The following is a 288,358-nucleotide window of genomic DNA, read 5'->3' as shown; positions in this document are numbered from 1 at the left end:
TGTATATAGAGATTATTACTGGAAGAACCATGTATATAAGACCATAAAACTATAAGAGATAGGAGCACAATTTGGCCATTTGGCCCATCATGTCTGCTCCACCATTCCATCATGACTGACTTATTATCTGTTCCTTAATGTTGTTATAGCTGGGGGTGTTAGTGGGGATAAGCTCCCACTAACTATTAAATGCTCCCAATGGTGGTCCTCCATTTCTGGTGATGTTCAGGGCTCCCTTCATCATGTCAGTAGCTTCTTCTTGGTTTTCACTACTGTCAGTCATGCAAATCCCGGGTGGAGACTCAGGAATACCATCGCACTCAGATATAGAAGGATTCTCCATTGCTGTTTCCGTAACAATTTTGTTTTACCAGTTATGGTCGTTGGCTCTGAGCTGAACCCCTGAACCCAAAGATCTGCTGGGCAGTTCTTAGTCTGTCCTCTGCCCTTTGACCTGTTTGGCTTGGGTGACCCCACCACGAGCCAAAGCATAGAGCCCTGACTCCAGCCAGCACAGCCCCATGGATCACTGAGGCACGTGAGCCTCCAAACCACAACGAGACTGTGGTCCTCTTGGAGGTGATTTACGCATGCTCACTTAAAAATAGATCACATTTTTTATGAGGAAACATTTGGTAGAAAAAAATGTTTTCATTTTTGAAAGATGTGGATTTATCAAAGAATACTTTATCCATTTTGAGAATTGTGAATGAAAATCCTGTAGGCAAGTGGAAATACCTTTTTTTTCAATAGTTACCTTTTGCCTTCCATCGATAAAAAGGATCTTTGTGAAGTCACAATTAAATCCTTAGAAGATTAACAATTCTCTCTTGATTGAGGAAATGCTGTGTTAATTTATTACTGAGATGCAGAGAGAATGTAAGTTAAGATAAAGAAGTTCTTTGTGTGGGAATGAGTGCAATTGTAGACGTGGAGAAGTTTCATCAGTGGAAGCTTACAAAAGTAGGAAGTGTAATTCATTTACAATAACATTCCTGACTATTACAAGGTGATGCACTCTGGGAGGTCAAATAAGGGAAGGAGGTAGATTGTAGGGTCCCAAGGAATGTTGATAAACAGAGGGATTTTGGGGGCTTCATGTTCCTAGTTCTGTAAAAGTGACACCACAGGTGAAGAAGACCTTGGACTTGCCCACTGTCTCATGTCAGGGCATAGAACATGAACATTGGCCCGTTGTGTTCCAGCTTCACAGAACATGGGTTAGAACACATTTGGAGTTGGTGTGACTATCTGGTCACTGCATTTTAAGAAGGATGTGACTGCATTGGACTGAGTGCGGAGGAGATTCATCAGGATGTTACCAGGAATGTTGGACTTTCAGCTGTGGGGGGCAGGGGATTGGATGGGCTGGGCTCATTTCTTTCCTGGAGTGAAGGAAGCCAAGAGGTGATTTGATAGAGATATGTAAAATTCATGAAGGCTTGGATAGGGGACTCACATGGTAGGGAAGACAAGACGACATTAGCTTAGGGCGAGGGAAGAGAGTTTGAAAGGTTATCTGAGGTGCAGGTATTTATACAGAGTGGTTGGAGTCTGGAGCTTGCTGCCAGAGGAAGCGGTGGAATCAGATGTAATCATTATACTTGAGACTTTCAGACATGCAAGACATAGAAAGAAGCACACCTAGTGTGGGCATATGGGACTAGTGTAGATGTATGAAAACATCTGCATGAATCTGATGGGCTGAAGGGCCTATTCCTCAGCTGTATATCTCGGCGACTACAACTGGACCTCACCAACACCATTTCCAGTACTCCAAAGCACAAATGACAACTCGAAGTATTCCGCCCTTACAGTGAGGAGATTTTGCTGTACTGACATCAATAACAGTGAAAGAGTACAGCGGAAATCTACAAGGATATTGCTGGGTCTTGAGGACCTGAGATGGGACTTTATTCCCTGGAGAGCAGGAGAATGAGTGGATCTTTGATAGAGGTGTACAAAGTTATGAGGGCCATGGATAGGATAAATGACAGCAGGCTTTTTGTTTCAGTTGAGGTTGGCTGAGACTCGAACTGGGGGTCATGGGTTAAGGGTAAAAGGTGAAAAGTTTAAGGGAAACGTAAAGAAGCACCTCTTCACTCAGAGGGTGGTGAGAGTGCAGAGCAGAACGAGCTGCCAGTGGAGGTGATGAATGTGGGTTCAATTTCAACATTGAAGAGAAGTTTGGATGAGTACATGGAGAGGAGAGGCATGGAGGACTATGGTCCAGGTTTAGACTAATTTGGCAACTGGAGTGATAAGGCTGAGGATGGGGTTGTTGGTATAGGTACAGGTTGATGGGACTAGAGAGAATAATAACTTGGCATGGACTAGTAGTTCTTTATGACTCTATGACTTTTGATCAACTACTTCCTGGAAGTTAGAAGCTCCTCTCATTGTCATTGTCCATTATCTGTTAACCATCCATAAGTTTCGGTGTGGTCGATTGTCCGTAAGCCAATTAACCATAGCTATGTGAAACACAGAGACTGGGCAGTTCTGCAGACAACAGCTGACAATCTTGTATTTTACTCTTCACCAGCACTGCACTTTCTCTGTAGCTGTTACACTTGCTTCACTTGTGATTGTTTTACCTAATTCTATGCAAGACAAGTTTTTCAATGTATGTCAGTACATATGACAATACACCAGTTTCAGTCCCACTGCCACATAGACAGCAGCAAGTTAAAGAAGTAGCTTATCACTACCCACTTCAGGGTAATTAGGAACGGACACTATAGTTTGTCCTTCACGGTGGTGCCCATATCCCATAATTATATGCAACCATAAGAAATCAAAGGAGAAGTGGGCCATTTAATCCCCTGCTCCCGATCCATCATTTAATAAGATTATTATTCGTGTGCAACTCTCCACGTCTGGTCGAGTTTATCGTTGTGTACAGTGACGTACAGATACAACTACAACACACACAAAATACTGGAGGAACTCAACATTTATGGAAAAGAGTGAACAGTCAGCATTTCGGACCGAGCCTCTTCTTCAGAATGGAAGAGGGGAGATGCCTGAATTAAAAGGTGGGGGTGGGGAGAGAAAATAGGCTGGCTGGAAGGTGGTAGGTGAAGCCACATGTGTGGGAAAGGTCAAGGGCTGGAGAAGAACAAATTTGATACGAGAGGAGAGTGGACCATAGGAGAAAGTGAAGGAGGAGGGAAGGAACAGGCAGGTGAGAAGAAGTAAAAGGTCAGAGTGGGGAACAGAGGAAGGGGTGGGTGGGGAAATTTGTGAGAAATCAATATTCATGCCATCAGGTTGGAGGCTACCCAGACAGAATATGAGGTGTTGCTCCCCCACCCTGAGGTGGCCTCATCGTGGCACTAGAGGAGGCCATGGACCGGCATATCGGAATGGGAATGGGAATCAGATTAAAATGTTTAGCCACCAGAAAGTCCTGCTTGTGGTAGGTGGTGTGGAGGTGCTCCACGAAGCGGTCCCCAATTTACGATGGGTGTCCCCAAGGATCACCTCAGCACCAGCATCTGCAGATTTTCATACGTCTGCAGCAGCATCACTCACCCCACACCATGAATCCTTCATATCCCGTCTGGAAGACCCCCAACCTTTTGGCATTGACATTGATTTCTCTAACTTTTACTTATTTCTTCCCCCTCCCCACCTCCTCTGCTTTTCCATTCCCCAATCTGCGTCCCCCACCTTACCTCTTCCCTTCTCCTCACCTGCCAGTAGGAAGAATCTCCAAAGCAGCTTCGCTCTGTGCACAGCAAGCAGGATTTCCCAGTGGCCAACCATTTTAATTCCACTCCCCAGTCCCATTCTGGCATGTTGAACCATGGCCTCCTCCACTGCCACAGTGAAGCCACTCTCCAGTTGGAGGAGCAACACCTCATAGTCCATCCAGGCAGCTTCCAACCTGACGACATGATCATCAATTTCTCTAACTTCGGGTAACTTCTCCCCCTTCCCCTCCTCTCTCTTTCTATTCACCATTCTAGCTCACCTCTCACCTCTATTCTCCTCGCTTGCATATCACTCCCTCTGGTGCCCCTCCTCCTTCCCTTTTCCCATACGTTCACTCTCCTCTCCTATCAGACTGTTTCTCCTTCAGACCTTCACCTTCCCGTTTCTCACTTCGTTCTCCCCCCCCCACTACCCGCACACCTTCCCCTTCACCGGGTTCCACCCAACACCTGCCCGCTAGTACTCCTCCAGCCAACCCCCCACCTTCTTATTCTGGCTTCTGCCCCCTTCTCTTCCAGTTTTCAGCCCAAAATATCGACTGTTTATTCCCCTTCATAGATGCTGCTGGACCTGCTGAGTCCCTCCAGCATTTTGTGCACGTTACTCAGTAAAACTAACCGGTAATCAAATACTCTCATAATAAAAGCCTTTGACCTACTGATGTTATAATCGCTGAATCTCCATTGTAACTTCCGGTGTCCTTGAGTGCAAGGCCACCCAAGTCCCTCTGAACACCAACACCATACAAACTCTCACCAGTCAAGAAATACGTTCCTGCTCTCCATTTCCTATTGAAGAGGATGAAAATTAAAGAACTCTTGCCCCAGCAATTGCATTTCATCGCCTTGATGGAGACTTGCTCCAAGCGAAAATAATTTAATAGTTTTAATTTATGTGACTGTCAACTTATGCAGTAAATTTTAACAACTGATGGCCATTTTCTGAAATCTGATGACAACTTAGAAATGATTGGGTGACTGAGATTTGCTCTGAGTAGTTACTTGTTGGTGCTAATTTTACTGAAGAGCAAACAAGGAATAAATGGAAAGCAGCGAGTTGGGATACATGGGTGTTACTCTGGTTGGAAATCAGGGGTGAGCGGTGTGCCGCAGGGGTCGGTGCTGAGCCTGCAACTGTTCACGATATACATTAACGATCTGGAAGAGGGGACCGAGTGTAGTGTATCTAAGTTTGCTGATGACACTAAATTGAGTGGAAAAGCAAATTGTGCAGAGGATACAGAGGCTCTGTGGAGAGATGTAGATACTATAGATTAAGTGAGTGTGCAAGGGACTGGCAGATGGAGTACAATGTTGGTAAATGCAAGGTCATCCACTTTGGAAGGAAAAATGAAAGAACAGATTATTATTTAAATGGTAAAAGATTGCAGCATGCCGCTGTGCAGAGGGACTTGGGAGTGCTTGTGCATGAATCACAAAAGGTTGGTTTGCAAAGTGCAGCAGGCTGTCAAGAAGGCAAATGGGTTGTTGGCCTTCATTGCTAGAGGGATTGAATTTAAGAGCAGGGAGGTCATGCTGCAACTGTACAGGATACTGGTGAGGCCACACCTGGAGTACTGTGTGCAGTTCTGGTCTCCTTACTTGAAGAATGATATACTGACTTTGGAGGTGGTGCTGAGGAAGTTCACCAAGTTGATTCCAGAGATGAGGGGGTTAGACTATGAGGAGAGATTGAGCCAGCTGGGACTGTACTTGCTGGAATTCAGAAGAATGAGAAGAGATCTTATAGAAACATATAAAATGGATAGATAGGATGGAGGCAGTAAAGTTGTTTCCACTGGTAGGTGAGTCTAGAACCAGGGGACATAGCCTCAAGTTTTGGGAGAGTAAATTTAGGACGGAGATGAGGAGGAACTGCTTTTCCCAGAGGGTGGTGAATCTGTGGAACTCTCTGCCCATTGAAGCAGTGGAGGCTACCTCAGTAAATGTATTTAAGACAAGGTTGGATAGATTTTTGCATAGTAGGGGAATTAAGGGTTATGTGGAAAAGGCAGGTAGGTGGAGATGATCAGTGATGATCTTATTGAACGGTGGAGCAGGCTCGACGGGCCAGATGGTCTACTCCTGCTCCTATTTCTTATGTTCTAAAATATCAACTTTTATTCTCCATACACACTCAGTGGTCACTTTGTTCGGCACCTCATGAAGTGGCCACTGTGTGTACATTCGTGGTCTTCTGCTCCTGTGGCCCATCCACTTCAAGGTTGGATGTGTTTTGTGTTCAGAGATGCTCTTCTGCGCAGCACTGTTGTACCATGTGGTTATTTGAGTTACTTTTGCCTTCCAGTCAGTTTGAACCTGTCTGGCCGTTCTCCTCTGACCTCTCTCATTAGCAAGGCATTTTCACCCACAGAACGGATGACCACTGGATGTTTATTTTTGTATTTTGCACCATTCTCTGTAAACTCCAGAGCAGGGGTAGGCAACCTTAAGCACAAATGATTTTCTAGCATGCGTTATTCATTAATTCAAGGCAAAACATAACTAGATGTATTTAAATGGATAATTGCCATATTTCAAGCTTTTTATGGCATTTATCTGTCTCATTAATATGCAATCCGGCCCACAGAGGCAAAAAGGTTGCCGACCCCTGCTCTAGAGATTGTTGTGTATGAAAATTCCAGGAGGTCAGCGATTTGTGAGATACTCAAACCACCCTGTCTGGCACCAAGAATCATTGCACGGTTAGAGCCACTTAGATCGCATTTGTTATGGTGTGTTGGCATGACGTGCAACAAAAACCATCATTCAACAATTCTAAACAATGAAGAATTATATAAAAATAAGTTAATGTTAAAGTCCTGACATGGAATAAAATATGTATTGAAGTATGTAAACAGCATTATAGAAAGTGGTTTGAAGTGTTACAATGCTGTGACAGGGTAAAAGATAGAAAGGATGATGGGTGAACTGGGATGGTTGATCAGATTAACGGCCTGGAGGAAGAAACTTTTAAGATGGCATCAAGTTTCAGTTTGCACAGCCCTTCCGTGCTTTCCAGAGGGAGCTTTTCAGAAAGGTAAGATAGAGTGATGCGAAAGGGACAAGATTTAAAGGGAATTTGAGGGGCACCTTCTTCCACTCGGAGGCTGTTGAGTACATGGAACGAGCTGCCAGAAGAACTGTGTGATGGAGAGTGCTCAGTAAACGCATACACACACACACACACACACACACACACACACACACACACACACACACACACACACACACACACACACACACACACACACACACACACACACCACCCCCCCCCCCCCCCCACTTGTCATTCTACTATCGTGGTGCTAAAGGTTTACACTTCACTGTCTTCCCCCCTCTCCCCACCGGTATATTCTCATAATGGGTCCTAGATCGCGCTGATACACTCTGGTTGGTTTATGGGGCCTTTCCTGCCATACACAGTGGAATATTAGTAACGGGGATGTGTAAATGTGTAAATATTGTTGGTGTACTGTATTTAAGGTAGATATTCTGCTTATTTTGTAATATGTTTGTAACTACACTGTGGGGTGCATCATATTCTAATTCATGCATAGATTTAAGTTAACTTTGTGGGTAACTAGAGATGGTATGTCCAGGTGTCTGAAAGAACGAGGCGGTTCACCCTCACTAACAGAGAGAGGGAAATCGAGCTGCCAGGGGTTCACACTGGACAAAGTATGGAGTTATCGTTGTGTTTTTGTAAGGATTAGCAGTTTTTATTTTGCTATTTTTGTAAGTTTGATTCTTTGACACACCAAATAAACACTCATTGCATGAAGTGCGACGTGACTCCAGCTATCTTTTCTTTGGTCATTACCCACGTATCATAACAAAGTGGTTGGAGGCAGGTACCGTAGTAGATTTTACGAAGCACTTGGATGTGGGATATTGGCCAATTGGAGGAAATTGGGAATAGCTAGATGTGCACCGTGGTTGGTAATAATTCATTGGAATGGAGAGCCTGCGCCCGTGCCATACTGGGTTAACGTATGAGGGGTGTTTGATGGCTCTAGTCTTGTACTCGCTGGAATTTAGAAGAATGAGGGGGGGATCTCATTGAAGCTTATCAAATATTGAAAGACCTAGATAGTGTGGATGTAGAGAGGATGTTTCCTATCGTGGGAAAGTCTAGAACTGGGGGCGAAGCCTCAGAATACAAGTACATCCCTTTAGAACAGAGATGAGGAGAAAGAGGGTGGTGGATCTGTGGAATTCTTTGCCACAGACAGTTCTGGATGACACGCCATTAGATATATTTAAAGCAGAGATTAGTCGGCTCTTGATTCATCATCATCATCATTATGCCCACGTCATGTGATGTGGACAATCATAGTCTTTAATTTATGTGACTGCCAATTCATGCAAATTATTCTTGGCGAATTTTTTGACAGAAGTGGTTTGCCATTGCCTTCTTCTGGGCAGTGTCTTTACAAGACGGGTGACCACAGCCATTATCAATATTCTTCATTCCTTTTGAACTCCATAATAAAATATCTGATACAAATGGCCGTTTTATTATTGTTTCTGGTAAACTATATAACACTAAAGTTGCACTAGCAAACCTGTATGCCCCCAACTTTGATGATGTTAACTTTTTTGAACGGTTTTTTTCCTCACTACCAGACTTAAACTCATACTCTCTTATATTGGGTGGTGACTTCAACTGTTGGTTGGATCCTAAACTGGACCAATCGTCCTCTGTTACCAGATCACCTACTAAATCTGCCTTAGCTATTCAATCGGTTCTTAATTCGGATCTAAAGTTCCATAAGGTCTGGGGACCTTTTATCGAGTACTTTCATAACCTTCCTCTTGACTAGGGTTTTTTTTTCGTTTTTTTTCTTCTTTTCGGTCCCTTGTTTTCAGCTCCCTTTTTTTTTTCTGGTAGTAGGCATTATTATCCTCTGTTGCTAAGTGTATTCACAGTCTGGGAGTTTGACTGTCCGGACTTATACTCTTTATATTGTGTGGTGGTTGGTCTGGAGTTGTTGTTGTTTTTTTCTTGTGTTGTGGGGTTTGGGGAGGACACTAAGCTCACTTGTCTTTAATTTAGGTGCTTTTTTGTTAAATTCTCTTCCTCTGTAGCATATTGTTATTGTATGCTTAATCTTGCACTGTATTAATGCTCCTCATTGGGATTTGGGGTTTTTAATTTTGTAAAATGTTTTGAAAAACTAATTAAAAAAAAATTTTTTAAATAAAAAAAATCAATACTCTTCAGAGATTGTCTGCCTGGTGTCAGTGGTCACATAACCAGGACTTGTGATATTAGAGCATTGGCTGATTGGTAGCAGGCAGTGAGTGGGAATAAAAAGATCCTATTCTGGTTGGCTGCCAGTGACTAGTGGCATTCTACATGCTTTGGTGTTGGGACCACTTCTTTTTATGCTGTATGTAAATGATTTAGATGATGGAATAAATGGCTTTGTTGCCAAGTTTGCAGATGGTACAAAGATTGTTGGAGGGGCAGGTAGTGTTGAGGAAACGGGTAGGATGCAGAAGGATATAGACAGATTAAGAGAATGGGCAAGAAAGTGGCAAATGAAATACAATGTTGGTAAAGCAGTAGAAATAAATGAGCAGACTATTTTCTAAATGAGGAGAAAATCCAGGAATCTGAGATGCAGAGGGACTTGGGAGTCCTTGTGCAGAACACCCTGAAGGTTAGCTTGCAGGATGAGTTGGTGGTGAGGAAGGCAAATGCAATGTTAGCATTCATTTCAAGAGGTCTAGAGTACAAGAGCAAGAATGTGATGCTGAGGCTTTATAAGGCACTGGTGAGGCCTCACCTTGAGTATTGTGAACAGTTCTGGGCTCCTCATCTTAGAAAAGATGTGCTGGCATTAGGGAGAGTCTAGAGGGGGCCCACAAGGATGATTCCAGGCATGAAAGGGTTATCATACAAGGAACATTTGATGGCTCTGGGTCTGTACTCACTGGGATTCAGAAGGATGGGGGGGATCTCATTGAAACATTTCAAATGTTGAAAGGTCTAGACAGAGTAGATGTGGAAAGGATGTTTCCCATGGTGGGAGAGTCTAGGACAAGAGGGCACAGCCTCAAAACAGAGATGCAGAGAATTTTCTTCAGCCAAAGGGTGGCGAATTTGTGGAATTTGTTGCCACTTGCAGCTGCAGAGGCCAGGTTGTTGGGTTTAGGCAGAGATTGATAGGTTCTTGATTGGACATGGCATCAAAGGTTACGGGGAGAAGGCCAGGAACTGGGGTTGAGGAGGAGATAGAAAAAAACGATCAGCCATGATTGGATGGCAGAGCAGACTCGATGGGCCAGATGGCCTAATTCTACTGCTATGTCCTATGGTCTTTAATGCACCAGCTGCTCATACACCTGCTGCCATGGCTTCACGTGACCCTGACTGGGGGGAAGGGGGCTAAGCAGGTGCTACACCTTGCCCAAGGGTGATCTGCAGGCTAGCGGAGGGAAGGAGTACCTCACACCTCCTTTGGCAGAGACATATCTCAATCCTACCACCCACGATAAATTGACTTATTAGTAAGGGCGTCGAAAGTAATGGGGAGAAGGCAGGGCAATGGGGTGAGAGGAATAATTAATCAGCCATGAGGGATGGGCAGAGCAGACTCGATGGCCCAAATTCTGCTCTTGTCTTGTGGTCTTGTAACTCTCCGGCTCTGTGACTATGACATCGCTGTAGCTATTATACACATTACTCGTGAACAGAAGCTGCATGATTGAAAGACTGAAGTTGTCTGTGCTGGTTTGAGAGAATTCTTTGCTGCGCTTGGCTTTGAGAACAGCATTGTAAACAAGGAGGGTTGTGAAAGACCGACTGCGTCATCATAGTGGGAAAAGCCTTGGGCAAAGCCACGAGTTATTCAAAATAATTCAACAGCAGAAACAACATTGGAGTTGTAACTTTGCCAGTAAGGATTTCAGATCCAAGTCATAGGTACGCTAATGATGTTAAAATCAAACAATTTAGGAAACTGAACTCTAAAACACAGTAAGTGGTAAACTACTCTGAGGGGAATATTGTAAGTGATCACACTCAACAGTCAACAGATTGATCATAAGACCTTAGACAAATCGAGTACACCATCTGGCCGACCCACTGATTCATGGAATTACTTGTCTACCCGAAAGACAAGAAGTCTCATGCAATGTGAGGAGCAGCACAGAAATCAAGAGGAACGAGAGAGGATCAATGGAAAATGTAGGTCACGTGGCTTGTTTGGGCATTGTTGGGAGGAATACTTGCGAGCTTATGACATTCCTTTGGTTGTATATATGCAAATCATTTGACCAGGTGGTCTTAGAGATGCAAATGCATTATGGAGAGAGGCGGAAGGTACCAGGGCAATGGAGCAGAGTGGAGATTTAATTAAGACCTACAAAGGAATATGATGAACCTACATAGAACATTGCAGCCCCCTACAGGCCCTTCACCCAACAATGTGCGCTGACTTTTTAACCTTATAATGAACGTTCAGAACGGACGCATCTCTCATTTACAAGCTCAGTAATCAGGAACCTCAAGTAGACAGAGCAACGTTAGAACATGGAAAATTACAGCACAGTACAGCTCTTCAGCCCACAATGTTGTGCTGGGCTTTTAACCTACTCTGAGATCAATCTAACCCCTCCCTCCTACATAGCCCTCCATTTTTCTCTCCTCCATGTGCCTATCTAAAAATTTCTTAAATGTCCCTGATGTATCTGTCTCTACCACCACCCCTGGTAGGGTGGTCCATGCACGTACTATGCTCTGTGTGAAACCATTACCCCTGACATTCCCTTGTACTTGCTTCCAATCACCTGAAATTTTTGCCCCTTCCAATTAGCAATTTAGGAAAAAATATTACCTCTCTTTGTGGAGCCATTGTCAAGGATGTATTGCTGTATGGAGATTGGGAGTCCAATAAATGTCTGGGTAGCGTGCAATACAGTGGCAAGGAGAAATACAGAACCACCTTCACTATGTTCACAACAAAAGGATTTTCCAGTGGCTGACCATTTTAATTCCACTCTCCTTTCCCATTCTGATATGGCCTTTACTTGAGAAATTGGTATTTGCCCCATCAGGTTGGAGGCTGCCCAAATGGAATATGAGGTGTTGCTCCTCCAAACTGAGAGTGGCTTTATTGCGGCAGTAGAGAAGGCCAGGGTAATTTCTCTCCTGCCCCCTTCCCTCTTTTTCCATTCCCTATTCTGATTCCTTCTTAACCCCTTCTCTTCTCCTCACCTCCCTCTGGTGCTCTTCCTCCTCCCCTTTCTTGCATGGTCCAATCTCCTCTCCCATCAGATTCCTTCTTCTTCAACCCTTTACCTTTTCCACCTATCACCTCCCAGCTTTTTACTTCAATTCCCCTCTCCCCCACCCACCTACATTCCCCTGTTACCTGGTCTCACCTATCACCTGCCAGCTTGTACTACTTCCCCTCCTCCCCACCTTCCTATTCTGGCTTCTTCCTCCTTCCATTCCAATCCTGATGAAGAGTCTTGGCCTGAAACGTCGACTGTTTATTCCTCTCCATAGATACTGCCAGACCTGCTGAGCTCCTCCAGCATTTTGTGTGTATTGCTCTGGATTTCCAGCATCTGCAGATTCTATTGTGCTTATGATTTGAATTATTCTTATTCACCACACTGGGGTTCTTTTGGTTTTTTTTATACACATTAGTGGTGTATAAATGCTTAGTATACACAAAGCATTTAGGTCTTAAAATTTAAGTCAGATCAGTCTTTCATTTTACTTCTCCAAACGAGAATAAGCTAAATTTCAGACTCTGAGAGTTGAGATTGACATCGTAAATTGCCTTGATTTTTCAGCAAAGATTCTGCATCTGTTTCGATAGTCCTCTTCTTAAGCCCGTCAGTGCAACTGGGGCACGGACCGCCAACAACAGCTGCCCGTCAGTGCTACTGGGGCACAGACCACCGACAACAGCTGCCCGTCAGTGCTACTGGGGCACGGACCGCCAACAACAGCTGCCCAGCAACTGGGGCACGGACCGTCAACAACAGCTGCCCAGCAACTGGGGCACGGACCACCGACAACAGCTGCCCAGCAACTGGGGCACGGACCACCAACAACAGCTGCCCAGCAACTGGGGCACGGACCACCGACAACAGCTGCCCAGCAACTGGGGCATGGACCACCGACAACAGCTGCCCAGCAACTGGGGCACGGACCGCCAACAACAGCTGCCCAGCAACTGGGGCACGGACCACCGACAACAGCTCACCAGCAACTGGGGCACGGACCGTCAACAACAGCTCACCAGCAACTGGGGCACGGACCGTCAACAACAGCTGCCCAGCAACTGGGGCACGGACCGTCAACAACAGCTCACCAGCAACTGGGGCACGGACCACCGACAACAGCTGCCCAGCAACTGGGGCACGGACCACCGACAACAGCTGCCCAGCAACTGGGGCACGGACCACCAACAACAGCTGCCCAGCAACTGGCGCACGGACCGCCAACAACAGCTGCCCAGCAACTGGGGCACAGACCATTAACAACAGCTGCCCAGCAACTGGGGCACGGACCACCGACAACAGCTGCCCAGCAACTGGGACACGGACCGTCAACAACAGTTGCCCAGCAACTGGGGCACGGACCGTCAACAACAGCTCACCAGCAACTGGGGCACGGACCGTCGACAACAGCTGCCCAGCAACTGGGGCACGGACCACCGACAACAGCTGCCCAGCAACTGGGGCACGGACCACCAACAACAGCTGCCCAGCAACTGGGGCACGGACCGTCGACAACAGCTGCCCAGCAACTGGGGCACGGACCACCAACAACAGCTCACCAGCAACTGGGACACGGACCGTCAACAACAGTTGCCCAGCAACTGGGACACGGACCGTCAACAACAGCTGCCCAGCAACTGGGGCACGGACCGTCAACAACAGCTGCCCAGCAACTGGGGCACGGACCCCCGACAACAGCTGTCCAGCAACTGGGGCACGGACCGTCAACAACAGCTGCCCAGCAACTGGGACACGGACCGTCAACAACAGCTCACCAGCAACTGGGACACGGACCGTCAACAACATCTGCCCAGCAACTGGGACACGGACCGTCAACAACATCTGCCCAGCAACTGGGACACGAACCGTCAACAACAGTTGCCCAGCAACTGGGGCACGGACCGTCGACAACAGCTGCCCAGCAACTGGGGCACGGACCGTCGACAACAGCTCACCAGCAACTGGGGCACGGACCGTCAACAAAAGCTGCCCAGCAACTGGGGCACGGACCGTCAACAACAGCTCACCAGCAACTGGGGCACGGACCACCAACAACAGCTGCCCAGCTACTGGGGCACGGACCGTCAACAACAGCTCACCAGCAACTGGGGCACGGACCGTCAACAACAGCTCACCAGCAACTGGGGCACGGACCACCAACAACAGCTGCCCAGCAACTGGGGCACGGACCACCAACAACAGCTGCCCAGCAACTGGGGCACGGACCGTCAACAACATCTGCCCAGCAACTGGGACACGGACCGTCAACAACAGTTGCCCAGCAACTGGGGCACGGACCGTCGACAACAGCTGCCCAGCAACTGGGGCACGGACCGTCAACAACAGTTGCCCAGCAACTGGGGCACGGACCATCAACAACAGCTGCCCAGCAACTGGGGCACGGACCACCGACAACAGCTGCCCAGCAACTGGGGCACGGACCGTCGACAACAGCTGCCCAGCAACTGGGGCACGGACCGTCAACAACAGCTGCACAGCAACTGGGGCACGGAACACCAGCAACAGCTGCCCAGCTACTGGGGCACAGACCACCGACAACAGCTGCCCAGCAACTGGGGCACGGACTGTCGACAACAGCTGCCCAGCAACTGGGGCACGGACCACCAACAACAGCTCACCAGCAACTGGGGCATGGACCACCAACAACAGCTCACCAGCAACTGGGGCACGGACAACCGACAACAGCTCACCAGCAACTGGGGCATGGACCACCGACAACAGCTGCCCAGCAACTGGGGCACGGACCGTCGACAACAGCTGCCCAGCAACTGGGGCACGGACCGTCGACAACAGCTGCCCAGCAACTGGGGCACGGACCACCGACAACAGCTGCCCAGCAACTGGGGCACGGACTGTCGACAACAGCTGCCCAGCAACTGGGGCACGGACCACCAACAACAGCTGCCCAGCAACTGGGGCAAGGACCGTCGACAACAGCTGCCCAGCAACTGGGGCACGGACCGTCGACAACAGCTGCCCAGCAACTGGGGCACGGACCACCGACAACAGCTGCCCAGAAACTGGGGCACGGACCACCGACAACAGCTCACCAGCAACTGGGGCACGGACCGTCAACAACAGCTGCCCAGTAACTGGGGCACGGACCGTCAACAACAGCTGCCCAGCAACTGGGGCACGGACCGTCGACAACAGCTGCCCAGTAACTGGGGCACGGACCGTCAACAACAGCTGCCCAGCAACTGGGGAACGGACCACCGACAACAGCTGCCCAGCAACTGGGGCACGGACCACCAACAACAGCTCACCAGCAACTGGGGCACGGACCGTCAACAACAGCTGCCCAGCAACTGGGGCACGGACCGTCAACAACAGCTGCCCAGCAACTGGGGCACGGACCACCGACAACAGCTGCCCAGCAACTGGGGCAAGGACCGTCGACAACAGCTGCCCAGCAACTGGGGCACGGACCATCGACAACAGCTCACCAGCAACTGGGGCACGGACCATCAACAACAGCTGCCCAGCAACTGGGGCACGGACCACCGACAACAGCTCACCAGTAACTGGGGCACGGACCGTCAACAACAGCTGCCCAGCAACTGGGGAACGGACCACCGACAACAGCTCACCAGTAACTGGGGCACGGACCGTCAACAACAGCTGCCCAGCAACTGGGGAACGGACCACCGACAACAGCTGCCCAGCAACTGGGGCACGGACCACCAACAACAGCTCACCAGCAACTGGGGCACGGACCGTCAACAACAGCTGCCCAGCAACTGGGGCACGGACCGTCAACAACAGCTGCCCAGCAACTGGGGCACGGACCACCGACAACAGCTGCCCAGCAACTGGGGCAAGGACCGTCGACAACAGCTGCCCAGCAACTGGGGCACGGACCATCGACAACAGCTCACCAGCAACTGGGGCACGGACCATCAACAACAGCTGCCCAGCAACTGGGGCACGGACCACCGACAACAGCTCACCAGCAACTGGGACACGGACCGTCGACAACAGCTGCCCAGCAACTGGGGCACGGACCGTCAACAACAGCTGCCCAGCAACTGGGGCACGGACCGTCAACAACAGCTGCCCAGCAACTGGGGCACGGACCATCAACAACAGCTCACCAGCAACTGGGGCACGGACCGTCGACAACAGCTGCCCAGCAACTGGGGCACGGACCACCGACAACAGCTCACCAGCAACTGGGGCACGGACCGTCAACAACAGCTCACCAGCAACTGGGGCACGGACCACCGACAACAGCTGCCCAGCAACTGGGGCACGGACCGTCAACAACAGCTGCCCAGCAACTGGGGCACGGACTGTCAACAACAGCTGCCCAGCAACTGGGGCACGGACCGTCAACAACAGCTGCCCAGCAACTGGGACACGGACCGTCAACAACAGCTGCCCAGCAACTGGGGCACGGACCACCGACAACAGCTCACCAGCAACTGGGGCACGGACCGTCAACAACAGCTGCCCAGCAACTGGGGCACGGACCGTCGACAACAGCTCACCAGCAACTGGGGCACGGACCACCAACAACAGCTGCCTAGCAACTGGGGCACGGACCACCGACAACAGCTGCCCAGCAACTGGGACACGGACCGTCAACAACAGCTGCCCAGCAACTGGGGCACGGACCGTCAACAACAGCTGCCCAGCAACTGGGGCACGGACCACCGACAACAGCTGCCCAGCAACTGGGGCATGGACCGTCAACAACAGCTGCCCAGCAACTGGGGCACGGACCATCAACAACAGCTCACCAGCAACTGGGGCACGGACCACCAACAACAGCTGCCTAGCAACTGGGGCACGGACCATCAACAACAGCTGCCCAGCAACTGGGGCACGGACCACCAACAACAGCTGCCTAGCAACTGGGGCACGGACCATCAACAACAGCTGCCCAGCAACTGGGGCACGGACCACCGACAACAGCTGCCCAGCAACTGGGACACGGACCGTCAACAACAGCTGCCCAGCAACTGGGGCACGGACCGTCAACAACAGCTGCCCAGCAACTGGGGCATGGACCGTCAACAACAGCTGCCCAGCAACTGGGGCACGGATCGTCGACAACAGCTCACCAGCAACTGGGACACGGACCGTCAACAACAGCTGCCCAGCTACTGGGGCACGGACCATCAACAACAGCTCACCAGCAACTGGGGCATGGACCGTCAACAACAGCTGCCCAGCAACTGGGGCACGGACCGTCAACAACAGCTGCCCAGCAACTGGGGCACGGACCGTCAACAACAGCTGCCCAGCAACTGGGGCACGGACCACCAACAACAGCTCACCAGCAACTGGGACACGGACCACCGACAACAGCTCACCAGCAACTGGGGCATGGACCGTCAACAACAGCTGCCCAGCAACTGGGGCACGGACCGTCGACAACAGCTGCCCAGCAACTGGGGCACGGACCGTCAACAACAGCTGCCCAGCAACTGGGGCACGGACCGTCAACAACAGCTGCCCAGCAACTGGGGCACGGACCACCGACAACAGCTGCCCAGCAACTGGGGCACGGACTGTCAACAACAGCTGCCCAGCAACTGGGGCACGGACCGTCAACAACAGCTGCCCAGCAACTGGGACACGGACCGTCAACAACAGCTGCCCAGCAACTGGGGCACGGACCACCGACAACAGCTGCCCAGCAACTGGGGCACGGACCACCGACAACAGCTGCCCAGCAACTGGGGCACGGACCGTCAACAACAGCTGCCCAGCAACTGGGGCACGGACCGTCGACAACAGCTCACCAGCAACTGGGGCACGGACCACCGACAACAGCTCACCAGCAACTGGGGCACGGACCACCGACAACAGCTGCCCAGCAACTGGGGCACGGACCACCAACAACAGCTGCCCAGCAACTGGGACACGGACCGTCAACAACAGCTGCCCAGCAACTGGGGCACGGACCGTCAACAACAGCTGCCCAGCAACTGGGGCACGGACCACCGACAACAGCTGCCCAGCAACTGGGGCACGGACCACCGACAACAGCTGCACAGCAACTGGGGCACGGACCACCGACAACAGCTGCACAGCAACTGGGGCACGGACCGTCAACAACAGCTGCCCAGCAACTGGGGCACGGACCATCAACAACAGCTCACCAGCAACTGGGGCACGGACCACCAACAACAGCTGCCTAGCAACTGGGGCACGGACCATCAACAACAGCTGCCCAGTAACTGGGGCACGGACCACCAACAACAGCTGCCCAGCAACTGGGGCACGGACCATCAACAACAGCTGCCCAGCAACTGGGGCACGGACCACCGACAACAGCTGCCCAGCAATTGGGACACGGACCACCGACAACAGCTCACCAGCAACTGGGGCATGGACTGTCAACAACAGCTCACCAGCAACTGGGGCACGGACCGTCAACAACAGCTGCCCAGCAACTGGGGCACGGACCATCAACAACAGCTCACCAGCAACTGGGACACGGACCGTCAACAACAGCTGCCCAGCAACTGGGGCACGGACCATCAACAACAGCTGCCCAGCAACTGGGACACGGACCACCAACAACAGCTCACCAGCAACTGGGACACGGACCACCGACAACAGCTCACCAGCAACTGGGGCATGGACCGTCAACAACAGCTGCCAAGCAACTGGGGCACGGACCGTCGACAACAGCTGCCCAGCAACTGGGGCACGGACCGTCGACAACAGCTGCCAAGCAACTGGGGCACGGACCACCGACAACAGCTGCCCAGCAACTGGGGCACGGACCACCAACAACAGCTCACCAGCAACTGGGACACGGACCACCAACAACAGCTGCCCAGCAACTGGGGCACGGACCACCGACAACAGCTGCCCAGCAACTGGGGCACGGACCACCGACAACAGCTGCCCAGCAACTGGGGCACGGACCGTCAACAACAGCTCACCAGCAACTGGGACACGGACAGTCAACAACAGCTGCCCAGCAACTGGGACACGGACCGTCAACAACAGCTGCCCAGCAACTGGGGCACGGACCACCGACAACAGCTCACCAGCAACTGGGGCACGGACCGTCAACAACAGCTGCCCAGCAACTGGGGCACGGACCGTCGACAACAGCTCACCAGCAACTGGGGCACGGACCACCGACAACAGCTGCCCAGCAACTGGGGCACTGACCACCAACAACAGCTCACCAGCAACTGGGGCACAGACCGCCAACAACAGCTGCCCAGCAACTGGGACACGGACCGCCAACAACAGCTGCCCAGCAACTGGGGCACGGACCGTCAACAACAGCTGCCCAGCAACTGGGGCACGGACCACCAACAACAGCTGCCCAGCAACTGGGGCACGGACTGTCAACAACAGCTGCCCAGCTACTGGGGCACGGACCGTCAACAACAGCTGCCCAGCTACTGGGGCACGGACCGTCAACAACAGCTGCCCAGCTACTGGGGCACGGACCGTCAACAACAGCTGCCCAGCAACTGGGGCACGGACCACCAACAACAGCTGCCCAGCAACTGGGGCACGGACCGTCAACAACAGCTGCCCAGCAACTGGGGCACGGACCACCAACAACAGCTCACCAGCAACTGGGGCACAGACCGCCAACAACAGCTGCCCAGCAACTGGGACACGGACCGCCAACAACAGCTGCCCAGCAACTGGGGCACGGACCGTCAACAACAGCTGCCCAGCAACTGGGGCACGGACCACCAACAACAGCTGCCCAGCAACTGGGGCACGGACTGTCAACAACAGCTGCCCAGCTACTGGGGCACGGACCGTCAACAACAGCTGCCCAGCTACTGGGGCACGGACCGTCAACAACAGCTGCCCAGCTACTGGGGCACGGACCGTCAACAACAGCTGCCCAGCTACTGGGGCACGGACCACCGACAACAGCTGCCCAGCAACTGGGACACGGACCGTCAACAACAGCTGCCCAGCAACTGGGACACGGACTGTCAACAACAGCTGCCCAGCAACTGGGGCATGGACTGTCAACAACAGCTGCCCAGCAACTGGGACACGGACCGTCAACAACAGCTGCCCAGCAACTGGGGCACGGACCACCGACAACAGCTCACCAGCAACTGGGGCACGGACCCCCAACGACAGCTGCCCAGCATCTGGGGCACGGACCGTCGACAACAGCTCACCAGCAACTGGGGCACGGACCGTCGACAACAGCTGCCCAGCAACTGGGGCATGGACCACCGACAACAGCTGTCCAGCAACTGGGGCAAGGACCGTCCACAACAGCTCACCAGCAATTGGGGCACGGACCATCAACAACAGCTGCCCAGCAACTGGGGCACGGACCCCCAACGACAGCTGCCCAGCATCTGGGGCACGGACCGTCGACAACAGCTCACCAGCAACTGGGGCACGGACCGTCGACAACAGCTGCCCAGCAACTGGGGCACGGACCGTCAACAACAGCTGCCCAGCAACTGGGGCACGGACCACCAACAACAGCTGCCCAGCAACTGGGGCACGGACCACCAACAACAGCTGCCCAGCAACTGGGACACGGACCGTCAACAACAGCTCACCAGCAACTGGGGCACGGACCACCGACAACAGCTCACCAGCAACTGGGGCACGGACCACCTACAACAGCTGCCCAGCAACTGGGGCACGGACCACCGACAACAGCTGCCCAGCAACTGGGGCACGGACCACCGACAACAGCTGCACAGCAACTGGGACACGGACCGTCAACAACAGCTGCCCAGCAACTGGGGCACGGACCGTCAACAACAGCTCACCAGCAACTGGGGCACGGACCACCGACAACAGCTCACCAGCAACTGGGGCACGGACCACCGACAACAGCTGCCCAGCAACTGGGGCACGGACCACCAACAACAGCTGCCCAGCAACTGGGACATGGACCGTCAACAACAGCTGCCCAGCAACTGGGGCACGGACCACCGACAACAGCTGCCCAGCAACTGGGGCATGGACCGTCAACAACAGCTGCCCAGCAACTGGGGCACGGACCATCAACAACAGCTCACCAGCAACTGGGGCACGGACCACCAACAACAGCTGCCTAGCAACTGGGGCACGGACCATCAACAACAGCTGCCCAGTAACTGGGGCACGGACCACCAACAACAGCTGCCCAGCAACTGGGGCACGGACCATCAACAACAGCTGCCCAGCAACTGGGGCACGGACCACCGACAACAGCTGCCCAGCAATTGGGACACGGACCACCGACAACAGCTCACCAGCAACTGGGGCATGGACTGTCAACAACAGCTCACCAGCAACTGGGGCACGGACCGTCAACAACAGCTGCCCAGCAACTGGGGCACGGACCATCAACAACAGCTCACCAGCAACTGGGACACGGACCACCGACAACAGCTCACCAGCAACTGGGGCATGGACCGTCAACAACAGCTGCCAAGCAACTGGGGCACGGACCGTCGACAACAGCTGCCCAGCAACTGGGGCACGGACCGTCGACAACAGCTGCCAAGCAACTGGGGCACGGACCACCGACAACAGCTGCCCAGCAACTGGGGCACGGACCACCAACAACAGCTCACCAGCAACTGGGACACGGACCGTCAACAACAGCTGCCAAGCAACTGGGGCACGGACCACCGACAACAGCTGCCCAGCAACTGGGGCACGGACCACCGACAACAGCTGCCCAGCAACTGGGGCACGGACCACCAACAACAGCTGCCCAGCTACTGGGGCACGGACCGTCGACAACAGCTGCCCAACAACTGGGGCACGGACCATCAACAACAGCTGCCCAGCAACTGGGGCACGGACCGTCAACAACAGCTGCCCAGCAACTGGGGCACGGACCGTCGACAACAGCTGCCCAGCAACTGGGGCACGGACCGTCAACAACAGCTCACCAGCAACTGGGACACGGACCGTCAACAACAGCTGCCCAGCAACTGGGGCACGGACCGTCAACAACAGCTGCCCAGCAACTGGGACACGGACCGTCGACAACAGCTCACCAGCAACTGGGGCACGGACCGTCGACAACAGCTGCCCAGCAACTGGGACACGGACCGTCGACAACAGCTCACCAGCAACTGGGACACGGACCACCAACAACAGCTGCCCAGCAACTGGGGCACGGACCGTCAACAACAGCTGCCCAGCAACTGGGACACGGACCGTCGACAACAGCTCACCAGCAACTGGGGCACGGACCGTCGACAACAGCTGCCCAGCAACTGGGACACGGACCGTCGACAACAGCTCACCAGCAACTGGGACACGGACCACCAACAACAGCTGCCCAGCTACTGGGGCACAGACCGCCAACAACAGCTGCCCAGCAACTGGGGCATGGACTGTCAACAACAGCTGCCCAGCAACTGGGGCACGGACCGTCAACAACAGCTGCCCAGCAACTGGGGCACGGACCACCGACAACAGCTCACCAGCAACTGGGACACGGACCACCAACAACAGCTGCCCAGCAACTGGGGCACGGACCGTCAACAACAACTGCCCAGCAACTGGGGCACGGACCACCGACAACAGCTGCCCAGCAACTGGGGCACGGACCACCGACAACAGCTGCCCAGCAACTGGGGCACGGACTGTCGACAACAGCTCACCAGCAACTGGGACACGGACCACCAACAACAGCTGCCCAGCAACTGGGGCACGGACCGTCGACAACAGCTCACCAGCAACTGGGACACGGACCACCAACAACAGCTGCCCAGCAACTGGGGCACTGACCGTCAACAACAGCTGCCCAGCAACTGGGGCACGGACCGTCAACAACAGCTGCCCAGCAACTGGGGCACGGACCACCGACAACAGCTCACCAGCAACTGGGACACGGACCACCAACAACAGCTGCCCAGCAACTGGGGCACGGACCGTCAACAACAGCTGCCCAGCAACTGGGGCACGGACCACCGACAACAGCTGCCCAGCAACTGGGGCACGGACCACCGACAACAGCTGCCCAGCAACTGGGGCACGGACCGTCGACAACAGCTGCCCAGCAACTGGGGCACGGACCGTCAACAACAGCTCACCAGCAACTGGGGCACGGACCATCAACAACAGCTCACCAGCAACTGGGGCACGGACCACCAACAACAGCTGCCCAGCAACTGGGGCACGGACCACCGACAACAGCTGCCCAGCAACTGGGGCACGGACCACCAACAACAGCTCACCAGCAACTGGGGCACGGACCACCAACAACAGCTGCCCAGCAACTGGGGCACGGACCGACGACAACAGCTGCCCAGCAACTGGGGCACGGACCACCAACAACAGCTGCCCAGCAACTGGGACACGGACCACCAACAACCGCTCACCAGCAACTGGGGCACGGACCGTCAACAACAGCTGCCCAGCAACTGGGGCACGGACCGTCAACAACAGCTGCCCAGCAACTGGGGCACGGACCACCAACAACAGCTCACCAGCAACTGGGGCACTGACCACCAACAGCAGCTGCCCAGCAACTGGGGCACTGACCACCAACAACAGCTGCCCAGCAACTGGGTCACGGACCACCGACAACAGCTCACCAGCAACTGGGACATGGACCACCAACAACAGCTGCCCAGCAACTGGAGCACGGACCACCGACAACAGCTCACCAGCAACTGGGGCACGGACCACCGACAACAGCTGCCCAGCAACTGGGACACGGACCACCGACAACAGCTGCCCAGCAACAGGGGCACGGACTGTCAACAACAGCTCACCAGCAACTGGGGCACGGACCGTCAACAACAGCTGCCCAGCAACTGGGGCACGGACCATCAACAACAGCTCACCAGCAACTGGGACACGGACCACCAACAACAGCTCACCAGCAACTGGGACACGGACCACCGACAACAGCTCACCAGCAACTGGGGCATGGACCGTCAACAACAGCTGCCAAGCAACTGGGGCACGGACCGTCGACAACAGCTGCCCAGCAACTGGGGCACGGACCGTCGACAACAGCTGCCAAGCAACTGGGGCACGGACCACCGACAACAGCTGCCCAGCAACTGGGGCACGGACCACCAACAACAGCTCACCAGCAACTGGGACACGGACCATCAACAACAGCTGCCAAGCAACTGGGGCACGGACCACCGACAACAGCTGCCCAGCAACTGGGGCACGGACCACCGACAACAGCTGCCCAGCAACTGGGGCACGGACCGTCAACAACAGCTCACCAGCAACTGGGACACGGACAGTCAACAACAGCTGCCCAGCAACTGGGACACGGACCGTCAACAACAGCTGCCCAGCAACTGGGGCACGGACCACCGACAACAGCTCACCAGCAACTGGGGCACGGACCGTCAACAACAGCTGCCCAGCAACTGGGGCACGGACCACCGACAACAGCTGCCCAGCAACTGGGGCACTGACCACCAACAACAGCTCACCAGCAACTGGGGCACAGACCGCCAACAACAGCTGCCCAGCAACTGGGACACGGACCGCCAACAACAGCTGCCCAGCAACTGGGGCACGGACCGTCAACAACAGCTGCCCAGCAACTGGGGCACGGACCACCAACAACAGCTGCCCAGCAACTGGGGCACGGACTGTCAACAACAGCTGCCCAGCAACTGGGGCACGGACCGTCGACAACAGCTGCCCAGCAACTGGGACACGGACCGCCAGCAACAGCTCACCAGCAACTGGGGCACGGACCGTCAACAACAGCTGCCCAGCAACTGGGGCACGGACCACCGACAACAGCTGCCCAGCAACTGGGACACGGACCACCGACAACAGCTGAGCAGCAACTGGGGCACGGACCACCGACAACAGCTGCCCAGCAACTGGGGCACGGACCGTCAACAACAGCTGCCCAGCAACTGGGGCACGGACTGTCAACAACAGCTGCCCAGCAACTGGGGCACGGACCGTCGACAACAGCTGCCCAGCAACTGGGGCACGGACCACCAACAACAGCTGCCCAGCAACTGGGGCACGGACCACCAACAACAGCTGCCCAGCATCCTCAGTCCTGGTCTGAAAGTTAATTGGCCCTGTGGGTTCAGCTTTCACGACACGACTTCATACGTCTTCTGTGTGTGTTACTGGGGATGGCTGCATCCTCTATGGGAAATTTGGAGAAGTCTATGGATCGGGGGAAGATAACAGGGCTGTTCAGTGAGACTTGGACAGTTGGATTGGTTCTGGATTGATGAGCAACAGACTGTCACAGACGCGATTTGCCAAATGACCTCCGATCCTGCTGTACCATTTTGTGCTATTTTAATGCAGTTTGTCAACCTAGTTAAGAGCTAGCACTTTCACTGAAGGAGAAATAACAATGTCATACAGCAGCAATAGACTCTCAGCTATTAATATCATGGACAGTAACTTTGAGAGTTAAATCTTTAGGTGTTTGCAGCACCTTGCTAACTTTGTTCTCATCCCTTGTTCTGCATTTATAAACAGAATAATATCATGTTTTCCATCAATTTTATCCACGGGTCTCATTATCTGGGGAAGCAGAATCATAAATCTTCTTGGCACCTTTTTTGACTACCAGCTTGTTGGGTATTTCATCGTTAGAGCCTCAAGTTTCAGATTAATAGTAATTCCAATTCTCTGAATTCTGAATTACTAGTGGCTTTCAAATGGAGCAATGCACACAAAGTGCTGGAGGAGCTCAGCAGGCCAGGCAGCGTCTTCAGAGGGGAATAAACTGTCAATATTCCGGGCTGAGACCCTTCATCAAATAGAGTAAACAGATAAACTCTTCGGCAGGCCCACCGGCCCAAGTCCTCGGTGGATCATCCTTGAATCAGAGTAAAGTGGCAGCACAGTAACATAGCGGCTAGCACAATCACTTCAGAGTGCAAACGATCGCCAGCCGGGGCTCGATTCCTGCTGCTGTCTGTAAGGAGCTCGTACATTCTCCCCGTGACCACGTGGAATTCTTCTGGGTGCTCCAGTGCCCTCCCACAGTCCGAACGTGTAGAGGGTTAGGAAGTCTTAGGCATGTTATGTTGACGTCAGAACCATGGGGATGCTGCCCCCAGAACAATCCTCACTGATCTGATTTGATGCAAATGACACCTTTCACTCCATGTTTCAATATACGTGAGGCAAATTAAGCTAATCTCCATCTTTATAGAAAAGCAGTGACATGCAGACCAGGTGTGTGTGGGGTTGGGAGTTAATGATTGTAAAGGGGGTGATGCACCATCAATAACTCACTCTGAGACGTAAGAAGCGAGGTATAGGCTTTTATTGACTGGAAGAATGAACAACACTACATCCTGGAGAATGAGGCCGGGCTCAGGCCTCAATCGCCTTTATACAGGGGTCTGTGGGAGGAGCCACAGGAGCAGTCCACACAGGTATATGTAGTTCACCACAGGGGGTCAGGGCAAAGGTTAGCTGGTGATGATCATGGGTTTGGTGCAGGCAGAGATAAAGGGACCTTTGGGGAGTTGGTTCATGAGATCAGAGTGCTGGAGGTAACTCGTAACATGGGGTGGTTGACCAAAAAGGAGCAGGGGTAGTGAAGGAATTTACACTTAGTGTCCATTTTATCAAGTGCCGGAGTGGAAGCCAGTGTGGTCTTCTGCTGCCTTGCCCGTCCACTTCAAAGCTCGATGTGTTGTGCATTCTGCTTCTGCGCACCGCAGTTTTAAAGCAACACGCAGGAAACACTGAAGGAACTCAGCAGCTCAGGTAGCATCTATGGAAAAGTGTTGGCAGTCGACATATCGGGCTGCAACCCTTTGTTCAGAACTCAACCCGAAATGTTGAATGTTCATTCTGTTTGTGTTTCTCCTGTTTTAAAGCATGGTTATTAGAGTTACCGTTGTCAGCTTGAACCAGTCTGGCCATTCTCCTCTGACCTCTCTCATTAACAAGGCATTTTCACCCACAGAAATGCCACTTACTGAATGTTTTTTTTGTTTCTCTCACCATTCTCTGTAAACTCTAGAGACCGTTGTGTGTGAAAATCCCAGGAGATCAGCAGTTTCTGAAATACTCAAACCACCCCGTCTGGCGCCAATAATCATTTCACCGTCAAAGTCACTTAGATCACACTTCTTCCCCATTCTGATGTTTGGTCTGAACAACAACTGAATCACTTAACTATGCCTACGTGCTTTTATGCATTGAGTTGCTGCCACATGATTGGCCGATTAGACATTTGCATTAATGAGCAGGTGCACAGGTTAATTACACGGCCACTCGGTGTAATGAGTTGGCTTTCCATTTCCATGCAAGACTGAGACAGCAAAATGAGCGAGAGACCAATGCACTGCCAGCACCCAGAGGCAGACGTGCTTCAGATCCTAGTGCACAAATGCATCATCTGCACAAGTGCAACTTGCACTTGGAAACATTTAATCGAATCCCTGGAGCTGCACAATCAAAGGCACAAATCACTAGTATCATATTCCACACAAGCAAAGACATAATATAACACAAGTAAATTCCTTAACCACAGTGTCAAACATCTTGAATAGGACTCTCAATATGGTCACCATGGTTACATAGGTGCAGGAAAAGAATGACAGCGGAATAGAATGATTAAACATTTTTACTGAGTCGCATTAGTAACGGTACACACTGGGGAGCTTACAGCGTGGGAGTGACAAACTGGACCCGCCATAAGATATAGGAGCAGAATTAGGCCATTTGGCCCATCGAGTCTGCTCCGCCATTTCAACATGTCTGATCCAATTTTCCTCTCAGCCCCAACCTCCTGACGTCTCCCCGTATCTCTTCATGCCCTGACCAATCAAGGATTGATTGGCCTCTGTCTTAAATATGCATAAAGACTTGGCCTAAGAATTCCACAGATTTACCACTCTGTGGATAAAGAAATTTCTCCTCATCTCCATGTGCACGGGAAAGCCCGCATGGAAAAGAGGAAGAGCCCTCCGCGTGGAGGAGGCCCAATCGAATCTCTGCGCGAGCTACCGGCTGCAAGTGCACCGAACGCCCACGTTCTTGCAATCGATCCGATGCAGGTCGTCCGCAAGCCAAATTTAATTTGATTTTCCACAGTAAGTCCAGTTATTATTCATGGCAAGAAACCAAGCTTGCCTCCTCTCTGCCTTAATATTACCCCAGGCCACACAATCTTTGTGTGAAATTTGTGTCAAGTTCAGGTGATTCCTATACACCACCCTCCTGACCGGTTTCTGATCCTCTGCCCTCAACTAGACGTCCCATATCCCAGCATGCACCATTTTCCTCATAAGCATTGCCTGACCCACTTTGCTGACCCATTTTGGTATTAAGTTATGCAGCACCTAACATTGATTTGCCCCCAGGCCTTCCTTTCTCTGTAATTATTTAATTCTCACACCAAATCGGTGCTGCTTCACCTGACACTGAAAATCAGAATCAAAATCAGGTTTATTACCGTTGGCAAATGTATTGAGGCAACAGGAAAATCCAGTACATAAAAAATTCACTATAAGTTACAATAAGAAATATTTTAAAAAGCAAGTAGTGCAGAAAGGGAGCAAAATAGTGAGAGAGTGTTCATGGGCAGGTTCTTGGGTAGAAAGGGCATCAAAGATTATGGGGAGAAGGCAGGAGTATTGAGAGAGAAAATAACTCAGCCATGATGGAATGGAAGAGCAGGTTTGATGGGCTGAATGGCCTAATTCTGGTCTTATGGTTCATAGACCATTCAGAGATCTGGTAGTGGAGGGGAAGGAGCTGTTCCTATATCGTTGAGAGTCTCTCTTCAGGCTCCTGCTCCTCTTTCCTGATGGTAATAATGTGAAGAGGGCATGTCCTGGGTGATGAGGGTCCTTAATGATGGATGCTGCCTTCTTGAGTCAAAGCCTTTGATGTTCCGGATGGTGGGGAGGCTAGTGCTCATTCTGCAGCTGGCCAAGTTTACAACCCTCTGCAGCTTTTTCCAATCCTGTGACCCTGTGTACCAGACAGTGATGCAACTATTCCAAATGCTCTCAGGTACATCTCCATTGGATCTACTATTAGCTGCTGTGCATTCAAGCATCAAAGACTAGTGCTCTGAAGTTGCCTCCTATACTCTTAGACCGCTCTTCTAAGACGTTCTTTAAATGCTACCTCTTTTGATTAAGTTTCTGTGCATTCCCTACATTCGCTGTGATCTATTTTTATTACACTTCGACAAAACACCTCAGGTTATTTTTCAATATTCCGGACAATTTATATATTAGTTGTCCCTTTATAATTTGCTGTTCATTATGAAGCATGACATCCAAAAATAAATCAAAAAGCTGGTGTGGTTTCTTGGACTCTGGGGAGTGAGACTATACTGAGTCACTGCAAAGTGTAGTTAACTTCACAGAACTCCTGTCAACTTCACTCACCCAGCTGTTCACACAACCTATGGACTCACTTTGTCGGACTTTATTTATTGCCTAGTTATGTGTTTATATTTGTTTTCTCCCCTTTTGTATTTGCATAATTTGTTGTCTCTTGCACATTGGTCGTTTGTCCGTCTTATCGTGTGTGGTTCTTCAAATTGTGATTGTATATATGGTGAATGCCCACAAGAAAATAAATCCCATGGTAGTATACGGAGGATATACAAATGTACTTTGATAATAAATTTACTCTGACCCTTGAGTCTGAAGACTGATATACGAGGGGTGATTGATAAGTTCTAAGGTAGAAGGAGTCAATTTTAGAAAACCTAGCACATTTATTTTTCAACATAGTCCCCTCCTACATTTACACACTTACTCCAGTGGTCGTGGAGCATACGGATCTTGGATCTCCAGAAAGTGTCCACAGCAGGGGTGATTGATAAGTTTGTGGCCTAAGGTAGAAGATGAGTTATTAACTTCAAACTTTTTGCATAATCACTCAAAGGGTTGACCTGCGTGTGCATGTAACGAGAGCTGTATAACTCATCTCCTTCTACCTTAGGCCATGAACTTCTCAATCACCCCTGCTGCGGACACTTTCTGGAGGTCTAAGATCCGTATGCTCCACAACCGCTGGGCTAAGTGTGTAAATGTAGGAGGGGACTATGTTGAAAAATAAATGTGCTAGCTTTTCTAAAATTAACTCCTTCTACCTTAGGCCACGAACTTATCAATCACGTCTCGTAAAACACTATGTTGGATTCCTAATGCGAGGAGGCTATCATGGTTTGTAGAGGGATCTGAATCAACTGGAAAAATGGGCCAAAAAATGGCAAATGGAGTACAGGTCCATAATTTGTTGTAAGTGGTGTCACAGATAGATAGGGTCATGAAGAAAGCTTTTGGCACGTTGGCCTTCATAAATCAATGTATTAAGTACAGGAGATGGGATGATATGTTGAAGTTGTATAAGACGTTGGTGAGGCCTAATTTGTATTGTGTGCAGTTTTGGTCACCTACCTACAGGAAAGATGTAAACAAGGGTGAAAGAGTCCAGAGAAAATTTACAAGGCTGTTGCTGGGTCTGGAGGTCCTGAGCTATAAGGAAAGATTGAATTGGTTAGGACTGTATTCTTTAGAACGTAGAAGATTGAGAGGAGATTTGATAGAGGTATACAAAATTATGAGGGGTATAGATAGGATAAATGCAAGAAGGCTTTTTCCACTGAGGTTGGGTGGGACTACAACCAGAACCTTTGGGTTAAGGGTGAAAGGTGAAAAGTTTAAGGGGAACATGAGGGGAAAGTTCTTCACTCAGAGGCTCGTTAGTGTGTGGTATGTACTACCAGCACAAGTGGTCCACGAAAGCTCGATTTTAACTTTTAAACAAAGTTTGGATAGGTACATGTATGGGAGGGGTATGGAGGACTATGGTCCAATGGGTGTAGGCAGTGTAATTGGATTTGGCATGAACTAGATGGGCTGAAGGGCCTGTTTTTGTGCTGTACTTCTCTATGACTTTATGAAAATGGCCAACCGGGACCAGATGGGGCTGTTTCTATGCTGTTTCATTAGCATTTGGATGAGATTTAATCTGTATCAATGTCGCTGAGGTGGGGATGGTTTAGAGCTTCAAGATCCAGGATGGAAACATCACTGAATACCCTGTCCTAGTCCAGCCATATACACTCAGTGGTCACTTTAATAAGTACCTTGTGTACCTCATGAAGTGGCCACTAACTGCATGTTCGTGGTCTTCTGCTGCTGTGGCCCATCCACTTCAAGGTTCGACGCGTTGTGCGTTCAGAGATGCTCTTCTGTACCCCACTGTTGTAATGTGCTTAAGTTACTGTCACCTTCCTGTCAGTTTAAACCAGTCAGGCCATTCTCCTCTGACCTCTCTCATTTACAAAGCACTTTCATCCACAGAACTGCCGCTCACTGGATGGTTGTTTTTGCACCGTTCTCGATAAACTCTAGGGCTGTTGTGTGTGAAAATCCCTGGAGACCAGCATTTCCTGAGATACACAAACCACCCCATCTGGCACCAACAATCATCCCACGGTCAAAGTCACTCAGATCACATTTCTTCCCCGTTCTGATATTTAGTCTGAACAACAACTGAACCTCTTGACCATGTCTGCAAGTTTTTATTCATTGAGTTGCTGTCACATGATTGACCGATTAGATATTTGCATTAATAACCAGGTGTACAGGTGTCCCTAATAAAGTGGCCACTGAGTGTAGATGCTATGGCAAAAAGGGAACTTTCTTCCTCTATTTCCTCAGAAGCTAAGGAAATTGGGCAAGTACCCATTGAGCCTCGCAAGTTTTTACAGATGGAACTATAAGAAGCATCCTAACCAGAGCACCACACACAAACCATTGAAGGAACTCGGCAAGTCGGGCAGTATCTATGGAAACGAATAAGCAGTCGTCATTTCAGGCTGAGACCCTTCTTCAGGACTGAGAAGGACAGAGTAAAAAGGTGGGGGGAGTGGAAGGGGGCAAGTTGGAAGGTGATAGATGAAGCCAGGTGGGTGGGAAAAGTCAAGGGCTAGAGAAGAAGGAATATGATAGGGGAGGAGAGTGGACCACGGGAGAAAGGGAAGGAGAAGGGACCCAGGAGGAAGTGAGAGAGAAGAGGTAAAAGGTCAGAGTGGGGAAAAGAGAAAGGGGGGGGGGAATTAGTTTACCAAATGCTTCACATCCTAGCATCATAACTGCTCTCCCCAGACCACAAGAAATTGCAGAGAGTTGTGGACACATCTCAGACCATTACGGAAACCAGCCCCTTCTCCATGAATTCTGTCCGCAATTCTCGCAGCCTCAGGAAATGATCAAAGACCCCTCCCATCCTGGTCTTTCTCTCTTTGCCCCACTTCCATTGACAAAAGCATGAGAACACGTACCACCAGGCTCAAAGACACCTTCAGTTCCACTTTCTCTGTAACGGTAACACTGTATTCTACACTCGGTTATTGTCTTTCATTTTGACCTATGTCAGCCTACCTGCGTTCAGAAGAATCCAGCAGGATGACATGCAAACTTTCTCTCGGTACTTTGAAAAGTAATAAGCTAATTACGCAGTAGCAAAGTGGTTGGTGTGACGCGATTACAGCACCAGTGGCCCAGATTCAATCCCACCGCTGTCTGCAAGGGGATTGGTACATTCTGCCCGTGACTGTGTGGGTTTTCTCCACGGGCTCTGGTTTCCTCCCATGCTCCAAGGACGTATAGCTTAGAAGGTTAATTAGTCACATGGGTGTAACCGGACCAGCATGGACTCACTGGGCTGGAAGGGCCTGTTACTGTGCTGTACCTCTAAATAAACAAATAAATAAATTGCCAAATGCAACCTGCGACAGAAAGTCCCATTTGGCCCAGACTGAGAGCGAGATACTGGTTAAACTTGCGGTGATGAACCAGGTACAGAGCTAAAATGCACTTGTTTTAGTCCTGTTAGCCATCCAGTATGTGGCTTGGCACTTTCCCATGTGAAAAATTAACAACATTAAATGCCTGTTGGCAGAAATATAGCAACAATACGTGGAAGACGTTCCTAAATTGGTGCCACAGTTGGCGTTGCGGTTAGCGCGACGCTATTACAGCTCGGGACGTCAGCATTTGGAGTTCATTTCTGAAGTCATCTGTAAGAAGTCTGTACGTCCTCCCTTTGGAATATGTGGGTTTCCTCTGGGTGCTCCGGTTTCCTCACACTCCAAAGGTTAGTCAGTTAATTGGTCATTTTAAGTTGTTATTAGGGTAGGGTTAATTGGAGTCTGTTGGCCGGCGCACTCTATGCTGTACCTCAATAAATAAACATGAGAGATTCTGCAGAAGCTGGAAGTCCAGAGCTACACACACAAAATGCTGGAGGAACTCAGCAGGTAAGGCAGCATCTATGGAAGTGAATAAAGAGTCAACGTTTCGGGCTGAGACCCTTCATCAGGACTGGAAAGGAAGGGGGAAGACGCCAAAATAAGAAGATGGGGTAAGGGGAAGGAACACAAACATGAAGGTGTTAGGTGTAGCCATGATGAAGTAAGAAGCTGGGAGGTGATAGGTGGAAATGGTTAAAGGCTGAAGAAGAAGGAATCTGATAGGAGAGGAAAGTGGACCATGAAAGAAAGGGATGGAGGAGGGGCACCAGAGGGAGGTGATGGGCAATTGAGAAGAGGTAAGAGGGGTGAAGGCAGAGTGGGGAATTGATGAAGAGGTAAGGGGGAGAGGGAAAAATGTCTTTCCTTTCCAGTCCTGATGAAGGGTCTCACTTGAAACATCCACTGTCTGTTCATTTCCACGGACGCTGCTTGACTTGCTGAGTTCCTCCACCAGTTTGTGTGTGTTACTGAAGACAATCCTTATAGCTTTGCATAAAATTAATGCATCACCTGAAACAGACTGCGTCCTTAGTTCCTCCTGCATTGAATTTGTCTCTTTTTTCCCAACCTTCTAATGTCTCCGTCTAAACCAGAGCCTGTAGTTAAAACATACCTGGCACAGCGCTGCTCAGTCCCGACGTGAGAGGACAGGAGATGACAGAAACTCTTCCCAAGGTTGACCGAGATGCAGGTGTCAATGAAGTAATAAATGATCATTAATAGAATTCAAACAGGTGGCCAGCTGGACATTGCAGTGACCTGTCAATACTGAGTACCCTGCAGCTAGACATTTCTAAACCATTGTACATGAATGAAACAGTGCTTTCAGTATCTCTACCCACTAACCACCCCTCCACACCTCCAACAACTGCTACTTTATCATTTCCTGTCAGAGTCACCTTATGTATAGACACTCCTGTGCCTAGTATCACTTTATGGTCACAATTAATCTATGTATATAAGCTATTTTTTACATATATATATAAAACTAGGCTGCCAAAGTGTTTTACACACTACTGTAGTAATTTTATGTATTGCACAGTACTGCTGCTGCAAAAAGTAATTTTTATGGCATATGTGAGTGATGATAAGCCTGATTCTGATATGGGTCTCTGTTGTGGACTGAGAGTGGGAAGGGGGCAGAGAGAGAGGGGAATCACTTTGGGAAAAACGGAAGGGAGCAGAAAGCACCCGAGAGACACTCTGTAATGATCATTAAGCTAATTGTTTGGAATCAAGTGACCTTGCCTGGCTGCCTCAAGGATGGGTGTGTCTGCACTCACCCCACCCCCTGCCCCGGCACGCCCTCTCTGCCTCCTGTCCCTCAACCCTCCCGCAGAGCGCCACCCTCAGCATTTCCAACATGCTTTGCTCCCATTAAATTTACAAACTCGCTATACATATGTGCCTAAGACTTTTGCACAGCACTGTATATTTACTGTGCTTTTTTAAAAAAATTATTGTGTTCTATATCTTTTTAAAAACTATTGTGTTATTTTTGTGCTGCATTGGATTTAGAGTAACAATTATTTTGTTTTCCTTTACGCTCGCATATAGGAAATGACATTAAACAATCTAGAATCTTGAACCTGGGCTATAATCTTACTTCATTTTATTAACTATTAGGTGTGGTATGTTAGTGTAGTGGTTAGCACATCACTTTATAGTGCAGGCAACCCAGGTTCAATTCCCGCTGCTGCCTGTAAGGAGTTTGTACATTCTCCCTGTGACCGCGTGGGTTTCCTCCAGGTGCTCCGGTTTCCTCCCACAGTCCAAAGGCATACAGGTTAGTCAGTTAATTGATCACACTAGTGTAACTGAGCAGGCTGGGCTCATTGGGCCTGTCACTGTGCTGTATCTCTAAATAAATAATAAGCAAATAAATATCCAACCCAGATTTAATTTTGATTCTTGGGCAATGAAAGAGAAGCATTAACATGAAGCAGTTAGATTAAATCCCTCTCACTTTGAGAAATCATAGCTCTGTACCTCATAGAACATAGAACAGGACAGACCCTTTAGCCCACAATATTGTGCAGAACCAAATAAATTAGTCATCAAATGGCTGACTAAACTAATCTCTTCTGTCTACACAATGTCCTGATCCTTCCAAACATGTGTCCATCACTGAAAAGTCTCTAACATTTCTGCTTCTACCACCACCCCAGTCTCTGTGTAAAAACCTTACCTCTTACATCTCCTTTAAAAGTTACCCCCTCTTACCTTAAACGCATGCCCTCTGGCACTAGACATTTCAACCCCTCTGAAAAGATACTGTCTGTCTACTTTATCCATGCCTCTCAAAATCTTATAAACCTCCGTCAAATCTCCCCTCAGCCTCCGCCACTCCAGAGAGCAGAGTCCTTCATCCTCCTTACGTGTTCGATCAGGTTCAAGCGCTAACTCACTTCCAAGTTGCTAAGTATGTCAGGCTCTCTCGTGTTTACTTACGGAAAAGTATATGTCACAGCGATACTCTAATGAATGATTGCCAAGAAGCCTAAAGTACTGTCATAGTATAACAGATCACATCGCTGTGAGGATGGTATAATATGATCCAGGAGACATTTAGATGAAATAACATTGTATTTCCGAAACAGGAACTGGGTTGTTGATCTTTAGTACGAGCTTTTCTATGAATAATTTTTATTTGCCTTTTCTCTTTTTTATTACGTTGACCCTATTCTGCTTCACGTTTCAGGGGCACTTTACAGGCGTAACATTAATATAATCAGCAGCGATATAGAACTCGAAGGCTTGCAGATACCTACTCACATATAACAAAGCTGGAGCTGTGACAAGAAGCCTCTAATTCCCACTTGAATCCATAGTTTTCCGCACACCGTGTCGGTGCTGGTTTTTGGAATGGGCACACAAGGGAATTGAACGAAATGTCAGACTAAATTAGATTCATAATTTTAATGGGATGGTGTATCAGTTTATAAGATTAATCTACCCTGTGAACATGCGGAGTGAGCATTCGTGTTCAAATGCAGTCAGTATTTCGGAATCTGTTCCAAAAAAAACACACACACACATACACACGCTAAAATAAAAGTAGAAATTGAGATGATGTGAGTAGTTTTGGGCAGTAAACTAGTGGAAGAAATTTGTGGAAATGAAAATCGGGTCAATTCTATAATTGGTGAGCACTGTATTTCACTGGTTTACTGCAGAAGATGTGAAGGTGAAGCTAGCTGCATTTTCTCAGAATATCTATGTTGTAAGTATTCAGTCTTCTAAAAAGTAGACCAGTCAAACATCCATACAGATGCAATTTATATTTTCCAAAATGCACAAACACATGTTGTTATAATATGTTAAAGCTACAATCCAGTTAACGGTTTTAAACAACATTTTCACCGCAGTGCTTGTCAATCCTTCAAGAACCTTGATTATTGCCCTCTGCCTGGACAAAGTGTTCCACTTTCTTCCTTGTGAGACGGTTAGTAAAGTTTTAATGTCAATGATTGCAGTGAGAAATCATCACTTTGCAGCAGAAACATTTTCTCTTTCTCTCCCCCACCCCTCCCTCTGCGTATATTGAATCAATGACAGTACTAATTTAGGATTTGGGATGACAGTGCTTCTTTGGGATCAGAGGAACAGGATCTATTTTGACCCTCAAGTGAGCGTGTGTTTGAATTCGACTAGCTTAATTCCTGCTCAATTAATTAGAATCCTGTTTTTTTTCTCTAACCTGAAGTAATAATCAGACTGGCACCAAATGGGATTTGTGAGAATATTTCATGACCAATGTATAATTTCCTGGTCACTGGGTGTATTTAAAACGGAGGTTGATAGGTTCTTGATTAGTCAGGGTGTCAAAGGTTACAGAGAGAGGGCAGAAGAATAGGGTATAAATTCAAAATCTAAACCCTCCAAAACTCTTCATTTCATTTCATACTATTGACAGAAAAATGAACAAAATAAACATTTTTGAAGTACCTATGTCATGTGTTTTGCACTGATGTTGCCTTTTGTTATAAATATATAGAGAAAGAGGCCCTTCATCAATTGGGGTCGACTATGGCTGTTGAGCCTAGCTGTCAACATGATAAGCAAGCCAGGGCAGTACAATTATGGAGAGCAAGCTGTTCCCCATGCAGCAGGCTTCCCCTCTCCACACAGCTGATGAATCGAAAGGAACTGCAGAGACCGTTACATTTTGGCCCCAGCGGCATCACAGGAGTTGCCAATCAACATTGAACTCAACGTAGGACTGCCATTAGAGACTCCAGCTCTGGATTTCTCGTACTTCCAGTATTCGCCGAGCACCTACGCTCCATCTGCCAGAACAAGTGGGATCTCCCAGTGGCCAGCTCTTTTAATTCCACTGCCCATTTCTTTTCTGATGTGTCAATGCACGGCCTCCTCTACTGTCGCGATGAGGCCACACTCAATTTGGAGGAACAACACCTTATATACTGTCTGGGTAGCCTCCAACCTGATGGTATGAACATCGATTTCTCCAACTTCTGATAATGTCCCCCCTCACCATTTCCCCCTCACACATTATCTCCTTACTTGCTCATTACCTTCCTCTGGTGCTCCTCCCCCTTTCCCTTCTTCAAAGGCCTTCCTCTCCTGTTAGATTCCCCCTTCTCCAGCCCTATATCTCTTTCACCAATCAAATTCCCAGCTCTTTACTTCACCCCTCCCCCTTCCCAGTTTCACCTTTCACCTTGTGTTTCTTTCTCCCCTCCGCTCACCTTCTTACTCTGACTCCCCATCTTTTTTTCTCCAGTCCTGATGAAGGGTCTCAGCCTGAAACGTCAACTGTTTACTCTTTTCCATAGATGCTGCCTGGCCTGCTGAAGATTTTCTTGTGAGACCCTAACCCTCCCTCGCTGAACACTGGCGCTCAGTCCTCCAGCAGTTGCGGGATCTCCCTGCGGCCACACACTTCAATTCCACAGACCACTCCCACTCCGACATGTCTGTCCATGGCCTCCTCTACCGTCAAGATGAGACCACACACAGGTCGATGGAGCAATACCTTATCTCCCGCCTAGGTAGCCTCCTATCTGCCGGCATTAACATCCAACTCACTTACCTCCGTTGATACCCCTGCCCCCCATCCCTATCTATTATTTTAGTCTGATTCTCTTTCTCTCCCTCCAGCCCTACCTTTCTTTCTCTTTTATTTCCCATAATTTTCCACCTTCCCCCTAGCCCATTTCCCTCCAGCCTATCACTTCCCAGCTTTCTACTTCATCCCTCCCCCCACTTCTTATCCCCCCTCAACCATCCCATGTTACTTCACTCCTGATGAAGGGTTTTGGCCTGAAACGTCGTCACTACCTCCTCCCATAGATGCTGTCTGGCCTGCTGAGTTCTGCCAGCATTTCGTGTTTTTTATTTATTTCCAGCATCTGCAGATTCACTCGTGTTGTGTGTGTGTTACTTGGATTTCTAGCATCTGCAGATCTTCTCTTCATTATCTCCTTATCTGCCCGTCACCCCCCTCTGCAGCTCTTCCCCCTTCCCTTTTTTCCATGGTCTTCTATCCTCTTATATCAGATTCCCCCATCTCCAGGCCTTTACCTTTCACTGATTAACTTCCCAGCTCTTTACTTCATCCCCTCCCCTCCCAGTTTCACCCATCACCATGTGCTTCTTCCTCCCCTCCCTTCACCTTCTTACTCTGACTTCTCCTCTTCCTTCCTAGCCCTGATGAAGGGTCGTGGCCTGAAATACTGACAACTTTTTTTCCATAGATGCTGCCTGACCTACTGTGTTCCTCCAGCAGTTTGTGTGTGTGTTGCTTTGCATTGCCATCATCTGAAGATTTTCTTGTGTTCCGGATATTTTCCTCAGGATTTACTCCCAAGGCCTTCCCCATGAGTGGTATAACCATAAGGCAGTGGAGGTTGAGATCAGAGTTTTCCTTCTCCTAGATGAGCTGCCACCCACGGCTGACGAGCCCCATCTGCCCGAAGCAATTGGTTTTAAGGTGCTAGTAACCTGCCTTTGTCCTTTCTCCTGTCAGTAGAAATGGTTCCATCAGGTTAAGTAGCTAAACCACACATGAAGTCCAGCCCTTATGAATATAGATTAAGTAAGAAAACCTAGTTCAAAATAATGATCATCATTATATTCTAACATCTTCCTTTTTGGTGTATAATTTACTCAGAATTCATGGAGATGGGATAGGGTGTGATGGTTTTGTTGACATTATTGAGTACTTGGTCTGTGACTGTATTAGTGAAGCCATCTTTCACCATGGAATGGAGGCACATTGAGTGACCTACTTAGCACAATAGGAAAAGAGTCACAGATCCAGGATAACAAAATGGAGTGTAGCATCATAGCTCTGGGTCTCATTCGAGGTACCCTTTGAGCCACTAAAAATAGACAGGAACATTCCCATGTCTTTCCAGATTCGTCCCTCTCTCTCCTTGCCTTCTCATAATCTATTCTGAGAGAGGATTCTTGGTCTGGAGGAGAATCTGGGTATTGATTATGAGGGCAGGATGGGGGATGTCCTTTCGGTAGAGTTCCCACTTTTCCAAATTCCTTCACCATATTCCTTCTGGTTGCCATGGCTATTAACCTGGGCATGTCCTTTGAGGATGGACTGCCATTTAAATATCTAGGCCAAGGTATCTAGTTTGAGTGGCAGCCATGTAGGAGTCTAGACGTTACTTAGAATTGTGGCCAAGGGATAGAAGGGTTCAATTGCCAGTATTTGATATTCCATAGAGTTAATATCTCTATCAAGTTTCAATACAAAATCAAATCTTATTGTCACATGCACAAGTACAGGTAGGCACAAGGGAAATGGAAAGCTTACAGCATAAAATGTAAATTGTACGGGGTTATACAAGAACACAATACAGACAAAGAGAAACAAAGTTATGGCACAGTGGCAGCCGGAACCCAGGCCCCTGACGTCCCGATGCATTGTCACTGTCAAGGCTGCAAGGCAGTCAGCACGTGTGTGGTAAAAGCACGGACCCTGCATTGTCTTTTTCACAGCTGTGGGCATCCTTATGTTGGGGGCCTTGCTGACCAGGTTTCCTGAGGTAGGGAAGGAAGAAGGAATAACGTATTCCTGCCTAGCTGAGTGTAGAGTATCAGCCAATTTAGCAAGCTCCCTGTAGTTCTTCAGGAGTGCATTAGCGAGGGCTATGTGAACTTGATCAGGGATTTGCTGCATGACGAGTTCTTTAAAAAAGAAGACAAGGATGGTGATTTCACAGGAGAGACAACATGTGGTCCATTAGCTCCGAAAGTCTAGCATCGCTGACAGCGGGTAAGGAGAGCAACTGTTTGGCATGCTCAGGCTCCGATAGTCCAAAAGTCTGTAATAGGTGAGTTATCAGCAATTGGTATTCATCGTGTTCATGCAGGTGTTTAAGCAGACTCACCACTCTCCCAGCCACAGAATTGCTGAGCGATGCTGCCACATAGTAGAATTTGGTGTCGTCTGCAGAGATTTCTCACGGAGTGAACTGGGCCTCAGCTTGTACAAACCAAGCGATGGTATTTTGCTCCCCAAACTCCAGCAGTTTCAAAGTGACTGCATTGGCCAGCAGGTTCAATAACTCTGGAATTGTCCCAGAGCATCGGGGTCACCAGTGTAGGTTTTTGCAAGTAAAACGAAGTGAGGCATTTTATGTTTAAATGAAACCCGTAACACATTCTATTGTACTCTAAAACCTAAACACAAAATCATGTTAAAAATCTTTTACGTAACAACATCATCACATCAGACCAACCTCTTAAAGCTAAACACCAACTTAACATCGGTGGTTGTGAATTATGTACATTTCTTCAAATTATGTTACGCCACACTGTAAAAACTGAGAGCACTCCCTGGTTTCCCGCACAAGCCCGCAGAGCTCATTCCAGTTTATATAACTCTCCATATGTGATAAGAAAGGCAATGTAGATTACAAAAAATGTACTCTTTTATTAATTAATACAAAAAAAAATGGAAAGGATTAACACCAATGTGTATTTTCTGATACTTGACATGACAGATTGTTGATGATAGAATGAAATCGGTTTTCTACATTTGTTATGTAACCACAGTAGAAAACTAACAATGTAGGCTTTAGGCTTTGATATGAAAAATTATAAAAGGATTGATAATCAATTAACGCCATTTGAAACATTTTAAAAGGAAAGCATAAAACCATTTTGGAGCTAAAAGTAAGGACAATTCAATGGAATAAAAACAACAAGAATTTACTTCGTACTTTCTCCATGTAAATTTTTAAAGATTAAGATGAAGATTAGCTTTATTTGTCACATAAACTTTGAAATATAGAGTGAAATGCGTCATTTGTGTCCGAGATGTTTTGGAGACAGCCATGCTTCCAATGCTGACATAGCACACCGACAATTTACCAACGCTAACCTGTACGTCTTTGGAAGGTGGGGGTGTGGACTGGAGCACCTAGAGAAACTCCACACGGTCTTGGAAAGAACATACAAACGGCTTAGAGACAGTTGAAACTTAACAGACAGAAATTGAACCCTAACCTTACAGCCAGCATTGTAAAGCACAACACTAGCTGCTACACTACAGCACCACACCTCCAAAGGAAACTCCACTTTCATTCAGAGCTGGAAAATGTGTGAACATTTGTGCCTCCCAGTTGGACACTGAAGGGAGCTCCAGTGGCACAAGGTACTCAGCCCAAGTGTGTTAATCACCTCTCCTTACCCGAGGGGTTTTAAGGCATTTGTCAAACCACACTTGGTGTATGGTGAGCAGTTGTGCACCCCTTATCAAGGAAAGGATGTGTTGGCATTGGAGAGGGTCCAGGAGGGGTTCACAAGAATGATCCCATGAATGAAAGGGTTAATATATGAGGAGCATTTGATGGCTCTGGGCCTGTACTCACTGGAGTTTAGAAGAATGAGGAGTGATCTCATTGAAACCTATCAAATATTGAAAGGCCTAGAAAGAGTGGATATAGAGAGGATGTTTCCTACAGTGGGGGAGTTTAGGACCAGAGGGTTCAGCCTCAGAATATAAGGACATCACTTCAGAACAGACGTGAGAAGGAATTTCTTTGGCCAGAGTGTGGTGAATCTGTGGAATTCATTGCTACAGATGGCTATAGAGGCCAAGTCAATGGGTGTATTTCCTGTGGAGGTTGACAGGTTCTTGTTTAGTACAGCTGCACAGACCAACCATTGCTCTGTGCTGGGAATTTTACACAGCTTGAAAACTGTGCGGCCCTTTAATAAAATATTTTATAAAAGAAAATGCCGGCTGCACTGCGACAGAGGCTACGTACACGGGAGTAATTCAGTTACTCCAGGGCCACGCACCCCGTGCAGCTCAGAGTGAGCAGTGACATCAAAGGCTATGGGGAGCAGGCAGGGGAATGGGGTTGAGAGGGATAATGTGTCATCTCTGATGGAATGCTGGAGCAGACTCGATGGCCCAAGTGGCCTAATTCTGCTCCTTTGTCTCATGATCTAATGGTTTTGAAGCTTAGCCTTCCAGCTTTGCCTCCCAGCACATGGACCTAGAAAACTCTTTTTCTCTCTTTCTGCACTTGTTTGTTTGTTTGTTTATTTGTTTATACCGTGATTTGTACCGTGCAAATCACTTGGGCACATGTAAAGAAAATCTGTAAAGTGAAGATGCTTTCAAAACCAATGAAAGGAAAAGTTTCTAAATAACCAAAAAACTATTATAAAGGGCAGTAAATAGTAAAAAAACTAAATCAAATCAATATTTGGTGTGACCACCCTTTGTCTTTTAAACTACATCAATTCTCTTAGGTACACTGTCGTGCAGTTTTACGAGAATATTGGCTGGTAGGTTGTTCCAAACATCTTGGAGAACTTCTGCAGACTTTGGCTGTCTAGCTTGCTTCTGTCTCTCTAGGTAATCCCAAACAGCCTCAGTGATGATGGAGAGCTCTGTGGAGGCCACACCTTCTTAAAGCTTATAAAACTCCAGGGTGCCTAAGGCTTTTGCACAGTACTGCATTTATTTCTTTTAATATTTTCTTATTGTAATTTTATGCATTGCACTGTTCTGCTGCTGCAAAACAACAGATTTCAAGACATACTGTATGTCAGCAATAATAAAGTCTTCACCACTTCTCTTCATCCAGTAAAGGTGCTGTGTTTTCCCAGAGATTTGTTAGAACTGTCCATTGGAACAATTTGCAACAGGAAAGCTTGTTTTTGGTCTAATCCTGTTTGTTATTATATTAAAGTTCCTTTCTGGTGAAGTGGGGTGTATGGGGTGTCCAGGGAGGGATAGCGTCTTTAGTGAAAGTGCTTGTTGTGTCCATTCCAGGGCAGCTCATTCACCTTTGGTCCCCAACGGACACTCAGCTCTCACCTGTGGCTCCAAGCAGCTATCGGTATGTGGCTGTGGCCACACTCTGGTACGTGGTTCAACAGGCAGGCTAAACCAGGTGAGGGTAGCCAGCGGGCCTCTGTTCTAGCATGAGAGGTCAGCTCTGAAAACTGGGCAGATGGGAGCTTCAGTGAGATCCAATGGCCAGGAAGGAAGTTCTGCAATGCTCCATGGAGAGGGAAGGGGACAACAAAGCATAGAAGATGTCACGGTCATCTACTGCAACCAGGGAGCCCCATGCGTTGTGATGCTTGGCCCACTGGATCCAGTCTTCAGAGGTCAGGGGAGTGGAACTGCCCCAGAACAATGGCTTTCCGCTTTAAAAACTCTCCCGCACAGGTTTCTTGTCATCGTCAGACGCCATGGGCAACCACCGCCACCACATCTGGTGAAAGTGCTTTTACAAGGTCAAAAATAGCATCAGGAAACCCAGCTTAAAGCTGAGTGCATGAACCTACAGACAAACCTCTCCATGGTCTGTCTGACAACTTATCTCAGCTCTGTCTTCAGAATAAGTTCTCCTGCCCCTCTCCACCTTCTGTTTCCACCTATCACCTACCAGCCTCTGGTCCCCCTCACCCTCCTATACACCAGCAATCTTTCCTCCTTCCCTTCACTCCCGATGCATGAACTTGACCGGACTCATCAACATCCACCGTTCTCCTGTACAGTCACTGCTTGACCTGCTGAATTCATCCAGCGTTCTGTTTTTCATTTGTTCCCCAATGACACAGAGCCTTGGTGAGACCACACCTTCAATGTTGTACACATCTCCAGTGTTATACTGAACAAATAGTACACCTGGCCCAGGTAGGATGCAACAGAGGCTGACTGGACTAATTTCTGGGGATAGCAGGATCGTCACTTCAGGAAAGATTGGGATCAACCATACCGTCATGGAGCACAGAATCAGGCTCTTTCAACCAACTCATCCATTCTAACCGGGAATACCTCCATTAGTCCTATTTGCCAGCGTATGGCCCATAACCTCCCATCCCGTCTGCCTGTCCAAGTGTCTTTCACAATTTATTATTGTACCTGTCTCAACTACCTCCTCTAGCATTCCACGTACATTCTTAGTGCATAAAAAAAAGCCCCTCGAGTTTTTGTTAAATCTCTCCCTTCTCACCATGAGCAGAAAAATGGCAGACAGAATTTACCCCAGACAAGTGAGGGGTGTTGCTCTTCTGCAGGACCAAGCAGGGTTGTTGAAGTTGTACGGGAAGTGTTGTGCGCAAACAAGGATATTGCCAGGTCTGGAGGGCTTGAGCTATATGGAAATATTGAATGGGTTAGGACTTCATTCCTTGGAAAGTATTCACCCCCCCCCCCTCCCCGGAAGTTTTCATGTTTTGTTGTTTGATTACTTTGAATTACAGTGGATTTAATTTGGCTTTTTGACACTGATCAACAGAAAAGGACTTCTGTGTCAAAGTGAAAGCAGATCTCTATGAAGTGATCTAAATTAATTGCAAATATAAAACACAAAATAATTGATTGCATAAGTACTCACCCCACCTCCCCCCGATAGGACACACCAAATCATCACTGCTACAGAGAATTGGTTTTAGATGACACATAATTGGTTAAATGGAGATCTGTTTCTGGAGACCCGTGTGCAGTCAAGGTGTTACAACTGATTACAGTAAAAATACGCCTGTATCTGGAAGTTCCAGCTGCTGATGAGTCAGTATCCTGGCAAAAATCACACCATGAAAACAAAGAACACTCCAAGCAACTCCACAAAAAAGATTATTGAAAAGCACAAGTCAGGAGATGGATACAAGAAAATTTCCAAGAATATCACTTGAAGTACAGTTCAGTTAATCATCAAGAAATGGAAAGAATATGGCACAGCTGTAAATCTGCCTCGAGCAAGCCGTCCTCAAAAGCAGACCATGCAAGAAGGGGACTAGTGAGTGAGGCCACCAAGAGACTTATAACAACTCTGGAGGAGTTACCAGCTTCGGAGCCTGAGATGGGAGAGACTGCACGTACAACAACAGTTGCCTGGGTGCTTCATCAGTCATGGCTTTCTGGGACAGTGACAAAGAGAAAGCCTCTGTTTCAAAAAAAACAAACATGAAATCTCAGCTAGAGTTTGCCAGGAGGCATGTGGGAGACTCTGAAGTCAGCTGGAAGAAGGTTCTATGGTTTGATGAAACCAGAACTGAGTTTTTTGGACATCAGGCTAAACGCTATGTTTGGAATAAGTCAAACACTGCACATCATCAAAAACACACCATCCCTACCATGAAGCATGGGGGTGGCTGCATCATGTTGTGGGGGTGCTTCACTGCAGCAGGCCCTGGAAGACTTGTGAAGGTAGGGAGTAAAATGAATGCAGGGAAATCTTGGAGGAAAACCTGATGCAGTCTGCAAGAGAACTGCGACTTGGGAGATTTGTTTTCCAGCAAGACAATGACCCCAAGCATAAAGCAAAAGATACATGGGAATGGCTTAAAAACAACAAACTTAATGTCCTGGAGTGGCCAAGTCAGAGTCCACACCTCAATCCAATTGGAAATTTGTGGCTGGATTTGAAAAGGGCCGTTCACTCGTGATCCCCATGCAATCTGATGGAGCTTGAGCAGTTTTGTAGAGAAGAATGGGGAAAAATTGCAGTGTCCAGATGTGCAAAGCTGATAGAGACCTATCCACACAGACTCAAGGCTGCAATTGCTACCAAAGTCACATCTACTAAATACTGACTTGAAGGGAGCGAATACTTCCAAACCATTGGATGTGCCTTCTGCTTTCAAAGCTCCCTGTTCCCTTAACCACTCCTCCTTGCTTCCTCTCCTTCCTCCTTTTAAGATGCTTTCCCTAATTTATTTCTTGTCTCCTAATGCAGCTCAGTGTTATTTGAAAAACATCCTATGAAGAGCCTCAGGACATTTTCCAGCAGATTTCTGTCAATTCCTCCATGTTTGGGAGTAGCCACCTTCTGCCTGTATCTCCCCAGGTCAGGGTGTTGACATTCCTTTAACTGATAGTTTTATGATGTCTCTTCTTATTATTTACCTTTTCAGCAGCACTGTACACTATGTTCAAAAAGACTGGTTGTCCTTCCTATCCAACAAAGACAGGAGGCCTGCGCGGAACAGTTTGTAAAGTGGAAAAGCCATTGCATTGTGGCAGTTCTCTCATATTGGGAAGTCTGGGTCCAGTGGCACGACTAGTCGTCACAACTGGGGTTTTTCCTTCGTTGCATTGGACGACCATGACTTCTGTGCTTCGATATGACCTTTGCTCTCCGCGAAGCGTTGAAGAACCATCTTCCTGGCCATTGGATCTCACTGTAGATCTCATCCACCCAGTCTGCCGGAGCTCACTTTGCATGCTAGGGAGGCATGTCCCCTCCGGGTTATGAGGCTGCCGGGGTACCGGGGTACGAGGCCACCTGCCTACCCACTGTTGCAGGCAAACTGCTACTTGGAGCCACAGGTGAGTGCCGAGTGTCCAGTGGGGATCAAAGGTGAGTGAGCTGCCCTGGAATGGCTACAACAAGCTCCTTTCCCAGAGGTGCTACCCCACCCTGGACACTTCATACACCACACAACATCTCAGGTCCAATATTTTCTCCACACATTTTGTGAGGTTGAGTCACCTGGGACTACACTTGCTGGAGTTCAGAAGAATTAGAAGAGAACTTGTAGAAATTTATAAAATTACGTTCGGAGATAGATAAGATAGAGACACTGATAGCTGAGGCTAGAACTAGAGGACATAACCTCAGTTTTCAAGGGAATGAATTTAGGACAGAGTTGAGGTTTTCCCACCAACAATCATTCCACAATCAAAGTCACTTAGATCACATTTCTTCCCTCATTCTGATGTTTGGGCTGAACACCAACAGAACCATTTGACCATGCCTGCATGCTTTTCTGCATTGAGTTGCTGCCACATGATTGGCTGATCAGAATATTTGCATTAATGAGCAGGTGTACAGGTGTACCTAATAAAGTGACCACCGAGTGTGACATGGGACAGCAAATATAACAAATCAACGTAAGTGTTTTTTGCAAAGAAATACTTTTAGAAGTAAGAGCATACGGCTTAGGAGCAGAATTAGGCCTTTTGACCCATTGAGTCTGCTCTGCCATTAGCTGATGCATATCCCTCTCACCTCTATTCTCCTGCCTTCTCCCCGTAACCTTTGACACCCCAACTAATCAAGAACCTGTCAACCTCCACTTTAAATATACCCAATGACTTGGCCTCCACAGCAGTCTGTGGGAACGAGTTCCATAGATTCACCACCCTCTGGCAAAAGTAATATCTAATAATTCAAAACATTGATGAGATTAGCAACATATATGCCTCAGCAACTTGATTTTAAATTCAAATCACTTTTCAAAGCTTGAGAAACCTGATTATAATATTGTTCTTCAACAATAAGAAAGCAAAATGATGGAATTCATGAATAATAATTAAAGTTACACTGTCTTAGAGAAATCAATGTTACCAACTGAATTTGGGTGAACCAAGGACTGACTCATACTGGTCATATCTTCTTGTAGAGCATTGTTCTTCCTTGCTGAGGTGGACTATTACTAATTAACCTTGCAGTGATTGTCCAAGAGGACCATAACCTTATCGCAGGGTTCAGAGGCTTGCGTACCTCAATGACCCAGAGAGCTATGTCGCTGTCAGTACTTCCAGTTGAACTTTGTCTTTTTGTGTGTCTCCCCCTATCTGTCAATCTGTGGTTTTGTATTGCCATCTGCTCCTGTCCCCGCTCCTGTTCTGCTCCGGCCCCTGTATCACTGAGTACTCCGCCTCTCACCTGTTTCTCATTATTACCTGTATTGCTGCCACTTCTGTCTTATTGTGCTCCCCCTATCATCTGCCGTTCTGTTTATTGCTCAGTGTATTTCAGTCCTGTGTTTTCACCTCTTTGTTACCAAATTGTGCCAGTGAGGTTTCCTGAGTCTTTCCAGCATTTGGGTCTGAACTCTGTCTGTCTGAATATCGACTCTGCCTGTTTCCCGATTCTGGTTTTTGGATTTCTCTGGATGTTTTGATCTCTGCCTGAATTTTGACACCGACTTGGTTTGCCCCTCAGTATTTGTTACTCAATTAATATCACCATGTGCTCAGTACTGGGTCTGTGATTGGATCCCTGCTCCAGTGCCTTGACAGTTGGCTGGAGTTAGGGCTTTATACTTTGGCTCTTGGTAGGGTCAGCTATGCCAAACAGGTCAAAGGGTAGAGGTTGGACTAAGAGTGGTCCACTGGTCCTCCAGGTCCAGGGTTCAGCTCAGGACTGACAAACCTGAATGGTAAAACAAAATATGGATACAACAATGAAAATTCCTTCTACATCTAAGTGTGATAGTATTCCTGAGTCTCCACCTGGGATTTGCATGACTGACAATAGTGAAAACCGAGAGGAAGCTACTGACCATGATGAATGAAGCCCTGAACACTGCCAGAGATGGAGAACCTTCATTCCTACCTCAAACACCAGCAGTGTAGCAAGCAGTAAGTACATACTCCACTGATGGGAGTTGAACCAAATGAAGGAAATTGTGTGATTTATAAAATGGAAAACGCTTCTTCTAGCTCAATAATCACAGAAATAGTTCATTTAAGGCACGGTTTCCTCTGACAACAAAGTTTAGTTAAAAATTTCTGTATGTATTTCATCTAAAACTTTGATAATCTTCTACAGATGTAAAATGGAGTGTATCCTGAAAGGATGCATTCAGGCCTGGGGTGGGAATACTGATGTGCAGGGACTGAAAGTGGTGGGTGTAGCTCTCTCCATCTCCTCCCCTCCTTTGAGCACATTTACACACAGCACCCACGGGAAAGCAGCATCCACCATCCAGAAAATGTCCCCTGCTCACTGCTACCAGTGGGAACTGCCTTAGGAGCCTCACCACTAGGTTCAAGAACTGTAATTACCTTCCAACTGTCAGGCTCCTGAACCAGTGTGGAAACTTCACTCCCCTCAACTCTGAACTGATCCCACAATCTACAGGCTCACTTTCTAGAATTCAACAATTCATGTTCTCAGTATTTATTTTTTATTTGCACAATTTGTCTTTTGCGCATTAGTTGCTTGTCAGTCTTTATGTGTAGTTTTCATAAATTCTATTGTATTTCTTTATTTTTCTGTAAATGCAGGGAGGGGGAGGGAGCAGGAAGCACCAAAGAGACATTCTGTAATGATCAATATTCCAGTTATTTGGAATCAAGTTACCTTGCCTGGAGTCGCAGGGCTGGGTGTATCTGCACTACTGCCACACCACCCCCTCCCCAGCTCCTTCTCTGCTTCTTGTCTCCCTCCACCCACACCCCCCTCGCCTCTTGTACTCCTTCTCTGCCATTGACCCAACCCTGCTCCTGCTGTGCTCCACCCTTGCTGTTCCCAGCACCCTTTGCTCTCACCAGATTTACAAACACTCTCTCCGCTCCATGTTGACAAATACAGTACTATATATATATATATATATATATATATATATATATATATATATATAGTGCCTAAGACTTTTGCATGGTTCTGTACTTGTAGAATAATTCCTTTGTTCTAGTGTGGTAAGGAGAGTGGAGGTCTGGTTCTACCATGTACAGAACCATGCAAAAGTCTTAGGCACTATATATATAATATATAGTACTGTATTTGTCAACATGGAGCAGAGAGAGTGTTTGTAAATCTGGTGAGAGCAAAGGGTGCTGGGAACAGCAAGGGTGGAGCACAGCAGGAGCAGGGTTGGGCCAATGGCAGAGAAGGAGTTCTACTAGACCTCCCTTCTGGGTCCATAATCTAGCCTTTGACCTTTGATCTGATAGCTGCTGCCACCATGTCCTCATCTTCCCCCACTGTCAACATCCTTGGAGATCCCCCAGTCATGTATATGAGCATCTTCCCAATCTCTCCAGCAGGAGAGGACAGGCCTTTGACTTCTGTCCATGTTGCCTTGTGTATAGAATGTTGCTGTTAGGCACTACACCACCCACACCCTCTCATAGTCAGTTAGCGTGCCTGCTTAGGAATTTAATATATGAAGCAGGAAACTATTTGCTTGGAGGTTGTTGGAGAAGATAGACTGGATTCTTTCTCAGTATAAAGAAGCTTTGAAGTGCTAAAGGTGTTCTTACTGAAATATATAAGATCCTGAGGGCTCCTGAAAGCAAGATTGTCATTAGACATTTTATAGTCATGACAGAACCTAGAATTAAGAGTTTATGTTTAGAAGTAAGGTCTTATTCTTTAATGTATTTAGAGTGAGGAAATCAATAGGTTTCAATGAGATCCCCATTCATTCATCTAAACTACAACAATTACAGGCCTGGAGCCATAAAAACACCCACTCATTCCCGGAACATTCTCTGGACCTTCACCGATGCCAACACATCCTTTCTTAGATCAGGAGCTCAAAACTGCATGCAATACTTTAAGGGTGGTCTGACCAAAGCTTTTTACTCTAGTCCTCTCAAAATGAATGCTAACATTGCATTTGCCTTCCTCACCACAGACTCAACTTACAAGGTAACCTTTAGGGAATCCTGCATGAGGACTCCCAAGTCCCTTTTCACCTCTGATTTTTGAATTTTCTCCCCGTTTAGAAAGCAATCTACATCCTTCTACCAAAGTGCATGACCATAGATTTCCCTACGTTATATTCCATCTGCCACTTCTTTGTCCATTCTCTGAATCCATCTGCAGCCTCCCTGTTTCCTCAACAGCCCCTGCCCCTATCGTCCACAAACCTGGCTTAAAAGCCATCAATTCCATCATCCAAATCATTGACGTATAATGTGAAGTGGTCCCAACACAGACCCTTATGGAACAACCACTAGTCACCGGCAACTGAGCAGAAAAAAGCCCCCTTTATTCCCACTCTTTGCCTCCTGCCTATCAGCCTCTGCTTTATCCATGCTAGTATCTTTCCTGTGGTACCACGGGCTATAACTTGTTAAGTAGCCTCATGAGTGGCACCTTGTCAAAGGTCTTCTGAAAATCCAGGCAAACAAGATCTGCAGACTTCTTTGTCTATCTCCTGGTTCTCAGTCTCTTGTAATATTGCTGACACTTGAACTTTGCCCAATGAGTGTACAGGGAACTGAGATCTGCTGAACTGGGCTGAGATTATTTATAATGCAAGCTCAGTAATGTAAAACTATTTCATCCACACCAGCACAAACCATTATGCTTGCAAACTAACATTACAAACCAGAAAATCATCCTTTCAAAATTTCTAAGTTGGTAAATGCATCAGCAATTTGAATACATAATTTTTCTTCATGCATATGCCTTACGTTAATGAGCTTTTAAAATATCCATGTATTTTTTTTAAAAATCAAGGAAATCTCTTTAAACCATCCAATGGAATTGTTCTTTTTTATTTAGCGATACAGCATTGTTACAGGCCACTATGGCCAAACGAGAGCATGACACCCAATTACACCCATGTGCCCTTGGGATGTGGGAGGAAACCGGAGCATCGACAGGAAATGCATGCGGACACAGGGAGAACGTACAAACTCCTCACGGACAGCAGCTGGAAATGATCCCAGGCCACTGGCACCAGTAATAGCGTTCTGCCAGCTGCTGAACTACTTTCCGTCCCAAATAGAGAAAAAGGAATAAGATGTTGAAAAAGAACCTTTTTTTTTAAATCTAACAAGAGATGCTGGAAATCCAAAGCAACACACACAAAACGCTGGAGGAACTCATCAGGCCGGGCAGCATCTATGGAAAAGAGTAGAGTTGATTTTTCGGGCCAGGACCTATCCTCCAAAATTTTGTGTGTGTTGTGTTTTTTTCCTCTATTTTCTTACCATATCTGAATATGATTCTGATATCTAAATCTGATTATCTTTTTAATTATAGTTTAAAACATGTAGGTTTCCTCCGGGTGCTCCGGAAGATGTACCAGTTAGTCGGTTTATAGGTCATTGTAAATTGCCCTGTGAACAGGCTAGGGTTAAATCCATGGGTTGCTGGGTGGTGTGGCTCATTGGGCTGGAAGGGCCTGTTCTGTGCTGTATCTCTAATGAAATAAATAAATAAAATATGGCTATATGTCTAAAAATTCATTTTCTTTTATTCTATCTAGATATTAATTGCACAGGAACATTAATGGATGTTTAAATATCCCAAATGCAGACTGAGTATATAATCAGTGGCCACATTATTAGGTATAGCTGACACTTGCTCATTAATGCAGATATCCAATCAGCCAATCATGTTGGCAGCTCAATGCACAAAAGCATGCAGACATGGTCAAGAGGTTCAGTTGTTGTTCAGACCAAACATCAGAATGGGACAGAAATGTGATCTAAGTGACTTTGACCATGGAATCATTGTTGGTGCCAGACGCAGTTGTTTCGAGTATCTCAGAAGCTGCTGATCTGGGATTTTCACACAAAACAGTCTCTAGAGTTTACAGAGAATGGTATGAAAAGCAAAAAAAAAAAATCCAGTGAGAAGCAGTTCTGTAGGTAAAAACACCTTGTTAATGAAAATGGTCAGAGGATAATGGGCAGACTGTTTCAAGCTGACAGGAAGGTGACAGTAGCTCACACAACCACGCATTACAACACTGGAGTGTAGAAGAGCATCTCTGAACACACCACACGTTGAACTTTGAAGTGGATGGACTACAGAAGACCATGTCACATTCCACTCCTGAAGCTAATAAAGTGGCTACAGAGTACCTCCAGAATTAAATCCAGAGCCTTGAGCTCAGATCAATGTTACATTTCATTAGGAGCTTGAGGAGATTTGCTATGCCACCTAAAACACTCACAGATTTCTACAGTTGTACCATACAGAGCATTCTAACAGGCAGCATCACCGTCTGGTATGGGGGTGGGGGGGGGGGGGGGGACATTGCACAGGATCAAAGTTACCTGCAGGGAGTTGTAAACTCAGTCAGCTCCATCATGGGCACTAGCCTCCCCAGCATCCAGGACATCTTCAAGGAGCGATGTCTCTAAAAAGCAGCATCCATCGTTAAGGACCCCCATCACCCAAGAGATGCCCTCTTCTCATTGCTACCATGAGGAACAGCTTCTTCCCCTCTGCCATCAGATTTCTGAATGGACATTAAACCCATGAACACTACCTCACTACTTTTCTATTTTCTTTTTTGCACTACTTATTTAATTTAACTACTTTATATATACAAACCCCATTTCCAGAAAAGCTGGGATATTTTCCAAAATGCAATAAAAACAAAAATCTGTGATATGTTAATTCACGTGAACCTTTATTTAACTGACAAAAGTACAAAGAAAAGATTTTCAATAGTTTTACTGACCAACTTAATTGTATTTTGTAAATATACACAAATTTAGAATTTGATGGCTGCAACACACTCAACAAAAGTTAGGACAGAGGCATGTTTACCATTGTGTTACATCACCTTTCCTTATAATAACACTTTTTAATCATTTTGGAACTGAGGATACTAATTGTAGTAGATTTGCAATTGGAAATTTTGTCCATTCTTGCTTGATATAAGACTTCAACTGCTCAACAGTCCATGGTCTCCATTGTCTGATTCTCCTCTTCATGATGCGCCATACATTTTCAATAGGAGATAGAGCTGGACTGGCAGCAGGCCAGTCAAGCACACGCACTCTGTGTCTACAAAGCCACGCTGTTGTACCCCGTGCAGAATGTGGTCTGGCATTGTCCTGCTGAAATAAGCATGGACGTCCCAGGAAGAGACGTCGCCTTGATGGCAACATATGTCTCTCTAAAATCCTAATATATGCCTCAGAGTCAATGGTACCTTCACATACATGCAACTCACCCATGCCATGGGCACTGATGCACCCCCATACCATCACAGATGCTGGCTTTTGCACCTTTCGCTGATAACAATCAGGATAGTCGTTTTCATCTTTGGCATGGAGAACTCGACGCCCGTTTTTTCCGAAAACTAGCCGAAATGTGGACTCATCTGACCACAGCACACGGTTCCACAGTCTTACAGTCCATCTGAGATTAGCTCGGGCCCAGAGAACCCGCCGGCGTTTCTGCATAGAGTTGATGTATGGCTTCCTCCTTGCGTAATACAGTTTCAAGTTGCATTTCTGGATGCAGCGACGGACTGTGTTAAGTGACAATGGTTTTCTGAAGTACTCCCGAGCCCAGGTGGCTATAATTGTCACAGTAGCATGACGGTTTCTTAGGCAGTGCCGCCTGAGGGCTCGAAGATCACGCGCATTCAACAGTGGTTTCCCACCTTGCCCTTTACACACTGAGATGTCTCTGAATTCTCTGAATCTTTTCACAATATTATGTACTGTAGATGTTGAAAGACCTAAATTCTCTGCAATCTTGCGTTGGGAAATGTTCCTTTTGAACTGACTAACAATTCTCTCATGAATTTTGGCACAAAGGAGTGAGCCACGACCCATCCTTGCTTGCAAAGACTGAGCCTTTGATGGACGCTACTTTTATACCCAGTCATGATACCTCACCTGCTACCAATTAGCCTGCTTAATGTGGAGTCTTCCAAACCGGTGTTACTTGAATATTCTGTGCACTTTTCAATCTAATTTTAACTCTGTCCCAACTTTTGTTGAGTGTGTTGCAGCCATCAAATTTTAAATTTGTGTATATTTACAAAATACAATTAAATTGGTCAGTAAAACTATTGAAAATCTTTTCTTTGTACTTTTGTCAGTTAAATAAAGGTTCACGTGAATTAACATATCACAGATTTTTGTTTTTATTGCATTTTGGAAAATATCCCAACTTTTCTGGAAATGGGGTTTGTATATATATATACACACACACACACACACACACATATATATATATATACACACACACAATTCACATTTCTTTTTCTATAATTATGTATTGCATTGTACTGCTGCCATAAAAATGACAAATTTCACAACATATGCCAGTGATATTAAACCTGATTCTGATCCACATGACGAGACTAAGTTAGCGACTAAAATCACATACTACAGATGTACTGGTCAGACCTGCTAAAAGCATTGAGCAGACGACTAATTTAAAATTTGCTTCATTTAAATAAATGGAATAAGTTTCAGTAATATTTTCAAAATGAAAGACCCCTTTGATCTCCACCGGATGAGGTGTATTGACAGTTTCTTCAATTTATGTATATCAGGCCAGTTGGAATGTTGGTACAGATATGCATATTTATGAGTCTAAATGCTAAGTTGTAAAAAAGAGCCTGCTGAATTAATATCATAAGAAGGACGATTTTCTAGATACCACCACTCAGTAATCACAGGAAGTACATTTACAAAATGTATATTATTATACCCTAAAGATAACCCAGAGCAAACCATTGTACTTGATCAGAAGATGGAAGACGACAAATTTCTCCTGAGGAAAGCCTCTTGCAGAACTGTTAGAAAATGAAAGGAGGGAACAGGAAGTTGTTCGTAATTCAAAGCCAACTCTCCTGAGATGGATGAAAGAAAGAAGTCTTTTTTTTTGCTTGCTTATGCTGAATCAAATGCTACAATCCTCCTTGAAAAGTATCACAAGATTTAATTAGCTTTACTTGTAAATCTCTGTGGTCCAGATATGATCTTTGCTTCACAGTCTTCAGATGTGATCAAAGGATGTTTGAAACTTCACAAACTCTAAAGAACATTTAATCACCTTCTCACTATAAACTCAGTGGCCACTTTATTAGGTACAGGAGGTACCTAACAAAATGGCCACTGAGTGAATGTAAAGTAGGCCCTTTTGTATTCTGGAGTTTGGTAGACAAGGGAGGTGAATCTAGTAAATGTCTTAAATATTCTTACTAGTTCTGATAGGTCAGCTGTGAGTCTGTTTCCTCCTGTGTGCAGGTTTTATAATTTGGTGTCAAAGTGTCAGGATTAGGAGTCAACTAAGGAAGCACTCCGGTCCAAGGCTGGTTTTGAATTCTCTTCCCTGTGGGGAGGACATAACTGCACAGAAACTGAGCACATTCAGCACAAATTTCAAGGATGAAGGACAACGTTCCCTGTAATTATTTTTACAGCCACACGGGCCGACCATTGCTCTGAGTAAGAAATTTTTTTACATGGCCCGAAAAACGCGTGTGACTTTAAAAGTTTGCATGTGAAGAAAATTCCAGCTGCATAGCAACAAAGTCTTTGTGCGCGGGAGCATTTCCGTTACTCCATGGCCGCGCACCTGCACAGCTTAGAGGGAACAGAGAATTCAAGGATCAGCTTTATTCACCATATACTTTCACATGTATTAGGAACTTGCTGTGGTGTGTTGGCGTGACATGTGACAAAAAACAACAACATTGAACAATGATAAAATAAAGAACTGTGTAATAATGTAAGGATAGAGATTAAAGTACAGGTATGGAATAAAATGTGCATAAATACATAAATACCATCATATATATGTATGTATGTATGGGCCTCTGTTGATAAGTGTCAAACGTACATGTTGCATCCTGGCTGTCTAGATATGCAAGCTGGGGCAGCACGATATGGAAAGCAAGCTGTTGCCCATGTAGCAAGCTACCCTTCTCCATGCCGCTGATGGATCCAAAGGAACGGCAAAGACCGATACAGTTTGGCACCAGCAGCGTCGCAGGAGTTGCCAGTCAGTGTTGAACTCAGTGTAGGACTGTCTTCGGGATCCCAGCTCTGGATTTTTCCTCTGGGTTTACTCCCGAAGCCTTCCCCGTGAGTGGGTCCAGCTGCAAGGCAGCAGAGGTTTGAGATCAGAGTTTTCCTTCTCCTAGATGAGCTGCCAACCACAGATGACGAGCCCCATCTGCCCGAAGCAACGGATTTTAAGGCGCCAGTAAACCGCCTTTGCCCCTTCTCCTGTCAGCAGAAGTAGCTCCACCGGGCTTAGTAGCTAAGCCACATGTGAAGGCCAAGAGCTGGACTTGGTTGTCAGAGGCTATTTGAGGTGTACGCCATTGGGAGCATTTAATAGGTAGTGGGAGCTTATCCCCACTTCCACTCCCAGCTGTAACAACAGTAAGGAACCATCATATATTTACAATGTTAACAGCATTATAAAAAGTAGCTTTAAGTGTTTACAATACAGTGCAATGTCTGAAGTTACAGCCTGAAGGAAGAAACTTTTAAGATGGCATGAGGCTTTTGTTTCAATAGCCTAATAGTACTTCCCAGAAGGGAGGATTTGGAAAAGGCAGTTTACCAGGTGGGTATTGTCCGCAATGATTTGCCCTGCCCGCTTCTTTGTCCCAGAAACATACGTGTCCTGCAGCTGATGACTTTTTCAGCTGACCTGAGGAATTAAAGGATATGTCAAGTCAAGTCAAGTCACTTTTATTGTCATTTCGACCATAACTGCTGGTACAGTTCATAGTAAAAATGAGACAACGTTTTTCAGGACCATGGTGTTACATGACACAGTACAAAAACTAGACTGAACTACGTAAAAAAAAACAACACAGAGAAAGCTACACCAGACTACAGACCTACACTGGACTGCATAAAGTGCACAAAAACAATGCAGGCATTACAATAAATAATAAACAGGACAATAGGGCAAGGTGTCAGTCCAGGCTTCAGGTATTGAGGAGTCTGATGGCTTGGGGGAAGAAACTGTTACATAGTCTGGCCGTGAGAGCCCGAATGCTTCGGAGCCTTTTCCCAGACGGCAGGAGGGAGAAGAGTTTGTATGAGGGGTGTGTGGAGTCCTTCATAATGCTGTTTGCTTTGTGGATGCAGTGTGTAGTGTAAATGTCCGTAATGGCGGGAAGAGAGACCCCGATGATCTTCTCAGCTGACCTCACTATCTGCTGCAGGGTCTTGCAATCCAAGATGGTGCAATTTCCGAACCAGGCAGTGATGCAGCTGCTCAGGATGCTCTCAATACAACCCCTGTAGAATGTGATGAGGATGGGGGGGGGTGGGAGATGGACTTTCCTCAGCCTTTGCAGAAAGTAGAGACACTGCTGGGCTTTCTCGGATAGGGTGGAAGAATAGAGCTGAGGTAGGTAACTAGCCAAGGTTCGGTCGAATAGCAAAAATGTTTTGAGAGGTCAATGTATCATCCTGAGTGAGGAGCTGTGTGATGAGAGAAAGCTGGGGGCGGGGGGAGGGGGGAGCATTCAAGATTGTTTAATGCCATTTCCAGCACACAAGTGTAAAGGAGAATTAAACAATTGTTATTCTGGATCCGTTGGAGCACAAAAAAACCACAATAAGATAAAGAACACAATAATAAAGATAAATAAATATAAATACACATGATAGCTTATATACACAGATTGACTGCATGTCCATAAAGTGACACTAGGCACAGGAATGACTGTACATAAGGTGACTGACAGGAAATGCTAAAGTAGTGGTGGTTGGGGGTGTGGAGGGGTGGGTTAGTGGGTGGAGGTGTCGATCAGCCTGACTGCTTGGGGAAAGTAACCGTTTTTGAGTCTAGTGATCCTGGTGTGGATGCTACGTAGCCTCCTCCCTGATGGGAGTGGGACAAACAGTCCGTGAGCAGGGTGGGTGGGATCCTTCATGATGTTACTGGCCCTTTTCCGGTGCCTTTCTGTGTATCTGTCCTCGGTGGTGGGTAGGATGGTGCTGGTGATGCAGGTCTGACTGCACATTGTAGAGCCTTCCTATGAGAATCAGGACCAGGTTAAACATCACGGGTATACGATGTGAAATTTGTTGTTCTGCAGCGACAGTACAGTGCAACACATAATAATAAAACAATAAATTACAGTTAAAAAATATAAAATATTAACTTAAAGTAAGTAGTGGAGAAAGAGCAGAAAAAAGCAGTGAGTTAGTGTTTATGGGTTCAATGTCCATTCAGGAATCTGATGGCAGAGGGGAAGAAGCTGTTCCTGAAACATTGATTGTGTGCCTTCAGGCTTCGGTACCTCCTCCCTGATGGTAGAAATGAGAAGAGGCCGTGTCTTAGGTGATAGGAGTCCTTAACGATGGACGCTGCGTTTTTGAGGAATCACCTTTTAAAGGTGTCCTTGATGCCAGGGAGGCTGGTGCCCATGACAGAGCCAGCTGGGCCTACAACTGTCTGCAGCTTTTTCCAATCCTGTGCTCTCCTGTCTCTCCAACTAGACTGTGACGCAGCCAGTTAAAATGTTTCTCCATGTTCATCTGTAGAAATTTGCAAGAGTCTTTGATGACATACCAGGTCTCCTCAAACTCCTAATGAAATATAGCCACTGTCATGCCTTCTTTGTAATTGCCGGTATGTTGGACCCAGGATAAATCTTCAGAGATATTAACACTCAGGAACTTGAAACCACTCACCCTTTCCTCTGCAGATCCTTCACTGAGGACTGGTGCGTGTGCCTGATTTCCCCTTCCTGAACTTCACAATGAATTCATTGGTCTCACTGACACTAAGTACAAGGTTGTTGATGCAACACCACATAACAAGCTGATCTATCTCGCACCTGCATGCCTCCTCATCACCATCTGAAATTCTGCCAGCAATAGTTGTGTCATTGGCAAATTGATAGTTGGCATTTGAGTTGTGCCAAGCCACACAGTCATGGGTATAGAGAGTAGAGCAGTGGCTTAAGCATACACCCTTGAGGTGTTCCACTGTTGACTGCCCAGTGAGGAGGAGATACTATTTCCGATCCTCACTGACTCAAATGTAAATCTACTACTAAGCTGCGTGCATTTGGAATCTGTGGTTTACATTTTGATAGTGCGTTTTTGGGCTGATTGGGCGGTCTGGCACTTTGCTATCTCTGAGGGAGTTCGGTGAGGTCTGGAGCAGAGTGTGCATCCTGGAAGCCTGGAGATGTGGTGCAAGTCCGTGACTGACTCCATTACTTCTCTCCGGTTGAGGTCACCAAGTGCTTCAGGAATTCCCACAGAGGTAGAAAAACATGCACTGAAATGTATTGAGCTCATCTGGAAGTGAAGCATCACAGACATTCATGATGTTAGGAGTTCCTTTGTGAGAAGTAAAGATCTGTAAAACCTGCCAGGGCTGACATACACCCAATTCTATCTCTAACTTCAACCGGAATTGTTTTTCACTCTTAAAATTGCCTTCCATAGGTCATACCTGGACTTCTTGTATAGTTCTGGGTCACTGGTCTTCTTGCACACTTATTATGCTGTTCTGGAGTCCTGAGCAACTGACCGTCACCAAGGGTTACAGAGATGAAGTCTTGATGCTCAAGATTGTTGCTATTATTGAATGTGCAATGACATCTGGGCAACAATCAGTATTATTGTGATCACTCAAGTCGAGCATAATCCCAAGGGATTGTCTATTATTTCCTTAACGGAGAATGCTTGTGTATAACTTTGATAAGGGGAGGCTGATGGTGAGCGGGCGTACAGGAGTGAGATATGCCAACTAGTGGAGAGGTGTCACAGCAACAACCTGGCACTCAATGTTAGTAAGACAAAAGAGCTGATTGTGGACTTCAGGAAGGGTAAGACGGAACACATACCAATCCTCATAGAGGGATCGGAAGTGGAGAGAATGAGCAGTTTCAAGTTCCTGGGTGTCAAGATCTCTGAGGACCTAACCTGGTGCCAACATATCGATGCAGTTATAATGAAGGCAAGATAGCGACTATACTTCATTAGGAGTTGGAAGAGATTTGCCATGTCAACAAATTCACTCAAAATCTTCTATAGAGGTACCGTGGAGAGTGAATTTGTTGACATGGCAAATCTAACGGCACCGTGCATTACTGTGACATTCTGGTGTTGCTGTAACTTATTTTCTGCCACTTATCTATTTAATACCATTTTTCTATTACGGTCTTGTTTTTTTCTACCGCTTTGTTTGATTGCCTGAGAGGAAGCCAAACAGAATGACAATAAAGATCATTCATTCAATTCAATTCAATTCAAAAGGGCATGCTTGGGTGCTGGGGGTCCTTAATAATGGACTCTGCCTTCCTGAGACACCACTCCTTGAAGATGTCCTGGGTACTTTGTAGGCTAGTACCCAAGATGGAGCCGACTAAATTTACAACCCTCTGCAGCTTCTTCTGGCCCCATACCAGACAGTGCATGGAATGGGCTGCTGGTGATGGTGGTGGAGGCGGATACGATAGGGTCTTTTAAGAGACTCATGGATAGGTACATGGAGCTTAGAAAAATAGAGGGCTGTAGGTAACCCTAGGCAATTTCTAAGGTAAGGACATGTTCAGCACAGCCTTGTGGGCCAAAGGGCCTGTATTGTGCTGTAGGTTTTCTATGTTTCTATGAAAAGGGCTGAAGGAGAAAGAATCTAATAGGAGAGGAGAGCAGACCATGGGAGAATGAGAAAGATGAGGGGCAGGAGAAGAAGGTTCAAAGTTAATTTATTATCAAAGTACATTATTTGTCACCATTTATGATTCTGAGATTAATTTTCTTGCAGGCATACTTAATAAATCCATAATAGAATAATAACATAGCACCATCCAGAGACAGAGAAGCAGTTTCAGCGACAGATTACTATCGATGCAATGCTCCTCAGACAGGATGAAGAGGTCAATACTCCCCAATGCCATTAGGCTTTACAATTCTACCGCCAGGACTTAAGAACTTTTTAAAAGCTATTATTAATGCTTTTTGAGATAGTGATTTAGATGCATATCATATTTTTTACTGAGTTAAGTATTGTATGTAATTAGTTTTGCTACAACAAGTGTATGGGACATTGGAAAAAAGTTGAATTTCCCCATGGGGATGAATAAAGTATCTATCTATCTATCTATCTATCTATCTATCTAACTGTAATGGAATCAATGAAAGGCTTTGATGTCCAACCAGTGTGCAAAAGTCAACAAGCAATGCAAATACAAAAGAAAGAAATGATCATAATAAATAAATAAACAATAAATATCGAGAAAATGAGATGAAGAGTCCTTGAAAATGAATACATAGGCTGTGGGAACATTTCAATGATGGGGCAAGTGATGTTGAGTGAAGTTATCCCCTTTGGTTCAAGAGCCTGATGGCTGAGGGGTAATAACTGTTCCTAAACCCGGTTGTGTGGGTCCTGAGGCTCCTGTACTTCCATCCTCCTGGCAGTAGCAAGAAGAGAGCATGGCCTAGATGATAGGAGTCTTTAATAACAGATGCTGCTTTCCTGTGACAGCATTCCTTATGGATGATCTCAATGGTTGGAAAAGCTTTACCCGTGATGGACTGGGCCATGTACATACTTTTTGTAGGATTTTCCATTTGAGGGCATTGGTGTTTCTATACCAGCCTGTGATGCAGCCGTCAATATATTCTCCACCACACTTCTATAGAAGTTAGTCAATGTTTTTGATGTCATGCTAAATCTTTGCAAACTCCTAAGAAAGTAGAGGTGCTAATCAGCTTTCATCATAATTGTACTTATGTGCTGGGCCCCAGGACAGGACCTCTGAAATGTTAGGCTTGTGAAGAGAAGAGTAGGGGTGAGAGGGGAGCCAGAATGGGGAATGAAAGAAGAGAAAAGGTAGAGTGGGGAAACCCCTATCAGTTGCTTTCTCCCAAGAATCTCCAGTTCGCTCAGGTCTCCTTTTAATCCACCTTACTCCACCAACATAAAGACATACTGCTAACTGTCTGGTTTACTGGTAGCAGGTTAATGGATTGGATTGGTTTCATTTATTATTATTATTATTATTATTATTATTATTGTCAACTGTACCAAGATACAGTGGAAAGCTTGTCTACGTACTCGTCATAGAGATCAAATTTAGATTATAACAGTCGTAGATAAAGTGACTAGCAAGAGACTTTTTCCCAGAGTGGAAGTGGATAATAGAAGAGGGAAATTTTAAATAATTTTTAAATGATTAGAGGTAGATCTTTTACGCAGAGATTGGTGGGTAGAACACTCTTCCGGGGTGGTGATAGAGGCAGATACATTAGGGATATTTAAGAGACCGTTAGATAAACACATGGATGAAATAAAATTAGAGGGCTATGTGGGAGGGAAGGGTTAGATTGATCTTGGAGTAGGATAAAAACTGGCACAACATTGTGGGCTGAATGGCCTGTATCATGCTGTCCTACGTCCTATGTTCTACATCATTACACAGTGCATTGAGATAAAACAAGGTAAAATAATAACAATGCAGTATACAGTATAAAAGCTGTAAAGTACAGTGCAGGTAAATGATAAAGTACAAGATCATAATGAATTAGTTGGGGGACGTTGTTTGGATGTCACATCTTCATCAACAGTTCTTCAACATTGAAGGCAGCATTCATATTAATGAATCATAAACCACTCCTTATAAAGTTAGAAGAGTTGCATTATATTGTCTTCAATACATCATCATTAATATGTTCCAGGTTAAGTGGCTGAGATATTCATTACACAAGAGTATTAGCTATTCAAAGTACAGTGGTCAGAGAGGAAGTCAAACAATAGACAGTCAACACCAAAGGTCGTAGGTCGAAGGGTGAAGGTCAATTGGGAGTCCCGAGGTCAAAGCCTGATTGGCTGAAGCCTGGAAACTGGAGAATGGAGTCTAGAGGCCAGTCCTGGGGTAGGAAAGGGGCTTGTTTTTCTGTTGTTGTTTTGTTGCTTGTTGTGTTCTGCTGAGTAATGCTGACATGCAATGACACTCGCAAATTTCTTGTGGATTCTAACTGACCACATCGCCATCTGGTATGGCAGGAGGGGTGGGGAGGTCACCGCACAGGATCGAAAGGAGCTGCAGAAAGTTGTAAACTCAGTCAGATCCATCATGGGCACTAGCCTCCTCAGTTCCAGGACATCAAAGAGTGATGCTTCAAAAAGGCGGCATCGATCATTAAGAAGCCAGGACATGCCCTTTTCTCATTGCTACCATCAGGAAGGAGGTACAGGAGCCTGAAGGCACACACTCAATGATTCAGGAACAGCTTCTTCCCCTCTGCCATCGGATTTCTGAATGGACAATGAACCCATGAACACTACCTCACTGCTTCTTTTTCTCTCTTTGCACTATTTATTTCACTTAACTTTGTATATGTGTGTGTGTGTGTGTGTGTGTGTGTGTGTGTGTGTGTGTGTGTGTGTGTGTGTGTGTGTGTGTGTGTGTGTGTGTGTATATATAATACTGTAATTTATAGATTTTTATCATTACGTATTGTAATGTGTTGCTGTCGCATAACAGCAAATTTCATGACATATGTCAGTGATATTAAACCTGATTCTGATTCTGATAAATACAAAGCAAAGGAGGAACGGAAGTTTGTTGAGAAAATATTTTTTAACTTAACTAACACACAAAATGCTGGAGGAACTCAGCAGGTCAGGTAGCATCAATGGAAAAGAATAAAGAGTTGCCATTTTGGGCTGGGATCCTTCTTCAGATTCTTTATTCCCCTCTATAGATGTAGCTTGACTTGCTGAGTTCCTCCATTATTTTGTGTATTTTACTCTGGATTTCCATCATCTGCAGAATACCTTGTGTTTATTCTTTAACTTCATCTTGGAACAGAGGCAAGCCACCGTAAACGCTCTCCCACAAACATCGGCAGGAAATATCCACATTACACGATTTGTACCAGCAGGCCAACCTCCAGAGCACCAAGTAACATCAAAGGACAAGAGCATTCTGCATGTTGCTCGGGATTGGAAAATAGACGTGGACTTGGAGAAAAAGTTTGTGTTTCCCCCAGACACTCCGGCCAGACATAGTCCTGTGGTCCACAACAGCCAAGCTGGCATATGTTGTGGAGTTGACAGTACCATGGGAAGATGGTGTTGAAGAAGCTTATGAGAGGAACAAGACTAAGTACTCTGAACTGGCAACTGAAGCTGCTCAGAATGGCTGGAAGACCAAGATTTTCCCTGTAGAAGCGGGATGCAGGGGATTCGTTGCTACATCTACGACCAGTCTATTGAAGAAGATGGGGGTGAGGGCTGTCTCCCTCCAACAAGCAATCAAGTCCTTGTCAAATGCAGCAGAAGAAAGCAGCAACTGGATTTGGATTAAAAGGAAAGACAACAACTGGGCTGCAAGATGAAGACAGGAAGGTACGGAATTGAGGGGGGTGTATCTGGGTTGCCAGGTAGCACCGTTGAGCCCTCTGGAGACGTCGTGGGCTTATCAACGAAACGTTAAAGAAGGAGGGTGTCCACCTGATGACTCCGATGACGTAGCTACCCTCCTTGTCACCACTACAAGCCTACTGCCAACATCGAGAGTGCAGACTTTATCATAGGGATTGAAACATCAAGGCAACATCAGACATCAAAGCAACAGTTGTTTCCCTTGTACCTGGGCAAAGCCAGGCCACATGTTCCTCTGAGAAAATAAAATGTGTCTTTGATAAGTCAAAGAGTGACCCTGATGACAAGTTTGCAGGTGAAAATAAAAGCTGCATCAATAAAGTTACTGTCACTGGAGGGGCTTACCTGTAACAGTTGAAACAGGACATCCCAAGACTACTTCCATAAAGCTGGAGGTGAGGTAGGGTCACAACTACATCAACTAATCCATGAGAAGTTTGCAGTCGGCCAAAGTCAAAGTAAATTTATCGTCAAAATATGTACTGTATATATTCCCATGTATGTACAACCTGAAGTTTCATTTTCTTGCAGGTATTTACAGGAAAATAAAGAAATACAATAGAATCTCTACGTAAACAAAGACTAACAAATAACCAATGTGCAAAAGAAGACAAATTGTGCAAAAATACTGAGAACATGAGTTGTAGAGTCCTAGAAAGTGAATCTGTAGCTGTGGAATCAGTACACAGTTACAGTGATTTCACCTATCTATCTATCCATCTATCCATCTGTCTATCTACCTGACTGTCTATCGATCTATCTCTCTGTCTATCTATCTATCCATCCGTCTGTTTATCTGTCTATCCATCTACCCATCTACCTATCTGTCCATCTGTCTATCTATCTAACTGTCTATCCATCTATCTCTCTATCTATCTTTCTGTCTCTACATCTATCCATCTGTTTATCTGTGTATCTATCTATCTAATTTTCTGTGGTGAGTGAAATTATGTTTGCAATTGATTTACCAATGGAGAAAGGTAACTAGGAAGGTGCTGGACAGGGAGAACTTGCCAAAAGCTTTTAGAGGGATGTTTAAGTTTAATCACTGAGGATGCCCCAGAGTTTCACATGGTAAGTCCTTCATGCTTGTCTGGCCTTGGCAACTTGGCCATCTGGGAAGGATAGCGATTAAGCAAAAGAAGAAAATAAAAGGAAGACCAAGTTCAAGATTCAAGTAGATTTATTTTCAAAGAATGTATAAATTATACAACCTTGAGGTTTGCTTGCTCACAGATAGCCACAAAGCAAGAAACCTGAAAGAACCCAATTAATGAAAGAAAAATAAAACTATAAGACAAGCACCCGATGTACAAGAGAAAGAAAAAAATACAAATCATGCAAATAAATGAAGCGAATAACAACATTCTGAACCACAATTTGGTCCTCAGATCTGAACTGTGGAGTAACCCGGAGTAGGCCCAGAGCCTCGCTTACCAGCTCATCATATTAGGGGGCACAAAGCACCACAGCTGGGGCAGTCTTCATAGACTTTAGCACCATGGAGAGAGGAATGCCCATCACGGAGAATGAGTGAAATCGGCTCTCACCCCCGATCCCAACACCGTCTAGGCCAGCATTTAAATTGACCAAACAACGGAACAGCAAAACACTCTGGCACCTTGAGAGAGGAGTGAACATCGTGGACAGCGAGTAAAATTGGGTCTCACCTCCGATCTGGGTCAGCGTTTAAGTTGCCCAGACAACGAATCATACCTCGCACTAGGACCCGGCTGCAGCAAAAGGCTCTGGGCCTAGACCACGCCACCCAGCGACTCGCTCCGGGCCCAGATTTCGCCAGCCATCCTGAAGCTGCTCTCAAGCTCTTCGAATCAGCTCAGTACCCAGAGCAATCCAACATCACACCCAGTCCAGTTGTATCGGCACCAAATCTCAACTGCCTGGACCCCAACTTCTCTCAGCACCCAGGGAGATTCAACCACATACTCGCGGCAGTATCAGCATCAGAACTCCATCTCGGCTCCTCCCCCAAACTCACCTCACTATCGCTTGTCCCTTCAATGTTTCTGATAATAATTTAACCTCTGAAAAGATTATTTTTAGTGATGTTTTTATTCAGATTTCTTTGCTTTTTAACTACCAGATAGCTGTTGCAACTGTTCAGTCGTGCCATCTTAACCTGAAGTTAACCATTGCAGCTCATGACATACGTCAAAGCACTATTCACTAAAAGAAAGAAGATTAAGATTTTATTTGGAAGATTAAGAGAAAGAAAGATTAGCCTTATCTGTCACATGCACTTTGAAACATACAGTGAAATGAATCATCTGTGTCAAATCAAATCAACAAGGATTATTCTAAGGAAGCGCATAAATATCACCATGCTTCTGGTGCCAACTTATCATGCCCACAACTCTCTAATCCTAACCCTAGCCATATGTCTTTGGAATGTGGGAGGAAACTGGAGCACCTGGAGAAAATCCGTGTATTCATGTACAAACTCCTTACACCCTGAACAATGGAGACCTCAGATTTATTATCCCTTTCAACCTCTTTCCTTTGCCTTCTCCCCAAAACCACTGACACCCTTACTAATCAAGAACCAGTCAACCTCCGCTTTAAATATACCCAGTGACTTGGCCTCTACAGCAGCCTGTGGCAGTGAATTCCATAGATTCACCATCCTCCAGCTAAAGAAATTTCTCCTCCTCATTTCTGTTCTAAAGGGATGTCCTTCTATTCTGAGGCTGTGCCCTCTGGTCCTAGACTCCCCCACTGTCGGAAATATCCTCTCCACATCCACTCTATCTAGGCCTTTCAGTGTTCAATAAGTTTCAATGAGATCTGTCCTCATTCTTCTAAACTCCAGCAAGTACAGGACCAGAGCCAACAAATGCTCCTCACGTGTTAACCCTTTCATTCCCGGGATAATTCTCGTGCACCTCCTCTGGACTCTCTCCAATGCCAGCACATCCTTTCTTAGAGTAGGAGCCCAAAACTGGTTAGGCCCCTTAAACTTAATAACTGTGTCTGCTTCCACCCCTCTGGCAGACTCTCGGCAGCTGCCATTTCTTTATTAATCAATTAAACCCACTCTCTGTTCCTTGACTCTTGGAGTAGTCGGTGATCTTTGGGAAAAAAATTGTGAAGCCACTTTGTGGAATTCACTGTGAATGAACAGAACCTTGTGCTGATCTAAAAAAGCTGGCAAATTTTAGTTGTCAAAATCAGAGTTAAAGTCCAAGTCGAGTTTATTGTCAGACGCACAGGTCAACAAGCATAATTAACTTGCAACAACATCACATGGCACCATATGTCAGCAGTCACAGGAAAAACACACATTGAACAGAATTTACTCAGTTAGTTAGTTAGCAATACAGCACGGAGTAGGCATTTATGGCCCTTCAAGCCACACCACCCCAGCAACGCCACAACCTTGATTAGCCATAACCTAATCACGATGAGCAATTAACCTATCTGGTACGTATTTGGTCTGTAGGAGGAAACCAGAGCACCCGGAGGAAACTATGCATTCCATGGGGATGCTGTACAGTGACTGCTTATGGAACTGTGCCGGAATTGAACTCCGAACTCTGGAACGCCCCGAGATGTAATAGTGTGGTGCTGACCGTTGTGCCATCATGGTGCCATTGTACTGACTTTTACAAGGAAGAACATAATCTTAACAAAAAAAATTTGCGAAGTCCATTTTAGTGCAAGGTTATCAAAGTGGTCATGGTGAGGTTGTGATTCAGGTTGTGCCTGTTGGTTCAAGAACCAAATGACCGAAGGGAAGTAGCTGTATTTGAACCTGGTGGTGTGGGACTTCAGGCGTCTGTACGTCTGATGGTGTCTGCAAGAAGATGGCACAACCCAGGTAGTGGGGATCTTTAATGATGGATGTTGCCTCCTCTAGCTATTTGCTGTGGAGGGGAGGGTTGTGCCTGTGATGTGTTGGGCAGAGCCCGCTACTCTCTGCAGTTTCTTTAGGACACACAAAGTACTGGAGGAACTCAGCTGCTTTGGTAGCATCTATAGAGAAGAATAAACAGTCCTGGAGAAGATTCTCAGCTCAAAAGGTCAACAGTTTATTCCCCTCCATAGATGCTGCCTGACCTGCTGAGTTTCCCTAGCATCTTGGTTACAAGGATGAGCTGCTCGACGAGTTCAATGGATCAGGCAGCATCTGTGGAGGGAAATGGACAGTTAATGGGTCAAGGCCCTTCATCTGGACTGAAAGATAGAGAGGGCATAGCCAATACAAAGAGGTGGGTGCAACAGCTGGAAAATGACAGATGGATCCATGGTCTGTCGATAAATTCTCTCTGTAGACTTCAGTTCATAACTCTGTTGGCTCACCTTTACTGTTGGGCGTTTGATGATCTTCTTTGACGGATTATTCTGGCTTTCTTCGTGTTGTGGCTGCCTGTTAGGAGATGAAAATCAAGGTTGTAAAATTATACATACTTCCATAATAAATGTATTTTGAATATGGGAGAGGTGGCAGGAGACAGGTAGGTGGAGGAGAGAAGAGTAGCACTTGTGACACAGACTGGGAGGTGATAGATAGGGAGCTGCAGATGATGGATTCTGATCAGAGATGGGAGAAGAACCATTGATCCGAGTCAGGTAGGTGCTGTGGGCAGGGGGGGTCAGTAAGGGAAGGGGACCTACTGGAAGGACCGCGTGGGCATCGAGCAGATTGAGTGGGTGGACAAAGGGAAGGAAAGAGGGTGATAGAGAACTGGGAGTGAAGTGGGTGAGGGATGAACTGAGTCAATCAGGAAGGGAGAGAAAAGGGACAGAGGACAAAGCAGGTGACCTGAAAGAGAGCGATAGAGAGATGATTTTAAAGTTTTTTTATACACTGCTGAACACAACTGTATCCAAATCTAATAAGTCACTTCTGAGAAGAGAGTGTGGGGTTATTTTCTAATACACCAAGGAAAGGTAGGAACTCCAAGTAGGGAGGAGTTACATGTCAATTAAATTGAACTCTTGAGAGGGGAGTGTTTAGTTTAAAACTCCTCCTGAGATTGGAGGTAGTTTGCATAACTTAATGATGAAACCAGAGACAATAGCAATGTCATACCATTGGGATATGTAGGTAAACAGCCTGTGGGAAAAGGCTGGTTCTGCTGGAATAAGAGATGATCCAGAACTTATACAGATGGCTATGGTGATTGCTTTGAGCATGCATTTGATAAACTTGCTGAAGGTATTGAGCAACCGTAAGTTAAGGAAAACAAAAAAGTTAAAGAAAGGATGTGATTTGTCGCCTCTCGCAGGTTCAGTCAACAAAAGTGTTGGAACTAACAAAGGAATTGCAAAGAGATTGTGTAATAAAGTTGGAGCATGTTGATAGATTGTCCGGACATTTAAAGCAGGAGCAGGTGGCCCTTGAGAGGACGTGGAGCCTGCTGAACAAGCAGGGACAGATTCTTGCACAAAATACAGAGCTTCAGACGCCACGTTATTCAGAGAGGCAGATGGAACGTGAGAGAAAAGACACTGAACCAAACCATTGCCCGAGGTAGAACAAGCTCCATCCCTAACTGCTTTGAACAGGAGAAGGTCAAGTGGGAGCAGTCACTGAGGATAGGAAATTGTGGTCCAAATTGAATGCAAATGGGAATCCATTTTGTTGATGTAACAATTGGGGTTGTTGAATGTTTAACAGGTGAGCCTGCATGCTTGAAGCAGCATTTATTTGGGAGGGGTTGTGAGGAGGGGTCTTCAACTGACAGTGATTATAGGGGCCAATTATCACCAGCTCACATGCGCTCTCATGCCAAAGATGAACTGGGAACGGAAAGGGTGGACATCAGTCTACTTTTACCTCTGTGTTCCTTGAAGAACAGACTATAGCAGACTGGAAAGCTCTATAAAGTGTAGTCAGAACTGCCCAACGCATTATCGGCACCAGCACACCCACCATCAAGGACATATAGTTTCAGAAAGGTGTCAGAAAAGGGCCAGTAATGTCATGAAGGATCCCAGCCACCCTGCTCACGGACTGTCTGTTCCACTCCCATCAGGGAGGCAGCTACGCAGCATCTATGCCAGGACCAGCCTCATAAACAGTGTCTTTCCCCAAGCTGTAAGGCTGATCAACACCTCCACCCCTCCACGTACCCAGCCACCAGTTCTTTCTCATTTCCTGTCAGTTAATTATGTACAGACACTCCTGTGCCCACTGTTACTTTATGGACGCGCATTCAATCTGTGAATATAAGTTATATTATGTATTTATATTTGTGTTTTTTTAAATTTTTATTGGGTTCTTTACCTTATTGTGTTTCTTGTGCTGCTTTTTTTTTTGGTGTGGGAATAGCGATTATTTCATTCTCCTTTACAGTGGCAGACTAGAAATAACATTAAACAATCTTGAATCTACCTTGAACCTTGAAAGAGATGTATCAAAGAGTGCTGGTAAATATTGAGACTGCTTTTTAGGAGTCGTGATCAGGAACTGGGGCAGACCCTGCCAACAGTGACTCAAACTTTCAAGAGGCAATTGGTTGACATAAATAGACAGAATGCAGAGGGGGAAAAAGACAATCTGATTCAGATTCATTTATTTATCACCCTTTGAACCTAAAATATAATTTATTCTGAGGCAGGATCTCAAAGGACATCAATTTTCAGCATCATCTTGACTTTCTTGAAGAGAGCTCAATGTTACTCAAGTTCCCTTGATAAGGACGATAGTCTTCCCTTAGTGATAGCCTGGGGTTGCCTTAATAGTTGTAATCCTTTATTAAATAATTAGATTTAATTAAATATACTGCTCTGTAACAGGCCCTTCCGGCTCCTTGAGCTTGTGCCAATTAACCTACTAACTCATGTGTCTTTGTAACGTAGGAGGAAACTGGAGCACCCGGAGGAAACCTACACAGTTACAGGGAGAATGCACAAACTTTACAGATAGCACCAGGAATTGAACCCTGATCTTACAGCTGGCACCGTAAAGTGTCACACTACAGTGTCACCCTATCTACTGCATTGGGCCAAGGAAGAGATGGCAGCACATGTCTTACAAATGGTTAACTTCGTCAAAGTTTTCAGAGGAAGAAATGGATAAGGGGATTGTGCTTTCCCAGTGGCACTATGTAAAGTTTTGTATGTGGCATCATTGGTACACTGCAAGTTAGGTCATGGATTAGTTGGTGAGAGTCTGGTTAATAATAAAGTGGCCACTGAGTGTATGTTCATGGTTTTCTGCTGCTGTAGCCCTTCCCGTTTTGTCTGTGCTACTACATATCAATTAAATAAAAGCTCCCATGTGGGAGACGACTTTAACTGGTGTATTCACATTGCAGCGAGAGAGACAGAGAGAGAGATGCATAGACAACAGTCCATATGTAGTGCTAAGGGGAGTCATTTCTCTGAAAGAAATAGATCCATACACTGCACTTCCTCCCCTTTAGATTAATACAACATAAAACGGTATTTGTACAAAACATTCATTTCCCTTTCAGAAACCCAAATCCCAGATAAACATGCTTTCACAATAACAGTCCAGAACTAACTTCACAGTTCTAAAGAATCAGTCTTTCGGTTGGGGCTCTGTTTCTTTCAGCATCGTGCCTCTGGACCTGGGGAGTGGCATTGGGTTTGGCAAGTGACTTGTCAATGATAACGTTGTCATAGTGCCTCTGGACCTGGGGAGTAGCATCAGGTTTGGGAGGTGTCTTGTCAATGATAACGTTGTCATAGTGCCTCTGGACCTGGGGAGTAGCATCAGGTTTGGGAGGTGTCTTGTCTAAGACAACGTTCTCGGTTTCCAGTTTCACGTTGCTGTCAGTGGCATCATCACTGAGATGATCACTAAGTTCGGTGGCTGTAATGTGTCCATCTCATTGGATGCAATCAACTCAGGTGTGTTCTTCAGTTGAGCATCCGGTATCTGGTCCACATGACGTCTCCATGTCTGATCTCCAACATCCAGGGTGTACGTCAGTGGTCCAGTTCTTGTAGTTATCCTACCAGGTATCCAATGGTATTCTCAGTAATCACGCACTGGGACTTCCTGTCCAACCTCGCAGCTCCTTGCTGATTCACTTGGCAACTTGCAGAACTGTTTATTCTGCACTTCCCTCCGTAGGTCCGGTTTCTGGAGGTCTATGCGAGTTCCTGTTCATGAACAGCATTGCAGGTGTTTGATTTGTCGTTGTATGAACAAAGTTCCGATACACAAGAAGGAAGTTGTCCACCTTGTGCTGTGGAGAAATGTCCTCCTTGCCCATCGCTTTAAAGGACTTCTTGAAAGTTTGAAAGTTTCAGCTAAGCCATTCATTGCTGGGTGGTGAGGAGATAACTAGAAATGTCTGATGCCATTTTTCTTCCTGAACTGTCGGAATTCTTCTGACCTATATTGTAGTCCGTTGTCACTCACAATTTGTTCTGGTAAGCCTTTCTGGCGAAGATGGTCCTCAGGACAGAGACTGACTTTGCGATGTGGTTGACTTCACTAGTATAACCTTTGGCTATTTTGAACGAGCATCCACAGCGCTCAGAAACATGGAGTCCATGAACGGCCCAGCAAAGTCAATATGTACATTTTGCCATGGTGATAGTGACCACTCCCGTGGGTGTAATGGTGCCCTTGGGGCTGCATTTTGAACTTTTTGGCATCCTGAACAGCTTTTGGCAAAGTCTTCAGTTTGTTTATGTATTCCCGGCCACCACATGTAGCTCCAGGTGAGACTCTTCATCTTGACCTTACCCAGGTGTCCTTCATGCTGATTCTCTAACACTCTGGTGCACAGTTTAGAGGGAACCACAACCCGAGATCCACACATCAGCGTTCTTTGACAAACCAACGGTTGGTCTTGTCTCACTAAGAACGCTGGAAACATAGGGTTACCATAAGCTGGCCATTTTTGCACGGTGATGTCATAGACGTCATCAACGTCGGGTCGTTCCATGTTTCCCTTTGTATTTCAGAAATTGTTACTAGCAGCTGTGGAACACTCCTGCTGGGTCACAGTATAAAGACTTTTCTTCTTCAGTTACCAGGAGTGGAAGACGTGACAAGCCATCGGCATTGCTGTGTTGTCTGGTACTCAATGTCATAAGAGTGGGCTCCTAGGAATAATGTCCAATGTTGTAACCGGGTAGCAATCATCACTAGAACTCCCTTCCTGGGATTGAAAATGTTCACAAGGGGTTGGTAATCTGTCACTAGCATAAACCTTTGTCCTTAAAGGTAGAGGTGGGTCTGTCTTTATTTCCCATACTAGACTAAGGGCCTCTCAGTCAATCTGTACATAGATGCGTTCTGTCAATGATCTTGAAGCAAACACAATTGGATGTTCAGATCCATCTTTCATAATGTGTGACAAAACGGCCCCAATGCCATAAGAGGATGCATCACACATCAGTCTGATGGGCAAGGATGGGTCATAATGGGTGGGCAGTTCATCCGTTATTAGTCTCTTCATTTCCTTGAATGCTCTTTCACATATTTCTGATCATTCCCATTTTGTTTCTATCTACAAAAGTGCATTCAATAGGTGCAGTACTGTCACAATGTTTGGGAGAAACTAGCGGTAGCAGCTTACAAGGCCCAAGTATGACCTGAGTTGTGACACATTTTCCAGGTTGGGTACCTGCAGCACTGCTTAAATCTTCTCCTGTGACTTATGTAAGCCATGCTTGTCAATGACATGTCCACAATATGAGATTTCATTCTTGAAAAACTCACATCTCTCTCTCTTTGCGCACAGACCTTACTCGCTCAGCCTGGTAAGCACTTTACTGAGGTTCTAGAGGTGCTCCTCATCATTCTTGATGACTATGTCATCAAGGTAACATTGTGTTCCTGGAATATCTTGGAGAACTTTGTCTATTGCTGTTTGCAAAATTGCTGGGGCTGATGCAACACCAAAGATGAGACGATTATATTGGAACAGTCCCTTGTGAGTGTTGATTGTGAGGAACTTCCTGCTGGAACCTTCAATCTCTATTTGCAGATAGGCTTGTGACAAGTCATTCTTTGAAAACCTCTCCCCACCTGCCAAAGACGCAAAAATGTCTTCTATTTGTAGCAGGCGATACTGCACTGTTGGCAGCACAGGGTTGATGCTCACCTTGAAACCCTCACATATGCAAACAGCTCTGGCTTTCCCGTTCTTGATCACTGTGACAATAGGCATGGCCCAATCGCTCCACTCAGCCTCGGAGAGAATGCCAGATGCCTCCAAGTTCTGAAATCTAGCAATCACTTTAGGACGTAGTGCGTAAGGCACTGGACACGCTTTATTGAATCTTGGTGTTGCTGCTTCATCCAGTTCATTTCTGGCCTCCATGCCTTTGAGTTTACCAATACCCTTCTCAAACACCTTCTCGTTACCATTAAGCAGCTGTGCCAGTCTCTGGTTAGTGCCACTGTTTGGGCTGCCATTGCCTGTTAATGGCACACTGAGAGCTTTGATTGTGTGCCAGTCTAGTTGGATTTTTCTCAACCATTCACATCCGAAAAGTGCTGACTCTCCAATTTTCAATACATAAAGATCTAACAGACATCACACTCAACTTCAGTTTGCCTTTGGGAGACACTTTCTCACCTGTGTAGATCTTTAGCATCACTGAGGTCCCTTCGATGGTATCTTAGAAAACAGACTGTTGTAGTCAGCCTCTGAAATTATTGACAAAGCTGACCCTGTATCCAGCTCTATTTTCAGTTTTATACCCGTCGCATCTATTGTGATCAATGTGATTTTGTGATCTGATTCAGTAATACTATGCAATTCTAGGCATGACAGTTCACCTTTGACTCTGTGTTGAATGATTCCATTTTACCTTTGGTCACTTTATGCACTTGCTTAATTTTGTGTTTGAAACTTTTCACTCAGTTGTGCTTTTTGTCTGCCTTACACATTCTGCCTATGTGACCTTGTCTGTGACACTTACTGTAGTTTTTTTCTTTGAACCAACAGTCATTTGCAACATGGGAGGACTTGCCACATCAATAACATTTTTGACTTTTTGCATCATTCAGGAATATCACATTCTAACCTCCTTTCCTGTAGCTCTGCTGCATCCTTTGATGCAGTCTCCACCGATATTACAATGGTCAATGCCAGTTCTAAAGTTAGGTCTCTTTCTGACAGTAGCCTCCTTTAAGTGCTTTGCCTATGCATGCCACATACAGGCCCATCCCTTAATGCATCAGAAAGTCCACTTCTAAAGTCACAGTACTGGGAAAGTTTGTACAGTCCTGCAATGTATTCAGAAATGCTTTTATCCATTGACCAGTTCCTTTTGTAAAATCTAAATCTCTCAGCTATTATCAGCAGTTTAGGGCTCAAGTGATTCCGTAAAATCATAACAATTTTGTCGAACATCTTGCTTGCTGGCTTTTCAGGGGGGTTACTAGATTGCATATGTCCAATCACCAATTAAGGGTGGGCTTTCTTTGGCTCATCTACGTTGTTTGCCTTACAATACAGTTCAAGCCTTTTGATATACGAATCCCCCCCCCCCCCCCAGCCTTCATTCGTGCTATCAAATTTGCCAACTTTCCTGACTGAAGTGATCGCTGTGTTATTTTCACTTTAACTTTGCTAGTTGCATTTTTCACATTGTGCTGTGCACTGTCACTCAAGTGTCCCTTTGTTAGCGTCTGTGACGGCCTTTGCTGTACTGATTAACTCTTTCCTCTTGCTGTTTCATCCCATAACTGTCAGTGCAGTTGGTGATATTCCCTGACGTTCAGGTTCATGCTCGTCGCCAATTTGTTGTGCCTGTGCAACTACATATCAACTAAATAAAAGCAGGCATGCAGGAGATGGTTTTAACTGGCGTATTCAAATTGCAGTGAGAGAGAGAACAGATCAGTGCGCATGCATAGACAACAGTGCTAAGAGGAGTCATTGCTCTAAAAGAAATAGTTCTATGCAGAACACATCCACTTCAAGGTTCGAGTATTAAGCGTTCAGAAATGCCCACTGCACACCACTATTGTAACGTGTGGTTATTTGAGTTACTATCACCTTCCTGTCAGTTTGAACCAGTTTGGCCATTCTTCTTTGACCTCTCTTGACAAATTGACGAGGCAATTTCACTCACAAAACTGCCGCTCACTGGATGTGTTTCATTTTTCACACCATTCTCTGTAAACTCCAGAGAACGTAGTCTGTGAAAATCCCAGGAGATCAACAGTTTCTGAGATACTCAAACCACCCCATCTGGCACCAAGAATCATTCTACAGTCAAAGTCACTTAGATCACATTTCTTCCCCATTGGGCTGAACAACAACTGAACCTCTTGACCATGTCTGCATGCTTTTATGCATTGAGTTGCTGCCACATGATTGGCTGATTAGATATTTGCATTAATGAGTACAGGTATATCTAATAAAGTGGTCACTTTAGTGTTTCTATTATATTATTTAAAAGTAATATTTAAGATACTCTGGTCAGGGAGGAAAATTGCTGAAAGAAAGGAAGGATATTGAAACAGCATTCTTTGAATATAAAGCCTGCAACAGATGTGGTTTGTGGGAACAGCTTATGGCCCTCATATCCAGACAAGGAAAGGTCACATTTTCCCTACGGAAGTAAAACAAACACATTATCCTGGCTGGAATGAATGTAAGAGAAAAGAAGAGCCCGATGTTAATGCTTTTCAATGTATGAAACATTCAAGTCAATTTAATTTGGTGCCACCAGAGAAGGCTTATCTCAAATGAAGGCTTATCTAAGCGGGACTTATACCAAGAGCGCTTGAGTTCAAAATGGCAGCAAATTTATAACTAGGCTGCTTTACCGGTAATAATCAGCCCCACTACTTCATGCCATCCAAGATTCCCCACCTGAGCCCAACCCCTCTGCCTGCGTTTGACTCTTCTCCCTCTGTCCTTGCTAGAGCCATTGGGCGAGAGGTGCGGGAGTCTTGGGTTCCACGCCGCCAGGTTCGGGAGCTGTGGTTACACTGACCCGTCAGGCTCCTGGACCAGCTTCATTTGCCTCAGCGCTGAATTGACTCCACAGCTGTGGACTCACTTTCCGAGACTCTGCAGCTCACGTTCTATATATTGTTTGATTTATTATTTGGATGATTTGTCCTCATTTGCACATTGGATGTTTGTCTGTCTTTGTTGTGTGTGCTTTTTCATGGGTTCTATTGCATTTCTTTATTTTCCTGTGCGGTCCTTCAAGAAAATGAATCTCAAGGCGATATTTGGTACAAATACTTCAATAATAAATTTACTCTGAACTTTGAAATGACCCCCAAGGAGTAGGGGGCTGAAGAATGGAGCAGTGGAGATCCCTTTACCATTTAAACATTATTGTTATTTGTTACATATTTATTGAAACATGGAAACATACAGTGAAATGAGTCATTTGTGCTGAATACCAACAGAGACTGAGGATTGTGCTGAGGGCAGCCCGTAGGAGTTGCCATGCTTCCGGCAATAACATAGCACCCCACACAACTTACTAACCTTAACCCTAACCATACGTCTTTGGAATGTGGGAGGAAATCAGAGCACCAGGAGGAAACCCACACAGCCACGGGGAGAAAGTACAAACTCCTTACTAAGAGTGGTGGGAATTGAACCCTGATCTTACAGTTGGTTACCGTAGAGCGTTACACTAACAGCAATAAAAACAGTGCTGCCCTATTACAGTGGAGAATTCCATATACAATATCATTCATGTGTTGCAGGTTAGGTTATAGATTAGTTAGTGTGAGTCTAGTTAATAAGACTGAGGCACTTAATACATGAACATTTGATTTAAAGTAACGGGTCAAGGTCCTGTGGTCAGGAAAATGGTCAGACAAGGAAAGAAAAGATTGACACAACATTCTTTATCCAGCATCCAGGTTCAAGTACAGCTACTTCATTCAAACACTCAGATCTTGAACCAATTTGCACAAGTGGGGGCACCACGGTAGCATAGCAGTCTGCGGAACCTAGGGCATCAGGGTTAGGTATTCAATTCTGCCACTGTCTAAGGAGTTGGTATGTTTTCCCTGTGGCCACTTGGGTTTCCTCCCAGTCCTCTGGTTTCCTCCCACAACCCAAAGATGTACCAGTTATTTGGTTAATTAGTCATTGTAAGTTGTCCTGTGATTCATCATCATCATCATTATGTGATGTAGGTGATAAGACCATAAGACATAGGAGCAGAAGTAGGCCATTCAGCCCATCAAGTGGTGCAGCCATTCCATCATGGCTGATCCCAGATCCCATTCAACCCCATACACCTGCCTTCTTGCCATATCCTTTGATGCCCCGACCGATCAGGACAACTTCTGATCAACTTCTGCCTTAAATATACCCATGGATTTGGCCTCCACTACAGTCTGTGGCAGAGCATTCCACAGATTTACTACTCTCTGGCTAAAAAAAAATCATCCTTCCCTCTGATTTGAAAGTTCACCCCTCAATTTTGAGGCTGTGCTCTCTAGTTCTGGATACCCCTACCATGGGAAACGCCCTCTCCACATCCACCCTATCTAGTCCTTTCAACATTCAGTGGGTTTCAATGAGATTCCCCTGCATTCTTCTAAATTCCAGTGAGTACAGGCCTAAAGCTGCCAAACACTCCTCATCTGTTAATCAATTCATTCCCGGAATCAGCCTCATGAAGCTCCTCCGGACTCTCTCCAATGACAACACATCCTTTCTGAGGTATGGGGCCCAAAGCTGTTAACAATACTCCAAGTGTGGCCTGACTAGTGTCTTATAAAGGCTCAGCATTATTTCCTTGTTTTTATATTCTACTCCCCTTGAAATAACTGCCAACATTGCACTTGTCTTTTTTTTGACCACAGGCTCAACCTCCTTCTGGGAGTCTTGCACGAGGACTCCTAAGTGATTGTGGTCTTTGACCATGATTGTTCATGCCAAGACGTCAGGTGTCACATCTGTTACATTGGTGGTACTGGGAAGCCGGGTAGCCATAAATAGCACACGCACAAGAGACGAAGAGATGAGGATCTGTTTATTTTGCTTGTCAGTCATCTACCACGAATGCTCCCTCACATGCCACTCAGTACGTAACACAAAGGGAAGCTTGACAGCAACCTGTAAGGGTAAAAATATACATGAATATCTAACAACATCACCCCCATATCTCTACTAGAACTAGGGGACACAGGCTCAAGATTTGGGGGAGTAGATTTAGGATGGAGATGAGGTGGAACTGCTTTTCCCAGAGGGTGGTGAATCTGTGGAATTCTCTGTCCAATGAAGCCCTGGAGGCTACCTCAGTAAATATATTTAAGACGAGGTTAGATGTTTGCATAGTCGGAGAATTAAGAGTTATGGGGAAAAGGCAGGTAGGTGGAGATGAGTCCATGGCCAGATCAGCCATGATCTTATTGAATAGTGGAGCAGGCTCGACCATCCAGATGGCCTTCTCCTACGCCTATTCCTTATGTTCTTATGTACCTGTAGAAAACTGCCTTCCAGAGACTCCGAGACAAGTTTACAAGTGAAAATGTGCTTAGTGCAGGATTCTCTAAATGTTAACTTGCAGGTTGAGTCTGTGGTGAGGAAGGCAAATGCAATGTTAGCATTCATTTTGCGAGGACGGAAATATAAATTCAAGGATGTAATGCTGGAACTTTAAAAGGCATTGGCCAGACTGCATTTGGAGTACTATGAGCTGTTTTGGGCCTCTTATCTAAGAAAGAATGTGTTGGTATTGGAGAGGGTCCAGAGAAAGTTTGCGAGTATGATCTTGGGGAATGAAATACCTAATATATGAAGAACACTTGATGGCTCTGAGCCTGTACTCACTGGAGTTTAGAGGAATGCCTCATAAAAATATACTGTCGAAAGGCCGAGATAGAGTGGACATGTGGAGGATGCTTCCAATAGTGGGAGAGTCTAGGACCAGAGGGCACAGCCTAGGAATAGAAGAACAGAGATGAGAAGGAACCTCTTAAGCCAGAGGGTGGTGATTCTGTGAAATTCATCACCACCAAAGGCTGTGGAGGCCAGGTCATTGGGTAGAATTAAAGCAGAGGCTGATAGGTTCTTGATTAGTCAGGGCGTCAAAGGTTACAGGGAGAAAACAGGAGAAAATGGGGTTGAGAGGGTTAATAAGTCAACCAACAGCAGACTCGATGGGCCACATGGCCTAATTGTATTCATAGGAGTCCTATGGTTTTATGGTTTCAGAATTCTTCCAGGGACCTTAGCTGTATATGGAGTACACCCGTCACTAGCCAAAATTAGGTGTGCAATGAATGTTCTGTTTATTGGAGCCAATTCAATAGATATGACAACACATATGCTTTTCTTTGCAGCCTTTGTATTCCGATGTAGCCCTTTTAATTACTTGCCTCTCCAATCCCATGGGGATATCCACATCCTCCCTCATTTGGCCCTATGGGCTGGAAACTGCCCTATGTTTGCATCTCCATCGAACAACACCCCCCTTGAGTTGGAAGTTGAGCTCATCGATTATTATCATCAGCTTTGTCAGTACCAATTACTGTAGAAAACTCCTCCATGGATGGTCCCAAGCCCGGCTGTGAAAGGAGAAGAGTAGGACACGGGGCCAGCAACTGCATCTCGTAAGAGCCCAGCAGGACAGAAACACCAGCAGTAGCTCCAAAGAGCACATCCCTGGAAGAGGAAGGATTTGTGATGGGCTACGTCTTAGAAGACCGGAAGTCTGGCCCAGGACAGAGGACCCTGGCGAGTTGCTGTTGGGGTCTATGCCTCAGCTGGGGTGATGGGTTTAAGAAGAATTACTCTGGCAAATTAAATTTCCTCCTTATTTGTGAGGCAGGGAATTATTTTTAGTGGGAGCTATACTGATTTGGCAGTTCTCACTGAATCAAGCAAAGAGCCTCAGGGGGATAGTGAACATACTGCTCTTCTCTGGTGTACCAGGCATGTGGTTTGTATGTATTAATTAAACAGGAAACAATATGGTTTGATTTTGTAAATTTGACTGATGCCTTTAGAAACACCCACTCCAGATCTACGAACAGATTGTTTTTCGCTGAAATCCCAGTTAATTTATGTGTCACAATATATCATTGCATTTGCACAGATCTAATTGGACACCATTATTTCAACAGACTTAGATGGGATTCTACATGTTTATGTAACAAAAGAATCATAAAACCAAAAGGAGTTGAGAGAGAAAAAGCAATAATTATTCTGGCATTATAATTAATGATTACCTCTTGCTGTTTTCCTGCAGTACCATGTAATTATTAGAAAATATACAGAATATAGGTTTACATCATTAAACATATTAACTTTTAAATGGGAGTACTATATACTCAATGGACTCTTCATTTGCTACTCCTCTACCTAATAAAGAGGCCACTGACTGTACGTTCGTGGTCTTGCACTGCTGTAGCCCATCCACTTCAAGGTTCGAGGTGTTGTGCATTCAGAGATACTCTTCTGCACACCTCTGTTGTAAAGCGTGGGTATCTAAGTTACTATCATCTTCCTCTCAGTGATATAACCCCGTTTCCAAACGCCCTGATTCAGTCACCTTCTTCCGAGTAATCACACCACAAATCCTTACGTGTTAATGACACAACACCTATTATATAATCAAAATGGAGAGATAATAGATTAGAAATTACACGATGCACATGAAGATGCTTCAAAATAGTGCTGTGCAAAGGTCTAATGAGGATTTCTTTTAGACCTGCTGAGGAGAATCTTCTTCAAAGCATGATGCTCAGTGCTCCTGAAGGCACATAATGTATGAAACTTCATGTGCATTAGTGTATGCTGTGGCAGAAACACTCAGTGGCCACTTCATTACCTACCTCCTGTACAAAATAAAGTGGCCACTGAGTGTATGTTCATGGTCTTCCGCTACTGTGGCCCATCCACTTCAAGGTTCGACGTGTTGTGCGTTCAGAGATGCTCTTTTGCACACTACTGTTGTTATGTATGGTTATTTGAGTTACTGTCGCCTTCCTGTCAGCTTGAACCAGTCTGGCCATTCTCCTCTGACCTCTCTCATTAACAAGGTGTTTTAACCCACAGAACTGCCACTCACTGGATGTTTTTTTCTTATTTTATCACACCATTCTTTGTAAACTCCAGAGATTTTTGTGAGTAAAAATCCCAGGAGATCAGCATTTTCTGAGATACTCAAACCACCCCATCTGGCGCCGACAATCATTCCGCACACAAAGTCACTTACGTCACATTTCTTCCTCATTCTGATGTTTGGTCTAAGCAACAACTGAACCTTTGGACCGTGTCTGCATGCTTTTATGCATTCAGTTGCTGCCATATGATTGGCTAATTAGATATTTGCATTAATGAACAGCTGTGCATGTGTACCTAATAAATTAGCCACCGACTGTACATTTACATTGTTAAACATGTTAACTTTTAATATTTTAAGAGTATTAGGGATATTTTTAGCCAAACTTATTTTCCTCTTACCCTCCTGCTAATTCTCTCTCTTATTCCTTCCCCCTGCAGGTATATTCTGCGCTCCGCTGTCAAGATATTTTTCAGAGAATAAATATGCATGGTCACAGGGTTTTTTTTAAAATAGCTTATTATTTTCCTCTTGCACATCTGTTTCAGATGATAAACTAAAACTCCGTGGAAAATATGTGTGAATGATTATTGCTTCCCATTCTTCTAGAACTCAGTCTGTCACTGTGCATCAGTTTGGAGTGGCTCACCTCTAGAAATTAGTATAACTTCATCATTTTATTTAGAGATGCAGCATGATACCCCTTCTGGCCCAATAGCCCGATGATACCCATGACCCTTCAGGCCATGCCACTCGGGTTTGTACTAATATTGTTTTGAGACTGGATTGTGCTCTATAACTATATATACTGAGTGTGACTGTATGTACTCTGATTTGCAGCTTGGCCCCAGAGAAATGGTGTTTCGTTTAGCTGTATACGTGTGCATTGTTGAATGACACCAAACTTGAACTTGATGTGATAATTAACTTACTAACCCATACATCTTCGGAATGTGGGAGGAAACCAGAGCACCCGCGGGAAACCCAAGTGGTCGCGTGGAGAACGTAGTTACAGGCAGCAGCGGGAATTGAACCCTTCCCGCTGGCACTGTTAATAGAGTTATCCCAATCGCCATGTCACAGTGCCACTACTTTCTCTGCAAGTTTGGCAACGTTTTAAAAACTGCTTATTGCTTGATATTTAAAATATAAAATAAGAGCAAGAATAAGCAATTCAGCCCTCTTATTCTGCTCCGTCATTCAAACTCAAGGTCAGGTTTATTGTCATACGTGTGTATACAGCCAAACGAAACATCGTTCCTCTGGGGCCAAGGCGCAAAGCGCAGTAAATGCAGTCACACACAGCACATATAGTTACAATCCAACATATACAGTCACAAAATAATATTAGCACAAGTCCCTGCGTGGTGTGGCGATGACTGCTTATCCAAATTCAGTATTCTTTTCCATCTTGCTCCTCATTTCCCTACGGTCCCCCAAGCCCTAAGAATGATACCAACATCCACGTTGATCTATTAATTTGTCTCTTTATATACTTTCCAAGTTTATTTGCTTCTCACCCATGCCAAAATCTGCCTCACCAGTGACGTTCCTTTCAAGAAGTAGTAACTCTGGCTGCATTTAAATCGATGATCAAAGGCGTTTCAATCTCCAGCCTTTTTTAGCTTTTTGAATAACACCATCTGTCTACCAATGTTTGTTTTTAAACCCCAACTCTTGATTGTTTGCAATTAAAATGCCTCCGATATAATTTATACATCCTATGGCCACTTTATTGGATACTCCCTGTACCTAATAAAGTGGCCACTGAGTGTATGTTCATGGTCTTCTGTAGCCCATCCATTTCCAGCTTCGATGCGTTGTGCATTCAGAGATCCCCTTCTGCACACCTCTGTTGTAACATGGTTATTTGAGCTACTGTCACCTTCCTGTCAGCTTGCACCAATCCATTTTCCTCTGACCCCTCTCATTAACAAGACATTTGCGCCTTCAGAACTGCCACTCGCTGGATGTTATTTGTTTTTCACACCATTCTCTGTAAACTCTAGAGACTATTTTGCATGGAAATTCCAGAATATCAGGAGTTTCTAAGATACTCAAACCACCCCGTCTGGCACCAACAATCATTCTACGGTAAAAGTCACTTAGATCACATTTCTTCTCCATTTTGATGTTTGGTCTGAACAACAACTGAACCTCTTGACCATGTCTGCATGCTTTTATGCATTGAGTCGCTGCCCATGATTGGCTGATTAGATATTTGCATTAACGAGCAGGTGTACAGGTGTACCTAATAAAGTGGCCACTGAATGTAGATTATCCCCTTCTTAAAATGAGGAGTACAATTAGAGAATATTGTGTTTGTAATAATGGACTGGATCCAAACCAAGATTTCACTGGCACTGTGGTGTATCCGTATACTTCGCACTCACACTCCTTTGTGCCAGCTCGTGCTGACTCGGCACCTCCTCCTGTTGGTGCTCTAATCTCTCTGCCTAGCAGTGGCAGCTCTTCCCCCCGTACAGCCTCCGGTCTGGCTTCGTCGATCAGCTCCCACGTCCGTGCCAAGTGAGACATTTCTCCCCGCTCCACCAGGGCCTCATTTATTTTGATTATATTTTTATTTAGCAAAACAGTGAGGAACAAACCCTTCTGGATCAATGAGCTGAACCACCCAGCAGCTCACCTATTCAACACTAGCCTAATCACAGGGCAATTGACAACGACCAATTAACTTCCTAACCAGTACATTTTTGGACTGTGGGAGGAAACCGGAGCACCCGGAGGAAACCCATGCACTCACAAGAGGGACATACGGTACAAACTCCTTACAGAGGATTCCGGAATTGAACTCTGAACTCCGACACCCTGAGCTGTAATAACGTCACACTGACTATCGTGGTGTCCGGATGATCTTGAATATTTATTTATTAAAATACAGCGCGGAGCTTGGAAAAAGCAACGCAACAGACTTTTCACTTTGTTAATCAGCGAGTTGTTTGTTATGTCTCCCTGCTCGCTGTGAGACGACAACACCTCTTTTTCTCTTATTAGGGAGAGGGAGAGACTGTGGTATGTCGAATTATTGGGTGAGCGAGTGGTTTTTGCATTTCTGCAGGTCTGTCTCTTTATTGACGCTTTGCTGCACGCTTGAGTGTTTGGTGGGGGTTGCTGATGCTTTTTTTCTGGTGGGGGAGGGAGGGTCGATGTTTTGTTGCTGCTTGTGTGTGGGAGGGGGAGTTGGCAGGGGGCTTTGTGGTTCTAACGTTTTAACGGTCTTTGGGACACTCCTCTGTTTTTGTGGATATCTGTGAAGAAAAAGAATTTCAGGAAGTACATTGTGGACATTTCTCTGACATTAAATGTACCTATTGAAACCTAACGACTAGGCCGTTCCAGCCCTTCGACCCACCCTGCCCAAAAACCCCGACTTAATCCTAGCCTAATCACGGGGCAAATTACAATGACCAACTAGCCTACCAACCGTTACATCTTCAGAACGTGGGAGGCAACCAGAGCACCCAGAGGAAACCCACGTGGTCACGGAGAAAATGCAAACTCCCTACAGACAGCGGCGGGAATTGAACCTGGGCTGCTGGTGCTGCAAAGTGTGGACCAGTGGGGTGGCATGTTAGTGTAGCAGTTAGCACAATGTTTTGGACTGTTTCAGACAAATCCCTTGCTCAAGATGTTTAATTTAATCTCTGTTTAGTTGTAAGGAAGAGCAAAGAGCTTTGCTTTTACATCTTGTCTTTTATGACCCCATGAATTCCCAAAACGTTCTGCTCTGGAAATAGAGTCTCTGCTCTAATGAAGGGAACACAGTGGTGCAGTAGTGCAAAGTTTAATGCAACACTTTGCAGCGCCAGTGATCCAGGTTTAATTTTACTGCTGTCTGTAAGGAGTTTGTACGTTCTCCCCGTGACTGTGTGGGTTTCCTCCGGGTGCTCTGGTTTCCTCCCAGCGTGTGCAGGTTAGTAAGTTGTGGCCATGCTATGTTGGTGCTGGAAGTATGGCGACACATGCGGGCAGCCCCCACAGCATCCTCAGACTGACGCAAACAATGCATTTTACTACACGTTTCAATATTTTGATGCAATGGGACAAATAAAACTAATCTTATTTTAAATCCTAACATTTTTCTCACGTCCGGAATCTGCAAGTAAAGTCCAAGTCAAGCTTACTCTCGTGTGGACAGGTACACGTACACACTTACATACTTACTGCCCGTTCCGCCTGGTGGCGTTTTTAGGGCAGCAATGAAGTTCCTCCATCTCTGTCTATCCCGTCACACACAGATGTTGAAAGAGTCTTTGTTGCTGTTTCTGTAAGGTTTGTTTGACCAATAAGAGTTGTTAGCCCTTAGCTGAACCCCTGAACCTGGTGGACTACTCTTACTCTACTCTCTGACCCCACCACGAGACAAAGCATAAAGCCCCAACTCCAGCCAACACAGCTCTCCAGGTCATTGAGGCACGTGAGCCTCCAAACCCTACGACAAGGCAGTGGTCCTCTTGGAGGGTATGTATACACAGCCACAATGAAAATCTTCCTGGTGGCAGCACCACGGGCAAATGGCATCAGAAACAAGGCCTTTACAACAAAAGCACTTATTAAACAATAAATCATTCAAAATTTTTCCAGAAAGAACTCAGTTTGAACATCGTAGTGGTCATAGGGTTCCTATTGCTGAGGTGGTGATTCAAGTACTGGTTGGTTCAAGAACCGACTGGTTAAAGGGAAGTAGCTGGTCTTGAACGGAGTGATGTGGAACTTCAGACTTCTGTATCTCCTGCCCAAGGGCAGCAGTGAGGAGACAGCATGGCCTGGAGTAAGATTGCTATTGCAAATTATGAGAGGCAGAGATAGGTCTAGAGTCCTTTTGTAAAGATAGAAGTGTCAGGTACTAGAGGATCTATCTTAAGTTGAGAGGAGAGAAGTTTAAAGAAGATGTGCGGAGTCAGTATTTTACACAGAGAGTGGTGGGTGTCTGGAATAATCTTGCCGGGGATGGAGATGGGAATAAAAGTGGTGGTGCTGTTTAAGAGGAATGCAGTCACTTGAGCATTTAGGGAATGAACGGATGTGGATCAGGGAAGGAGGGTCATTATGATCCGGAAAAATGTTGGCCCTTGGGGAAAAACACAGAAATGCTCAAAAACTCTGCCAGCCAAGCGACATCTTTGGAAAGAGAAACCAGTCAACATTTTGGGTCAACGATCCTTCCTTCTGGGCAGTGTCGTTACAAGATTGGTGACTCCAGCCATTATCAATACTCTTCAGAGATTGTCTGCCTGGCGTCAGCGGTCGCATAACCAGGACTTGTGATGTGCACCAGCTGCTCATGTGACCATCCACCACCTGCTCCCATGGCTGCAAATTACCCAGATTAGGAGTGCTGCACCTTGCCCAAGGGTGACCTGCAGGCTAGTGAAGGGAAGGAGCATCTCACACCTCCTTTAGAGGAGAAGTATCTCCACCTGACCATGCTGCCCAGAAGAAGGCGATGTAGAAAAAAAACTGCCTAGAACGATCATGGTCAGGGAAAGACCGTGATCGCTCGCGTTATACGTCCTGGAAAATAAAGATGATAATGACGATCCTTCCTCAGAAATGGAGAAAGAGTGGAGAGCCACAGTTTAAAAGCAGAGCTGAGAGGAGGGAGCTGTATAACAAAAGCGTGTGTGGAGACAGATTGAGACAGACTAGGTGATAACAAACACGAGGGCTGATCTTTAGCGAGGCACATCAAAGGAACTAAACAAGAAAGGAATGATCAAGGGGAAGGATGTGAGAACAGTTTACCCGAAGATGAACTATTCAGAGGTCATTACAGGAGGAAGTAAAATGCAAGATGGAGGTTGAGATGTTCCAGCTTTATGTCAGGCCCCAATATGGCAGTGCAGGGGGCTGCAGATAGAGAATTAACAACCAACAGGAAGCTCCGGACCATCCTTGCAGGGATTTGCAATTACCTGGGTTTCCCCACTGTAGAAAGTTAGGAGGCATGGGATCAGGAAAACTTGGTTGCGTGGATTCAGAATTGGCTTGCCCACGGCGAGTAGAAGGAGTTTGTAGGTGGAGTGTATTCAGTCTGGAGGTCGGTGACCAGTGGGTTTCCATAGCGATCTGATTAGGGACCCTGCTTTTTGTGATATTTATAAATGACTTGGCTGAGGAAGTGGAAGGATGATCTGGGGAGCTTGCGGGTGACAGGGAGGCTAGTGGTGTTGTGGATAGTGTAGATTGGTTAAGAGATGTATGGTGTACCGGCCCTCATCATTCAGGGAATTTGAGTTCTAGAGCCACGAGGTAATGTTGCACCTGGTTAGACCACACTTGATGCATTGTGCTCGGTTCTGATCACCTCTTTATGGGAAGGATGTGGAAGCTTTGCAAACGGGTTTACCAGGATGCTGCCTGAATTAGAGGGCTTGTCTTATAAGGATAGGTTGAGCAAGCTGGGGCTTTTCTCTTTGAAGAGGTGGAGTACGGGAGGTGACATGATAGAGGTGTACAGGATGTTAGCAAGCATAGATAGTGTGGACAGCCAGAGACTTCTTTTCCTCCAGGGCAGAATACAGGTGTTTGGAGGAAAGTGTAGGAGGGGTGTCAGAGGCAGGGTTTTACACAGAGAGTGGTGGGTGCACTGCCAGGGGTGGTGGTACAGTCATATACATTAGGGCCATTTAGGTGGCTCTTAGATAGGCACATGGAAGAGTAATGGAGGGTTCTGTGGGAGGGAAGGATTAAATTAGAGTGGGTTAAAAGGTCGTCACAATACTGTGGCCCATAGGGCCTGCACTGTGCTGTAGTGTTCTTTGTTCTATGTTTTATGTACACGGCATATTCTACAAAGTCTAGTTTCTTGTCCAGATTGTAGTGACTCTTGGTGGTATACTGTACATACACTCAGTGGCCACATTATCAGCTACCTCCCGTGCCTAGTAAAGTGGCCATTGAGTGTGTGTTCATGATCTTCTGCTGCTGTAGCCCATCCTCTTCAAGGTTCAACATGTGCAATCAGAGATGCTCTTCTGCACATCACTGTTGTAACACATACTTATTTGAGTTACTGTCGCCTTCCTGTGGGCTTGAACCAGTCTGGCCTTTATCCTCTGACCTCTCTCACTAAAAGGTGTTTTGCCCACAGAACTGCTCACTAGATGCTTTTTGGTTCTCACAAAATTCTCTGTAAACTCTAGAGACTGCTGTGCAGGAAAATCCCAGGAGATCAGCAGTCTCTAGGATACTCAAACCACCCCGTCTGGCACCAACAATCATTCCATGGTCAAAGTCACTTAGATCACCTTTCCTTCCAATTCTGATGTTTGGTCTGAACAACAACTGAACCTCTCGACCATGTCTGCATGCTTTTATGCATGGAGTTGCTGCCACTTGATTGGCTGATTAGATATTTGCATTAACGAGCAGGTGTACAGCTGTACCTAATAAAGTGGCCGCTGAGTGTATTTCTGCTTGTCATATTGAGATTAAACCAACAATACGTGGGTAAGATTGTTTCATTTTGCCTGCATGGTGCCAAGCAAGAGAGAGTATGCCATCACTAGATTAAAGGTTAATTCTGCAGCCGTATGTCGCCTCAGCTGTTGTCTCGCAGGGTTTAACGCCATCCTTGCATGCTGCTTGTTTTTGGCACTCAACCTGAACGTGCAAAGTCTATTTTCAACTCCATTGCTGTTTCCAAAGCCAGCCGGCGCAGTCATTAATTTTATTTTTTTTTGTATGGCACTGCGTGCACTGAACTGCATCCTCTTGGGTGTTAAGGCAATGCAAAAACTGTGATGCAAAGCAGGTGAATTTGCACTCGTTTAGTGAGAGAGTTCAGAATCAGAACCAGGGTTGATATCACTGGCGTTTGCCGTGAAATTTGTTGTTCTGCGCGCGGCAGCAATACAGAGCATCACATCACAATAAAAGCTAAATTACAATTGGTATATAATTAAATAATTTGTGCGAAAAGAGAGGGAAAAATATTGAGGAAGTGTTCATGTCTTTTCATTGTCCATTCAGAAATCTGATGGGGGAGAGGAAGAAGCTGTTCCTGAAATGTTGAGTGTTTGTCTTCAGGCTCCTGTACCTCCTCCTTGATGTTAGCAATGAGAAGAGTGCATGTCCTGGGTGATGGGGGCCTTTAATGATGGATGTTGTCTTTTTAAGGTGTCCTTTTGAATATATCTTTGATGCTAGTGCCTTTGATGGAGCTGTCTGAATTTACAACCTCCACAACTTTTTTTGATCCTACGCAGTGGCCCCTCGATGTAAACAGTTAGGATGTTCTCCACGGTACATCTGTAGAAACTTACAAATGTTTTTGGTGACATACCAATTCTTCTGAAACTCTAATGAAAGATAGACATTGTCATGCCTTCTTTGGAATTGCATTGATATGTTGGGCCCAGGATAAATCCTCAGAGATGTTGACACCCAGGAACTTGAAACTACTCACCCTTTCTACTTCTGATTCATCACTGAAGACTGGTTTGTGTTCCCTCGACTTCCCCTTCCTGATGTCCACAATCAATTTCTTGGTCTTACTGATGTCAAGTGCAAGGTTGTTGCTGCTATACCACTCAACAAGCTGATCCATCTCACTCCTGTACTCCTACACATCGCCTTCTGAAATTCTACCAACAAGAGTTGAGTCATCGGAATATTTATAGATGGTGTTTGAGCTGTGCCTAGCCACGCAATCACAATGGAGAACAGTGGAGAGATTGTCTAATATCAAACATGGTAACAATGCCTCACATCAATACCTGCTGACAGAGAGATGCATTTTTAAGTGCAATTAGACTACATGTAAGCAAGTTTACCATTCAGAAACACAAGAGATTTTGCAGATGCTGGAAATCCACAGCGACACACCCAAAATCTCAGCAGGTTAGGTAGCATCTATGGAGAGGAATAAAGAGTCAATGTTTCAGGCTGAGATCCTTCAGCAGAACTGGAAAGGAAGGGTGAAGGAGCCAGGATAGGAAGATGGGTGCAGGAAGCATGGGGAAGGACTTCAAGCAGGCAGGTGATAGGTGAAGCCAGGTTAAGGGGAAGGTGGGTGGGGAGGAGAGAATGAAGTGGGAAGCTGGGAGGTCATTGGTGGAAAAGGTAAACAGCTGAAGAAGTAGGAAGCTCAAAGTTCAAAGTACACACATATATGTTTCTTACATAATATACATCCCTGAGATTCATTTTCTTGTGGGCATTCACAGTGAATACAAAGAAACACAATAGAATCAACAAAAACAAAGAACACGTGCAAAAGACAACAAATTGTGCAAATACAAAAAAAAGCAAAAAGCAAAATAATAATAATAAATAAGTAATAAAATTTGAGAACATGAGTTGTAGAGTACTTGAAAGTGAATGCTTAGGTTGTGGACTCAGTTCAGTGTTTAGGTGAATAAAGTTCTCCACTCTAGTTCAGGAGCCTGATGATTGAGGGGCAATAACTGTTCCTGAACCTAGTGGTGTGAGTCCTGAGGCTTCTGTACCTCCTTCCCAATGGCAGCAGTGAGAAGAGAGCATGGCCTCGATGGTGGGTGTCCTGGTTGATGAATGCTGCTTCTCTCTGTTACCGCTCCTTGTGGATGTGTTCAATGGTGGGAAGCGCATTACCTGTGATGGACTGGGCTATATCCACTATTTTTAGTAGGTTTTCCCTTCAAGGGTGTTGGTATTTCCATACCAGCCTGCGAAGCAACCAGTCAACATACTCTCCACTGGGCATCTATAGCAGTTTTAGATGACACGTCAAATCTTTGCAAACTTCTAAGAAAGTGGAGGCCGTGCTGTGCCTTCTTTGTAATGGTACTTGTGTGCTGAGCCCAGGACACTGATAACACTGAGAAATATAAACCTGATACGAAAGGAGAGTGGACCTCAGGAGAAAGGGAAGGAGGAGGGGCACCATAGGGAGGTGATGGAGAAGGGAAGGGGTAGGAGGGAAATAGAAAAGGTGACAAGGGGAAGGGGAGAAATTGATGTCCATGTCATCAGGTTGGAGGCTACCCCAGCAGAATATGAGGTGTTGCTCCTCCAACCTGAGAGTGGCCTCATTGTGGTAACAGAAGAGGCGAAGGACAGACATGTCAGAATGGGAATGGGAGTAGAATTAAAATGGTTGGCCACCGGGAAATTTATTTATTTATTTAGAGATGCAGCGCAGAATAAGCCTTTCTGTCCCAATGAACCACTGCGCCCAGCAACCCACATACTTAACCCTGGCTAATTACAGGGCAATTTACAATGACCAATTAATCTACCAACTGGTACACCTTTAGTCTGTGGGAGGAAGCCAGAGAAACTGCAGGAAAACCACATGGTTCACGGGGAGAACCTACAAACTCTGATGCCCCAAGCTTTAATAGTGTCACGCTAACCACTACGCTACTGTGGCACCCCTGAGAGTTATCAGAAGTTGGAGAACCATCAGAAGTTTAACGTGGCAAGACATCCTCTCACGGTGTGTCCTACTGTTAACTCAGTCCCAACTCCCAGGAACCAGGGTTATTTCCAGAGAGAGGGATGCCCTAGCCTTTTCTGGTGCTCTGTGGGCACCAGGCCAAAGCCGATGACTGAGAAATCACAGTGGCAAATGTTAGCCACTGGAAAACCTGCACAGTGTGGCCCAGTTGTGCACTCACACACTAATAACAATGATAAATTGCTCTTTACTGAGACATCAGTGTAGTTCAATATCCCAAGGTGCTTCACAGGAAAAAGTTCAGACAAATTGACAGAACTTAGAATTAGTATGAGGTTTATTATCACTGGCCCATATCATGAAATTTGTTGTTTTGTGTCAGCCGTGCGGTGCAATATATTATAATCATTATAAGTTACAAAAACTAAATAGAACAGAAGAGGAATAGAGAGGTGGTGTTCATGGGTTCATGAACCGTTCACAAATCTGATGGCAGTGGAGAAAGGTTGTTCCTGAATTCCTGAGTGAGGGTCTTCAGGCTCGTGGTTGGAATGAGTCGAGAGCATGTCCCAGACATTGGGGGCCTTTGATGAAGGATGCCACCTTCATTAGACATCACCTTCTCAATTTATAGCTGCACTTTGCACGTTTCCTTCAGATTAGTTATGGTAATGGGGTGCAGTTTTATTTTATATTATTTGGAGATACAGACAGTATCTCCAATCTGTCCCAACAACCTGTGCTGTCCAATTACAGTCACTGACCAATTAACCTACTAAACTATTTGTCTTTGGAACCGGAGCACCCAGAGAAAACCCACACGGCCACGGACAGAACATACAGAGTGGTAGATCAAGTTTAGTCATGGGGAAGGCAAAATTATGCCAACTTACAGTAGAGAAGTTCTAGCCGTGAGGCAGCAGTTTTGCCAGCTGCACCACTCTGTGTCTTTTGTACGCCACTCCTTGGAAATGACTTAAGGACATTCCACAGGATGAGCTTGCTCTTCACGTTCCGGCTTCTTGGCCCTTCCTCTCGAATCCTGATGAAGGGACTCAGCCCAAAACGTTGACTATTTATCCTCTCCATAGACGCTACATCTCATCCTCCTTCACTCCAAAGTGAAAAGCCCAGCTCACTCAACCTTGCCTCATAAGACATGCTCTCTAATCCAGGCAGCATCCTAGTAAATTTCCTCTGCGCCCTCTCTAGAGCTCCCACGTCCTTCCTGTGATTAGACAACCAGAACTTTAAATTATAAATAAATTTTGCTTTGCAGGGGAAAATGTCCCACTGTGTAAGAGTATTTCTAGGCCAGTGTATTTTCCATCTACTGTGGGTGGGACCATGGGTGAATGGGTGATGCATCTATCATACATCAAAAGTTGTTCAGAAGACATGCGCTCCCTCTTCGTCTCAAACTTTGCTGTTTCAGTGTAATTGATGTTTCTGACCTTACAAGTAATTTATTGACCTCTGTTTGATCACAGATATAATGACAGCCTGCAACAAATACCTGGATCCCTGCAGGAGCTAACTAAGCCATTGCTGTAAAGGGGCAGGGCAGGCGAGCAGCTAAAAATAACTAGTCTGTTCCAGATCCCGAGCGCCTTGCGATAAAATCCATGGGGGAGCAATAAGAAATTATTTAACAGAAAATTGTGCCAGGAATTAACTGTTCCCGAAGATCTTTCATCCAGTGAACTTCCTTGATTTTGAAGGACATTCCCTCTAAGTATCAGATATGCAATTGGCACAGAATGCTGGAGCAACTCAACAAGTCAGACAGCATCTATGGAGGTGAATGAACAGTTGATGCTTTGGGCTGAACTCCTTCATCAGGGCTGGGAAGGAAGGAGGAGGAAGGCAGAATAAGAAGATGAGGGAAGGGAAGGAGTACAAGCTGGCAGGTGATAGTTGAGACTAGGTGACGGGGAAGGTAGGAGGGTGGGGGAGAGGGGATGAAGTGAGAATCTGGGAGGTGATAGGTAGAAAAGATAAAGAACTGAAGAAGAAGGAAACTGGTAGGAGAGGAGACTAAATATTCCAAAATGATGGGCCAGTGTTTTGAACTTAAAGGGAATGTTCTTGCAAAACCCGAGCTCCTGATTTATTCTTCCAAGTTAAAGTTTATCCTGAGTGTACAAAGAGCTTATTCAGAGGCATAAACTCTGAAGTGAGTACACACCACCACTAGCAATGACAAAAGACTTTCCATGGAGAAAGCTAAATCCTTGCAAGCACCAGCGGTGCATTGAGCTGACTGACTGACCGGGATAGCTCAGAGATGTTTGAGGGCTCATTCTCAATTTGGCACATTTTAAGAGCACTTCCGCCAAAAGTCTGTCCTTATCCCCATCTTTGATCCACACTCCCAGGGAGCAGAGAGCAAAGCAGACAGGTGGGTGAAAACTAAATCTATGAATATACTAAAGCAGAGGTAGATAAATTGATTGATAAGCGAAGTGGCCAAAGGTTATCAATAGCAGACAAGAATATGAGGTTAAGGTTACAATCAGATCAGCCACGACCTTATTGAAGGGTAGAGCAGGATTTAGGAATCAAGTGGCCATCTCAAGTTGCTAATTCCTAGGCACATAATTGTACACTCAGAGGCCACTGTATCTGGTACACCTGCTTGTTGATGCAAATATCTAATCAGCCAATCACATGGCAGCAATGCAATTTGTAAAATCATGCAGACATGGTCAAGAGGTTCAGTTGTTCAGAACAAGCATCAGAATGGGGAGAATTGTGATCTAAGTGACGTAGACCGTGGAATGATTGTTGGTGCCAGATGGGGTGGTTTGAGTATCTCAGAAACTACTGATCCTCTGGGATTTCTGCACACAATAGTCGCTAGTGTTTACGGAAAATGGTGTGATAAACAAACAAAAAACATCCAGTAAGTGACAGAGCTGTTGTCAAAAAAACTTGTTATGAGAGAGGTCAGAGGAGAATGGCCAGGCTAGTTCAAGCTAACAGGAAGGCGACAGTGACTCAAATAACCATGTGTTACAACAGTGGTGTGCAGAAGAGCATCTTTGAAAGCACAACACGTTGAGTCTCAAAGTTGGTGGGCTACAGTAGCGGAAGACCATGAACATACACTCAGTGGCCACTTTATTTTGTACAGGAGGTAGGTAATGAAGTGGTCACTGAGTGTTTCTGCCACAGCATACACTAATGCACATGAAGTTTCATACATTATGTGCCTTCAGGAGCACTGAGCATCGTGCTTTGAAGAAGATTCTCCTCAGCAGGTCTAAAAGAAATCCTCATTAGACCTTTGCACAGCACTATTTTGAAGCATCTTCATGTGCATCGTGTAATTTCTAATCTATTATCTCTCCATTTTGATTATATAATAGGAGTTGTGTCATTAACACGTAAGGCTTTGTGGTGTGATTGCTCTGAAGTAAGTGACTGAATCAGGGTGCTTGGAAACGGGGTTATATCTCTGTTTGTTAGCATCTCTTCAGCTGGTATTGATTTGTGAAGTCAGACTCCAAAGCACAAGTGCACAATGCCTTTTGTTCTCCCTTCTGCAAAGGAAAACTGGCAAGATTAATTAGGAAAAGAAATACAGATTTAAAGGTGACAATGCGGATTTAAAGATGGATCGTTCCGGTGTTAGGCCTGTCGGAAGTAGGTCAGCGAATGTCTGGAATAGATCACAGAGAGCTTCTGCTGGGCATATACCTCCTGCTTCTGCCATCCTCCGGTCAATTCACACAGCTTTGGAAAAAGCTGCACACAGGATTGGGGAGAAACCATCAGAGTGGTGTAGACTCAGCCATCTGCATCACAGGAACTAACTTCCCCATCATCAAGGACATTTTCAGAAGGTGATACCCCAAGAAGGCAGCATCCATCATGAAGGACTTCCACCATCCAACCCATTCCCTCTTCTCATTACTACCGTCAAAGAGGAGGTACAAGAGCCTGAAGATACACACTCAAGATTTTAGGAACAGCTTCTTCCCCTCTGCTATCCAATTTCATGAAATCATAAACACTGCCTCACTATTTTGCTCACTTTTTGCACTATCTTTATATTCTTATTGTAACTTATAGTGAATTTTATGCATTACACTGTAATGCTGCTGCAAAACAAGAGATCTCTTCTGTTTGTCGGTCTTTTTTATGTGTGATTTTCCATAGATTCTATTGTTTTTCTTTATTTTCCCGTGAGTCCCTGCAAGAAAATTAATCTCAAAGTTGCATGTGTAATTCTTAACAAAGCAAAATTTCAGGACATGCTGTATGCAAGGAATTTTGTGATACTCTGCTCTTGTCAATTGTCTATGGTTTACACCTGAACGCTGTATAGCTTGTGCACTCAGTGGCCACTTTGTTAGGTTCCTTCTGTGTGTAATGAAGTGGCTACTGTGTGCATGTTCATGGTCTTCTGCTGTAGCCCATCCACTTCAAGGTTTGACATGTTGTGCATTCAGAGAAGCTCATCTGCTCACCGCTGTTGCAACATGCCACCTTCTTGTCAGCCTGAACCAATCTGGCCGTTCTCCTCTGACCTCTCTCATTAACAAGGCATTTTTGCCCACAGAACTGCCACTCACTGGACGTTTTTGTTTCTCGCACCAAACTGTGAAAATCCCAGGAGATCAGCAGTTTCTGAGCTACTCAAACCACCTCATCTGGCACCAACAATCATTTCACTGTCAAAGTCCCTTAGATCATACTTCTTCCTCATTTTGATGTTTTCTCATTTTGAGCATTCGGGCTCTCACGACCAGACTATGTAACAGTTTCTTCCCCCAAGCTATCAGACTCCTCAATACCCGAAGCCTGGACTGACACCAACTTACTGCCCTATTGTCTTGTTTATTATTTATTGTAATGCCTGCACTGTTTTGTGCACTTTATGCAGTCCTGGGTAGGTCTGTAGTCTAGTGTAGTTTCTTTTTTTCTGTGTGGTTTTCACATAGTTCAGTGTAGTTTTTGTACTGTTTCATGTAGCACCGTGGTTCTGAAAATCATTGTCTCATTTGTACTGTGCACTGCACCAGCAGTTATGGTCGAAATGACAATAAAAGTGGCTTGACTTGGTCAGAACAGCAACTGACCTTCTTGACCCATGTTCGCAAGCTTTTATGCATTGAGTTGCAGTCACGTGATTGGCTGATTAGAAGTGCCCAGGTGTACTGAATAAAGTGGCCACTGGGTGTAAAATTAACAGCCTACGCAGTACATTTTAATCATCCGTGCACTAACAGAAGAAGCAGAAGCCAACAGAAGGCAACAAATGTGCTGGGCAGCAGGTCTCAGCAGGCCAGTTCTTGTGAAGGAATGTCTGTGAATGCCATTCAACCAGAGACAATATATAGTGAGCACACTGGAGAAGTAGGCTTTTGATTTTCACAATTTATATACTTTAACTATTTCTTCTGGGAAAGCACTGAATGTCCTAGCTAACAGAATTTATTGTATTATGTATAAACAGGGCAATATAGTCATATCTTTCTCTTTGTTATAGTTATAAAAGTCAAATTGTCTCTGCCTCAGGCCTCACCACAGGTGTGCCAACATTATGCCTATAGAAGGAAACGGCTCATACCATCTGGAGGGTCACGCGGAGTGAGATTGCAGAATGAGCCAATCCCAAGCAGTAGCACAGAGTCAGAGGTGAGAGTTCAAAGGGAGATTGTTGGGTCTTGCTGACAGAGCGCTGGCAATGGCCAGTTTGCGATTCAGACCTTCTGGACCAGACTTGCAGTGACGGACACTTCAGGGACACAGCATGGAAAAGCCGTCTCCTGCCTCTGTGCGCCACAACAGGAAAAGCACTTGTGGCTGGGTAGCACACACCCAAAATGCTGGAGGAACGCAGCAGGTCAGGCAGCGTCAATGGAGTGAAATAAAACAGTTGCTATTTCAGGTCTAGAACCTTTGTCAGGTTCTAACGAGCCCTGATGAAGGATCTCAGTCCAAAACACCAACTCCAAACACAAGAAAATCTGCAGATGCTGGAAATCCAAGGCAAAACATACCAAGTAAATTTGAGGGGAGGGTGGAAGTCGGAGACAAAGTTGATGAAGTTGATGAGCTCAGCATGGGTGCAGAAAGCAGCACCAATGCAGTGGTTGACATAGCATAGAAAGAATTGGGGAGTGACAGACTGTTCAATGTAGCTGACAAAAGGGCAGGCATAGCTGGATCTCATGCAAGTTCCCATTACTACACCTTTTGTTTGTAGGATGTGGGAAGATCCAAAGGATAGATTATTGAGAGTGAGGACCATTTCCGCCAGACGGAGGAGAGTGGTGATGGAGGGGAACTGGTTGAGTCTGGTGTCCAGACAGAAGTGAAGAGCTTTGAGGCCCTCCTGATGGGGAGTGGAGGTGTATAGAGATTGGACATCCATAGTGAAAATGAGACGATCTGGGCCAGGGAGCTTGAAGTCGTTGAAAAGATCAAGAGCATATACCAAGTAAATTTGAGAGCAGGATTTTACCAAAAACAGCAACTGTTAGCCAGCTCCATCATGGGCGTTAGCCTTGCAGGCATCGAGCACATTTTCAAAGTTGATGCTGTGTAAAGGCAGCATCCATCATTAAGGACCCCCACGCCCTCTCCTCATTGCTACCATCAGGGAAGAGGTACAGGAGCCTAAAAGTGCATGTGGACTCCAGCTCTGGGACAATTTTCTTGTATCAGTTCCCCTGAAGGACCACAAGATGGTTTTACCATATTCCGAGCAGCATGGGATGAAATACAATGTTGGAAAGTGTATGGTCATGCACTTCGGTGGAAGAAATAAATGGGCAGGCTATTATTTAGATGGGGGGAGAATTCAAAATGCAGAGATGCAAAGGGACTTGGGAGTCCTTATGCAAGATACCCTAAAGGTTAACCTCCAGGTTGAGTCGGTTGTGAAGAAGGCGAATGCAATGTTGGCATTCATTTCTAGAGGTGTAGAATATAAGAGCAGGGATGTGATGTTGAGGCTCTGTAAGGCACCTGTGAGACTACATTTGGAGTATTGTGTGCAGTTTTGGGCTCTTTATTTTAGAAAGGATATATTGACATTGGAGAGGGTTCAGAGAAGATCCATGAGAATGATTCCAGGAATGAAAGGGTTACCATATGGGGAATGTCTGGCAGCTCTTGGACTGTGTTCCCTGGAGTTCAGGAGAATGAGGGGGGATCTCATAGAAACATTTTGAATGTTAAAAGGCCTGAACAGAATAGTTATGGCAAAGTTATTTCCCATGGTAGGGGAGTCTAGGACAAGAGGGCATTGCTTCAGGATTGAGGAACGTCCATTTGGAACAGAGATGCGGATAAATTACTTTAGTCAGAGGGTGGTAAATCTGTGGAATTTGTTGCCATGAGAGGCTGTGGGGGCCAACTCATTGGGTGTATTTAAGGCAGAGATAGATATGTTCTTAATTAGCCAGGGTATCAAAGGGTATGGGGTGAAAGCACGGGCATAATGATGACTGGAAGAATTGGATCAGCCATGTTTGAATGGTGGAGCAGACTCGATGGGCCAAATGGCCTACTTCTGCTCCTATATCTTGTGGTCTTATGGATAGATGATGCAGTTGAAATGGTGAAACAAGCTGCAGAGACTTGCTCTGGTAATAAGATTAGATGACAGGATCAGGAAGGGAATTTCAGCGCGATTTCACTGGGGAAGCCAAAGCCAAGTGTTTGCATATCCATGCGTTCAATGGAGGCCGAAGATGCCTGTCCTGGGGTTGCAGGACTGTGTACGTGCGTTGGAAGGGAGAAATGGGGCTTGTTTTTGCTCCTGTTGTATTGTTGCTATGTTATGTTCTGCCAAGCATTGTGGGCATGCTATGTTGGCGTCAGAATGTGTGGCAACGTAGAATGCCCATAATCCCTTGTTGTGTTGGTTGTTAACACAAGTGAAGCATTTCAGAATCGGCTTTAATATCACCGGCATATGTCGTGAAATTTGTTGTCTGTGCAGCAGCAGTACAATGCAAAACATAATAATAGAGAAATAAAAACCGTGAGTTACCAAGAATGGCTGAGAAAAAGGTATGACCTGGGCGAGTTACCGAGAATGGCTGAGAAAAAGGGATGACCTGGGCGATGGGGGTCCTTTTTGAGGCATCGCTCCTGGAAGATGTCCTGGATGATGGGGAGGCCAGTGCCCATGATGGAGATGACTAAGTTTACGACTTTCTGTAGCTTACTTCGATCCTGTGCAGTGTCCCCTCCATGCCTCCCCACTTCCCTGCATACCAGATGGTGATGCTGCCAGTTAGAATGCTCTCTACGGTAGAGAAATTTGTAAGTAACTTGGTGACATACTAAATCTCCTCAATCTCTTAATGAAACATTGCCGCTGTCATGTCTTCTCTATAGCTGCATTGATACGTTGGGTCCAAGTTATATCTCGGAGATATTGACACCCAGGAACTTGAAGTTGCTCATTCTCTCCACTTCTGATTGTCCCAACATCCTCTGGACCCGCCAGATTTACAAACTCGCTCTCTGCTCCATGTTGACAAATACAGTATGTGCCTAAGATTTTTGCACAGTACTGTGCACCATTTTGTCCAGCCTGCCGTGCGGCATCTGGGCAACAATATTGCTTTAACAATCTAAACTGTGAATTTCCCTCATCAACGTTCCCTCTTTTTTTTTTGCGGCTGCACCGACCAATAATTGCTGTGACATGCTGTAAGTATTGATGGACACACGGCAAATAAATGAATTTGAAACTGAGTCCATTTCACCTAGAATTCTCCAAGAACAGCTGCTCCTAAGTTACAGCCCAAGCTACAATGAATTAATAACCTCATTTTTAGTCTTTGCCTTATTTATTGCCCCTGAGATGGCAAGCAGCAAGTAGAGAGGAGAGTCTTCATCCCTGTTCCTACCCAGCAGGGTTCCAATGGCAACTGAGGTTGAGATAGGATCTAGCAGGAGTGGAGAAGCAGCCCGCCCTTCACAGGTAAGGAACTGTGAATCATCCTGATAACCTACCCACAGAGAAACATCTCTCCAGCGCCGAGAAACTCAGAGAGCCATCTGTTAGATGTGAACCGAAGAGCAGAATGGGCTGACCCGTGCTCGTAGGCATTGAAAGGAAGTCTATCATTTTTAAAAACTTGTGCAATTAACATAATATTCACTGCTGTGCATTTTTCTCCAGCAACACACTCTTAGATTTAGTTAAGTAGTCTTCGGTGGCAAAGGATAGCCTTGGGCAGGCACATTTTTAACTTGATGCATGGTTAATGCCATGTCTCTAAAACAAAATTTTGTTTTCACACACATTTGACAGGAGAAATTTATGGCACAATACATTAACTGGAACTGGGGACACATTGGTCCCATCCCACCTCACTGCCATGTCTCCTGTCTGCCTGCATCTCATGCCAACCATACATTTACAACCTGTTCATTGACACAAATACCATTAGGCCATAAGACATAGGAACAGAATTAGGCCATTCAGCCCATTGAGACTGCTCCACCATTGCAACTTGGCTGATTTATTATCCCTCTCAGCCCCATTCTCCTGCCTTCTCCCGAAAGAATTTGACGCCCTGACTAATCAAGAACCTATCGACTCCGCTTTAAATATACCCAATGACTTGGCCACCACAGTCATCTGTGGCAATGATTTATCATCCTCTGGCTAATAAATTCCTCCTTATCAATGTTCTAAAGGGGTGCCCTTCTATTCTGAGCCTCTCCCACTAATGGAAACATCCTCTCCACATTTGCTCTATCTAAGCTTTCAATATTCGGTTATTCATTCTTTGGGGCACTCCTCTGTTTTCGTGGAAGGTTGCGAAGAAAAAGCATTTCAGGATGTATATTGTATACATTTCTCTGACATTAAATGTATCTTAGAAACCTTTGAAATTGGGATTGAAGAATTAGTTTATTATTGTCGCATGTACCAATTTACAGTGAAAAGCTTGTCTTGCATACTGTTTATACAGATCAAATCATTACACAGTGCACTGAGCTAGACTAACAATAGGGGCATTTGGGGATAATTTAGGGGCATTTAAGAAACTCTTAGAAAGGTACATAGATGATTGAAAAATAGGGGGTATGTAGGAGGGAAGGGTAAGAGTAGGTTAAAACGTCGGCACAATATCGTGTGCTATGCTCTAATACAATGTAGAATAAAGCGTAAAAGCTACTAAGAAAAGTGCAGTGCAGGTAAACAATACAGTGCAAGATCATAATGATGTGGATTGTGAGGTCAAGGATCTATCTTGTCAATGACCTGGATGAAGAAGTAGAGGGTGAGTTAGTAAGTTTGCTGATGATACAGAGGTTGAGGGTGGTGTGGATAGTCTGGAGGGTTGTCAGGGGTTACAGCAGGACATCAATAGGATGCAGAACTGGGCTGAGAAGTGGCAGATGGACTTCAACCCAGATTAAGTGTGAAGTGGTCCAATTTGAAGACAGAATATAATATAAATGGTAAGACTTCTGGCAGTGTGGAGGATCTGAGAGATCTTGGGGTCCATGTCAATAGGACCCTCAAAGCTGCTACGCAGGTTGACAGTGTTGTTAAGAAGGCGTAAGGTGCGTTGGCGTTCATCAACCGTGGGATTGAATTCAAGAGCTGTGAGGTAATGTTACAGCTATATAAGACCCTGGTCAGAATCCACTTGGAGTACTGTGTTCAGTTCTGGTCACCTCACTACAGGAATGATGTGGATACTATAGAGAGAGTGCAGAGGAAATTTACAAGGATATTGCCTGGATTGGAGAGCATATCTTATGAGAATAGGTTGAGTGAACTCGGCCTTTTTCTCCTTAGAGCGCCAGAGGATGAGAGGTAACCTGATAGAGGTGTATAAGATGATCAGAGGCATTGATCATGTGGATAGCCAGAGGCTTTTTCCCAGGGCTGAAATGGATAACATGAAGGGGCATAGTTTTAAGGTGCTTGGAAATAGGTACCAAGGGGATGTCAGGGGTAAGTTTTTCACACAGAGAGTGGTGAGTGCGTGGAATGTACTGCCGACGGCGATGGTGGAAGTGGATACAATAGGATCTTTTAAGAGCCTCTTAGATAGGTACATGGAGCTTAGAAAAATAGAGGACTATGTGCTGGGGAAATTCTAGGCAGTCTCTAGAATAGGTTACATGGTCGGCACAACATTGTGGGCCGAAGGGCCTGTAATGTTCTGTAGATTTCTATGTTCTATGTACTTGTCCAACAAGAGACTGATCACAGTGGGACAGAGACTCTCTTTTAGCCTAGTGATATGCGCTTTCAAACTTTTGTATCTTCTGTCCGATGGAAGAGGGGAGAAGGGAAAGCGTCCAGGGTGGATTGGGTTTTCGATTATGCTGGCTGGTTTACTGAGGCAGCAAGAAGTGTAGAGAGAGTCCATTATGCCGGAGGAAAAACAAGAATCCAAACACTTGGCCACAAATTTGAAAGTCAGATGCAGATACCAAGTTATCAAACTGTGTTTAGTCACAACTGGAGAGATGCAAGAGGCAACTTGTGATATGTTTGCACACACCTACTTAAACTATTTCCTCAAAACTACGTTATTCCCTCAGCAATGAGGTTTACTTTAAAAATAAAGTTCTTTTATATAATGACAAGAGAAAGATTTTGATGATGAGTTGAGCTATGAAATGCAGCTTGGTTCAGCCCATTTGACAGACTTCCGTTTAAAAGTAGCAAGCTGGACCAGTGGGAAACTGCCAGAGTTGGAGAGCTGAACTACTTAAAGGAAGCTGTGATCCAATAAGCAGGGACAAACACAACAGATTTGTCAGAACATTCAAAGTTCCAAGTAAATTTATTATCAAAGTACATATTTGTCTCCATATACAACCCTGAAATTTATTTTCTTGCAGACATACTTAATAAATCCACAATAGAGTGATAACCATACTAGAACCAGTGAAATACTGCACCAACATGGCCATTCAACTAGTGCTTAACAGACAACAAACTAGTAATAATAAATAAATAAGCAATAAATATTAAAAACATGAGATGAAGAGTCATTGAAAGGGAGTCATAGGTTGTGGGAATATTTCAGTGATGGGGCGAGTGAAGTTGAGCGAAGTTATCCCCTCAGGTTCAAGAGCCCAATGGTTGAGGGGTAGTAACTGTTCCCGAACCTGGTGGTGTGAGTCCTGAGGCTCCTGTACCTCCTTCCTGAAGGCATCAGCAAGAAGAGAGAATGTCCTGGGTGGCTGGGGTCCCTGAAGATTGATGCTGCTTTCCTGCGACAACACTCCTATGTGCTCAGTAGTGGGGAGGGCTTTACTTACGATGGACTCGTGATGGCCGTGTCCATTACTTGTTACAGGATTTTCAAAGTTCATTTATTATCAAAGTATGCACACATTATACAACCTTGAGATTTGTCTCCTTAGAGGCAGCATTAGAACAAAGAACCATCGAACACCCAATGTGCAGAGAAAAAAAAAGCAAATCATGCAAACAATAAAAGCAAGCAAACAGCTTTCAGAACTGAAGTTTTTCAAAAGACATGAAGCCAGGCATTATTGCAGCCAGAGAAGGCCACAGCCTCAGTTCAACGCAGAACCGAGTAAATGCTCAGGAACATAATTGAGTGGTGAAAGAAGAGTTATGGTTGGGGGTGGGTGCAGAATCCAATGAGGTAAGTCGTGTTTCCCAGGGTTATGATAGCTAAGACTTACAATATATTCATTTGTCAGTGCTGTACGCTGCTGCCGGTCAACAGTATACAATATCTTGTAGGTTTATTTATATATTTTCATTGATAATCAACATTTAGCAGTTTCAGTTGTATTAGTTTAATATTTTGGTAATGTTTTAAGTACGTATTAGTCTTTTGTAATTCTATTCATTTGATGTTTATGAAACTGGACTCATAAATATTCATTGCTAGCTGCTCATCAAGTTAAATTAACACCAGGCATCCTTGAAACCCAGATCATAAGCACAATCAGGTTCAAGTTTATTGTCATCTAATTGAGGGGAGGGAGCCAGAAGCACCAGAGAGACATTCTGTAATGATTGATAAACCGCTTGCTTGGAATCAAATGACCTTGCCTGGTGTCTTAGGGCTGGGTGTGTCTGCACCTGTGCCATGCTCTCGCCCTTGGCACTCTTTCTCTGCCACCTGTTTCACTCCACAACCCTCCTGCAGCATCCCGCCCTCGCCATTCCTGCCAGATTTACAAACCCGTTCTCCGCTCCACATTGGCAAATACAGTACCGTCCAAAAATCTGAGGCACCCTCTCTCTCTCTCTCTCTCTCTCTCTCCCTCTCTCTCTCTCTCTCTCTCTCTCTCTCTCTCTCTCTCTCTCTCTCTCTCTCTCTCTCTCTCTTTCTCTATATATATATATATGACTCTTTTGCACAACACTGTATATATATTCCAATGAAACAACATTCCTTCAGACCACAGTGCACCCACAAAACATATATCACTCACAGCATATCAGCTGAAATATTACCAAAAATAAATCAATAAAATATAATTCAAAATGCATGTGGAGTGCATAGTGCAAGTAAACAGTACAGTAAACATCTCACTTTCCTAGTGATGAGACCTTGGTGGTGGCAGAATATTCAATAGTCTCGCAGCCTGAGGTAAGAAACTGCTAACCAGTCCTGGTCCTGATGCTTCTGTACCTCCTTCCTGACAGTAGTTGGTCAAAGAGATTGTGAGATGGGTGGTAGGGATCCTCAACAATACTCCGGGTCCTTCGTCTACAACATTCCTGGTAAATGTCACTAATTGGGGGGGGGGGGGGGGAATAGAGTGAGACCCCAGTAACCATTGACTCCATTATTCATTGAGTGAGGGAGGCTACTGAGTGCTGAGGGAATTTCAGGTAAAGTCATTGCTTTTTTAAAGGGATTTCTGGCTGTTATTAACATTAGGATTTGTTTATTTTCACATGGTATCAGAATTACACTGCGTTCCTCATTCCCCGATACACCTTTCCTCCTCTGACTACCCTCTGACCCTGCTAAGACTTTAACAAGAGAGCTACATTGAGACATCATACAGTCATACAGAACAGAAACAGGCCCTTCATCCCAACTGATCCGTGCTGACCCAAATTCCCATCTAAGCTAATTTCATGTCCCATTAAATCTTTCCTATCTATGTACATTTTAAATGCTGTTAATGCACCTGTAACCAAAGAGCTATGGATGATGGTGAACCCAAGTGCAGAGCGAGATCTACAATTAACTCAGACTTGAAATAAGCAGGATGGCAAAAACAAAATCCAAAGGCGAAATCAGAACCAGTGGTACTAGAAATGGAGTTCTTACAATTGAGCATTGAGTGCCCAGCACAAGGCCTTTACGTGTAGACTTTCCATGTAGGAACGAGGCAGGCTGAGTCTTAGAGGGACAGTGGTAGCTAACCAAGCTCTGGGCAACTGCAGTGCCAAAACTTGGATGCCCACCGCTGTTCAGTCAGGACCATGACAGTATTGGCCTCAACCACTTCCTCTGGCAGCTTATTCCATATATAAACCACCCTCTCTGTGGGAAGTTGCCCTTCAGGTTCTTCTCTCTCACCTTATGCCTTCTAGTTTTTGATTCCTTAACCCTGGAGAAAAGACCCTATTTAAGCCCCTGGCTCTTACCTCTTCTCACCTCCTCCTGGGTCCCCTCTTCCTTCCTTTTCCCCCACAGTTTACCCTCCTCTCCTTTGCCTTTTCCACCCACCTGGCTTCACCTATCACCTTCTATCTATCCTCCTTCCTGTCCCCCCACTTTTTTATTGTGGCTTCTTCCCCCTTCCTTTTCAGCCCTAAAGAAGGGCCTCAGCCCGAAATATCAACTGTGTGTTCATTTCCATGCTGTCTGGCCTGCTGAGTTCCTCCAGCATTTTGTGTGTGTTGCTGTGGATTTCCAGCATCTGCAGAATCTCTTGTGTTTGTGTATGGGTATTGGTACTGAATTATTATTGTGCAGTGAAGATCCTTTCCTGTATACTATTCGTAAGGATCAAAGCATTACACAGTGTGTTGAGGTAGTAGAAGGTAAAATGTTAACAATGGAAATGTCAGAAACATATAGGGATATGCAGTATGGGAAGAGACACTTCAGCCCACCAATTCCATGTCAACCACCAGCCACCTATATATATATATATACTGATCCAACATTAATCATCATCGTCATCATCATCATCATGTGCCATGTTGTATGACATAAACAATCGTGGTCTTTAGACCATGATTGTTCTAGGCAAACTTTTCTACAGAAGTGCTTTGCCATTGCCTTCTTCTTGGCTGTGCCTTTACACGATGGGTGACCGCCAGCCATTATCAATACTCTTCAGAGATTGTCTGCCTGGTGTCAGTGGTCATATAACCAGGACTTGTGATATGCACCAGCTGCTCATACAACCATCCACCACCTGCTCCCAGGTGCTACACCTTGCCCAAAGGTGACCTGCAGGATCAGCTTCTTCCCCTCTGCCTTCAGATTTCTGAATGGACATTGAACCCATGAACACTACCTCACTACATAGTGGCAGAATTAGGTCATTGGTAGAACTATATTTATGTATTCCACACTCTTCTTCAAATGATTAACATGTTGACTTCATGATCAAACAAGATGAAGAGAGCTAGAGCAGGCAGAAAACCAGACCGGAGCATCTACGAAGAGGAGGAGGGTTGGAGAGGGGAGGGGAGATCATTGGTGCAGGTGGAGAATCCTTGCTGAAGAACTTGACTCAGAGAGGGGGGTGACAGAAGAAGAGCTCGTCATCATGACGGGCGCTTTACTCACTGAGGTTCAGGCACAGGGAAACAAAGGTAAGGACCTTCCTGAGGACAAAATGTTCTGCCTCAGAGTGGGGAAGGTAAGCGAGGATTGTGAATACATGGCAGGGATTAGAACTGGGGTTGGTGGGGGGCAAGTGGGAAGAGAGTTGGAGGGGAAGAGAGGGTTGGAGGTAAGTACGTTGGACCTGTGTCACAACAATGCCAGTTCCTCTGGTGATCTGATTACGATGAGTTTTTTATTCTCATGGTTCCAAATCCAATTAGTTTCACAATCAATGAAGATCACTTTGAACTCTTCTGGAATTCCATGGATTCCAGAGCATTCATGTGTGTTGGAAGATCTCATGGATTTAGAAAAGGGAAATCATATTTGCAAATCATTCAGGTGCTTTCAGAAGATATAATTTGCAGGACAAATAAGGGGAACACAGGACATCTTATATGCGCTCAGTGGCCATCTGTACACTTGCTCGCTGATGCAAATATTTAATCAGCCAATCATGTGGCAGCATCTCAATGTATAAAAGCTTGCCTACATGGTCAAGAGGTTCAGTTGTTGTTTAGAAGAGAATAGGGCGGAAATGTGATCTAAGTGACTTTGACTGTGGAATAATTGTTGATGCCAGAGGGGGTGGCTTGAGTATCTCAAAAACTGATGATTTCCTGGAATTTAATGCAAAACAGCCTCTTGAGGTTACTGTGACTGCTGCAAAAAGCAAAAAAAAAAATTCATTGAGTGGCAGTTCTGTGGGTGAAAACACCTTGTTAATGAGAGAGGTCAGAGGAGAATGGCAAGACTGGTTCATACTGACAGGAAGGCGATAGAAATTCAAATAATTATGTGTTACAATAGTGGAGCACAGAAGAACAGCTCTGAACGCACAACACGTTGAACCTTGAAGTGGATGGGCTACAGAAGCAGAAGATCATGAACATACACCCAGAGGCCACTTTATTAGGTATAGGAAGTAACTAATAAAGTAGCACTGAACGCATTTCAACTTGAAGAAGCCTATTGATAATGTCACATAAGGCATAAGAAATGGGAGAAGTTGGCCATCAGTCCCATGGTTAAATAAGATCATAGCTGATGTGATCTTGGCCTCAGCTCCATTATTGTAGCTATTCCTCACCAGCCTTGACTCCCCTCAAGACTATACGCCTGTCTCAACATTGAATATATTCATTGATTCAGGAGCTTGCTATATATGATGAGTGCTAAAGGAAATATTATTACATTAATGGACAGAAATCAGATTAAGAATAAGTGGAATATAACATAGAACATAGAACAGTATAGGCCTGTCAGTTCACAATGTTTAACATACAGTACTGTGCAAAAATCTTAGGCACGTATGTATAGCTAGGGTACCTAAGACTTTTGCACAGTACTGTATTTGCCAATGTGGAGCGGAGAGTGAGTTGGTAAATTTGGTGGGGGCAAAGGATGTTGGGAATGGTAAAGGTGGAGCACCACGGGAGGGGTGTGGCAGAGAGGTGGCAGAGAAGGAGTCCCAGGGGTAGTAAAGGTGCAGACACACCCAACCCTGAGACACCAAGCAGGGTCATTTGATTCCAAACAATTGGTTTACTGATCATTACAGAATGTCTCTCCGGTGCTTCCCACTCTCTCCCCTCTCCCTTCCCCTTTTCCCAACCATGATTCCTCTCTCCTTGCTCCCTTCCCACTCTCACTCCATAATAAAGGCCCACATATCAGAATCAGGTTTATCATCACTCACTACCTAACTCAATACCTAAAACTATTAGGGATGCAGACTCATTTGACACTTATAAACACTAGCTCAAAACCTATATATTTAACCTCGCTTTTAACAAACACCTTTTAGTTTTTTATTTTCACATTTGCTCTTTACCTCATTGTAAAGCACTTTGAACGACACTGTCTATATGAAAAATGCTATTATTATAATATTTTTGTATTTTCTCAGCTCAAGCTGGTAAAACCTGAGATACAGGCATAGCCAAACACACTGGTTTCTCAAACTTTCAGACTATTCTAGTGGTGTTCAATATTGTGACTTTCTGGACACTTACATAGATGTCGCTTTGTTAGCCTAATTGTTTAATTAAATTGTGTAGTGACTTTGTAGTTATCACTATTGGGACAATGTATACTCTGTTCATGTTCCATAGTCTTTCAATTTCCTCTTTTAATTCAGCTTATTTCTGGTGTTTTCTCTTACTGATTTCTGTAAGTTACATGTGTTTGGAATGGCATTATCTGTTAAGTAAGTTGTTTTTGCTTGTTTATCCTGTAATATTATATCCGAATGGTTATTATGGATTATCCTATCTGTAATAACAGATCAGTTGTAATATAATTTGTGCCTCTAAAATTGGATCAGGCTTGTATTTATAGTCAGGTATGGTTTCTTCTATGGGTTTGTATCTTAAAGCAAGATTTTGGTGAATGATGTTTGCCACTTGACTTTGCCCAAGTAAGTAATCAGATTGAGTTAAACTGCTGCAGGATCCAGTAACGTATTGCATTGTTTCTGGTTTCTCTTGCCATTTTCTGCATTTATCATCTTGAACTTGTTGTCCTTAATTGTGTATTTTTGTAATATTTTTAATGTTATGGGCAGCACGGTAGCGTAGTGGTTAACACAACACTTTTCAATGCAGGTGACCCAGGTGCAATTCTCGACGGAGCCTGTAAGGAGTTAGTATGTTCTCCCTGTGGCCTTATGAGTTTCCTCCGGGTGCTCTGGTTTCATGCCACAGTCCAAAGAAGTACCGGTTGGTGGGTTAATTGGTCATTGCAAATTCTCCTGTAATTAGGTTAGGGTTAAATCAGGAGATTGCTGGGCTGTGAGGCTCGAAGGGCTGGAAGGGCCTTCTCTGCTCGAAATCTCAATAATATTTTTTAAACCCGGCCCTGTATTGCCACAAGGAACCCCTCTGTTTCCGGTTACAGCTCTCCTACTCTGAGCCTAGCATTCGACACTTCCTTGTTGACATCTAGAATGCTTAGATCATGGAGATGTCTTGCATGGAGGGTCATGATCTTAGATTGGGTAAGTTCTTCTATAGAGATAATTTCTTCATTTTTCTGGGTTGTGGTTTCATTTAACCTTAGTGGTGTGTACTTATTATTATCATCATTGTGCTCAGTGACAGTCCTTTGAGTCATGCAGCCTGAATGATTTTCCCCTTGATTTTGTGTGGCCAACAAGATGTCTCCGGGAAAGGCTAACAACTAGGAACAAGCTTGCTCATGGAGTCCACTGAAGACCAGGCCTAATTCTGTTTGCAAATCTGAGCAGCTGCCCAAACGGATGGGGATGAGTCCACTGAGAGGGTCTGGGAGACAGGGATGCTGCATTCAGAAAGCTTTATACTTCATCAGTCATCGTCTAAACTGGAGAATGGGGAAGAAGTGGCAAGAAGAATCAGAATGGCCAATGTGGAGACATCAAATGGAGCTTAAAGACAGGGATGAGCTAGCCCAGGGTTCAGTAAAGTGCTAGTCTAAGGAAAGTAGGGAGCTGTCATGCATTTTAGAAAGTCTGGGATTGGTTCAGGAGTCCATGCTCTCAGCTGAACTTTACTTCAATACATTTTTGTATGCATGTTTCATTTGGGAATTGTACGTTCTTGTAAATAACAAATAATAGCCTGACAAAGAACATCACTGGTGGTGGCTTCAAATATTCCAATGAAATAAAGATTTAATGAATATCTTGGTGAGATGCAAGTCACATCTTATTCAATCCGGAACAATGAATCAGAATCAGGTTTACTATCACTGACATATGTTGTAAAATTTGTTGTTTTGCGACAGCAGTACAGTGCAATACATGAAAATTACCGTTACATTGAGAAACTCAAAAAATAAGGCAAAAAGAGAGAAAAATAGTGAGTTAGTGTTCATGGGTTGCTGGACTGTTCAGAAATCTGATGTTAGCGAGGAAAGCAGCATCCATCATCAGAGACTCTCATTACACAGGTCATGCTGTCTTCTTGTTACTGTTATCAGGAAGAAGGTACAGGAGCCTCAGAACCCACACCACCAAGTTCACGAACAGTTAGTACTCATCAACCATCAGGCTCTTGAACCAGAGGGGATAATTTCACTCATCTTCACTTGCCCTGTCATTGAAATGCTTCCATAACCTATGGACTCATATTCAAGGACCCTTCATCACATGTTCTCAATAGTTCTTGCTTGTTTGCTTATTTATTTATTTGTTTGTTTGTGGGGGGAGGTTTTGGCTTGTTTGTCTGTTTGTTTGTTTGTTTATTTATTTATTTATTTATTATTTTCTTTTGTATTTGCACAGTATGTCGTCTTTTGCACACTGGTTGCCTGCCCTTTTGGGTGCAGTCTTTTATTGATTCCATAATGGTTATTGGATTTGCTGAGTATGCCCACAAGAAAATAAATTTCAGGGTTATATATGGTGACATATATGTACTTAGATAATAAATTTACTTTGAATTTTGAACTTGTTCCTAAATCACAGAGGTTGCACGTTCAAGCTCCTGTACCGCCTCCCTGATAGTAGTAATTTCAGTACCTCCAGTTGAACTCTGTCTCTTTGTGTATTTCCCCCAGCTGTTAGTCTGTGGTTTTGTATTGCCATCTGCTCCTGTCCCCACTCCTGCTCTACTCCGGTCCCTGTATCACTGAGTACTCTGTCTCTCATCTGCTTCTCATTATGACCTGTATTGCTGTCACCTGTGTCTCATTGTGCTCCACCTATCATCTGCCTCTCTGTTTATTTTTCAGTGTATTTCAGTCCTGTGTTTTCACCTGTTTGTTGCCAGCTTGAGCCAGAGAATTTTCCTGAGCCTTTTCAGCATGTCTGTCTGTCGACTAGGCCTGTTTCCTGATTCTGCTTTTTGGATTTCTCTGGATGTTTTGATCTCTGCCTGAACTTTGACACAACTTTGTTTGCACCTCGGGATTTGTTACTCAATTAATATCACTGTGTGGACAGTACTGGGTCTGCAATTGAATCCCTGCTCCAGTGCCTTGACAAGTAATGAGAAGAAAGCACATCATGAGGGTCCTTAATGATGGATGTAGTCTTCTTGAAGCTCCACCTTTTGAAGACCTCCTCAATGGTGAGAAGCCTAGAGCCCATGATGGTACTGGTTGAGTCTACAACCCTCTACAGCTTTTTTTTTGACGCTGTGCATTGGTCCCTCCATACCAGGTTGTGATGCAACCATTCAGAATGCTCTCCACGGCACATCTGCAGAAATTCGCTAGAATCTTTGGTGACGTACCAAGTCTCTTTAAACTCCAAATGAAGCACAGTCACTGGTGTGCCTTTTTAGTGATGCATCAAATGTTGGGCTCAGGATAGATATTCGGAGATGTTGATGCCCAGGAACATAATGTTGGTTATCCTTTCCATTGCTGACCCTTGGATGAAGACTGGGGTGTGTTCCATTTTCCCGTTCCTGAAGTCCATAATCAATTCCTTGATCATACTGATGTTGAGTGTGAAGTTGTTGTTGCAACACCACTCAATCAGCTAATCTATCTCACTCCTGAGTGCCACTTGCAAAATTGAGATAGTGAAGACTTGTCTTCTGAGAAATATGGAGATAATTGCAGAAAGTCTCTGATACTACTCCTTTCTGTGCCAATAATGTCTCAACAAATTGCTCAAAATATTATTTCACTCACATTCACCACTCCTTACCAAACTCATGCAGGGTGTTATAACCTCGCAAAGGAATCTGTTTGTGTGTGGAAGACACCTACAGTAGTCTGCAATTGCCATCCTGAGCTCCCAGCTGCCAACCGTTTAATGTCCTTTCCCATTCTCACCCTGACCCTCAATCCTCAGCCTTCTCATCGGCCAGGATGCAGCCCACGGGAAGAGCAACTCCTGATATCCCCCCTTTCCTCCACTAGCCTGAAGGTCACACTCGGGCAAGGTATAAAACTGCTTAGCGCCCCCTCCCCACACCCAATCAAAGTCAAGTGGAGTCATGGGAGCAGGTGGTGGATGGTCGTATGAGCAGCTGGTGCAGATCATAACTCCTGTTTATGCAACCACTGACACCAGACAGACAATCTCTGAACAGTATTGATCATGGCTGAGGTCACCCGTCTTGTAAAGACACTGCCCAGAAGAAGGCAATGGAAAGCCACTCCTGCAGAAAAATCTGCCAAGAACAATCACGGTCATGGAAAGACTATGGTCACCCACGTCATATGATATGGCACATAACGAACAATCTAACACCCAATGACATGAACAGTGAGTTTGCCATCTTGGGCTGAGCAGCTTGCCTGGTGCTGGACTGTTCTAAGCTCTGTGTTTTACCACAGTGCATTGAGATAGCACAGGGTGAACAATAATAATGCAGAATAAAGCGCAACAGTTACAGAAAGAGCGCAGTGCAGGCAAACCATAAGGTGAAGGCCATTACAAGGTAGACTGTGATGTCAAGAGTCCATCTTATTGTACGGGGGCTCCGTTCAATATTCCCATAACAGCTGTCCTTGAACCTGGTGCTATGTGCTTTCAGGCTTTTGTATCTTCTGTCCAGTAGGATGTCTGGGTTGAGTACGATCATTACTGAGGCGACAAGAAGAGTAGACAGCATCCATATAAACCTGTTTCTCTTGCACTCTAGATTCATTTTTTAAAATGTACAGGTGTAGCTTCAATTCTTATCCCAGATGGCAGTTCAGCAGAAGCTTCATTAGACCCAGAGGCCATTCTTGTGACTCGCTCTTCATGCTTGATGGTAATTTGAAATGACACACAGCTTCAAAGAACATTGAAACTAATTAATACATCCATAAATCTCCACCCATCCCAGTGCAACTTCTCAGAAATGAAAATTATTTCCTCAACCTGCTAACACTTGCAAAATGCAATCCTGAGAGATTATTCATGCTGGTTTTGGGTGAGGTGTATTGGTGACGTGATCACAACAGATTTAAGAATCACTAGAAAGATAAATATTAAGAATATCACAGTTTCTTTTTTCTCATGCCATAGATCTTTTTTATCAAAGTACCTAAGCTGTCCTGTGAGGCCTCCTTCGGTCGGGGCGACCGTGGACGTTGCAGCCCAGCGATCTGAATACACAAGTATAAAACGGAGAGCAAGCTCTTGTCTCTGCAGCAGGCTCCCCTCTCCACACATCTGATAAACCCAAAGGAGCAGAAGAAACCAATACCGTTTTCCACCAGCGGCATCACAGGAGTTGCCAGTCAGCATTGAACTCAATGTAGGACTGCCTTAGGGTCTCCAGTTCTGGACTTTTTCCTCTGGGCTTACTCCTGAAATACTCCCCGTGAGTGGGTACAGCCGCAAGGCAGCGGAGGTTTGAGATCAGGGTTTTCCTTCTCCTAGATGAGCGGCTAATCACGACTGATGAGCCCCATCTGCCCAAAAGCGACCGGTTTTAAGGCACCAGTAACCCGCTTTTGCCCCTTCTCCTGTCAGTAGGAACAGTTCCGCTGGGCTTAATAGCTAAGCCACTCGTGAAGGCCAGGAGCTGGATTTGGTTGTTAGAGGTATTTAATAGGCAGTGGGATCTTATCCCCATTACCACACCCCCCCCCCCACCCCCCCCCCCCGGCTATAACAACTGTAAGGAACGAATAAAGTCTTCTCAGGCTTCCATCTGAGTACTTAGCAATTATAATCAATGTTTCAATGACAAACTCTGCCATTTTCTTCAGGGATGATGTCTGGGTATGTCTAATGCAGTGTTATTTATATTCCTGTAGTCCGTTCCTCCTCATTGATTAGTCCTCATCCAATCTCCCACTTTGTTTACCTCTAAGTAAGAACTGGAATTCGATTGTAAACAAAGTGGGAGAACAGAAGTCTGATTGGGTGAGGACTAACCAATCAGGAGGGACAGACTACAGGGGTATAAATACCACAGGGCTAGACATGCCCAGACAACATCCCTGAAGAAGACGGCAGAGTCTGTCATCGAAACTTTGGTTATAATCGATATCCGTACCCGGCTGAAAGCCCAAGAAGTATTTATTTGTCGTATGCACTAGGAAAGCACTAGATCATTTTTTAACCTTAAGGAACCTTAAGAAGTATACATCAAGAGGGAAGTAATTAATAGAAATCTAAATTCACTGAACATCAAAAACAAAATGAGATAAAGAGAGAGATTAGTTTTATTTGTCAGGTACATTGAAACATCGAAGCATACAGTGAAATGTGTCATTTGCATCAAATCAAATCAAATCAGCAAGGATTTTGTAAGTGTCACCATACTTACAGCACCAAAATTGCAAGCCAAATCACCAACTCTAACTCATACATCTTTGGGATGTGAAAGGAAACCAGAGCACCCAGAGGAAACTCACATAATATCACAGGGAACATATAAACAGCAGCAGGAATCAACCAGTTCGGTGATTGCTGGTGCAGTAAAGCAATTCTGCTAACTGCTGTGCTACATGCCCCCCTCTTGCTGGAAAGAAATCAGGCAACATCTGTGGAAAGAGATTTTGAGATAATGTTTCAGGTCTAAGATCCTTTATCAGATGTCAGAATGAGAAGAGTTCAAGGTGCTTTTAAGCACCACCCATTTCTGTTGCTTCCACCTCCTGCTCAGGAATTTTACATTGCATGGGACTTATGCTCTACCTTATTTCTTTCACAAGCCCAAACAAGAAAGCTCCAAGAGGTCAGGTAGCATTGATGGAAAGAGAAACAGGCTTAGCAGGTTCGGACCAAATGACAAAAATAGAGAAGAGAGGAAAACAAATGGTTAAGTTTCAGAGACTGTGGAGAAGGGGTGGATAGGATAAAGGGAATATCTGTGTCTGGAGGAGACCAAATTAAAGAGTCAGTTAAATGATTATTGTGTTACTTTATCTCAGTTAAGATGGTGCCAACAAACAAGGCACCCAACAGCAACACCCTGCTGACAGTTCACAAATCTACTTCCTTCACTACTACTTCTTTCAAATATGATTCTACAACTAAACTGCGTGCAATTGTAACCTGTGACTTACATCTTAACTGTGTGACTTGGGGCCTGATTGAGTGCTCTGGGGCTTTGCTAGATCCCAGGGAGTTCGATAAGGCTTGGTGTGGAGTATGCAACCTGCAGGCCTGGTAGCCAGGAAACACGGCATGAGCCCACGATCAACTCCATTGCTTCTCTCCGACTGAAGTTGACAAGGACGAGAGCAAAGGCATGAACAGGTGTTCAGTGCCATTTACCTGTGTTTGACCGGTCTTTCTCTCCCTCTTGTTAGCTGCTTTCGGAGGAAAGTACAGGAGTATTGGGATCCACGTTGCCAGGATTGATCGGTGAGGCTTTGGACTTGTTTCGGGGGACTTTGAGGTTCATGTTATGTGTGTTCCTGGAGTCTGGTTACTTTTTTTTTTGCTGTTTTTAAGCAGTTTAATCGGGATGATCGATGTGGACTGAACTATTTCGGTGAAGAATGGCCCTATGGCCTGCACAGGCTGGCATCATGGCATTGAACTGAAATAAACTGAATACCACTGGTTTGATGTTTGATATTTTATGCGTTGTTCACTCACTTTTTGACATTTGCGCACTTCGCCCTTTTTTTTCCACACGTTGGGTGTTTGATGATTTTGTGACCAGGTTGATGGCTCCATGGTGATCCTTTGTTCTGTGGCTGCCTGCGGGAGGAAGAATCTCAGAGATGTATACATTGTCACTGCCTGTCACACTGCTGGCATTTCGGGTGACAGTGAAGGTCCTCCATTTTCTGGTGGCGTTCAGGGCTTTGACCATCATATCTACTTCCTCTCCATTTTCAATCACGCAAGTCCCGGGTGCGGACTCAGGAACACCACCACACTCAGATGTAGAAGCGTTCTTCGTTGTTGATTCCGTAACAACTTTGTTTTACCAGTCAGGGTTGTTAGCCCCGAGCTAAACCCCAGAACCCTGGAGGATCAGTGGACCACTCTTAGTCTGTCCTCTACCCTTTGACCTGTTCGGCATGGGTGACCCTACCAAGAGCCAAAGCATAAAGTTCTGACTCCAGCCAGCATAGCCCTCCGGCTCGATGAGTTACGCAAGCTCCCAAACTATGACAAGGTTCTGGTTCTCTTGGAGGATTCTATATGCATACTTTGATAATAAATGTACTTTGAATTTTAGAATCTTACGTGTTGTTAATAATAGGACTCTGGAACGTGCCCAAGTCAAGATAGAGAGAACAAAACTGAGTTAACGTTCCAGATGAACGACACACAGAGGAAATGGCATGATCTAATATGGACAGAGAAAGTGAGATGACTAAAGTTGGATTGAATGCAGCTACCCTGCAAAGTGGATCATCCAACCTGCAATTGATTTCTTTAAAGCAGAAGAGACCGTGATATGAACACTACATGGCATACACAGCTAAAGATGGTGCCAGAGCCCGACTTCTTCAAGTTCATCTGCAAAACTGTTTAAATTCTTTTTTCTAAATGTTCCTTCTTTCATTTAGAAGGTGGCTGGGGTCCTGTCAGAGTCCATGATCTACAGCTGCACTCAAATGACTGTCCTTCATGGTGGTTTCCTGCTCCCAAAGCTCACCGAGTCGCCTAGCATTTTTGATAATTCCATGAGCAGCCTGGAAGATATGCTCCTTTGGGGAGCAGCCTTGTGCAGCCCTGTAGGCCACCCAATTCCTCACTGGAGTCGCCGAATGAATTATCACGGGAGATCGGAATATCGAGATGGCTGGTGTGGCTGTTAGAGGTCTCTGCACTGAAGCGATCTCTCTCTCTCTCTATGGTGTCAGGGAACTTGTTGCTGATTCTTGAGTCAAGGGACCTCGGACAAGCGACGCTGCAGACTGCAATACTGAGGCAGCGAGCTGTTGGTCTCCCCCCACTGTGGCAGCAGTGATACCACTCTCTCCCTCTTTAGTGAGGGGGAGGGCCTGTGGGATGTCAAACTGCTGGGATGAACATTGATATTTTGATGGACTGTAGAACGTGGTCTCTATGGGGGCTTTATTACTGCTTGCATGCTGGGTTGTGGGGACGCTGACGCTTTCTGCTGGAGCACGAGGGCCTGTGCATGGGAGGGGGAAGAGGGGGTTTTGGGTTCCAACATTTTTCTGTCATTCACTCCTTGGGTTTTTCTTCTGTTTTGTGGGTGTCTGCGAAGAGTGAGAATTTCAAGTTGTGTACTGCATACATTCTCTAAATTGAACCATTGATCACAGGACTGGAAGAAATGTAGGTGAATTCTTGTTTCATTTGGAAGGACTGTTTGGATCCTAGGGTTATGAGAAGGGAATAGATGAAAGGACCAGTGGAGCATCCCTGGCAGCCGAATGGGAAAACGGGGAGTGACTGGTGGAGTGAGCCAAGGGGGAAGTATCTCCAAAGGTAAGAGAAGCAGATATCTGAGCAATAGGATTCCACCTGCACTCCGTCTACTGGAGTAACCGTAGCTTCCTGTTGCCTGACGTGCTGATTCTCCGACACACTCTAACTCCGGCTTATCTCCCTTGTGGTGACATTTCGGCTTTCTGGAGTCACTAGTCAATCCTTCGGTTTTAATTTAATTCACTTTCTCAGTCCACTTCTGCTGCAGCATGTCCATCTGTAATATTAACTCAGTTATTCTCTCCCCAGGGGTAAATCCTGACCTTTTCTGCATAAGATATAAGAGCAGAATTGGGCCAGGGAGTGTTGCAGAGCAGAGAGGCCTAGGGCAGCAGACACCTACTGCAGAACCTCGAAAGACACAATCAGAATCAGGTTTAATATTACTGGCATATGTCTTGAAATTTGTTGTTATATGGCAGCAGTGCATTTCAATGCCTAATAATAAAAACTGTAAATTACAGTAAATGTATATATATATATATATAGTTAAATTAAATAAATAGTGCAAAAAGAGAAAGAAAAAAGTCGTGAGGTGAGTTCAGACATCTGCTGGCAGAGGGGAAGAAGCTTGTCCTGCATTGCTCCTGTACCTCCTCCCTGATGGTAGCAATGAGAAGGGGGCTTTTCTGGGTGATGGCGGTCCTAGGTAGTGGATGCCACTTTTTCGCAGATGTCCTCAATGTCAGAGAAGGAGCTTGCTGAGTTGGTAACTTTCTGGAGCTTTCTCTGTTCCATCTATGGATACAGACTGTCCGCTGGTACCTTTTATAAAAACCACTTTCCCCTTCTCCTGGTTTCATCTATCACCTGCCAGCTTGTGCTCCTTCCCCTTCCTCCTCCATCTTATTCCGGCTTCTCCCTTCTTCCTTTACAGTTCTAATGTCAACTGTTTATTCCCCTCAAAAATTACTTCCTGACCTGCTGGTTTCCTCCAGCATTTTGTGTGGGTTGATGTGGTGAAGAAGCTATTTGGCATGCTTGCCTTCGTCAGTCAGTATACTGAATGCAGGAGGTTGAACATCACATTACGGCTGTATGAGTCACTGGTGAGCCCACATTTGGAGGACCACGTACATATCAGGCTGCCCTGCAGTAGGATTTTTGACCACTAAATGGAAAGGGTGCAAAAATGACTTACAAGAATGATAAACACACGCAGATGATGGAAATCCAGAGCAACACACACAAAATGCTGGAGGAATTCAGCAGATCAAGCAGTATCCATTCGCCTTCCTATCAGATTCCTTCTTCTTCAGACCTTTACCTTTTCCACCTATCACCTTCTCCCAGCTTCTCACTTCATCCCCTCTCCCCCACCCACCTACCTCCTCACTCATCTGGCTTCACCTTTTACCTGTCAGCTTGTTCTCCTCCCCCTCCGTCCACTTTCTTATTCTGGCATCTTCCCCCTTTTCCTTTCCAATCCTGATGAAGGGTTGCAACCTGAAACATCAACGGTTTATTCCCCTCCATAGATGCTGCCCGACCTGCTGAGTTCCTCCTGCATTTTGTTTAGAAGGATGAGCTGCTGGAGGAGCTGAGTGGATCAAGCAGTATCTATGAAGGGAAATGGACAGTCAATGCTTTGGGTCAACACCTCTCGACTGGGCTGAAATATGGGGAGGTGGGGGAAAAGTAAATCAGGAGCTGGAAAGTGATAGATGGATCCATATGAGAGAGGAGGGAGGAGGCAAACTGATGGAGGAGGGAAGAGCAGAGATAGTGACAAAGGCTGGATAGGAAAAGGCAACAAGGGGTTGCAGATGGTGGAATCTGATCTACATTAACAGAGTTCGCTTAGATGCCATTTTATGAGGTACACCTGTACGACTGTTTGTTAATGCTTAAAACTAAACAGCCAATCATGTGGCAGCAACTCAATGCGTAAAAGCACGCAGACCTGGTCAAGAAGTTCAGTTTTGTTCAGAGCAAACATCAGAACGGGGAAGAAATGTGATTCAAGTGACTTTGACCATGGAATGATTGTTGGTGCCGGATGGGGTGGTTTGAGTATCTCAAAAAATTCTGATCTCCTGGGATTTTCATGCACAACAGTCTCTAGACTTTACAGAGAATGGTGTGAATAATATAAAACATTCAGTGAGTGGCAGTTCTATGGGTGAGATCACTTTGTTAATGAGAGAATTCAGAGGAGAATGGCCAGACCGGTTCAAGCTGACAGGAAGGTGACAGTAACTCAAATAATTATACATTATAACAGTGGTGTACATTAGTGCATCTCTGAATGCACAACAGGTTGAACCTTGCAGTGGATGGCCTACAGCAGTAGAAGACCACGAACATACAGTCAGTGGCCACTTTATTTGGTACAAAAGGTAAAGTGGCCACTGAGTTTACATCAAGTTTCTTTAAAACTTTGGAGAAAAAAAGTTTCTCCCAATAGTCAGTCAAAGACATTGGCACTCATGGCAGATGTCAACTCTGATTTGTATAGAAGTAGGCTGGATTTAAAGCTCTGATCTGTTTATACATGATTCTTTAAATAGTATAGTATACTTAAAGCAAATTAACACCTGGCGCATTTTATATCATAAATTATATTCTTAATACTTCTTTGATGTTGGTGCCTTGTTTTGTGTTTGAGAAGCACTTCTGTGCATGCTTCTGCCTGCTTGCTTGTGGTTCATCCTACCATCTGTCAGTTCCACCCTCCTAAAATAGTATATTTCAGTAATACATTTATTAACACAAGATGCCAATAATCTTGAGCAACACACACAAAGTCTGGAGAAACTCATCAAGTCAGGCAGCATCTATGGAGAGCAGTAAATAGGCTGAGATGCTTCATCAGTCCTGGTAAGGATGGAGGCAGAAGCCAGAATGAGAAAGTGAGGGGAGAGGAAGGAGTGCAAACATACCGTAGAAAGCATTCTTCTAGGGTGCATCACAACCTGGTATGGAAGTTGTCCTGTCCAAGACCGGAAGAAGCTACAGAAGATCGTGAAACATAGAAACATAGAAAATAGGTGCAGGAGTAGGCCATTCGGCTCTTCGAGCCTGCACCGCCATTCAGTATGATCATGGCTGATCATTCAACTCAGAACCCTGTGCCTGCTTTCTCTCCATACCCCCGATCCCTTTAGCCACAAGGGTCATATCTAACTTTCTCTTAAATATAACCGGCCTCAACCGTTTCCTGTGGCAGAGAATTCCACAGATTCACCACTCTCTGTGTGAAGAAGTTTTTCCTCATCTCGGTCCTAAAAGGCTTCCCCTTTATCCTTAAACTGTGACCCCTCGTTCTGGACTTCCCCAACATCGGAAACAATCTTCCTGCATCTAGCCTGTCCAATCCCTTTAGAATTTTATACGTTTCAATAAGATCCCCCCTCAATCTTCTAAATTCCAGTGAGTATAAGCCTAGTTGATCCAGTCTTTCTTCATATGAAAGTCCTGCCATCCCAGGAATCAATCTGGTGAACCTTCTCTGTACTCCCTCTATGGCAAGAATGTCTTTCCTCAGATTAGGGGACCAAAACTGCACACAATATTCTAGGGGCGGTCTCACCAAGGCCTTGTACAACTGCAGTAGAACCTCCCTGCTCCTGTACTCAAATCCTTTTGCTATGAATGCCAACATACCATTTGCCTTTTTCACCGCCTGCTGTACCTGCATGCCCACCTTCAATGACTGGTGTACAATGACACCCAGGTCTCATTGCACCTCCCCTTTTCCTATTCGGCCACTTTTCAGATAATAATCTGTTTTCCTGTTCTTGCAACCAAAGAGGATAACCTCACATTTATCTACATTAAATTGCATCTGCCATGAATTTGCCCACTCACTTAACCTATCCAAGTCACCCTGCATCCTCTTAGCATCCTCCTCACAGCTAACACCACCACCCAGCTTCGTGTCATCCGCAAACTTGGAGATGCTGCATTTAATTCCCTCGTCTAAATCATTAATATATATTGTAAACAACTGGGGTCCCAGCACTGAGCCTTGCGATACCCCACTAGTCACTGCCTGCCATTCTGAAAAGGTCCCGTTTACTCCCACTCTTTGCTTCCTGTCTGCCAACCAATTCTCTATCCACATCAATACCATACCCCCAATACCGTGTGCTTTAAGTTTGCACACTAATCTCCTGTGTGGGACCTTGTCAAAAGCCTTTTGAAAATCTAAATATACCACATCCACTGGCTCTCCCCTATCCACTCTACTAGTTACATCTTCAAAAAATTCTATAAGATTCGTCAGACATGATTTTCCTTTCACAAATCCATGCTTTCTCCGATGATTTCGCCTCTTTCCAAATGTGCTGTTATCACATCTTTGATAACTGACTCTAGCATTTTCCCCACCACCGATGTCAGACTCACTGGTCTATAATTCCCCGGTTTCTCTCTCCCTCCTTTTTTAAAAAGTGGGGTTACATTAGCCACCCTCCAATCCTCAGAAACTAATCCAGAATCTAAGGAGTTTTGAAAAATTATCACTAATGCATCCACTATTTCTTGGGCTACTTCCTTAAGCACTCTGGGATGCAGATCATCTGGCCCTGGGGATTTATCTGCCTTTAATCCCTTCAATTTACCTAACACCACTTCCCTACTAACATGTATTTCCCTCAGTTCCTCCATCTCACTAGACCCTCGGTCCCTTACTATTTCCGGAAGATTATTAATGTCCTCCTTAGTGAAGACAGAACCAAAGTAGTTATTCAATTGGTCTGCCATGTCTTTGTTCCCTATGATCAATTCACCTGTTTCTGACTGTAAAGGACCTATATTTGTCTTGACCAATCTTTTTCTTTTCACATATCTATAAAAGCTTTTACAGACAGTTTTTATGTTCCTTGTCAGCTTTCTCTCTGTGGTGAACTAGATATACCTGTCTGACTGCTCCTGTGGCTCCTCCCACAGACCCCTGTATAAAGGCGACTGTGGGCTGCTGCTCTCCCTCATTTTCCCCAGGATGTAGTGCTGTTTATTCTTCCAGTCAATAAAAGCCGATATCTCACTTCCTAAGTCTCAGCGTGAGTTATTGATGGTGCATCACTCTCATAATCTTTTTTCCCTTTCCTAATTAAACCCTTTGTCCTCCTCTGCTGGTCTCTGAATTTCTCCCAGTCCTCAGGTGTGCCACTGTTTTTTGCTAATTTATATGTTTCTTCTTTGGACTTGATACTATCCCTAATTTCCCTTGTCAGCCACGGGTGCACTACCTTCCCTAGTTTATTCTTTTGCCAAACTGGGATGAACAATTGTTGTAGTTCATCCATGCGATCTTTAAATGCTTGCCATTGCATATCCACCGTCAACCCTTTAAGTATCATTTGCCAGTCTATCTTAGCTAATCACGTCTCATACCTTCAAAGTTACCCTTCTTTAAGTTCAGAACCTTTGTTTCTGAATTAACTATGTCACTCTCCATCTTCATGAAGAATTTCACCATATTATGGTCACTCTTACCCAAAGGGCCTCGCACGACAAGATTGCTAACTAACCCTTCCTCATTGCTCAATACCCAATCTAGAATGGCCTAGTTAGCCCCCTGCTGAACATAGCCCAGCACATCACACAAACCAATCTTCCATCCTTGGACTCACTTTACACCACACGCTGTCGGAGCAGTGCTACCAGGATAATTAAGGACACGACCCACCCAGCCAACACACTTTTTGTCCCTCTTCCCTCCGGGAGAAGGTTCAAGAGCTTGAAGATTCATACGGCCAGATTTGGGAACACCTTCTTTCCAACTGTGATAAGACTGCTGAACAGATCCTGACCCGGATCTGGGCCGCACCTTCCAAATATCTGGACATGACTTGCACTACCTTACTTTCCCTTTTCTATTTTCTAATTATAAATTATAATTTAAATTTTTATTATATTTACTTCGATTTGTACTTCAGGGAGCGCGAAGCGTAGAATCAAATATCGCTGTGATAATTGTATGCTCTAGTATCAATTGTTTGGTGACAATAAAAGTAAAGTAAACTGGCAGGTGATAATGAGACCAGGTAAGGGGGAAGGTGGGTGGGGAATGAAGTAAGAAGCTGGGAGGTGATGGGTGGAAGGGGTAAAGAGCAGAAGAAGAAGGATTCTGAGAGGAGAGAACAGTAGACCGAGGAAGAGGGGCACCATGGGGAGGTTTGGGCAGATGAGAAGAGAAAGGGTAAAAGAGGAACCAGAAAGGGGAATGGACAAAGAGAGATGGGGGAGGAGGGAGAAATTACCAGGTGAGACAAATCGACGTTTATGCCACGAGGCTGGAGGCTACCCAGACAGAATATTAAATGTTACTCCTCCAACCTGAGATTGGCCTCATTGTGATAGTAGGGGAGACTGTGGACCAACTGAGTGAATGTGGGAGTAAAACGTTATATATGAATCCACGCGTCAACATTACAGTTGATAAACTGTACAGTCATATTTCTAAATCATTAAAAATTACTAAACTTTTTGTAAGTTCATGTCAATAGTGAAACATAGAATGATGATTGTTTATGAACATTGGTAACCTCAATATTACATTTCCTCTGTTTCTTCCTGTTGTTCAGATGAGTTAGGCTTCTATGTTTAACTGTGCATGAAGCATTTTCCCCTGAGCCATGTGTTCAAATATGTTTTGTAATTCCCTAAATATTTAGCCAGCATTGCAGGCTGAGCAGGCAAGTTGTTTTGCCAGAAATGCTGTTGATGCTGAAGATTGGTCTACAAAGAATATTCTATCCATATATAACACTTGGTTGGGTAGATCACCTGCAAATCTTTTCTTGTTGGAAGGTGAGACTTCCCCATATCATTAAGTGTGTCCCCTGTCTGGGTACCACAGACTCTATCTACCGAAGGAAGATGTTCATCTTATACCTTATAAAGTGGCCATTGAGTGTATGTCCATGATCTTCTGCTGCTATAGGCCATCCACTGCAAGGTTCAATGCGTTGTGTGTTCAGAGATGCTCTTCTGCATACCACTGTAGTAATGTGTGGTTATTTGAGTTACTGTCACCTTCCTGTCAGCTTGAACCAGTCTGGCCATTCTCCTCTGACCTCTCTCATCAGCAAAGTGTTGAACTGCCACTCTCTGGATTTTTTTTTTGTTTCTTGCACCATTCTCTGTAAACTCTCGAGACCATTGTGCGTGAAAATCCCAGGAGATCAGCAGTTTCTGAGATACTCAAACCACCCTGTCTAGCACCAATAACTATTCCACAATCAAAGTTACTTAGATCACACTTCTTCCCCATTCTGATGTTTAGGCCAGCTGCAGCAAAGAATTGGCTTCATGGCTGTAAACTCAATTGCATGAACTTTAGTTCTGAGTGTTATTTGTTTACTTTTTTATTGTTTGCACAACTTGTTCTTTTTTTGCATATTGGGTGTTTCTTAATGGTCCTATTAGGTTTCTTCATTTTGTGGCTGCCTGTAAGAAGATAAATCTCAAGGTTGTATATAGTGTACATACTGTACTTAGATAATAAATGTACTTAGAACTTTGAAATTTTGAACTTTGGTGTGAATAACAACTGAACATCTTGACGATGTCTGTATACTTTTTGCGTTGAGTTGCTGCCACGTGATTGGTGGATTAGATATTTGCAATAACAAGCAGGTGTACAGCTATACCTAATATAGTGATCACTGAGTGTATGCCTCAGCTATTAACTGAACTCCATTAGTGTAGCTCAGAACTAACTCACAGCAAGCAAGAGCATCGTGGTAGTTTCAAAATGATTTCCTACAAGATCTTCCTATTTTAATCTCACTCTCCTTAGCAGAGTAATGATTACAATCTGGCTCTTCATTGTGATTAGGATCATTGATGCTAACCCAGGTCCAACACTATCTCCTAAATCTGGTGCCTTGGACAATGACTGACTGCTGAAAGAAGAGTAAAGTTGGAAAAGCCCCAAAGATGCCAGTTATTTTCTAAAGAAAATCCTTTGAAAGAAAAGCCCGGACTCTCATTTATACATTTTCTTCCAGAACCGTTTTATAGTCATGGAGTCAAAGAGCACAGAAATAGGCTCTTCAGCCCATCTAGTTATGCCAAACTATTCACCTGCCGAGTCCCATCAACCTGAACCCAGACCACTGACCTCCATATCACTCCCATCCATGTATTCCCAAATTTCTCTTAAATGTTGAAGTAGAACCAAACATCCAGCCCTTCCGCTGGCAACTCATTCCACACACTCACCACCATCTGAGTGAAGAAGTTCCTCCTCATGTTCCCCTTAAACATTTCACCTTTAACCCATGACCTCGTGTTCTAGTCTCCTACACTCCTTTTTGTTCTATTCTCTCTTCTGTCAATATGTGTCAGCTAATACTTGGCATTACATTCCAAAAGCTACTTCGCAGCTTGTTCTGCTGGCCTGTCCATGAACTACTGCAGTCGATTGGTATTACCTTCACTGTCTGCCACACCTTCCAGCCTGCCTTCACCGGCAAATTTTGAAATTTTGCAATATCCAAAAATACAGTATATTTATTTTTAAAAAGACATCAATCCCATCACTGGTCTTTGGGGAATATTGTGCTCCACCATCGACCAGTCTGAATAAAAACACCATCTGTCCTTAAACAAGTTCTTTATTCCATTTCATCCTGTCTGTTAACCAGCCTTTTAAGTATTACTATGTCCCTGCATTCTTTCATCACACAATTCTGAAATTTCTTCAAAAAAATCCAATTAGTTTAGTCAGACCTGATCTACCTTTAAAAATCTGTGCTGACCTGACTTAATTAACATAAACTTTTCCGAGTGTCTGTTACCATTTTTCCCTGAGTATTGCCTGTAAGGTATTACCCTTCAGTTTAAGAAGGCCATTTACCACTATCTTCTCAGGGGCAACTACAGACAGGCGATTAATTGGTGTCTCACCCAGTGAAGTCTACATCACTCAATAGAATAACAAAAATTTCCAACAGACTGGTCTGGAATTTCTAGATACAGGTTGAGTACCTCTTATCCGAAATGCTTAGGGCTGGAAGTGCTTCAGGTTTCAATTTTTTTTCCGATTTTGTAATATGTAATGAAATAGCTTGGGATCATCATAATTTCTGACTCTGAATTTATATACTACTGGTAAGGAGTCTTTGTTCATCACACATATATACTGTTGTAGCCGTTCAGTGTCTTAGATTTTCATCAGCGATGATCTTGGCAAACTCATCAATGAATTTCTCTGCTGCTTCGTGATCACTGGACACTTTATCACCACAAATCTTTTAAAATTTAATGCTGTGCCTTTTCTTAGATTTCTGCGGCCAGCCTGCTGATTATTCACAGTTACCTTCAATTTTCAATCTGGTGTGAGAGATCTTTGTTTGTTTCGTGATCAGCATACCGTTATGCAGCATATGTTCACTCCGACTCTGATAAATCAACTCTTTCAATACACGATCGAGATCTTCAATTTTCATTTTATGCAATGTTTCCCCAGCACTTTTCATTAACTTCTGTTCATTACATATGTGAGGTCACTTCTCAAAACTGTCTGTGGTGTGCAGAGACCTGCGTGTCGCGTGGGAACTTTTACAGTGCCTTGTGTCACGTCAGCACTCAAAACAGTTTTGGAATTTGGAAGTTTTTGGATTTTGGATAAGGGGTACATAACTTGTATTATAATGATAATAATAGTAATAATAACATTTAGTAGACGATGCAGTCAAAGTGCTTTACAATGGGATAAAGTGCAAACATGAAAGTAAAAGACAAAAAGATGTCTGTAAAAGCAAGGTTAAATTAACTGGTTTTGAGCTGGTGTTTAAAAGTGTCATCTGAGTCTGCATCCTTTGTAGTTTTAGATATTGAATTCCACAGTTTGGAAGCATTGTTCAAAAAAGTTGAACTGCCAATCACCTTTTGAGGGAGATTGCTTAAATTTAAAAGATTGGTGGAAGAAGACCTGTTCGACCAGGATTATAAAATGAAAAAGATTCTGTTTCTACAACCTTCTTTGAATAAGGCTTTTGCATTTGTTCTTTTCATTCCTTTGACATCTTCCCCATATCTACGAAAGATTGGAAGATTGTGACATGCTTTTTCACTCTCTCCAACCCTCTCTTCCCTGAACATCCTTGATGTAGGCTACATATCCATTCTAAGGCAAGGTACCTTTTCCAGCATCATTGGTTATGTGCTTTGACGTAAGACATTTATCCAGTATAGGAACATCAAATAATTGATCCAAGCCAACTGACTTCACAGCCGGTGAGAGAATCTCAAGGGCATAGGTTTGAAGCCAAGGGCAAAGATTTAAAAGGAATCTGAAGAGTAACTTTTACACACAGAAGGTGGTGGATACAATACTGTGCAAAAGTCTTAGGTGCATATGTATAGCTAGGGTGACTATGATTTTTGCACAGTACTGTGTTTACCAACGTGCTGCAAAGAGTGAGTTTATATATCTGGAGGGAGAAAAGGATGTTTTGAAAGGTGAGGGTGGAGGGCCACAGGAGGGGTGTGGGAGAGGTGGCAGAGAAGCAATGCCAGGTGTGGCGCAGGTGCAGACACAGCCAGCTCTGAGACACCAGGCAAGGTCACTCGATTCCAAACAATTAGTTTATTGATCATTACAGAATGTTTCTCTGATGCTTCCTGCGCCCTCCCCTCTCCCTTCCCCTTTTCCCAACCATGATTCCCTTTTCCCTGCCTCCTTCCCACTCTCAGTCCACAACAGAGACCCATATCAGAATCAGGTTTATCATCGCTCACATATGTCACAAAATTTTGTACTTTTCCCAGTGCAATACATAAAATTACAACATTACTGTGCAAAAGTCTTAAGCACCCTAGTTTAATATATATGCCCAAGACTTTTTCACTGTACTGTAGATTTACACTTTCGAGAGCTTGTGATTCTGCCAAGCAAACTGAAATATGATTGGAAGGATGAATCAGAATCTGAATCAGGTTTATTATCACTGACATATGTCATGAAATTTGTTTTTTTGTGTGACAGCAGCAGATTGCAATACATAAAATAACTGTAGGACTGTGCAAAAGTCTTAAGCACACCATCTGTATAAATATATATGTGTGTGTGTGTATATATATATACTTTTGCACGTTGCTGTTTATGGAATGACCTCCCAATGAAATTAGAGAAGGTAAAATTAAAGCTTAAAGACATTTGGACAGGTATGTGGATGGGAATGTTTTAGAGGTTTATGGACCAAATGCAGCAAAGTGCGACAAGATCATGTAGACAATTTGGTTGGCATGGACAAGTTAGGCTGAAGGGCCTCTCTCCCTGTTATGTAACTCTGATGCAATGGTCCAAGTTAAAGTAAATGTATTTTTAATGTACGGATATGTTGCCATATACTAACTTGACATTCATTTTCTTGCAGACGTTCACAGGAAGAAAAATAAATGTAATGGAATTTATGTAAGCAAAGACTAACGAACAACCAATGTGCCAAAGAAGACAAATTGGCAAATTTAAAACAATAACTCAGAGGTTCCCAACCTTTTTTATGCAAGAAGATTTGGAGGATACAGTCCTCAATAGCATTATTTGAAGGCAGACCATTATCTACGCCAGATGGCCGCACTGATAGTTAACTTTTCAGGCTGAGAACACTTAATCAGTTCTGATTTTATTTCAGCTTGCAAGCACTTACATTTCATTTTCAATAATTCCAACAATTTTTCTGCCAATTCCCTTCCCTTCTATAGATGTGTAGTGGAGAATATATTGACTGGTTGCATCACAACATTGTATGGAAACACCAAAGTCCTTGAACAGAAAATCATACTAAAAGTAGTGTATATGGACCAGTCCATCATGGGTAAAGAGACCTCCCCTCTATTGGGCATATCTACATTGAGTACAGCTACACAGAATATTGTTGCAGGAAAGCATTATCCATCATCAGGGACGACTACCACCCAGGACATGGTCTCTTGTCTCTGCTGCTATCAGGAAAAAGGTTCAGGAGCCTCAGGACTCACACCACCAGTTATTACCCCTCAACCATCAGGCTCTTGAACCAAAGAGGATAACTTCACTCAACTTCACTTGCCCCATCACTGAACTCTCCCACAACCTATGGGCTCACTTTCAAGGACTCTTCATCTCATGTTCTTGATATTTATTGCTTATTTATTTTTTATTATTATTTCATTTCTTTTGTATTTGCACAGTTTGCTGTCTTTTGCACACTGGTTGAACAAGTTGGTATGACCTTTCATTGTTTCTATTATGGATTTATTGAATATGCCCACAAGAAAATAAATCTTGGTTGTTTATGGTGACCTATGTGTGCTTTGATATTAAATTTACTTTGAACTTTAAACTTTCCCTCACCTTCACACATTCCATCTCTGACTCCTCCCCTCCATTCTGTACCTTCATTCTGCATGGAGTCTATCTACGTTTCCACACACCAGAATCCTTAAAACATAGAAGGCCATCCAGCCCACTGAATCTATGCCAGCTCTCCGAGCAATCCCATTGCTCATTGATGTTCCCTGTAACCCATTCTCCCCACATTCCCATTAACTTCCTCATTCACTTTGACACAAATGACAAAATACAAGTGAGTAATAAATCTCCCAACTTGCATGTCTTTGGGATCTGGGTGGAATCTGTAGCACACTCAGAGGTTACAAGGAGAACATGCAAACTCCACACGGACAGCATAGGAGGTCAGGATAGAAACCAGGTCACTGGAGCTATGGGACATCTGGACTACCAGCCGCATTACTGTAGTATTCTATCGACCAGAAGCTCTCCAGTCCTCACAGTTCCCTTGACAACACTTCCTCGCCGATCTGCGGATTGATCCAAATCTAACAGGATTCGGGGGCACTGACTTAGAATATAAGGATGTCCCTTTAATACTAAGATGAAGAATTTCTTCAGCCATAGAGTGGTAGATCTGTAGAATTTGTTGCCACAGAGGGCAGGGGAGACCAGGGGTTGTAAAAAAAATCAGCCATGATCGAACAGTGGAGCAGACAGTGGTCGAATGGCCTAATTCTGCTCTAATATCTTATGAGCTCACTGCTTTTGATGAGAATATTACTCCATTCCTGAGCAACACACACGAAATGCTGGAGGAACTCAGGCAGTAACTATGGAGAGGAATAAACAGTCAGTGATTTGCACCAAAGACCACTAGTCAAGACCAGAAAGGGCAGAAGCCAGGTTAAGAAGGTGGTGGTGGGGGTGAGGTGGTAGGGGAAGCAATACAAGCTGGCAGATGACAGGTGAGGCCAGTTGAGGAGGAAGGTGGGGGGATATAAAGTAAGAATCTGTGAGGTGATAGGTGCAAGAGGTAAAGGGCTGAAAAACAAGAAATCTGATAGGAGAGGACAGTGTGTTATTGTATTCCCTATATTTTACAGCCCTTTCTGAATTCTGATGTTGGTGGGGACAACGCTGTTCCTAAAGTGTTGAGAGTGTATCTTCAGCTTCCTGTACCACCTCTCTGATGGTAGCAATGAGAAGAGAGCATTTTCTGAGCGACAGGGGTTTCCTCAATGACAGCAAAGCCTCTTAAAATGTCCTCAGTGGTGAAGAGGATAGTTCCCATGATGGAGCCTTGCTGGCCTTTAAGAGATCAATCCTTAACGTGTACCAGTGAGGTGTGGAAATGCAGTTGTTCCTGAACCTGGTGGTGTGGAACTTCAGTCTTCTGTACCTCCTGCCCTCAAAGATTCAAGATCCAAGCTTATTAATCATGTCACTTATCACATTGATACATACAGTGAAACACATCATTCGTGTTAACAACCAACGCGTCCCAGAGTGTGCGGAGGGGAGTTACCAGGTGGCACCATACATTTGCTTTGTCAACGTGGCATGCCCGCAATGTTCAGCAGAACAACACAGAACACAACAAGCAACAAAACAACAGCAAAACATGTCCTGTTCCTCCCTCCCTCCCACTCACATACACAGTTCCCAAACCCCAGGCAAGTCCATCTTCTCCGGCCTCCAGCCTCTCGCAGACTCAGATTCCGACTCAGACATTGGGCCTTCACCTACCCCGGTGGACTCACAGAGATTCTCAGACTCGGGGCTCCAGCCAACAAGCCTCAACATCCGGATTGCCTCGATCACTTTGACAGAGGGAACAGTGTTCTGATGGATATAATGTGCAATGCCACAGGGCATTCAAATCGTGGACCCCATGCCTGCTGGAGTGTGTACTTTCACAATGGGTCTAAGGTGACAGGAGAAGCACAATCTTGCCCCACAGTCTCTGTCCACAACATGATTTGTCAGGGTGGCACAGAAGTTCCTTCAGTGGTCAATGGGATGTCATGTCGCTGGAGGTGGATATCAAGGTGGGGTTTGGTCACCTCCTCCCACCACAGAATAAAGGATTCGCCTTCAGTGACGGCAGGATGGCAAGCCTGGGAACACATCACAGAACTCAAACGCAAGAGGTTCTCCGGAGCAGTGCACACAAAATGCTGGGGGAATTCAGCAGGTCAGACAGCATCTATGGGTCAGGATTTAGGCTGAGACCCTTTGTTAGGATGGGAAAGGAAGGGGGAAGAAGGTTACCCAACTTCTACTATAGTTCTTTCCCTTCCCCCACCTAATAATTTGCCATGATGAGGCCACCCTCAGGTTGAAGGGGGCAACACCTCATATTATGTCTGGGTTTCTCCCAACCTGATGACATGAACATCAATATCTCTAGCTTTTGGTAATTTCTTCCCCCCCCCCCCCCCACAACCTCTCCCTTTTCCTATTCCCCATTCTGGTTACCCAATCATCCCATCATCCCTTCTCCTCATCTTCCCATTGCCTCCCTCTGGTCCCCCTCCTCCTCTTACATCCATGGTCCACTCTCACCTCCTATTAGATTCCTTCTTCTTCAGCCCTTTATCTCTTCCACCTATCTCCTCCCAGCTTCTTACTTTATTCCTCCTCCCCCACCTACCTACTTTCACCCTCACCTGGTTTCACCTATCACCTGCCAGCATAATGATTGTCTTCACTGCACGTGGTGAAAGGCTTTGGAGCACAGGGATTCCTTGCTGCTATTTGCACATATAAATCGATGGCCAGCAATGTGGACGGGTGACGAAGAACATCCATGGAGGTTGGGCTGTTCCAGGTCAGTGGGTCCTGGGATCAGATGTCCATGTAAGCAGGAGGCACAAGGGCTGGTGATTCGTCGGGCCCAAAGTTTGAGGCCTGAAGTACAGGGTCCCGTCATTGACTAGTCCAGGAGGTTGATATCAAAGATTGAAGCCAGAAGGACAATTGGAAGTGTGGAAAATTGAAAGCCTTGAGACTGGAAATGGGAGGCCTGGAGGTCAGTCCTCGATTTAGAGAACTGCCTGTACATATGTAGGTGGGAGGGTGGGAGAAAAAGGGGCTTGTTTTGCTGTTGTTATTTGTTGCGTTCTGTGTTGTTCTGCTGAGCATTATGGGAATGCTATGTTGGCACCGGAATGTGTGGTGACGCTGGTGGGCAGACCCCAGCACAACACTTAGATCGTGTTGGTTGTTAACACAGATGACGCAGTTCACTGTATTTTTTGATGTGCACCTGATAAAGAAATGAATCTGAAACTGAGTTATCTAATTATTCTGATTAGTTTAGAGATATACTGTAATCCTATTGAATAATCCCCTTGTGTATCATCCTTGGTGACAGAACATCTGGGTTTTCGTGTCTCTGTTTCCAAATGAAAGATTATCCACCTGAAATAGTACTTCTACCTCTCTCACTCTCCAAAGCCACTGTCTGTCAGACCAAGTACTTTAAACAGTTTTTACCTCTAATTATTTCAGAATCGGAATCAGATTTAATATCGCTGGCATTTGTCGTGAAATTTGTTAACTATGCAGCAGCAGTACAATGCAACACATGACAAATATAGGAAAAAACTGATTTACAGTAATTAAATATATGTAAATTAAATAGTTAAAGTTAAAATAAGTGGTGCAAAAACAGAAATAAAAAATAGTAGTGAGGGAGTGTTCATGGGTTCAATGTCCATTTAGAAATAGGATGCTTCTGTACCAATAGAATTCCTGGTAGAATACTATCTAACTAATTTTTCTCATGGATTCTCCTGTGCTGTGTTGATGATACTGCCAAATGAGTCTCAAAATACTTATAGCAAGTATCTGGAAGTTCGTTTTATGGACATGTGTGGTGAACTACATATACCTGTCTGGACACGCCCCCCCGCTGACTGCTCCTGTGGCCCCTCCCACTGACCGTGGCTCCTCCCACAGACCCCGGTATAAAGGCGATTGGAGGCACAGACCCTTCCTCAGTCTCCAGGATGTTGTGTGATGATCACTTGCTGCTTGTGCTTTCTTCCAGCCAATAAAAGCCTACCTTAACCCACGTCTCAGTTATTGATGGTGCATCAACATGCATCCAGTGTGGATTAGATTCATACCAGAAATGCATTCCCAAGTCCTAAAATGAAAAGACATATTAGACCATAAGACAGTGGAGCAGAATTAGTCCATTCAGCCCATCGAGTCTGCTTCACCATTCCATGATAGCTGATTTATTATCCCTCTCATCCCCATTCTCCTGCTTTCTCCCTGTAACCTTTGACGCCCTTAGGATCTATCAACCTCTGCTTTAAATATGTCCTGTGACTTGGCCTCTGTAGCCACCTGATGCAATGAACTCCACAGAATTACCAGCCTCTAGCTAAAGAAGATGAGAAATCCTTGTCTCTTTCTAAAGGGAAATCCTTGTTTTCTGAGGCTGTGACCTCTTGTCCTAGACTCCCCCACGATAAGAAACATCCTCTCCACTTTCGTTCCATCCAGGCCTTTCAGTATTCAGTAGGTTTCAATAAGATACCCCCCCCCCCACCCATCCTTCTAAACTCCAGTGAATACAGGCCCAGATACATCAAATGCTCCTCATGTATTAACCCTTTCATTCCCAGAATAATTCTCTTCTGCGCGTGGATTGGATTTAAAACAACAAAAAGATAAAAGGCCGGCCACACACACACAAAATGCAGGAGGAACTCCACAAGTCATGCAGCATCTACAGAAATGAATAAACAGTTGGCATTTTGAGGCCCTTCATCAGTAGAGTCCTGTGTGTCTATGAAAAGTCAACTATCATATTAGAATCATGGATCAACTTCATTGGCCATATACATTACATATCATCCACATGTTAAATGTTAAAGTGCAGATTATGGAATGACATGTGAATCAGAATCGGAATCAGGTTTAATATCACAAGTATATGTCATAAAATTTGTTGTCTTTGCAGCAGCAGTACAATGCGGTATGTAATAATAGAAAAAAACATGAATTACATTAAGTTTATATATAAGTTACATTAATTAAATAGTGCAAAAAATAAAAATAAAAAAGTAGTGAAGTTGTGTTCATGGGTTCAACGTCTGTTCAGAAATTGGATGGCAGAGGGGAAGAAGCTATTCCTGAATCATTGAGTGTGTGCCTTCAGGGTCCTGTACCTCCATTCTGATGGTAGCAATGAGGACAAGGCACGTCCTGGGTGATGGGGTCCTTAATGATGGACGCCACCTTTTTGAGGCATCGCCTCTTGAAGTTGTTCTGGATACTACGGAGTCTAGTGCCCACGACCGAGCTGGTAATGTAAACCTCATTATAAAAGTGGTTTAAAGTGTTCACAGTGCAATGCCATGATTGTGATAATAAATGGGGTGGTGGGGGTGTTGGAATGGTTGATCAGATTAACTGCCTGGGAAAGAAACTTTTAAAATGGCAAGAAGTTTTTGTTTTACTAGCCTTATAGCGCTTTCCAGGAGAGAGCTTTTGGGAAAGGTAGTCTGCCAGGTGGGTAATGTCCGCAATGATTTTATTTCCTGCCCACTTCTTTGTCCAGGACACATACAAGTTATGTAATTTAAATCAATTTGCATGAAAGGGGAGCGTCACATATTGGGATTGCATACTGGAAATTCCAAAAAGGCAATGAACAGGTGTGTGACCCTGAAAGCCTGCTACCTTCAATGTAAATTCCAATTTGTTTGGAATGCAGATATTTGGCCAATTCTGTTGTCTGCCATAGATTCTATAGGATCTATGTCTGCCATAGATTCCAGGTAATCGAGTTCTAAAGATTAAAAATCAGCTTTATTTGTTACATATACATTTAAACATCGAAACATATGGCCGTTTGCGTCAAAGACCAGCACAGTCTGAGGATGTGCTGGGGGCAGCCCGTACGTGTTACCATGCTTTTGGCACCAACATAGCAAAGACTCTTGCAAATAGCTGCAGAGGTACCGTGGGGAGCATTCTAACTGGATGCATCACCACCTGGTGTGTGGGTGGGGGCACTACTAAACAGGATTTAAATAAACTGCACAGAGTTGTAAACTCCAGGACACCTTCAAGGAGCAATGCCTCAAAAAGGCATCATTAAGGACCCCTACCACCCAGGTCATGCCTTGTCCTCATTGCTACCATCAGGAAGGAGGCACAGGAGCCTGAAGACACACACTCAACGATTCAGGAAAAGCTTCTTCCCCTCTGCCATCTTCTCTTCTTTTTCTTCGGCTGTCCATCGATTTCGATGTTGACTGTGCTGAGAGTTTTACTCCAACATGCCTTGCACAGTAATAAGACAGACGGTGCCATGCCCCCACCATACAGTCTCCCTGGGCTTTCAAATCTGATGCTAAGTGGTACACAGGAGTGTAACAGACTTAGCGGATAAGGAAGCTGCCCCGCAGTGACAACTAACTAGTCTGGTGATGCCATCCGTTGACCAACACTCTGGTTCCTCCGCATGCCACCAAGGTGGCTGTACCATTGACCCTTTTGGACTCATCTGCCACAGACACCGTCAGACACCCTGCTGCCGGCGTCCTCGTTGGGTACAACCTTTGCCTGAAGAGCCATAACCTACAAAGTAGCAAAGGCATGTTTACCTCCTTGACTTAGCTAGCCACGATCCTACTACTACTAGATCTAGTCTAGCCGATGGAACATCACCTTCACGGCTAGGTTAGACCTGCCAGAGAATGAATCTCCGCCGTACCTTGCGGATGTTCAGTCAGTGTCACTCCTACACCACAGTAAGCCGCCAAGGTAGGATTTTGCCATCATGAACACTACCTCACAACATTTTTAATTTCTATTTTTGCACTACTCATTTAACTATTATATATATTTACTGTAATTCACGTTTTTTCTATTATTATGTGTTTCATAGTACTGCTACCACAAGGACAACAAATTTCACGACATATGCCAGTGATATTAAACTTGATTCTGATATACCCACAACTCACTAATCCTAACCAGTATTTCCTTGGATTGTGAGAGCAAACTGGAGCACCAGAGGAAACCCACCATCATGGCGAGAAAATGCAATGTTCTTACGTACAGTGGGTATTAAATTCTAAACTTACAGGTGGCACGGTAAAGAGTTACGCTAATCCAGGGGGTTCCCAACCTTTTTTATGCCATGGACACCTACCATTAACCGTGGGGTCAGTGGACCCCTGGTTGGGAACCCCTACGTTAATCGCTATACTACTATATCTCTCTAAGATGTTGTGGGACAGTTTGATGAGATTCAGTAGCTGATTTCTGCTTCAGTGCAGATACCTTGAACTGTAAAGCTGCAGTCCAAAACTCATTGCTCACAAATATGAGGTGTAGAAATATAACTTTCATCCATGATAGAATTTTGGAATTATGGACACTCCGAGAAGATTCTGAACATTCAGTAAACTATCATGTGAACTTTATCTTCAAAAGAATCACAACCTATCTTCCCAAAAACATCATCTCCTCAATCATCCCAAATGGTATTTCCTTAATAATATTCATTTTTCCTTAACTTTGAATATTTGCAAATGTATGAGTTATAAACTTCTTATTTCTACTACTTTAATCCGAGCAATCAAAAGAATCTTCAATAAAATGAAAGAGCAGGAAGTACTCAGTTCAGACAGCATCTTTGGAGAATAAAAGCAAACCGACATTTCATGACTAATTCCTTTCCTGAAAGTTAAAACTACACTTTGACAGTCTCCCCTGACAATCAAAAAAAGTTCAAAAGTTCAAAGTAAATTTATCAGACATTGGGTGAAGATAGGTCTCTACCAAAGGAGGTTTAAGGTGCTCCTTCCTATCACTTGCCTGCAGCCCACCCTTGGGCAAGATGTAACATCTGCTTAGCCCCCCCCCCCCCCCGTAACATCTGCTTAGCCCCCCCCCCCCATGCCGATCAGGGTCACCTGAAGCCATGGGAGCAGGTGCTGGATGGTCCTACCAGCAGCCGGTGCATATCACAAGTCCTGGTTATGCGGCCACTGACGCCAGGCTGACAATCTCTGAAGAGTATTGATCATGGCTGGGGTCATTCTTCTTGCAAAGACACTGCCCAGAAGAAGGCAGTAGAAAAATTTGCCAAGAACAATCCTGGTCATGGAAAGACCATGATCAACCTATGACATATGACACAGCACATGATGATGATGACATATATGTCACCATACATTGCCCAGAGAGTCATTTTCTTGCAGGCATTCATTGTAAAAGAAACACAACAGAACCAATAAAAGCCACACACTACAGAGATCAACGTGCAAAAACAACACTATGCAAATATAAAAATGAAAAATAATAATTAATAAATCTGATAAACCCACAACGATTATTAATCATTGACTTTTCTTGTACATGGCGACCAATCTAACCTAACATACTGACTAAAGACATGCACGAAAATGGGAATCAAACTCTACACAAAAATCGCCAACTTTGAACAAAGCTATACAACATGAAAGCGATTGCATGTCACCTGAGTTTAGGGGATGATTACAAATAGTTTTCTTAAAAATAAAAATAGCTTATTTCTTTGGTTATCCCCCCGCAACCCCAACCCGTAATCTGGAGCGCTCTGCAGGAGAGATTCGCCAAGTATTCCGTGCATCTGAATATTTTTGTGCCTTTGATCACAGCACTGGGAAAGCAAAGGGGAAATTCTTCACTTAAGTGCCGCGAAGGGAATTTACGCGTTTGCACAGTTGTATACATTTAACAGCAAAATCGTTATGCTTCACTCTGGGACTGAAACACGCGATTTGACTATCCCTGATTAGTACTGATTTGCAAAACGTATCTAGCCTGTACAGGATCGGCCTCGAAACTGGAAGCGAGTACGACCGGCCAAAAGTGTCTGCGCACACGTCATGATGTGGCAGATGGCTAAGTATTTGTATAATCTGTCGTGTTCTCCTATTTATTCGCAGTCTCGAGTCTCGAAAGGCGAGCTCGCGTCGCCGATCGAAGTAATTTTCACCTCCGTTTAGGTCTCTGACATGAATATTTGTGCATTTTAAAAGATTCTTCCAAACTCGGGTCAACATGGTCAATGGCAAAACATGATGAGCTGCCTTCCAGCGAAGAAATAACATTGTCTAGTCTGGCACATCTCTCAATCGTCACACTTTGAAGTCAATATTATCCCCTGTCTAGTCTTCTAAGGTATACAAACAGGTATAAAAATCGCTACCTTGTGCAAATGCCCGATTTTACCACAGTAATAATTACATGCAAAATACTCCAAATTTTACACGTAACTATTTTGCTTGCTCTGGCATCCAAAAGTTGTTACTATGGGAACAGGTTTTGGGGGTGGGTGGGTAAAAAATCAGCTCCTTTCCCCCTCCACCCAAACTTGCCGCCTGCAAATACCGTACTGTATTTACACGTCAGAGTAAATAGTTAGGAGGAGAGAAAGGTGGTGGATGGGGTGGGTCGTGAGCCGGCGGAGCATGCGCAGGAGTGAGGGAGCCGGCACGGGGGGGGGGGGGGGGCGCGGCTCCGGGGCACAGAGGGGGCGGGACCAGGCCGGGAGGAGGTGGGGCCAGCGCGGCAGGAGCGCCGCGTCACGTGAGGGCGGCTCATGCCGCGCGCTGCCGCTGAAATCCGGGCGAGAGCGCGAGCCACTGGGCACCGCGGCGGTTGCGCTGCAGCCACGGAACGACGAGCCGTACCGGGAGCTTTCCTCAGCGCCGCCTCTTCACATGAGAACACCTCGCACGCCTCAACCATGAGAGGTAAGCCACCGATCGGGAGAGGAAACCCGTCGCTTTTACTTTACATCGGGTTGAAGTCGCACCTGTTATGTCCTGCAGTTATTCTCTCAAGTAAATCGGGCACTGATGATAACGCAGCGTCTCTGATGTTTTAAGATATCCCGCCACACGAACTTCACTATTCCTGTCAAGCTTGGAGTGTTCCCTTCCTACCAGTCTGGGGTTTGGGGCAGCTTTTGCCCTGAATTCCTCTTCCCCTGACAGCCGCGATTATATGTACAGTAATGTCTCATCCTCTGCACGCTGCACAGGTCCGGATTTGCGTGCAAGAGGGATCGGGAATTGATCCTGCTACTTGCTTTCTGCATCCTGACACTTGGGCCAGCTTTCCTGCTTGCAGCCGAGGGGGGAGTGGTGGTGGTGGAGGGGGGGGGGTGTTGCGCAAAGTTCGTAAATCTAAAACCTGCCGCTTGTAACTTCATTTTATTTTAATCTGTGCAAGAGCGTTGCGGTGCGCTGCGCTTGGGACAGGAACTTTGTTTAAAATGATGATTTCTGTGTGTGTGTGTGTGTGTGCTGCATCGGGGCAGACAGTACGCTGATCAACGAACTGCCAGACTGCCGGAGCGTCCCACTGACCTAGATCTGTCAGAGTGAATCAGTCCGGAGGAGGGGGATTCAAGGTGCGGGGGTGGCTCGGTCGCTAAGTGCTTCTGTGCATCCCAGTCCATGGGTGTACTGAACAATAGTGTGCGGAATCGGAACAACCAGGGCAAATCATACACCTATACACAGTAGCTAATGTATCCAGCCACAGGCTCTAAAATAAAATGTGCCTTCCTTCTCTTCAATGAAATCAAAATTCAAGTTTACACACACCAACTTGACCGTGTAGCATTGAATATGTAATCCTGAAAGATGTTTGTCCTTAGTAATTATTGTCCTTACTCATTCTGTAATAAACACTAAATTCAAAAATCAGCAGAGAGACTTCAATCAAGTCTTTGCCGTCATACAGAAGTATTGCATAAACTTAATTATGAATGCGGTATATACTTATCAGGACGTGGCCAAGGTTAGCACCGTTTCACTGCTACGGTTGAATAGAGCCACTTTGGTTAAAATCTGGATAAAACTAAAACGGAACTCTTAAAAATCAGAGAAGTGCAAGTATCATTGAAACTGGAATTGTTAATTTGCTTTCTGCTGCAATTGTAGAGTATCTCACAGGAATTTCTATCACTTATACCGTATCTACAGAGTCAGTATGAAATGTGTATGCGTTTGAAAAATACATTTGGAAAATTTCTAACTTGTACAATCAAAGTCTCTTGCGTGCACAATTTTGGGCTTATGGATTTCACATGCGAAATGGAGGGATACACATAAAGTGCGGGCTGGTTACAGGGATTGGTCAAATGCTGAGCACTGTTTTTGTTGTTATGAATGTCCCATCACTGGGATAGTCCTGGTTATTTTCCGATTACACCAGTAACATGGATGGTCTGATCTAGTGGAGTGGGTGATACTTCCTCTGCTGGGGAGGCAGGTGGAACCCGGTTGGATTCGATTCAATCTGACCTGCAATAGGTGTGAATAAACTCTAAATGCTACAGAAGGGAAAACAGTAATTAGATTTACGGGAGTTCAGGCTTAAAACTACCTTCAGATAATAGTGATGTTTAAATGCCAAATTTACTCTTTTCATGTTCCAGTCAAAAAACTAAGAATGGAAAGACATTGTTTTCTTAAATAGCTGGTCCTAAATATATTTTATTTTAAGGCAGATGCAACATACAAGGCACAAATTTGCATTTTCAAAGTTTATTGAGTCTGTAAATACAGATTTACAATTTTTAATCTCCATTAGATTATTTTATCACAAATGATTTTGTTCCTCCAGTATATGAATCAGGTTTAATATGTTATGAAACTTGTTGTTTTGTGGCAGCAGCGTGTTGCAATATATAATCATGAAACTATAAATTACAATTTTACATATGTGTGTGTGTATGTATATGTAATTGTTTTTTGCAATTAAGTAGTGCAAAAAGACAACCAATAAAAAGGTCGTGAATTCAATGTCCATTCAGAAATCTGATGGCGGAAGGGAAGAAGCTATTCTTGAAGCATTGAATGTGTGCCTTCAGGCTCCTATACCTCCTTCTTGATGGTAGCACTGAGAAGAGGGCACGTCCTGGATGATGGGGGTCCTTGATGCTGGCTGTTGCCTTTTTGAGACATCGCTTCATTTCATGGTGATGAATCATATATGGTGTCGATCATTCTGTGAGAGGATGGACATTTTAAATTTCTCCAGCACACTGAGACTTTAAATCAATCCTTGCCTTTGTGTAATTATTACATCATCGCCAGGACCTTCACACCGTGGCCTGAAAGATAACCTACAAGCCAAATCAGAGCAAGTGGCAGCTTATTGAGAAATCAGGACCATTATCATTGTTGACATGCATTTTCAGCTCTATGTATTTGGAATTTTCATTAATATTGGAAACGCTTTACCACCAGGGCATTTGGAAATTTAAGAGCAACTCAATCAATTAATGCTTCTCAAAAAAGCTAAGTCTATTATCAATTAAGTGTAATTAAATATCAGAGGCTACCTAGTTGTATGGAAGTTTTACTGCTACAGCTGAATAAAGATACTTTTACTAAAATCTGGGTTAAACTGAAATTGAACTTAAAAATCAGAAAACGTGCAAGTGTCATTGAAGCTGGAATTATTAACTTGGTTTCTGCTCCAATTGTAGAATATCTCCTAGTTATTTCTACTACAAAGTTCAAAGTAAATGTATTATCGAAGTACATATATGTCACCTTGTACTACACTAAGATTCACTTCCTTGCAGACATTAGATTTTAGAATGAAGAAATTGTCTTTTAGGAAATGGGATTAATGTGGGATCAGTGTAAATGATCACCATGGATATGATGGACCATATGCTCTCCCTCATGTTCTGGTTCTCTGACTCTAAAGCAGGGGTTCTCAACCTGGGGTTCATGGACCCTTTGTTGAAGGGTTTTGGCCCATGGCATAAAAAAGTTTGGGAACCCCTGCTCTAAAGGGCTAGCCGCAGGTGCCTTGTGCATGAAATTTTGGACTGCATTACCCCACCAAGATACCATTTCACTCTGCATAAGATCACAATGCGAGGCTCCAGTGTTTGCTGTTCAATTTTGTTCTGTTGTGGAGCTCTTCAGATTTCAAAGTTCACTGTAGCAAGTGTAGATGATTGATGGCTGGCAGAGCCAACAGATTGGGGAGCGGGGGTGAAATTCATTGGAGTTGGCGAGTGCAGAACTGAGCTGGAGTTAGATTCAGCAGGAGCGCTGGAATTCTGCAGTTGGATAAGAAGAGAATGGAGTGCTGCCATTCAGTTGTTACATAACTACACTGTTAGAACCCAGCCAAGACTAGTCTGTCACTGATAAATTTGGTGTGGAGATATTTAACATTACATAGATAGATTCCATTGTGATGATGTACTGTACTTTTACACTTTTTGTATTTTATGGCTTTTTAAAAGCTTAAATATTTTCACTCAATTTCTACCATCTTATAATAGCTAATTTAGCATTTGAATGCTGAATCTAACAGCATACAATTTAAAAATTATTACCTTTCAATGTGTAGCGAGAAACATATGCCAGTGCTCAGACAATGGGACTGTAATGGTACGTTTTCATGATTGATTTTATTTTTATTTAAGGGAAACTGCGGAGCAGACTCGGGCTGAATGGTCTAATTCTGCTCCTAAGTCTTATGGCATCTAAGTAAAAACTAAGAATGAATGTTAACTCCCTGAAGCAATAGAATGGTTTCAAGCTTGTTGTTGTCAATGGGGAGTCAAGTTGATTGACCTTGAACAGTGACGTAATTTTGCAAGACCTCTCTGGGTTTGCTCTCTCATTTGTTGGTTCCACTTTCTGTCTGCAACTTGGGAAAGGAGCTCACTTCTGCCGCATTTGCTGACTGTAATGCAGAAGCTGAAACCATGAAAATGGAGGAGGGTGTTGGAAAGATGTTGCTGAGGGCTCTCTTAACAACAATAAACTGTATGCATGGAACTCGACAGTTTACTCTTTCTAGTATAGGAGCTAAAATATGGAGCATTATCTAACTGGAACTGTTTGTTTTGACAGTTCTTTGAACCATTGTTAAATAATTAAAATAAAACCCAGAGGCTTTGATTCTGAGAATGTTTTTTTTTACGAATAAAAGAATTTACGTCATTCCTAAAAGACATTTGCGAAAGTGTTATAATTGGCATGATATTTGTTCTCATGTGAGTTTATGTGAAATAAAAAAAAATTTTTCCCCACGCAAATACACTTGTGGTCCAATTATTGTACTGTGCACAAGTCTTAGGCACATATATATAGCTGTATTTGCCAACATGGAGTGGAGAGCAAGATGGTAAATCTGGCGGGAGCAAAGGATGTTGGAATGGCGAGGGTGGAGTGCTGCAGGAGGACAGAGGAGGAGTGCCAGTAGCGAAGGGGGGCACAGATACAGACACATCTAGCCCTGAGATACCAGGCATGGTCACTTGATTCTAAGTAATTGGTTTATTGATCATTACAGAATCTCTCTCTGGTGCTTCCCACTCTCTCCCCCTCCCTTCTCATTTTCACAACCGTGATTCCCCTCTCCCTGCCTCCTTCCCACTCTCAATCCGCAATAGATACCCATATCAGTATCTATTTTATATATATATCGTATGTGCTTAAGACTTTTACACAGTACTGCGTAGGTTTGCATTGGGCTATATTACTACATTTAAAAAATATTTTTTGTAACTTTTTTTCTACTATCATAATTATATGTGCTATGTGTGTCTGTTGCTTCTGTGTTTTACACTTTCACCTGAGAGGAATGCTGTTTCGCTTGGTTGTATTCACGTGTGTGGTTGAATGACAATTAAACTTGAACCTTGCATAGAATTAGAGTGATTAAAGATTCCAAGTTGATTTACAGCAATCCTGCAAGTTTCTTTGAAATTGCTATTGCTTTTTGATAAGCCTGAGGTTCAGGAGGATCTTCTATTGAACTGAAATTTATAATATCCAATAGGCAAGAGAGTAACTTTATATAATTCATTATTCTTTATAAATCATTGGTGTTGTTTTTAATTACTTCATGCCCTGACCAACACTCTATAGCAATATAAATAATTGCTGGAAAATGCCAGTTTGTGGATTGTTTATCCCACTCCTATCAGGGAGGAGGCTACATAGCATCCACACCTGACTCAAAAACAGTTATTTTCCCCAAGCAGTAAGGTTGATTAACACCTCCACCCAGTACTCCACACGTCCACGCCCCTCCACCACTTCTATATTCTCATTTCCCGTCTGAGTCACCATATGTATAGACATGCCTGTGCTTAATGTCACCTTGTGTATATACAATCAATCTATGGATATACAATGCTGTGCAAAAGTCTTAGGTATATATATGTAGCTATGATCCCTAAGACTTTTGCACAGTACTGTATTTGTCAATATGCAGCGGGGAGCGAGTTTGTAAATATGGTGGGAGCATAGGCTGTTGGGAATGGCGAGGGTGAGCACTGCAGGAGGGATGTGGGACAGGTGGCAGAGAAGCAGTGTCAGTGGCAGAGAGTGGCACGGGTGCAGACACACCTTCACACCTTCCCACCTTCCCAGGCAAGGTCATTTGATTACAAATAATTGTTTTATTGATCATTATAGAATGTCCTTTTGGTGCTTCCTGCTCTTTCTCCTCTCCCTCCCTCTTTTCCCAACCATGAATCCCCAATCTCCACCACTGTCAGTCTACAACAGAGACCCATGTCAGAATCAGGTTTATCATCACTCAGATATGTCATGAATTTTTTTTTGCAGCAGCAGTACAGTGTAATACATAAAATTACTACAGTACTGTGCAAAAGTCTTGCATTTTTTAATTATTGTGTTCTTTACTTTTTATTGGGTGTATTTTTTTTGTGCTACATCAGATCCAGAGTAGTAATTATTTTGTTCTTCTTTACACTTGTGTATTGGAAATGACATTAAACAATCTTGGATCTTGATTATATCTATAGGAATAAGGGCAACACAATTCACTCTGAATCCATCAATACCATCCCTTTTTTTCAATAAACAAGTAGTTTTATCTCTTTCAAGATGGACATATCACATAAAATAATATCTCACATCTAACCAAATTATAGGTCCTTTCTGTAACACTATTCAAATCAAGGAGTCAGTTAACCTCTTGAGGTGTTTTGTCAAAAATATATTCTAACAAATCCGCTTTATTATAAACGAATGCTGTTAGATTTTAGAGTGTACTTGAAATCTTTCTGGAAGTATGAATTCAATAAAAGTTATCCATTTCATAATGAATGCGTCGTTGGTGTATAAAATGCAACTTAAACCAAGCAAAAACGGGAACATAAAAACAAGAGATTCCGCTGATGCTGTAAGTTCAGAGTAACACATACAAAATGCTGGAGGAACTTAGCAGGTCAGGCAGCATCTATGGAGAGGAATAAAGAGCATCAGAACTGATCAACGGTCTCATCAGGAAAAAATTGCTTCTTTATTCCCCACCATAAAAATGGGAATGAATGTACATAGTACTTGAACTACTTTTTCTCAATAAGGTCACTAGCAATGCTCTGCTAATTAATGTTGTGATTCTCATTTTGATTGTATGTTTAAATTCAGAATTTACATGTCTTAACAAGATCAGTATGAATTTTATTTCCTTACTGAAAAATCTTCCTGAGTATTATATTAGTAGACATTAATAAGAAAATGTTTGTTTTGAAAAGTCCCTGTGGAGTTTTATCATCTGATATAATGTGTTTTACAAAACTAAACTAGCTTTTTTTCCACATGTGTTATCATTTTGTCTATTAATTTGAGTCTTAATGATTCTCTCGATTTAAGAAATATTTAGGTTTCCTGAATCTGTATGTATTTTCTTAATACCTTGGCTCAATTAGCAATTTTTATTGCTAACATAATATCAAATTTTCCATAAATAGACAGATAAAACTATCTTTGAAATGGATGCAAAATCAATTCAGTGTAAATATTCTGATCTACAAAGCAACTCATTACCTTTCAATAGCATCATACCTCTGGAAGCATTTCAAATATACTTTAAATTCTCATGATATTCTTTGCTGATGGAATGAGTTTGGCAAAATATATTTTTGGATAAAACATCTCTAGAGACTGACAGTGTCTTTCAGTTTTTTTAAAAAAAAGCACATTTTGCACTCCACATCAATTAATTTTTTAAAATTAATTAAATCTTTCTCCTCTGAATTTTGTTGCACTGAATTACAATGCCATATTATAGAAATCCAACTCAGAGGATGCTACAGTGGTCAATTTTTAAACCACCAAAATCAAATCCAGACTAAATATTTTTGCCAAATTCTTTGCTTTTTCTCAGTACTTCTTTGAAATTTGTTTTGCTTTGGGTGGCAAATTAATGATCAGAAGATATCCATTAATTTCACCTACTTAGTCCATTACTCTGAGTTTTATTAATCAGCAATGCTTTTAATTTAAGAAGTATTTAGGTTGTGGAGACTATAGGTTCTTGATTAGTTGGAGCGTCAAGGGTTACAGGGAGTAAGCAGAAGAATGGGGTTGAAAGTAAATTAGCCATGATTGAATGGCAGAGCAGATATGATGGGCTGAATGGCCTAATTCCACTTTTGTGTGTTATGATCTTCTTGTCTTGATATATTGCTGCCTGCAAAATTTTGGTGTGTCATTTCAGAGAAAGTACCCTGATGACCCATTGAATTCCTACAAAGTTCGAAGTGAATTTGTTATCAAAGTACATATATGCTACACCATAAACTACACTTTCTTGTGGACATTCACAGGAAAATAAAGAAATGAAATAGGATTAATGAAAAACTATACATTAACAAAAACTGACAAACAACTAATGAAGACAAATTGTGCAAATGATAATAAATAAATAATACTGAGAACATGAGTTGTAGGGTCATAAAGAGTCCAGCCCTTTGTTGACCCTGCAGCAAGTTTTCCTTCTCCTAGATGAACAATCAATGAACAGATGAACAGTTTCAATTAAGTCAGTGCAAATTCTTGCACTTGGTGAGTTCTTCAGTAGTTCTTCAGTGAGTTCTTCAGTAGCTGATATTGTAAACATATCAAAGTATTGGACTGCCAAAGACCAGATTATGTGCAGCCTATGCCACACTTTCATAGAGTAATGGGATCCTGCCACTAGGCACCCCTTCCTCCACTTTTTGTAACTTGCTTGTCCACTTGTCTCTCCTGCCACTTATCTCTGCAAGCAGTACAAAATGCTGCACCTGCCCTTCCAGCTCCTCCCTTTCTACCATTCAGGACCCCAAACAGTCCTTCCAGGTGAGGCGACATTTCACCTGTGACTCACTTATTATATCTGTTTCTCCCGCTGTGACCTCCTCTACATCAGTGAGACCTGATGCATGCAGATCGGCACCATGCAGGCGTAGCGGTTAGTTCAACGCTATTACAGCTCGGAGCTTCGGAAGCTCAATTCCGATGTCATCTATAAAGAGTCTGTACATTCTTCCCGTGAACCACGTAGGTTTTCTCCAGGTGCTCCAGTTTCTTCCCACAGTCCAAAGACGTACTGGTTAGTAGGTATATTGGACATTGTAAGTTGTCCTAAGAATACGCTAGGGATAAATGGCGGTGGGAGGGTTGCTGGTCAGCGTGGCTTGAATGACTAGAAGGGCCTATTCCACGCTGAATCTCTAAATAAAAGATTGGGGGACTGCTTTACAAGTACCTTCACTCTGTCTAGCCCAAAAGACAGGATCTCCTGGTGTCCACCTACTTGAATTCAACTCCTCTTTCCCATCCTGATATGTCAGTACATGGCCTCCTCTGCCTATCTCAGGTTGGACGAGCGACACCTCATATTCTGTCTGGGTAGCCTCCAAACTAATGTCATAAACATCCATTTCTCTAGCTTCTACTAATTTCTCCATCTTTCCCCCTCCCCACTGCTTTCTCTCACCCCACTTATTTTAGCTTCTTCTCCCTTCCTCTACAGTCCTGATCAAGGGTTTCAGCCTGAAACATCGGCTCTTTATTCCTCTCCATAGACTCCATAAACAGTCTCCTGGGAAGAGCAGTAAATGATAAATATCCGAATTCTGGTGGTGGGCATCTGAGAAACTTCTTTCCTCCCTGAACGCACCAAGCAGACAAATCTGGACTGGTGGATCACCAGCAGTTCACTCTGACCAGGACACACATGAGTTGACTTTCTTCAAAGTTCAAAGTAAATTTATTAAAGTACATATACATCATCATATATACAGTAATTCTGAGATTCATTTTCTTGTAGGCATTCATGGTAAGACAAAGAAATAGAATATAATCAATGAAGAACTGCAAAGACTGACAACCAATCTATGTGCAAAAGAAAGCAAACTGTGCAATCAATTAATTAATAGGTAAATAAATAAATGGATTAATAGATAGATAAATAAGACTGACATAATGAGCTGCCCCCATCCTACCCAAAAACTGGCTGAGTTCTCTTCAGAGCTTGTGCATCATCTCAGCTAGGGCTGCATGAGCTGGCAGCTTGATCTACTTGTCATCAAACAGCTGGAATGATTTATCACAATTGGACATCATTTGTTCCTGGTTAAACTTAACAGCACATCATAATTGCAATATTTGCCAATGAGGACACTATTTTGACCATTGATTTTAAGATATCTGTCAAATCACAAAGCAGTTACTGTTGGTCTAGTGTAAGTGGCCAAGCTCTAGCAGTCTAGGTTGCTGAAGTATTTAAAACAAGGAGTGTAAGTCAAGGCCCTCTTCTGAAATATCTCCGAAGCCTTATGATCCTTAATCATGTACAGGCACTAAAAAAAATCCGTGAGGGAAAACACACACACAAAATGCTGGAGGAACTCAACAGGTCAGGCAGCACCTGTAGAGAGGGATCAAACAGTCGATGTTTCAGGCCAAGACCCTTTATCAGAACTGGTCAGAAGTTGGTGTATGTTACTCTGGATTTCCAGATTCAGCAAAATCTCTTGTGCTTAAAATTCACAGGGGATTAATAATTCATCATAGATAAAAAGTGCGAACGAGTGATACTGCACTGGTTGCCTGCTGCTTATCATTGTAAGCAGCAAGTTACTTGCTTAATAGTACAACAGACACACAGTGTAATGCTACCTACTCTGCCCTGTTATTCAGAACAAATTTCCATCTCACCCTTTTAGAGAGTCATAGAACACTACATTACTGAAACAGGCCCTTTGGCCCATCTAGTCCATGACAAACTATTACTCTGCCTAGTCCCATCGACCTGTACCTGAACCATAGCCCTTTCACAAACATTGAAATTGAAATTATATCCACCACTTCATTCCACACTCTCACCACCCTCTGAGTGAAGAAGTTCCCCCTCATTTTCCCCTTAAACACTTTGCCTTTCACCCTTAACCCACGACCTCTAGTTGTAGTCTTTGTGTGGGAAAAGTCTGACTGTATTTACCCCACCTACCATTGGGAAGATAGGGTAAATGCAAGCAGACTTTTTACAGTTTATACCCCTCATAATTTTTTTATGGTTTTGCTTATATCAAATATCCTTGACAATAAAACAACCCTAATTTCTTTAACTGTAGCTTCATGACTGGGTGTGAACTTTCTGAGAATTGTTCATCAATGATCCCAACGTCCGATTTTTCTCTGTCCTCAAGTTTTAGCCATGTCCTCGGTGTTTAGAGGACATGTTTGTTCTGCTGATGTATCTAACAGTGAATTATTTCATTAAAAAAATACAATTTACAGCTTTAAAGGGCATTTAGACAGGTACGTGGATAAGAGAGGGTAAACACAAATTGGCTTGTTCCCCTCAGATGGATGAGACTAGAACTAGAGGTCAAAGGTTAAAAGTGAAAGATGAAATATTTAAGGGGAATCTGAGGAGGGAACTTCTTCACTCGGAGAGTGAAATGAGCTGCCAGCAGAAGTGGTAGATGTAGGTTTGACTAAATGCGGGAGGGATATAGAGGGCAATGGTCCAGGTGCTGGTCAATGGGACGAGGCAAAATAATAGTCTGGCGTGGACTAGATGGGCCAAAGGAGCTGTTTCTGTGCTGTAGTGCTCTATGACTTGAAAGGTTTAGAAGGATATGAACAAAATGTAGGCAAATGCAATGGGTGGAGGTAGGTCCCGGTCAGCATAGATGAGGTAGGTTGAACGGCTTGTTTCTGTACTGTATAATTCAATAAATCAGATTCATTTGTTTATCACATGGACATCAAAACATGCAGTGAAATATGCCATTTGCGAAAACAACCAATACAACCACAAGTGTCACCGTACATTCCAGTTCCAACATGGCTTGCCCACCATGCTCAGCAGACCAACACAAGCAACAAAGGCAGCAAATTAACCTTCTTTCCACCACGTGCGCGCACACACACACCTACCTCCAACCCAAGACAAGCCTCCAGTGGCCTTGCAGACTCGCAGATATCTGTGCAGTAGTATTCACTTCCTTGGTCATAACTCTCAAATGATGCCAGCTTTACATTATTATTTATTATTTATACACTTAAACCCAAGAGAAGTGGAGGAAGACACTATTATTTCAGAAAAGAAATAGCCTGTAGATTTAGGGATAAGAGAGCAGAACAGAGTGTGGCTTGTTTAGTGCGCTCATTTATTCTCCATGGTGGAGAAGAGCAAGTAATGTGGTAAACTGTCTTTCAGAATTCCCATTTGTATTTGAAACCCCCTCCAAGAGTAATATATTTGTGATTTGCAATTTCTAGAACTCCTGTGATGTGATATTTACTGTTATCTAGAAGATATCCTTTCCATTGGCATCTTCTTTACTGGCTTTGTCATCTTCTGAAAGTACAATGTCCCCACTTTGGAATATTGGCTTGATTACTCTAAATGGCTCCATAAATTGTATTGCTATGTGATTTATACCAGAAGATCAGTGTAGAAAATCTTAGGAAAATATCAATTGACGGAATTCCATTATACATTGCCACCACTTCTGCAGAAGTGAGATTTCCAAACTAAAGATCCATGATCCACTCCCCATTTCCTATTTTGACGTACTGGTCTACTGCCACAATGAGGCCACAGTCAGGATGGAAGAGTGACACCTCGTAGTCCATATTGGTAGCCTCCAACCTGATGTCATGACCATTAATTTCTCTAACTTCCAGTAGTTTCTCTCCCCCCCCCCATTTTCCATTTCCTTTCTGTCTCCTGTCTTACCCTTGCTCTTCTCCTCACCTGCCCATCATCTCCCTCTGGTGCCCCTCCTCCTTCCTTTTCTTCCATATCCTATTGTCTTCCCTTATCAAATTCCTTTTTCTTCAACCCTTTACCTTTTCCACCTATCACCTCGCAGCTTCTTAATTCATCCTTCCCATCTGTCCTAATCCCACCTGTCTTCATCTATCACCTGTCAGCTCACCTGTGTACCTTCTCATTCCTCCCCCCCACCTTCTTATTCTGACTTCTTCACCCTTCCTATCCAGTCATGATGAAGGGCCTCAGCTGTCAACCATTTATTCCTCTCCATAGGTGCTGCCTGACCTGCTGAGTTCCTGCAGTATTTTGTGTGTGATACCGTGATGACGGATAGCATTACTGGTCCAAGTTTAGCAAAGTTTCACCATGGTTTAAAATTTTGATTGCAGACAGAGTCACATTTCTCAACGACTGAACCTTTGTACCTTGCTGATTTAGCTATGATTACCTAGTGCTAAAGGGCGGGATCCATTTAACTATTTAAAGACCAATGCTTTCTAATTATATTCAACAATTTTCCATGCTAGTCTGTTATTATGTAATTATATTCCTTTGGCCTTGAGTTCTACTGGAAAGAAAATTGGGCAGTTAGCCAGTCAGGCTTTGAGAATCTTTTACAGTATATTAGAACCCAGTCTCCTTATATTAGCAAACTAACGTCTCTAAAGCAAATTTTGGATTTCAAAATCAGGTTTATTATCAGTGACAAATGTCGTGAAATCTATTGTTTTGTGGCATCAATACATTGCATAAAAATACCATAAGTTACAATAAGAAATATCTTAAAATATGTAGATCAAAAAGAACAAAATTGTGGTGTAGTGTTCATGGGCTGTACAAAAATCTGGTGAAGTGTTCATGGGTTCATTAAGAAATCTGATGGCAGAAGGAAAGATGCTGTTTCTGAAACGTTGAATGTATGTCTCCAGGCTCCTGTATCTTCTGATGGTAGCAATGAGAAGGAAGCATGTCCTGTATAATGGGGTCCTTAATGATTAATGTTGCCTTGTTGAGGCATCGTCTTTTGTAGATGTGCTCGATGCTGGGGAGGCTTGTGCCCATGATGGAGCTGGCTTGGGTTTACAAGCCTCTGCAGCTTTTAAAAACTCAACCAGCTCATTTTCCATATATTAACAAACTAAAACTTTTAAACACAAATTTCTTTTTCTGCTGTCTCCTATAAATGCATGATGAATTTTATTTTTAATGTAGCTATATTTGGTAAAATGTCAATTCATAATTGGGATGAGTCCATTCCCTTTGCAACCTGGCTCAGAGTAGCTTTGAGTTTCCATTCAGTGAATGAAAGAGCATTTTGCACTTGTAAATATAAGCACTTTGCCATCTCATCCTCAGTAAAGGGGGTGAGGAGATGTGAGTACAGATTTTATGTATGTGCTATTATTACAGACTTTATACACGGCCCAAATTGGTATTTATCACCACCTAGTGTGCAACACTGGAATTACACCTCACAATATCACTGAAATGTTTTCAGTGGGTTGCTGGGTAAATGTGTGCCTTCTGATAAAAGCTTTGTAAATCAATTTTGAAACTATTTATAGCTGTCAAATAGCATCTTCCTGACATGTTATGCCTGAACACTTGGCATATTCACACAGGAAGAAAGAAATTGGTTTATTATTGTCATATATTCTGACAAACAGTGAAAAACTTGTCTTGCATGTCATCTATACAAATAATTTCATTACAACAGTGCATTGAAGTAGTACAAGGGAAACCAACAATAGAATGCAGAATTAACTGCTACAATTACAGAGCAAGTGCAGTGCAAACAGACAATAAGGTACAATACCATGACAAGAGTATGTGAGATCAACAGTCCAGCTTGTTGTACTAGGGGACCATTCCATAGACTCATAATAACAGGATATAGTCCTTGATCCGGATTATACATGCTTTTAGGCTTTTGGATCCTGCACTGTAGGAGGGAGGGAGTAAAGAGAATGTCTGGGGTGAGTAGGGTCTTTGATTATGCAGGCATTGAAAAGTGTAGGCAAAGTTCATGGAGGGGAGGCTGGTTTCCATGATGTGCTGGGTTGTATCTACAACTCTACGCAGTATCTTGCAGTCAAGGGCAGAGCAGATGCCATTCCAAGCTGTGATGCATCCAGAAAGGAAAGAAATAATGAGGCGCACTTACTTTTTGAATCATTGAGCTGCCACCCTGAAAACCCTGCCCCCGATGGACAGTCAAACTACGTAACTTCCTATCCAATGGCCTTCAGTAACATTGCTTTTTCTGGGTGTCTATTAGAAAATACTATTCACTTTCCATTTTTATAGTGTTAGCACTACAGACATTTTTGACTGCTTTTTTTAAACCCCCTTTTTTGCCACCCAGTATTTAGATCTGGATACACAACATGCAAACAATATGTTGGGTTGCAATGGCCTTCTTTGGATGTATGCTAATGATACATAACGTTATGGATTGGATGGAAGCTGTGTAGTTAAGTGATCACCACAAGGTTCTGCAGATGCTGAAGGATGCAGAGAAATGCACACAAAATACCGGAGGAACTCGCCAGATCAGGCAGCATCCAAGGAGAGGAATAAACATCTTGATGTTTCCGGCTGAGACCCTTCTTCGGGATAATTCTATTAATGTGATTCTGCCAAGTAGAGATGATTTATAGCACCATGCTACTTTCCAGGAATAAGTGACATATTTGATAAAAGCCATTTTCTTCCAATTAGTGATCATAATAGGTAGATATTAAGATAACAAAATAGGGCACATGATAGCGTAGCGGTTAGCGTGACACTATTGCATCTAAAGCATCTGAGTTCAGTCCTGGTGTCCTCTGTAAGAAGTTTATACATCCTCTCCATGGAATGCATGGGTTTCCTCTGGGTGCTCCGGTTTCCTCCCACAGTTGAAAGACATAGGTTAAGTGGTTGTTGTAAATTGTCCTATGATTAGGCTATTATTATATCGGGGGTTTGCTGGCGGTAGTGAGGTTTGAAGGGCTGGTTGGGCTCTGTTTGAAGGGCTCTGTTCAGTAGCTTTAGAAATTGAAAAAAAAATATAAAATCATCACAACTCCAGTCTTGTACCCTGGCACCTGATGCACTCAGAATCATTAAACCCAAGCAATCCCTTTTGCTTTGTGCTCATTTCCTCTGATTTGTCCTGTTTCAGTTTTGGAAACAGACCTTGTTTGCAAAAGGAATAATGCCGGGCCCCTCCTGATTGATCTGCCTGTGGTGTGAGTGACCTAGTTGATGATTTCTGCCGGCAGCACAGTGGGGCTGATTTTTTTTTATCAATGTTGAGCCAATTTTTAAAAATTTACGTCCTTTTCATTTTTTATTTTGGAGTAAGTTTCTTTACCTTGCTCTCAATGGTCACTCTGAGTGACAATTCAAAGATCAAAGTGTTTATTATCAAAGTATATTTATGTCACCAATAAAAATTAATTTTCTTGTGGGCATTTGCAATAGAACAAAGAAATGCAGTAGAGATTGATTTTATAAATCAATAAAAAACTACACAAAGTCTAACAAAGAACTAATGTGCAAAATAAGACAAACTGTACAATTACCCAAAAAAAGTATTAAGTAATACTGTGAACATAAGTTATAAAGTCCTTGAAAGTGAGTCCATAGGCTGTGGAGTCAGTTCAGTGTTGAGGTGAGTGACGGTATCCATACTTGTTCAGGAGCCTGATATTTGAAAGTTAATAACTGTTCCTGAACCTGGTGGTGTGGGGCCTGAGGCTCCTGCACTACCTTCTCGATGGCAGCAGAGAGAAAAGAGACTTATGGCCTGGATGGTGGTGGTCCTTGATGATGGATGCTGCTTTTTTTGTGGCAGTGTTCCTTGTAGATTGAGGTAGATATCCTCAATGGTGGGGAGGGCTTTGCTTGTGATGGACCAGGAAAGTGTATCCACTACTTTCTCTGTTCCTGGGCATTAGTGTTCAATTAGGGGATTGAAGAGGCTAACTGATAAAGGGCCTTGGCCGGAAACATCGACTGTTTACTCCTCCCTTTAAGTGTTGCCTGCCCTGCTGAGTTCCTCCAGCATTTTGCATGTGTTGCTCTGCATTTCCAGCCTTACTGCCCAATTACACCCATGTGTCATTGGAATATGGAAGGAAACTGAAGCATCCAGGAGAAACCTGTGCATTCATGGGGGGGAGAATGTATAAATCGCTTACAAGCAGAGGAGGGAATTGTGTGTGTGTGTGTGTGTGTGTGTGTGTGTGTGTGTGTGTGTGTGTGTGTGTGTGTGTGTGTGTGTGTGTGTGTGTGTGTGTGTGTGTGTGTGTGTGTGTGTGTGTGTGTGTGTGTGTGTGTGTGTGTGTGTGTGTAACAATCCTTCCAAATGGCTGTAGACTGGTACAAAGTGAGTGTCTTTTACTCTAAAGTGTTGAACTAACATTACCGTCATAAGTAAATACAGGTAGGCTTCACAGTTTCTGATGGCTGCGGAACAGTTGAAATATCATGCACAAGTTAAATTATTAAAGTACAGTGACTCTGTACCATCTCTTGGTAAAGTATAAATAACTTTACTTCTTTTCGCACTTGATAGTATGTTACAATTGCATTGCAGTTCATATCATTATAGAACCATCCTTTGCATTTGGGTACATTCATATATTAGGTATAATGTAGTGCTAGTTAAACTGAGTAGCATTATTATTATCAGGTTGTCTTTGGTACTAAGTTCAGCCTTCAAGAACCAGTACAAAAGAACCAGAAGTAATTAGCAAGTGATGTGCCTGATTGAAGTAGTGATGCATGGCTGCAAGAATTGGTTTCTTCATGTGGCCATACTCTTAAGAAGCAAAACAGACGGCTTGACATTTTAAAGAGCTATTTACTTCCTTTGCCACTTAGCTTTCAAAAGGCTGTGTGTGGTTTCTGTGCACGCCAAGTGCTTCGCATTTCCCTCTATGCCAATCAGCCACTTATCTCTTTGGTTTGTGGGTGCTGTCTGTGACAGTTTCAGATTGCTGTTCTCAGCACTGACATGGAAAATTGTTAAGCTCAAGGTTTTATAATTAAAATAGAACAGAGGTCTTCTTGAAATACTGATGGTTGATTTATGGATGGGAAAACATCAAAGCATCAAGGGAGGAAAGCCAAAACCTCAGCACCAGACTAAAACTGAAATATCCCTACAAAATCAACAGCTCTGTTAAATACATTTCATAGTAAAAAGTAAGGGAGAAGCTGTGATATGCAGTCACAAAAGGTACTACAGATGCTAGAAATCTAAAGCAAAACACACAATGTGCTGTAGGAACTTAGCAGGTCAAGCAGCATCTACGGAGGGGAACAGACAGATGACGTGTCAGGCCAAGGCCCATCTTACACAGTACTGTGCTAAAGTGCTAGGCACATACAGTGCTTATAAAAAGTATTCACTCCGATTTTGAAGTGTTAATGTTTTGTTGTTTTATAACATTGAATCACAGTGGATTTAATTTGACTTTTTTTTTGACATTGATCAACAGGAAAGAATCTTTTGTGTCAAAGTGAAAACAGATCTCTACAAAGTGATCTAAATTAATTACAAATATAAAACACAAAATAATTGATTGCATAAGTAGTCACCCCCTTCAAGGTCAGTATTTAGTGGATGCACCTTTGGTAGCAATTGCAGGCTTGAGTCTGTGTGGATAGGTCTCTATCAGCTTTGCACATCTGGACACTGCAATTTTCCCCCATTTTTCTTTACAAAGTGCTCAGGCTCTGTCAGATTACATGGGGGACGCGAGTGAAAAGCCCTTTTCAAGTCCAGCCCCAAATTCTCAATTAGATTGAGGTTTGGACTCTGATGTGGCCACTTCAGGACATTAACTTTGTTATTTTTAAGCTATTCCTGTGTAGTTTTGGCTTTATGTTTGGGTTTATTGTCTTGCTGGGAAACAAATCTTCTCCCAAGTCGCAATTCTCTTGCAGACTGCATCAGGTTTTCTTCCAGGATTTCCCTGTATTTTGCTGCATTTATTTTACCCTCTACCTTCACAAGCCTTCCAGGGCCTGTTGCAGTGAAACATCCCCACAGCATGATGCAGCCACCACCATGTAGTGGCTTCACAGTAGTGGTGGTGTGTTTTTGATGATGTGCAGTGTTTGGCTACACCAAATATCCTGTTTAGTCTGATGGCCAAGAAGCTCAATTTTGTTTTCATCAGACCATAGAATCTTCTTCCAGCTGACCTCAGAATCTCCCACATGCCTCTGGCAAACTCTAGCTGAGATTTAATGTGAATTTTTTTTTCAACAGTGGCTTTTTCTTTGGAACTCTTCTCTTAAACTACGACTGGTGAAGCACCCAGGCAACAGTTGTATGCTCAGTCTCTCTCATCTCAGCCATTGAGGGTTGTAACTCCTCAAGAGTTGTCTTGGGTCTCTTAGTGGCCTCCCTCACTAATCCCTTCTTGCACGGTCACTTCTCAGTAACTTTTTCACGCAGATACTTGGAGTGTTCTTTTGTCTTCATGGTGTAGTTTTTGCCAGGATACTGACTCACCAGCAGTTGGACCTTCCACAGACAGGTGCATTTTTACTACAACCAGTTGTAACACATTAACTGCACACAGGTCATTTCAATTTAACTAATTATATGACTTCTAAAACCAGTTGGCTGCACCAGTGATGATTTGGTGTGGCCTATTAGAGTGGGTGAACACTTGTAGAATCAATAAAATAATAGTGTTTTATATTTGAAATTAATTTCGATTACTTTGTGGAGATCTGTTTTCACTTTGACACAGAAGAGTCTTTTTCTGTTGATTGGTGTCAAAAAAGCCAAATTAAATCTGCAGTGATTCAATGTTGTAAAAGAATAAAAACATGAAAACTTCCAGGTGGGGGGGGTGAATACTTTTAATAGGCACTGTATTTACAGCCAGGGTGCCTAAGATATTTGCACAGTACTGTATTTGTCAACGTGGAGCCAAGAGTGAGTCTGTAAATCTGGCAGGAGCAAAGGATGTTGGGAATGTTGAGGGTGGAGCACCGCAGGAGGGGTGTGGGATAAGTGGCAGAGAAAGAGTGCCAGGGCATGGGTTGGCGCCAGTGGAGCCACATCCAGCCTTGAGACACCAGGCAAGGTAATTTGATTCCAAGCAGTTGGTTTATTGATCATTACAGAATGTCTTTCTGGTGATTCATGCTCCCTTCCCCTTTTTCCCAACCATGATTCCCCTCTCCTTGTCCCCTTCCCACTCTCAGTCCACAGTAGACCCCCATATCAGAATCATGTTTATCATCACTCACATATGACATGAAATGTCATATTTTGCAGCAGCAACAGTACCATACAATACATAAAATTACTACAGTACTATTCAAATACCTTGGGCAACCTAGCTATGTATATGTGCCTAAGCCTTTGCATGGTAATGTAGAGAGAATATTCCAACCATTTATTTCTTCAGGTGTGTTGAGCCTGTTGTCAGTTTGGGTAAGTCATACTTGTACAGCACATAAAGAGGCCCTTCTGTCTAGCTCATCTTTGCCAACCATGGTGCCCACCAAGCAAGGCTGTTTGCCCACATTAGGCCCATTTCCCTCTTAAACCTCTCCTATCCCTGTACTTAAACTCAAGAGATTTTGCAGCTGCTGGAAATCCAGAACAACACACATAAAATGCTGGAAGATCTCAGCAGGTCAGGCAGGATCCCTGGAAATGAGTAATGCATTTTGGGCCGAGACCCTTCATCAGTAGTCACTTACTAAGAAGGGCACTTACTAATCAATGTACTTATCCACAGAAGGAACATAGTGCAGCACACTTACAGGCACCTTGGTCCATAATGTGTGCCAAACTTTTAATCTACTCTAAGATTAAATTAACATTCCCCCCCCCCCACATACTCTCCATTTTTTTCCATCCATGTACCTATCTAAGTATCTCTTAAATGTCTCTAATGTATGTACGTCTTTCACCATCCCAGGCAACTCGTTCCACGCACCCACCATTGTGAGCAAATCCTCTAATATCTTACCCCCCCCACCAATTTAGTTTTGTCTAATCATCTTAAAATAATGTCTTCTCTTATTAGCCATTATCACCCGGGGACAAAGTATCTGGCTGTCCACTCAATCTATGCCTCTTAACATCATCTAACCTCTATGAAGCCACCTCTCATAATCCTTCGCTCCAAAGAGAAAAGTCCTACCCACCTTCATAAGACCTGCTCTCTAATCCTGAAAAATTTCTTCTGCACTCTCTATCAAAGAGATAGCGGGATCTGGACCAACTGGAAAAATGGGCCAGAAAATGGCAGATGAAATTTAATGGAGACAAGTGTGAGGTGTTGCATTTTGGAAGGACAAATCAAGGTAGGACATACACAATAAATGGTAGGGCGCTGAGGAGTGCAGAGGAACAAAGGGATCTGGGAGTTCAGATACATAATTCCCTGAAAGTAGACAGGGTTGTAAAGAAGGCTTTTGACATCCTGGCATTCATAAATCAAAGTATTGAGTATAGGAGTTGGGTTGGTAAGGTTGTATAAGACATTGGTGAGGCCAAATTTGGAGTATTGTGTGCAGTGCTGGTCACCTAACTATAGGAAGGATATCAGTAAGATTGAAAGAGTGCAGAGAAGATTTACCAGACGTTGCTGGGTCTTCAGGAGTTGAGTTACAGGGAAAGATTGAACAGGTTAGGACTTTATTCCTTGGAGCATAGAAGAATGAGGGGGGATTTGATAGAGGTTTACAAAATTATGAGGGGTATAGACAGAGTAAATGCGAGTAGGCTCTTTCCACTTAGACTAGGAGAGATAAATACGAGAGGACATGGCTTTAGGGTGAAAGGGGAAAGGTTTAAGGGGAACATTAGGGGGAACTTCTTCACAGAGAGTGGTGGGAGTGTGGAACGAGCTGCCATCTGATGTGGTAAATATGGGCTCACTCTTAAGTTTTAAGAATAAATTGGATAGATACATGGATGGGAGAGGTCTGGAGGGTTATGGACTGGGTGCAGGTCAATGGGACTAGCGGAATAAAGTTTCTGCACAGACTAGAAGGGTCAAATGGCCTGTTTTCTGTGCTGTAGTGTTCTATAGTTCTATGGTTCTATCATGAGACAACCAGAACTGAACACAATACTCCATGTGGTCTAACCATAGTTTTATAGAGCTGAAACATTACCACATGGCTCTTGAACTTGGTGCCCTGACTAATTGAAGACAAACATACCATGCACCCTCTTAACTACTCTAATAACTTGTGTGGTAACTTTTAAGGATATATGGATGTGGACTCCCAAGTATATGCATGGCAGAGTTTGTTTTGCACACCAAGACCAAAGTTAATGACATAGTGACACAATCACCCCACTGCTAACTCACTGCAAAGGTGATCTATAAGACATAGGAGCGGAATTAGGCCATTTGGCCCATCCAGTCTGCTCTACCATTCCTTCATACCATCCCTCTCAACCCCATTCTCCTGCCAATTTCAGTCCTGATCTCCAGAGTTTGTAGCTTCTTCCAGGGGCTCCAGTTTGCTCCCACATCCCAGTCTCATGTAGATTAACTCACTGTTGTAAACAGAATCAGTTTAATATCATTGGCATATGTCATGAAATTTGTTGGTCTGCCCCACAGCACATTGCCTATAGTACAGGGGTTCCCAATCTTTTCTATGCCATGGACCAATATCACTAAGCAAGGGGTCTGTAGAGCCCAGGTCGGGAACCTCTGCTGTAGTGTGTGGAAACTAGGAATTGAGGGCCCGTGGAGAGAATAAAGTGAGATAGTATAGGATTTGTGTAACGTAAGTGCTTGATGGTCAACATAGAGTTGACGGGCCAAAAGGCCTATTTCTGTGTTCTATTCCTTGTCGATTGTGATTCATTGGCATCAAGCGACGGAAGAATGTGCAATTGCAAGAGAGGGTCCTTATTTAAAATTAAAGGATTGTCTACTTGTAACGGAGATGAACCATTTTATCTCAGAGGGTTCATGAATCTTTGGAATTCTCCTCTTTCAAACAGGGTCTTCAGAAAATATTTACAGAAGAGACAGATGGTTTGTTGTTCTTAAAGGAGTGAAAGGTTACTACATGTCTTTGGGAATGTGAAACTGAGGTTTAATTCATTTCAGCTATAACTATAAGACATAGGAGCAGAATTAGGCCATTCATCCCATGGAATCTGTTATGCATTCCGTCATGGCTGATTTGTTATCCCTCTCAACATCATTCTCCTGCCTTCTCTCTATAATCTTTGTCACCCTTACTAATCAAGGATCTATCACCCTCCACCTTAAATATACCCAATAACAACCTTCACAGCTGTCTGTGGCAAAGAATTCCACAGATATACCACCCTCTGGCTAAAAAAATTCCTTCTCTTCTCTGTTCTAAAGTGATGTCTTTTTATTGTGAGGCTGTGCCCTCTGGTCCTAGACTTCCCCACTGTAAAGGACATCCTCTCTATATCCACTCTATCTAGTCCTTTCAATATTCGATAGATTTCAATGAGATCCTCTTCATTCTTCTAAACTCCAGCAAGTACAAGCCCAGAGCTATCAAATGCTCTTCATACATTAACCTTTTCATTCCTGGGATTATTGTTGTGAACCTCCTCTGAACCCTCTCCAATGCCAGCACATTCTTTCTTAGCTAAGGGATCCAAAATTGCTCATGATTGTAGTGAGCGTGATGCTATAGAATGGTGCAGTATACTTTTCTAGCCAAATGACCCAGCCCTGCTCCCAGTTGTGTCTTCATGCGATTATAAGATGACTGAAACATTTAAAACTTAGAACATTAAAGCACAGTAAAGGCCCTCCAGCTCACGGTGTTGTGCCAATCAACTCTAAGATCAATCTAATCCTTCTCTCCAATATAGTCATCAAACTTGTCGTTAGATTACTTTTCTACAGATTTACATCAAATATTTCCTCTGCTTCAAGGTATAGAATGTGGTGGAACTAGAATGATGTTATGCCCACCTCTTAACCTACTCTAAGATCAATCTAACCCTTCCCTCCTACAAAGCCATCCATTTTTCTCTCCTCCATGCACCTATCTAAGAGTTTCTTAAATGTCCCTAACGTATCTGCCTCTACTACCACCACCCCCAGCAAGGTACTTCACACCACTCTTGTGTATATAAAAACAAAACAACTTGCCTCTGATATTCCCGCAATATTTCCTGCAATTGCCCTAAAATTATGCCCCCTCATATTAACCATTTCCACCCTGGAAAAAAGTCCCTGGCTGTCCAGTTGATCATCTTTTATCATCTTGTATGTTCCCATAAAAGTCTTACTTGCCACAAACGAGCAGCTGTATCTGACTAATCCTTTCGAAACTGTGAAGTTGAATAAATCTGAAGTGTGCAGCTTTATAATCTGAGGCCTCACTACATTCAGGAAATACCTCTTCTGGATGTATCATACACTCAGTGGCCACTTTATTAGGTACACCTGTTCATTAATGCAGATATCTAATCAGCCAATCACCTGGCAGCAACACAATGCATAAAAGCATGCAGACATGGTCAAGAGGTTCAGTTGTTGTTCAGACCAAACATCAGAACGGGGAAGAAATGTGATCTAAGTGAGTTTGATTGTGGAATGATTGTTGGTGTCAGACGGGTGGTTTGAATATCTCAGAATCTGCTGATTTCCTGGAACTTTCATGCACAACAGTCTCTATACAGAGAATGGTGCGAAGAAACATCTAGTAAGCAGCAGATCTGTGGGTGAAAACACTTTGTTAAGGAGAGTGGTCAGAGGAGAATGGCCAGACTGGTTCAAGCTGAACAGGACAGCAACAGTAACTCAAACAACCTCACGTTACAACAGTGGTGTGCAGAAGAACATCTCTGAACACACAACACGTTGAACCCTGAAGTGGATGTGTTACAGCAGCAGAAGACTACAAGCAGTTCTGGTAATGCCCCACCCCCTTCACTATTCCCCATTCCCATCTTTCTCTCTGTCTCTCTCACCTTCTCTCTCACCTCCCTCTGATGCTCCTCCCCTTTTCTTTCTTCCGTGGCCTTGTATCCTCTCCTACCAGTTTCTCCTTCTCCAGCCCTGTATCTCTTTCACCAATCAACTTCACAGCACTTTACTTCACCTCTCCCTCCTCCCAGTTTCACCTTTCACCTTGTGTTTCTTCCTCTCTCCGCTCACCTTCTTACTCTGACTCCTCGTCTTTTTTTTCCCTGATAAAGGGTCTCCGCTCAAATAGATGCTGCCTGGACTGCTGAGTTCCTCCAGCATTTTGTGTGTGTTGACTGAATGTATTACAATTTTTAAAAAGTGGGGAAGAGCTACAGACTTTATGAATAAACAGAATACAGAAGACAACAGAACCTGCATGAAACACCCAAGGAAGTGGCACTATTCACAACATTAATTCAAAGTAAATTTATTATCAGATTTATATATATGTCACTACAGACAATCCTGAGATTCATTTTCTTGTAGGCATTTATAGTAAATACAAAGAAACACAATAGAATCAGTGAAAAAACACACACAAGGTGAACAAACAACCAACGTGCAAAAGACAAGAAGAAGAAAAAAAAGAATATTATAATAATAAACAATAAATATTGAGAACATGAGATGAAGAGTCCTTAAAAGTGTGTTTGTAGGTTGTAGGAACAGTTCAGTGTTGGGATGAGTGAAGTTGAGTGAAGGTATTCCCCTCTGGTTCAGGAGCCTGATGTTGAGGGGTAATAACTGTTCCTGAACCCAATGTTGAGAGTCCTGAGGCACTTGTACCTCTACCTGATGTAGCAATGAGAAGAAAGCATGTCCTGTATGGTGGGAGTCCTTGATGTTGGATGCTGCTTTCCTGCAGGACCACTCCACACATATGTGCTCAGTGGTGGAGAGGTCAGTTCCCATGATCGGCTGGGCCGTTCGTAGGCTTTTCTGTTCAATGGCATTGGTGTTTCCATACCAGACTGTGATGCAACCAGTCAGGATACTCTGCCCTACAAATCTTAAGTTGGTGACAAGTCACAAGTACTTAAAAGTTGTCCTCTGGTACGTTGTAATAGATCGTGTACACCGCCTGTATTCTGATTGTTAATTTTTTTTGACCCATTTGTTCTCAGTTGTTTTGACTTGAAGCAGTGCAATTGGAAAACATTCACAAGATAACTATCAGTTTAGAGATTCAACAACATGATCTATCAGTGTTTCTGATAATTTTGCAGGTAGGTGTAGGTTGACTGAAGCATTACAGCAAAAATAATGGTGTTTTAGCTTCCTTTATTAACAAGATAAGATGCAATAGGCCGCAGATATAGAGCACCACAGGCAGACTTCGGAACTTAAATAAAGAGATCACGTACAACATGTGTATATTCACAGTAAAATCACTTCTGTAGGAGCCAGTGTGATTTATTGTTCAAGGTGGACTTGGTCAGTAGTTATAATGTATATTAATAACTGTATATTCCCCTCCATAGATGCTGTCTGACCTGCTGAGTTCCTCCAGCACTTTGCCTGCTTTGCCTTGCCTGCTTCTCACATTTCTGAGGCATTGGGCAATAACCAACTGGCACATATTTGGTTCTATTGGCCAGGGCAAACTTCCCCAGCAGTTTTATTACATCTGCCACAGTAGCACAGCAGCTAGTACAACACTATTACTGCTTGGTGTGTCAGAGTTCAAAGTTCAATTCCAGTGTCCTCTTTTGTAAAGAGTTTGTGTGTTCCTTCCCATGCTTGTGTGGGTTTTCTCCAGGTGCTCCAGTTTTCTCGCACAGTCCAATGACGTACCGGTCAGTAGACTGATTGGTCATTGTAAATTGTCCTGTGATTAGGCTGGGTGATGCGGCTTAGTGGACCAGAAGGGCTTTTCCATGCACCAGCTCTAAATAAATAAGTGAAACTGCAGATGTTAATCAAAATGCACACATTTAAATAAATTAGGAGTTTGAGAGGTTCAGTGCTGCTGGCAACTGTGAGCATGTCGGAAAGTTACCTCCTTACCAAGCTGCTGAGTCAAACTCGTTAAGCTGCGTTAATGGTAAATTTGCATCTCGGCAATCATGCCCCACACATCAGTCGATGAAGGATAGGTTTGCACGTATGGCATAGAAGAAGAATTAGCCATTTGGCCAATCAGGTCTGTTCCACCATTCCATCATGGCTGATTTATTATCTCTCTCAACCTCATTCTCATACCTTCTGACCCTTAACCTTTCTAATCAAGAATTTATCAATCTCTGCTTTAAATATATCCAATGACTTGGCTTCCACAACCTTCTGTGGCAATAAATTCCGCAGATTCATCTTCATCTCTGTCCTAAAGGGACATCCTCGTATTCTGAGACTGAACCCTCTAGTCCTAGACTCTCCCACTATAGGAAACATCCTCTTCACATCTACTCTATCTAGGCCTTTCAATATTTGGTAGGTTTCAATGAGATTGAAAGCACCATATCAAGCACCATATCAAGCACCATGTGATTTGAATGAAGATTTCCTACCCAGTGTTTCAATAAACAGTCCTTGAATTTGAAACTCACTTCTTTACTCATGCTTTCCAATGATTAAATGCAATGAAAATATGAAGCTGAACCAACATTAATTTAAATATTATGATGCCAGTGGAAGTGGTGGATGCAGGTTTGATTACAACACTTGAGAAGTTTGGATACGTATGTGGATGGGAGAGGTATGGATGGCTGTGGTCCAGGTGTGACAAAGCAGAATAACAGTTTGACATGACCTAGGTAGGCCAAAGGACCTGTGTCTATGCTGTAGTGTTCTATGACACTATTTGCACATCAAAAATTGTTACAGCTATACACTCACGAGCCACTTTGATCTCCTGGGATTTTCACACACAGCGGTCTCTAGAGTTTACAGAGAATGGTGCAAAAACAAAAACAAAATCCAGTGAGCTGCAGTTCTGTGGGCAAAAATGCATTGTTAATGAGAGAGGACAGGGAAGAATAGCCAGACTGGTGCAAGAGGACAGGAAGACAATAGTATATCAGGTAATCAAATGTTACAACAGTGGTGTGCAGACAAACATCTCTGAAAGCTCAACATGAATTGGCTGCAGCAGCAGAACACCAGAATATCCTCTCAGTGCCCACTTTATTAGGTATAGGAGGTACCTAATAAAGTGGCCACTGAGTGTAGATTTGGGATTATAAGCTAACAAGGTTAGTTGCAGCTGTTCCACTGCACACAAAGTGGAGAGCTTTTGAGCTACATTTTAATGAACTAGATTGATATATTGCTGGTACAGTTTTTTTTACCTCTTCTATTCTTGCTGTGAAGATTGCGCTACATTTTGGATATTTCATTCTCTCATTGAAAACTTCTGAATACTGAAGGGCATGGAAGAAGTGGAATAGCACTGCAATCTCGTTGTCTTGAGCAATGACAATAAAGTTTTATTCTACTCTGGAACAAAGATGAGGAATTTCTTCAGCCAGAGGGCTGTGGTGGCCAAATCATTGGGTGTATTTAAGGCAGATACTGGTAGGTTTCTGATTGGCAAGAAAGGTCAAAGGGACAAGGTGGGAGAATATGGTTGAGAAACAAAAATCAGTTATCATTAAATGGTGGAGAAGGCTTGATATCTTATGGTGACCTTGCCACTGAAGACCATTCTCTCAGGGTTAGGAAGTTCAGAACTCGAGGAGAGAGGGGAGAAATTAACTACAGGGTAACTTTTTCTCCCAGAGGTGATCCTTAAATGAAACAAGCTGCAGTTGAAGCAGATACATTACCTAAAAGGCACATAGACTGAAACATGGAACAGGAAAGGTTTAAAATAATGTTTCCCAACTTGGGGTCTACAGACTCCTTGCTTAAAAGTATTGGTCCATGGCATAAAAATGGTTGGGAACCCCTCGTTAGGAGGGATGTAGGACTAAGGTAGACTGTATCTTTGTCAGCATGAGCTAATTAGACTGGAGGACATTATAACTCTGTACTATGACCAGGCCATGCTCTCTTCAAAAAAGTTTCAAAGTTGGACTCTATAACTCTATACTGTAATCTTATTATCAAAATACATGTATGTCATCAGATACAACCTTGGGACTCGATTTCTTGCAGGCATAAACACTTTATCCAATTTAAAATATTGAAATCAATAAAAAAACAACACTCTGCATGATAGACAAGCAACCAAATTGCAAAAGACAACAAACTTTGCAAATACAAAAGACTAAAGAAAATAATAATAATAATAAATAAGCAATAAATATTGAGAACATAAGATGGAGAGTACTTGAAAGTGAGCCTATGGGTTGTGGGAAGAGTTCAGTGATGGGGCAAGTGAAGTTGAGTGAAATTATCCCCTCTGTTCAAGAATCTGATAGCTGAGGGGTAATAACTATTCCTGAAGCTGGTGCTGTGGTTCCTAAGGCTCCTGTACCACCTTCCTGATGGCAGCAGCAAGAAGAGGGCATGACCTGGATGGTGGTGTCCTTGATGATGGATGCTGTTCTTTTGTGACAGCTCAAAAGTGGGGTGGGCTTTACCCGTGATGGACTGGGCCATATCCACTACCTTTAATAGAATTCTCTGTTCACTGCTACTATCTGGAAGAAAGTACAGGAGCTTTATGTACCATACTACCAGATTCAGGGATAATTATTAGGCTTCTGCCTGTACTAGAGGGGGACTAATATCCTAGCAGGAAGGTTTGTTAATGCTGTACAGTGGGGTTTAAACTAGAATTGCATGGAGGTAGGAACCGAAGTGCCAGAACAGTTAGAGGAGAGATTGTGGAGACAGATGTTGGTAAGACCTTAGACAAAGTCAGGAATCAAAAGGTTGAGCATGAAGTAACTAGTGTCCTGAGCTGCATATGCAAGAAGTATTGAGCTCAGGACAAGGATCAACACCTGGAGTTATGATGTTGTAGCCATTAGTGATACTTGATTTCAGGAGGAACAGGACTGGCAGCACAATATTCCAGGGTTCTGGTGTTTTAGACATGACAGAGCGGGAGGGCTTAAAGGAGGAGGGACAGCTTTACTGGTCGAGGAAAATGTCACGGCAGTGGTTCGTCAGGACAGACTGGAGAACTCAACTAGTGAGGCATTATGGTGTTAACGGGGATAGGGATTTGGAGAAACAAATTTATAAAGAGATCACAGACTATTGCAAGAAACATAAGGTTGTTATGGTAGGTGATCTTATCTTTCCACATATTAACTGTGAGTCCCATACTATAAAAGGACTAGACAGGATTGAGCTTGTTAAATATGTTAAGGAAAGTTTCCTTCATCAGTATGTGGAAGACCCAGTGAGAGAGCGTGCAATACTGGATCTGCTATTAGGGAGTGAGACAGGGCATGTGATGGAAGGTTGTGTAGGGATACACTTTGCATCCAGTGACCATAATGCTATTAGTTTCAGGAGACACATACAGAGTCTAAAAGTGAGGCAAAACGACATCAACTTTATGGACCCTGTACAGATTACAAAGGAGGAAGTGTTTGCTACCCAGAGGCAAATCAGGGTGGATAAATCCTGAGGGCCTTACAAGGTGGTCCCTTGGACCCTATGGGAGGCAAGTGCAGAAATTGCCAGGGCTCTAGCAGAGATATTTAAAACATCCTTCGAGATGGAGAAGTACCAGAAGATTAGAGGATAGCCAATGTAGTTCGGCTTTTTAAAAGAAGGCCCTAAACATAAATTATAAACAGGTGAGTCTGACATCAGTTGTGAGAAAGTTATTGAAAGTATGGGACTGGATATATAAGTGTTTGGAAAGATATGACTGATTAAGGATAGTCAGCATGACTTTGTGCGTGATAGGTCATGTCTGTCCAATCTTATAGAGTTTTTCGAGGAAATTACCAGAAAAGTGGATGATGGCAAAGTAGTGAGTGTTGTCTACATGGACTTTAGTAAGGCATTTGACAAGGTCAAAAAGGTTCATTTGCTTGGCATTCAGGATGAGGTAGTAAATTGGATTAGGCATTGGCTTTGTGGGAGAAGCCAGAGAGTGATAGTAGAACAGGGGTGTCAAACTCATTTTAGGTCACGGGCCGGATTGAGCAAAATGCAGCTTCATGCGGGCCGGATCAGTCGGACGCGTGCGAACACAGCTTTCGTTGCCTCCGTTTTTTCAGCCTGCTCTCAAGTGTCTCAGTCTCTGCTATAACTACAAAGTGTTTCATTTTACAAATTCCGTTTCTTATGAAGAAGACTGCCGAATAAACACTAAAACCCTGAAAACCTGGTACCTGAATAAACTCAGCATTAGCCATATCATACGCCATAGGCACTTCAATTACTGGGGCCAGCTTTAATAGTAATTAGATATTATCTCGCGGGCCAAAGATAATTCCACTGCGGGCCGGATTTGGCCCGCGGGCCTTGAGTTTGACATATATGTAGTAGAAGATTGCCTCTCTGACTGGAGGCCTGTGACTAGTGGTGCGCTGCAGGGATTGGTGCTGTGTACTCTATTGTCTGTCATCTATATCAGTGATCTGGATGAAAATGTGGTGAACTGGATCAGCAGCTTTGCAGATGACACCAAGATTGGGGGTGTAGTGGACAGCGAGGAAGGCAATCATGGCTTGCAGAGGAATATGTATCAGCTGGAAAAATGAGCTGAAAAATGACAGATGGAATTTAATACAGACAAGTGCGAAGTTTTGCACTTCGGTAGGATCAACTAGGATAGGTCTTGCACAGTGAACGGTAGGGCACTAAGGAGTGTGGTAGAACAAAGGAATGTGGGAATATGGGTCCATAATTCGTTGAAAGTGGTGTTGTAGGTAGATGGGATTATAAAGAATGCTTTTGGCACATTGGCCTACATCAGTCAAGTACAGGAAGTGGGAGTTATTTTGAAGTTGTGTAAGACATTGATGAGGCCTAATTTGGAGTTTTGTGTGCAGCTTTGGTCACCTACATGTAGGAAAGATGTAAACAAGGTTGAAAGAGTACAGAGAAAATTTACAAGGATGTTACAGGTCTGGAGGACCTGAATTAAAAGGAAAGGTTGAATAGGTTAGGACTGTACTCTTTAGAATGTAAAAGATTGAGAGAAGATTTGATAGAAGTATACAAATATATTATACTGTATACAAGTATATTAGGGATATAAATTGGGTAAATGTAAGCAGGCTTTTTCCACTGAGATTGGGTGGGACTACAGTCAGAGGTCATAGGTTAAGAGTGAAAGGTGAGAAGTTTACAGGGAACATGAAACTTCTTCACTCAGAGGGTTGTGAGATTGTGGAATAAGCTGCCAGCAGAACTGGTACATGAGAGCTTGATTTTGATGTTTGAGAAGTTTGGATAGGTGCATGAATAGTTGGGGTGTGGAAGCCTATCATTCCAGTGCAGGTCCATGTCAGTAGGCAGCTTAAATGGTTTCAGCATGGACTAGACCTGCTGAGTTTCTCCAGCATTTTGTGTGTGGTACATTTCAGCTACTCTATGTATTAGAAATCTTGCTTGAAGGTTATGACCTTTTTCACCTCTCATTACATGAGATGGATTCAAAGATAATCAAAGGTCAAAGTAAATTTAATATCAAAGTATGTGTATGTCACCATATATGCACACAAAGACCGATAATGTGTAAAAGAAGACAAACTGTGCAAACACAAAATAATAAATAATACTGAGAACATGAGTTGTAGAGTCATTGAAAGTGAGTCTGTAGGTTGTGGAATCAGTTCAGAGTTGAGGTGAGTGAAGTTATTCATGCTGGTACAGGAGCTGATCACTGTAAGGTAGTGACTGTTCCTGAACCTGATGGTGTGGAATATAAGGCTTTTGTACCTCCTTGGATGGTGGGGGTTATTGATGATGGATGATTCTTTTTTGGGGCAGCATTCCTTTGTAGATGTGTTCAATGGTGGGGAGGGCTTTTTTCTTTAATGGGCTGGGCCATATCCACCACTTTTGGTTAGATGTTGCTTTTGGAATCAAATGCAGTGTGTGTCAGTTAAAGGATCTCTCTAAAGAGCGCCTCTCAGACAGGTGCTAATCATATCTGTGGCATTGGTAAGCTCTCCTCTGCTCTTAGCTGTCAGTGTAGTAACCCACAGTTGTCTCCTGACAATAGAGAACTCACGCATTTTGTATTGATCCACTGGTTGCCTCATCTCCATGCTCTTTCCACTCACCATCTGTTCTTTGGGGCACAACTTTCCAGTTATCCTCAAGGAGCCTATAGAACAATACACTCAAAATGCTAGAAGATCTCAACAGGTTAGGCAGCATTTATGGAGGGGAATAAACAGTCAACATTTCACACCGAGACCCTCCACCAGGTCTGGAAAGGAAGGGGGAAGAAGCCATCTGCTTTCTTTTCTCTTGAGTTTGCAGGCCAAACATTCATCTTGCTTGTGATTAATTAGTGCCTAGATCTGCTGGTAAATTCATGCCATCTCCCTGGTGGAGAATCTGCATACAACAGGGAAATGTGCACTTCAGTTTGGAATTGGGTTATCACTGCCATCTGTATCAAGCTACAGTGAAAAGCTTGTCTTGTGTGCCTTTTATATAGATCAAATTCAGGCGGCACGGTGAACACAACACTATTACAGTGCCAGCAACACAGGTTCGATTCCTGCTGCTACTGTCTGTAAGGAGTTTGTACTTTCTCCCCATAACCATGTGGGTTTCCTCTGGGTACTCCACTTTCTTCCCACATTCCAAATACGTATGGGTTAATTGGTCACATAGGGGTAAATCATCAGGGCGGGCTCGCAGGACTGGAAGGGCCTGTTACTATGCTGCATCTCCAAATAAATAAAAATAAAACTCATGAAACAGTGCATTGAGGTTGGTTCAGGTAAAACAATAACAATACAGAAAAAAGTGTAACAGCTCAGAAAAGGTACAATAAGGTTTAAGATCATAATGAAATAGCTTGTAAGGTCAAAGGTCCATCTTACTACACTAGGGAACAAATCAGTAGTCTTATAAACTGTCCTTGATCCTATTGGTATATGCTTTTGGCCTTCTGCATTTCTATCTGTTGGGAGAGGGTTGAAGAGAAAATTCCAAGGTGGATGGAGTCTTTGATTATACTGGCTGCTTTACTGAGACTGTAAGAAATGTAGACGGACTCCATGGAGGGGCAGGCTTGTTTCCGTGATGTGCTGTGTCCACTACTCTTCACAGTTTCTTGTGGTCACAGGCAGAGATATTGTTATATCAGGCCTTGATACATCCAGAGAGAATGTTTTCTATGAGGCCTTCTGTCATGGTCAACCATGGATGTTGTGTGCCAGCTGCCTACATAATACGCAAGCCAGGACAGTATGAAATGGAAAGCAAGCTGTTGCCCATGTAGCAGGCTTCCTCTCACTTCTCAGCTGATGAATCCAAAGGATTGCCAGAGACCAATACAGTTTGGCACCTGCACTGTGCTGTACTGTTCTACGTTCTAAGTCCAGCTCAAATTGTATGCTCATATTTCTGAAGTATGTAACCTGCCAACTTGGAAACATGAGTACTCCATTGATCCAACTATTAGACCATCCAGGTATGAAACGGCCAAAGGGAGGTCCTTCTACCCACAAGAAATCCTGCAAATAACCTGGTTAGAGCATTTGATGAGCCATTCTGCTTCAGAAAGAGTTTTAATGACTTTATGAAACATATTTGGTTTTGTTCCCTTGGGGAATGAAAACAAATTTAGAACAAAGTTATGATGACATAAGGCCTCAAGATCTTACACTTACTTTACACCGTTATTGTGGTAGAATATTCCAGAAGACTGCACTGCTGGACTGAGAGGCAAATGGACACCAAATAAATGAAGGAGCTATTTCAGAACAGGGGTTTAAATATAGACACTGATTAAAGCTGTGTGAATTTTAGAGCACCACACCATGGAATATACAACAATTATTCAGCAGGATACAGAGCAGATAGACTGGAATTGTAAGTTTGAGCTGGATGAAATGACTGAGGAAATTCCTTTCCATTCTTGTGAGGAAATCAATCCAAGATTAGTTATATTATTTAGACATACATCACAGAACAGACCCTTCCATCACAATGAGCCGCACCACCCAGCAACCCTCCAATTTAACCATGGATAAATCACAGGACAATTTACAATGACCAATTAACCTACTAATCAATATACCTTTGGACTGTGGCTGGAGACCAGAGCACCCAGAGGAAATCCACATGAAGAACATAAAACTTTCTCACAGAGGATACCAGAATTGAGCTCTGAACTTTGACACCCTGAGCTATAATACTGTCATACTATCCATTGTACTACCATGGCACCCTGTTTAGGAGCCAAGAGGTAATGCTGCAGCTATATACGACCCTGGTCAGACCCCACTTGGAGTACTGTACTCAGTTCTGGTCGCCTCACTACAGGGAGGATGTGGAAACCATAGAAAGGGTGCAGAGGAGATTTACAAGGATGTTGCCTGGATTGGAGGGCATGCCTTATGAGAATAGGTTGAGTGAACTTGGCCATTTCTCCTTGGAGCGACAGAGGATGAGAGGTGACCTGATAGTGATGTATAAGATGGTGAGAGGCATTGATGATGTGGATAGTCAGAGGCTTTTTCCCAGGGCTGAAATGGCTAACACGAGAGGACACAGTTTTAAGGTGCTTGGAAGTAGGTAGAGAAAAGATGTCTGGGGTAAGCTTTTTATGCAGAGGGCGGTGAGTGCATGGAATCGGCTGCTGGTGATGGTGGTGGAGGCAGATACGATAGGGTCTTTTAAGAGACTCCTGGACAGGTACATGTAGCTCAGAAAAGTAGAGGGCTATGGGTAATCCTAGGTCATTTCTAAGGTAAGGACATGTTGGCACAGCTTTGTGGGCTGAAGGGCCTGTATTGTGCTGTAGGTTTTCTATGTTTCTATGTATCTAAACCTCTTACTGTCAAAGGGACTGAAAATAATAACTTGAATGATAAAAAGCTTCTTAAATTGATTCAGAACTTCAAAGTTCAGAGTAATTTTATTATCAAAGTACACCTTTGTCACTATATACTACTCTGAGATTCATTTTCTTGCAGAAACTTACAGTAGAACAAAGAAATACAATAGAAGCAATGAAAAACTACACACAAAGACGAACAAGCAACCAGTGTGCAAAAGAAGACAAACTGTGCAAATACAAATACATATGAATAAATAAATAAATAATACAGAAGGCATGAGTTGTAGAGTCCTTGAAAGTGAGTCCATAGGTTGTGGAATCAGTTCAGTGTTGGGGTGAGTAAAGTTTGTCATCTATATAATATACAGTGGATGATGGATGGAAATGGTTAAAACAGGATTGAAATATGGCATTCTGCACTACTAACGCAAACCACCTCCACATTTAATGCGTTATCCAGGGGCAACACAGTAACGTAGCGATTGGCGCTGTTTAGAGTGGACTGTAAGATCAGGGTTCGATTTCCACCGTTGCCCGTAAGGATTTCATATGTTCTCTCAGTGACAGCCTGGTTTTTCACCAGGTGCTCCAGTTTCCTCCCACATTCTAAAGACATACACAGTTAGGGTTAGTGACTGTGGGCATGCAAGTGTGGTCACCGTAAGCATAGCAACACTTGCAGGCTGCCCTGCACAATCCTTGCTGATTTGATTTAATGGCAGATGACACACTTCACTGTTTGTTTTGATGTACATGTGGTGAACAAAGCTAATCTTTAGCTTTATAATTAATTTATGCCATTTTCAACATAGGATACCATCTAACATGTTTTCCATCCATATTTCTTTTAGTATTTCAAAGACACTGTCCCCTTTACTTTTCTCTGGTCAAGTCTTTTATCTCCCTTCCACCCAGCACCTTCCCACGCTGAGAAGCAACACCTGTACATTTCCATCTTTCCACCACCGAATAGCCCTAACACGTGCAGTTCAGGTGAAGCACAAGTTCACTCGTAATGATTCCAGCTGTGCTGAATGTTCACAATATTATGTTCTGTACAGTAGACACACTAACTATACTTGTAGGTCAGCTGGAAGGTCGCCTGTGTTAGACAATATGGTTAATGTAAAGGATGAATTTAAAAAAGAATCCTTGCATTTTGATTTCCTAATTTCCTACAACAAATTTTCGAGCCTGCTGAACAATGGCACTGTATGTTTTGAAAGTGACAATGTTGTAAGTTGGATCATCAGATTCAGATTTATTTATCACATAGACACTGAAACATACAGTGAAATGCATCGTTCGCGTTAACAACCAACACTACCTATGCACGTGCCTGGGGCAGCCCACAAGTGTCAACACACATTCCATTGCTAACATAGCATGTCCACCATACTCAGCAGGACAACACAAAACAACAGCAGTAAAAACAAGCTCCTTTACACACACTCTCTCACACAGTCCTCCAACCAATGAAGTGTTTTCTGTTTGATCATTTCCTGGCCCACTGTTTGTCATGAATTCTATCTGGGAGGGTGGTGGAGTCATCGGCTGTCACAACAGAAGTCTCTAGATAATTGGGATTTGTTAAGATTGGAAGTTCTCAGGTGAGCCCTGTAATCTTCAAGGAATAGAAAGCAATGGCCCAAATGCTGGTAACTGGGATTAGTAGAGATGGGTTCCTGATGCTCAATATGAATGTGGACTGAAGGGCCTGTTTCTGCACTGTTTAACTCTTAAAAAATCATAGAAAAAGATGGAGAGAAAACTTTAGAACTGATTTTTGACCAATATCTATTTGAAGGGTTCAAAATTCAAAGTAAGTTAATTATCAGAGTAGGTAGACCATATACAACCTTGAGATTCATCTTCTTGCAGGACAAAGAAACGCAATAGAATCTATGAATAAAAAAACACACAACAAAGACTATCAAACATCCAATGTGTGGAGGGAAAACAAATCCTGCAAACCATAAAAAAAACAAATAATATACAGAACATGAACTGCAAAATCCCCGAAAGTGAGTCCACAGCCAGGGAGCCCATTCAGTGCTGAGGCGAGAGAAGCCAGTCCAGGAGTTCAATGGCTACAGGGTAATAACTACTCCCACATCTGGTGGTGTGGACCCAAGATTCATGCACTACCTATCCGATGATAGCAGCGAGAAGAAAGGGAGATGGGCAAACCCAGGTGGATGGGATGGGCTCAGGTGGAGGATCTTGGCTGTCATTGGAGAAATGAGCAAAACATTGGTACATCCTCCGCCTTCGGCCTCAATGCCTTAATCTTTTTAATCTGGGTCAGCACTTAAATCGGCTAAACATAAGCTCAGTGCTCCTCTAGTCAGATGATGTGCCCATGTGCAGAACTGAGGGACTGATTCCTAATACTTGTTATTGTGAACGTCCTGGCCTGATGAGCAAGAGTAGGCCACTCAGCCCCTCAAGTCTTTCCCATCATTCAGTATAATCATGGCTGCCTCCTCTGCCACGTCCACATACCCTTCCCTTCTATAATCTTTCAAAAATTTATCTACCTCCACTTTAAATACATAAGAATCTGCATCAGGTTTAATATTACTAGCTTATGTAGTGAAATATGTTGTTTTGCAGCAGTAGTACAGTCCAAGAAATAAAAAGATATATATTATACTGTGTCTGTATATAAAATTAAATATAAGTGCAAAGTAGTGCACATGGGTTCATTATCCAGTCATAAATCTGATGGCAGAGGGGAAGAAGTTGCCCCTAAAATGTTGAGTGATTGCCTTAAGGCTACTATACCACCTCCTCGATGGTAGCAATGAGAAGAGGGCATGTGCTTGGTAATGGATGTCCCTAATGATGGATGCTGTCTTATTGAGGCATCTCCTTTTGAAGATATCCTCAATGCTGGGGAGGCCAGTGCCTATGATGGAGCTGGCTGAGTTTTCAAATTTCTGTAGCCTTTTCCAATCCTGTGCATTGAAGCCTTCATACCAGACAGTGATGCAACCAGTTAGAATACTCTTCATGGTATTTCTGTCGAAACTTGCTCAAGTCTTTGGTGACATACCAAGTTTCCTCAAACTCCTAATATAGCCGCTTCATGCCTTCTGTCTAATTGCATCAGTATGTTGAACCTAGGATAAATTTCAAAGATGTTGACACACAGAAGGGTCTTGCTGAATATTTGCTGAATATTTCAGAAATTCACCATTCTCTGTGCATATTTCCTTTACACCCCAGTTTCAGATAGTCATCTCCTTACTTGTATCTTCACCCCTTCATTCAAGACTACCCCGCTGGTGGAATCATCACAATATTTAACCTGCCTGTCCCCTCAAGATCTTATACGTTCCAGTAAGATCGCTTATCAGTTTACGAAAGTCCAAGGAATTAACGTAGAAGGTTGTTGAGGGTTACAATGGGGCATCTGGGAGGGGATTTAAGCAAGATGTCACCGTTGGACTGGTCACCACTAAGGTCTGGTGATTCTTCCCAAGTTGGAGGGTCAGCTGTATTACTCCTGGACCAGATAAATACAGGGGCACAGGGGCTTTGTATGGTGTATCATGGTGGTAGAGGGAATTCAGCTCGACCTTAATTCGGTGTGGATAGTTACAATGAGACATTGACAGGATGCAGAGCTGGGCTTAGAAGTTGTAGGTGGAGTTCAATACAGAGAGGTGTAAAGTGATACACATTGGAAGAACAAATTTGAAGGCAGAATTCAAGATTAATTTGAGGGCTTTTCGCAGTGTAGAGGAACAGAGGGAACTTGGGATTGATCCCTTAAAGTTGCAGTGCAGATTAAGGGGTGGCTAAGAAGACATTTGGTGTGGTGACCTTTGTTAGTCTTGGGATCGAGGTCAAGAGCTGTGAGGTAAAGTTGCTGCTCTATAGAACCCTGTTTAGACCACACTTGGACTATTGTGTTCAGTCTGGTCACCTCATTATGGAAAGGATGTGGAAGCTTTAGAGAGGGTGCAAAGGAAATTTGCTAGGATGCTACCTGCCTGGATTAAATAGCAGATCTTATGAAGATAAGTTGAGCAAGCTAGGGCTTTTCTCTTTGAAGTGAAGAAGAATGAGAGGTGACTTGATAAAGATGTACAAGATGACAAGAGGCATAGATTGAGTGGATAGCCAGAGACTTTTTTCCAGAGCAGAAATGGCTAATACAATGGGGCATACTTTTAAGGTGAATGGAGAAAAATAAAAGAGTTCAGAGGTAAGATTTTTTTTAAACTACAGAGTGGTGGGTGCATGGAGCATGCTACAGGGATGGTGGTTGAGGTAGAAACATTAAGGATATTTAAGAGACTCTTAGATGGACACATGGATGATAGAAAAATGGAAGCTATGTGAGAAGGGAGGGTTGGATTGATCTTAGAGTCAGTTAAAGCGTCAGTACAACATCATGGACCAAAGGGCCTGTGCTCTGCTATACTGCTCTATGTTCTATGTTAACTTGTTATAATGGAACAGCTCTCTCATCCAGGAATTAATTTCATGACTAGGTTTGGCAAAGTTGCTATTTGTGCCTATGGTCACTGGGCCCTGGGTTGAGGCTTTCCTTGAGCTCATTTCTCAAATTCATAAAACCAACAGAGAGAAGTTGTTATCACCTTATCTGTTGAGTTGTATTAAACCCAGAGTTGTATACATGCAGAGTGCAATCCCACTATCTAGCCTGCTCAATGGCATAATAGATTGTGGCCAGATGGCTTCAGATCATTGAGTAAGAAAAACGGCACACCACATAACTGTGGTTCATCCATCTACTCTGTAAATAAGTGCTTGCTACTTATTGTTAGGTTAAAGGAAGTGCTTGCCACAGTCTGCTTTTTGTATTTGCATTGTGGTTCTACACATCAAGGAAGGTGATAAAGTTAAATGCATTAGAAGCACTAACTTTGTATCATAGCAGTTCTCCCCATGCATGTTTATGATTAAAACAAAACATTAAATTAGCTAAGCCCAACTTATTAAGAAGAAGAAGATTTGTTTAAATGTATTTTCAAAGCATTGGAAACAATGGCAACCAATCTTAGGATCAAACAGTGATAAGACACAAAAACTGTATCATTTAATCTGATGAATCATTAACATATCATATTAGTATATAGTTTTAGACTATAGATTTTACCAAGTAAAATACTATTATCAAAGTCTATATGTGTCACCAAATACTAGCCTGAGATTCAATTTCTTACAGGCATTCACAATAGAACAATAGAATTAATGGAAAAACTGCATACAAAGACTGATAAATAGTCCAAATATAAAAAAAGAAACAAGTAATAATAATATGAATTTAATGAGCCTTCATGTAACATTTTGATTTCCTACACAGTATATTGCAGCATGCTGGCTACTGGCAAAGGTAATTGAAGTATAATGTCATCTGACTGTATATAATCAAACAAAACAACATTCCTCAGACCACATTGCACCCACAAAAAATATATCACACACAGCACATAAAATGAAGTATTACCATAATTCAAAATGCATGTAGTGTGCAGCACAGGTAAGCAGTACAGTAAACAGCTCGCTATCCTAATGTTGAGACCTTGGTGGTGACAGGGTCTCACAGTGTGAGGTGGAAAAGCTGAGTGATACATTTGAAAACTGAAAATGTTCTAAGTAGCATATTTTCTGAGTATTAATTCCTTTAGTTGGGTCCATTGTTCACTAAGCTAAATGCAACGTTTGTGGTTTGTTCAGTTAGCAGCCGGTTTGGATTTTTCTAGTACTCAATGCAGCCAAAGATATGCAGCAAATGTCAGTTAGTCCAGTATTTCTTGGCTGGTTTTTGTTTTCATCAATTCAATTGCAATTTTTCCTTTTTCTGGAACCACAAAATCATGTTACCAAGTAACATTAGAACTGTTGAGGAGAGGTGTGGAGAAATTGGTAGTTTATTGAATAGTGTGAGACATTTTAGCTTGCACCAGTGTGTGAAAAAAAATTAATTAAATAAGTTGTAATAAACTCAGTTCTAACATAATCATCACTGAATCCTGAAGAAGAATCTTGGCCTGAAACATTAACTGTTTGTTCTTTTCTATAGATGCTGCTTGGCCTGCTGAGTTTCTCCAGAATTTTGTGTGCGTTGCATTGGGTTTTCAGTATCTGCAGATTTTCTTGTGTTTGTCATTTGTATTGATTGTTTGTAGGTCTTTGTTTAGGTATAGTTATTCATATGTTCTATTATATTTTTCCTGTTACTGCCTGTTGGAAAATAAATCTCAAGGTAGTGTATAGTGGCATATCATATATGGACTTTGACTTTTAAGATTTGTTGAAAATTATCTTTGTTTTTTTCTGTGGCCCTGCCCAAAATCTCACTTATTGGTTGTCAACATGAGCAACACATGTAGGCAATCAGATTAATCAACATTGGCGACTGTCACAGAGGAACTCAGTCATATTCCCACATGATACCTTCATACAAGCCATGGACAACCGCAAACTACAGCGCAGAATTTTTTCCCACCCCAGTGTGGGAGCGCAGCAGTAGCATAGCGGTTAGCACGACACTGTTACAGCTCAGGGTGACCGTTCGGAGTTCAATTCCAGCGCCATCTTTAAGGAGTCTGTATGTCCTCCCCGTGAATACATGAGTTTCCTCTGGGTGCTCTGGTTTCTTCCCACAGTCCAAAGGCATACCAGTTAATCAGATAGTAGGTCATTTAATTGACTGTGATTAGACTAGGTTTAAATAGGTGGGTTGCTGGGTGCAGCTCGTTGGGCCGGAAGAGCCTGTCCTGCACTTTATCTCTAAATAAACAAACAAACAAACAAATATTGAAACCAGGTAACAAAAGATATTGCCTCTTGTCTCAGAGCTGGTAGAGATAAAAACGCTGAGAGATGTGAAGCCAGCTCAGTCCTGTTCTGTACACCAGTGGCCACCATATGACACATTACCCAAAAAGCATCAGGGAAATCCAAAGGTACTCATTTGAAATAGAGTATGTGTTGTGGCGCTGTTTATTCACACTCTATTGCTTGCCTACTTTGTCTTGTCGCGGATTTCTGCCTACAGACGACCATCTGTTGTGTTTTCTGTGTGTAGATTTCTGTTGCTGAATATTCTGCTGATAATGCTGCAATAGGCAAAAAAGAGAGCACAAATAAGAGAAAATCTGCAGATGCTAGAAATCCGAGCAACACACACAAAATAGTGAGGTTGTGTTTACAGGTTCATGGGCCATTCAAAAATCTGATGGCAGAGGGGAAGAAGCTGCTTCTAAAATGTTGTGTGTTGGTTTTCTGGATCCTATAACTCCTCCCTGTAATAGTAATGAGAAGAGGACATGTCCTGGATGATGGTTATACTTAATGATTGATGATGCCTTCTTGACACATCAACTATTGAAAATGTCCTTGATGCAGGGAGGCTAACGCAATCCCATTGATTGCATTCAATCTGTATCATATCAACACAATCCCATCGATCCCACTGAGTCTGTGTCATATCAGAATAATCCCATTGATTCCATTCAGTCCATGTCATATCAACTAAATCCCATCAATTCCATTGAGTCTGTGTCATATCAACACAATCCCATCGATCTCACTGAGTCTGTGTCATATCAGAACAATCCCATTGATTCCATTGAGTCTGTCATATAGAGCAATCCCATCGATTTCAGTCAATCCATGTCATGTCAGAGCAATCCCATTGATTCCACTGAGTCTGTGTCATATCAGAGCAATCCCATCGAGTCTGTGTCATATCAACACAATCCCATCGATCCCACTGAGTCTGTGTCATATCAGAACAATCACATCGATTCCATTCAGTCCCTGTCATATCTACGCAATCATATCGATTCCATTCAGTCCGTGTCATATCTACGCAATCACATCGATTCCATTCAGTCCGTGTCATATCTACGCAATCGCATCGATTCCATTCAGTCCGTGTCATAACTATGCAATTGCATCGATTCCATTCAGTCCATGTCATATCAGAGCAATCACATCGATTCCATTCAGTCCGTGTCATATCTACGCAATCGCATCGATTCCATTCAGTCCGTGTCATATCTACGCAATCGCATCGATTCCATTCAGTCCGTGTCATATCTACGCAATCCCATCGATTCCATTCAGTCCGTGTCATATCAGAGCAATCACATCGATTCCATTCAGTCCGTGTCATAGCTATGCAATCCCATCGATTCCATTCAGTCCGTGTCATATCTACACAAACACATCAATTCCATTCAGTCCGTGTCATATCTACACAAACACATCGATTCCATTCAGTCCGTGTCATATCTACACAAACACATCGATTCCATTCAGTCCGTGTCATATCTACACAAACACATCGATTCCATTCAGTCCGTGTCATAGCTATGCAATCCCATCGATTCCATTCAGTCCGTGTCATATCTACACAAACACATCGATTCCATTCAGTCCGTGTCATATCTACACAAACACATCGATTCCATTCAGTCCGTGTCATATCTACGCAATCCCATCGATTCCATTCAGTCCGAGTCATATCTACGCAATCATATCGATTCCATTCAGTCCGTGTCATATCTACGCAATCACATCGATTCCATTCAGTCCGTGTCATATCTACGCAATCCCATTGATTCCATTCTGTCCGTGCCATATCAGAGCAATCACATCGATTCCATTCAGTCCGTGTCATATCAACGCAATCCCATCGATTCCATTCAGTCCGTGTCATATCAGAGCAATCGCATCGATTCCATTCAGTCTGTGGCATATCAGAGCAATCCCATCGATTCCATTCAGTCTGTGTCATATCAGAGCAATCACATCGATTCCATTCAGTACGTGTCATATCTGCGCAATCCCATCGATTCCATTCAGTCCGTGTCATAACTATGCAATTGCATCGATTCCATTCAGTCCATGTCATATCAGAGCAATCACATCGATTCCATTCAGTCCGTGTCATATCTACGCAATCGCATCGATTCCATTCAGTCCGTGTCATATCTACGCAATCGCATCGATTCCATTCAGTCCGTGTCATATCTACGCAATCACATCGATACCATTCAGTCCGTGTCATATCTACGCAATCCCATCGATTCCATTCAGTCCGTGTCATATCAGAGCAATCCCATCGATTCCATTCAGTCCGTGTCATATCTACGCAATCCCATCGATTCCATTCAGTCCGTGTCATATCTATGCAATCACATCGATTCCATTCAGTCCGTGTCATAGCTATGCAATCCCATCGATTCCATTCAGTCCGTGTCATATCAGAGCAATCGCATCGATTCCATTCAGTCCGTGTCATATCTACGCAATCCCATCGATTCCATTCAGTCCGTGTCATATCAGAGCAATCACATCGATTCCATTCAGTCCGTGTCATATCTACGCAATCACAACGATTCCATTCAGTCCGTGTCATAGCTACGCAATCCCATCGATTCCATTCAGTCCGTGTCATATCTACGCAATCATATCGATTCCATTCAGTCTGTGGCATATCAGAGCAATCGCATCGATTCCATTCAGTCCGTGTCATATCTACGCAATCCCATCAATTCCATTCAGTCCGTGTCATATCTACGCAATCACATCGATTCCATTCAGTCCGTGTCATATCTTCGCAATCACATCGATTCCATTCAGTCCGTGTCATATCAGAGCAATCGCATCGATTCCATTCAGTCCGTGTCATATCTACGCAATCCCATCAATTCCATTCAGTCCATGTCATATCTACGCAATCACATCGATTCCATTCGGTCCGTGTCATATCTACGCAATCCCATCAATTCCATTCAGTCCATGTCATATCTACGCAATCACATCGATTCCATTCGGTCCGTGTCATATCTACGCAAACACATCGATTCCATTCAGTCCGTGTCATATCTATGCAATCACATAGATTCCATTCAGTCCGTGTCATATCAGAGCAATCCCATCAATTCCATTCAGTCCGTGTCATATCTACGCAATCACATCGATTCCATTCAGTCCGTGTCATATCTTCGCAATCACATCGATTCCATTCAGTCCGTGTCATATCAGAGCAATCGCATCGATTCCATTCAGTCCGTGTCATATCTACGCAATCCCATCAATTCCATTCAGTCCATGTCATATCTACGCAATCACATCGATTCCATTCAGTCCGTGTAATATCTACGCAAACACATCGATTCCATTCAGTCCTTGTCATATCTATGCAATCACATAGATTCCATTCAGTCCGTGTCATATCAGAGCAAACCCATCGATTCCATTCAGTCCGTGTCATATCTACGCAATCCCATCGATTGAATTCAGTCCGTGTCATATCAGAGCAAACCCATCGATTCCATTCAGTCCGTGGCATATCAGAGCAATCGCATCGATTCCATTCAGTCCGTGGCATATCAGAGCAATCGCATCGATTCAATTCAGTCCGTGTCATATCTACGCAATCACATCGATTCCATTCAGTCCGTGTCATATCTACGCAATCCCATCGATTCCATTCAGTCCGTGTCATATCAGAGCAATCACATCGATTCCATTCAGTCCATGTCATATCTACGCAATCCCATCGATTCCATTCAGTCCGTGTCATATCTACGCAATCCCATCGATTCCATTCAGTCCGTGTCATATCAGAGCAATCACATCGATTCCATTCAGTCCATGTCATATCTACGCAATCGCATCGATTCCATTCAGTCCGTGTCATATCTACGCAATCGCATCGATTCCATTCAGTCCGTGTCATATCTACGCAATCCCATCGATTCCATTCAGTCCGTGTCATATCAGAGCAATCACATCGATTCCATTCAGTCCGTGTCATATCTACGCAATCCCATCGATTCCATCCAGTCCGTGTCATATCAGAGCAATCACATCGATTCCATTCAGTCCGTGTCATATCAGAGCAATCCCATCGATTCCATTCAGTCCGTGTCATATCTACGCAAACACATCAATTCCATTCAGTCCGTGTCATATCTATGCAATCACATCGATTCCATTCAGTCCGTGTCATAGCTATGCAATCCCATCGATTCCATTCAGTCCGTGTCATATCAGAGCAAACCCATCGATTCCATTCAGTCCGTGTCATATCTACGCAATCCCATCGATTCCATTCAGTCCGTGTCATATCAGAGCAATCACATCGATTCCATTCAGTCCGTGTCATATCTACGCAATCATATCGATTCCATTCAGTCTGTGGCATATCAGAGCAATCGCATCAATTCCATTCAGTCCGTGTCATATCTACGCAATCACATTGATTCCATTCAGTCCGTGTCATATCTTCGCAATCACATCGATTCCATTCAGTCCGTGTCATATCAGAGCAATCGCATCGATTCCATTCAGTCCGTGTCATATCTACGCAATCCCATCAATTCCATTCAGTCCATGTCATATCTACGCAATCACATCGATTCCATTCAGTCCGTGTCATATCTATGCAAACACATCGATTCCATTCAGTCCGTGTCATATCTATGCAATCACATAGATTCCATTCAGTCCGTGTCATATCAGAGCAATCCCATCAATTCCATTCAGTCCGTGTCATATCTACGCAATCACATCGATTCCATTCAGTCCGTGTCATATCTTCGCAATCACATCGATTCCATTCAGTCCGTGTCATATCAGAGCAATCGCATCGATTCCATTCAGTCCGTGTCATATCTACGCAATCCCATCAATTCCATTCAGTCCATGTCATATCTAAGCAATCACATCGATTCCATTCAGTCCGTGTCATATCTACGCAAACACATCGATTCCATTCAGTCCGTGTCATATCTATGCAATCACATAGATTCCATTCAGTCCGTGTCATATCAGAGCAAACCCATCGATTCCATTCAGTCCGTGTCATATCTACGCAATCCCATCGATTGAATTCAGTCCGTGTCATATCAGAGCAAACCCATCGATTCAATTCAGTCCGTGTCATATCTACGCAATCACATCGATTCCATTCAGTCCGTGTCATATCTACGCAATCCCATCGATTCCATTCAGTCAGTGTCATATCTACGCAATCCCATTGATTCCATTCTGTCCGTGCCATATCAGAGCAATCACATCGATTCCATTCAGTCCGTGTCATATCAACGCAATCCCATCGATTCCATTCAGTCCGTGTCATATCAGAGCAATCGCATCGATTCCATTCAGTCCGTGGCATATCAGAGCAATCCCATCGATTCCATTCAGTCTGTGTCATATCAGAGCAATCACATCGATTCCATTCAGTCCATGTCATATCTACGCAATCCCATCGATTCCATTCAGTCCGTGTCATATCTACGCAATCCCATCGATTCCATTCAGTCCGTGTCATATCAGAGCAATCACATCGATTCCATTCAGTCCATGTCATATCTACGCAATCGCATCGATTCCATTCAGTCCGTGTCATATCTACGCAATCGCATCGATTCCATTCAGTCCGTGTCATATCTACACAATCCCATCGATTCCATTCAGTCCGTGTCATATCAGAGCAATCACATCGATTCCATTCAGTCCGTGTCATATCTACGCAATCCCATCAATACCATTCAGTCCGTGTCATATCTACGCAATCCCATCGATTCCATTCAGTCCGTGTCATATCAGAGCAATCCCATCGATTCCATTCAGTCCGTGTCATATCTACGCAAACACATCGATTCCATTCAGTCCGTGTCATATCTATGCAATCACATCGATTCCATTCAGTCCGTGTCATAGCTATGCAATCCCATCGATTCCATTCAGTCCGTGTCATATCAGAGCAAACCCATCGATTCCATTCAGTCCGTGTCATATCTACGCAATCCCATCGATTCCATTCAGTCCGTGTCATATCAGAGCAATCGCATCGATTCCATTCAGTCCGTGTCATATCTACGCAATCATATCGATTCCATTCAGTCTGTGGCATATCAGAGCAATCGCATCGATTCCATTCAGTCCGTGTCATATCTACGCAATCCCATCAATTCCATTCAGTCCGTGTCATATCTACGCAATCACATTGATTCCATTGAGTCCGTGTCATATCTTCGCAATCACATCGATTCCATTCAGTCCGTGTCATATCAGAGCAATCACATAGATTCCATTCAGTCTGTGTCATATCAGAGCAATCACATAGATTCCATTCAGTCCGTGTCATATCAGAGCAAACCCATCGATTCCATTCAGTCCGTGTCATATCTACGCAATCCCATCGATTGAATTCAGTCCGTGTCATATCAGAGCAAACCCATCGATTCCATTCAGTCCGTGTCATATCAGTGCAATCACATCGATTCCATTCAGTCCATGTCATATCTACGCAATCACAACGATTCCATTCAATCCGTGTCATATCTACGCAATCACATCGATTCCATTCAGTCCGTGTCATATCAGAGCAATCACATCGATTCCATTCAGTCCGTGTCATATCAACGCAATCCTATCAATTCCATTCAGTCCGTGTCATCTCTACACAATCACATCGATTCCATTCAGTCCGTGTCATATCTACGCAATCACATCGATTCCATTCAGTCCGTGTCATATCTACACAATCGCATCGATTCCATTCAGTCCATGTCATATCAGAGCAATCCCATCGATTCCATTCAGTCCGTGTCATATCAGAGCAATCGCATCGATTCCATTCAGTCCGTGTCATATCTACGCAGTCACATCGATTCCATTCAGTCCGTGTCATATCTACGCAATCCCATCAATTCCATTCAGTCCATGTCATATCTACGCAATCCCATCGATTCCATTCAGTCCGTGTCATATCAGAGCAATCCCATCGATTCCATTCAGTCCGTGTCATATCAGAGCAATCGCATCGATTCCATTCAGTCCGTGTCATATCTACGCCATCACATCGATTCCATTCAGTCCGTGTCATATCTACGCAATCCCATCATTCCATTCAGTCCGTACCATATAAGAGCAATCGCATTGATTCCATTCAGTCCGTGCCATATCAGAGCAATCACATCGATTCCATTCAGTCCTTGTCATATCTACGCAATCACATTGATTCCATTCAGTCCGTGTCATATCAGAGCAATCACATCGATTCCATTCAGTCCGTTTCATATCTACGCAATCCCATCGATTCCATTCAGTCCGTGTCATATCAGAGCAATCACATCGATTCCATTCAGTCCGTGTCATATCAACGCAATCACATCGATTCCATTCAGTCCGTGTCATATCTACGCAAACACATTGATTCCATTCAGTCCGTGTCATATCTATGCAATCACATCGATTCCATTCAGTCCGTATCATATCTACGCAATCCCATCGATTCCATTCAGTCCGTGTCATATCTACGCAATCACATCGATTCCATTCAGTCCGTGTCATATCAGAACAATCCCATCGATTCCATTCAGTCCATGGCATATCTACGCAATCCCATTGATTCCATTCTGTCCATGCCATATCAGAGCAATCGCATCGATTTCATTCAGTCCGTGTCATATCTACGCAATCGCATCGATTCCATTCAGTCCGTGTCATATCAGAGCAATCCCATCGATTCCATTCAGTTCGTGCCATATCTACGCAATCACTTCGATTCCATTCAGTCCATGTCATATCTGTGCAATCAGATCGATTCCATTCAGTCCGTGTCATATCAGAGCAATCGCATCGATTCCATTCAGTCAGTGCCATATCAGAGCAATCCCATCGATTGAATTAAGTCCGTGTCATATCTACGCAATCCCATCGATTCCATTCAGTCACTGCCATATCAGAGCAATCGCATCGATTCCATTCAGTCCGTGGCATATCTACGCAATCACATCGATTCCATTCAGTCCGTGTCATATCAGAGCAATCGCATCGATTCCATTCAGTCCGTGTCTTATCTACGCAATCACATCGATTCCATTCAGTCCGTGCCATATCAGAGCAATCGCATCGATTCCATTCAGCCCGTGTCATATCTACGCAATCCCATCGATTCCATTCAGTCCGTGTCATAACTACGCAATCGCATCGATTCCATTCAGTCCGTGTCATATCTACGCAATCCCATCGATTCCATTCAGTCCGTGCCATATCAGAGCAATCGCATCGATTCCATTCAGTCCATGTCATATCTACGCAATCCCATCGATTCCATTCAGTCCGTGCCATATCAGAGCAATCGCATCGATTCCATTCAGTCCGTGTCATATCTACGCAATCCCATCGATTCCATTCAGTCCGTGTCATATCTACGCAATCCCATCGATTCCATTCAGTCCGTATCATATCAGAGCAATCACATCGATTCCATTCAGTCCGTGTCATATCTACGCAATCGCATCGATTCCATTCAGTCCGTGTCATATCTACGCAATCCCATCGATTCCATTCAGTCCATGTCATATCTACGCAATCCCATCGATTCCATTCAGTCTGTATCATATCAGAGCAATCACATCGATTCCATTCAGTCCGTGTCATATCAGAGCAATCGCATTGATTCCATTCAGTCCGTGTCATATCTACACAATCCCATCGATTCCATTCAGTCCCTGTCATATCAGAGCAATCCCATCGATTCCATTGAGTCTGTGTCGTCATTTCATTGGGTGTGATGTCAGAGCAATCCCATTGATTCCATTTAGTCTGTGTCATGTCAGCGCAATCCCATCAATTCCACTGGATGTAGTTTTAATGTACTGTACTGCTGCTTCAAAGCAGCAAATGTTATGACATATGCCAGTGTTATTAAAGCAGATTCTGATTCGTATCTCCTCTGTTTCACCTACCACCCACCTACATTTGTGAAAATTTACAATAGTTAACAAACCTACCAACGATCTCAAAGTAAATTTATTATCAAAGTGCATACAGTCGGCTCTCCTTATCCACAGGGGATTAGTTCCGGGAACCCCCCGCTGATACCAAAATTTACAGATGCTCAAGTCCCTTATATAAGATGGCATAGTATTTGCATATAACCTATGCACATCTTCCCATGTACTTTAAATCATCTCTAGGTTACTTGTAATACCTAATACAATGTCAATGCTATGTAAATAGTTGTTATACTGTATTGTTTAGGGAATAATGACAAAAAAAAGGTCTATACATGTTCAGTACAGACACAACCATCGTAGCTCTTCTGGGAATGCTGATGCCGATTCTCCCGTGATCTTTAAGTTCTTGAGGCTGTAGCGCTTCACATAGTCAACCATCCATCCCTTACTAGCCTTAAACTCCTTCCTCTCGCTCACAACACAAGTAGTGAACGACCGAGATGCGAGGTGAACAATGCTCAAACAACGAGTGCTGGAGAGAGTACTTCCGGGTTTTCCTGATCCGCGGTTGGTTGAATCTGTGGATGCAGATCCCACGGATAAGAAAAACCAACTGTATATATGTTACCATATAGTACCTTGGGATTCATTTTCTTGCAGGCTTTACAGGAAAATGAATAAATACAATATAATTTATATACAAAGGCTGACATACATCTGATGTACAAAAGTAGACCAATTGTGCAAATAAAAAAATACTGAGAACATGAGTTGTAGAATCTTATAGATCTATAGTGAGTCTATAGATTGTGGAATCAATTCACTGTTGTGGTGAGTGAAGCTATCCATGCTAGTTCTGGTGTCTGATGGTTGTTGGATAATAACTTTTGCTGAACCTGGTGTTGTGGGACCTAAGGCTCCTGTACCTCCTGCCAGATGCTAGAAATAAGAAGAGAGCATGACATGGATAGTGGGAATCCTTGATGATGGATGATGTGTGCATTGTAAAGCTTTAGAACGTAGTTGTTTTCCATTACACTAACACTTTAGTATATACATTCATTCTTACTTTGTAAGGTACCTGCACACTGATCGAGGCCTGTGTATAGAAGAACACACTTGATTTGTCAAAAATTACGAAAGTTGTAAAAAAAAACGATGTGATATTTAGTAGTGAGCTCAAGTGTTCAAGAGGACATGCTAACGAGTCTTACCAAGTCCTTTGGCAGGAATCAACGTCAGTAGCTGGGTTGGACAACACTGTAGCAAAGAAGTTAGCACAATTGCTTTACAGTGCCAGCGCTCACTGATCAAGGTTCAATTCTGCCATTATTGTATGTTTTCTGTGGCTACCTAAGTTTCCTCCAGGAGATCCACTTTTCACCCATATTCCAATGGCACATGGATTAGGATTTGTAAACATTGGGAACGCTGAGTTTGCGCCAGAAGCATGGCAACATTTGCAATCTGCCCCCAGCACATTCTTGGACAGTGTGGCCATTGACACAAAACAATGCATTTCACTGTATGTTTCAATGCACATGTGACAAATCAAGCTAATCTCTCTTTAATCTCTCAATTGTTAGCTACATCTCAGCAGACACAAAGTCAAAGATACTAACTGTTTGCAGGTCTGTTGTTTCCAGCCAGAATCTCTTTCAAGATACAAATACAATAAATGACTTGACAAAATAACTTAAAGGAAATTTGCAAATACATGAGCTGGTGCAGACTCAGTTTGGAGCAGGACAATGAACTGACAACACCAAACCTGTTTTGCTGACATTTGTGCTATTAGCACTGAAGTTACACCACAAGGTTTCTTCGGCACCTTTTGAAAGCTATAATTTCCTTTCAGTTGACTCACTGATGAATATTTATTAGGTGGAAATATTTCACAAATGCTTGCCGAAAACGTAATTACATAACACTTCTTTTCAATGTAATGTAATTGAAGACTGCACTTCACTGAAGAATATATATAATAACATTTATAGAGCACTTTTCATGCAGATGATGTAATTGGGTGGCAGGGTCTCTACCAAAGGAGGTGTAAGATGTTCTTTCCCTCTGCTGCCTGCAGGTCACCCTTGGGCAAGATGTAGCATCTGCTTAGCTTCACCCACCCCCCACCCCGATCAGGGTCACATGAATCCATGGGAGCAGGTGGTGGATGGTCATATGAGCAACTGGTACACATTTCAAGTCTTGGTTATGCGACCACTGATGCCAGGAAGACAATCTCTGAAGAGTATTGATATCGGCTGGAGTCACCCATCTTATAAGTACACTACACAGAAGGTGGTAGTGGCAAACCATTTCTGTAGAAAAATTTGCCAAGAACAATCATAGCCATAGAAAGGCCACAATCGCCCCATGTCATATGACACGAAACATAATGAATGAACAATGTAGTTCAAAGTGCATTACAGTGGGATAAAGTTCAGATATGAAAATTAAATAAAATTGAACATGAAAATAAAAGACAGAAAGATATCAGTTAAAAAACAAAGTTAAATAAATAGGTTTGGAGATGACGTTTAAAAGTGTCAACTGAATCTGTGACACTTGTAGTTTTGGGTATTGAATTCCACAGTTTAGGAGCGTAGTTCAAAAAACCTGATCTGTCAATTATCTTTAGGTAGGGATTGTTTAAATTTAAGAGACTGGTGAAAGAAGACCAGAGAGCTTGAGCAGGATTATAAAACAAAAAAGAATATATATAATCTGAATGTATATATGAACATATATCAACTTTATCAGTAGGGCATAAGGCAAAGTCATTATGATGGTGCTTTTTTTTTGGCAGTGTTAGCTAGCATCTGGCATTGAACTGGTGGTTGGGGCAACCTGATCTTTATATCAGGTCTAGAATAGGACGGTATCAGATACATCAATTTTCAAGTTCAAATTTATTGTCAGGGGCATAGGTACCCAGGATATAAATGCCATAAAAATTACTGTTTTGTAGCAATTGTACCATACATTACAAGCATAGCTAGTTTATTTAAGTTTATCACCCCTGTAGAGGCATAGAGCACTGACAGCAGTTCGCCAGAGTTCTCTATCCTGGGTTAGTCTGGTGGTGGTCCTGGATGATAGAAGGATGATCGGCCCTATGGCTAGCGGTTCTCACCACCTGACTTCAAATGTCTTCTAGGTGAATATCTTCCTCTCCCAGGGATGAGGTCTTTGGAACTTCGGTTGGCATTTATGTAGCTCTGGGTTTTTACGGACTGGGGTTCCTTTCACAGTCAGTCTTGGGATCGTCCCTGGCGGAGTTATTAGAAACATAACAAACACAAATTAACATTAAATTATGCATAGCTTCAATGACAAAATTGCTTGTTGTGTTCTGAGCTGTTCTGCTGAGCATTTGTGGACATTTTTTGTTTGAACCAAAGATCAAAGCCCGAGGTTGATCAGAAATTGAAGCCCAATGGCCAAAGCCTGGAGACTGGGCGGTTGTTGTTTCATTGTTTGTTAACTTATATTTTGCTGTGATCTGTGTTGTTCTGCCAAACATCATAGGCGAGCTGTGTTGGTGCCAGAATATGTGGCAACACTTGTGGTCTGCTCCCCAGCACATCCTGAGTGTGCTGGTTGTTAACGCAAATGATGCAATTCACTGTATGTTTTGATGGCACGTGATAAGTAAATCTGAGTCTGTTTGCATCTATGTATAACAGCCACTGGTTGTACTTAGAGTGTGTGGGTACACAAGAACAGTATGCAGCGGTTTCTCTTGCTTTCAAAGGCTCTAATTAAAGGTGACCATGTAGCTTACATGTAGACACTTTTATACATTGCTTCATTTCTCTGATATTTGTTGCAAATTTAGTAAGTGGCTTTCTTTGATTCACAGATCAGAAAAATCTTCAGTTGTTTCAGCAAATTTTTGACATGAATTTGGTTGTCTGCTGAAGTAGCTCGGAACCAAACTAGAATGTGGATATAAAAGTCAAGAAAAAATGCAGATGATAGAAATCTGAAAAGAACACATGGCAGGTTAGGCAGCATCTGTGGAGAAAGATCCAATGAACATTTTTGGCTTGGAACTCTTCATCAGAAAGAGAGGCAGTTGAATTAGTTTTCAGTTGTAGAGAGGACAGGGGATGGCTAGGACAAAGGGAATATTTCCAGAGTGGGACCAAATGTTGGACTCCAGCACTATTGAAATTTGCAGGTATATTATGCTTCTTTGTGTTACAGTTTGCTGGATGCAGTTGACAAAACAAGAAATTTCAAAATAAGAAATAAGAGATTTTAGATGCTGCTTTCCACAAAGTAAAGAATGTTTTGATAAAATAGAAGAGACTAACAAGTTGTTTCATCACCATCCACTGTAAATTGCCATTTCAGACTTTCCATTTCTCTGCCTGGAAAGAATGTGCACCACCAGGCTCAAGGATGGTTTTATCCCACTCTTATAAGATTGAAGTTGATTTGTCATGTGAACATTGAAACATACAGTGAAATGTATCGTTGGTGTTAACACCCAGCATGCTTAAAGATATGCTGGGGACAGCTCATAAGTGTTGCCACATATTCTGGCACCAACATAGCCTGCTTATAATGCTTGGCAGAACAACACAGAACAAATATGACTCTTGAACAGACCTTTTGTATGATTAAGAACCTGTGAGATCTTAATTTAAGTACAAAAAGATAAGCATTAACAGAATGCAGAATATAAACCCCTTGCATCTTACTGTCTACCTGAACTGCACTTCTTCTGTGATGGCAGCCATCTGTTATGCATTCTGTTATTGCTTCTCTTTTTGTACTGTCTCAATATACTTGTATATGGAAACAAATAACATGCAAACATAGGGTTTTACTTCTGTCTCAGCACATTCTTTCATTCTAGAACCCAAATGCACAGTTTCAGATAATGGGATGTTGCTTTAAAACAGAGATGAGGAGGAATTTCTTCAGCCAGGCGGTCATAAATCTGTGGAATTTGTTGACACAAGGGGCTGTGAAAGTTATATTATTGGGTGTATTTAATTCAGAGGTTGATAGGTTCTTGGTTGGTAAGTGGGTTAAGTTTTGTGGGGAGAATCAGATTTTAAAAATAAGTAGGATTGAATGGCACAACAGACTCAATAGGCTGAATTAATTAATTACTACTGGTCCTATATCTTGACAATAATAAACCAATTACTGATTGATATTAAGAGAGAGCACAATCAAAAGATTTAAGATCTAGGCCTCATATGGAGCCAGTGATCATTAATGGAGAATGTGTGGAGCAGGTTAAGACCTACAAGTATCTGGGAGTACAGTTAGACGAGAAGCTAGACTGGACTGCCAACACAGATGCCTTGTGCAGGAAGGCACAGAGGCGACTGTACTTCCTAAGAAGGTTGGCGTCATTCAATGTCTGTGGTGAGATGCTGAAGATGTTCTATAGGTCAGTTGTGGAGAGCGCCCTCTTCTTTGTGGTGGCGTGTTGGGGAGGAAGCATTAAGAAGAGGGACGCCTCACGTCTTAATAAGCTGGTAAGGAAGGCGGGCTCTGTCGTGGGCAAAGTACTGGAGAGTTTAACATCGGTAGCTGAGCGAAGGGCGCTGAGTAGGCTACGGTCAATTATGGATAACTCTGAACATCCTCTACATAGCACCATCCAGAGACAGAGAAGCAGTTTCAGCGACAGGTTACTATCGATGCAATGCTCCTCAGACAGGATGAAGAGGTCAATACTCCCCAATGCCATTAGGCTTTACAATTCTACCGCCAGGACTTAAGAACTTTTTAAAAGCTATTATTAATGCTTTTGAGATAGTGATTTAGATGCATATCATATTTTTTTACTGAGTTAAGTATTGTATGTAATTAGTTTTGCTACAACAAGTGTATGGGACATTGGAAAAAAGTTGGAATTTCCCCATGGGGATGAATAAAGTATCTATCTATCTATCTATCTATCTATCTATCTATCTATCTATCTTTAGCAGTCAGAGCATCACCACATGGTTTGGAGCAATGAGCACTATCAATCTCAACCCATTCAACAGAATTGTCAGACTAAGTGGTAAAATCACTGGCCAGGAGCAAGAATCACTCAGCAGTTTCCATAAGAGACGGACAATAAAGAAGGCTCAACAAATAGTAGAGGGCATTATACAAACACTTCACACGTACTACACTCTCATGCCATCTGGCCGCTGCTACAGGTCCCTTCCCATCAGCACCAGAAGAGCCTTATCCAGTTTTGTGCTTTCCTCCATTTGCCTCCTCAACACCCAATTATGAATATATGGTATGCATAGCACCTTCGGCAGTAAAAACAGTCAGTTTTATTTTGTGTATTTGTTTTACAAATCACGTGCATTAATTCTTTGTACTTATTTATTATCTATTGTGAGTATTTTATACTGTATTGTGTTTAACTATATGTAGTGGGGAGTTGTGTATCTTAAGTTCTGTGATGTTGTCTTTACCACTGCACAAAGTTCCTCACAGAAAATAAAGTGAATTGAATTGGAAACCAGTATTACTCGGCATGAAGGATGGAATAGTGGTCAGCAAAGAAGATCCCACAGTAAGAAAAATCTAGAAAAAACCTTAGTGGAGTGCGTTTAAAGAACTCATTGGTATTTTAAAAAAATCTTTTTTCCACTCTGAAGCGTCAGCACCAGGTTAAGTGAGTCAGCTTTCAAGGATTGAAAGCATGCAGAGAAAATCTATAAGGATGTTGCCAGGACTTTCATTACAGAGAAAGATTGAATAGGTAGGTTAGCACTGTATTCCCTAGAACATAGAGGAATGAGAAGTGATTTGACAGAGGTATACAGAATTATGTGGAGTGTTGACAGGCTTTTTCTACTGAGGCTGGGTGAGAGTACAACTAGAGCAGGGGCTTCCAACTCATTTTATGCCATGGACTAATACCATTAAGCAAGGAAGCCCTGAACTAGAAATCTTGGGTTAAGGGTGAAAGGTGAAATATTTAAGGGGAACATGAGAGGAAACCCCTTCATACAGAGGGTGGTGAAAGAGTAGAACGAGTTGCAGCAAAAGTGGTGGATTCGGGTTCAGTTTCAACATCTAGGAGAAGTTTGGTTAAGTACATAGATGGGAGGGATATGGAGGACTATGGTCTGGGTGCAGATTGATGGGACTAGGCAGATTAGAAGCTTGGTATGGACTAGATGAGCCAAAGGGCCTGTTTCTGTGCTGTAGTGTTCTTTGACTACATGACTATTTTGTTGTTCCTCACTTTTCGATGAGGGAGCAACTGGATCTGAAGGGAAAAATGATCATTCAGATCAAGTTGCAGACCCAGTGAGGAAGTAAGATAAACCTGTATGATTACAGGTGTACTTAGTAATGTTGCTGCAGGGTCTGAAAGCCTCCAAACAAAACCCTGCTGTTAGGTTAGGGCAGGCATGGGCAAACTACGGCCCGCGGGCCATATGCGGCCCGTTAAGCTTTTTAATCCGGCCCGCAGAACTTGATGAAATTATATTAATAAACCTTGTTAACACCTCAGATCCATCCTGAGAATCGCCACAACAAAACTAAATCCAGACTTTGATGCGCTGGCTAAAAAGGGAGACCAACAACACTGTTCCCACTGAAATTAAAAATAAGTTTCTTCGTTGTGTTATGTAAAAAATGCATTTGAATATATTTTTTTCAATAAGCCTTACATGTTACATGTCATTTCTGTTAAGTGATGGACATGAGTAGTGCGCAGGTGCACGTACGTTCTCAAAATAAAAAATGCGCTCCAGATCAAATAACGCGCTCCGCATACTGGCGCGCTGTCACTGTTCTGTCAGTGACACTGGTCGTTGTTGAGTTTTGGCACAGGGGACAATTGAATAAGAAGGAGCAGGACAAGTAGACCTGCATCTCCTACCGTTTTTGAAATAAAGACAGTCAGGAGGAGAGTGATGATGATAATATCTTGAAGGATAACAGAATTTTCAGTGCTTTAAAATAATAACTGTTACTATTAAAAAAAGCTGTATTTTATTCATTTAATTTTCAGTGTTTTAAAAGTCATTTCAATAAATAGCTAAATACCATGGGACTTCAAAGACAGATATTTTGTTGTAATGCATTTGTTCATTTTCAATTGAAATTAAAGCACATGTTTTCTACATATCCCATGATATTTTATTTTCTCTTATGAGGTGTATTACCAAAACACTCCGTCCATCTGCTCCTGGTCCGGCCCCCCTGTCAAATTTTAGAACCCTTTGTGGCCCACAAGTCAAAAAGTTTGCCCACCCCTGGGTTAGGGGATGATGATTAGATACATTTGTGGAAATGAAAACTGAGTAACACAGTTTGAAGGAAGATTAATAGAACTTTCTATGTTAAATCCTATTAGTGTAGTCACTGCTTTGCTACTTAGAGTGGGAAATGGAGGGAGGGAGGGAGGGAGTGCCTGCAGATTTACAGAAACCAATATTTTTAAAGGTGTATTGAGTACAGTTTTGAAATAAAGACTCCTTCTCATTGTAGATCACAACTTGGTCAAGTTACCAAAATGGGACACTTAGAAAACTTGATATTTTTGAAAATTATCTTTCAGGGTTTGTTTTTTCTCAGACACCAGCTGGACTTTTCAAAGTGCACTTCACCTAAGGTGTTGCTGAATTTTCCTTAACTAAGATCATAAGACCATAAAAGCTCGGAGTAGAATCGGGCCATTCAGCCCATCAAGTCTGCTCTGCCATTCCATCACGGCTACTTTATTATCCCCCTAAACCCCATTCTCCTGCCTTTTTCCTGTAACCTTGATGCCCGGACTAATCTGTATTTTGCAGTCTCTCTTTATAGTGAATTCAGGCAATGATAGTAAATTTGACATGCTGATTAATTTAGAATATTTGACCTGCATTCCTGCAGAAAATACAATCCCTTTTGTATTGTATATCTCCATCAAAGATACTGTTCCAAATACAGGTGTCCCCGCTTTACGAATGTTCGCTTTACACCACTTCGCTTTTCCAAAAAGGCGTACATTAGTAATCTGTTTACGCATTACAAAGAGGATTTTCACTTTTATGAAAAATTTTCCCATATAAATTAATGGTTTTTTGCTTTAAGCCATTTCGGCTTAAGAAAGGTTTCATAGGAATGCTCTTCCTTTGTAAAGGGGGGAGGACATCTGTAGAGGGAAAACAAAGCTTGAAGAGCTTGTTGTATAATATGTAAAAACAAAAATTAACAATATACACTCAGTACCCACTTTATTAGATACCTAGTAAAGCAGCCATTGAGTGTATGTTCGTGGTCTTCTGCCACTGCAGCCCATCCACTTCAAGGTTTGATGTGTTGTGTGTTCATATATGTGCTTCTGCACATCACCAGTGTAACACATGATTATTTGAGTTCTGTCACCCTTCTATCTCCTCTGACCTCTCATTGACAAGGATTTTCACCCACAGAACTCCCGTTCACTGGATATTTTTTGTTTTTCATATCAATCTCTATAAACTCTAGAGACTGTTGTGCAGAAAATCCCAGAAGATCAGCAATTTCAGAGATACTGAAACCAGCCCATCTGCCACCAACTATCACTCCACAGTCAAAGTCACTTCTAACACATTTCTTACCTATTCTGATTTTGTTCTGAACAACTGAACCTCTTGATCAACTCTGCATGCTTTTATGCATTGAGTTCCTTTCACATGATTAGATATTTGCATTATGAACATATGTATCTAATAGGTGGCCGCTGAGTGTATTTGAATTTTTGATTGGATGTCAATTTTATACCTGTTTAAAAAACTGAAAAAAAAGATAGGTATAACTTTTCTAAAATCCTTATTCTCTTGTGTTTCCATCATAATAACTTTAGATACTCTGAGAAATGATTTTGGGGGGTATTCTTACTCTGGACTTGAGTTTGTTTGTGATTAAATTTATCTTTAGTCAGTAGTGCCAAGTACTGTGAAGGTGTTGGCCGATGAATGTGCTTGCCTGCCACAGTGTTGAGAGGTGAGAATAACCAGAAACTGACACGCCTACATTTGATTCACAGTAGCAACTATAAACTTCTCCTTCACTATTTTTCAGAAACATTAAAAATTCAGTGAGTGTTGTCAATCTGAAATAATAACCAAATTCCACATTCCCCCACCCCCCACCATGGATACTGGCTGACCTTTAAAGAATTGCCAGCATTTTTCCCCATCTACAACATTTTTCTCTGGCATTGCTCCATTGAGATTTTAAATGTGACTGCTTGTTTGTGCTCCTGCCTTGCAAGCCTCACAGAAGGACCTCTGTAATCCCAGCCAAACAAGCTTAGCATGTTTCAATAATGCTGTCAAATCTGACTTGATCCTGCAGTAGAATGTTCCAAAGAGCAAAATGATTTTGAAGCAGACTAGCTTGACTCTATAGATTTTGTGCAATGCTAGTAAGTCTGATGATTTGGCTTGTACCTTGTTCTTTGGTACCATAAGACTTAGGAGCAGAATTAGGCCATTCAGCCCATCAAGTCTGCTCCACCACTCCATCATGGCTGATTTATTATCCCTCTGAACCCCATTCTCTTGCTTTGTTCCCATAATCTTTGGCGCCCTGACTAATCAAGAACCTATTAACCTCTGTGTTAAATATGTATACCCAATACTTGGCCTCCACAGCCATTTGTAGCAATGAATTCCACAGACTCACCATCTCCTGGCTAAAGAAATTCCTCTGCATCTGTTCTAAAGGGTCACCCTTCTATTTCAGGGTTAGAAACATAGAAAACATACAGCACAATAAAGGTCTTTTGGCCCACAAAGCTGTGCTGAACATGTCCCTACCTTAGAACTACCTAGGCTTTACCCATAGCCCTCTATTTTTTTAAGCTCCATGTAGCCATCCAGGAGTCTCTTAAAAGACCCTATCGTTTCCGCCTCCACTGCTGCCGCCAGCAGCCCATTCCACACACTCACCACTCTCTGCATTAAAAAAAACTTACCCCTGACATCTCCTCTGTACCTACTTCCAAGCACCTTAAAACTATGCCCCCTCCTGCTAGCCATTTCAGCCCTGGGGGAAAGCCTCTGACTATCCACACGATCAATGTCTCTCATTATCTTGTACACCTCCATCAGGTCACCTCTCATCCTCTGTCGTTCCAAGGAGAAAAGGCTGAGTTCACTCAACCTATTCTCATAAGACATGCTCCCCAATCCAGGCAACATCCTTGTAAATCTCCTCTGCACCCTGTCTATGGCTTCCACATCCTTCCTGTAGTGAGGCGACCACAACTGAGCACAGTGATCCAAGTAGGGTCTGACCAAGGTCCAGTTCTGGATCCACAAAGCAATGTCCCCTTGGATCCCATGCCTCCTTACTTTCTCAATAAGCCTTGTATGGGGTTCCTTATCAAATGCTTTGCTGAAATCCATATACGCTACATCCATGGACCCCAGGTTGGGAACCTTTGCTCATTTCTAAGGCTGTACCCTCTAGCCCTAGACTTCCCACAATCAGAAAAATCCTCTCCACATCCACTCTATCCAGACCTTTCAACATTTGATAGGTTTCAATGAGATGCCCCCCCCACCCATTCTTCTAAACTCCAGTAATTACAGGCTCAGAACCATCAAAAATACCTCATACATTAATCCTTTCATTCCCAGAATCATTCTCGTGAACCTCTTCTGGACCCTCTCCAATGCTAGCACATCTTTTCTTAGATAAGGGACTCAAAACTGCTCACACTTCAGGCAGTTATACAGCACTCTCTATAATCCAGAAATCACTGATGTTCCTTTTTAGAATAGTTCAGATTCAAATTCAGATCCATTTATTTATCACTTGTACATCAAAAATATAGAGAAATGGCTCATTTCTGTACTGCAGTGCAGTGCTTTACAGTGTCAGCCACCGAGAGTTCATCTGTCCTTGCTGTACAACTGTCATCGCTGTCTGTAAGGAGTTTATACGTTCTCCATGTGACCGCATGGGTTTCCTTTGGGTGATTCAGATTCTTCACACGTCCAAAAGAGGTTCGGGTTCGTTGGACTAGAAGAACCTGTTACCGTGCTCCAACACTTTTTCAAAAAAAAACTAAGGATGTGCTGTGGGAAGCCCATATACATTGCCACATATTCTGGCGCCAGCATAGTACGTCCACGGCAAAGTGCTGGAGGAACTTGGGTCAGGCTGTATCTATGGAGGGAACAGTCGACGTTTCATGCTGATACCCTTCATCAGAGCGCATAAGAAGCCCCTTTCCTCCCTACCACCCACGCACACAGGCAGGCCTCCAGCCTCCATTCGACTCTGGGGCTCGCACCCCTCGAGCCTCTGACTTCCCCAGTGGATTCAGAGTCTTGGGGCTGAATAGCGACTGACACTCTCATTGCATAGTTTAAATAATAAAACAAGCAACTCCTAGTGCTTTAGTTTAACTTTAGTTAAAGAGGACATCTCTTCTTTTTTGCATTAAAGTGGGACACACCTGTCCTAGCATGTGAACTCAGTTCCAGCGGACTGGGTGGATGAGATCAGCAGTGAGATCCAACGTCCAGGAAGGTGGTACTGCAACGATCTGTGGAGAGCGAAGGCACAACAAGGCACAAAAGAAATGGTGCTCATCCACGGCAACCAAGGAAGACCCCAGTTTGTGATAACGACTTATATCACTGGACCCAGTCATCTGAGATTGAGATAGTGGAAGTGCTTCAGTGCACCGGCATTTCCATTTTTAAAATCTCTCTGACTGAACAACGGACAGCCAGCAATTAAAAATAATGTGGACATGTTGACACAGTTTTGTCAATATAATGTACATTTCTGGTCTTTCTTCTACTTCAACAAACCTTTGTCATCTACAACATTTGCAAAGTGTTTCAGTGAAATTAAAACTGCAAGAAAGCACTTACAGCTCAGTGACATCTAAAGGATTTGTGATCCTTCATTCAGAAAGATCACAAAAAGTTCTATATGTTACAGGTAATTGATTGAAAGTTCTTACAGAAACTCGTTCCTTCTGCTTTTTCAGCAGAATTTAACCTGTGAAGCTTTTTTTTCTGAAAAACATAATCTAACTCCAAACAGGAAATGGTTTTGTTTCCTTCGAAGCTTCCTGTTATTATTATTTACCCACTCACCTTGTCAAGAATTAATTTTATTTAGCAGTTTTGTTTTGCATTGCCAAGAAGTCTTTTTTTCAACTTAATTTTTTTACTTTATAGCTGCAGTCATGGAGAAATTTCTAAATTCTGATGATAATAAGAGATGCTGTTAGTGCATAAATAAAAATAATGAAGAGTATCTTGGGTTCTGAAGCAGTGTCTTTCCCAATAGTACTATAAACTGGTAGCTATGGTGAACTCCCAAACCAGAGGTCACTAATGACCAGATACCCTACTAGACCAGATAGATAAATAATGTAGCTGCACACAGTTATTTTATTTTTGTTAGAAATACAGGTCCTTCTGACCCAATGATCCTGCACTGCCTAATAACACCCATGTGACCAATTAACGTACTAACACATATGTCTTTTGAATGTGGGAGGAAACGAGAACACCCAGAGGAAATCTACATGGTCAGTGTGAGAATCAAATCAGTGAAGATTGTGCTGGGTTTCATGCTTCTGGTGCCAACCTAGCATACCGACAACTCACTAACCTACTGGAGAAAACCCACACAGTAGAATGTACCATCTCTTTATGTTCAATGGTGGGAATTGAACCTGGGTCACTGGTGTTGTAAACTGTTGTGCATTATGCTACTGTGAATATGTCAGAGTTTGGATATCTTGTGCTGAATGACTTGCCTCCTGTCTCCTAAGGTCTTTCTGCCATCTACAAAGCACAATTCAAGAATATAATGGACAACAGCCCTCAAAGAGCTCGATGCTAATGCTGGAGTCAGTTATCAAAGATGTGATAACAGCACATTTGGAAAGCGGTGAAATCATCGGAGAAAGTCAGCATGGATTTGTGAAAGGAAAATCATGTCTGACAAATCTTATAGAATTTTTTGAGGATGTAACTAGTAGAGTGGGTAGAACCAGTGGATGTGGTATATTTGTATTTTCAAAAGGCTTTTGACAAGGTCCCACACAGCAGATTAGTGTGCAAACTTAAAGCACACAGTATTGGGGGTATGGTATTGATGTGGATAGAGAATTGGTTGGCAGACAAGAAGCAAAGAGTGGGAGTAAATGGGACCTTTTCAGAATGGCAGGCAGTGACTAGTGGGGTACCTCAAGGCTCAGTGCTGGGACCCCAGTTGTTTACAATATATATTAATGATTTAGACGAGGGAATTAAATGCAGCATCTCCAAGTTGGCGGATGACGCGAAGCTGGGCGGCAGTGTTCGCTGTGAGGAGGATGCTAAGAGAATGCAGGGTGACTTGGATAGGTTAAGTGAGTGGGCAAATTCATGGCAGATGCAATTTAATGTGGATAAATGTGAGGTTATCCACTTTGGTGGCAAGAACAGGAAAGTAGATTATTATCTGAATGGTGGCCGATTAGGAAAAGGGGAGGTGCAACGAGACCTGGGTGTCATTGTACACCAGTCATTGAAAGTGGGCATGCAGTACAGCAGGCGATGAAAAAGGCGAATGGTAAGTTGGCATTCATAGCAAGAGGATTCGAGTACAGGAGCAGGGAGGTTCTACTGCACTTGTACAAGGCCATGGTGAGACCACACCTGGAGTATTGTGTGCAGTTTTGGTCCCCTAATCTGAGGAAAGACATTCTTGCCACAGAGGAAGTACAAAGAAGATTCACCAGATTGATTCCTGGGATGGCAGGACTTTCATATGAAGAAAGACTGGATCGACTAGGCTTATACTCGCTGGAATTTAGAAGATTGAGGGGGGATCTTATTGAAACGTATAAAATTCTAAAGGAATTGGACAGGCTAGATGCAGGAAGATTGTTCCCAATGTTGGGGAAGTCCAGAACGAGGGGGTCACAGTTTAAGGATAAAGGGAAAGCCTTTTAGGACCGAGATGAGGAAAAACTTCTTCATACAGAGAGTGGTGAATCTGTGGAATTCTCTGCCACAGGAAACAGTTGAGGCCGGTTCATTGGCTATATTTAAGAGGGAGTTAGATATGGCCCTTGTGGCTAAAGGGATCGGGGGTATGGAGAGAAAGCAGATATAGGGTTCTGAGTTGGATGATCAGCCATGACCATACTGAATGGCAGTGCAGGCTCGAAGGGCTGAATGGCCTACTTCTGCACTTATTTTCTATGTAATCAGGACAAAGTAGACTCTTTTGGATCCTGTTGCTTTTGCAATCCAGAGGTTCTTTGGAAATGAAAAAGAAGCATAAAAAATTAATGATAATCTTTTTATTAGGTGTTAACAAAACGAATAAGAAAGTAAGAGAACAAAGAAACGACCAAGAAAAAAGTAGTCATGGCCTTCTCATACTCAGACTAGAGATGAACCAAAACTTCCAGTGATAACGGTTAACCAGATTCAAGTAGCATGACGCCTACTACAGAAAAATAAGAAGTTTCGCGAAAAATACAGAAACAACTATTATATTATGCTTAACTTTCCTATGCTTGCTTGTATTCTTACATAATCACACACAGATACAATATATATTATACAAGTAATATATATTATATAAGTAATAGTGTATATTATATAAGTATACAAGTAAGCATAGGAAAGTTAAACAAGAAAAATACAATTCTGTTCCCCAATCCAAAAACCCCTTGCCTGATACCGCAACTACAAACCTCAACATTAATTTCCTCTGCAGTATATTATCTGTGGTTGCACTGTATACCATCTACAAAACTTACTTACTCATCTACATACTCCAATAATCTCCCAAACCTGCCGGGAAGGGAAAGAGTTCAAAGCACATGCAAAATTGCCAGTTAAATTTTACTCTTCAAGTTGCCCTTTATTGGGAAATGCATCACCCTTATTTTATTACTGTTGGATCTAAATCCTGTAAGTTCCTCTTCTAGAGCCTTGCAGGAGCACCGAGCATCTTGGAATATTTTACTATTTTAAAGGTGTTACACAAATCCCTGTTGGTCTTATAATATGAACCTGCCCTCTCTTTCTCTTGACTCAAAGGACTGAATTTCGAACATAGAACATTACCACATAGTGCAGGCCCTTTGGCCCATAATGTTGTGCTAACCTTTTAACTCACTCTACAAATTCTGACCCTGCCATCCAATGTTGCCTTCCATTTTTTATCATCCATGTGCTTATCTAATGGTCTCTTAAATGTCCCTAATATATCTGCCTCTACCACCAACCCCGGCAACACTATCCACGTACCCACCTCTCTCTGTGTAAAGAAATAAACAACTTATCTCTGCCTTCCACCCTCGCACACCCCCCCCCCCCCGTATATTTTTGTCTGATCACCTTAAAGTTATGCTCCCTCATATTAGTCGTTTACGCCCTGGAACAAAGTCTCTAGCTGTCCTCTTGATCTGTTCCTCTAATCATCCTATACACCTCTAACAACTCACCTCTCATCTTTCTTTGCTCCAAACCCGAAAAGCCCTAACTTGCTCAACCTATCCTTCCTATCCTTGTAAGACGTGTTGTCCAATACTGGTAAATCTCCTCTGCACCCTCTCTAAATCTTCTACGCCTTTCCTATGAAGAGAATCAGAACTGAAGTCAATATTCCAAGGTCTAACCAGGGTTTTATAATTCACAGTAGGAACTAAGGAGGGGATGTTGTGGAGGCAGCTGACTACATCAGAATCAGAATCAGAATCAGACTTTAATCGCCAAGTACCTATGCACATACAAGGAATTTACTTCCGGCAGATGTTGTCTCTCTGCTCATAACAATAATACTGATAAATATAAATGAAAATATAGATTATACATACAGGTAGTGCAATCCAAGTAATAGTTAGCCGACAGTTAACCAACCGGCAGTTAACTGTTCAGCAAAGTGACCGCAGTAGGGAAAAAACTTCTCCAGTGCCTATTAGTCTTAGTCTGGAGGGATCTGAAGCGCCTACCAGACGGAAGCAGATCAAACAGTCCGTGCGCAGGATGGGAGGAGTCCTTTATGATGTTCCCCGCCCTCTTCTTCAACCTGGAAGAGTACAGGTCCACAACAGAGGGCAGGGAGGCTCCAATAATGCGCTCGGCAGTTCTCACTGTGTGCTGTAGTCTGGTTCTATCCTGCTTGGTGGCGGCTCCAAACCACACGATGGAGGTGCACAGGACAGACTCAATGACTGCAGTGTAGAACTGCAGCAGCAATTCCTGAGGCAGACCGTATTTCCTCAAGAGCCGCAGGAAATACATCCGCTGCTGGGCCTTCTTCAGGATGGAGCTGATGCTCCACTCCCACTTCAGATCCTGAGAGATGGTGAATACATTGAATACTGGAGCTGGAGGAATATTCCAAATTTTGTTTTTGCTTTCAGTAACTATTGACCATTTAAGTAAAACATCAAGAAATTCATTCATGGAGGTAAGGTGGTGTGAGTGGTCTGTACACTCCATCGAGTATACTGTCCATGTACAATGTAGAGTGTAGGCTTGATGATTTCACACTTGTTTATGTAATAATCTCAGAGAGTTATAATGCCAAATATAAGTCTTAACATGGGGAATGGAGCCAGAAGAAACCTACCAGCTATTTTAGTTACAGATCATGAGTAACTCACCACCAATACATCCACATCAGCCATTCATCTCCAAAGCACCCTTCATCACCCATGGTCCATTTACACTTACACTCCATATCTTACGCCTACACACTTAGTCACTGTTGTACTGTGCTTTCATCTGCCCTGCTGCTACCTAGAAGGGTTCCTCTTGCCAAAAGTCACTCTGTCATTTTATCATTTCCTGTCAGAGTCACCTCATGTACAGATACTGCTGCACCTAAAGTCACTAAGCTAATTTTATGTGCGTATATACGGCTACACTCAATTAATAGGATTATGTTTATATTTATATTTATTGTGTTTTTTAAAATCTTTTATATTGTGTTCTTTACCTTTTAGTGATTTTTTTTTAATGCTGCATCAGATCCGGAGTAACAATCATTTTGTTCTCCTTCACACTCGTCTACTAAAGAATGACAATAAACTATCTTGAATAAATGGTATTTATATAATAAATTATGGGAGAAATCTTCACCTAACATGTACAGTTCACTGTCTTATTTACAAATGGAGCTTGGACATCAGCATTGAACTTTCACTTTCTGGTTTCTGAGTCTGCCTCCTAATGATTTCACTGAAATGAAAATGTACCATTGCAGATATCCACTTTGCAGCCTTGCCATTCATTGCAGCCTCGAGAAAAGCAAATACATATTGCATTCTGATCAATCCTCTAGAACTTATTCTCTTCCTCTTAATTAGTTATGTTGCAAAATGAATGCAAGTAGATTGGTATCAACTCAATTATTTTGCTGAACAATATGATTTTGAAGATATCTTTAAGCAGGAAGTGCTTTGTTGAATTTAACTACAAAAGTTGTATGCCACATGACTCCTCATGTTTTCAGTATTATTTTATTTATTTTTGTATTTGCACATTGGTTGTCAGTTTTTGTGTGTAGTTTTTCATTGATTCTATGCATTTCATTGTTTACAGTAAATACCTGCAAGAAAATGAATGTCAAGGTTGTATATGACGACTTTGGTACTAAGTTTACTTTGAACTTGAGCTTTGAACTTCGTCTCCTGTCCAATCAGGATGCACAGCCAACTGCTTGTTCATTCTTATACTAGCTTTATGTAAACCCTCTTCTCACTTCCAGTCAAGGGATGGAAGTACTATATAAAGATATATATTTAATAAGCAAGAAACTTAAATCTAGACTAAAATTTAACTTGTATCCCTATAGGCTTGAGCTTTTTTAATCATCTTGTGGACTATTTGTGCATTTGAGCTCAGAGGAGCTTTTGTTTGTCATTTTTGTTTAAATTTTATTCTTTACTTCATGATCCAATTTGAACACAACTTAATGTATGGCTTCTGCCTCCTTCCTTTCCAGTCCTGATAAAGGGTCTAGGCCCAAAACACTGACTGTTTATTCCTCTCCGTAGATGCTGCCTGTCCTTGCTGAGTTATTCCACCATTTTGTGTGTGCAGTTCATGAAGGATGGTTCACTATCCAGGCTCAGCCCATTGCTTTCAGATAGAACATAAAATAATAGAACAGAATAGCACAGGAACAGGCCCTTCGGCCCACAATGTTGTGCTGAACCGACTACGTTAGTAATCAAATGGCCAACTAAGCTAACTCTTTATGCCTACACAATGCCATATCCTTGCACTTTCCTCACATTCATGTGCCTATCTAAGTTTCTCTTAGAAGTCCTTAACATATCTGCCTCTACCACCACCCCAGGCAGCATATTCCAGGCACCCACCACTCTCTGTTATAAAAAAAAACTTGCCCTGCACATCTCCTTTGAATTTACCTCCTCTCAACTTAAAAGCATGCCCTTTTCCATCAGACGTTTCAACACTAGGAAAAAGATACTGTCTGGCTTCGCTATCTGTGCCTCTCATAATCTTTTAAAATCTCTATCTGATCTCCTCTCAGCCTCAGCAGCTCCAGAGAAAACCACCAGATGATTTAATCTACATGAACATCTCAGATTCTGCCATACATTTTAACCAAATGTTTCTTGATTTCTGGAGCCTCCAATACTCCACTATGACTTTTATCTTACACTTGTATGATCTTCAGTTGCTGAATGTGCTTACAATACAAATACTTCAACCTTGCTTGGAATGGCACTTTTTCTTATTACTGGCACTGTTATGACAGAGTTCTGTAGCTGAGGACCTCTACCAGCCAGGCCATGCTCTCTTAGCGCAAGAGGTACAGGATTCTTGGGTCTCACACCAACAGGTTCAGGATCAGTTATTACTGTACACTGATCAGCTCCTGAACCAGCATGAAAAATTTCACTCACCTCAACTCTGAACTGATGCCACAACTTACAGACTCACTTTCAAGAAAATCTACAGCTCATTTTCTCGGTATTATTTATTTTTTTCATTTGCACGATTTGTCTTCTTTCGCCAATTAGCTGTTTGTCAGTCTTTGTTTATGTACAGTGCTGTGCAAAAGTCTTAGGCACATACATTGCTAAGATGCCTATGGCTTCTGCACAATATTGTATTTGTCAGCATCGAGCAGAGAGCGTGTTTATAAATCTGCTGGGAGCATAGGCTGTTGGGAATGCCAAGGGTGGAGCGCCATAGAATGGGTTTGGGACACATGACAGAGAAGGAATGCCAGAGGCAGGCAGACACACCCAGCCATGAGACACCAGGTAAGCTTATTTGATTCCAAACAATTGATTTATTGATCATTACAGAAAGTCTTCCTGGTTCTTCCCACTCCCTCTCCTCTCCCTTCCCCTTTTCCCAACCATGATTCCCTTCTCCCTACCTGCTTCCCACTCTCAACCCACTATAGAGACCCATATCAGAATCTAGTAGGCAGCCGTCGTTCTCAGGGGATCATGGGTTTGTGCCTCTGATGGACTGTGGCCTCCCCAGGTTGCAAGCCTGGGTGGGAAGATTTGAAGAACCAGCTGTTACCCATGCAGTGGGTTCCCCCTCTCCACGTCACTTGCCAAAGGAAAAGGCAAGCATCAATACAGCTTGACACCAGTGTTGTTGCAGAGGTTGCCAGAGTGAAGTTGTAAACAACATCAAACTGCCTTGGGGACCTTGGCTCTGGATTTCTTCCTCGGGGTTTACTCCCGAAGCCTTTCCCATGGGTGGGTATGGCTGCAAGGCAGCGGAGGTTTAAAATCAGAGTTTTCCTTCTCCTAGGTGGGCTGCTATCCAAGGCTGATGAGCCCCACCTGTCCAAAGCAACTGATTTTGAGGTGCCAGTGGCCTGCCTGTTCCCCTTCTTTTGTCAGTTGAAACTGTTCCACCTGGCCTAGTAGCTAAGCCACACATGATGCCAAGAGTTGGACTTGATTATCAGAGGCTGTTAGAGATGCACACCATTTGGAGCACTTTATAGGTAGTGGGAACTTATCCCCACTCCCACCTCCCAGCTATGACAACCTTAGGAACCTATCAGAATCAGATTTATCATTACTCACATAAATCACAAAATTTGTTTTTTTTTGCGGCAGCAGTACAGTGCAATACATAAAATTACTACAGTACTGTGCAAAAGGCTTAGGCCCCCTAGCTATGTATATATGCCTAAGACTTTTGCACAGCATTGTATAATTTTCTAAATTCTATTGTGTTTTCTGTAAATGCCTGCAAGAAAATGAATCTCAAGGCAACATATAGGTACTTTGGTAAAAATTTACTTTGAACTAGTTAAGTCAGAAATGAACAAAAACGGCATGTGGGGCAGGATCACTGGAACCACTGATGAGAAAGTGAGGAGGTGGGGAAAGAACAGCCTCACTGACTCAGTGAATGAGTGAATCTGCTCAGTGCTCTTTGCTCTGCTCAGCATGATGGAGGGTGTTAGTGTTGGAGAGAAGACATGCAGAAAGCATGCAGATTCTGTTCCTGCATGGCCAAAGATGCCTGCAGCCCTGGCAAATCCATCCTGTTGGTTTCCCAAACGCTCGTACAGGATGACTGTAAATCAGTTGTTCGTATTCTTGGGAGGATCTATATTGTCACAGTGACACTTTTGACACAACTGCTTCTTTGCTAGAAACCATATCCAGTTGCGCAACACTCAAGTTCTTGAGCAAGGCACACAAAATGCTGGAGGAATTCAGCAAATCAGGCAACATTTATGGAGTTGAGAAAACTGTTGACGTTTCTGGCCAAAATTCCTCAACCGGACTAGGAAGTGGGGACAGAAGCTAATATAAGAAGTGGGGGAGGAGGAGGAGGAGTACAAGCTGGCTGGCAGGTCACAGGGACTCACTTATTACCTGCCTAGTTGTACTCCTTTCCCTTGTCCCTCCTCTACTATCTTATTCTGGCTATTGCCCCCTTTCTTTTCAGGACCTGATAAAGGTTCTCAGCCTAAAATTTAAGCTGTTTATTCCCCTCCATAGAGGCTGCCTAACCTGCTGAGTTCTTCCATCATTTTGTGTGTATGTTGCTCCAGGCTATCATCATCTGCAGCATCTCTTGTGATCAGCTAGTGCATTCTTGATCATCTATTCATACACCTGGAGGTCAGGTGTGGAACTGCCCTGAACATCAGCAAGTAATTGGCCAAATGCTGCTTCAGGGTGAAGGTTGAATGTTCCTACAATACCTGCTTCACAAGAGATGTCTGAACTCTCGCCAACTTCATGTCAAGTCAGATGATTTGAGGGAATGAGTATATTTCTCAGGGAATGAAAACAAATTTAGAACAAAGTTATGATGACTTAAGGCATCAAGATCTTACACTTACATTACACCTTTATTGGGATAAAGTATTCCAAAAGACTGCACTGCTGTACTGAGAGGCAAATGGATACCAAATAAATGAAGGGGTTATTTCAGAACAAGGGATTTAAATATAGACACCGATTAAAGCCGTGTGAATTTCAGAGCATCACACCATGGAATAACTGCTGAGCTACCGTGGTGCCCAAACTACTTGATGAAAGGTAGTTACTATTAGCTTTCATAAAGTTTGGAAGCAGAGTAAGTGACAAGCCCTGATGTAGAGAGCTCAGTTGATTCATTGGTGCACATGTTTTGTTCAAGAATGGCTGTCTGGCTGTCTTGGCATTGAATTGTACACAGACATCGGTGAGGTCCCATTTGTGATCTTGCTAACTCTGTGCGGTGGATAACAAAAGGCTTGTCTTCTACAAGATTTATCGTGGGTTAGTAATTCAGTGAGATTTTGTAGTCTCAGCTCAGGCCACTATTTTGTTTGCTTCAGCACAGCTTCCATGGCCTTTTCAATCAAATCCTTTTCACAAACACCCCATTTTGTGATCTCCAATTCATTTTTGACATTTTATGACCTCTGGGTTATAGTGGTCAAGCACTGTGATTGCTCCAATGCAAATGTGTGCACAGTTCTCTGTCATTGATAGAGTAGGTGCCTTCAAGCAAACATAATGACTTTTTGATGATTCATCAATTACTACAAAAGCAGAAAATACCGGAAATGCTTAGTGGGTTTGGCAGCCTCTGTGGAAAGAGAAACCAAGTTGACATTTCAGGTCAGAATCAGCATCAAGTTTATTGTCACCTACGTACTAGAACTAGAGGACATGGGTTAAAGGTGAAAGGTGAAATGTTTAAGGTGAACATGAGGGGGAACTTCTTCACTCAGAATGTGGTGAGAGTGTTGAAAGAGTTGCCAGGAGAAGTGGTGGATGTGGATTTGATTTCAACATTTAAGAGAAATTTGGATTGATACATGGATGGGAGGGAAATGGAAGCCTATGGTCAAGGTGCAGGCCGATGGGGCTAGACAGACTAATAGTTTGCTGCAGGCTAGATGGGCTGAAGGGCCTGTTTCTGTGCTGAAGTATTCTATGACTCTGACTTTAAATGTTGTGAAATTTGTTGTTTTGTGGGAGAGGTACAGTGCAGTACATTAAAAATTACTATAAGTTACCATAAGAAATATTGTAACTTGCAGTAATTTATCATTTGTGTATATTAATAAATATTTATTTTTAAAAATATACTGCAAAAAGAGAGCAAAATAGTGAGGTAGTTTTCATGAACTGTTCAAAAATCCAATGATGAAGAGCAAGAAAATGTTGAGTTTGTAATTTCTGGCTCCTGTATCTCCCCCCTGATAGTAGCAATGAGAAGAGGACATGTCCTGGTGATGGGAGGCTAGTGTCCATGATGGAGTTAGTTGAGTCTACAACCTTCTGCAGCTTTTTCCAATCTTCCAGTTTAAGATGGCGCTGGTGAATCTCAGCAACCTTTGGCTGATGACTAATGAGACAAAGAAAACAACTGTATCCTTTGTTAATCTTTTTCCGATCATTGCAAGCAATAGCATGCAACTTCCCTTTGGACGTGGAGGCAATTCAATGTGGCAGAACTGAGGCAAGACAAGGCAGAGGGCCCATTACGGAAAGTGAGGTAGACCCGAGGTTCAATTGATTTAAATGCCAAGCTGAATTGGAAAGGTTAGGGACAGGCCAAATTGAGTGGCAGGGTCTAAGCTGCAGAACATATCAAAGCGACTGAACCCGATGTTTGGATGACCATTTAGGCACTGGGCTGAATCGCAGAAGTTGGTTGCAGGCAGAATTGAGGTGGCGGTGTCCAGGACCTAGAGCGTATCAAGGCAACTGAACCCAAATGGGTGAAGAGTGAAGCACTAGGGTAAATCAGAAGGTTTGGGTACAGATTGAATTGAGGCAGTATCAAAGCGACTGAAGCCGATGCTTGGACAATTTAAGCACCTGACTAGATTGAAATGGTCAGGGTGTCAAGGAACAGGCCGGTTCACTGCTCCACTTTGCGCTGAACTAAGGGTCTAAGGACAGGACTGTCTTTGTGGACTTCAGAATGCTATTAGCTTGCATTTATTGGTTGTTTTTGTTCTCTCTGCACGTTGGGTGTTTGACGACCTTTTTATGTTTTTTTTTCTGGGGGGGGGGTTCTTAACTATTTAAGAAAGCTTGAAAGGCTTATGTTTATTTTTTGCTTCTATTGAGTCAGGTTTCCTGGAGTTTCTCTTTCACACTGGGACATAAAACTTTGTTTTTTTTTAACTTTCTGGCCTGTATTTTAATATAAAGGTATATTAATACCTTAACACCTGTATATATAATATATATTGTATATAACAAAGTTCAAATTAATTATATTATCGAAGTACATACAAGTTGAGTACTGGCCTTTTCTCCTTAGAGTGAAGGAGGATGAGAGGTGACCTGATAGAGAGGCATTGATTGTGTGGATAGCCAGAGGCTTTTTCCCAAGGCTGTAATGGCTAACACGAGGGGGCATAGTTTTAAGGTGCTTGGAAGTAGGTACAGGGGGGATGTCAGAACTGAGATTTTCACACAGAGAGTGGTGGGTGCGTGGAATGCACTGCCTTTGTTGGTAGAGGCGGATACAATAGGGTCTTTTAAAGAACTCTTAGGTACATGGAGCTTAGAAAAATAGTGGTAGGGAAATTCTAGGCAGCTTCTAGAGTATGTTACATGGTTGGCACAACATGTGGGCTGAAGGGCCTGTAATGTGCTGTAGATTTTCTATGTTCTATGTTTCATGGCTGCCTCTTAGGAGACGAATCTCAAGGTTGTGTAATGTGTACATACTTTGATAATAAATGTACTTTGAACCTTTGAACTTCCAACTTCTTGTGCATTGGCACTGCCACACTAGTCAGTAATGAAACCACTGCCAAAACTTCAGTCTGAAATATTAACTCTCTTTCTGTATCCACAGATTCTATTTAACCTGCTAAGCATTTTGAGCATTTTCTGCTTTTGTTTCAGATTTCCGTTAGCTGCAGTATTTTTTTAATTTTCATGTGAAGGTTCAACTTGATTGTAAAGTTGCAACTTTGACTCAACCTATTGCAGGAAAGCAGGTCTATTTTCACAGATCGTTGCAACGATAAGTACTTGTCCATTAAGTTACACCGAGCACTCCATTTCACTCTGAAACCTCAGCAGAGTAGGCTTTCCATTTGATAATACAGTCTGCTAACAGTCTCCTACACATTATCAAATAACATCAATTAGCACATCAGTTCATGTTCTTTATTCAGTGCAATTACTCGGAAGTTTATCTGTTCATTGTTGTTACTGTATGTGGCGGAGCTATTGCATAATGTTTGTCATTGTATGAATGAAATCTAAACTACAAAGATTTTCTTTTTGTTGTAGTTTTGAATTATAATTCAAATTAAAGTTTGATTGTCCTTCAACCATGCACATGTATACAGCTAAACAAAATAACAGTGTTCCTCCAGGGCCAAGGTGCAAAACAGACTACATACAGTCACAAAAATAGTATTAGCACAAGTCCCTGAGCAGCATGCCCTGAAGATTGATGGTGCGTGGGATGTTGTTCTGGAGCCACGCTTCTGCAAGACCAAGTACACAGCAGTTCCTCATCTCCTGCGGCTGCAAGTGAAGGCAGTCCAGCTTGTCTTCCAGGGAGTGAACACTCGAGAGCAGGACTGACGGGGGAGCTGACCTGCAGTAGTCATCTCCCTATCCAGCACAGATTCCAGCGTACTCAATTTGCTTTGGTTTTTTGCCTTAGCATCAGATCTGCAATCTGGTTAAAATGTGATCCTTTGGTAATGAAAACACCTTGCTCTACAAAACTGATGAGACTGAGGTGAGAGGTGGCTGCTCTGTGGCATCTGACTGAAATGGTCTTTAACTGTGTGCTTCGAACTTGGTCTTGTAGTCGTGGATTTAGTACGGCAATTGTACCAGTCGCTTGAGGTGGACAAAATTCTGAGCTGCTTCAATGCCAGTTCCAGTGATGTTGTCGTTTATTTGCAAAGCCAAATTTACATAAGATCATTTGACTTGGAGTCATTGACACATACAGCACAGAAACAGGCCCTTTGGCCCATCTGGTCCATGCCAACCAGGATCCATCTATGCTCATCCCATTTGCCTGCATTTGGCTATTGTTCCTCTAAAACTTTCCTATCATATCCCTGCACGAGAGTCTTTTAAATGTTAATTTAGCTTCCTCAACCACTTCCTATGGCAGCTCATTCCAGAGGCTCCCCCCCCCCTCCCCACCACCTTATTATGGCTTCTTCCCCCTTCCTTTCCAGTCCAATGAAGGGTCTTGGCCTGAAACATTGCCTGTTAATTCCTCTCCTTAGATGCTGCCAGACTTGCCGAGTTCCTCCAGCATTTTGTGTGTGTAGCTCATTCCAAGTACTGGCCACACTCTAGGTCAGGGGTTCCCAGCATGGGGTTCATGGACCCATCTCTCAGTTGATGGTAGTAGTCCATAAAAAAAGATTGGGAACCCCCTGCTCTAAATGAAACATTTTTCCATCAGGTTCCTATTAAATCTCACCCTTCTCACCTTAAATCTCTGCTCTCTAGTTCTTAGTTCCCCACTATTAGGAAAGAGGCTGTGTTCATTTGCCCTGTGTATGCCCCTTATGGTAGTTTACACCTCTTTCCTATAACAGGATGACCAGAACTGAACAGAGTATTCCATATGTGGCCTCACCAACGTCTTGTATAACCACAACCTAACACCCCAAGACACACACTCACCATTTTCAGGAAAAGCATCTTCCCTCAGCCATCATATTTCTGATTGGACAATCAATATATAGTAATTTACAGTTTTTATTATTATGTATTGCTGCTGCATAACAACAAATTTCACAACATATACCAGTAAAATTAAACCTGATTGTGATTCTGATTCTGACCAATTAACCTACCTGGAACATCTTTGGATTGTGGGAGGAAACCAGAGGACTAGGAGAAAACACAGGGGAAGGTGTACAGAGATTCTTTACAGAACAGAGAATGCTCCTAGGTTCCTCTGTTCTGCATCGCTCCCCAGGGCCCGCCCTTTTTGATCAAGCTCATTCATTTACTAATCCGTGCCCAAGGCTATTACATATGGTACTATAATTGCAATGCAAGGATAATTTCTTTAATTAATGTATTCCCTAAGTAATTTCTTATCATGAACTTACAAAATTCAACTTATCTTAAAGGCTTTGGATTGGAGTCTTGGACAGGCATCTTGGTTGGAATGGGTCAGTTGGGCCAAAAGGCCTGACTATGTGCTGTAAGAAGTGTTCATCCGAACCTTTGTATATGAAGGATCATACAGTATGTGAATCTGTTCACAATTTTATTTAATACTGAGAAGGAATTTCTTCAACCAGAGGGTGGTGAATCGATGGTATTCATTGCCATATACGCTGTGGAGGTCAAGTCATTGAGTATATTTAAAGCAGAGGTTGATAGGTTTTTTGATAATAGGACGTCAAAGGTTATGGGGAGAAAGCAGAAGAATGGGGTCTAGGGAAACAATAAATCAGCCATGATTGAAAAACGAAGCAGACTCAACGGGATGAATGGCCTAATTCTTCTCCTATGTGCTATGGACTTATAATATAGATCCAACAAATCAGTTCAATGGTAGAATTTCTTCTAGCAGGCCTTGTAATATAATGCATGATTTTCCACAAAGGTTTCTGAATATGTGAAGTGTTCCAAGTTGTTAGTTTTATTCCTAGCTTTCTAATGTCTTCGTATTTAAGTATTGCTGTTACACTTTCTTGACTACTTTTTATTTAACTGATAATCTTAACCAAATTTGTTATTAGTATTTATGTCAAAAAGGTTTAGTTTACTACTAGAAAATGCCTTTCAGATTAGTGATCGTGTGCTCAGTTGCAAAGTCACTGACTATTTCAGAAGAAAAATAGTTATTATATTAAATGGAATCTGTAAAAGAAATAAAAAGAAGCATGTCAGGAGTAAACAAAGACCCGAATGACATGGTTTCATGCTTTGCTTCAGTAATTTACAAGGGATGTTTGTGTCCTCAGAACAAAACTTCTCAGCTGAAAATATAAATGCTGTGACCATTTTATTGTAAGTTCATGGCCTTCTGCTGCTGTAGCCCATGCACTTCAAGGTTTGACATGTTATGTGTTCAGGGATGCTCTTCTGCACACCACTGCTGTAACGCATGGTTATTTGAGGTACTGTTGCCTTCGTCCTGCCCCACCTGCCACTGGCACTCCTTCCTTGCCACCTGACCCACACCCCTCCCAAGGTACACAATCCTCACCAACATCCTTTGCTCCCATCAAATTTACAAACTCACTCTGCTCCACATTGACAAATACAATACTATGCAAAAGTCTTAGGCACCCTAGCAATATATATGTGCCTAAGACTTTTGCACAGTACTGTGTATGTGTGAATGCGGATCAGTATGAATGCAGACACTTCACAGGAGGCACTGACTGGGTACAACACAATCCAGCCCATTAGGTTTATCTCATTATAAAGTCTACAGACAGAGAAGTATCCACTTCAAAACTAATTCCATCTTTTGATGTGTAGTTCATTAATGTTCTTCAGGGAAGGTAGTCAATTATTCTTATCTAGTCTCGACTACCATTGAGAAACCCAACCAGGTTGATTGCTAACTTCCAATTAAGGTAATAGGAAATGGGTAATAAATGCTTTGGGTGGCAGGGTGGAGAAACATCTCTACCAAAGGAAGTGTAAGGTGCTCCTTCCCTCCTCTAGCCTGCAGGTCATCCTTGGATAAGGTGTAGCAGCTGCTTAGCACCCCTCCTCCCACCACCACCGCCAATCAGGGTCACTTGAAGCTTTGGGAGCAGGTGGTGGATGGTTGTATGAGCAGCTGGTACATATCACAAGTCCTGGTTATGCAACCACTGACGCCAGGCAGACAATCGTTGAAGAGTATTGATAATGGCTGGGGTTACCCATCTTGTAAAGACACTGCCAAGAAGAAGGCAATGGCAAACCACTTCTGTAAAAAAAAATTGCCAAGAACAATCATGGTCATGGAAAGACCTTAATCGCCCACGTTATATGACGTGGCACACAATGATGATGGCATTGCCATAAATGTCCACATACTGAATGAATAAATTTTTAAAGGCTTCCTTGCATACAGTGGGATGTGCAGAGTAAGATGATTTATACAGTTACAGGTTCAAACATTTGCCTATTTTATGTCACAGTATATGGAGCACTGTCACTGGAAAGCACCATCCATCATCAAAATCCCCCAACCATCCAGGCCATGCTTTCTTCTCGTTGCTGCCATCCAAAAGGATGACTAAGAGCCTTAGGTCCCACCCCACCAAGTTCAGGAACAGTTATTACCCTTCAACCATCAGGCTCCTGTACCAGCATGGATAACTTCACTCACCTCAACTCTGAACTGATCCCACAACCTATGGACTCATTTTCAAAGACTCTACAACTCATGTTCTCAATATTTATTATTTTGTTTCTTTTCCTTTTTTGTATTTGCACTATTTGTTGTCTTTACCACATTGATTGTTTGTCCATCTTCTGTTTTTCATAAGTTCTCTGTATTCTTTGTATTTACGGTGAATGCCCTAAAGAAAATGAATCTCCAGTTAGTATATGGTGACATATGTACGGTATGTACTTTGAAAGTAAATTTACTTAGAACTCTGACTGTAGGTACATCACATGAACTATGACAATCGTTAACCAAGTAAGTTTTGTCTTGCTTACTTTTTTGAATATCGAGAAGAGGAATATAATACTAGGGTGTGGTTTGGTATAATTTATCCATGAGGATCTGGAGCCTAGGGTAAACATGTTATTCCTTTTCGTAGAACATTAATTTTCTAGATTTGGAGTGCCTTTGAATTTAACTGTGAAATTATCAATTAATCTCTTTCATTTTCCTGACATTACAGCCCAAATCGAAGTGATACCATGCAAAATCTGTGGAGATAAATCTTCAGGGATCCACTATGGAGTCATCACTTGTGAGGGGTGCAAGGTAAGCGAGGCCCATAGAAACTACTAAAATTCCTTCTATTTTATCATCTCCTCTTCCCTCTGACTTCATTATCCCTTCAGGAAGGTGGAACCAACCTACTTAAAATCTTAAAATGGCATCACAGAAGGTAATTATTGGACCTCTACCAATTCTATAAGCAGTTTATAACTAAGGTCATTGCCCACATTCCTTTGAATGTGTCTTTCTCATTTTACTGCCTTCTCCTCACTTCTCAGCTACCATGGTTTCTCTTCTATGCAAATAAAATTCTCTTAACCTTGTGCTTTTTACGGTGATCTTCAGTTCGTATTCTCAAGTTACAAGTGAGTAGATGGTTATTTCTGAATTCTACCTTCAAAATTAAAAGACATTCTGTTATTAGATTTTTTCTTAATATTCCCTATTCTAATGTAAAGGTCCCCAATTCATTTTCTCATCATGAATGCTTCTCATTCCTAATTTTACCAAAGCGAATTCCTTTTAGACTCGAGGCTTTGATATCCTTCCTAAAATAGGTTCCTCAATGGAGCACAGTATTGGAATAGTGACCTAGTTAAATTCTTGTATCAATTTAGCATTTGCATTTTAAGCTCTCTGTGATAATGCTGGATCCCCATATTACAAACCCCATTTCCAGAAAAGTGGGATATTTTCCAAAATGTAATAAAAACAAAAATCTGTGATATGTTAATTCACGTGAACCTTTATTTAACTGACAAAAGTACAAACAAAAGATTTTCAATAGTTTTACTGACCAATTTAATTGTATTTTGTAAATATACACAAATTTAGAATTTGGTGGCTGCAACACACTCAACAAAAGTTGGGACAGAGGCATGTTTACCATTGTGTTACATCACCTTTCCTTTTAATAACACTTTTTAATCATTTTGGAACTGAGGATACTAATTGTAGTAGATTTGCAATTGGAAATTTTGTCCATTCTTGCTTGATATAAGACTTCAGCTGCTCAACAGTCCGTGGTCTCCGTTGTCTGATTCTCCTCTTCATGATGCGCCATACATTTTCAATAGGAGATAGAGCTGGACTGGCAGCAGGCCAGTCAAGCACACACACTCTGTGTCTACAAAGCCACGCTGTTGTAGCCCGTGCAGAATGTGGTCTGGCATTGTCCTGCTGAAATAAGCATGGACATCCCAGGGAGAGACGTCGCCTTGATGGCAACATACGTCTCTCTAAAATCCTAATATATGCCTCAGAGTCAATGGTACCTTCACATACATGCAACACACCCATGCTGTGGGCACTGATGCACCCCCATACCATCACAGATGCTGGCTTTTGCACCTTTCGCTGATAACAATCAGGATAGTCGTTGTTATCTTTGGCACGGAGAACTCGACGCCTGTTTTTTTCCGAAAACTAGCTGAAATGTGGACTCATCTGACCACAGCACATGGTTCCACAGTCTTTCTGTCCATCTGAGATGAGCTCGGGCCCAGAGAACTCGCCGGCGTTTCTGCATAGAGTTGATGTATGGCTTCCTCCTTGCGTAATACAGTTTCAAGTTGCATTTCTGCATGCAGTGACAGACCGTGTTAAGTGACAATGGTTTTCCGAAGTACTCCCGAGCCCAGGTGGCTAAAATTGTCACAGTAGCGTGACGGTTTCTTAGGCAGTGCCACCTGAGGGCTCGAAGATCACGCGCAATCAACAGTGGTTTCCGACCTTGCCCTTTATGCACTGAGATGTCTCTGAATTCTCTGAATCTTTTCACAATATTATGTACTGTAGATGTTGAAAGACCTAAATTCTCTGCAATCTTGTGTTGGGAAATGTTCCTTTTGAACTGACTAACAATTCTCTCACGAATTTTGGCATAAAGGGGTGAGCCACGACCCATCCTTGCTTGCAAAGACTGAGCCTTTGATGGACGCTACTTTTATACCCAGTTATAATACCTCACCTGCTACCAATTAGCCTTCTTTAATGTGGAGTCTTCCAAACCGGTGTTACTTGAATATTCTGTGCACTTTTCAATCTAATTTTAACTCTGTCCCAACATTTGTTGAGTGTGTTGCAGCCATCAAATTCTAAATTTGTGTATATTTACAAAATACAATTAAGTTGGTCAGTAAAACTATTGAAAATCATTTCTTTGTACTTTTGTCAGTTAAATAAAGGTTCACGTGAATTAACATATCACAGATTTTTGTTTTTATTGCATTTTGGAAAATATCCCAACTTTTCTGGAAATGGGGTTTGTAGTTTATCTACTGTCTTTTAAATGAAAAGCCTATTCCATCTGAATCCTGAATTTCTCTTCACCTCATTGGAACCTGTTGAATATTGAACATCCTACATAGAGTGGATGCGGAGAGGATGTCTCAGGGTAGAGTGACGTCCACTTAGAACAGAGATGAGGAGGAATTCCTTTAGCCAGAGGGTGGTGAATCTGTGGAATTCATTGCCATAGAACACTGTGCAAGCCAAATAATTGAGTATATTTTAAGTGGAGGTGGATAGGTTCTTGATTAGTCAGGACATCAAGGATTACAGGGAGAAGTTGGGAGAATGGGGTTGAGAGAGATAATAAATTAGACATAATGGAATGGCCAAACAGACTCATTGGGCCAAATATTATTCTGGTGATCTATTAGTTAGCCATTCACCTCAAGCGCCGTGTAAACTTAGAGATCAGTAGAGAACTCGCGCCGCTCACATCCCCTGTTTACATTAGCAACACAGCAGTGGAAAATGCAAGCAGTTTCAAACTCCTGGGAGTGCATATCATACACATTCTCTCATGGTCCCAGAACACATCCTATGCAATCAAGAAAGCTCACCAACGCTTCTACTTTCTGAGGAGGCTGAAGAGAGTTGGAGTTTACATACTCACGTCATTCTACAGATGTGCAGTGGAGAACTTCCTGACAATCTGTATCACTGCATGGTATGGAAACTGCACTGCGGTAGTCAGGAATTTTCTACAGTGGGTAGTTGAAACTGCCCAATGCATCACTGTCAAAAACGTGCCTCCCATCAAGGGCATATATACAGAGAGGTGCTGGAAAAGGGCCAGTAACATCATGAAGGATACCCCCCCCCCCCCCCCACCCACCGCTCATGGACTATTTGTTCCACTCCCATAAGGGAGGAAGCTATATAACTTTCACACCAGGACCACCAGACTTAAAAATAGTTACTTTTCCCAAGCAGTAAGGCTGATCAATACCTCCACCCATTACTCCACCACTACTTTATTATTTCCCGTCAATCATTTTATGGACAGCCTACGTTACTTTATGGACATACAATCCATATATTTATGTAAGCTATCTTACGTATTTATATTTATTGTGCTTTTTATTACTATTGTGTTCTTTTATCATTTATGTGCTGCATTGGAACTGGAGTAACAATTATTTCTTTCTCCTTTACACTTGTGTGCAGAAAATGGCATTATACAATCTTGAACTTGATATTGAGTGAATAAAATCCATTGAACACACACAAAATGCTGCCTGGCCTGCTGAGTACCTCCAGCATTTTGTGTATCTTGCTTGGATTTTCAGCATCTGAAGATTTTCTTTTGTTTGTGATAAAAATCCATTGATCTTTGTTAAATATGCTGGTTATGACCAAAGGAAATATCACTTAGCACTTTAGTGCAAGGGTGTTTATTGATGCATCAAAAATTAAACTGACTAAAAATTAGCAAAAATAGTGAAAAGAAAACTGCCAACACTTACAAGAAGATATCCCAGTTGCTGGCTGTAAGTTCAGAGTTCAATTCCCGCCGCTGTCTGTAAGGAGTTTGTATATTCTTCCTACGTCCATGTGGGTTTCCTCTGGGTGCTCCAGTTTCCTTACACTTTTCAAAGACATACTGATTAGGCTCAGTGAGTTGTGAGCATGCTACGTTGGTGTCGGAAGGGTGGTGAAACTTACGGGCTGCTCCAAGCATATCGTCACTGATTTAATTTGACACGAACGACACTATTCATTATGTTTGGATGCACATGTGACAAGTAAAGTGAATCTTTATAAAGATAATCTCTATCTTTTATCTTTAATTTCTTAAGAATTTCTGGCATGTTTTTGTTTCCATTTCTGCAGTTTTCCTGTACTTATCAAGATGAATTTCAGCCATATCGTAATCCGTATAAAGGGATTCTTCTAATAAATGGGTTATTAATTGGTCCAATAACTTAGCACAATATTGAAAGCATTTCATAAACATGAGTTATAATTGTCAATGCACCAAAGTTTTTTCTTTACTTAAGTGTGTAAACTTAAGTGTGTAGTTCCTCAGTTCAGGAAGGGAGGAAAGGGGCTTGTTTTGCTATTGTTGTTTTGTTGCTTCTTGTGGTATATATTGTTCTTTCAAGCATTGTAGATATACATTGTTGGCGCCAGAATGTGTTGTGGCGACACTTGTGGGCTGCCTGAAGTGTGTTGGTTGTTAAGACAAATGGCACATTTCACTGCATGTTTCCATGTACCTGTGATAAATAAATCTAAATCTGAATCATCATGAGGTAGCAGTGACCTTATGGAAAAGGGGAAAATTCTTTAACTCAGTGTCAAGCTATATAATTTGAAAAAGATGTAATTCTAGACTTTAATGCTTGTAGAGATTATCACAAAGTTAAAGTGGTTTCTCTACATCAGTGGGTCATTCATTCATTATGTGTCATGTCATATGACATGGGTGATCATGGTCTGTCTGCCTTTAATCTGTGGGGGAAACCCCCGCCTCACGCTGTGGTTCTTATTCTTTTCTCTATCCATGATGATGATTGTTCTCAGCAAATATTTCTATAGATGTGACTGGTTATTGCCCTCTTCTGGGCAGTGTCTTTACAAGATGGGTAACCCCAGCCATTATCAATACTCTTCAGAAATTGTCTGGCTGGCATCAGTGGTTACATAACCAGGTCTTGTGATGAGATAGATAGATAGATAGATAGATAGATATTCATCCCCATGGGGAAATTCAACTTTTTTTTCCAATGTCCCATACACTTGTTGTAGCAAAACTAATTACATACAATACTTAACTCAGTAAAAAATATGATATGCATCTAAATCACTATCTCAGAAAGCATTAATAATAGCTTTTAAAAAGTTCTTAAGTCCTGGCGGTAGAATTGTAAAGCCTAATGGCATTGGGGAGTATTGACCTCTTCATCCTGTCTGAGGAGCATTGCATCGATAGTAACCTGTCGCTGAAACTGCTTCTCTGTCTCTGGATGGTGCTATGTAGAGGATGTTCAGAGTTATCCATAATTGACCGTAGCCTACTCAGCGCCCTTCGCTCAGCTACCGATGTTAAACTCTCGAGTACTTTGCCCACGACAGAGCCCGCCTTCCTTACCAGCTTATTAAGACGTGAGGCGTCCCTCTTCTTAATGCTTCCTCCCCAACATGCCACCACAAAGAAGAGGGCGCTCTCCACAACTGACCTATAGAACATCTTCAGCATCTCACTACAGACATTGAATGACGCCAACCTTCTTAGGAAGTACAGTCGACTCTGTGCCTTCCTGCACAAGGCATCTGTGTTGGCAGTCCAGTCTAGCTTCTCGTCTAACTGTACTCCCAGATACTTGTAGGTCTTAACCTGCTCCACACATTCTCCATTAATGATCATTGGCTCCATATGAGGCCTAGATGTGCACCAGCTGCTCATACGACCATCCACCACCTACTTTTGTGGCTTCATGTGACCCTGATTGGGGTCTAAGCAGGTGCCCAAGGGTAACCTGCAAGTTAGAGGAGGGAAAGAGTACCCTACACCTCCTTTAGTAGAGATGTATCTCCACCCTGCCATCAGTGAGTGCTAAGCAGAAAGTCCACATTTATCCAGTGTAATTAGAACACCTGGAAAGACAACCAGCAAGTCCCTGAGGGAACAAAAGCTCCCTTCTGGAAAGTACTGGGGCTATTAAAACAAAAACATCATGCCGTCTTAAAAGTTTCTTCCCCTAGACAATTAAGCTGATCAAGCATTCTAGTTAGCCCCTCCAACACCCCCTCTATCTATTAACTCAGTCACTGCACTGCACTGTTAACGCTTTAAACCACCTTTTATAATGTTGCTTACATTGTAAATACATGCTGGTATTTATATATTTATGCACATTATAAAGTTCAAGATAAATTTATTATCAAAGTACATATATGTCACCATATACTACCCTAACATTAACTTTCCTGTGGGCAATCACAGTAAATACAAGAAACAATAGAATCAATGAAAGACTATACCTAACAGGACAACAACCAATGTGCATGAGAGAACAAACTGCGAATATAAAAAGAAAAAATAAGAAATAATCATAAGAATAAATAAATAATCAATAAACATTGAGTACGGATGTCAGAGTCAGAGGCTTTTTCCCAGGGATGAAATGGCCTGCACGAGAGGGCATAGTATTAAGATGCTTGGAAGTAGGTACAGAGGAGATGACAGGGGTCAGTTTTTTACGCAGAGAGTGGTGAGTGCGTGGAATGGGCTGCCGGTGGCGGTGGTGGAGGCGGAAACAATAGGGTCTTTTAAGAGACTCCTGGATAGGTACATGGAGATTAGAAAAATAGAGGGCTACGGGTAACCCTAGGTAATTTCTAAGATAAGGACATGTTCGTCACAGCTTTGTGAGCCGAAGGGCCTGTATTGTGCTGTAGGTTTTTTATGTTTCTATGTTTCTATACATGAGATGAAGAGTCCTTGAAAGTGAGTCCATAGTTTGTGGGGGCATTTCAGCAATGAGGTGAGTGAAATTGGGTAAAGTTCTCCCTTCTGGTTCAAAAGCGTGATGGTTGAAGGTTAAGAACTGTTCCTGAACCTGGTGATGTGGGTCCTAAGGCTCCGGTACCTACTTCCTGATGTCAGCAGCAAGAAGAGAGCATGACCTAGACAGCGGGGATCCTTGACGGTGGATGCTGCTTTCCTGCGACTGCTCTCTGTTTAATTATGCTCAGTGGTGGGGAAGGGTTTACCCGTGATGGACTGGGCCACATCCACAACTTTTTGTAGGCTTTTCCACACAAGGGCGTTGGTGTTTCCATACCAGGCCATGAAGCAATCAGTCATCTATACTGTACATCTATAGAAATTTGTCAAAGTTTTAGATGACATGCTGAATTTTCACAAATTTTAAGAATGTAGAGGCACTGTCGTGCTTTCTTCATAATCGCACTTACATGCTAGGCCCAGGACAGTTCCTCTGAAGTGGTAATCCTGAAGAATTTAAAGTTGCTGACCCTCTCCACCTCTGATTCCCCCAATGAGGACTAGAAAATGGACTTCTGGTTTCCTCTTCCTGAAATCAATAATCAACTGTTTAGTCTTGCTGACATTGAGTGAGAGGTTGTTGTTGTGGTACTACTCAGCCAGATTTTCATTCTCCCTCCTGTATGCTGATTCATCACCACCTCCTATTCAGCCAACGACAATGGGGTCATCAACAAACTTAAATATAGCATTGGAGCTGTGCTTGGTCTCACAGTCCTAAGTATAAAGCAACTAAAGTAGGGGGCTAAGTACACATCTTTGTGGTGCACCTGTACTGATGAAGATTATGGAGGAGATGTTATTGCCAATCCGACTGAATGGGATCTGTAAGTGAGGAAATCAAGGATCCAGTTGCACAAGGAGGTATTGAGGCCAAGGGCTAGAATTTTGTTAATTAGTTTTGAGGGGATGATAGTATTGAATGCCAAGCTGAAGCCAATAAGGAGCATCTTGACATATGTATTTTCACTATCCAGATGTTCCAGGGTTGAGTAAAGAGCCAATGAAATGGCAACTGCTGCTGACCTGTTGTGATGATAGTTACATTGGAGTAGATCTGTTTCATCACTAACCTCTCAAAGCACTTTATCACATTGGATGTAGGTGCTACTAGACAATAAGCATTGAGGCAGATTACCATGTTCTTCTTCGGCACCTGTATAATTGAAGCTTGTTTGAAGCAGGTGAGTACCTCAGATTGCCGAAGCAAGAGGATAATGGTATGGGTGAACACACTAGCCAGCTGATCAGCACAGATCTTTAGTTCTCGGCCAGGTACCCCATCTGGGCCGGATGTTTTCCACGGGTTCACTCTCCTGAAGGATGCTCATGTCAGCTTCAGAGACTGAAATCACGGGGTCTGGGTCATATCTGTACTTCTAATTTTATTTTTATACAATTCTTTATTCTATATAATTACTGAATGTTGTTTTTTGTGCATGTTACACCAACACACCATAACAATTTCCTAATACATGCAAAAGTATGTGGCAAATAAAGTTAATCCTTGATATCAGTTTTCTGGCTATCTCCTTTCTACTCCTTCAGTCCAGCTGAACGATCTCGACCTGAAACATCAACTTCCTGTCTCTGTCCACAACTAATACCTGATCCAATGAGTTTCACCAGCTGGTCATCTTCTTGCTCTGTTATTTATTAGTACAGACTTACCAGATCACGTAAGGGGTTCCAAGAAATGTCCGTAACTTGAAGTTACTATAAGTCAGAGATCCATCTGTCCGACAAACTCTTTGACCCCTTACCATCAGGCAAGAGGCACTGTAGCATTAGACCAAGAACTGTTAGTATGGGAAACAGCTTCTTTCCCCAGGCTGCAAGACCACTGAACTCCCTGCCACAACCCAGGTCTCATTACATATGAAGTGCCAGTAGCGTAACACTGTTACTTTTGAACTTGTCTCATAAATGTACCTTATTATTTGTTAACTTATTATAGTAATATAACTTTGTGTTATGTGTGAGTTATATGTACTGTGTTGTGCACCTTGGTCTAGAGAAACATTGTTTTGTTTGGCATTACACATCTACATAGTTGAATGACAATAAACTGAGTTTGAACTTGAAAAATACTGCTGTCTGAGATTGCACTGATAGGTTAATTAACTGCAGATTGATATTAATATTAGTTAATTTTAGATCTTAGTTAGGTTTAGTTAATTAGGATAGACCCCCACTATGGATTTGAAACATCCCGGACCACAGAGTGAAGGACTAGAGAGTTTCTCAACAGTATCTGGGTTTTAAGTCTGGAGACGCTGGAAGCATTGTATGCAATCTCACATTGGTATGGAAATATCAATGGCCAAGAATGGAAGAGTCTACAGAAAATTGTGGATACAGCCCAGTGCATTGAGTACATTTGTAAGGAGCTCTGCCTTAATAAAGCAGCGTCCATCATCAAGGACCCTCACCATCCAGACCTTGCTGACTTCTCACTACTATCATTGGGCAGAAGATACAGGAGACTTGGGTTCCACACCACCACGTTCAGGAACAGTTATATCCTACAACCATCAGGCTCCTGAATCAAAATAGAAAACTCCACTCACCTCAATTCTGAACAGATTCCACAACCTATGGACTCACCTTCAAGAATTCTACAACACAGATTCTCGGTATTATTTATCAAAGATCATATTTTTCTTTACAGTATTTGCACAATTTGTCTTCTTTGTCACATTCATTGTTTGTCAATCTTTGTTTATGTATAGTTTGATGGTAAATTCTATTGCATTTCTTTATTTTTCTGTAACTGCCTACAAGAAAATCGATCTCAAGGTAGTATTTGGTGATGTGTATGTACTTTGATAATAAATTTACTTTGAACTTTGACTATAATTAACTGGCTTCTAAACTTTGTTAAATCCCATTATCTGAACCAGGGTTTTTTCCGAAGGAGCCAGCAGAATAACGCTGCATACTCCTGCCCACGTCAGAGGAACTGCCTCATTGATCGAACCAATCGGAATCGCTGCCAACACTGTCGCTTGCAGAAGTGTCTTACTCTTGGAATGTCACGTGATGGTAAGGGAGAAGAGTAGAGCTCAGATTACAGTTTGAAATTTTATTCCAAATTAACTAAGGCTACACACTTCTTTTCTTACTGTGTACGTGTGTGTGCATGAGAGAGGGGCTAAGAGACAGAATGAGAGAGAAGATGAGAGAATGAGAGAGAGGCTGAGAGACCAAAAGAGTGAGAGAGAGACCATGGGGGCAGGATGGGGGGTGGGGGGGGGTGAGTGATGCAATAGTAAATTGGCCAGGCTTCGGATAGTTTGTTGATTCAAACCCAGAACTGTCTCAAGGTCCAACAAACCATCAATGGATTCCTATTGTCAAAACATATTTGCAACAGTTGTGTGAAAATCTGGTTGATTATTGTTACTTAGACACTTTCTAGTTTACTTCCTCTTGTGCATGCATTTGTCTCACTTTTAGTTTAGTCTGTTAGACCTAAGTAACAGATTCTTGGCCAAGGTATATTAGAGTATTTTGTCCCAGAAAATGATGGTAGGTGCCCTCTGCTCTCATTTCTGAACCTTGATGCGGATGTGATATATTTCCAATTGTTTTTCCTTTTAAAGTGCTCAACACTTGAAGCCTCTCACGGCAGACAGCAACACAGTCTAGAAGTTTGACCAGTTTGGCTTTCCAATACTTTTATACACGTTCACTCAGCGGATAGTGTGAGGATAAATGCATGTTATTTTTATCTGCAGCTCACAGAGATTCCACACATCACCCTAAACAACAGCTCGAAATTCTTTGTCATGAGGCAATGACGTATATATGAGGGTTTGACTAATGGAGCATTTGCCATGAAACTGAAAAATGAGATGTACTCTAGCAATAGAGGAAATTCTCAGTAACCTCTTGTGTTAAAATGTAAATTGTTTAAACTTGGTTTTTTTTGTAAAGTCTGAGCTTTTCATTCTAATACATTTTAGCTTAGTTTCTTGTCTTAAATATCTGCAGTGGAAGAAAGTTGAAGTTGTGTAACTTCTATGCTGCTTTTTGTTATTTTTATTGATTCAGAGATACAAGCCCTTCTGGCTCAATGACCCATACCATTCATTTACATGCATACATTGGATTTTGTTGTTTTTAATCCAAGGTTCTTTCAGAAGTCAGGAAAGAGGCAAAAAACTTGTTGCTTCAAGATCGTTTCATTGACTGCAAAGAGAACAAAAAAAAATTGAAAATGGACAGTGACAAAGGTCTAGTAATAGAAGAGAGAGAAGAAGCAAAGATGGCAGAGCTGCCTGGCCACTGTTTTTACACCCACAGATAACATACAATCCATTCAAATTTGCAGATCAGAGTCTACCATTCAGGTAGCCCCTATTCAAGTAATGCAACACCAGAGAAGCTTCTCAAACTTTTTAGAATGTCACAAAAAACTGTAACCTCAGGGGGTGGGGGGGGGGGGTACACTGAACAACTGCAAATGCATACTGTGACCAGTATGCATATTAAACAGTTACTTGTATATAAGTAGTCATATAAAATATAAGCAGGCAATTAATTGTTAAGCTTCAAAGAAAACAACCCCTAAATTCTAAATCACACGTTTAGATTCACTACATCTGAAAGTTCAGAGGCAGAAAAACTTGTATCTATGTTAAGTATAAAATAATAAACTAAAAATAGGAAATACTGTATCAAATGGTATATACCCTTCAAAGTATAGGAGTTTGTCATTGTTAGGCTGATTAGTAGGCACATTTGTGTGAGTTTGAACAATTTTATTGATGATCACCTTTATACAAGTAAAAAGATGTAAATTATGATAATGCATATTAGTACAAATATTAGTAATCATTCTAAGTAGGGGAACTTGGCAAAAATATAGCAACAACTAAAACTAGAATAAACTTCATAATGTCTAGTAGTTGTCAACTTGTTCAAAGTCTTCTGGCTGGTTAGTAATTGCTCACTGTAGCCCAGCAGCATTAGGCACTAGGTCAGAGGTTACTAGCACGTTAACCATAGTGCATGTAGTCCTCGTTAGGTATCACTTTAGCTCACTTGCAGTGGCTGTGTATCCACTTACTTTTACCTTCTACTTTCACCGCCAAGTTGGTAATTACCTGCACTTGATAAGGACCTTCCCATTCAGCTCCCAGTGGATCCTTATGCACTTTATTACTTGGGACCCACTCGCCAGGAGTCAGGGTGTGTCCTTCTGTTGGTTAATTTCAATCAGCAGAAACATATTGAGAAGCAGACTGTACAGCTTGGATTAATTTCACACAACAGTTAACTAAACTGTTTGCCATAATATGTATATCATCCTCTTTGAGATCAAGGGCTCCCGACAGTGAAATGGTTACCATCTCAAATGGACTCCAGTATTTTTTGTTTGTGATTGCTCTGATGCTACACAAGACCATGGGAAGAGCCATAGACCAAAGCACACCTTCCTCATGATACTTAGTCATCATTTGATGGTTCCATACATTTGTTTGATTTGTCCTAATGACTAGGTGATATGGACAATGAAAATGAGTTTGGCAGTCACTTTCCTTCCTGGAATAGCTTCTACCCATCTTGAAAGCTTGTCCATTATTACTAGTAAGCCTGGGTATCTGTGGCACTTTGGCAAAGTAAGTGTATTTGTAAGTGTAAAAATGGACCAGGAAAGGGAAGGAGCACTTAACTCTGATAGCTTTTCTACTGCTCCAGCATTCATTTACTGGCATATCATGCATCTTTCAAACACTTGTCAAGCTTGTGTCCTCAACTTTGGATTCCACCACCACAGGGAGAATCTGTTGCTCATCTTTTGCATTCCAATGTGTCCCAGGGAATGTATCTGCTCTGCCAGTTAAGGGAGCAATGTAGTTGCAGCTACTGGTTCTTTTCTTAGTACACTGCAGCACAGAAACAGGCCCTTCAGCCCACTTAATCTATGCCAAACCAGTAACCTGCATAGTTCCGTCGACCTGCACCCCGACCATAGCCCTTAATTTGCCTCCCATTCATGTACCCATACGCATTTCTGTGAAATGTTGATCTCGAACCCACATCTACTGCTTGCACTGGTAGCTCGTTCCACATCCTCACCACCCTCTGAGTGAAGAAGTGCCCCCTCATGTTCTCCTTAAGTATTTCACTGTGCACCCTTAGCCCAAGATCTCTAGTTGTAGCCTCAGTGAGAAAAGCCGCTTGCATTTACCCTATCTAAAGCTTTCATAATTTTGTTACACCTCTTTTAAATCTCCCCTCAATCTTCTACATTCTAGAGAATAAAGTCCTAACCTTTTCAGCCTTTCCCTATAACTCAGGTCCTCAAGTCCCAGCAACATATTTGTAAATTTTCTCTGTCCTCTTTCAATCTTATGAACATCTTTCCTGGTGGTAGGTGATCAAAACTGGACAAAGTACTCAAAATTTGGACTCACCAACATCTTAAACAATTTCAACATAACATCCCAACTCTTGTACTCAGTACATTGATTTATGAAGGCCAATGTGCCAAAAGCTTTCTTTACAACCCAATCAACCTGTGACACCACTTTCAATGAATTGTGGGCCTGTAGTCCCAGATCCTCAGTTCTACTCAGTGTCCTACTGCTCACAGTGTAGGACCTACCCTGGCTGGTGCTCCCAAAATGCAACATTTCACACTTATCTGCATTGAATTCCATCTGCCATTTTTCCAGCTGGTCCAGATCCCACAGCAAGCTTTGATAGTCTTCCTGGCTGTCCACCACACTCAGTCTTGGTGTCAGCTGTAAATTCGCTAATCCAGTTTACCACATTATTATCCAGGTTGTTGATATATTTGATAAACAACAATGGACCCAGCACCAATTACAGGCCTCCAGTCATCAAGGCAACCATTTATTACCGCTCTCTGGTTTCTTCTGTGAAGCCAGTGTCTAATCCAATTTACTGCCTCATTTTCAGTGCCAAACGACTGAACCTTCTTGACTAACCTCCCATGCGGGACCTTGTCAAAGGCCTTGCTAAAGTCCACTTTGACAATGTCCACTGGCTTGCCTTCATCAACTTAACCGGTAACTTCCTCTTAAAACTCTATAAGATTGGTTAGACCATGCACAAAGCCATCTTGGTAATCCCTAATCAATCTCCGTATATCCAAATACTTGTATATTCACTACTGATGTCAGGCTCACCAGCCTAAAATTTCCTGGCTTATTCTTAGCACCTTCCTTAAACAATAAAACAACAGTAGCTTTCGTCCAATCCTCCTGCACCTCACCAATGGCTAAGGATGTTTTAAATATCTCTGTAAGGGCCCTTGCAGTTTCTCCACTGGCCCCCCCACAGGGTCAGAGGGAACATATTGCCAGGCCCTGTGGACTTATCTACTCTAATTTGCCTCAAGATAGCAAACATCTCCTTCTATGTAATCTGTATAGGGTCCATGACATAACTGCTGCATTGCCTCACATCTATAGAGTCTGAGTCCATTTCCTGAGGAATATAGATGAAAAGTAACCTCTTTAAGACCTCCCCCATCTGTTTTGGCTCCCAAGCATAGATTACCACTTTGGTATTACAGAAAACTAATTTTGTTCCTTGCTATCCTATTGCTCTTAAGATTTCTGTACAACCCCTTAGGATTCTCTTTCACTTTGTCTGCTAGAGCAACTTCATGCTTCTTTTAGCCCTCCTGATTTCGTTCTTAAGCATTCTCTTGAATTTCTTATACTGCTCGTACCTCATTTATTCCTACCTGCTATGCATTCCTTTTTTCTCTTAACCAGTGCCTCAATATCACTTGAAAACCAAGTTTCTCTACACTTGTTATCTTTACCTTTTATTCTGACAGGCACATACTCTTGTACTCTCAAAATTTCACTTCTGAAGGCCTCACACTACCAAGTACACCATTGCCGGAAAACAACCTGTCCCAATCCACACTTGACAGATCCTTTCAGAAGCCCTCAAAATTTAAAATCCTGAGCCAAACACCAATCCTATCCTTTTCCATAATTACCTTGAAACTAATGGCATTATGATTACTAAATGTAAAGTGTTCCCCTACACAAACTTTTGTCATCTGCCCTGTCCCACTCCCTAATAGGAGATCTAGTCTCACAACCCTCTCGTTGGGACTTCTATATAATGATTAAGGAAACTTTCCTGAAGACATTTGACAAACTCTTTCCCATCAGTCCTTTTACAATATGGGAGTCCCAGTCAATTTCTGGAAAGTTAAAATCAGCTACAATCACAACCTTGTGTTTCTTGCAACATCTGTGATCTCTCTACAAATTTGTTCCTCTAGATCCCGCAGACAGTTGGGTGGTGTATAATATAATCCCATTAACATGGTGATACCTTTCTTATTCCTCACTTCTACCAATTAAGTAAAGTTCAAAGTAAAATTTATTATTAGAGTACATATATGTCACCACATACAACCTAAGATATTCCTGTGGGCATACTCAGCAAATCTATAGAAGAGTAGCTGTAAACAGAATCAATGAAAGAACAAATAGAGCAGAGAAGACAACAAACTTTGCAAATGTTCACAAAGGAACTTGCAAATATTTACTTTTTTTCATTTCTACAATATCCATCTTCCCTGGTGGATGAAAGTGATCCAATTTTTTTATGTTTTCAAAGCAAAAATGGGAACGAAGAAAAATTGGCAGAGCTTTAAAGAGACTTTTTAAAACAAAGATGTTTTAATTATTTAAATGCAAAGATAGCTGAAAGATTACTGGACACCCAGTTATGTCCTCTAATCATGATGGATTAATACCAAATTATGAGGGACATAGATAGGGTAGATTAGAAGAAACTTATACATTTAGAATAAATGCTTAAAACCAGAGGCACAGGTTAGGATAATGGGTAAGACACTTGTGGGGGAATGTCTTTTGGTTTCTCTGAGAGGATGGTTGTGATCTGGGACACACTGAGTTGGTAATTGAACAAGGTACACTCAGAACACATCAGGAGTACTGTATCTGGACAATGACTTGATTTGCCAAGGTACGTAAGGCTGTTAAATAGGATTATTATAGATAAATACACACAAAATGCTGGAGGAAGGCGGCGGTTTAGGCAGCATCTATAGAAAGGAACAGAGAGTCGATATTTCAGACCAAGACCTTTCAACAGGACTAGAAAGGAAGGGGGAAGAAGCCAGATAAGTTGGGGGGTAAGAGAAGGAGTACAGGCTGGCATGTGGTATGTGAAGCCAGGTCTCAGCCCAAAACGTCGACTGTTTATTCTTCTCCATAGATGCTGCCTGACCTGCTGAGTTCCTCCAGCATTTTTGTGCATGTTGCTCTGGTTTTCCAGCAATCGCAGAATCTCTCATATTTATTATTATAGATAAGCCCTCCATGGCCAGTGGGCCAAAGGGCTTGTTTCTGTTCTGTATGATCACATGACTTTATAACAGAGGTAGTCATGCAATTACTAATAAGGGTTTTCCCTTCTCCAGCTGTGAAGTTTGGTCGGATGTCCAAAAAGCAACGTGACAGTCTCTATGCAGAGGTTCAGAAACATCAACAGCATCAAGAACAGCTGGCAACCAAGGAAGACTCTGAGGGCCTTGCACGAGGCTACCCAAACAGCGTCAGTAGTGGACTCGGAGATCTGGATGAGATCAGCAGCACCTTCTCAGAAGGGCTCCTGTTTGACTTTCCGCTGACCCCTGACGGAGGAAGCAATTTTTATAATTTTGATATTTCAGCCTCCGCTGAGCCTTCTCCTGATCAGTCTGCCATGGATGTAAATGAAATTAAACATATAAAGCAGGAGTCCATATATGAAATAATGCTGGAACCCAGTTTGTTCCCATACCCCTCTCCAGAGAATAGTTCACTGGCCAGTGAAATTTCAATGGCAGAGATAGGTATGTATTACTTAATAAATCGGTAGGTAGAGTGTGGAGTTCTTAAAACTTGTTCTCCATAAAATTTCCACAGAAGAATAACAGATACAAGTCCTGGTAAAAGGACCCAGCCCAAAATGTTGACTGATTATTCATTTCCATAGATGATGCCTGACCTGCCGAGATCCTACATACATTTTGAATGTGTTACTCTGGATTTTCAGCATCTGGAGAATCTCTTGTGTGTAAATTATTATAGATGAGGTTTCAGATTTAGATTTAATTATCACATGCACATTGAATCGAACGGTGCAATGCGTCATTTGCATTTAAAAACCCACACACCTAAGGATATTATAGGGGTGACCTGCAGTGTTGCTACAAATTCTGTCACCAACATAGCATGCCCACCATGCTGGGCAGAACAACACAGAACATACAGTGAAACAAGCCCCATTCCTGCCACCCACCCACTCACACACATACAGTCCTCCTACTCCAGGAAAGACAGTCCTCTTTCGGCTTCCAGCAGACTCTTGGATTCACAGACACTGGGCCCTGACTTCATCCCAGTGGACTCAGAGATTCACCGACCCAGGCTCCAGTCATTGGGCCTTGACTTCTGATTGACTTTTGGGCTTCGATTTGGAGCTCTGATCAATCTTGGAGGCTATTGGGTCCAGTTTAGTTCTCCATCCATTGATATTCCAGACCTTTTTCATTTTGTTACCTACATTCACGCACTTAAAGATTAGCTTTATTTGTGGCATGTACATTGAAACGTACAGTGAAGCACATCATTTCAAATCATGTATGTGTTAGGGGCATATTGCAAGTGTCGCCATGTTTCCGGTGCCAGTGTTCCATGCTCACAATTTATTAACCCTAACCTGTATGTTTTGGAATGTGGGAGGAAACTGAAGCACCAGGAGGAAACCCACATAGTCACAGGGAGAACATACAAACTCCTTATGACCACAGCAGAAATGAACCCCAATCTTGCAGCAGGCCCTTCAGACTACACATGACCTATATCCCTCTCTTTCTGCTTATGTGCCTCTCTAAGTAACCTCTTGAAAATCACTGTCATTTCTGCTTCCACTACCATCCCTGGCAAGGCGATCCAGCATCCACCATACTCCTTGTAAAATAAATAAATAATCAACCCAACTCATGCTTTACCTTGAAATTTTTTCCCTCTTGCCTTAAAGTCCTCTAGTGTTCAAGTCCTGGTTATGCAACCACTTACACCAGGCAGACAGTCTCTGAAGAGTGACTGGGGTCGCTAGTCTTGTAAAGACACTGCCCAGAAGAAGGCAATGGCAAATTATTTCTGTAGAAAAATTTGCCAAAAATGTGACCGCCTAGGTAATATGGCATAGCACGTAACAAATGAATGAGATGCATTGCAGAATAGGCCCTTCTGGCCCAGTGAACTGCACTGCCTAGCAATGCATCTATTTAACTCTAGTCCAATCACAGGACAACTTGCAATAACCAGTTAACCTACTAACTGGTACTTTGTATTGTGGGAGGAATCCCATGTGCTGATAGGAAGGACACACAAACTTTCATACAGAGGATGCTGGAATTGAACTTGGACACCCTGAGCTGTAATAGTGTCATGCTAACTTCTACAAATGTTATAAATTGCCACAAGGTCTCCCCTCAGCCATGCCAGAGAGAACAATCCAAGTTTGTCCAACCTATTTGACCTTCTTAGAGCTGGTCGTCTCTAATCCAGGCAGCATCCTGAAAAACCTCTTTTGCATCCTGTCCAAAGCCTCCACATCCATCCTGTAATGGGGCGACCAGAATTGTACACAATACTCCAAGTGCTGCTGAATGAAAGTTTAATACAACTGCATCATGCTTTCCTAACTCTTATGCTCTTCACCTGTAGTGATGAAGGAAGTGTGGCATATGTCTTCAGTACATCTTGTGATTTTTAAACTTCATCCCTCAAATAATTTGAAAGGGAGGAGACAAGCTTACTTAAAACTGTAAGATATAGGAGCAGAATTAGGCCATTGAGCCCATTGAGTCTGTCCTGTCATTTCATCATGGCTGATCCATTTCCCTCTCTGCCCCAATCTGCTGCCTTCTCCTCGTAACCCTTCATACCCTGACTAATCAAGAATCTATCAACCTCTTACCCAATGACTTGACCTCCACAGCTACAGCAATGAATTCCACAGATTCAACACTCTTAGGCTAAAGAAATTTTACCTCATCTCCATTCTCAATGGACACCCCTCTATTCTGAGGCTGTGCATTCTGGTCCTAGACTTTCCCACTACAGGAAGCATCCTCTCTATATTCTCTCTATTGAGGCCTTTTAGTATTTGATAGTTTTCAATGAGATCTCACCAGTTCTTCTGGACTCCAGAGCCATCAGGCTTGTAATTATTATTCAGTAACAATAATGTTCAATACACACTGTTACAAAGTTTTTGATTACAAACTTACTTTGAAAATTTGTAATTATGAAAATTTCACAATGGTATGTATTTGATATCATTGGTTTCACGGACGCAAAATATCCAGTGTCATATCTGTGAAGCCCACGGTTCAGATTCTTACTTCTCCAGCCCTTAACCTCCAGCCACTAATCACCTCCCAGCTACTTACTTCATTTCCCCCCTCACCCACCCACCTGGCTTCACCTATCATTTCCTAGCTTGCCCTTCCTCTCCCCCACCTTCTTAATCTGGCATCTTCCCCCTTCCTCTCCAGTCCTGAGGAAGGGTCTCAGCCCAAAATATCGAATGTTAATTCCTTTTCATAGATGCTGCCTGACCTGATGAATTCCTCCAGTATTTTGTGTGTTACTCAGAGAGCAATGGTTGGTTATTCACGGTTAATCCCACATTTTTCTCCCTCTCTCCTTCCATCTAATGTTTCGTTCCCTCTCGTTATTTCAATTTGTCTGCATAAATAAACCTATAATTCCAAATCTTTTCTAAATCATCTTGGTTATGAAGGTAGCTTTCTTGGTTGTCCTGTTTGTTCAGGACTTCGGAGGCTCATTTCATTAACTCAACTGTTGTCAGCTTGTACTGGTGCCAATTTAGAGTTATAGAGAGCTACTGTGCAGAAACAGGCCCTTTGGCCCATCTAACATGTCCTGAACTATTACTTTGCTTAGTCCCATTGAGTTGCATCTGGACCGTACTCCTCCCATCCTTAAAATTATTCAAACTTCTTTATACATTGAAACCGAACTCACATCCACCACTTCCACTGGCAGCTCATTTCACACACTCACCACACTGAGTGAAAAAGTTCCCCCTCATGTTCCTCTTAAACATTTCACATTTCATCCTTAACCCATGACCTCTAATTCTAGTCTCACCCCATCTCAATGGAAAAAGCCTATTTGCATTTACCCAATCTATACCCCTCATAATTTTATATACCTCTATCAAATCTCCCCTCATTCTCCTATGCCCTAGGGAATAAAGTCCTAGCGTATTCAACCTTTCCCTATAACTCAGGCTCCCAGGTCCTGGCAACATCCTTGTAAATTTTCTCTGCACTCTTTCAATCTTATTGATAGCTTTCCTGTAGGTGGGTGACCAGAAATGCACACAGTACTCCAAATAAAACCTCAACAACATCTTATACAACTTCATCATAACATCTCATCTTTTGTGGGCAATTTTGTTTTGAACATAAAGAGTGTAGGAGCAAGTCCAATGGTAGAGGCAGAATATGACAGATTTAGAAACAAGAACCTATAAATTAAGTTTGCAATTTATAAGCTAAGAAACTAAGATCTGTAGAAATAAATCTCATTAATTTGGCAGCCTTGAACCCAGACCTTTGTACTCCCTCTTTAAATCCTGCTTGCTCTTTCATTCAGATCGAATATCACAGAACGTGGTGGAATCCCACCTAGAGACTTGCCAGTACACTGTTGAGGAGTTGAAGCAGCTTGCCTGGCAGTTGTATACACAGGAAGAGATAAGGAACTTTCAAAATAAGGTACAATTTAAACCCATTTGAGGAGACCTGCTGTCAAAAAACATATTGAAACCAGTTGGTTGATAGACAAGCTCTCCTCGCTAGTTATTTTGATTTATCTTTGCTCTTGAAAAATTAATTTAAAAATAACAATCTCCAAATTAAATAGTTCCACTAAACCAGGATGAGAATGTTTAAAAAAAGACAATACAATAAGAAAGAAAATTCCTTTGAGATTTTATTTGCCATTTTAATCTTTGATTGCCAGCTGTATCTTTCTACTTTCCCAGTCAACCTGGGAAGAAGTTTGCCTCAGCCACTGCATTACTATGGTTGGTGTTGTGTCTAACATATTTACCCGATTATGAAACCCATGGAATTTTTGTCCAGGCCCTCCCCTAGTACGGGTGCTCCACAAGCGAAGCTACTCCCCAGCTTACAAACACCTGACTTGTGTACAGCCTGTGCACACGAACGAATGCTTGGGGGAACAGTGGGCCAGATTTCCCAGCAGGTATATTCTGCCGGTTGGTAACTCGGTTAATGGTCCCATTTCTGACTCGTGGACCATCCAGGTTACAAGCAGTTTGCAGGAATCTTGCCATGAAATACACACAGTTCACTGCATGGATTGACAACAACTTTGATACCATTGATAGATCTCTGCAGATTGGGGATGTTGGATTAGTAAACGAATCTGGCACTAAGGTAGATGAGCAGCCATGATTGTATTGAAGTGTAGAGCCGACACAAGAGACTAGAGTACGTGCCTCTGCTTCTATTTTATTTTAATTAGAGATACAGCTCAGTTACAGACCCTTCCAGCCCAATAAGCCCACACTATCCAAGTACACCCTAGTAACCAATTAACCTACGAACCCTGTACATCTTTGGAATATAGGAGGAACCCCATGTGGTTACAGGGAGAATGTACAAAAACTGATTACAGACAAGGGCGGGAATTGAACGCCAGTAGCTCGTGCTATAATAACGTTGTGCTAACTACTATGCTACCATGCTACCCTGATCTTAAGATAGTTCCTGTAAAGCCTTTGGGTATTTTCATGGTGTTTCAAATAGTGCCCAGGACTGGAATTGCTTTATTATTGTCAAATGTACTGAAGAACAGTGAAAAGGTTGTCTCATACACAGTACATACAGATCCATTCATTACACAGTGCTTCAAAGTAAATTAATAGCAGAATGCAGAAAAAGGTGCAACAGCTACAGAGAAAGTGCAGTGCAGGTAGACAGTGAGGTGCCAAGGCCATAACAAGGTAGATTGTGAGATCTGAATCTATTTTATTGTACAAGGGGATCATTGAATGGCCTTATAACAGTGGGGTAGACGTTGTCCTTGAGGTTGGCAGTATGTATTTTCAGGCATTTGGATCTTCTGCCTGTTGGGAGGGAGGGGAGGAGAGAATGTCTACGGGTGAGGTCTTTGATTATGCTGGCTGCTTTACCAAGGCAGCAAGAAGTGTAGCCAGAGTCCGTGGAGGGGAGGCTGATTTCTGTAATGTGCTGAGCTGCATTCACAACCCTCTCATTTCTTGCAGTCACTGAGGCTGATCATCCAGGCCTTGTGTTATGTGATGGGTTTGTGAACTAAATCTGCAAAAAGCAATGTGGAAGTGTCTTCTGTGCTGTGCATTCACTCTGGCCCTTTGCTTCAACAGTCCTGTGAGGCCATGTGGCAACAGTGTGCGATCCAAGTTACAGATGCTATCCAGTACGTGGTGGAGTTTGCCAAGCGGATCAGTGGTTTTATGGATCTGTGTCAGAACGATCAGATCATTCTCCTTAAAGCAGGTAGAGATTAACCCCACTCTGATTTTCTAACAGCAGCCAGACAATGACAACTTTGATCAAGGAAAATGGCATGTGAGCACTTCAGCAGAACTATTCAAGTACTGTCATAAAGTGATAAAGGAAATAGCAATGTATCTAAGAGTCTTGGTGAGTCTGAAGGCTCTCTAATAGCTATCTCAAAAACCTAAAATAAAGAGAACTTCTGTCAGCAACTATTAATCAGTGGCATAAGTTGAACTACCTTCTGATTCTGTATAACTGAATATATTGTGAGCAGTTTAGGGCCCCTAATCTGAGAAAGGAGCTGCTGGATTGGAGAGGGCCAGAGAAAGGTCACGAGTATGAAGCTGGCAGTAAGGTAGATGAGCAGCCATGATTGTATTGAAGTGTAGAGCCGACACAAGAGACTAGAGTACATGCCTCTGCTTCTATTTTATATTAATTAGAGATACAAGCCCACACTGCCCAAATACAGCCAAGTGACCAATTAACCTACTAATCCCATAAATCTTTGAGAAGGAATATAGGAGGAAGCTGAGCACCCAGAGGAACCCCATGTGGTTATGGTGAGAATGTATAAGCTCCTTATAGGTAAGGGAGGGAATTGAACCCGGGTCACTGATCCTGTAATTGTGTTGTGCTAACCACTATGCTATCATATCTTATCTTACCTTATCTTAAGATAGTTTCTGTAAAGACTTTGGACATTTTCATGGCATTTCAACTAGTTCCCAGGGCTGGAATTGGCTTATAATCAGTGGGATAAGTTGAACTATCTTCTGATTCTGTGTAACTGACTACATTGTGAGCAGATTAAGACCCCTCATCTAAGAGAGGAGGTGCTGGAATTGGAGAGGGCCAGAGAAAGGTCATAAGAATGGCTCCAGGAATGAAAGTTAATGTATGGGAAGAATTTGATGGCTTTGGGCCTGTACTCGCTGGAGTTGAGAAGAATGAGGGAGGATCTCATTGAAAACTATAGAATATTGAAAAGCCTAGATGAAATGGACATGCAGAAGATGTTTCCTATAGTGATGAGGATTAGGACCAGAGGGCATGGCCTCAAAACACAAAGACATCCTTTCAGAACAGAGATGAGGAGGAATTTCTTTAGCCAGAGTGTGGTGAGTCCATGGAAATCATTGTACAGACAGCTGTAGAGGCCAAGTCATTGGAGATATTCAAAGTGGAGGCTGATATGTTCCTGATTAGTCAGGACATCCAAAGTTCCAAGGAGAAGATAAGAGAATGGGGTTGAGAAAGATGATTAATCAGCCGTGATCCAATAATAGTCAATGGGCTGAATGGCCCAATTTTGCTCCAATGTCTTACAGTCTTATGGACTAATTCTTAGAAATATATTTTCTGTTGGAGCCAAATATATAACACAGGAGAATTAGCATGCTATAGTCTGCCTTTGAAACTTAATAACATCAGTTGCATGAATTTCATTACCAGAGTTCTATATGCGGACCTATATCTACCGATTGAGGGTACATTTCCAGGCAGTAGTCAGCAGTACGAAAATATTCCCAAGAAGTTCTTTACATTTTTATTATAGGTTTATGAACTTTATTTGTAGCTTTACTTCTGATGTTGAAGTGGAAAGAAGAGATATGTTCTATGCATCGAAGTTGAAAGAGAAGACAATTGTAGCTAAAATGAAGACATTCCACTGAATACATTTGCTTTAGTTTACAGAAATATTCTAAATACTCTACGTGGCCTGTAAGTAGCATGTATGTTGAGAAATACCAATGTAGCTGTATGGTAACTTTTGAAAAGTTGCATAATTTTAATTTTTTAATTTTTTTTTTCTAATTTTTAATTTTTTTTAGTAACAGTGTCCTATACAGATTCTGGTAATGACTCTGCATAGTCTAATGTAGGTTTTCTCAACTGGCGTTCCACGGAGGTCGCTAGGGATTCCGTGAGAGATTGTGATTTTTAAAAAAACATAATTTTTTTGAGCACTCACAGTGGTGGGCAGTGACTGAGCAGCCCTATTGGCAGTCTCAGCCCAGTATGGCAGTGCGCAGAAGGACCGTGTTTATTTGGTTGAGTCCATTCTCAGTTTTTGGCAGGAGATAGGGGAGGCAGTTGATAATTGGTGAGCACTGTATTGCGTGGAGGAGAGGATAGTAGGCTGATGAGGAGCATGAAGTGCATTTTCCGAGCATTGAGCTGTGATGTCAGCCTCTCCCTCCCGAATTACCTCCCCTAACTTCCCCTTTCACGCCACTGACTGATTTATGGGGGCAAACAAACTACCAGTGTCATAGGAAACTGGAGGGAAATTTTCATTCTAAAGACAGTCCAGTGTATTGATTTTTGAAGAGGAGGTCTGAGATGTAAGATTCTGTGCCTAGGCCTACAGACAATTTGGATAAGGTTAGTGATGAGAATTACAATTTTTTGAGTCATTTCATTGCACTGGTGCAACAATGGACACAAAAAAGTCAGTCTTTACAATGAAAGCTACTCACCTATGGGTTTTACATGGACTGGTAATCCAAGTTGTCCTATTCCATTGTGCCTAGTCTGTGGCAAACAACTTACAGATATAACAATGGCTCCAGCAAAATTGAAAAGGCACTTAACTACAAATCACAGCCATATGACACGTAAAAGTGCTGATTATTTTAAATGACTATTGGAATCTTTAAACAAGCAGATTAAAGCTTTTGAAAATAAAGTCACAGTCAGTAAAAGGATAGATTCAGGAAACAAGCTATTTAGTAGCTTTAAGACCAGTTCACTAGAGAATGTTAAAAAAAAACTGTGTGAAAGCCTAGGCAAAGAGCACACCAATCTCCTGCTACATACAGAAATCGAGTGGTTTAGCAGAGCAACAGGGTGTTTGACCTGAAAGGTGAATTGCGGGAGTACTTTCAAGAAAGTGGTAGGCCAAATTTTGTTGAGTGCTTTGAAGATGGAGAATGTGTTCAGAGACTACCCTACTTAAAAGGCATATTTCATCATATGAACCAGTTGAACAAGTTTCTGCAAGGCCCTAGAGAAAATGTTTTGACTTCCAAGTGGCAAGATTCTTAGATTTAAAGGAAACTGAATCTTTGGAACATTCATGTTGCAAAAGGAAATCTTGAAATGCTTCCACTGCTGCTTGGGCTTGAGAGTTAGGAAGGATATCAGAAAGTCTCGAGTCTTATTGAAAACCACCAAGAAGAACTGCAAAACAAAATTGAACAGTATTTTTCCTCATTTTCAACACAAGTGTATGACTGGGTGAGGGACCCTTTCTCTGGATCTTCTGCTCAGCCTGAGAACTTGACTTTGAGAGGAGATGAAGAACTTTGTGAGCTGCACTCAAGATGAGATTTACTGACCTGCCCCTGGACAAGTTCTGGATTTCTGTGAAAGAAGAGTATCCTACCATTCATAGGAAAGTAATGAACATTTTGCTGCAGTTTTCAACTTCTTACATGTATGAGCAAGCTTTTTCTAGGTTAACAAGCATCAAGAGGAAGGATAGAAATCACTTCATTTCTGTTGGGTGAAATCTGTGTGTGTTTATCTCATGTCTGAAACAGAATTGAGAAATTTATTTATGTTTGCCTTATGAGTTTTTAAATTTTGTGAAAGAGAAAGAAAGAGATTAATTTCAAGAAAGGTAAGCTAAAAATTCATTTTCTGCTTAAAAGAGCATTGACAATTATTTTTGGATTATTACATCTACAACTTACTGATCATGCTAACGTACCATGAGCTGTAGATATAATAATTTTTATACAGGAGTTCCCTGAGACCTAAAAATTATTTCAAGGGTTCATCCAGGGCAAAAAGTTTGAGAATTAATGACTATATGTGATTCTCCCCACACCTGCCACTTTCTGCACAGCTGCTCAGCCCAGTCCCTGTTTTTATTACAAAATAAGTCACTTATATGAACGGTGAATAACGAAGGTTAATCAGGCTTGATTTCACCAGTATAAAAGTGGTGTACACTGGGTGTAAAACCAGTGTGGCAGCTGATCTTTTGCTTCACTGTGGGGTAGGGTGGATTACAACTACCCCCAGTACAGTTTATAATATCTTCCAACCCACCAATTCTCCAGTATAAAAGATTTAAAAGATGAGCTTTATTTATCATATGTACTTTAAAACATACAATGAATTGTGTCGTTTGTGTCAAATCAAATCAGCCAGGATTGTGCTGGCCAACCTGAAGTGTTGTACACTTCTCCATCAACATAGCAAGGACTCTACAAATCATGTTTTCATTATTATTTATTACTAAATTAAGTATTTGTTAGTATTATGTTTTATTTTTGTATTGCACAGTTTGTCATCTTTTGCACACTGGTTGTTTATCCATCTTTGTGTAATTTTTCTTTGATCCTGTTGTGCTTCTTTGTGTCTACTGTGAACAACCACAAGAAAATGAATCTCAGGTCAGATGCTGTATGCGATGACATATACATATTTTGATAATAAATTGACTTTGAACTTTGAACATAGCATGCCCATAACTCACTAACCCTAACTGTCTTTGGAATGTGGGAGGAAACCAGAGCACCAGGAGGAAACCCACATGGTCACAAGAAGAATGTACAACTTCCTTACTGGCAGCGGTGGTAATTGAACCCCAATCGAAGATTGCTGGCGATGTAAAGTGATGCACGGACGGCTACAAATGACACTCCTTTGTATAATCTTTCATGACTGTTATAATGCCAGGGAACACCATAAAAGAAAGGTTGCATGTTGAGCTTTGATAGAAAACTACAGTGTAATCTTTAACTTGAACCATGTTTTTCCTATTGAAATAAAGCATCTTTTGTTTCATATTTTGGATGTTCAGCTTGGTATGCCAGTGTTAATTGGATTGAGTCACTGGGGAGGATCCAGAGGTAATCATGAGAATGATCTTGGGAATGAAAGGGTTAACATATGAGGAGCATTTGATGGTTTTGGGTCTGTACTCACTGGAGGAGTTTAGAAGAATCAGGAGGGATCTCGTTGAAACTTATCGAATATTGAACGTCCTAGATAAAGTGCATGTGGAGAGGATGTTTCCTATAGTAGGGGTATCTAGGACCAGAGGTCACAGCCTCAGAATACAGTAGAAGGACATCCCTTTAGAAACAAAGATGGGGAGGAATTTCATTGGCCAGAGGAGGGTGAATCTGTGGAATTTGTTGACCCAGACAGCTGTGGAGGCCAAGTCATTGGTTATATTTAAAGGGGAGATTGATAGGTTCATGATTAATTGTTGTTGTTGTTAATTGCTGTGGAGTCATCCTCGACTCATGGCAACCCTGTGGATAGTTGCCCTTAGTGAGTTTTGATTTTCACAGGCAGCTCATTGTTGATAATGTTACATTCATAGCTGTCCTTATTGTGTCCATCTACCTGATTGGCGGCCTTCCTTTCTTCCGTTGTCCTTCCACCTTGCTGAGCATGATATCCTTTTCATGATTTGTAAGGGCATGAGAAGTTACAGAAAAAGCAGGAGAATGGGGTTGAGTGGGATAATATATCAGCCATAATGGAATGCTGGAGCAGACTCGATGGGCTGAATGGTCTAATTCTGCTCCTATGTCCTACGATCTTAATCCAGATGTGAAATTTACTAGTTGTGCAACAAATAATTGGTTGAGAGTTGATCTGCGCAAATTTTCTGATATGATTTTTTGTCTTCTCATCTTAGGTTGCCTTGAGGTGTTGTTGGTACGAATGTGCCGAGCCTATAACCCTATGAACAACACGTTGTTTTTCGAAGGAAAGTATGGAAGCACACAGATCTTCAAGTCATTGGGTAAGACTTTGTAACTATGAAAATCAGATATCAGAAGGAAATGCACCTGGCCTAGAAATTTTTTGACAAATCTGCTAAGAATATTAATATTTATTACTGTCACATGCACCAAGATAGAATGAAAAGCTTGCCCTGCATACTGTTTATACAGCATTGAGAAGACTAAGATAAAACAATAACAATGCAGAATAAAGTGTAAAAGTGACCAAAAGAATGCAGTGCAGGTAAATAATAAAATCCAAGATCATAATGAGGTAGATCATGAAGCCAAGAAGTGCATTTAAGAGTTTAAAAACATGGGGTCAAAGCAGTGTTTGAGCCTGATGGAATGTGCTTTCAGGCTTTTGTATCTTCTGCCCAGTGGGAGAGTAGAAAAGAGAAAATGTCTGGGGTGGATGGGGATTTGATTATGCTGTCTGCTTTACTGAGGCAGTGAGAAGCTTAGACAAAATCCATGGAAGTGAGGCTGTTGTGTCCACAATTCTCTGCAGTTTCTTATGGTTATGTGCAGAGCAGTTGCCATACCAAACTTTCTAATGTGCATGAATAAAGATTGGCAAGAGTCGACGGGAACGTGTTGAATTTCTTTAGCCACCTGGGGAAGTAGGGGTGTTGGTGAGCTTCCTTGGCCATGACATCAATGCATATGATGGGCAAGGACACAGTCCCATTTGTTTTATCATGAAGATGATGTGTATCATCACTGTTCAGAATCTAACTGGTAATTGGTTTATACAGATCAAATCATTACACCATATATCGAGCTTGAATAAAGTAAAACAATAACAAAGCAGATAAAGTGTAAAATCTACTGAAAAAGTACAGTGCAGGTAAACAATAAAGCACAAGATCATAACAGGTAGATTGTGAAGTCAATAGTCCCATCTTATTGAGTAAGAGTCTGATAACAATGGGATAGACGCTGTATTGTTGTTGCATGTACCACAATACAGTGAAAAACTATTGTCTCCATCCTATCCAACAGATCATTCCATACACAACTCCATTAATGCAGGTCAAAAGAATGTAGTGTTACACTTAGAGATAAAGTGCAGTGCAGGTAGACAAAGTGCAAAGGTCATGGTGAAAATCAGAATCAGATTTATTATGACTGAAAGTCATAATAGCTAAGGGGCCTAAGACTTTTGCTCAGTACTGTAGTAATTTTATGTATTGCACTGTATTGCTGCGGCAAAATTAAAACGTTTCATGACATACGTGAGTGATGATAAACCTGATTCTGATACAGATCTCTATTGTGGACTGTGAGTGGGAAGGAGGCAGGGAAAGGGGAATTATGGTTGGGAAAAGAGGAAGGGAGAGGGGAGGGAGTGGGACGCACCAGAGAGACATTTTGTAATGATCAGTAACCAATTGTTTGGAATCAAATGATCTTGCCTGGTGTCTTAGGGCTGGGTATGTCTGCACCCGCGCCTCCCCCTCTGCTCCTACCAGATTTACAAACCGGCTCTCTACTTCACCTTGGCAAATACAGTATACAGTGCAAAGGTTTTAGGCATTTTAGCTATATATATATATGTCATGAAATGTGTTGTTTTGTAGCAACAGTACAGTGGAATGCATAAATATACTATAAATTGTAACAAGAGATATATATATATTCTAAAATGAAATAAGTAGTGCAAAAATATGAAGTAGTGTTCATGGGTTCATTGTCTGTTCAGAAATCTGATGGTGGTGGGGAAGACACTGTTCCTAAATCATTTAGTGTGTGTCTTCTGGCTCCTGTACCTCCTCCCTGATGGTAGCAATAAGAAGAGGGCATGTCCTCGATGTTGGATGTTCATAATGATGGATTCTACCTTTTTGAGCCATCGCATTTTGAAGGTGTACAGCTGTACTTAGTGGTAGGGAGATTAGTGTTCATGACAGAGCTAGCTGAGTTTGCAACTTTCTGCAGCTTTTTCCGATTCTGTGCAGTGGCTCCTCCATGTCAGATGGTGATGCAGCCCGTTAGAATGTACATCTGTAGAAATGTGCTAGACTCTTTGGTGGCATACCAAATCTCCTCACACTTGTAATGAAATATAGCCCCTGTCGTAATTGTATCAATATGTTGGCCCCAGGATAAATCTTCAAAGATATAGATCGAAAGATCAAGATTTCATCTTTATCAAATAAGAGGTCTGTCCAAGAGTCTGATAACAGTGGAATATTTCTGAATTTTCTGCCTGAAAGGAGACGGAAGAAGAGAGAATGGCTGGGGTGGGAGGGGTCTTTGATTAAGATGGCTGCTTTCCTGAGGCAGCGGAAAGTGCAGACAGACTCAGTGGAGGGGAAGCTGGTTTTTGTGATCGACTGGGCTCGTTCACAATTCACTGCAGTTTCTTGTGGTCTTGTGAAGAGCAGTTACTATACCAATCCATGAGGGTGCATCTCTGTAAGGGTCATCTATTTCAATTTAATTTCATTTCACATGTTCCTGTAAATAGATTTACAGTATTTCTAATTTCTTCTCTTCAGGCTGTGATGACTTTATCAGTGTTGTTTTTGAATTCGCTAAAAGCTTGTGCTGTCTGCATTTGACTGAGGAAGAGATTGCGTTGTTCACAGCCGGCATCTTATTGTCACCAGGTGTGTACGCTAAATACTTCAGCACCATTCCAGGATCTGCAAGTCAGCTCCTGTTTGTAAAATCAAAAACCACAGGAGATTCTGCAGATGCTGGAAATCTAGAGCAACACACACACACAAAATGCTGGAGGCACTCAGCAGATCAGGCAGCATTAATGGAGAGGAATAAAGAGTTGATGTTTCAGGCCAAGATCCTTTATCAGTACAATGAAGGGTCTCAGGCTGAAATATCGACTCTTCATTCTTTTTCATTGATGCTACCTGACCTGTATTTCGTGTGTGTTAATAAAATGTTGAATGTGCAGTGATGTAGAAGTTAATGCCAACAGTTGGCTTCCTTTCCATGGTTCCCCATTTAACATTTAGTCATAGAGTCATTCAGTGTGGAAACAGGCCTTTTGGCCCAACTGGTTCATGCTAACCCAGCTCGAACCACTTGCCAGCATTTGATTCATGACTTGGTAAACATTTCCAATCCATGTACCTGTCCAACTGTCTCTTACCATATGTTATTTTACCTGCCACATAGGCAGTTCCTTACACAAAGATATCACCCTTTGTGTGGAAAAAAAAAGTGCCCCTCAAGTTCCTCTTAAATCTTTCTGCACTCACCTTAAGTCCATGCTCTCTTGTTTTTGACCCTTTAGCTCTGGGGAAAAAGACAGAGTGCTCAAAGTTAAGCCAAAATACTTTATGAAGGGAAAGTAAGTAGTACTAGGTGGAAGGAAGACGAGCAGGTGTAATGCAGCCAAATTTTATGTACTTCCTCATGGCCATTCTCCATGTGGTTGGATTGTTCATTAATCACTGTACTCTGGGTTAAGTGTAGGTTACTTATTCCAGAATGGAGTAATCAATGGAAGCAGATGCAATGGTGATTTTAAAAGGCTTTTAGACATCTGATTATGGAGGGATGTGGATCATGTACAAGCTGTTTAATTTGGCATAGTGTATGGTAGAGGTATTGTGGGCGGAAGGGCCTGTTCCTGTGCAGTAGTGTTCTATGTGCGCCTTATCTTAGGATGTGAGAAGGAAACTTTTAAAAGACATTCGGACAAGTATATGGAAAGGAAATGTTTAGAGCAGGGGTTCCCAACCTTTTTTATGTCATGGACCAATACCATTAAGCAAGGGGGATGTGGACCCCAGGTTAGGAACCCCTCATTGAAAGGGATATGGCCAAATGCACGCAAATAGGAGGAAACAGGAGGAAGCCTTGGTTGAGATGGCCGAAGAGCCTGTTTCCACTCTGTATAACTCTGACACTGTAATCAAGCACCTGAGAATATTTGCCATTGTCGTTCAAAGCCCACTTTGCGGATTGATTATGGGCCACAATTCCTGAATCCAGTAACATTTCACTCCATTGAGGTCTTGCCTCCATTAGTAATACATTCCTTCGTCCTTCAGAAACAAGCCTTTTGGCCCTGTTATTCTGCCTAGTCCCATCGACTTGCACTCAGACCCTAGCCCTCCATACCCCTCCCTTTCACATATCTACATGAAGATGTTGCCCTTAAGTATGTAATCTTTCACTCTTAACCCATGACCTGTAGTTCTGGTCTCACCCAACCTCAGTGGAAAAAGCCTTCTTGCCTTTACCCTATCTGCATACAGCACAGAAACACAGCCTTCTGCCCATTCTGTCTATTCAAACCGTTTTGCCCTTCTATGCTAATTTTGGACCATATCCTTCCGTGTCTTGCAATGTCCAGATGTATAAAACCAGAATATCCAGTTTGTGATTAAATATTTAAATTGAAAACCGAGGGGAAAGATTTGCATAGTCATTTTTGCATTCATTTTCATCACTTCTGGCGTGCATTCTAACCAATGGTGGAGTCATCCTCAATAGAGTCATTGTTGCCACGTAGCAGCTAGTTTCCATGAAGCAAGTTACTGCAGACATCGTGTCATCATGACCAAATAAGATTTTTCAGAGTCATATTTATTATCATTGACATTGCAGCTGTACAGCACAAAATAAAAAAATACTGTAAGTACCATATGAGAGAGAGAGAGAAAAATAGAGAGAGCATGAAAGAGAGAAAGAGAGCGGAATAGTAAGTTAATGTTCAGAAATCCAAAGGCAGAGGGAAGAAGCTTTTAAAATGTACTAGAGTATAATTGCCTAAGAATTAGTTTAATGTGTGATATTAAAAAGGGCTGGCTGGTGGTGAAGTGGCATCAGCTCTGGACTTCAAGGCAGATGGTCCTGAGTTCAAACCCAGTCGGGTCCCAGCCCGGGCAGCAGCAGTATCTGTGCGGAAGAAAGGCCTGGCAATCTACTTCCATATCCTGCCATGAAAACCCTGTGGACCCTATAGTCCATAAGGGCAAGAAGAGTCGGACTCAACTTAATGACTAAACAACAACAATAAAAAGGAAAACTTGTTCAACACCAGTTGGGGTTATGACCAAAAAATTCTGGTGATGTGGGCTGGTATTTAATGTTTCCTAATAAAATGTAATTAGACATCAATGAGTGATTATCAGAGAGGGGTGGGTGGGTGGGCAGCATGCCTCAAAGGGCCAGAAGGGCCTATTCCACGCCATATCTCAATAAATAGATAAATGACTAGATGAAGGGCAGCACGTTGGTGTGTCAGGTAGTACACTGCTCCCTCACAGCTCCAGTGACCCAGATTCAATCCTGATCTCCAAAACTGCCTGTGTGGAGTTTCCCGGTTCTTCCTTTGATTGTATGGCTGCCCTCTGGTGCTCTAGTGCCCCCCCCCCCCCCACTCCACATCCTGATGATATTCGGGTCGGTAGAGAGACATTCATTTAGAACAGATGAGGAATTTCTTCAGCCAGAGAGGGTGAAACTGTAGAATTCATTGCCACAAGCTGTGGAGGCCAAGTCATTAGGTATATTTAAGGCAGAGGTTGATAGATTCTTGATTAGTTTGGGCACAAAGGAATATGGAGAGAAGGCAGGAGACTGGAGTTAAGAGGGGAAAGGATCAACCATGATGAAATGATGGAGCAGATTCGATGAGCCAACTGGTCTAATTCTGCTCCTATATCTTAAGGTCTTATGCCCACAACTTACTAACCCTAACTCCTACTAGTTTGGAATGTGGGGAGAAAAACACTGTAAGGAGTTTGTACTTTCTCACCGTGATCATGTGGGTTTCCTCTGGGTGCTCCAGTTTCTTCCCGTTGTCCAAAGACATATGGTTGGTAGGTTAATTGGTCATTGTAAATTGTCCTCGTGGTTAGGTGAGGGTTAAATTGTGGGATTGCTGAGTGGTGTGGCTCAAATGGCTGGAAGGGCTATTCCACACTGTATCTCATAAAAATAAATAGATAAATAACCCAGAGCATGCGGCAGAAACTCAGTCACAGGGAGAATGTACATAGTTCTTACACACAGCAGCGGGAACTGAACCCCTGTCACTCATCGCTAAAGCGTTACACTAATTACAATGCTGCTGCGCCCCCCCCCTATTATTATTATCGCTATTATACTGTCTAAACAGAACAGAACAGAAAAATACAGTACAGTACAGGCCCTTCAGCCCACGATATTGTGCCAACTCCTTGATCAATCTAACACTTCCATCCTTCATAGTCCATACTCTTCCATTTTTCCTTCATCCATGTGCCTATCTAAGTCTGACTCTGTGAGACTAAAATGCTTTTCCAATCTGTAACTTTTCCCAGCGCTGTTTGTTTATGGAATAACTTAAAACCTGTCTCCGCAGATCGACCATGGCTGACAGAAGCTAGAAAAATTAAGAAGCTGCAGGACAAGATTTATGAGGCATTGCAACATGTCATTCAAAAAAATCACTTGGATGATGACAAGTTATCAAAGGTAAATACCAATGTGTTGGCTTAAGTGTAGAGTTAGGTGGTCTGTGCTGAGAACATTAGCTTCATTTGTCACATATACCTTGATATATACCGTGAAATGTAGCATTTATGTCAAAGCAAAGATCGTGCTGAGAGCAGCCCATGTGTCACTACACTTCCAAAACCAACATTGCATGTCTTTGGAATGTGGGAGGAAACCAGAGCACCCAGAAGAAGCCCACAAGGCCACAGGGAGAATATACAAACTCTTTAAAGGCGACTGCCATGCCACCCTGAAATATAAAGACAAAAATTGGTAGCACTTTATTTGTTCGTTTATTTAGTGATACTGCACAGAGTAGACCCTACTGGCTCTTTGAGCCACACTGCCCCAGCAACCCCACAACCCCGATTAATTCTAGCCTAATCACGGGATAATTTACAATGACCAATTAATGGTACATCTCTGGGCTTGTGGGAGGAAACCAGAGCACCCATACATTCCACATGGAGATGCCTTACAGAACAGCGCTGGAATTGCACTCCGAACTCCGGAAAGCCCTGAGCTGTAATAGCATCATGCGAACCACTACACTACCGTGGCTTTGGGGGCAATCAGCCACAGATAAACCATACAGCACATCACTGAGGTGAAATGGGCACCACAACAAAAACCATCAGAGGAGCAAATCAGGGATCTTTGCTGAGAACAGCAAAACTGGAAGCAGAAAGAGGCTAATTTTGCCTTTTTTTTAAAAGATTACCATTATTTGTCACATGTACATTGAAAAGTACAGTGAACCGCATTGTTAGCACTATATTCCGTCATTTATTTATTGGGATGCAGCATGAAATAGGCCCTTCTTGCTACGTGGCTCAGTAATTCCCCCCCCCCCCCCCCAGTTTTAAGCCTAGCCTGATCACTGGAAAATTAAAATAACCAGTTAACCTACTAACTCTTGCATTTTCGGACTGTGGGAAGAAACCAGAGGAGCTGGAGGAAACCCATGGTATCACAGCGAATGTACAAACCCCTTACAGGCAGCGGCAGAATTGAACCTGGGTCGGCTGTGCTGTAAAGTGTTGTTCTAACCATTACGCTGCTGTACCACCCGAAACAGTCCAAGCCACTCACAAGTGTCACCAATACCATGTCCTCTATTCACTGTCCCTAACCCGTACAACTTGGAATGTGCAAGGAAACTGAAGCACCTGGAGGAACCACCACACTACCGTGCCACCCCATCAAATTAGTGAGGATTTTCCTGGTCAGCCCACAAGCATCACCATGCTTTCAGCACCCACATAGCATGTCCACAGCTCACTAACCACTGTGTTGTGACGTTTTTCCTTCGCAGGTGTTTTTGCTTTCACTTGTATCTGCCAACGTTTGAAGGATTTGTTACCCTGTCAACTTTGATGTGCAGCCAAACACAGTAATTCCCCCTATTCTCTCCATCGCCCTCATTTGTCACTCAAGTCACCTTGGTGTTCTTGATGAAGGATCCTCCAAATATTGACTGTTCCTCTCCCCACAGGTGCTGATCAACCTGATGAGAGATTTTATTAAGCTCTTTGCAATTTCTGGACCCCAATTTACCTTTGGCTCTTTCCACCCATGCTCACCTGGCTCATCAACCTTACCCAGACTGCCCATTGCATCTGCTGTTACGCCCAAGTTTTTGACTCCCTTGCCAGGACACTTCCAATTCTCCGATAATCCTCAGTTCCATCTCCATGCATCCCTCCCCACCATCCTGCATCTGCCACTCACCCTTACCACAGGTATTTCACTGGATACCACCCAAAGTTCCAGGTCTTTAATGACTCCATCCAGCCACACAGAGATTCCAGCCAGGCCCATAACCTGCCTCCCATCCCTTACCCCTTCAAGACAACTTGTTATGAAAGAAAGCTGTAGGGCTAAGTGGGCGAGAAGGGTTAGATTGACATTGGAGTAGGTTAAAAGGTGAAGAAAGCATTGTGGACAAAAGGTCCTCTGCTGTTCTGTGTTCCAAAGAGATCAGCTTTATTTGTTATAAATACATTGAAACATACTGTAAAATGTATCATTTGCATTAATAGCCCATACAGTCCAAGGGTAAGCCGTATCTCTCCCTCTCCCTCTCCTTCCTCCCCTCTCCCTCCTCCCCCTCCCTCTCCCCCTCCCCCCCTTCCTCTCCCCTCCCCCTCTTCCTCTCCCCCTCCCCCCTTCCTCTCCTCCCCCTCCCCCTCTCCCCCTCTCCCCTCTATCCCTCCCTCTCTCCCTCCCCCTTACCCCTCTCCCTCCCCTTCCCTCCCTCTCTCTCTCTCTCTCTTCCCCCCCCCCCCCGTTGTGTAAATGTTCTTTGAGTTCCACACTGCCATGGGGAGATTGTATACAATACGGTGAAATATGGTGTTTGAGTTAACAACCAACATGACCTAATGATGTGCTGGGGGCAGTCCACAAGTGCAACCACACATTCTGTACCAACATAGTATGTCCACCATGTCCAGCAGAACAACAGCAGGTAATTAAGCCCCTGTCCTTCCTCCCATCCACCTACTCACACACATAGTTATTTTTATTCAGAATTGAATTGTTAGCTGTTATCATTCTTAAGTGAAGTCAGGGAAAAGGATTTTGGATAAACTTGTTATCCCTCAACTCAGTGCCGTCTTTTCCTCCGACACAGCTGATCTCCAAGTTATCCATGCTGAAGTCCGTATGCAACCTTCATGTGGACAAGCTGCAGCTCTTCAAGCTTCTACATCCACAGACGGTGCACAACTTCCCGCCACTCTACAAGGAAGTGTTCAGCACAGAAATGCAGTATCCGGACTCCTCCAACAGCTAAACACGACGTTTCCAAAGTGAAAAAGGAATGGATTCCAATCCTCTATCACCAGTTGCAATAGCACTAGAATGAATGTACTGCACTTAATGTTGTTTCATCATTAACAGTCGAAAGAATGTAAATAATTGGATACTGAGTAGTGGAAAAATCCTTGTGCATGGCAATTAAAAGCAGCTCCATTGTGATCATGGACCAGAACTCAAGGCTCTCCTTCCAAGGCTCTTTATATAAAATCTGTTTCTGTCAGTAAAAAAAAGAACAGTGAAGTAAAGGAGTATAGATAGTATTTTATCTGTAATGCAAACCTATATATTTTATTAAGGTTGTTTCTTTTGACACTGAATACTCAGTGATTTCAGAGTTGTTCTTGTGGTCCATTGTTTCAGGTTAGATTTTCTTTTCCCTGAACGTTTCCTCAGCATTACTGCATCAAAACGATTTGAAAGAGTGGGTCAAAATCTCTTGCAATGAATTCTCAATAGTGCTGAAGATAGTGATTTTAAAAACTCTGAAATCCTATACAAGTAAATGTCTGTGTGTTTATACTATTACTATATATCTTTAGGCTAATGGTCAATAAGATGCCTGCATGTAATAATAGCTAAAAGTTATGGTACCCATTAGCACTCTGACTGTGTTAGTGGCCAGTAGTCGTAGCTTGGCATTGCATTTAAATTTATCCTTAAGACAAAAATCTGGTGTTTCCCACAAAAAGGCTAGATAGTCTGAAAGGTGCAGAAGCACATTAGACATTTAAGGATTGCAGTTTCTATCTTTTACTACTAACAAGCCTGTTTTTCTTTTTCTAGGTTATGTGAACCTGAAGAGCCCAGAATAAAATGGGGGAAAGTAGACAGATACAATTGCTGGATAAGTTTTTCTCTGAACCTTATTGAAAAATGACTCCAATTAGCAGAAAATGACACGAGTTAACCAGAGCAATACACACAAAATGCTGGAGGAACTCAGCAGATCAGGCAACATATTTGGAAATGAATAAACAGTCAACGTTTTGGGCCGAGGTCCTTTAGGACTGAAATATCAACTGTTTATTCATTTCTATGGATGCTGCTTGACCTGCTGACTTCCTCCTGCATTTTGTGTGTGTTGCTCTGGATTTCCAACATCTGCAGAACTTCTCGTGTTTATTAGTTAACCCACATTGTATTTGCCCCTAGCAAACTAAAGACTAACAAGAAGAAGCATTAATAGTGGACTCACAGCCTCACAAACATCCCTAAATTTAGCAACACACACAAAGTGCTGGAGGAACTCAGCAGATCAGACAACATCTATGGAAATGACTTACCTAAACCATCACCTCTATTGGGGCATTGGCTGCTGACAAAAGCTCGCCAGAGTCCTCTGTCCTGGTTAAGTCCTTCAAGGTGTCCCCAAGTGTAACTCATTTGCTCCTTCCTCTCCCGTGGATGAGGTCTTTGGAGTTTCTGTTGGTGTTTATTTAGCTCTGGGTTTTTAAGAGGATGGGGTTGCTAGCTCCATACCCAACCCTCCTCCTTTTGGCTGGGCTTTGGACCATCCATGGTGGAGTTGGGGAAATTAGTAGATTAATAATAGATCCGTAGATGCTGCCTGACCTGCTGAATTCCTCCATCGTTTTGTGTGTGTTGCTCTGAATTTCCAAAGTTTGCAGAGTCCCTTGTGTTTAAAATTAGCAATGTGGTTTTTCCCCATTGGAGGTCCATATCATCCATTCCCACCAATAATATCCACATACCAAAAAAAGTTTCTGAATATTATTTACACATCATTGATGATCTTTTATAGATCTTTTCAACCCTTAATTTCTTTTTGACAAGTAACAGTGAGTAGAGCATTACAAATCATAATATTTCTACAAAGTTTGTGAGACCTTTACTCCTTGAAGTAGAAGCAATTCAACATCCTCACCATGTTTCAAATTTTACAATTACAATATTTAATTTTGTGTAGCTAGTAAATAATTTCTCCATTGCTGGTGTCTTATGAGGGAACAATATTTAACCTATTTTAAAAATTATTTATTAATTTAATTACGGTATAAAACTTTACACATGGTGGCATCTTTTCATTTTAAATAGAATTTGAAGGTTTGGGGAAGAATAATTTTAAAAATCTATTCTATCAAAGAAGAAGTTGCAAATGTGTTATGTAAGTGCAGTTTGAACATAAAGGTGGAGGTCCGTAGTAAGTTAATTGTGCAGTGGAAGTTAGATGAAATGGGAGGTATAAATCCTCTGTATAAACCCCAGTCAGTGAGGAAATCACTTGGTACAATCCCCATGAGCGACATTGCTGATGTTTGATGTGCTCTCTCTCAGTGGCTCTGTAAGTGTACGCAGCAAATGGACAGTGCATGACTGAACCCAGGTTTGATTGTCTGTAGTCCACTGTCACCCAGGGCTGCATAAAGACTCGCAACAGTTGAAAGCAATGCCCTGGACTTTCAGGTGAATGGCCAAGATGCTGACTTGTGGTTCATTGAAAACCGTGTTGTGTGTAGAGCCCCTCAGAATCTGGAGTACAGGTTCGGACACACAGAACACTCGTTTTGGTGAAGTGCTAGAGAACTTCTGGAACTTCAATCTGACAACAGGGCAAGTGATAAAGAGCAGTATAAGAGTTGAGAAGAAAAGTGAAAAAGATGAGAATCTAGAAAAACAATGAAAGAGCATTTACGAATGCAACTCCTGAGATAGTAGGTAGCATTATATTAGGATTTCTGACCCCCCCTCTCATTCAGTGCAACTAATTGGCAATTTTAACATAATTATGGATTATAGACATGGACACCCAAAGACTGCTTTTGCCTTTTAACTGGGTGTACACTTAAAAGAAAACTTCTGCAATAACAAAGTATTATTTTTCACAAAGTTCAGATGTTTCGACATGGGTAAGTGAAGGATCTGTTTGTTGAATTCCAGATTTTAAGCACTTTCTTCTTTGTTTTATATATTAAAAAATTTCTTTATGAAATATTCATTAGATATAGCTGCGCTTTAGATCTTCTGGCTCATTGATGTGTCTTATATATTCGTTTCAACAACTTCACCTGCAGCGCAGGGAGCGGCTTCTGCTTGGAAACAGAAGAATATAATTAGCCTGTATTTTGCATATCTGCTTAGCAAAAATGTGTATTCAAAAATATTCTGCTGGGATTCAAAAGGCTGATCCGTTCCTTATAGGATATGCTTCAGCTCTATAATAAAGTAGCATCTGACACCACTTAAAAATAAATTTAAACTTACACTGTGTGTATTATTCTTGTGAATGTCGTGGAAGAAATGAAGTGAAGGAGCGCCCAGCTTTGCTGCTCTTTCAGCAATATGGTGAAATATGCTTTCTCCGGCACATTTATTGACAAAACAATATTTGTTATATAGTTTAGAAAGTCATTTTGATGTTTTTTTTGGTCTGTATCGTTAAACTGTAATTCTATTTTTTTTAAAAAAAGAACGAAATACTTATATAAATGTAAGATGAGAAGAATAGAAAGATTTTTTAAAAAGCCTTATCTGGATTTCAATGACAAACAAATTCTTATTTTAATATATTGTGAATTTAAGAATGATTGGGATAGCAATTAGTGAGTCAATATAGATGCATAATGTAAAGGATGTGTATATGAACCACATTAAAATTATATATTATATGAATATGGGTAATTATTAGATGTTTTGTTCAGCTTTATTATCTAATGTGACAAGTATTATAATGTCTGTGATGTTAAAGAGTGAAATTGGCCACAATACTCAGGAGAACGGTATGTTATGTTGGTGCTGGAATGTGTGGCAACACTTGTGAGCTGCCCCCAGCACATCCTTGTGTTGGTTGTTAACACAAACGACATATTTCACTGTATGTTTTGATGTACATGTGATAAATAAACTTGAATCTTGAGGAGAAAATCTTTACAATGGACAGTAAAACTCTGATAGTCCAACATGCTAGAGACTTTACTAATGCCTGATTTGTTGATTTTTCCAGACTGTTAGATGTTACACTAACACATTATTAAGTCACTTATTAAATGTTTTATTTTGTTGAGATCTTCCGGCCCTTCAAGCTGTGCTGACAGCAACCCCCAATTTTAATCGTAGCCTAATCACAAGTCAATTTACAATGACCTATTAACCTAGCAGCCGGTACACCTTTGGACTGTGGCGGGGGAAACTCTTGTGGTCACGGGGAGAATGTAGAAGCTTACAGGCAGTGGCTGGGTTGCCTGTACTGTAAAACATTGCACTAACCACTTGACTACCGTGTCACTTACAGACTATTATAATAACTTTTCCAGTAAACCCAATAAGTTTAAAGGGACTGAGGTAAATGGGATGTGGTCAGTTTCAAGACAGCCTGGAAAATGGGAGTCTATAGAGTGATTATAGTACAGGAATAGGCTATTCAGCCCAGCTAGTCTATGCTAGCCAAGAAGTCCTTCAAAACTAGTCCCACTTGGCCCATATCCCACTGAACATTCCTTATCCATGTACCTGTCCAAGAGCTTTATAAATATGTGTTAATGTACCTGCTTCAACCACTTCCTCTGGTAGCTCATTCTATATACCGACCACTCCTTGCGGCAGCATGATAGCACGGTGGTTAGTGTAACACTACTACAGCACCAACGATTGATTCAATTCACAAAACTGTCTGGAAGGAGTTTGTATGTTCTTCCCATGACCGCGTGGATTTGCTCTGGTTTACTCCCACATTCCAAAGACTTAAGGGTTAATAGGTTAATTGGTCATGAGTTTAATTGGGTGGTGCAGCCTCATTGGACTGGAAGGGCCTGCTACCATGCTGTATCTCTTTTTAAAAACTCTGTGTGGAAAATATTGCCCCTCAGATTCCTATTAAACCTGTACATTATAGCCATAAACCTATTGTCCTCTGGTACTTGATTCACCAACCCAGGGAAAAAGATTGCACCTTATCTATGCTCTCTCATGATGTCATGTAAAATTGCCCCATTCTGCCCCTGCACAGCAATCCCAGCCTGCTCAACCTCTGTCCATCCGTCCAGTGCCTCCTCTGCAACTTAACGGCATCTTTTCCAGAGCAAGGTGACCAAAAGTGAGCATGGTATTCCAAATGGGAGTGAATTGGTGAGGCTATAATTGAATGGGAGTGTGAAATTGATCTGCAGTGAGTGAGTGTAAGGAAACAATAGAAAATGGGGCCCTGGTGACTGATTCAGATTCATTTATTTATCTTACATACATCAAAACATACAGTGAAATGCGTCATTTGCGTTAACAACTAGCATAACCTAAGGATGTGCTGGGGGCAGCTGGCTAGTGTCTCTGGCACCAACAATAACATGCCCACAATGCTCAGCAGAACACTACAAAGCAACACAACAACAACAAAACAAGCCCCTTTCCTCCCTGGGTGGAAGTATGGAAGGCAGAGCCACTGAAAGTCAGGATTGTGGGAACTAGGTAGCCAGCAAAATAGAAGAGAGCATGGGAATCAGGGTAAGCTGGTAGGCAGTGTGACAAACATTCGGTGGTGAATGAGATGCCAAACCATTGTGAGCTCTGAATGGTCAAATAGTAGATTATTCTGTATGTGCTTGGCTAATTAGCCAACAATGCAAAGCTACCAACCGCTGGATTATGATTAAATGCTTCTAAATCGGAGTTCTCCCTGAAGCCAGGGATGACTGGTTGGCCTGGAGTACCTGCTATGCAGTGCAGTCAACAAGAAGTGCTGCTACTGGCCTGGAGTGCGAACGGACAGGTGGCACCTCTAAGCCTGTTTATTAATCTGTGGAATTCCTTGCCATAGATGGCTGTGGAGAGCAGGTTATTGGGTATATTTAAGGAGGAGATTAACAGGCTCTTGGTTAGTAAGGTTACAGGAGAAGGTGGGAAAATGAGGTTGTGAGGGGAAATAAATCAGCCATGATTAAAATGGCGGAACAGATTTAATGGACTGAATGACCAAATTCTGCTCCTGTGTCTTATCATCAACAGTCATTGTGGCATAGTCTCTCCACTGATGGGCTTGTTTTTGTCTCCTGGTCTGGGATCCTCACAAGTGTGGCATTTCACACTCCTCTGGGGATGGATGAGTGGAGTCACTGTGACAGCAAAAACAGCTGAAAATGTACTTTCTAATGCTTATTACATTTCATTAAACCAAAATACTGCAACACAGTACAGGCCCTTTGGCCCACAATGTTGTGCCGACCTTTTTACCTTTCTAAGATCAATCTAACCCCCTTATATAGTATTCCATTTTAAAATCATCCACATGCCTATCTAAGTGCCTCTTAAATGTCCTTAATGTGTCTACCTCTATTACCACCCTTGACAGGGCATTCCAGGCACCCACCAATCTCTGTGTAAAAAAAGTTCTAATATCCTGTCTATCTTCCAATTTCCTTAAAATTATGCCCCATGGTATCAGCGATTTCCAACCTGGGGGGGGGGGGAGTCTCTGGCTGTCCACCCAATCTATGTCTCTTGTCATCTTGTACATCTCTATCAAGTCACCTCTCATCCTCCTTCATTCCAAGGAGAAAACCCCTAGCTCACTCAATCTAACCTCATAAGACATGCCCTCTAGTCATACAGGTAAATCTTCTCTACAACCTCTCTAAAGCTTCCACATCCTTGACCAAAACTGAACACAATATACCAATTCATAAACAAGTGATTCTGCAGATGTTGTAAATCCAGAGTAACACAAACAAAATGCTGGAGGAACTCCGCACATCAGGACCTGAAGGGTCTCAGCCCAAAACATTAAATGTTCATTCATTTCCACAGATGCTGCCTGGCATGCTGAGTTCTTCCAACATTTTGTTATGTGTTTCAGTACTCCAAGTGTGGTCTAACCAGAGCTGCAACGTTACTTCTTAGCTCCTAAACTCAATCCGACTAATGAAAGCCAACACACCATTCACTTTAACAACTCTGTCAACTTGCATTGTAACTTTGGGGGATGGATGAACATAGAAATCTATCTCCTTTGAAAGAAGTTTTAAAAACATACAATGTTTTTAATTGTAACTGCTTGAATAGCAGGAAAAGCAAAGGGACTGACGCACTCCTTGTTCAATTGAACCGAATCACGATAATAGCAGAATGGAGCTTCCTGGTACAATTTACGTAAATACACGTGGAAGGTGTGTTGCTTGGGTAACAGTAACGGAACTTTCTTTTATTCCTCAATAAAAATTTATTAAATAAGCCCCAAATACTCCTCCACCTCAGATTCCCCAAGCGACTATTCCAAAAACTAATAGCCATAGGAATATAAGAAATGTCTTTGAAACAAACTTATAATACCTCTATTATTTTCAATAAAGATTAAAGAAAATGGGTAACAATAACTGATGTGGAAAAAATGTCACATATGTGCGGAGCAAGAATGACAATGATGCAGGATGATTAAACTTTTAGAGTCACATTAGCCACTGTAGATGCGGCGCAATTTATAGAACAGAGCGGGTCGGGGGCAACGAACCAAGCCCGCTCAGAACAGAACATGCGCACTCGGAAGCCCGCGTACAGGCTGCCCAATCGATCCACCACGTGGCGGATCGGACGCATGCGCACTCGGAAGCCCGCGTACAGGCTGCTCAATCGATTCACCGCGCGGCAGATCGGCCGCATGCTCATTTGTCACGCTCTCTCCTCGATCAGATACGGTTCTGAAACTATAAGGTATGTGGTTGTGAACAGTGCAGGAGAGGGTCGTACCAGTTTCATATCTGACGCAATCTCACCTGGAAATGATGCTGACTGCTGTCTTCTTTGGTGAAAGTCAAAACTGCACTTTATAAAAAGGTTCTGTGCAATAAGCCTTTCTGACTCGGGCACCTGCAGCTTTTCAAGGCGGGAGCAGCAAGTTTGCGCCTGATTTCAGTTTTATCACAATGACCACACCTGCTGAGTTCCTCCGGCATTTGTGTATGTTGCTCAAGATTTACAGCATCTGCTGAATCTCTTGTGGCAGCCCCCCAGTGTGCAACTCCTAGAATGGATGCTGAACAAAGCCTCTGAATCAGTGAAAAGAATAGGAGGCAGCCCTTTTAGAACAGAGATGAGGAGGAATTTCTTTAACCAGAGGGTCGTGAATCTGTGGAATTCAAAGTAAATTTATGTCACCATGTACAATCCTGAGATTTATTTTCTTGCGGGCATACACAGTAAATTCAAGAAACACAATTGAATCAATGAAAGACCGTATGCAACAGGGCGGTCAAACAACCAGTGTGCAAAAGACAACAAACCGTGCAAATACAAAAGAGAAACTAGTAATAAATAGGTAAGCAATAAATATCAAGAACATAAAATGAAGAATGTTTAAAAGTGAGTCCACAGTGAATTCATTGTTACAAATAGCTGTGGGGAACAAGACACTGGGTATGTTTAAAGCGGAGGTTAATAGGTTCTTGATTAGACCATAAGACATTCGTGTAGAATTAGGCCACTTGGCCCGTCGTGGGTAATTTATTATCCCTCTCAACCCCATTCACTTGTCTTCTCTCCTTAACCTTTGGCCCCCTGACTAATCAAGAACCTATCATTATTAAGGGTGTCAAAGGTTACAGAGGATGGTGGGAAGCAGGAGAATAGGGATGAGAGGGATTAAAAAATCAGTCACGATGGAATGGCGGAGCAGAGTCGATGGGCCAAATGTGCCTATATTTACCTATTAACTTCCCTGTTCTTATTCTATCCAAGATTACCTAAAACAAAAAAGACAGGGTCAGTCCTGCCCAATCTATACAGCTGTATATCAGAAGCAGGTTTAGTATCACTGACATGCGTCATGAAATTTGTTGTTTCAAAGTTCAAACTAAATTAATTATCCAAGTACGTTTATGTCTCCATATACAACCCTAGATCCCTTTTCTTGTGGGCATACTCTAAATTCAAGAAACAGTAGAACCAATGAAAGACCACACCCAACAGAACAAATAACCAGTGTGCAAAAGGCAACAAATTGTGTACAAATACAAAAGAAAATAATAATAATAAAAAACAAGCAATAAGTATCAAGAGCATGAGATGAAGAGCCCTTCAAAGTGAGTCCAAAGGGTGTGGGAACATTTCAGTGATGGGGCAATTTAAGTTATCCCCTATGGTTCAAGAGCCTGATAGTTAAGCAGTAATGTTCCTGGACCTGGTGGTGTGGGTCCTACGGCTCCTGTACCTTTTTCCTGGTGGCCTCAAGGAAAAGAGAGCATGGCCTGGGTGGTGAAAGTCCTTGGTGATGGAAACTGCTTTCCTGTGACAGCACTTGGTAGATGTGCTCATGATGGAGCAGGCCATACCTGTGATGGACTGGGTCATATTCACTACTTTTTGTAGAATTTTCCATTCATGAGTTGAGTTTTCCACACCAGGTCATAATGCAACCAGTCAATATATCTTCATAACATTTTGAAGTTTTAGGTGTCATGCCAAATCTAAGGAAGTAGAGGCACTGCCATCCTTTCTTTCTAATTGCACATATGAGCTGGGCCCAGGACGGAGCCTCTGAAATTATAACACGGAGGAATTTAAAGTTGCTGACTCTCTCCACCGCTGATCCCCTGATGAGAACTGGCTCATGGACCTCAATCAGCTACATACAAGAGAAAATCTGCAGATGCTGGAAATCCAAGCCACACACAACATTCTGGAGGAACTCTGTAGGCCAGGCAGCATCTATGGAAAAGAGAATAGTTGACGTTTCGGGCCAAAACCCTTCAGCAGCTTGGTTTTGCTGATAATGACTGAGAAATTGTTGTGGCGCCACTCATCAGATTTTCAATCTTCCTCCTACATATATGCTGATTGGTCACCACCTTTGATTTGAGCCATCAACAGTGGTCGAACAGTGCAAGATATAAAATTATAAATTACAAAAATTAATAAATAGTGCCAAAGACAAACAACTGGTTGGTGTTTATGGGTCCTTCCCAGTTTATAACAGGGTTCTGTTCCTGAGAGCAATTTGTAACCACTTTGCAAGGTAGAAATGCAGCCACCGGGCAATATATTTAAATAAAATCATAGGCCATCCAGGTTTAACTCAGCCAGTCAGATTTCTCCAAAGGTGCAATAATGTTGCCACAAGGAGCTGAAGAAGAAGGAATCTGATAGGAAAGGAGAGTGGACCATGGGAGAAAGGGAAGGAATGGGGCATAAGAGGGAGGTGATGGGCAAGTGAGGAGAGAAGGGCAGGAGATACCTCCTTCCCCAACTGGCAAGGGATACCTGCAGCATCCTGTTGGTCTTGTAGTGGCACAGTAGTGTAGTGGTTAGTGTAGCTGAATTCCTGTAGCATTTTGTGTGTATTGCTCAAGATTTCCAGCATCTGTGGAATCTCTTGTGTACCAATTTAAACTTTTCCCTATCCAATCATCCTGCCTACCAAGTGAAAGGGGTGGGGTTGAGAGCTAAAATTGATTTGAATGGCAAAACTGTACAGACTGGAATATCAATGAAAGGCATAATTGTCATTTATAATGAAGTCAAGAGATTGAAGTTTCTCACTCCCAAGTAAGGATAGCACAGTAGCATATCAGTTAGCTTAATGCTTTACAGTACCAGCGATCAGAAGATTGTGGTTTAATTCCCGCAGCTGTCTATAAGGAGTTTGTATTTTCTGCCTGAGGCAGTGTGCATTTGCTCCAGATGTTCTGGTTTCCTCCCTTAGCATGGGAAGAAACTAGAGCACCTGATGAAACTGCAGATGCTGGAAATCATAAGCAACACGCACGAAGTGCTGGAGGAACTCAGCAGGTTAGGTAGCATCTGTGGAGGGGAATAAAGAGTAAATGTTTCAGGCCAAGATGATCCATCAAGACTGGAAAGGATGTCTTCTCGCAGGATTTCTTTCCCCTTGTCTTTCCCCTCCTCAGTCTCTCCCATTTCACAATAGTCATGGTTAGCAAGTTGTAGGCATGCTCTGTTGGCACCGGAAGCACTGTGACCTTTCCAGCCCATCCTTGGACTGTGATGGTTGCCAACGCAAACGATGCATTTTGCTGTAGGTTTTGAAGTTTTTGCTGTACGTGTGGCAAATAAAACTAATCTTTTGATTTTTTAATCTTTATTTGTGTACTACTTGTTTAGTCAACTGCTGGAATTTAATTAATTACGGTTCAGGCCATGTCAGAAACGAGCCACGCTCCCGAATAATGGCTTCAAGACAAATTCAAGGAAACAAAGTTTATTAACAGTTCTGCAGAGCTGGGCCCCTTCAGAGAAGGGAACCCTGAACCTTACAGGGCAGCAGGTTTTATCCTTCTTCCTTACCCCTCCCCTCCCTGACTCGGGAGGTACACAGTGTTTTCCCATTCCATATTTGGAGTTGTTTTTTTACACGTTTCTGTAAAACAATAGTCCATATCTCAGGACTTCAATGATTCCACAAACAGTTAATTTTGTCAAGGCTTCTGCATTCATAATTAGATCACCCTTGTTTACAGACTTTAACCCAGACATAATTAAATCACATTTGTCCCTAAACATAATTAAATCACATTTGTCCTTTGACTTTAACCCGGACCTGTCAGAAACGCACATCTTAATTTTGAATCTTACAGGCCATTAAATGGAATGCCTTATAACGACAAATAATGCAACCTGAAACAACGATTTTGCTAGTGTTGTCTATTTTCTCTTCAGAACAAGCCTGTTCACTTCATGTTCAACAGGAAGCCTCAATTAGCTGTTCACACATAGATGAGAATTCCATCCCAAAACACAGTTAATGGCAACCAGCCTGGTTTTCCAACTAATGAGCTCTGGAGCCACCTTATGGCTTCCAGAAACATGGCAATGGAGGAAATGAAACAAGGGAAATAATTTTTAAAGAGCTGATGCACCATCAATAACTCACGCTGAGACTTAGGAAGCGAGATATCGGCTTTTATTGACTGGAAGAATAAACAACACTACATCCTGGGGAAAATGAGGGAGAGCAGCAGCCCACAGTCGCCTTTATACAGGGGTCTGTGGGAGGAGCCACAGGAGCAGTCAGCAGGGGTCTGTGGGAGGAGCCACAGGAGCAGTCAGCAAGGTCTGTGGGAGGAGCCACAGGAGCAGTCAGACAGGTATATCTAGTTCACCACAAGAGCAACGTACACAAAATTATGGAGGGACTCAGCAAGTCAGGAAGCATGTACAGAGCAGAAAAAAAAGTCAATGATTTGAGCCGAAACTCTTCATCATCCTGATGAAGGGTCTTGGCCCAAAATATCAGCTGCTTATTCCCCTCCAAAAATGCTGTCTGACCTGCTGAGTTCCTCCAGCATTTTGTGTGTTGCTCAAAGATTTCCAGAATCTGCAGAATAGTCACTTGTTATTTATTTATTGAGATTATTTAGTGCAGAACAAGCTTTACCAGCCCTTCGAGCTGCACCACCCAACGACCTCTGATTTAACCCTAGCCTAATCACAGGACAATTTACAATGATTAGTTAACCAAACAACTGGTATGTCTTCGGACTGTAGAAGAAAACTGGATCACCTGGAAGAAACCCACAGGGAGAAAGTACAAACTCCTCACAGACAGCTGCAGGAATTGAACCCAAGTCACTGGTGTGGTAGAGTGGATAGAGTGTTGTGCTAAGCACGGAGCTACTGTGCCGCTTGTGTTCCTGTGTTAACAGCTCTTCAGTAGTCTTTGATGCCTGTGTATTTTGGTTTGAACTGTTTTCCGTGGGTTAAGCTGGAAAGAGGGTAGAAAAGGTTCACAAGGATGTTACCCAGAGGTGAAGATTTGAGAGACTGGATAGGCTGGAGCTGTTTTTCCTGGAGCATAGGGAGACTTATGGAGGTGTATAAAATCATGAAGACCATAGAAAAGGTGAACGGCTGCAGATTTTCACCAGGGTAGGGGAGTCTAAATCAAGTGAGGCCTAGGTTTAATGTGAGAGGGGAAAGATTTTCACATTGTTGGATCTCTGTTTATTTTCTGATCGTTAGGGTTCTTCCAGGAGCCAGAAATGACGGATAGTCTTAATTCCAAGGTTTCAGTTTATTTTAGAGTATGAGCAAACATACAGATACTAAACAAGCTAAATAAAAAGCTGAGAAACTCCACTGATAGGTAGAATGAATGTAAAGATAGAAGGAATAAAGAAGCCAAGATAGTGCCTCTGAAGAATCTATCACTTTTATAGACAAGAAAAGGCATTCCTTAGATAAGAATAAATTAGTTAATAAGCTACATAATTAAAACAATTACATCACATGTGTAATGTGCTAATACTCGGCCAATGAGAAAGGTAATAAATCGCTAGTTTAGCTGCTCTACCGCTTTCTGCAGTGAGTGTGAAAAATACATGAGTTTGTTGAAAAGTACATACCTTATAAAAAGGATTATTTTAAAAAAACAGTGGTTTCCAACAACTTGGAGGGTGGTGGGTTTATGGAATGAGCTGCAAGATTCAGATTTAGATTAATTTATTTTTCACATCTATATCAAAACATACAGTGACATGTGTCCTTTGCATTAACAACCAACACAACATAAAGATAAACACAAGAAAGTTCTGCAGATGCTGGAAATCCAAAGCAACACACACAAAATGCTGGAGGAATTCTGCAGGTCAGACAGTATCTAGGGAAATGAATAAACAGTTAACGTTCAGGGCTGAGAACCTTAATCAGGACTGAGATGAAAGGGGGGAGATGCCAGAATAAAAAGGTGGGGGAGGGGGAAGAGGACAAGCTAGAAGGTGATGGGTGAAGCCAGGTGGATGGGAAAGGAGAGTGGACCATGGAAGTGAGGGAAGGAGGAGGGGACCCGGGGGAAGTAATAGGCAGGTTAGAAGAGATAAAAGGCCAGAATGGGGAAGAGGGGAAGGAAAAAAATATAGCTAAACATGTGCTGGGAGCTGCAAGTGTCACACTTTCTGGCACCAGCATACCATGCGCACAGAACAACGCAAGTAGCAACAACAGCAAAAGAAGCCCCTTTTCCACTCTCCCACCCACCCTCCATCTCATACACACAGACCTCCAGCCTCAGGACAGGCCCTCTCTGGGCCTCCAACTACCAATCCTTGGTCCCTGATCCTCTGTCTCGCAGACACTGGGCCTCCAACCTCCAGTCCCTGGCAGACTCGCAGACCTCCAACCACTGCCAACCCAGGAGCTGCAACCTTCAGGCCTCAACCCTGGGATCGCCAGCTTCATTCTTTGACCTTCAGACTTGCTGATCCCTGAACTTCAACCTCCAGCGTTGACCTCTGTACTTTGTCGATCTCTGGGTATCGACCACATAAGTAGAAAGGGGTACAATTACAACATTTAAAAGTCATTAGGATTGGTACATGTGTTGGAAAGGTTGGTATAGATATAGGCCAAACACAAGCAAATAAGACCAGCTCATTGGGATATCCTGGTCAGCATGTATAAGAAGGGCCAAGGAGCCTGTTTCTGTGCTGTGTAACTCTATGACCTTAATACAAGAAATGCAGAATGTTCCAAACCTTTTCAAAACCTTTATTCCGAAAGCAATGTAGCCTTTCCATTGCTGCAAGTGAGTTTATCTCTGCGATGGTCAATTCCAGGAGCAAATACATTAGCCTGCACATCCTCTCAGTTGTATTAGCAAATAGAAACTTGCCAAAGATTGCATCAATGTATGAGCGTGGTAAATCCCAACATCTGTTCTGAAATATCAGTCCAAGGTTGGTTGCAGAAGACAGCAGAAAAGGTAAAATATAAGTTAAGGTCATAAATTTAACTCTTCAGAGAAAAAAAATTGCAGAATGAATAGAAATGGTTAGAATTAGGTAGAAGCAAAATCTGACTGAAATAGGAGAACTGACTGATTTTGTAACACCAAAGAGAACTGATAAAATTGGAATTTTACCTGTCAAAGTGGATAGAAAAAATCACTACCAACCCTGCAAATTGCCTTTTCCAAAAGCTCCTTCTGGAAAGTGCTATAGGCCTATTAAAACAAAAACTTAACGTCATCTTAAAAGTTAATCTGACCAACTATTCTCAGTCAGCCCATCACTGTACTTCCCTGTAAACACTTCAAACCTCTTCTTATTATTCTGTTTAGATTGTAAATACATTCTGGTATTTATGTTTTATGCACATTTTATTCTACATTCATACCTTAAGCTCTAACTTTATTTTGTATATATGGTACTTTTTTCTTTAGAATTGTTTAATGTTTTTTATTGCATGTTGCTCTCTGACCAATACCCACATTGAGTTCCTAATACATGTAAATATATATGGCAAATAAAGTTGGTCTTTAAATGAACCAAGTGAAAAGCAAAAGCATTTACCCAATGACTCAAGATGTACTGGGGAATGGCCACTCTGTAGATATACATAATGGAACAGGTTCTCAATTTGCTAAATTGGGTATAAAACTGAAAATAGAGATCCTTATAGAAATGATGAAGGGTGGTTAGAGCAACTTATGATAAAACTCGTTGTGCTAACTAAACGCAGCTCAGTAGGAGTCATTTCTCCCACCACCCCCCTCCCACCTTTTTCCACTCCCTCTTCTTACCCCCTCTCCTCTCCTCACTTGCCCATCACTCCCTCTGGTGTCCCTGCTCCCATGGTCCACTCTCCTTTCCTATCAGATTTCTTCTTCTTCAGCCCTTTAACTCTTCCACCTATTATCTCCTTGCTTTTCATTTCACTAACCCCCTCTTTCTCACCCACCCACTTGGTCTCACCTATCACATACCAGCTTATACTCTTCCCCTCCCGCCACCATCTTATGTGGGGTGGATGAAGTGAGTCTTAGTTTAGTCTTTTTCTGGCTCATTCCCCCTTCCTTTACAGTCCTGATGAAGGGTCTTGGCCTGAAATGTTGACTGCTAATTCATTTACATAGAGGCTGCCTGACCTGCTGAGTTCCTCGAATGTTTTGTGTGTATTACGTAGGATTAACATTGCAATACATAAAATGTTTTGTGAATAATGATTGTTGCTTTAAGACAGGGGTTCCCATCTTGGGGTCCACGAACCCCTTGGTTAATGGTAGGGGTCCTTGGTATAAAAAAGGTTGGGACCACCTCCTTTAAGGGTTTAAAGTTTATATCATGTAATGTACTGCTCTCTGATTTGTAATAATGTTTGTAAAAAGTACCAGAGCCATTTAATCAGTGAAAACCCTTTAAATAAACTATACCAACATTGTTTGAGCTGCTCGTGAATTATATGGAAATGTTTGCAAATTCTGCGGTGGGTTTCTTTGTAAGTTAAGAATGCACTGAGCACACATCCTTTACAAGTAGGATTGCAAAGAATGAATATAGGACATACGACAGTACAAGCCCTTCAGCCCATGATGTTGTGCCAACCTTTTCACTACTCTGTGATCAATCTATCCCTTCACTCACACATAGCCCTCCATTCTTCTTTCATCCAGGTGCATATCTAAGAACCTTTAAATGTCCCTAATGTATCTGCCTTTACCACCCACCCAGGAAGTGCATTTCATGCACCCTACTACGCTCTGTCTTTACAAAAAATTCCTCGGACACCCTGCTATATTTTACTCCAAGCTCCTTAAAATTATATCCCATCATATTAACCATTTCAGCCTGGGAAAAAGTCTCCGGCTGTATACTCTATGCCTTTTATCATCTTGTACACCTCTATCAAGTCACCTCTCAACCTCCTTCACTCCAAAGTGCTACACTGGCTCTGCCTTTCTTCATAAGACATGCTCCCTAATCCAGACAGCATTCTGATAAATCTCCTCTGCACCCTCTCTATTGCTTCCACATCCTTCTTATAATGAGTTGGCCAAAACTGAACACAATACATCAAGTGTGATCTAACCAGAATGCTGTGAGTGGCAGCATCCTTCACTGCTCTTGAACTCAATCCCTTGAATAATGAAGACCAAAACACCATAAAACCTGTTAACCACCTGTCACCCTGTGTGGTGAGTTTGAGGTATCTATCCCAAGATAGAAATCCCAAGATTTCTCTGTTCCTCCATACTGCTAAAGGTGTTGCCATTAACTCCTATTCTTCCTTTAAATTCAACCTTCCACTTCACACTTTTCCAGATTGAACTCCATCTGCCTCTTCTCAACTCAGCTCCAAATCTTATCAACGTCCTGTTGTAACCTATGATAACATTCTGCACTATCCACTCGAATCAAGCTGAATTCCCTCTGCCACCAGGATACACCACATGAAGTTCCTGCGCTCCTACATCTATCTGGTACAGGGGTAATACAGCTGACCCTTCAACTTGGGAGGCATCACAAGACCCAAGTGGTGACTAGGCCAGAGGTGGCATCTTGCTGAAATCCCACCATCAAAATTCAAAGTACATTTATTATCAAAGTATATATACAGAAAACAACTCTGAGACTCAAACTCCTGCAGGCAGCTATGAAACAAAAAAATATCATGGAACCCATTCAAAGAAATATCAAAAAAGAAACAAATTGCACAAACAGCAAAAAGCAAGTGAACAACACATAGAATATCAACCATCAAACCAGCAGTCCAGTGGTATTCAGTTTAGATCAGTTCAGCGCCGCTAAACCCAATACATCAGAAGTCCACGACAGCTTTGGACGAAAGGCAAGACAGAAGGCAAAACTTTGACTTCTGCCAAAGCTCTCAAACCTTCAGAATTAATTGAATACTCCAAACTTTTGTTGAAATAATTTAAAATAAGTGATTTAAGGAAATTCAAAAAAAAACCAAAAAATTATTAAAATATGTTTGAAATACTATTAAATAATTCATAACTTTAAGCAAAAAATAAATAAACTTAAATTTATCCTATTAATTTCCAAGGTGAGAATCCCCAAGTGTGAATGGTGGAGAGTCACAGGGTCAGGTTTCTAGCCATACAGAGCCCACTGGTGCAGCAGACTGATCCATTGGCTAGAATCTGTCTCCCAGCTTCTCTACAATTCACGGTGGGTCCTTGTGAGGATGGTATGACTTTATAATGATTTGACTTTACCTAGGAGGATGAATGTCAAATCAACAACTGCAGATTTTCTCTTGTTTGTGAGTATCAGATGTTGCCTTTGAAGCCTCCAGCCAAGTCTAACATAATTCAGCTCATTAACAGAGTTATTTCTTACTACTTACTATGAAAGATAATTCCCCATTTCTACAACTTTTCATAATAGAGTACTCCCCACATCTCTTCGATAATCACATCCCTTTTTCCTAGACTCCTCCATCAGCATAGTCATCTCTATAAACTTTATCAGTTCCTTTCAAAATCCCAATAACCTTCATTAAATCACCCCTGAACTTTAAATTCCAAAGAATAAAAGCTTGCTTCATGTAATACCTTCTCAAATATTTGTATAATCTCTGTTATACCTCTTCCAAAACCAATTTATTCTGCTTAGAGTGTGCTGCACAGAAGTATACAAAGTAAAACCGTTGTGATCTAACAAAGGCTTTGTAAAGTTTAGAAAATTCTCCTGTTGTGTTCTAACCTTCCATATATAAAAGGCCAGTAATCCATTGGCATTCTTGATATTCTTTTATTCCTGATGTGGAAGATAGGGAGATCATTACAGAACATGCTAATTTATTAGTTCTTGGTTGGGTTGTATTGTACTACATTCTTACCCACTACAGGTTAGTAAGCCACTTATCTACACCCTGTTCATACCTTTCTACTTTAGAATACTGACTGACTAACTTTCCATTACGTTGCTGGCATTTAGGGCAGCAATGAAGGTCCTCCATCTCTGCTGGTGTTCAGGGCTTCCTTCATCATGTCAGTAGCTTCCCCTCAGTTTTCACTACCATCAGACACACAAGCCCCAGGTGGTAACTTAGGAATACCCTCACACTCAGATGTAGAAGAATTCTTCATTTCTGCTTCCATAGCAATTTTGTTTTACCAGTCAGGGTTGTTAGCCCTGAGCTGAACCCCCGAACCTGGAGGACCGGTGGACCACTCTTAATCTGGCCTCTACCCTTTGACCTGTTTGGCATGGGTGACCCCACCATGAGCCAAAGCATAAAGCCCTGACTCCACCCAACTTAGCTCAACACACCATTGAGGCACACAAGCTTCCAAATCACAATAAGGTTGTGGTCCTCTTGGAGCAACTTTAAAATACACAGGATCTACTCTCACCCGCGACTAATAAGAAATACTTGTGTATTTAATGCCTATTGTTACGAATGTGCCACAACTCTGAGGGGCCGAAGGGTACAAAGTCGCCCCCTCCTTCTTGAGAATCGCAAGATCGCTATTAATTCGGGTCTGGGACCCAGGAAGTGAGAGAGAATCCTCAAGGTTTTGGAATGTGTCCTGGCCCCTCAGCAAGACAAAGCCACAGATAACGGCCATTGTCTCTTGGAGACGGAATTGTGTATTGAGTATGTACTATTCATTGAAGCCCTCAGGGGATGACCAGAGTGGGCTGGTTGAGGGATTGCATCATCCCAACCTGATTGACATCTGAGACCCCGTGAGTAAGGATAAAAGAGGGTCTGGGGAACAACCCCTTCAGACACACCAGGAGAAATGTATGAGACCGGTGGGGACTTGTGTGTGTGTGTCCATCCTTGCCTGGATGACAAGTCCTCCACAGAACAGCCTCGCTAAAGGACGAATACGGATCAAGATCGGATCAAGGAAAGCCGGCAAGTTTCTTTTCTCAAAATCTCTCTCTCTCCAACAATTGCAAACCCAGCGGTCCCCAAAGGCTGAAGCCTGCATGGACTGAGTGACTTTTATATTTCCATCGGACAATACATTATCCCCTAGACAACGATAGAGCTTATTTCTCATTGATTATTATTATACTCGCACTTTCAGATTTAGTATTGACGACGTATATTATCTGTATGTTTGCATTGATATTATTTTTGTGTCTTTTTACTAATAAATACTGTTAAAAATAGTATCATCAGACTTCAACGGACCTCTCCATCTTTGCTGGTAAGTGACCCAGTTACGGGGTTCATAACACTATAAATCCAGAAACCGAAATTCTTTTGGAATTTGTCATGGTTGGTATCATCGTTAGCAAAACATGAAAAATGTGGTTAGAGTTTCTCATAATGCACAATTATGTTTTCATCATACACTATTAATTAATTCATCTCACACAGAGTATGATATTACAAATTGATAACCATCAAGCCAATAGCTTTGGCTGAGAAAGTCCCCATATCTTGCCAAAGTTTTGCAGTGAGGTTAATCTCTCAGTAAAATCATTACAGATTTAGATGTGCAACATGGTAAATGTTTTCTGAGAAATGCACAAGATTAGTGCTAGCTAGCAAATCAAGATAATTAATACCTGGTGTTACCTAAAACATTATTGGAAGCCTGAGGAAATCTTTGAATTTGGACATGCATTTAAGCTTAGCTAATACTTTATTATGTTAACTCAGTTGGAACTTAGTTGCGTGCAAAGTATTTAACACAGTTTATTGTAAACACAAAGGTGTATGGGGTGACCAGAGAGAGGTAGCACCTCTGGTGAAGGAGCTTGTCTTCTGTGGGGGTGTAGTTTATTCTGTCTGTTGAAAGTCGCAGTCTTGATGGGTTAATTTAGAAACTAAATAAAAACACAAAATGCGGCAGAACTCAGCAGGCCAGACAGCATCTATGGGAGGAGGTAGTGACGACATTTCGGGCCAAAACCCTTCATCAGGAGTGAAGTAACATGGGATGGTCGAGGGGGGATAAGAAGTGGGGGGGAGGGATGAAGTAGAGAGCTGGGAAGTGATAGGCTGAAGGGAAATGGGCTAGGGGGAAGGTGGAGAATTATGGGAAATAAAAGAGAAAGAAAGGTAGGGCTGGGGGGAGATTATAGTGAGGGGGGAAAAGAGAGAGAAAGAAAACCGGACTAAAATTATAGATAGGGATGGGGTAAGGGGGGGGGGGCAGGGGTATCAACGGAGGTCTGTGAGTTGAATGTTCATGCCGGCAGGTAGGAGGCTACCTAGGCGGGAGATAAGGTATTGCTCCATCAACCTGCGTGTGGCCTCATCTTAACGGTAGAGGAGGCCATGGACAGACATGTCGGAGTGGGAGTGGTCTGTGGAATTGAAGTGTGTGGTCACAGGGAGATCCCACCACTGCTGGAGGACTGAGCGCCGGTGTTCAGCGAAATGATCTCCCAGTCTGCAGCAGGTCTCCCCAATGTATAAATGGCCATATCAGGAGCATCAGATACAGTATATCACCCCAGTTGACTTGCAGGTGAAGTGGTGCCTCACCTGAAAGGATTGTCTTGGGCCTGGGATGGTGGTGAGGGAAGAAGTGTGGGGGCAAGTGTAGCACTTCTTCTGTTTGCAGGGATAAGTGCCTGGAGGGAGGTCAGTGGGGAGGGATGGGGGGATGAATGGACAAGGGAGTCGTGTAGGGAGCGATCCCTGCGGAAAGCTGAGAGTGGGGGGAGGGGAAGATGTGTCTGGTGGTGTGATCCCGTAGGAGGTGGTGGAAGTTACGGAGGATTATACGTTGGATCTGTAGGCTGGTAGGGTGAAAGGTGAGGACCGGGGGACTCTATCCCTGGTGGGCTGACGGGGGAATGGGGTGAGGGCAGAGGTGCGTGAAATACGAGAGATGCGATGGAGGGCAGAGTTGATAGTGGACGAAGGGAAGCCCCTTTCTTTAAAAAAGGAAGACATCTCCTTTGTCCTAGAATGAAAGGCCTCATCCTGAGAACAGATGTGGCGGAGGCGGAGGAATTGAGAGAAAGGGATAGCATTTTTGCAGGACTAGCTGCTTTTCCCATTGGTTAGTTGCCTGGTGTCCAGTTTCAAATATCCCGGGTGGAAGGGGTTTGCTGTCTCTTCCTTTCTTTAAGGCAAGCAGTGCTTTTCTCAAGTTTGACCCAGAATTGTGAAATTTATTATTATGTTTGCCTTATGAGTTTTTAATTTAATTTCAAGAAAGGTAAGCTAAAAATTCATTCTCTACTCAAAAGAGCATTGACAATTTTATCTACAACATAACTGATCCTGCTAACGTACTGTAAGCTGTAGATATAATTGTTTTTATGCAGAGGTCCCCTGAGATCTGCAAATTATTTCAAGGGTTCCTTAAGGTGAAAAAGGTTGAGAAAGGCTGGCTTAGAGTATGTAGAGGAAGGTGCATGTAGCCAAGTACTGAAGTTAAATAAGCAGGCAGGAAGGGGGGAATCCTGCATGTCCCATAAAGAAATCTTTTTAGCATTGCTCAATGCAGGAATCCCAGAGGAGCAGGTAAATAGAGTTCCCACTCCACCCTATATGTAATATGGAGGAAGTACTGTCCAGGGTAACTTGTTTTCTTTTCCCATGCAATTGTTTTATGGATGACTCACATATCACTCTGGCCATATGAAATTTGAGTTGATGGGGTAAATATTTAGGCAACTCTATTCCAGATATGAGATGACCACGTTTCAGGGGAGCATAAGCATTTGGGGAGCAATTCTAGTAGTTCGGTTGTTTTGTGTTTTCTAAATATTCAGTGACTAATCAGGAGCAAGTGCATTTGTACCTCCCTGAATTACAAAATGACTGGTGGGTGCTGACTTGTGGTGGGAGATCCTGTGATACATTCCTGGGGATGGTGTTTAAATTTGCACACTGGATCAGCAGGTTAGATCGCTGAATTTGTATGAGGACTCCTTACTACATTGCAGAAGTGATGCCACAAAGGAAGACACTGTTGGGGAAAATTATCTGGCTTCTCGGGTTTTGGCATTCTGTTTTGGAGGAGTCCCTGTGGAGTAAGTACTTTAAGAGCTGGTATTTCCCTATGTACCACTTGTTTAATTGGAAGGTATTGACTCTTAAAGTGATGTCCCACCTGACAGAGTGTTGGTATAGGTGGTATGTTGAGTACAGGTGCAAGGTGTAAGGTGGATGGCAAGTGTGAGCAGGAACAGCGTCCTGAGGTGGCTATGATAGATGGTGTTGCTAAGGTGGGCATTTACTGGATATATAATTCCTGCCTACCTGTGGTTTCCACAGGGTGGTGCGGTTGATATGTAGCACCTTATGTATGCCGCCCCAGTGCCCTTGATGAGCACTTTGCCCCTGCTGGTTGTTAAGAGGGCTATTACAAAGGAAGGTTTTGAATAACAGCCTTTCTCAGCATGGTGCAGCCATACTGCCCCAGGAACTCATTTTGATTACCTTAGATTATCTACATTCCTGATGGGTGGGGTAACATCACTCACCTGGTTGATCATATCTGAGATTCAGTGTACAAGATCAAGTGGGGGACCAGTTCATTAGCTATTACACTCCGGGCTGGGGCTGGTGGTCTTTCAGGGCACAGGGAGGCTGGTGGACTACTGTAGAATACTTGGAGGTGATTATTTGGTTTACAGTGTTTGTGTTGTATATATGCTTAGCTGGGAATTCACGAGAGTCATACTAGTCTGAGGGCTGGATCATCACATTCACAACTTTCAAGGGGTTGTGTGTCCTGTGTCCTGCCATCAAAAGTCAGTTTATCATGATTGGTTAGTTTAGGAACTGCAGCTGCTTTTCCATTGGTTAGCCAGCTGGTGCCTAGTTTCAAATATCCCGGGTATAAAATAGCATGTGGAAGGGGCTTGCTGTCTCTTCCTTTGTTTAAAACAAGTGGTACACATAACCATTGGGAAGGTATGTTCTGCACATGCTTTTAACCTAAGTATGTTTGTTGAATGTATGTCTGCTGAATATTCAGCTTTGTAGTTTCTGTAACTTGGGCAACATGAATGTTTGGTTGATTTTTTACTGTTTGTAAATAAATGATTAATATTCACAGTTAGTGTTTTCTGTCTCACTTGCCAGACCCATGTCCATTCTGGGGCAGCCCACTCACTTTTGGTGCCCACCTGTCACTTGTGGCTCCAATCAGCTCTGTTGCATGTGACAGTGACCACACCCCAGTGCACTGCTTTGACAGGCAAGCTAAACCAGATGAGGGTAGATGGCAGCCTCATACCCGGGGGAGTTAGGGACATGCTTGTCCCAGCATGTGATATCAGCTCCAGCAAAATGGGCGGGTGAGATCCAACGACCAGGAAGGTGGTACTGAAACGCTTCATGGAGAGCGAAGGGCATGATAAGGCACAGGAGACATCATGGTCATCCTCTGCAACCAAAGAAGACAGTTTGTGATACTTTTTTGTACAACTGGACTTTGACTTCTGAAGTCAAGAGAGTGGAGCTGCCTCAGCAGCACCTGGAAAAGTGGCTTTTCCACTTTAAAAATTATCCTGCAGAGGTTGCTTGTCATTGTTATACGCAACAGACAACCACCATGCATTGTAAACATTGAACTACAGTACTTCATAGTCTTCTTGAATCCCAGTATTTTATTCAGTAACTTGTTGATGATACCTAGATCTCTTGATTCCCACTTTTAACTTGCAGGTTAAGAAAGGCAAATGCGATGTTAGCATTCATTCCAAAAGGACTAATATAAAAGCAAGAGTGTAATTCTGAGCTCTATAAGGCACTGGTGAACCCTCACTCGGAGTATCGTGAGCAGTTTTGGGCCCTTTATCTAAGAAAGGATGTGCTGACTTTGGAGAGGGTCCAGAGAAATTTCACAACAATGATCCTGTGAATGAAAGGGTTAGTGTCAAGTCAAGTCAAGTCACATTTTATTGTCATTTCGACCATAACTGCTGGTACAGTACACAGTAAAAAGGAGACAACGTTTTTTTCAGGACCATGGCGCTACATGAAACAATACAAAAACTACATTGAACTACGTAAAAACGACACAGAAAAAACTACACTAGACTACAGACCTACCCAGGACTGCATAAAGTGCACAGAACAGAGCAGGCATTACAATAAATAATAAACAAGACAATAGGCACAGTAGAGGGCAGTAAGTTGGTGTCAGTCCAGGCTCTGGGTATTGAGGAGTCTGATGGCTTGGGGGAAGAAACAGTTACATAGTCTGGTTGTGAGAGCCTGAATGCTATGGTGCCTTTTCCTAGATGGCAGGAGGGAGGAAGAGTTTGTATGAGGGATGCGTGGGGTCCTTCATAATGCTATTTGCTTTGCGGATGCAGTGTGTGGTGTAAATGTCTGTAATGGCGGGAAGAGAGACCCTGATGATCTTCTCAGCTGACCTCACTATCCGCTGCAGGATCTTACGATCTAAGACAGTGCAATTCCCGAACCAGGCAGTGATGCAGCTGCTCAGGATGCTGTCAATACAACCCCTGTAGAATGTGATGAGGATTGGGGGGTGGGGGGAGATGGACTTTCCTCAGCCTTCGCAGAAAGTAGAAACGCTGCTGGGCTTTCTTTGCTATGGAGCTGGTGTTGAGGGACCAGGTGAGATTCTCCACCAGGTGAACACCAAGAAATTTGGTGCTCATAACGATCTCTACCAGGAGCCGTCGATGTTCAGCGGAGAGTGGTCACTCTGTGCCCTCCTGAAGTCAACAACCATCTCTTTTGTTTTATTCACATTCAGAGACAGATCTTTGGCTCTGCACCAGTCCGTTAGATGCTGCACCTCCTCTCTGTATTCTGACTCGTCGTTCTTGCTGATGTGATCTACCACGGTTGTGTCATCGGCGAACTTGATGATGTGGTTCGAGCTGTGTGTTGCAGCACAGTCGTGGGTCAGCAGAGTGAACAGCAGTGGACTGAGCACGCAACCCTGGGGGGCCCCTGTGCTCAGAGTGATGGTGTTGGAGATGCTGCCTCCGATCCAGACTGACTGAGGTCTCCCAAGCAGGAAGTCTAGGATCCAGTTGCAGAGGGAGGTGTTCAGGCCCAGTAGGCTCAGCTTTCCAATCAGTTTCTGAGGAATGATTGTGTTGAATGCTGAACTGAAGTCTATGAACAGCATTCAAACGTAGTGTATGAGGAGTGTATGGTGTCTCTAGGCTTATAGTTGCCAGAGTTTAGAATAATGAGAGGTGGGGATCTTATCGAAACCTATCGAATATAGACAGACCAAGATAGAGCGGATGTGGAGAGAATGTTACCTGTAGTAGGGGAGTCTAGGACCAGAGGGCGCAACCTCAGAATAGAGTGACATCCCTTTAGAACAGAGATAAAGTGAAATTTCTTTAGCCAGAGGGTGGTGAATCTATGGAATGAATTGCCACAGACTGCTGTGGAGGGCAAGTCATTGGGTATATTTAAAGTGGAGGTTGTTTTCTTCTTGATTAGTAAGGACATCAAAGGTAATGGGGAGAAGGCAGAAGAATGGGATTGAGAGGGATAATAAATCAGCCATGATAGGATAGCATAGCAGACTCAATGGGCTAAATGGCCTACTTCTGCTCCTGCATCTTATGTTCTATGGTATTTTAGCTTTCTGTCCAGAAACCAATAATCAATCCATCTGTGTATACAAAATCCAATGCCATATATAATGCTCTAATCTCATTGACCGACACCCTGTCATTGAACATTTTCTGAAAAGCCAAATATACCAGGACCATTGGTTTCCCTCTTAATTATTCTAGTGGTTACATCCACAAAGAAATTCATGAGATTAGTCAAATCCATGTGGTCTCTGCTCAATCCTATCATCTGCTTCAAGGTGTTCTCTTGTTATAACCTTCATTATGGGTTCCAGTAGTTTCCTACATCATTAGCCTCACAGGTTGGTAGTTGCCTGCTTTCTCTCTGTCTCCTTCCTTAAATAAGTCCATAGGGATGATTTGGGAGACAGAGGGCAGTTCGGGGTCAGATTAGGATCAAGAGGCAGTGATGTGGAGGAGTTAGAGGTCAGGCCTCTGCTCTGTGCTTGAAGTCCAGTGACATGGATGGGCAACAAAGAACATCCCTGGATGTTGGGCTGTCCCAGGGTCCCTGAGACCTATGTCTATGCGAGCAGGAGGCA

At 43.1% G+C, this 288,358-nt stretch overlaps 1 protein-coding gene across 1 annotated transcript; it reads left to right on the top strand.

The window, feature by feature from the left end:
• Window positions 1-142,777: 142,777 nt before the first annotated feature.
• On the top strand, window positions 142,778-265,497 carry LOC140739748 (nuclear receptor ROR-beta-like). Its single transcript, XM_073068224.1, has 10 exons — window positions 142,778-142,911; window positions 224,107-224,192; window positions 233,856-233,997; window positions 240,404-240,817; window positions 244,662-244,783; window positions 246,442-246,574; window positions 252,246-252,353; window positions 254,838-254,948; window positions 258,659-258,771; window positions 261,428-265,497. The coding sequence occupies exons 1-10, from the start codon at window positions 142,905-142,907 to the stop codon at window positions 261,587-261,589; spliced, it is 1,398 nt and encodes a 465-aa protein (XP_072924325.1). The 5' UTR covers window positions 142,778-142,904; the 3' UTR covers window positions 261,590-265,497.
• Window positions 265,498-288,358: the final 22,861 nt, after the last annotated feature.

The sequence above is a fragment of the Hemitrygon akajei genome, chromosome 16 (assembly GCF_048418815.1).
Source record: "Hemitrygon akajei chromosome 16, sHemAka1.3, whole genome shotgun sequence".
In the NCBI taxonomy this organism is placed as follows: Eukaryota; Metazoa; Chordata; class Chondrichthyes; order Myliobatiformes; family Dasyatidae; genus Hemitrygon; species Hemitrygon akajei.
The sequence above is the reverse complement of the archived record's forward strand: the minus strand, read 5'-3'. Positions and strand labels throughout refer to the sequence as shown.

Bases quoted from the DNA above. Each gene is read 5' to 3' on its own strand.
- LOC140739748 (XM_073068224.1), top strand. The intron at 252,354-254,837 runs GTAAGACTTTGT...TCTTCTCTTCAG, and splicing joins ACAGATCTTCAAGTCATTGG to GCTGTGATGACTTTATCAGT. The intron at 254,949-258,658 runs GTGTGTACGCTA...CTGTCTCCGCAG, and splicing joins CGGCATCTTATTGTCACCAG to ATCGACCATGGCTGACAGAA.